Below are 273,743 nucleotides of genomic sequence, written 5' to 3'. Positions count from 1 at the left end.
GGCGCGGGGGATATGAAGGGGAAGGGGGAAGAGAGAAGAACGGGGGGGAGGAGGGAAGGGGAGGCTGGGGAGAAGGGGGGCGGTGAGCAGGGGAGGGAGGAGAGAAGGGGAGGGACTTGGAAGAAAAGAAGGGAGCGAGGGAGGACGAGAGACCGTAAGAGCCAATCAAACGGAGTAACTAAATTACACTAGACGCCGGCCGCCCTCAAAGCCTGACCGCGGCCACAACCAAAAAAAAATTACTTAAAGTAACAGGTTACTGAAGGAAGAAGCGGAGGAGGGAGTCACAATGAGGTGGACGGTGGTGGGGAGGGAGGGTGATTGAGAAGGAATCCCCTCCCCTGTGCAGACTCCTTGGACCCGACAATAAAAAACGGATTAAAACTGCTGGAATGTAGGCAGTGTCAGTAGACTCCTGAAAATCCCAGAAGTCAAGGGAGTGATGAGGAGGAGGTTAAGTTTTCTGGGTAGCTGGAAAGTTTGGGGTTTTGTTTGGTTTTTGCTCTCCTGAATGGAAAAGGAGCTTTACTTCGTAAATGATTGGGTAGCTCTGATCGCCAGACCGTGATACGACTACTTCTTTCGGTGTCAAATTGGGAAAAATAAAAAAACAAACCCGAAAACAAAGTCACAGTAATAACCACCGAGACCGAAACGTACAGAGCACCCCTACAATGGAAAGAAAGCGATCGAAACGATTTCATCTATCAGACTACAACCCCCTACTCCCACCCCCTCCTCTCCCCGTTCCTCCAGACTTCGCCTTCATCGATGGCCCACAACACTTTCCAAATGACCACCTTCGAAATATTCCTAAAGGGCGAAAGACTTGGGAAAATTCCCCAGATGATGATTTCCTCCTCAAATTAAGACTCGGCAAATTCGCGGGGCACCCACCGATGGACTTTCCTAGGTGTCTTTCCTAAAAGGTGGAAGGACATTGAGGGGAAGACAGGTAGAAACGTCACGGGGCTGTGACGCAGGGTTGTTTTCTTTTGTATTGTTTTTTTTTCCTTCTGGCAGCTCGGTGGATTGCATCAGAACCGATCCAGTCGCCTTCGAAGGGCGCATGGGGCAAGGGGTCGGCTTAAAATAGCAGATAAAGTTAATACTGACGGACGGTAATGTGTAGAAATTGGATTAAGAATCTGTGTGCGCTTTGGTGACAGCGACCGTAATCCATCTTCGGGTATTAATCGGGTTAGGCGGCCGGGTGACAAACAGCCGCGGAAGTCGCATTCCAAGCGGCGTTCCCGCAAAACTTCAGGCAGTTTATGATCCCGACTATGGCAGGCAAAGCTGGGAGGAAGGGGGAGGAAAGACGAAAGCGATGCAGCTCGTCGCATCAGCATCATTGCTACAGAGCTACCGGGTGGTCGTTAGCTGATGTCAACGGGCACGATTTGAGAAGGCTCGGCCCCTGGATGCGGGAAGAGGTGGCCACCTAGTTGGGAAGGTTCATACACCTGACGTTTTCTCTTGATATCTGCTTCCTTCCTCTCTTCTTTCCTTTTCTTCCTTCCATCATTCTCGGCGTCTCTCTCTCCCCTTCAGCCTTCCTTCCCTCTTTTCTTTAACAGGAGTATTTAAGTGCAGATGGTGTATTAAGCGCTGGGGAGGCGCTACTGTAGGAAGCGCTGGGTAGAGAAGCAGCGTGGCTTAGTGGCAAGAGCCCGGGTTTGCGAGTCAGAGGTTGTGGGTCCTACTCCCGGCTCCGCCACTTAGCGGGGTGACTTTGGGCAAGTCACTTCACTTCTCTGTGCCTCGGTTACCTCATCTGTAAAATGGGGATGGAGACTGTGATGAGCCCCACGGGGGCCAACCTGATTATCTTGTATCTACTCCAGCCCTTAGAACAGTGCTTGGCACATAGGGAGCGCTTAACAAAATAGCATTATTTTAATTATGAGCGATCGACACGACACGAACGAGAGGGGCTCACTACCAGTAAAGAGGGGAAGGGGGGTTGAGGGGAGAGGGTGGGTGACAGACGGGAAGATGAAAACACAAGACAAAAATTATAGCATGAAGATCCCTCTCTGTTTTTACTCTCTTTCTGTTTCCCTTTCCTTTCTTTCTCGTCTGTGGCTAGACTTTCCGAATCAAGGATCGAAGGAGACTCCAATGAGCAGGTTGATCCCTTTCGACTGACGGCGCTTCTCGGGGTCGAGCCCCGACCCCCCAGTCGACGCCGTTAATAGGAAAGTTTCGGAAGGGATCAGTTTATCTCTTTCCCAGGCCGGCAAGTCACGCATGGAGCCAACACCAAAAGCCAAATCGTCCAATAGTCAGTTAAATAATACCAAACATCAAAACCACCCAAACCCATAGACTTTCATCAAATAAAAAAAGTATTGTTTAGCCCACTACTTGCGTCGTTCTACAGTTGACAAACATATACAAGCAAAAACACCGACACGCCCACACCGGCTAGGGAAACCAGAAGGCGATAAGGGACTTTTAAAGTCCAAAGTGTGCACGCAAGTCATTCGGTCGTATTTATCGAACGCTTACTGTTCGCAGAGCACTGTATTAAGCGCTTGGGAGAGTGCACTATAACAATAAACAGACGCATTCCCTGCCCACAACGAGCTTACAGTCGAGGGGGGGAGACAGGCATTGATAGAAATAAATAAATTGCAGATATGGACGTAAGTGGTGTGGGGCTGGGGGAGGGAGTGAATAAAAGGAGTAAATCAGGGTGACGCAGAAGGGAGTGGGAGAAGAGGAAAGGAGGGTTTAGGGAAGGAATATGATCTAGTCTGAAAATATAGCAATCGATAGCTAATATTCTATATTACACAGCACGTATGGAAATATACATATACAAGTATGCAAGTATATAAGCAATGAATTAGGATTTTAAAAACCTCTAGAAAAATGGAAGAATGGGGAACTTGAAAACAATGAATTGATTGTGCACCTCCCCATACGGATGAGGGGGAAAAAATCGCTGATTATTTACTATGTGCTCGTTGTAATGTATTTTTTTTCAGGGGGGTAGTAGCATTTTAGCCCTAGACATGTGTGAAAAAACAAAATCTAGATTCCCTGATTTACAGTTGCTTTCGGGGTCATTTTATCTTCCCTCTTTTAGGCCTTCTGTAATGTGCACTAACGTGAATGTGCTGATTTTCCAGTTTGGGTTGTGTGGGTTCGTTATGTTAACGCCAAAAAATAAACAAACAAACAAATAAATGAATAAATAAATAAATGAATAAATAAACGTCCCGTAGAGGTAGATGGCTTCCTCAACCTCTGCCCCAGTCTTTCGAGATTGTGAGCAAAAATCTCCTCTTCCTAAGGGAAAATGCTAACGTCTGCCAGTAGATGGCACACTGGGTCCTTTCTCTGACGTCCTCACTTGACCCCTTCCGAAAAGCTCCCACTAGTCTCACTTTTGAAGTCAAGTACTTGGGCTCATCCTGAAAAAACCTTCATTTATTATTCGGCAAAAAGTGAGAATTTAGTTGCAGGGGGGAAAACATTTCCAGTCAGACAAAAAGATCGATTTTAAATCCATTTTATTTGAGATTAGGTCTTCGGTTGGTTTTGATTTTTTTTTCTTATTCAGAAAAATCTTTCTTCAGATTTGAAGAGCAAATCTGAAAACGGATGGTTTTGAGCCTTCATGCCTAAACTGGTTTTAGAACCCGATCGAAGACAGAAATGTTAAAACAAGCCTTGACAGTTAAACCATGACAGTGCTCGCTCACTTCACAGTTTAAAGAGACGGGGACAAAGTGAAATTAAAAAAACAAGTGATTTGCAAATATCAGAGTTAAATGTATAGTGATCGTTTTTTCTTTATAGACCATTGTATCCAAGATAATGATCTCCATTTCACAATACCTTGTCAGGTTGGGATATATTTATTTTATGTACTGTATTTGACTTTTCATATTTTCAAGAACTTGTAGCTTCAACACGGGGGGATTAGGTAAGGTCAGGTTTTGTTAATGCCCATAAGTAACCAGTAAGTTCTACCTTTCCCCACACCACAGTACCTGATTTTACACCGCCAGAAGTAGTCATGGCACTTAATGAACACTTACTGAGTTCGGGGCACTTAAACTCTCGAGACCGTACAACAGATGCACTCACTTCAAATTACGACAGACTGGAACGCATTTCTAAGAAAGGAAACTGGGAAAACAGAAGTTTGCTGGTCAAGTAAGTGGCCTGCTCAAAAACGCATAACAAATGTAGTGCAGAGTAAGGATGGGAAAAGTGAGCAAATAGTCCATCATTATTCATAATTGTTTTTTCTCTAGTCTAGAATATTTTCCAAGTACAGGCTGGTGAAAACCTTATTACGACTCTCTAAGGAAATAGCTGAAAGGAAGAGTAATAGTGTTCTTAATCATGAGAATATGTTCCCTGTTGAATCATCTAACCTCTTTTATCTTGGGGCATCTTCATTGACATTTTTCCCTTTTTAAGAAGGGCTGTTAGTCATCATGTTTAATTCACAATTCTGGTTCATTGTGTTTTGAGATCTCTGGAATGGTAGAGTGCCTCCATATTCTAAATGAAAAACAGTTGTTTTGATATCAATTTTAGTATTTTGTTAATGATGATTACTAGTAAAAAAAATACTCTATTAATGCATCATCATTCAGAACCTCCTATTGTGAGTAAATTAGGCACTCTGGGAGTTACATTATTTATTTTAGAGCAGAAGGGGCCCTACACTGATAATTTAATATGTGGTAGCCCAGTGTCTGAGAACATTTATGCACTTTAAAAGGATCTAATTTGCTCTCAAGGAATATTTTAGGCACCCATCTTGGGCTCACAGTCCAAGAGGGAGGGAGAACAGGTATCTTTATCCCCATTTTACATTGAGGAAACTGAGATGCAGAGAAGTTCAGTGACTTGCCCAAGGTCACACAGCAGGCACGAGGTAGAGCTGGGACTTGAACCAGGTCTCCTGATTCCCAGCCCTCTCTCTTCCTCCTCTTCCATGTTACCTCAGAATGTGACTGAAGAACTTTCTACATGCCTTGTTATACCAAATAAAAATGATACAGAAGACAAAACTGGAGATTTATTCAAATGTATAGCCTGACTGTACCTATCAGCAAACATTTCAGTAAGAAGTAAACCAGAAAATATAGGTAGGGTTGGAAATGGTAAAACTAGATACACCCTACAAAACATTTCGTGAAGACTTTTGTCTAAAATCACTAAGTTGTGCCATAGTCAGGGAGGCTTGGGCTGTCAAAGTGTCATATGTAAATCATAAATAAAGTGACAAATTGAGGACAAAAGTGCTGAAACATTGGTCAATCAATCAATCGATCATATTTATTGAGTGATTACTGTGTGCAGAACACTGTACTAAGCGCTTGGAAGAATAAATATAACAGATATATTGGGTGAGTCACTTCACTTCTCTGTGCCTCAGTTTCCTAATCTGTAAAATGGGGATTGAGACTGTGAGCCTTGTGTGGGACAGGGCCTGTGTCCAACCTAATCACCTTGTGCCTACCCCAGCGCTCAGAACAGTACTTGGCACATAGTACATGCTTAACGAATACCATAATCATTATTATTAAAAACATGCAATTAGTAGTTTGTCCTTATGAATACCGTACTTCTTAATTGACTGTCAGAGTGTCATGTGGAACTCCTAAATAAAGTGACAAATAGAGGACAAAAGCCCTGAAACATTGGTCAATCAATTAATCGTATTTATTGATTACTCTGATTACTGTGTGCAAAGCACTGTACTAAGTGCTTGGAAGAGTAAATATAGCAGTATAACACACACATTCCCTAGCAATGTGGACAGGGAATGTGTCTGTTAGACTGTTGTGTTGTACTCTCCCAAGGGCTTAGTATAGTACCCTGCACACAATAGGTACTCAGTAATGATAGAAGGTCATTTCCAGGTCATTTCCTTTCTACATTTTATTCTTTAAAAAATCTAGGTTAATCCCCATACCTGGGATGGGGTCAATTCATTGCTCCTCACATCAGTCTGGTTAATAATAATAATAATAATAATTATATTTGTTAAGCAATTACTATGTGCCAACAAATGTTCTAAGCACTGGGATGGATACAAGGTAATCAGGTTGTCCCACCTGCGGTTCATAGTCTTAATCCCCATTTTGCAGATGAGCTATCTGAGGCACAGAGAAGTGAAGTGACTTGCCCAAGGTCACACAGCAGACAAATGGCAGAGCCAGGATTAGAACTCACACCCTCTGACTCCCAAGTCCATGCTCTTGCCACTAGACCATGCTGCTTCTCAGACCCCTGCTTGTCTTTAACACCCTCCTCTTGCTCCATTTAGTTTCAAACTATTTAAAAAGCAACATGGACTGAAAATAATACATATTGGTCAGAAAATCTCATCTTGGGTAGAGATCCATATGCTTTTCAGCTGTTAACATTATATTCAATTCGAACTACTGTTCCCTGAAAAACCGGCAGTCTAGAAAGTCAATCATTAGTTGCATCTTTATCTCTGAGCTCCTCCTGAAAGAGCTTTATGCGTTTTTCCTTCTTTAAGTAAGATATGAACACTAGGAAAGTAACTTTCCATTTAGCTTTTACCAACTTTGACAAGCCGACTTGCTTGGGAAGTACACTAGTTAAAAGACGTCTCATGGACCTCTTATGCAAATCTATTGTAAATCCCTTGTTCCATTTGCTTCCCCTCAATTTTGGCCTTCATTTCTTTAGCATCTAGCATTTATTGAGTACCTACTGAATACAGGACACTGAGCTAAGTGCTTGGAAGAGTTCTATAGTTAGAAGATATGATCTCTACCCTCAAGAAGTTTACAGTCTAGTTGGGGGAGACAGAACACGAAAATAATTTTCAGCTAGGAAGAAGGAAAAGGGATCATGTGTATGAGCTAGTATTTAAGGAATAGCGTAAAATAGGTATGGAAGTGTAATGGATGGTTGCAAGCACTCATGTGCATAGTAGACACCAAATTGCTGAAGGGATAGTTGGGAGGCTAGAACCTGGGAACTACATTAATTAATTAGAGAAAGCCTCTGGAGGAGGTGGAATTTCAGAAGGGTTTTCAAGATAGGAGTCTGGCAGATTTGAAGGGGGAAGGAGTTCCAGACAGAATTAAGGGCATAAGCCAAGGGTCAGAGAGCCAAAAATGAAGTACAGTGATAAGGTGAGCATGGGAGAAATGGAGATTTTTGAGCTAGGGTGTAGAAGAGGGTGAATAGGTGGGAAGAAGAGAACTGGTCTTGATGCTGATAGGGATGGGCATCCATTGGAGGTTTTTGAGGAGTGGGGAGAAGTATGCAAAATGATTTTTTAGAAAGATGAGCCGGGCAGCAGAGTGAAGTCTGGACTGGAGAGGGGAGAGACAGGAGGCAGGGAAGTTGGCAAGGAGGCAGATGCAGTAATCAAGGTGGGGTAGGACAAGGACTCAGACCAGAGTGCTGACCATTTGGATGGAGAAGAAAGGGCCAATCTGGGAAAAGTTGTGGAGGAAAAAATGTCAGGATATAGCGACAGACTGTGAGAGTTGAAAGAGAGCTCGAAATCCAGGATAACAGCAAAGCTGCAGGCTTCAGAAACAGAGAGGATGGTGGTGTGGTCAACTGTGAGGGGAAAGTTAAGGGGAGGAGAGGATTTGGGAAGGAAGGTGAGGGGTTTAGTCTGACCATTTTTCTTCTCCCCAGGTCTCATTCTCCCTAGTAACAGTTCAGGACTTTTACACTTATTACCTCTTGATGCATTTTTGTACAAGTTGTTTTACATACTACACTATTTGAGCACTTCCTCCTACTGATAAATTATTTTAGGTTTGTGATCTTACTAGATTGTAAGCTCTCTATAGGCAAGGATCTTCTTCTGTTGTATTCTCCAAAGAATTTGCTCTGCACACAGTATCTGCTCAATAAATATTACCGAATGACTGATTAATAGTATTTCACCCTTTCATTTACTTATGATATGGAGATAGAAAAGAATGGCCTACCTTATTATCCTAAAGAGAAATGGTAAAATGGGCAAATATTGAAAGGCCACAGAAAAACTTCAGAAATAAAAAAGCCCTTAAAATTCCTAATCTATTATGTAAGTGAAAATGATTGAAATTGTTCCCTAGAATATACTAGAAGGTCCCCGACTAAACTTGAGACTGTGTAGGTATTGCAGTATTTGATTTTCTTTGTTCACTCCCTCTAAATACTGCACCACCCACTCCAAAAACTATCCAAAATTAGAAGTTTATGAAGAAACCCTCTGCCAAGTCTATTCAGAGCAAGGAAAAAAAGATATATGTGGTTCATTCACTCAGTAGTATTTACTGAGTACCTACTATACAGGAGCTTGGGATCAGAGAGCAAAAGAAAAAAAGACACCATCCCCCTGTTATTTGCCATCTATGATTCTCTCAGAAAAGGTAACATTGATGTGGTATCTCACAGGCTAACTTATCTATTCACTTGGGTGGTTGTAAAGCAGCACAGTCCTATCCGGTATCAATTTACTGTAACACTGATGTCTCTGAGGTCTGTCACTAGTCACAAAGCCTGTCACTACATAAAATAAAGTGAATCAAACAATAGAAAATCACCAGAGCTTTCCTAGAAGAGTAGTAACAATTTTACTAAGGATCAAAATTGCCGGTGGCATAACAGGGAGGTAAAATCACTTCTGAAGCAGATTTTCTTTACCATTCCCATTTTAAGATCTAACTGCATTAACATTTTTTTTTTGTTTCTTGCTCTTGTTTTATGTCACTTTTGATATTTGGGCTTTATTACCCATTCAACATATTCAATTAACCTTTATTGAGTGCCCTTGGGGTGCCCAAGACTGTACTAGATGTTATGAGACCCACAGAGAATGTTATAGCACTTTTCATTCACAGGATCTTATAAGGCAGTTTTCAATTTAATATGTTAGAACCTGTTCATGTGTAGTGCCTCGTAGGGAAATGGTTGTTTATTACATACTCAACAATAGTTCCCATGAGCCCTTGGATATTTGAATCTATCTTTGAGAATGACAGAAAAGTAAAGATCGGTTCCCAAACTGGAAGTATTCCTGTTTATTTTTAAAAAATGGATAATAATTTTTATCTTCCACATTCAGAGATTAAAGAGCTAAGACTCCCATGTAGAGTTTCAACTGACAAAGATAGTGAGTTAATTTCAGATGGCTACAGTTGTTTTTATTACTTCTTCTTTTGTTGGTGAGCATTATAGTAAGATCACTGCTACTGGGTTGGCATGAGAAAAACCTAACACAGATTGAAAAACAAAATGTGTCTGAAGCTCCCCCGTTTCTCAACATCCTTTATGCATTCTCATTCTTTTCTCAACTAGCAAGAGAGGAATATGATCCTAGTACATTTTTGTCATATTTAAACATAAGAGGGTTAAGAAGTGTTAGAATGAAGTAGTACAGATATATCACTTTCTCCATGAGACTGTATCCTCATGACACCTGAATGGCTAGGGAGTCTGCCCAATCAACAGCTGTTATTCAGGTGTACAAGTCTTTTCTCTCCACTCAAACAGCTGCTACCCTGATCAAAATTAACTGGTCGTATCATGGCTAGAATATTGTATCAAGCCTCCTCATTGGTCTCTCTGCCTCCTGCCTCTATCCACTCTAATCTATACTTCACACTGCTGAATGAATCAAGGCTGTCAACTAGTTCACCCCACCTTACGTATCTGCTTCCTTCATCTGCTACTCCCCTCTTCGCTCTTTTCATTCCTCCCAAGCTAAACTAACTGTACTTTGCTCTTGAATCTATTCCCTTGCTCAGGCTTTTCCCCTGCTTAGAACTCCACTCCCCTAAATCCAACAGACTCATCCAACCAGCCTTCCCCATTTAATTCTTTTAAATGTCCCAAGTCATATAAAATCTACCAGCTACGCCTAGCACACATGTACTTGTTTACAGGCATACAGTTAATCAATGGCATTTATTGAGTCCTAGCTATGGGCAAAGCACTCTACTAAGCATCTGGGATACTATGATAAAGTAAACCCAATCCCTGCCTTCAAGGAGTTTCCAATCTAGTGGGGACAGGGCACTCCATCCGGCCGTTCATCAGAATGGAAAGTGAACTGGATGCCCAATATCGACGGCCAGGGAGCATGGGAGGAGCAAGCAGAAGAGGCAGGTGGAGAACTTCCCTCCCCTTAGGAAAGCAGGATACTCTTTCTTTTATTTACTTATTTTTTAATTGTGATATTTGTTAAGCACTCACTATAATAATCACGATAATCAGGTCAGACGCTGTCCCTGTCCCACACTGAGCTCACAGACTCACAGTCTTAGGGGCTTTACTCAATTGTCTATTCAATTATTTACCTTGAGTACCCTAGCGGTAAATATTTTTAGGTCTGTTGTCCCTGTTAAATAAAAAATAAATAGTCTGAGGAGGACTGACCAGGCCATAGCAGTGGATTTTGGACAGTGGTTCAAGGCGCTTAAACAGGGCCCCCTTTAGGACGAGAGTGGGGAAGGTCTTTCCCACATCACTGGATCTGCCGACTTGGAATTTCCTCCCACTTTCATATCCAACAGATATCACTATCCCAACCTTCAAAGCCTTAATAAAACCACATCTCTTTCAGGAGGCCTTCCCCGATTACACCTTCTTTTCCTCTACTCCCCCTCCACTTCTGCGTCACCCTGGCACTGGGATTTGCACCCCTTTTTCACCCCAACTCAGCCCCACAGCAATTATGTACAGATCCATAATTTATTTTAATTTCTGTCTGCTCCTCTAGTCGATCAAAATTGTACAGCCCTCTAGACGGTAAGTTCCTTGTGGGCAGGAGACGTGTCTACCACCTCTATTGTATCATCCTCTCCCAAGCGCTTAGTCCAGTCCTCTGCACCCAATAGGCGCTCAATAAATACGACTGACTGATTCATCCCGACCGCATCTCCATCAGGCTGAAGGCAGGGCCCAGGGCTGGGGCTACACTGCCACCTGGTGGCCATGCCCTGAGCTTGTAGACCTTTGCCCCCCAACCCACCCCAGGCCAGGGCAGCCCTGGTTTGTAACAGCTCTGGGGGGAGAAGAGGAGGGGGACAGGCACAGCTGGATCCATAAGGCCAGAGCAGTTTCCCCAGGACAGTGGGGCAGAGAGCAAAACCAGGTGGAGGAAGGGCTAGATGGAGCTGTCACCCTGAAAGAGATTGGCTCCTTGTGGTCTGCCATCTCTATTGTACTGTCCTCTCCCAAGTGCTAAGTGCGCGCAATAAGCACTCAGTGAATAACACTGGTTGATTGATTGAAACTTTCCCCTCCCATTCTGGGCTGCTTAACCCAATCCAGCGGTGTTCGTGTACCCTCACTTTGTAGCCAGCAGGACCCAAGAAAGGGATTGTTGGTCTCTGTGGGCTCGACGAGCAGCACGGTGTAGTGATCAGAGCACGGGCCTGGGAGTCAGAAGGTCATGGGTTCTAATTCCAGTCCACTTGTCTGCTTGTGACCTTGGGCAAGTCACTTCACTGGGCCTCAGTTACCTCATCTGTGAAAAATGGGTGTTAAGACTGAAAGTCCAATGTGGGACAAGGACTGTGTCCAACCTGATTAACTTTACCCCAGTACTTAGAAAAGTGCTTGGAACATAGTAAGTGCTTAACAAGTACCATTAATATCAGCGTGGCTTAGTGGAAAGAGCGTGGGCTTGGGAGTCAGGGGTCATGAGTTCGATTCCCAGCTCTGCCACTTGTCAGCTGTGTTACCTTGGGCAAGTCACTTAACTTTTCTGTGCCTCAGTTCCCTCATGTGTAAAATGGGGATTAACTGTGAGCCTCACATGGGACAACCTGATGACGCTGTATCTCCCCCAGCACTTAGAACAGTGCTCTGCACGTAGTAAGCGCTTAACAAATACCAACATTATTATTATTATTAATATTATTATTAGTCTCTCTACCATTATTCTCCAAACAACAGGAGCAGGAGTAGGCTGAGCACCAGATCCAGACACTGCCCCCACCCACCCACAGGATACCCCATGATAAGCTGTGATGTGTCCCTCAAAAACATTAGTCAGTCAATCAATTAGTAAATCAGTCAATTGTATTTATTGAGCACTTACTGTATGCGCAGCACTGTACTAAGTGCTTGGAAGAGTAGAGTATAACAATCAACAGACACATTCCCTGCCCGCAACGAGCTTACAATCTAGAGGACTTTATTATGAAAGGCTATCTCTTGGGGTAAGTTATCCCATTTAATTACATGTTAAAAATAGGGATCCATTCCAAAACCTTCGGGAAAATGATATGAAATTCCTTTATGTGCTATATATGGTTACATTAAGCATCAATAAACGACAGCTTAATCTTTGTTAAATTCAGAACATAATATCATCATCATAATAATAATGGTATTTGTTAAGTACTATGTGCCAGGCACTATACTAAGCACTGGAGTGGATACAAACAAAGCAGGTTGGACACAGTCCCTGACCCTTATGGGGCTCACAGTCTCAATCCCCATTTTACAAATTTGGCAGCAGTTGTAGGATTAAATAAAACTTTGCAGGAGCCTGCTAAAGTAGAAGCTTGTTCTGCTGACTGGGAGAGTGGTTTCTCAACTTTCATGTAAAATTTCTCCAATTTAGATCCCACAATAGCTCCTTCTCCTCTTCAAAGAATACCTGGAAGGGACTAACACCTTTTGAACAACTCTTCTCACCATCAGAGTCATCTTCTTCAAACATTTTTATAACCTTTTCTGCTTTCTTTAAACTTGATGTGAGACTTGTTAATCCCGAAATTTTAGGTGGTGGTAGAGAGATCATTCATTCATTCACTCAATTGTATTTACTGAGCACTTACTGCATGCAAAGCACTGTACTAAGCGCTTGGGAGAGTACAATATAACAACGGACACATTCCTGCCCATAATGAGCTCACAATCTAGAGGGGGAGACAGACATTAATATAAATAAATAAAGAAAGAAATTACAGATATTTACAGATATATACATATGTGCTGTGGGAATGGGAGGGAGGGAGGGTGAATGAAGGAGCAAGTAAGAGTAGCACAGAAGAGGGTGGGAGAAGAGGAGAGGAGGGTTTAGTCAGGGAAGGCTTCTTGGAGGAGTTGAGCCTTCATAATTTCACAAGATAACTTCATAAGATCATAATTTCTTCATCTATTTAAGCATTTTTTCAATGTTGTTTTGGACTGTCGGGGTGTCAAACAAAAACAGCTTCATCCCTGGGTTGGAAGTATTGTGCGGGGTGGTCATAGCTTGGGGCTAAAGTATCAAACCATCATGGCCTGGGGATAGGGTTGGAGGCTGAAATGCTATCTATAACTCAAAGCAAGTCAACATCCCAAATCTATAAAGTGTGATGGGCTAGTGGTCGATACATGTGATGTGGCTCAAAAAATACAGGTCATAATCTTCATAATCATTAACAATATTCATTAACAGTAAACACTTCATAACATTAGCATGATCATCAAAAATATTAAGTGCCTACAAGGCACACAACATTGTATGGGTATACAGGGATATATATAGGGATAGAGAAGTAGCATCGACTAAAGGGATAGAGCATAGGCCTGGGAGTCAGAAGGAGCTGGGTTCGAATCCCACCTCTGCCACTTGTCTGCTGTGTGATCTTGGGCAAGTCACTTCATTTCTCTGTGCTTCAGTTACCTCATCTGTAAAATGGGGATTAAGACTGTGAACCCCATGTGGGACAGGGATTTTGTCCAACCTGATTAGCTTCTACTAGTGCTTAGAAGAGTGCTTGACACATAACTTAATAAATACCATTATTATTATTACATACAAAGAAAACATACATAAAAGACAGTCCCTACCCTTTTCGGAGCTCCCAGTTTAGTGAGGGAAGACAAACACTAATAATGAAATATCACCAATAGCATGATAACCTGTGAACAAGTGCTGCTTGGCCAAATTGCTTGAGTCCCCCTTTCCACTCCAAAATTTAATGAGGGCATCCTAGGATCCAAAATCACACAAACCCATTGGCCATCTCTAAGAATAATAATAATTAATTATAATAATTATGGTACCTATTAAGCACTTACTATATGACAACACCGTTCTAAACGCTGGGGTAGATACGAGTTAATCAGGTTGGACACGGTCAGGTTGGACATGGAGCTTACGGAGTCTACTCATCCTCAGCCCTTATCTAAATGGCATTTATTCAACTGTTCATTCAATTACTTATCTTGATTACTGTGCTTGTAAACATTTCCTTGTGGGCAAGGAACGTGTGACTTGCTCATTTTGTAGTCCGCAGTGGGCTCTCAGTAAACAGTGAAGCAGAAAAGCAGTGTGGCCTGCTGGGTAGAGCATGGACCTGGGAGTCAGAAGGACCTGGGTTCTAATCCCGGTTCCACTCCACGACTTGTCTGCTCTGTGGCCTTGGGCAAGTTACTTCACTTCTCTGTGCCTCAGTTACCTCATCTGTAACATGAGGATTAAGAGCTCACAATACGGTGCTCTGCAGGCTGCCGTTACGGCATCTATTATATCGAACATTAATTTTGCCCCATGCAGATATGGGCAAACCTCCAAATTTTCTGCAAGAAAATCCTAAGCGAGTTCATTTCTGATCTTATAACTGTCTTGTTTAAAGTCTGTTCGCATCTTTACCAGAACACCTGTTCATCAGTTCCATCTTTTGCTTTTGGCAAACACTCTTCCAGTTTGGGGATTGTAACTGACTTAATCATGAGTAATTTTGTTAGCTTCCAAGTCTGTGGGCGGCAGCGGTAGTGATGGCAGCCTGGCTCTGGCAGTGTGTTTTCATTCATAATTGCCGATACGGAGCCCACAAAAGGGAGCACTGATGTAAACTATGGATTTTTGTGAGTCCCACAGAAGCAGACTTTGTTCTGGAAAAGGGATCTTCATCTCAAGGGTATTTATGATAGTAGAGGTCTTTCCTCATCAGTCTCTCAGCAATTCAAAGGTCATTTAATTTTGTAAATGGTGGGCCCCCTCAGACATTTCTAAAAAGGAAGATTTTTTTTAAAAAATCAGCATTCAGGGACTGGCAATATCTGTACTGCCTTATTCAGGAGATGGAGGTTTTATCCTAGTCTCTCACACTGACTTTCCCCATTTTTATGGCTCAGGGGCAGGGGGTGAGCAGCTCTGGCTCATTTTAAACCACCTAATGCTTTTGTTCTCAGTTAATATTTTCTTTAAAGGTCACCTACCTCTGCCACCAGCACTTGACTTGAACACCAAGAAGGAGCACTTCGTCTTGATCACTGAGACGCAGAGAGTGGAGGCAGCAGCTTGGAAGGGGCTGCAGAAAAGTCTGTATGAGTTATGGCTTTGGGAAGCTCAAAGACATTTCTGGGGACATTTTGTCAACAGGCAAGAAGGAGAAGGAAGAGAAAAGAGAGAAGAGGGAAGGGCAAAGAGCAAAATCCTATTCTTCCTTCCCAGAAGGGAAAGAAAGGCTACCACGAGTTGCCCTATTTCTTGAAAATGTCTGTCAGGGGAAGAGAATGCCTTAGCTACACAAGTGAAATAAGTGAAATAATTTCCTCTCCAGAAGAAAGGAGCTACATAAATCCAAATAAATGAACAAGGCACATGCAAACTGCTTCTAAAGAGCCAATTTCAGCCTGGGTTAAAAATTGTTTCTTTGATTGCAGGGGAATTTTTTAAAGCTGTTTTTTGCCTCTGACTCAGTCAGATGGATTTTTTTAATACCATAAAAATGGTGCATAGCATGGCTCATACAATTTCCCAAACAATTAGTCAATGTACTGTGATTCCTAGTTAACTGTGGCTATTCCCACCCCTCTACCTTCCCAAGGAAAAAAAAAAGCATTGCAAGCGTCATTTAGCAATAGAGAAACTCTTAACATTCTTTTCAATTAAGTCCCTTGTTCAGTTGTATATTTAAAAGCTGGAGCAAGATTTGCTCTAAACCAGACTGAAATAAACAAACAAGCTGAAATGAAAGTATTGCTCATACACACAAGGCAGAAAATTAAAGACAGAAATATGCAAAATTACAAAAATTGACAGGACAGTCTACTAAAATATTCCAATTTGATTTTTCCCATTATTCACCCCATTTTTGCACAGTAATCCAAGCTAGAATCAGGCCCTCAGTTCTTATCTGTGCCTAAGGTTTCCTTGCTAAACTTTTACTTTCCACAAATAAAATCGTCCATGGTAAAATTGCTTACGCCACTGGATTCAAAGATCTGCAGAATGAATGCCTGGATACTTTAGGAAAAATATGAAACTGTCAAGAATTCTTCACCTGTGTATCAAAGTAAAAAGAGGAAAAGCAAATACGTTCTGCAAACAAATAAAGTGATAGCATTTCAACTACATTCAGTGTAAACAATCAAACAATTGTAAACAATGTAAATAATGTAAACACATAAGGAAACTGTTGAGTAAAAAATTCTGCTGAAATAGACTACATAGAAATATTTAACTTTTGATTTCCCTGAGATGATCTATTCCTTGGCCTAAGTCTTCTTGTAAGGCAAGAGATCCTATATAAAGAAAGTGCTTTGGAATTTGCTAGAAATTTAAGCAACCTAGTGATGGAGAAAGCAGGCAAAGGATGGTAACTCACCACTAATGTTCAATTAAGTCAGAGTCACTGAACTGCAATCAGAACCTGCACGGCAAAGAAAGACCCGGCTAGCCAGGGTAGGCCGGAAGCTAGCACTCCTGGTTTGATGAGTAGAAATCGCCAACTGCTTTCCTGATTCTTCTAATCTGGATTGTGAGGGTTGGGATTTGTTTTATAAAGTGTCATTTTATGTGGGGGTCCAACTCCGAATACTGGGTTTGAATATATTCTATTCACAGAATAGAATCACAGAACCATAATTCCCTTCTAGACTGTAAGCTCTTTAGGGGCAGGGAACGTATCTGCTAATTCTGTTCTACTTTCCCAAGTGCTTAGTACATTGCTCTGCACAGAAGTGCAGAGAAGTGAAGTGACTTGCCTAAGGTTAGACAGCAGACAAATGGCAGAGCTGGGATTAGAGCCCAGGTCCTTCTGACTTCCAGGCTCGTGCTCTATTTATTAGGCCACACTGCTTCTCAAGAGAGATGGTTTCCATCTCTCTTTTGCCTCCTTCATAGTGATCCAAGCTGAAGTGAGTGTGACAGTGATGCCAGTTTTAGGCAAAACTCACTTTCATCCTGCTGCTACCGCTGCTTCTACTATTCATTCATTCATTAATTCAATAGTATTTATTGAGCACTTACTATGTGCAGAGCACTGTACTAAGCACTTGGAATGTACAAATCGGTAACAGATACAGTCCCTGTCCTTTGACAGGCTTACAGTCTAATCGGGGGAGACAGACAGACAAGAACAATAGCAATAAAATATCTTTATTTTACTATTTTATTTTATATATCTACTAATATCTTTGATTCCAATCCGGGCCTCCCCGACAGTGAAATCCTATTCCCTCTCTTGTCTTGTCTTACGCTGTCGAGTCATCTCCGACCCATAGCGACTCCACAGATACATCTCCCCCAGAACGCCCCACCTCCATCTGAAATCATTCTGGTAGTGTATCCATAGAGTTTTCTGGGTAAAAGTACAGAAGTGGTTTACCACTGCCTTCTTCAACACAGTAAAATTGAGTCTCAGCCCTCGACTTTTTCCCACGCTGCTGCTACCCAGCACAGGTGAGTTTTGACTTGTAACAGATTGCCTTCCACTTGCTAGCCACTGCCCAAGGTAGAAATGGAATGGGTATGCCTCTGCTTGACTCTCCCTCCCGAAGCCAAGACTGGTAGAGTACCGGAAACTCTCCAGGTGTGATCATGAGAAGGGAGCCATTCCCTGAGGAGTCTGGTTTTCTCAGGTCCCTTCAATCTTGCCCATATGGTATATCACAGAGCCCAAATCCCTAGAAAAGCCCTTTAAGTGAACAATCATTACTTTTCCATTTTACTGATTGGAAAGCTAAAGCAAAGAGAGACTGACTAATTTTGTAAACATTTCCCACAGAGTCAGTGGTGGAGCTAGAAAAAGGATCAGTGTAAGATACTTATTGGCAGGGAATTTGTCTCATGCTCCTGTTGTACTTTAGAAGCATCATAATAATAATAATAATATTTAATCACTTACTCTGTGCCAAGGTCTGTACTGAGCACTGGAGTAGATACAAGATAATCAAGTCCTAATAATCAAGGCTCACAGTAGGAGGGAGAACAGATAGTAAATCCCCATTTTGCAGATGAGGGAATTGAGGCACAGAGAAGTTATGACTTCCCCAAGATCACACAGCAGGTAAGCGGTGGCACTGGGATTAGAACCCAGGTCCTCTGACTCCCAGGCCCGTGTTCTTTCAACTAGGCCACACTGCTTCTCTAGGCATGAGACACATTCTCCGCCTAGTGCTTAGTGCAGTGTATGGCACACCGTGAACACTCTCTAAGTACTATTACTACTCCTATGTCCCAATTTCCAGGTCGGTATTTTGTAGGTTGTCAGGCCCGCTCTAAAACGGAGAGGTAACTTTTAAACTCAGTTCCCCCTGGATACTGGGGCGATATGTGGTCCCCAAATGCGAAGAATGAAGATTCATTCTCTCCATCACACTGCTGCTAGGGGAGAGAATCAAGTATCCAATCCTAGGAGCTATATATATATCAGCTTGGTGTAATGGTTAGAATTAGGCCTTCCCTGTATAAGCAGTTTACGTAAGTAGAGGAGCAAGAATAATAACTCTCCCCCAGCCACTCCCACAGGCTGGCACGTTTCCCAGCTCCACTGCCACCCAACTTCATGCCATACTTGCTTTTATAGCTGGGGATACAACCACAGAGCTATAGGCCTGGGGGTCAGAAGGACCTGGGTTCTAATTGCAGCTCCACCACTTGTCTGCTGTATGACCTTGGGCAAATCACTTAACTTCTCTGTGGTTTAGTTACCACATCTGTAAAATGGGGATTAAAACTGTGAGCCCTGTGTGAGACAGGAACTGTGTTCAATCTGATTAGCTTGTATCTACCCCAGCGTTTAGAACAGTGCTTGACACCTAGTAAGCGCTTAACAAATACTATTATTATTATGATTATTATCATTTCACACGGCCAAGAAACTTGGGAATATCCTGACAAGAGATTATACGAGGGCATACTCAATCATTATGAATGGCAATGCACAGGAGGATTGGCAGACTGTCAATACAATTCTCTTCCAAAATAAGGATTTCAAGAGTGATCCTTGGAATTATTGACTAGTTACTCTCATTTCTAGACCTGGCATACTGGAGATTCAGTAATTAAATGTAGGTTTAGTGAGTACTTAGAAAGCCCAAATTAAACAGGGAAAAACAACTTGATTTCCGTAAGGGAAAATCTGTGTCATCCTAGTCTGCTGAAGTCCTATGAAAGCATCAGTAAGCATGCAGATAAAGGGGAATCAGTGGACATACTAAATTTAGATTTTCAAAATCTTTTATAAGCACTGAGGATTGCAAGAAATGATTTGTCATGGGTATAAAGCTGGCTGGGAAATAAAAGGATGGGATAAACGGCCACATCTTGGCACAAAAAAGTATAAATTGTGGAGTCCCCCAGGGATCTGTGCTAGGGCCATTCTGTTTAATATTTGAAAGAAGGAGTGTGCATTGAAATCTCCAAGTTTCCACGTGACGCTAAGGTCTTCCATGATGAAATACCATGTCACAGTCATAGTCATATCATCTGTTGTGGTTTTCCAAGACCTTAGAACAGAACTTTGTGCTTAGTAGGTTCCCAGTAAATACTACTGATTGAATGATTGATAGGGTTTCCACAAAGTATGGGATATCTGCACCTGGAATGCTGGGTACAATTTTGTTCACCATATTTTGGGAAGGACATTATAGAGTGGTAGAAGGAATAGAGATGAACAACTAAGTGAGGAGGCCATCAAACCCCTCTGACTCCCTACTTAACCTCCCCTCTTTGAAGTCCAGGATCTCAACACCATTCTCTCTACCAAATTCAAATCCCTCCCCACCCTGCCTCTCCATCAGTCTCACACTCCTAACTAGGAAAAAGCATGGCGTAGTGGATAGAGCATGAGCCTGGGAGCCAGAAGGTCATGGGTTCTAATCCTAGCTCCGCCACTTCTCTGCTGTGTGATCTTGGGCAGGTTGCTTCACTTCTCTGGGTCTCAGCTACCTCATCTGGAAAATGGGGTTTGAAACTGTGAGCCCCACGTGGGACAGGGACTGTGTCCAACCCGCTTTGCTTGTATCCACCCCAGTGCTTAATACAGTGCCTGGCACATAGTAAGTGCACTTTCCCCCTTCACACTTCTCCTATTTAGAGCCCTACTGAAGGCTCATCTCCTCCAGGAGGCCTTCCCAGACTAAGCCCCCCTTTTTCTCAGCTCTCCCTCCCCTCCCCATTGCCCTGACTCGCTCCCTTTGCTCTACACCCCCTCCCCACCCCACTTGTGTGTATATGTACATATCTATAATTCTATTTATATTGATGCTATTGATGCCTGTTTACTTGTTTTGATGTCTGTCTCCCCCCTTCTAGACTGTAAGCCCTTTGTGGGCAGTGACTGTCTCTTCTTATTGCTGAATTGTACTTTCTAAGCATTTAGTACAGTGCTCTGCACACAGTGAGTGTTCAGTATATACGACTGAATGATTGAATGAACAAATACGACAATTATTATTATCCCCCCAACCCTGAATCACCTCCACATTACACATCTTCCACTCCTGTGCACGGTTTTCTGAAATCACAGCTCCTTCAGGAATTCATCAATCAATTTAGTGAGTACTATTGTGTTGAGAGCACCATACTGAGTGGTTAAAAGGGTACAATAGAAAGAGTGGACATGCTACCTGCTCCCTAGGATGTTACAAGCTAGCAGGGGAGGCAGACAGTAAAGTAAATCATAGAAAAGAGTGAATTTTAGAATATATAAAATATATACATAAGTGTCATGGGAGCTTGTATTTAAGGGGTGTCAAAGTGAGAATTGGAGGATATAAAGTGGGAGATTAAAAGGTAATTCATTCATTCATTCAATAGTATTTATTGAGCGCTTACTATGTGCAGAGCACTGTACTAAGCGCTTGGAATGAACAAGTCGGCAACAGATAGAGACAATCCCTGCCGTCTGACGGGCTTACAGTCTAATCGGGGGAGACAGACAGACGAGAACAATGGCAATAAATAGAGTCAAGGGGAAGAACATCTCGTAAAAACAATGGCAACTAAATAGAATCGAGGCGATGTACATTTCATTAACAAAATGAATAGGGTAATGGAAATATATACAGTTGAGCAGACGAGTACGGTGCTGAGGGGATGGGAAGGGAGAGGGGGAGGAGCAGAGGGAAATGGGGGGAAAAGAGGGTTAAGCTACGGAGAGGTGAAGGGGGGCGGTAGAGGGAGTAGAGGGAGAAGGGGAACTCAGTCTGGGAAGGCCTCTTGGAGGAGGTGAGTTTTAAGTAGGGTTTTGAAAAGGGGAAGAGAATTAGATTGTCTGAGGTGAGGAGGGAGGGCATTCCAGGACCGCGGGAGGACGGGGCCCAGGGGTCGACGGCGGGATAGGCGAGACCGAGGGATGGTGAGGAGGTGGGCGGCGGAGGAGCGGAGCGTGCGGGGTGGGCGGTAGAAAGAGAGAAGGGAGGAGAGGTAGGAAGGGGCAAGGTGATGGAGAGCCTTGAAGCCTAGAGTGAGGAGTTTTTGTTTGGAGTGGAGGTTGATAGGCAACCACTAGAGGTGTTTAAGAAGGGGAGTGACATGCCCAGGTCGTTTCTGCAGGAAGATGAGCCGGGCAGCGGAATGAAGAATAGACTGGAGCGGGGCGAGAGAGGAGGAAGGGAGGTCAGAGAGAAGGCTGACACAGTAGTCTAGCCGGGATATAACAAGAGCCTGTAGCAGTAAGGTAGCCGTTTGGGTGGAGAGGAAAGGGCGGATCTTGGCGATATTGTAAAGGTGAGACCGGCAGGTCTCGCTAACGGATAGCATGTGTGGGGTGAACGAGAGAGACGAGTCAAGGATGACACCGAGATTGCGGGCCCGAGAGATGGGAAGGATGGTCGTGCCATCCACGGTGATAGGGAAGTCTGGAAGAGGACCGGGCTTGGGAGGGAAGATGAGGAGCTCAGTCTTGCTCATGTTGAGTTTTAGGTGGCGGGCCGACATCCAGGTGGAGACGTCCTGGAGGCAGGAGGAGATGCGAGCCTGAAGGGATGGGGAGAGGACAGGGGCAGAGATGTAGATCTGTGTGTCATCTGCATAGAGATGGTAGTCAAAGCCGTGAGAGCGAATGAGTTCACCAAGGGAGTGAGTGTAAATGGAGAACAGAAGAGGGCCAAGAACTGACCCTTAAGGAACTCCAACAGTTAAAGGATGGGAGGGGGAGGAGGCGCCTGTGAAGGAGACCGAGAATGACCGGCCAGAGAGATAAGAGGAGAACCGGGAGAGGACGGAGTCCGTGAAGCCAAGGTGAGATAAGGTGTGGAGGAGGAGGGGATGGTCGACAGTGTCAAAGGCAGCAGAGAGGTCAAGGAGGATTAGAATGGAGTAGGAGCCATTGGATTTGGAAAGAAGGAGGTCACGGGTGACCTTAGAGAGAGCAGTCTCGGTAGAATGGAGGGGACGGAAGCCAGATTGGAGGGGGTCCAGGAGAGAATGGGAGTTAAGGAATTCTAAGCAGCGATTGTAGACGACTCGTTCTAGGATTTTGGAAAGGAAGGGTAGTAGGGAGATAGGGCGATAACTGAAAGGGGAAGTGGGGTCGAGAGAGGGTTTTTTTAGGATGGGGGAGACACGGGCATGTTTGCAGGCAGAGGGGAAGGAGCCATTGGAGATTGAGTGGTTAAAAATAGAAGTTAAGGAAGGGAGGAGGGCAGGGGCGATGTTTTTTAAAAGGTGAGCAGGAATGGGGTCCGAGGCGCAGGTGGAGGGGGTGGCACTTGCGAGGAGGGAGGAGATCTCCTCTGAGGATACTGGAGGGAAGGATGGAAAAGTAGGGGAGAGGGTTGGTGGGGGGGAGGGGAGAAGGGGAGGGGTGACTTTGGGGAGCTCAGACCTGATTGTATTGATTTTTGTGATGAAGTAGGTGGCCAGATCATTGGGGGTGAGAGATGGGGGAGGGGGAGGAACAGGGGGCCTAAGGAGAGAGTTAAAGGTCTGGAACAATCGGCGGGGGTGACGGGCATGGGTGTCAATGAGGGAGGAGAAGAAGTTTTGCCTGGCGGAGGAGAGGGCAGAGTTAAGGCAGGAAAGGATAAATTTGAAGTGTGTGAGGTCGGCTTGGTGCTTGGACTTTCGCCAGCAGCACTCAGCAGCTCGAGCATAGGAGCGTAGGAGGAGGACAGAGGAGGTGATCCAGGGCTGTGGGTTAGTGGAGCGAGAGCAGCGGAGGGAAAGGGCGGCGGGAGAGTTGAGATGAGTAGAGAGGGTGGAGTTGAGAGCGGACACCTGATCATCGAGAGTGAGAAGTGAGGACAGGGCGGCAAGGTGAGGAGAGATGCTTTTGGAAAGACGGATGGAATCAAGAGAGCGGAGGTCTCTGTGGGGCAGTAGCAAAGATTTGCAGGGGGAGGGAGTGTGAGAGATGAGGCAGGTGAGAAGGTTATGGTCAGAGAGAGGGATTTCAGAGTTGGTGAGGGAGGAGATAGTGCAGCGGGCACAGCTCCTTGGAGGAGGTGAGATTTCAGAAGGGCATTGAAGATGGGGATAGCTATGGTCTCAGATATAATGATGGTATTTGTTAAACACTTAATATGTGTCATGTACTGTTCTAAGCACTGGGATAGATACAAGCGAATAGTGCTGGACACACTCTCTGTCCCACATGGGGCTCACAGTCTTAATCCCCATTTTACAGATGAGGTAACTGAGGCAAAGAGACGTGAAATGACTTGCCCAAGGTCACACAGCAGACAAACAGCAGACCCGGGACTAGAACCCAGGTCCTTCTGACTCTCAGGCCCGAGCTTGATCCTCTAGGCCACGCTGAAGGGGGAGTTTCAGGAAGAGGAGAGAATGTGGCCAAGAGGTCATCAGAGGGAAGATGAGAACAAGGCACAGTGATTAGTTTACCTTGAGATTAACAAAGAATTTGAGCTGGGAGTGTAGGGGGAGAGAGAGTGGAGAGATAAGAGGAAAAGAGCTGATTGAGTGCCTTAAAACCAATTGTTAGGAGTTTCTCTTTGATGCAGAGACGAATTGGTGGTTTTAGAATAATGGAGAGAATGTAGACAAACATCCAAGCAGCAGATTGAAGCACAGACTGGAGAGGGGAGAGACTAGAAGCGGGGAGATCAGCAAGGAGGCCGATGCAGTGGTCTGGGCAGTGTGGTGGTAATTTGGATGGACAGGATAGGGCAGATTATGGAAATGCTGTGGAGGATGAACCAATGGGATTTGATAGCAGATTGAATCTGGGGCTTGAATGAGAGGGAAGAGGCAAGGATAATGCCAAGATTTGGGGTTTGGGATGTGGGGAGATGGTGGTATTGTTGACTGTGGTGAGATTAGTTCTTCCCCGATTAATTTCTAATCTTCCTGGGTTATATCCTCTTAACTGCTATTTTAGCACAATCCTGAGCACTCATAACCTCTTGCAGCGCTTAGGTACATATTTTACATACCCTATTACTCAAGCATTTCCTCATGTACAATAGGATAAGAGCCCACCAATTGAAGCCTGAAGGTGGTAAGTTTAAAACAAAATGTCAGTACACTTCTTTATCCCATGGGCAGCAGTATTTGGGATCTGTTATCCTAGGAGTCATGCTGGTCAAAAAATATCAGTAAGTTTGAGGGGTTTGGATACTTTCCTGGAGCATTCCATAATGAGTTATGGGAGAAAATTAGGGATGAAGAAGAGATGTAAAATGGCATATCTCTAAATCATTAGATGGATGTTCCAAAACCTCTTGGGCTGGATCTTTCCAGTGAGGAAATTAGTCTTTGGAAGTAATGCTGGAGTCTCATGGGAAGAGAGGAGGATTAATTCTCTCTTTCTCTGACCGCTCTTCTCTCTCTGCCCATGTGAGAGCGGCCCTGGCCCTGACACTTGCAAGCTGAGGGAAGAAGTTTGCACTTCCTGGAGGAGCCCATTTTGGTTGAGTCTTCTGTCATTACTAGACCACTTCCTCTCATCTTTGTGGGCAGGGACTGGGTCTTCCAGGTCTGTTGTTTTGTATTGTCCAAAGCACTTAGTACAGTGTTCTGCACATAAAAAGCACTCAATAAATACCATTGATTGATTGATCGATGGCTGGAGGTGGGGCACTGTACCAGAGGCCTGTCACTGTCTCAGGCATGAGGAAGCAACCCAGAAACATAAACAAAGGGAGATATCAGAAGAAAGATAAGCATCTTTGAAGAGGGGAGCTGAATATATGCATAGGTATGTATGTGTATATATATGTAAAATATAAAATATATATGTGTGTGTGTGTGTGTGTGTGCGTGTGTGTGTAAGTAGATTTAACTGTGAGAGTGTGTGAGTAGAAAAATCTGAATCTTGAGGGGCAGAAATGTGTTTTGAATTGAAACTCCCATTGAAGCATTTGTTTGACACTGAATCCACATGGGGCAAACTTAATCTTCAATACCAGTGTATAATACCTGGGATTGCTCTGTGCAGACAGATGAAATATTTCACAGCTTCAGAGCTTGCCTCATAAACTCTGATGTCAACACGTCCACCTGAATAACAGGCTGCATTTCAGCTTTTTCCACCCACCAGTCCTTCCCTCCCTCTTTCTTTGCCTCAGGCCATTCACCTTCCCCTATGCTACTCCATGAAATCTTGAGCTATCGCTGAAGTGCAGACAGGCCGACAGAGGTAGAGGTTGAGAGGAGCCTTATTACTGGCCCCTCGTCTCTGGAAGGATTAGGTGAAGTAGATAGTGAAATAATGTGCTGCTATGACTTCTCTTTCCTCTGAGATAAATTGAATGAAACAGCAGCTAAAAAAATAAGGCTTCCCCAAGGGTTTCTCCTGTGCCTGTAGGGAATCTACTACAAAGACCAAAAATCTAAACAGAAAATCCTTAAGAAATGTGAAAAAAGCAGCATTCCCCAGGTAGCAGTTGTCAATCAGGTAATCTTCCAGGTCAACCAGGAGCCACACCCAAGGATGTAGTCTAATAGATCTGCTAGAGAAAGAAACCCAAACTGGTGCCAGAACCCTGATCAAATGAACTTCAGAAAAAAAAACAAGCAAAAACACTAGTTGTATATCCCCCTTCTGTTTAGTTGAAAACAAGGCTGCAAATATTTGCACTCTTAAGAAAGAGAAACAGTGAGGCCTAGTGGATAGAGTACAGGCCTGGGAGCCAGAATGACCTGGGCTCTAATCCCAGCTCTGCCACTTGTCAGTCAATCGTATTTACTGAGCGCTTACTGTGTGCAGAAGACTGTACTAAGCGCTTGGGAGAGTACGCTATAACAATAAACAGATGCTTGTCTGCTGTGTGACCTCGGGCAAGTCACTTAACTTCTCTGAGCCTCATTTTCCTCATCGGTAAAATGGGAATTCAGACTGTGATTCTCATGTAGGACATGGACTGTGACCAACCTGATTAGCTTGTATCAGCCCCAGCACTTAGAAAAGTGCCTGGCACATAGTAAGATCTTAACAAATACCATTTAAAAACAAAACATGTGAATGTACATTTTTTTTTCTCCCAAGCACACATTTGTTTTGCTCATGCAGATCCAATTAATGGGTGTGAAAGTGTGTTCCTAAGAGAATGAATGAAGAGACCAGCCAGATTGTTTGCCTCTCCACTATTCTATTTGGTATGTCTATAAGTGTGTGCAGTGGGAGGGAGGTGGGGAGGAGAAAAGGGAGGTAGTTGGGGCCAGGGTCCATGGAAGTGGAGAGGGCGTGCAAGGCCAGGGGCCAGTGCAATGCAGTGCAGTGAAGCAGCTCCAGAATCTGCTCCAGGACATTTCCCCCAAGCCTGGTGGTCCTGGTTTGGGCCATGGATAGGTGACCCTGCAGTCCTTCCCTCACCTTCTCCCTCTTACCCTACCGCCTCTTAGTTGGCACCAGGGAATAATAATAATAATAATAATAACTGTGGTATTTGTTAAGTGCTTACTACGTGCCAGGCACTGTACTAAGCACTGGGGTGGATCCAAGCAAATTGGGTTGGACTCAATCCCTGTCCCATGTGGGGCTCAGGGAAGGGAACTGGACCCTGGCTTTTACCCGTTGCCCCTCATCCCTGAACACACACACACATACACACACACATACACACACACATTCAATGGAGTTGGAACTGGGGCAGTGGGAGCCAATGATCTTGTCACGGTTGCAAAATCAATCAGGCATACAAATTATCGTACGATTTTTCATTCTGTTTTTCAACTTTGCATTAATTTCTTTTAGCTTCGGCCCTTGAAATACAAATCTACATTTGTGCGTAGTAGTAAGTGGATGTATGCTGAATGAGCCTCACTCTCCCTTTTAATGAGGGCAAGAGCCAGTTGTCAAATTTGTGGAGGGAATCCCTCTTTGGCTTTAAATGCCAACACTTCATTTTAAGAGATGGGGCAACAAAGGGGACAGGGATTCCAGTGGGGGGTGCTAGGTTCCAAAAAGCTAACAGGCCTGAAAGCCACCATTCAAGGTCTTTTCAGCCTTGACTGGAAATTCTCAGGTCTCCTAAGAAACAGAAAGGGGGTCTAGAGAGACCCTTCCTCTGTCTCCACTTGCGCGCCACCCTGAATTCCAGGTTCCCCCCAGCCCATTCTGGGGTGAATGAGGATGGGAGTCCAGCTCAGAAAGCTACTGGGACAATCACCCCTGCTGACCCATGAAATTGGCACTTATGCAGTCTGTGGGTTGATGCAGGACAGGGAAAATGTCTTCACCCCTTCCCCCCCACCCCCTCTTAAGTCCTCGCACAGACACACACCTGGTCTGCGATTACTCTCCCCCCTCTTCAAAGCCTTATCGAAGGCACATCTCCTCCAGGAGGCCTTCCCTGACTAAGCTCTCTTTTCCCTTTCTTCCACTCCCTTTTGCATTGCCCTGACTTGCTCCCTTTATTCATCCCCCGCTCCCAGCCCCACTGCACTAATGTATACATCTGCAATTTATTTATATTAATGTCTGCCTCCACTTCTAGACTGTAAGCTCACTGTGGGCAGAGAATGTGTCCGTTACATTGTTATATTGTACTCTCCCAAGCGCTTAGTACAGTGCTTTGCACACAGTAAGTGCTCAATAAATATGACTGAGTGACTGCAGTGTTGAGCTGAATCAAAGAGTGGGTATGTGCCTGTGGTTAGGGTAGATGCCACCCAAGAGGACATAATAAAGACAGAATAACTCAAACACCCAGTTTGATTTTGCTACTGTGCTCCTCTGCCGCTCTGTAAGAGCACAGAGCCAGCTTTTCAGTACTCAGAAATTTCATCATTCTTTCATTTCTCAATTATTCTTGAGATTGAGATGGAAGCTGAGAGGCTCTCTAGGAACTGCAGGATTTTCTGGGACCGACTGGTTGCAAGCCTGGCTGACCTGGGTGAACAGAGAAGAGGGGTGGAGAGAAACTTTTTTCTGCTCTCTGAGGTTTGGTACACCATCCAAAACTGATGGGGAGAGTCAATCTGATTGTATATGAGGCATGTTGTTTTAGAATTTGAATTCCCATAGGGCACAAATCACATTGTGCATAAGTTTTCTCTGGTGTACAGTACATATTAAATAGTAAATGATGGCAACATCCACAAGTACGTTTACGTGAACAACAAGCAAACAAGAATATTTCACTGACAGCTGTAAATTGAACTCTTTGGGGGGAGCTGTATTTTAGGTTCTTGTTCTGGTCCAAAGTAACTTTCTCACTGAGAGGATAAAATCTGACAAGGCTGATGATGACTAAGTTATAAAGACCCTAACCCTGAAGTTAAAGGGTAAGGACTTAGTCGTCCTAAAGAACGGCTGAGCCTGTGCTGGTGAAGTGCAGCATTAGAGAGGAGAATTTAAATCCCCAAAGAAAAAGTACCCAATAAATAGCTCATCTCTTGTGTTCCCATACCTACCTTAATCCTACCCATTTGGCCATATCCATGACAATAAACTCTTTTATTCCAATGATAGAATGTCACCCATGAGTCTGGGAGCATCCCTGGGAAGACATAAAGGAGTTACCAAGGAAACCACTTGGGAAATTCCAAATATCTTTTAGGTGCTTTATAACTAACAGCTAAAGGCCTTTTAGACATGGTCACTGTTGTGATTGGGAGTATTGTTTCAGATGTCAGACAGTGCAGTGGAGAGACTGTATATGGATAACCTTGAACTTCCAGAAAGAAAGAGAGGAATTTTTTTTTAAAAGCCCTCATATGGAAAGAGATTAGATTCTCTATCCTTCCAGATGGTTCCAAAAGAGGTCATTCTCCTGATGGGAGGACAACGGTGGAGCCTGATTGCTAATTTTTTTCAGGTTGTCCAGAGATACAATTAGAAAAGCTTTAAGCGTGTTCCAGCCATAATGAGCGAATACACTTTCTCTTCCGTTAATCGTTCACTGCGAGTAAAGACTCTGTTAGAGTCTTCACTTATAACGAGATTTAATTCTTTAGTTTCCTGTAGATAAATATGTTTCCATATTTAATGGGATAAAGAATGTCCCTGCTTATATTTTTTCCTTCATCTGTTTTAAGTTGTCCTGAGACCAAAGCAGTAAATTGTAGCTGAACATTTATCTTATTTTTCTCCATCTGTTCTCGTTACTGATTTGCAAAGCTATAAAGGATTATAAGGATTACTATATAAAGTAATTTGCTCTTGATAACCGGCTTCATTTTGACAACTAGGTATCAGGAATTTAAGGAGATCAAGGTGCTTCTCTTAATTTATTGGAGCTAAATAAAGGCTTGGTGACAGCAAAAACCAATACATTTAGATTAGCGAATCATGACCTTGACAAGGGTTGACTCTCCATTTGGGCCAGCTGGCCATTGACAGTTACGAATAGGCACCCGAATAAAATATTCTGGGCAAGACGAATTTTAAAAGCAAAGTTGCCATTTTCTTATGTAACATCATCTGGTATCATTCTACTGCATAAAGGAAAGCCTTGGGCAGAAATTACTTCACTAGTAAATAACCGTTTAGATGGTATTCATATACACCCAGTTCTTCTCTAATGAGGGAGTTGCAGAATCCCTCATTAAGGAAATCGTGCATTGTATTAGTCCCCCCGTGTCGGATGCCACGGACACACGCACAACTGTTTCCTCCTACACCACCTCACGCTGTGCCCAGACAGATGTGTATTGTCAGAGAAACATTTCCTATTTCTGCTGCCACGATCTAGCCGAAATGAGTAGTCAAAATAAGATGTACGTCCTGGAAGAACTGGGCCCATCTCGTAGGTTTTATCCTGTTATGCCGTTGAAATTATGCCCTGGGTGAGAATTATGGAGTCGTTGTGAAACACATAAATGAGGCAATCATTGGATCAGATAGCCCCGCCCCCCCCAAAAGACTTTCCACTCAAAAATACAGGGTGCTGAGCAACTTGGGAGCTCGCTAAGTGGGCTTCCTTTGGTGGAATTACCCTCTAGAATGCCCTGATGTGAGAAGGGAGAAGAAGGAAAATATTAGGAAGAAGATTAAGTCTCTCTGTCTCTGCCATGCCATGATGCAGCATGGCCTAGTGGAAAGAATGGCAGCCAGGGAGTCAGAAGGATGTGGGTTCTAATTCCAGTTCTGCTGCTTGTCTGTTGTGTGACCTTGGACAAGTCACTTCACTTCTCTGGGCCTCAGTTACCTCATCTGGGGATGAGCGTGAGCCCCATGTGGGACAGGGACTGTGTCCGACCTGATTACCTTGTATCTACCCCGGTGCTTAGAACAGTGCTTGGCACATAGTAAGCATTTAACAAGTACCATCATCAAAAAATAAAAGGGAATAGTAGGATGAAGGAAGGGTGTCATTTGGAAATATGAGCAAGGGAGGATTTTGTGGACAAAGAGAAGACAAGTGTTTCCACGCTACCAGCAGTCCAGTCTCATCAGTAATGCCACCTTCGATGCTTTATAACTGGAGAGACAGATAAGCTCACTTCTTTTAATAATGTTGGTATTTGTTAAGCGCTTACTAAGTGCTGAGCACTGTTCTAAGCGCTGGGGTAGATACAGGGTAGTCAGGTTGTCCCACGGGAGGCTCACAGTCTTAATCCCCATTTTACAGATGAGGTAACTGAGGCACCGAGAAGTTAAGTGACTTGCCCAAAGTCACACAGCTGACAGGCGCTTTTATTCATCTACTTTTTTATAGGACAATAGAATTACTTTACTTAGCAAAGTGAGTCTATGCGTGTCCTATCCCAACAGTTGCGGTTCCCAAGAAGGCTATATATCTGGGATCCAACCCAAAATAGACCTTTGAATTTTAGAAACTGACTGCGTTGTTAAAGGGGAGGCCTTGCTCAGGTAGTTTTGCTGCCACACAGTGGCCAAACTGGAGAAAATGAAGTGATCCCGATAAAGGGTCAGCGTTCCCCAATTCCCACCCCATCTGAGTAGGAAGGGTTGGGGGGGGGGGGTGGTGGTGTTGTTTTTGCAGTGTGGGGCGGGGCAAACAAGGCCAAGGTGAGTCACTTGCCAACAGAGAATGAATGTCAGTAAAATGGGGTGAAAGGGGGGACGGCCTGATGACTCTGCATCTCCCCCAGCGCTTAGAACAGTGCTCTGCACAAAGTAAGCGCTTAACAAATACCAACATTATTATTATATTGGTAGCAGCTGGTTAAAAAAAGAGGTTGCCCAAAGCAAATGAAGAGGACAAAGAGAGAATGGTAGAGTTCTGATTACCGCCACACTAGACCCTGACAAAGGAATAATATAAAATCCAGCCACAGGGCAGTCCTTGGCCAGGGACACAACACGATTAATCACAAGGGGCTCAGGTTGGGCTTCAAGCGGTATCTTGAAAGGAAAGCCTTGAGTAGTGGACCCGATCCTTCCTGCCAGGGATGGTGGCTGCTCCAATGAGTAATAATAATAATGATAATAATATAACGTTGGTATTTGTTAAGCGCTATGTGCAGAGCACTGTTCTGAGCGCTGGGGTAGATACAGGGTAATCAGGTTGTCCCACATGAGGCTCACAGTCTTCATTCCCATTTTACAGATGAGGGAACTGAGTCACAGAGAAGTAAAATGACTTGCCCACAGTCACACAGCTGACAGGTGGCAGAGCTGGGATTCGAACCCATGACCTCTGGCTCCCAAGCCCGTGCTCTTTCCACTGGAGCGCTTAATATGTGCCAGGCACTGTTCTAAGCACTGAATGGGACCCTGCTTCTCTATCTGATCCTGAAGCTTGTTCTAAGTGGGAAATCACTGTGGAAGTAGACGTTCTCTCTGGATGATCGCTGCATAATTGGACCTTATGACGATTTTCAAGGAGAATGAACTGCAAAATGAGGGCCATTTCCTAAGTGGGAAATATCTCCTTCTCTGCAATTCCGCATTTCCTCCTGCCTTTAGGGCATTTCTACTTGGAGATCCCACCTCAAACATAACATGTCCAAAACAGAACTCCTTATCTTCCTACCCAAACCCTGTTCCCTTCCACCCCCGTCTTTCCCATCACTGTAGACAGCATCACCATCCTGTCTCACGAGCTCCTAACTTTGGTGTTATCCTTGACTCACCTCTCTCATTCACCCCACATATTCAGTGTCACCAAATCCTGTCAGTTCAATCTTCACACCACCACTAAAATCCACCTTTTCCTCTCCATCCAAAGTGTTGCTACTTTAATCCAAGCATCTATCCTATCCTGCTTTGATTACTGTATCAGCCTCCTTGCTGACATCCCTGCCTCCTGTTTCTCCTCACTCCATTCCATACTCTGCTGCCTGGACCATTTTTCTACAAAGGTGTCCAAGTCCATGTTTTCCCACTCCTCAAGAACCTCCAGGGGTTGCCCATCCACCGCAGCATCAAACAGAAACTCTTTACTACTGGCTATAGAGCACTCCATCAGCTTGCCCCCTCCTACCTTACCTCTCTGCTTTCATACTACAACCCAGCCCGCACGCTTTGCTCCTCTAATGCCAACCTGCTCACTGTACCTCGAGCTGGTCTATCTTGCCGCTGCCCCCTGGGGTAGATACAAGTTAATCAGGTTGGCCACAGTCTCTGTTCCACATGGGACTCACAGCCTAAATTGGAGGGAGGAGGATTTAATCCCCATTTTACAGATGAAGTAATCGAGGCACAGGGAAGTTAAGTGACTTCTCTAAGGTCACACAGCAAGCAGTTGGTAGACCCAGATTAGAATCCAGGTCCTCTGACTCCCAGACCCCTGTTTTTCCCACTAAGCCTCACTGCTTCTTGATTGATTGATTGGTGTTGAGATCAGCATTAAATTAATGCAGATTGGGGCTGCTTCTTGTAAGTAAATGGAAAGGGGCCTATTATTTGAGATTCTGCATGAAATTCTGATCTTTATTCCCTTTTTTCACTGTAAAAACATTGAAAGGAAATTGCCAAAAGAATAAAATTGCCAAACATACTTTTCACAGACTCCAGCACCTCCATCTCCACCCTCACCACTGTCTAAAATCACATTCCTACAACATTATGTGGGGTAAAGATCTAGCCAACTAGTGGTCAGTGCTAGGACTCATGGTTTAATATCTACATTTTGAAAAGAAATATTTCTGGGTTAAAACTTTCTATGTTTTATCTTGGATCAAAGGAGGGCTTTTATGATCGTTAGATATGTCAATATGCCTTTTTCTTCAGACTTCAAAAGCACAATTATGTAAACAGAGTAGATAGATTAAAGGAAACACCAATGTTATTTGTGTTCAGGTGTGTTTGTCACATCCTATCAACACTATTTATTGAATGCTTACTGTGTGCAGAGCACTGCCCTAAGCACTTGGGAGAGAGTACAGTAATGACAGGATTGGTAAACACTTTTGCTGCTCACAATGAGTTCCGCCCTGCCTGTATTTCCTTCTCTATTTTCTTTCTTTTCATCTGCCTGTCTCTCTTTATTCTGTCTCTTTCCTGCCCTTCTCCATCTCATAATCTCAGACCCTTGGTCTAACCTCTGGAAGACCCACTTCCCGACCTGCTTTGAACAGCAAAAACTATAGCCATCTGACTTCAAGTGGGCTTATTTCCCTGCTTTGAGAGCAGAAGGCTGTGAAAACAGCCAAAGGTGCTGCAAATGGCAAACTGATGAGCCCCGCAAAAGACAATTTTTACCTGCTTACCACCCTCTGGTTGAAGAAGTTTTTCCTTTGGTTTGGTTTGAATCTACCCCTTCAGGCTTCAGTGGACCCCCCCCCCCACCCTTGTCCTGTTGGGGTTTCCCATGCTTCCTCTAGACTGTAGGTTCGTTGTGGGCAGGGAATGTGTCTGTTTACTGTTATTTTATGCTCTCCCAAGATTAGTACAGTGCTCTGAACACAGTAACCACTCAAAAAATACAATTGAATGAATGAATGAATGAATTTGGCTGTGTACATCCTTCCTAAAATGTGGAAACCAGAACTGGAGTTTGTGTTTCATTTTGATTCTCCTTCCAGCATTTTACGGGCTTTTTCATCTCTGCCGCCACACACTGGACCGGTGATTGGAATGAAATCAACAGTGACTCTGAGACTTCTTTGAGCGATCTCTCTCTGGTTAGCTCTGAACCCATCATCATGTAGTTATAACTGTGATTATTTTCCCCTAGATGCATTGCCTTGCATTTGCTCACACTGAAGCTCATCTGCTTTATGAGATCTTCCTGCAGTTTATCCCCATCTGCACAGCATTTTCGCCATCTGGAAGGGCTTAGTGTCATCTACAAACTCGGACATTTTATGGCGCATCCTCTCTTCCAGGTGTTAAAAAGCATGAAGATGTTAAGATGTTAAATCCTAGCATAGATTTCTGGCAGCACCCAGTATTCATGTCTCTCCATCCTGAAAAATTGCATATCCTGCAGGAGTTTTTCCCTGATTAAGCCCTCTTTTCCCCTAATCTTTCTCCCTCCTGCATCACCTATCCTTTTGGATCTATACTCTTCAAGCACTTGCTATTCACCCCACCCTCAGCCCTACAGCATTTACGTATCTCTCTGTAATTTATTTAATTTAATGTCTTTCTCCCATCCAGACTGTAAGCTTCTTGTGGGCAGGGAACATGGCCACCAACTCTGTTGCACTGTACTCTCCCACACCCTTAGTAGAGTGCTCTGCACACAGTACCATTGATTTAGATCCCTTCATTTCCTATCTTTTAGCCAGTTCTCTAACCATAAGAGAACATTCTCTTCAATCCCATGATTACTCAGTTTATTAAAAAAATCGTTGGTGTGGAACCTGGTGAAAGGCCTTTGAATCAAAGTATGCTATGTCTTTTGGTTCCCCTTAATTTATATGCTGACTCCTTCACAGAACTCCAGCAGATTAGTGAGGCATGATTTTCCCCTTTCATAAACCATGTCTTCCCCTCAACAGATTGGGTTTTTCTAAGCACTCACTGATGCTAAACTCAATTATACATCCTCCCAACACGTCAGGTATGGAAGTTAAATTCCCTAGTTCCTATTTCCCAGAATCACCTCTGGGACCTTCCTTATGGATGGAAGTTAACTTAGAGATCCTCCAGTTTCCAGTACAGTGGCCATTTGTAATGATAGGTTTTACACTTTTTCCAAGAGCTCCCAAACTTTCGTACTGATTTCCTTCAAACTTCTTGGGTGGGTGTCATCCAGGCCTGGTAATTTGTCTAAACCTTGTTTATCAATTTGGTCTACAATATCTTGTGAGGATAACACAATTTCATCTGTTCTGTCTGCCTCAAGAAATAACAGGATGAGGGAATCAATGGTCATCAATCAATGGTATTCATTAAACACTTACTGTGTGCAGAGCACTGTACAAAGTGCCTGGAAGAGTATAACACAACAACAGTAAAAGTGGGAGGCATAAGTGCTGTGACGCTGAGGGTGGGGTGAATAAACGGGGCATATCCAAGTACAAGGGTGACACAGAAGAGAGAGGGAGTAGGGGAAATGAGGGCTTAGTCAGAGAAGGCCTCTTGGAGGAGATGTGCTTTTAATAAGGCTTTGAAGGTGAGGAGAGTGGTGGTCTGTAGGATATGAAGGGGGAGGACATTCCAGGCCAGTGGAAGGAAGTAAGCAAGGGGTCAGCGGCAAGATAGATATGGTTGAAGTTTAGCGCTTACGGCGGGCAGAGCACCGTTCTACATGCTTGGGAAAGTACAGTAGAGGTGAAAGACGCGCTCACTGCCCACAAGGTGCTTACAATGTACAGGAGGGTGGGGGGAGGCGCAGGGGGGAAGCTAGGAGGCAGTAATATTTCTGTCTCTCCTTTCTGTGTGTGTGGGTGTATGTATAGTCTCTCACTTATGCCTCCCTCTGTCCCCTGCACCCCCTTCCCCAAATGAGCTCAGTACCTTGGGAGGGAGTGGCACAAATGCCAGGTTGTGAGCTCAGCAAAGTTGAGGAGGAATCCGTAGGCCCTTTCCACTCCACTGTCTTATGCTGTCGAGTCACAGTGACACTACTCTCCAAGCACACCCCCACCACAATCATTCTGGTAGTGTATCCATAGAGTTTTCTGGGTAAAAATATGGAAGTAGTTTACCATTGCATCCTTCCGTGCAGTACACTTGAGTGTCCACACTCAACTCTCTCCCATGCTGCTGCTGCCCAGCACGGGTGAGTTTTGACTTGTAGCAGATTGCCTTCCACTCACTAGCCACTGCCCAAGCTAGGAATGGAAAGGGTATGCCTCTGCTTGACTCTCCCTCCTGTAGTCGAGACGGGTAGAGTACTGAAACTCTCCAGGTGTGACCCTGAGAGGGGTTCCACCTCATATCTCAGGGTAAAAAAAAGTCTCCAAGAGGTTTTATTAATTTTTAATGGTATTTGTTAAGTGCTTACTATGTTCCAAGCACTGTAGTAAACACTGGGGTAGATCCAAACTAATCAGGTTGGACACAGTCCCTGTCCCACTGGGACTCACAGTCTTACTTCCCATTTTACAGATGAGGTAACTGAGGCACAGAGAAGTGAAGCAACTTGCCCAGGATCACCCAGCTGATAAGTGGCAGAGCTGGAATTAGAACCCGGGTCCTTCTGACTCCCAGGCCCCTGTTCTGTCCCTTAGGCCACGCTGCTTCTCTAGGAGGTGAGGTGGATTTTCCCACTCTGACATAAAAAATCTACTTCAGCGATAAATAATTCTCATAGTCTCTCTGACCCAAAGTGGTCCTCACACTAAACCACTTTGAGAAACGCTGCTGTAAACACTAAACACTCAATTGAAACCTCGGATAATTAGCCCTTCCTTAAATATGTTCCATTAAATTTGCAAAGATAGCAATTAAAAAAGAAAAGCACATTTTAATTCTGATCTGAAAATTACCAGATGTTAATATTTAAATTTTCATCTACTTTTAAACTTTGATCTGCTTCTTCCATGCCCTTCTTGTAAAGCTCCCATCCACAAAGAATGTAGGAGAGGAAAAAAAAACAACCTGAAGGCAGAAATCAAAGAAAACAAAGTCTTAAGGCCATCTTTTTTGGCCCCAGATTGAGAACATCTTTCATGTATTACGTGCTTTCTGAAACCTCTCCACTCCCAAGACCTCAGACCGGGAACAGAGAGAAGCCAGGCGTGGCAGTCCCCAATTCAAGTAATCTCTTAGTAGTCAGCTAAGGATCGGTATTAGGAAAATAGGAGTTAACTATTAAGATGATCTCCCCAATAGAGTAGCTAGAGCAATATCTAGGAAAACAGGGTCTCCGGAAAGAAGGTGGTAAAGGCAACAGGGGCAGCCCAGAAGCTTCTCAAGAGCAGAGATGCCAGCAAAGGTGATGAGAGAACAAACAAAAAGGATATAGTTGGGGAAGAGAATAATAGCTGTGGTATTTGTTCAGTGCTTACTAGGTGCCGGGCACTGTACAAAGCTCTGGGGTGGATAGAAGTAAATCGGGTTGGACACAGTCCCTGTCCCACGTGGGGCTCACAGTCTTAATCCCCATTTTACAGATGAGGTAACTGTAAGCCCCTTGAAGGTAGGGATCATGTTTTTTAATAGTCTGCTCACTCACGAACTTCTCTGCACCGAAAATATACCTAATGCCATTTATCGCTTGTCTTTTGATTTAAGGACAACCCTGCTGATGATGCAGTGAGAGACAATCTCTTCCACAGATGCCCATGAAAATACAGCTGTGGACCTTTTGCCATTCAGGTGAGCAAGTGGTTAAGAGGGGAACGGTATGTTCTACTGCTAGCAGAACATAGGCTTGAGGTGTATGTACAGTAATGGTGGAGGCGGGTGTTGAGTCAGTCATCCTCTCCCACCAGGTCCCCCTGTGTCCAGTGACCTGGTTGGTAGGTACGACAGAAAGAGCCTGAGAAAAGCAGCGTGGCCGCAGACACGGGTTCTAATCCAAGCTCTGCTACTTGTCTGCCATGTGACCTTGGGCAAGCTGCTTCACTTCTCTGGCCCTCAGTTACCTCATCTGTAAAATGGGGATTGAGACTGTGAGCCCCACAGGGGACAGGGACTGTGTCCAACCCACTTTGCTTTATCCACCCCAGTGCTTAGTACAGTGCCTGGCACATAGTAAGCACTTAACAAATACCATTATTAACAGGCTATATACAGGCATTGAAAAATTTTATATGAACACGTAGCACTTATAAATATTTCACTTTCCCTCCAGAAAAGCCTGGGGGAGATCTCTCCTGTAAGGTCCATTCAATCCTCCATTAGAGGCTTTTCTGCTAAGAGTTGTCAAGAGGGGACTTATCCTTCTCCTAGCCCCCCTTGACTCCTCGTTGACCTCCACGTCTCAAGCCTCTCCCCACTCCAGTCCATACTTCACTCTGCTGCCCTGCCTAGATCATTTTTCTACAAAAGCGTTCAGTCTATATTTCCCTACTCAAGAACCTCCAGTAGTTGCCCACCCATCTACGTATCAAACAGAAACTCCTTACCAATGGCTTTAAAGAACTTAATCACCTAGCTGATTTCCTACTGCAACCCAGATTGCATATGTCGCTCCACTCATTCATTCATTCAATCGTATTTATTAAGTGCTTACTGTGTGCAGAGCACTGTAGTAAGCACTTGGGAAAGTACAATACAACAATAAACAGTGAAATTCCCTGCCTACAATGCTCTCAGTCTCTAATGCCAGCCTACTCACTGTACCCCAACTAAACCCTCATTTCTCCCACTCCCTTTCCATCTCCCTTGCATTTGGATTTATACCCTTTATTGTCAGACAATCAAATTTACTGAGTGCTTTCTGTGTGCAGAGCACTGTGCTAACTGCTTCGGAGAGTACAATTGAATAAGAAACAAGACACAGTCCCTGCCCACACGAGCTTACAGTCATCCCACCCCCATCTCCACAGCACGTATGTACATATTTATAGTTTATTTTAATGTCCGTTTCCGTTTCCCCCTCTCGACTGTTAGCTCCTTATGGGCAGGGAACACAGTTCAGTTCAGTTCAAATGAGGCTAATAATAATAATGTTGGTATTTGTTAAGCGCTTACTATGTGTAGAGCACTGTTCTAAGCGCTGGGGTAGACACGGGGGAATCGGGTTGTCCTATGTGCAGAGCACTGTTCTAAGCACTGGGGTAGACACGGGGGAATCGGGTTGTCCCACGTGGGGCTCACAGTCTTCATCCCCATTTTACAGATGAGGGAACTGAGGCACAGAGAAGTGAAGTGACTCACCCACAGTCACACAGCCGACAAGTGGCAGAGCTGGGATTCGAACTCATGAGCCCTGACTCCAAAGCCCGTGCTCTTTCCACTGCACCACGCTGCTTACTGATAGGGCTCCTGAGCCCAGACTTCCACCTCTCTGGTCAGATTCTCTGGCTAGACGGGGCAAGGGAAGCCTCCATTTCAGGCTATAGATCCCAGTTAAGGGCAAGAGAAACCTTGTAGATTTCCCGATCTGTGACCCGTTGATAGAGAGAAAAGAAATCGGGGTGGAGAGAGAGCTCCGCATCCCCATGTACATGGCACCCCAGGAAAGGCATAAGGCCTTTAGCTCCTAAACCCTACCTTAACCTACCACTACACCATAGGAGACAGCGACGAACGTTCTCACGCCCTTTTTAGGGATGAGGAAATCAAAGCAGAGAGGTTAAGGGACTTGCCTGAGGACGCCGGCAAGCCGGTGGTGGAGCTGAGGCTATTATCACTAAATTGGCTCTGCCACTAAATTGGATGAGTGTGATAGAAGTAAAACTCACATGCCTGTTCTCTCGGTGCTTAGCCTTTCACTGTCATGCAGCGATAAGGATCGTGCCTCCTTTTTTGTGGCTGAAAAACCTGGCCAAACCACTCTCACTCTGGTTTTCCTCCTCAAGGTGAAGAACAACGCTAAGCAGGTCAAGAGTGGCATGGCCCCACGTGCATAAAACTACGGGACCCAAACTGCATTGCTTTCTCCACCCCTCGGAGCCTTGGCAGATTGAGGGGAGAACTACAAAACCCGCCCCCTCCTCCTTTTTCTGCCTTCCCATTGGCTGGGGCCGTACGAAGGACTTCATTTTCCAGAATTCGCGGCGCCGCCGCCGCCATTTTGAGGGCTGGCAAATTCATCCGGAATGAATCCCATTCATTTATGCTAGGAGGGTGGGGAATCCATCCGAACCGAAATTCGGCCGCATTTTCGTCCGCGGGGACGTAAGTGGGGGGAGGGGGGTCCACCTCGGTAGGACGGCTGAACTCGGACTCTCCGCCCCACCCGATCTGGCTAAGACTCGGCAACTTTGCATCTGAAAAAGGTACCAGTCATGAAATCCTGTCTGATTTAGGGCCTAATTTTGCCTAGCTGCAGTCATATAATAATTATGGTATTTGTTAAGTGCTTACTCTGTGCAGAGCACTGTTCTGAAGCGCTGGGGGAGATACAGGGCAATCAGATCGTCCCACGTGGGGCTCACATTCCCCCCCCCCCCACCACGCTGCTATGTCTCTCTGCCCTTAGTGTCCTAAGAGCCGTAGCAGCTTTTTCGGTGATCGGGAAGTCACTGTGGGCTCGTGGAGAAGACACGTAGGCTGCAAAGCTGTTAGTAGCAATGACCGATTACCAGTTTCCATCGTTATCGTTCAGAAATTGTAGTCCGATGCCTGGTTGCAGCCATTGCTTTAGAGCTTTACAGCCATGTACTTAGTTTCAGTAGCTTAAAAAAATAGCACTGCCTTTGAAGTTCTGAAGTTGAAAGACGCAGATGTTGTCCAGGTGAAATTTGTTTTCTTCATTCTAACCTGCTTACTGCATTTGATGTACTTCGGATTCCAAATCAAATTGTGTGACAACTTTACAGAAGGATTGGCCGAAGAAAATACTGATTGGCCTACTCCTTTCTTTTTTTTAACATCTTGCCTGTACTTTGTCACGGATGAATATGAGTTCGAGATGACGTTCTTCCTAGGACCGTGGGAGAGTGATAATTGTTTCCAATATTTGAAAAGTTCACTGACAACCTGTATCATATGTCAGTTCACACCCCTGGTGGATCACTTTCACAGTTCCATATTTTTCATACTTAAAAATAAATGAGAGGATCAAAGGCTAATCTTCATCAATGTTTGGTAATGTTACCCAACCCGTTAAGTTTGTAGCGATCTGAAATATAAACATCATTTGTTTACGTTTAAATATACGAAACACACTGCAGGGGAGGGAAAGCCCCCCCCCCCCCCCCAACGCACACACATTATACTCACATTTTAAAAAATGCTCCGAAGTGAAGTACAGAGCTGTTGTGCTGTGAAAGGCCGAACAAGGAAGATGGCATTAAACTTGTAGTGTAGACCTCCAGCATGAAGAAGGCAACTGTGGTTTTGTAGCCCAAGAGCGAGGACCCGAGGAATGGTGCAAACTGCAACTTGGGGTATTGTTCCTGAGCATCTCCTGGCCGTTTGTAGGGAGAGATAAAGACACCCCCGTAAGTAATCGATTAAAAACAAACAACCAAACCCCTTACCCCCTCAACTGTAATCAGTCATGCAGTAGAACTTGAGTGCCTGTGGGCAGAGCTCTGTAGTAGGGGCTTGGATGAGTGTGATAAAAGTAAAACTTATGTGCCTGTTCTCTCCGCACTTAGTATTTCAGTGTAATGCAGCGATAAGGCTCGTGCCTCCTTTTTTGTGTCTGAAAAACTTTGCCATGACACTTTCATTTTGGAATTCATTTCGAGGAATACTGAGATCACCTTCTGCTCTAAAGGAGTTTAAAGTGCTGCAGCGTATCGGTGGAGTCTGTCGAGAAAGATGGGTGAACCATGGTCCTGAGCCTTCAGGGCCTGGAACCCGTTTGAAAGAATCAGTTATTATGCTAGTGGTTTGTGCGGTCTCCCTCGTACTCTTTTTCCTGCTGTATTAAAGTGTATTTCTGTAATTTAAAGAAGCTCTGCTTATTTCACTGAGGCTGCGTTAATCGAGTGGATTTAGCACACTGCTGGGATTCACCGACCTGAGATCCATTACTGTTTTTTGTTCCACCAAGTCTCTTATCAGATCCAAGCCTCAGTTTCCCTTCTGAGTGTTTATATTACACACAGCTGTCTTTTAATGCTGCTGATGATGGTGAGATTCTGTCCACGTGTCAGGGTGTGACTGGCTAAAATTACAGGTGCATGGCTGACTCTCCCCTCCTTATTGTGTGCATGTGGTCTGGTTTGATGAGTTTATTTCCTGAGAGGCCTATTAGTTTTCTATTTGTTTCTGCACCACAAGATCACAGTTCACCAGGTGGTGTTTTCTGGCGGGCTAGTTTTGAATTTGAGAGTGGGAGTTTTTTGGACACTCTCTTTAGTTTTCCCTTCCTCTCTCCAACTCTTTCCCCTCCCCGTCAACTGTGGTTGAGCCTGTAATAGAGTCTCCTTTCAGACAGATGAGGCCTTGTCCTGATACTTCATCGTCATCATTGGTATGTTTTGAGCACTTACTGTGAGTGGAACACTGTACTAAGTGCTTGGGAGAGTACAGCAGAACAGAGTTGGTAGCACTTTTCCTGCCCACGATGAGCTCACAGACCAAGGACCTGCATGGAGAAATTGATTATAATGCTCACGACTGGCCCGGTCATGTTCCCAGGTGGGCACGGGGAACAGCAAGCAAATAGGCAGTCAGAGCTGTAGCACGTTATAAAGTTCATGTCCAGAGTCTGCCCACATTAGTAAGTTACAGGCAGGATCAAAACTAGAATCCCAGTCAGTCCCCTTTCCACTGCCTCAACAGTGGGGCCTAGTTCAGGGTGAATAGTGTCTTCCCAAAGAAGTATCTCTGAACATCGCTACTGCCTATCAGTTATCACATGACCGATATCCTGGACTGCCTTCTTTTGTTTAGGAATGCCTCATGCCAGGGGGACATTCGTTTGAGTTGTTTCTCCAGTAGCAGTGATAGTTTACTCTGTGCCATCTACCTTTTTTCTTTCTTTCCCCAGTGGAATTTGTTAAGCACTTACTATGTGCCAGGCACTGTCTTAAGCACTGGGGTAGGTACAAGATAATCAGGTCGGACACAGTCCGTGTCCCACATGGGGTTCACAGTCTTCAGCCCCATTTTACAGATGAAGTAACAGGCCCAGAGAAGTGAAGTGACTTGTCCAAGGTCACACAGCAGGCAAGTGGAGCCGGATGAGAACGCAGGTCCTTCTGACTCCCAGGCCCACACTCTATCCACTAGGCCACGCTGCTTCCCAGCATGAGAATCTACCTTCTCTTGCCTAGTCCCGCAGAGTTTAGCAGCACAGGTGGCAAGGCAGCCAACTGGGTTTAAGGGTCTAATCTGTGGTCAGGACCCCTCAGGATGGCACCTGGAGAGTTTCCAGTACTCTACCAGCCTCAGCTACAGAAGGAAGAGTCAAACAGGCATACCCATTCCATTCCTACCATGAGCAGTGGCTAGGGAGTGGAAGGCAATCTGCTACAAGTCAAGACTCATCTGTGCTGGGCAGCAGTGTCATGGAAGAGAGTTGAGGGTGGAGACTCAAGTTTACTGCGCAGTAGGAGGCGGTGGTAGCGCAGTAGGAGGCGGTGGTAAACCACTTTGCTACTTGAACCAAGAAAACTCTATGGATGCACTACCAGAATGGTTGCAGTTGGAGGTGGGGCGTTCTGGGAGAGATAATTATGGAGTCGCTAGGGTCGGAAAAGACTCCACGGCATAAGACAAGACTGTGGTCAGAAGACAGAATAGCTTTGTGTGCCACCTGCAGCAGCGAATCCTGCCCTACCCTCATCAACTTTTAACACCATAATGGTGGCATTTCACAAACAGCCGAGAGATTCTACATAAATGCAAAGTGTTATTGCCATTTGTTTTTTTGACCCCCTTTTGGGGAGAACAATGAATTTAAATGAAACGAAGTCATCATGGGATCTTTCTGAGGATAGCTTTGCCGTATCCCAAATTCTTGGCCTGGGTGAATAGTGCTTAAAACTGAAGCCCAGTTTTGGAGTCTTTTGAAAATTGAGGTCTCTGTGGTTTTGAGGGTTGAAATTTTACTGTAAAACAAAATTGCAATGCCTGTTGGTGGTGGTTGGATGTCCTATTTGGACTTGCTCTTTGCAACATAATTTTGTTCTCTGTAGTTTAAATCCTTTAAGGCATACGTTTCAAGATTAGTGAGAATAGGAATAATAAAGAATTTGAGTGCTTACAGGTACATCAAGGATTTGTAGAGGCCTACCTTCTACCTGTTCCCCTGCCATTCACCTGTTAGGGATCTTTTGAATGCATTTCTTAGGGCTGTGAGATTTTTTTTTTTTTTTGAGGGGGGGGAAGAACAGAAAATGTACCTAACTCCCATTTTTAGTCTTAACCACCATGCCGTTATCGTCTCTTAGAGAACCTGCATTAGTATCTTGTAAGATAAGCAGAAATGTCAGAAGATCTCAAGAAACGATTTGAATTTCCAAACACCCTTGTCCAGTCACAGGTAATTTCCCCCTTTGCATTTTGGCGGTGTAATGTCATTTTCCATTTTTGACCATGCTTTCCACTGTATAACATTAATTATTCTCTTTAAGATGCTTCACATAGCTTAATTTGCACCAGGAGAGAGGCTGAAGAGAGGAACTTTTCCCAGTGAATGAAGTGTCTTTGCTTGGTGCGGCATTCTTGAGGAAGGAGGATGGGAGGGGGTTATATGAAGAGCCCTTGATTAGTGGTGTTTCTGGCTTGCGGGTAACTTGGTCAACACCCCTTAAGGGGCTAAAACGGTGCTGGGGTCTGGGCATGTAAATGAGGCATAAAGGAATTAAAATTGTTATCCTGGAAAAGTAGCTTGGCTGGTAGCCCTCGAGAATCTCAAGCCTCAAGTTTTTCCTAGATCCCAGAGTATTAAACATAAATTAGGAGAGTGTATGTACTATGGTTACACTTTGGCATCTCCTGTGTGTGTTGGTTATTGGCATGATCTAATTCCTTTCTTCATGCCCTATGCACAACTACAAGAGAGGAAGCATTAGGCAATGTAAAGATCCGGTGGGAAGTGATCTAGGGTCAAGTTAATGATGAATCAGTAGTGTGGCCCTTTTGTTCCAATAGTGAGCACAGTTTTGGAGTGCCTAAATGGGAGTGTTTTGTAACTGTGAGATCCTGCTCTCCGACTGTGATGTGAAGCCCAGAACTGAGTCCAGTGACCTAATTAAAGAAGGATAAAAGTTGCAAAGATGCCACAGCCCAATTAGAGAGACAGAAAATATGGTTTACCATCAAATATTAAAGGAATTTGGATTATTCAACTGAATGATACCAAATACTATATATTAAGAACATGAAGACCAGATTCTGTCAAAAAGTAAGGATTTCCTGGCCATGTTGGACACTAGAATGGATCGCTCGGGAAGTTTCTGGTTTTTTCCCTTGTAATTCTTTAAAAACATCATAGATTCTTACTTAGTAGGATTGGGAATAAAGGGCTCGTAGAGGGATCTTAAATGAAGTCTTGCCTGAAGCCAGGAGGATGGAACAGATGGCCAATCTGAAATTTTATGATTCTTTGCATCACACCGGCAACTTTATGTTATGTCTTTATCTGTCTCAAGTTAGTGGTAAGAACCTGATTTGAAGGAACCTTTGCACAAATGCATAAATTTTATTTGTTTTCTAGGCTGTGAGTTATCTAATTGCAACAGTGATAAAGGAAAATGTGTCAAAAAAGATATGTCAGTCCACCCCCCAGGTATGTGATAATCTGCCTGTGTATTTTCTTGTCCTTTTCCTGCCTTTCTGACAAACTACAATTTCCCCTGCTATTTGGATAATGGTAGATGGGACTTTTGAAGAATGAAAAGTCCAAAGCTTGTGGGTGTTACAAAATGTTTTGCTTGGTGACAAAAAAATTCCCCCATCCCCTTATGACATGCTATTTTTGATTAGTTTACAAAAAAATGCCTTTCCTTAGCTAACATCTTTGCTAGGATAATTAAGTGCAGGGAATGGGCCTCCTTTTGAGGCAGGCCAGAAAAACAAATTCTATTCTAGTTGTATCCCTGTGTTCCTTTCATTGAAGTGGATTTATTTCCAGGATTTACATATTTTAAAGATTTTTTTTGTTTTGTTTTTCTCCCCCCTCTTTAGAACTGTTTGACATAGGCGTACACACACTCTGAACAGCTCAAGTTAACTTTACTTGTTGCTTGGGTTTCAGACTCCTGCTTTGACGTTGCTTTGGGAGAAGTGCTGCAGTGACAATGTGGTTGTGCGATCTACCTGCTGTGAAGGTCTGGTGGCGCTTGTTGCACAGGATTGTGCAGAGTTCAGCTATATTTTGAATGGAATACTCAATCTCATTCCTTCAACCAGGTATTCTCTCGGTTAGCTGGTGATGGAGTAAAAGCCATTTTTACCTATGGGTGTGTACAAACTCAACAATATGATGTGACCCAGTGGAAAGAGTTTGAGCCTGGGAGTCAGAGGACCTGGGTTTTAACCCCAGGACTGCCCCTTGCCTACTCTGTGACCCCAGTCAAGATGCTTCACTTCTTTGTGCCTGTTTCCTCACCTATAAAATGGGGATTCAACACCGCATCTCTCTCCTACTTAGAGCCCCCAGAGTGGGACACGGGCTGTGTCTGACATGATTAACTTGGAATGTGATTAATGTGGAACAGCGTGGTGTAACGGCTAGAGCTATGTACTAATAATGATAATGGTATTTAAGTGCTTCCTATGTGCCAAGCACTGTTCTAAGCACTGGAGTGGATACAAGGTTATCAGGTTGTCCCACGTGGGGCTCACAGTCTTAATCCCCAGCGCTTAGAACAGTGTTTGGCACACAGTAAGCACTTAACAAATACCATTATTAGTACGTAGTGCAAAGCACATAGTAAACACTCAACAAATTCCACTATTATCACTATTATAATAATACTTGCCCCTGCCATGGAGAAAAAATTGGATACCTTCTCCCTTGAAGGCCATATACAGTCCAGCATGATGGCCCTTCCTTTCCTCCCCTCTACAGTCTCCATCCACAGACTTCTTTGTGGGTAGGGAATGTGTCTGTTATACTCTCCCAAGTACCTAGTGCAGTGATCTTCACCAGTAAGCGCTCAATAAATTTGATTGATTGAGTAGGCCTCCCCCAACTGCCTTCTCCTCTGTAGACCAGATTCATGTACTTTCTCCTATCTCCTTCCCTTTCTAGAATCCTAATAAGCCTCCTCCAGCCCTTTTTATCCCTTGAGTGCCCAGGACTCTCATGTGTATGTACAGAAAACATTCCTAACTTCATTTAAAAACAAAAAAAACCCAAACCAAACAGTCCCTCAAGTTTGTTTTTATCAATTCCTTTGACGAAGAGGTAGTGACCTTGTTTAGGTTAGATGGTGTTTGGTCACTTTGACAGATTAGAATCCTGTTTTGGTCTGACATGTAGACCATGCCCTTGCTGGTGAAAGGTGGCTTGGATTTGGGCTGTGTTGAGGGTTATTGGAGTAACCCGTGTCTCCTCATTTTGGGTCTATTTAAACTCAGAAGTTGTTGGGAAGACTGTGGCTTTGTGGCACCCATTGGCCACGAATGAAAGATCAAGCATATGCTTCTTCCCGCCTCTTCATCACCCCCTTCCTCCATTGTCTTCCTTCTCCCCCCAGCCCAAATAAGTGAAGATGGGCCCAGGTGGATTTGGGTCCCCTCTGGGCTTGAACTGCCTGGCTCCAGATTTTTGATTTGATGCAGCGTTCTATTATAATAATATGTATTAAGTGTTCTCTCTGTGCCAGGCACTGTACTAAGCGCTGGAGTGGATACAGGCAAATCGGGTTGGACACAGTCCCTTTTCCCACTTGGGACTCACAGTCTCCATCCCCATTTTACGGATGAGGTAACAGGCACAGAGAAGTTAAGTGACTTACCCAAGGTCACACAGCAGACAGTTGGCAGAGCTGGGATTAGAATCCATGACCTTCTGACTCCCAGGCCCGTGCTCTATCCACTACGCCATACTGTGAAACCATCCTCTTGAACCTTCCCTGTTTTTTTTCCCCTTTAAAAATAGTTTTGGAATATAGGTTTATTAGCACAAAATAGCTTATGGCATTTTATATTCAATTTAATTTTTAAAAAATCCCATACTTTGGGGCAATATCTTGTTTTAGCCCACCTCTTAAAAAGATAAAAATTGTCTTAATCTAGATTGTGGTAAAGATTGACTTTGTGCCAAATACTAAAGTAACTGCTGGGGTAAATGCAAGATAAACATTTCAGTCACGGTTCATGCCCCACAAAGGGGTCATACTCTTAGTTGGGCAGGACAGGTCGGAAACCGGAATAAATTCCAAGAAGCTGTGAATTCCATCATCAAAATTTGAAGAGGTTAAATAACTAGGTAAACCTCAATCAATGGTATTTATTGAGTGCTTACTATGTGCAGAGCACTGTACTAAGCGCTTGGGAGAGTACAATATCGCAGAATTAGTAGAAATGTTCCCTGCCCATAACGAGCTTCTGGTCTAGAGACTTGAAGTGGGGCGGTCCTTGGGCTCCAGGCTACAGTTCTTAGGTGCAAATGACACAGCCCCTCCGACTTACCAGTGGTGGCGATGTTTTTTTTGCAAAAGTAAAGCGTGCCCATGTTAAACACCGTGGTGTTGCTTCTGGAAAATTTTCCAGCCACCCTTTACACTTAAATTCTCATGCAAAAGTAAATGCACCTCTTGCTGTTTGCTAAAGCATACCACCCTCTGCCTTTTGCGTTTGTTGTTTACATTTTCTTCGTTTATTCCAGAAAGCATTATTTTTTCCATTTTGGTGTTACCAGTTTATTTTGATGTGTATTTAGGAGTCAAATTATACTTTCCATTCACATTTTCTCACGTCAAGTAATAGCACTTCAAGCGTCCTTTTTTTGCCGTGCTTAATAGCCCTGCAGCCACTCACTTGACCTAGTTTACTGCACTATTGTTTGTTGTTAAAAGCACTTGAATTCTGGGAGTATCTGAGAGAGCTCCTATGCCCCTGAAGTGCTGTTTTTGTTTTGTTGTTTTTATTGTATGTGTTTTTGTTTTTTTTACTGAGGATAGAGAAGCTTGTTTGGCCTATGGGTAAATAAAATCCATCCTGGAAAATGACCCCAGGGCACCTGTAGACACATCAGCTCAGGAGTGGCAAGTATTTCAGCATTGATTCTCATTTTCATATGCCTCAGGCATCAGATTTTCTAGTTGACTCTTTTTCCTATAAAAGTACTGTAAGGCATTTTAAAACCGCTTTTTTTGCTAATGATGTTATTTCAATATCCAGTGCACTTGTTAAATTGCCTGTGGTCCTGTTAAGCAGGTAGCCTCTGAGTTTACATTCAAGATGCGTTGCTCTAAAGGAAATAAAATTTGGCCTTTTGGAAAGGTAGCCTCCTAATTATAGTTTGGAGAGTTGAGTGTCATAGATTCAGAGTCCTCGGAAAAGGGTGTTTCAGGAGCCTCCTTCTGGAAGCAATTCCAGACTTCATTCTGTTCATTCTTTCTGGCGACCAAATTCCACCTGCTTCTGCTTAAGCCCTTTCTTCTCCATCCCTACTAAGAACAGAACAGCTGGCTATCTTCTTAGGTATAATCACCCATCAACTTGATGCCCCTTATTAAATCCTCTCAGCTTCCTCTTCCATCCAGAGAACTTCAAGTAAGATAAGAAATGTCAATATTGGGTCAGCCCCTTGGTCCACTCAGTCCAATATTGGGTGTACCATAGTGTCAATAAGACTTAATGCTTGGGGTAACTTGGTGAGGGTCACTGTCCTTGCCAGTTATCCTGGTTAGGACTTCACCATCTAGATTCTCAACTCTTTCCCCTCTGCAACCCAGTATAGGCCTCGCATGCAGTGATTTATCCAAAGCAGGCATGGACTTGTTGGTATGTTTACACTATGGGATGAAGTGCTTCCTTTTATTTGTTTTGAACCTCACCTCTTTAATCTTCAGTGATTGCTGCATTAAGCTGCCTCCACTGATTTCCCTGCCTCCAGTCTCTTCCCTCTCCTGTCCATATTGCAGTCTGCTGCCCAGACTCTTTTATCTAAAACCTTGTTTTGCACCTATGGCCCCACTCTTTAAAAACTTCTAGTGGATGCCCACTAGTTCTGCATCAAACTCCTCTCGACCGTTGCCTTTAAGGCACTATATCAGCCCTCTCCCACCTACTCATTCATTCTCTTTTCCCACCATACTGTGATCAGCATGGCTCAGTGGAAAGAGCACGGGCGGGGGAGTCAAAGGTCATGGGTTCAAATACAAGCTCTGCTGCTTGTCAGCTGTGTGACTTTGGGCAAGTCACTTAACTTCTCTGTGCCTCAGTTACCTCATCTGTAAAATGGGCATTAAGACTGTGAGCCCCATGTTGGACAACCTGATCACCTTGTATGCTCCCCAGCGCTTAGAACAGTGCTTTGCACATAATAAGTGCTTAACAAATGCCATCATCATTATTATTATTATCATCTGATGCTAGCCTACTCAATGAGTTGCATTTTCACCTCTCCCACCTTGAACCCTTGCTCACACCCTTCCTCCTGCCCGGAACTTTCTTCTCCATCGAATTGCCAGACCACAGCTCTCCCCATCTTTAGAAGTCTTCTGAAATCTCACTTCCTCCAGGAGGCTTTCCCTGTGAGCCAGTTGCCGGGTAGGGATTGTCTCTCTTTGTTGCTGAATTGTACTTTCCAAGCTCTTAGTACAGTGCTCTGCACACAGTAAGCGCTCAATAAATACAGTTGAATGAATGAATGAACTTTCTGTTCTCCTGAGGTTATAATAATAATTATGGTATTTGTTAAGTGCTTACTATGTTCTAAGTGCTGGAGTAGATACAAGGTAATCAGGTTGTCCCACTTGGGGCTCATAGTCTTAATCCCCATTTTACAGATGAGGTAGCTGAGGCACAGAGAAGTGAAGAGACTTGCCCAAGGTCACCCAGCAGACAAGTGGCAGAGGTTATATTTCCTTCCACCTCCCAAACCGCCCCCAGCTACTATCTCAGCACTTTTGCACCCCTCATTCACTCTCAACCAGCAATGGCCCTTCATCATCAGTGGTATTTATTGAGCGCTTGTGTGCAGAGACTGTACTAAGCGTTTGGGGGAGTACAGTACAACAGAGTTGGTAGACCCCTTCCCCGTCCTCAATGAGCTTATTGTGCATATCAGCATGATTGTTCTTCCTCACCACATAGCCATTTCTCCACTCTTTTTTCCTCCTATCTCTGTTTTGTCTTTCTCCCCCACTAGATTGTAAACTCCTTGGGGGCCAGGATTGTGTCTTTTAACTCTATTGTTCTTTTCCTAGTGCTTGGTTTAGTGTTCTGTACACAGTAAGCGCTTAAATAGTGCAGCTACAACAGTAGATGATCAACCAATGCTATTTATCCTGTATACAGGTCCCTGAACTAAGTGCTTGGGAGAGTACAGTTCAATAGAATTGGTAGGCATTATCCACGCCCACAAAGAGCTTGCATTCTGGAGGGAAGAGCAACATTAAAATAAATTAAAGACAGGGGAAATGGGAGCGTATATTATGTACATAATAATGATGGTATTTAAGTGCTTACTAAGTGCCAGGCACTGTTCTAAGTGCTGAAAGTCCTGAGGGGTGATTATCAAGTGCTTAAAAGGTACAGATCCAAGTGCTTAGGTGATGCAGAAGGGAGGGCAAATAGGAGAAATGAGGGGTTAATGAGGGAAAGCCTCTTAGAGGAGATATGATTTTAGTAGGGCTTTGAGATGGGGAGAGTGGTGGTCTGTCAGATGAGAGAAGGAAGGGAGTTCCAGGCAAAGGGTCGTCGGCGAGACAGATGAGATCAAGGGTCAGGTAGTAGATTTGTGTTAGAAGAGCGAAGTGTCTGGGTTGGGTTGTAGTAGGAGATCAGCGAGGTAAGGTAGGAGGGAGAGGACTGATTGCCGTAAAACTGACTACAAGGAGTTTCCGTTTGATGTGGACATGGATGGGTAGAGGTTTCTCAGACGTGGACTGAACGGTGTTTCAGAAAAATGTTTCCGCCACAGAGTGAAGTGGAGTGGGAAGAGTAAGGGAGGTCAGCGAGGAGGCTAAGGCAATAATCAAAGTGGGATATGATAAGTTCTTCGATCAGCATGATAGAAGTTTGGGTGGAGAGGATGGAGTGGATTTTAGAGATGCTGTGAAGGTAGAACTGCCAGGATTTAGTGACAGACTGAACATGCAGGTTGAATGAGAGCTGAGTCGAGGAGAAGCAGCATGGCTCAGTGGAAAGAGCCCGGGCTTGGGAGTCAGAGGTTATGGGTTCGAATCCTTGCTCTGCCATACGTCAGCTGTGTGACTGTGGGCAAGTCACTTAACTTCTTTGTGCCTCAGTTATCTCATCTGTAAAATGGGGATTAACTTTGAGTCTCATGTGGGACAACCTGATTATCCTGTATCTACCCCAGTGCTTAGAACAGTGCTCTGCACATAGTAAGCGCTAAACAAATACCAACATTATAATGCCGAGGTTACGGGCTTGGTGACCCAGGGAAGTTGGTGATGTTGTCTATAATGGTAAAGTTTGGAGGAGGACAGGGTTTAGGTTGGAATATGAGGAGTTCCATTTGGAACGTGTTAAGTTTGTGGTATAGGCAGGACTTCTAAGAAGAGATGTCCCAAAGACAGAAGGAAATGCGAGACTTCAGACAAGGAGAGAGGGAAGGGCTGAAGGGGAAGTTTTGGGAATCATCCCTGAAGAGGTGGTAGTTGAAGCTGTGGCAGCTGGTGAGTTTTCCAGGGGAGTGGATGTAGATGGAGAAAAGAAGGGGACTCAGAACTGAGCTTTGAGGGACCCCCACATAAGGGGAGGTGGGAGGCATAGGAGGAGCTGGTGAAAGACACTGAGGAGTGGCCAGAAAGATTGGATGAGGAAACAGGAGAGGATGGTGTTAGTGAAGTCGAAGTTAGTGTTTCCACAAAGGGGACATATTAATTGACTGAGTGCCTCTTCGTCCTAGTGGTGTGAAATTCCATAAGACTTTTCTTGTCTATCCCATTTCCCAACGCTTTAATCACCTTTGGAATTATCTTTGGGATCCAGCCAAGGTATCCACATTATTTGACAGTTATAGTGACTGTAACTAGACACAGTACTCCAATCAGGGTTCTGACTGGTAGGACTGAGTATAAAGAAAGGATCGCCTCATGGTTCTTGCGTTTTATACTGTACTTCCCTGCTGCAGGTTCCTGATGAGTCTTGGGCATGAATTCTCTGCCTTACCTTGGGGACTGAGCAACTTTGGGCCTCTGTCATAAAATGCCGGTGGTGTTATTTCCTCCCTCATTGTGTTTTTGTCCTGCTCTGACATCATTAAATGTATGTTCTAATTACAATAAGGTATCAGTCCATCAATGATATTTATTGAGCACTTACTCTGTGCAGAATATTTGGCCTGCTGGGCAGGGATCATATCCTCCAGAGGTGCCAGGTTTTCTTTCTGAGTATGGCAGGGGCGGGAGCTGGGATCAGGGGGAATGAGGACCAGAAGGGAACAGGCTTCAAAGAGCTAATAGTCCAGAAAGCTACCATTTTGGATCTTTTCAGCCTGGATTAAAAACCTCAGGTGTTGTCAGAGATTTGGGATTAGGGAGTCTGGGAGTCCAGCTCTGAAAGCTATTGCCCTTTTAGAGTGGGCATCTATGATGTTTACTGTGTGACCTGTGATGTGGGCACCTATGATGTTTACTATGTGTCTGCTATGTGACCTTGGACAAGTCATTTAATTTCTCTGCTTCAGTTACCTCATCTGTAAAATGGGGATTAAGACAGTGAGTCCCATGTGGCACAGGGACTGTGTCCAACCTGATTACCTTGTTTCTACCTCAGTGCTTAGAACAGTGCTTGGCACATAATAAATGCTTAAGAAATACCATAATAATACTAATTCTCTTGTACTCTAAGCATTTAGTATAGTCCTGTACCCCGTGCAGATGCTCACTATATGCTTTCTATCGGATTGACTATTTTCCTACAGATCTATGTCTTTAAAATCTGTTACATTCCCCTACCTGTCATTTTAGTGTTCATCTCCCCTACTTGACTGTAAACTCTTTGAGGGCAGGAATCAGATCTACTACTACTAGTACTTATAATTAATAATTATGCTGTTGTTAGCATTTACTATGTGCCAAGCCCTGTTCTAAGTACTGGGGTAGATAGAAGGTTATTAGATGCAAGGTTATCAACTTAGGTAGGAGGGAGTAGGATTTAATATCCATGCTATGGATGAGGAAACTGAGGCACAAAAGTGAAATGACTTGCCCAAGGTCATACAGCAGATAAGTGGCAGAGCTGGGATTAGACCCCAGGTCCTCTGATTCCCAGGCCCATGTGCTGTTTCCACTACCCTCCCAAGTCCTTAGTACAGTGCTCTTTGCAGCATAAAACCTCAAATAATATTAAGTTATATATTTTAATATTGTGTCTTGTGGCATTTGGTTTTCATTGGCTTTCCTGAACTTTGCCAAAGGGCAGTAGGGAAGGTTTATGTTTTGTAAGCAGAAATTTTAGTAAGACATGGAGCAGTTCTTTATTATTTTTTTTCAAGCTGACTTTGTTAGGATTCTTAAGAGACTACATGTTATACAAATTATCTGCTGGGGGAAATGGAGTTGAATGGACCCTCGGTGCTAATTCTTTAATGTTTGTGAAGGATTTTGAAGATAAGTGCTAAATATTTTTTATTATTAACAGCAACAAACATAATAGGCATATTGTGTGGAAGAACAATGGGCAGTTTCTTAATTGACTCTCTCTAGTAGCAGAACTTTATGGCATCTCCCTATTTCTGGGGAGTGTTTTTTGTGCAATTACTTTGCGTATATGCCTGTGTGTTTGTAGGCAAAACAGAAACAGATCCAATTCATGAGCCTCTTTGTTTAGAAACAGTTGCTTTGATAATATTACAGACCATTATAGGAGGGGCTGAGCTTTGCTCCTGGGTAATGATGTCTCCTCAGGGAGTTCTTCATGATTGCCAGTCCGACTGCCATAGCAACTACCTCCCTGTCTCAGGAATTGGGGGGAAGGGGGAAGCTGGAAGTAGTTTGGGAGCCACAGTGTTATTACCCAGTCCAACTTGGAAAAAGGCTTGAGGGATGCAAAGCTCATTGTCTGAACTCCAGGGAGTGACTGGGCGAGTGTCATTTTGCTCTAGAGAATGTCCTTTTCGAAGGAATATGCTCGTTTGTTGTGTCCTACCGTATTCTTGTTCAATAATAGTACAACATGAGACAATTAAAAATTTGTTCTGAAATAGCTTTTGTAGACAAAGAAGAGTATGAAGCTTTAAAAATGTTTTCTTTGGGTTGGGTTCAATGTGTCTTTTATTTTATTTTGGGGCAGGATTTCTACCTCTAATGTGGAAATCATTAATACTAGCCGGTAGACCAATCTTTTAAAGGAAAGACAAAAAAATTCCAAGTAAGAATACGTATCACTGGTTAACATCCACTTTACAGTTCACTTCTGGAGTTATTTAGTATTTTTTCATTATGTGTTCACAAGTTATGGTATTTACTAAGTATTTACTATATATTAAGCAATGTGGTAAATTCAGGATAATCAGATAAGACAAGTCCCATAAGAGGCACATTGTCTAAGCAGGGAAAGAGTGACACAGAACTATAACATTGACATTACGAACAACCGAAACTAGCTTTTTGATCCCAAATTCTGCATCGGTTTGATCGACCTTTCCATGCCTTGAATTTTCCCTACCAGTAAGCATCCCAAGGCGCCATGACTCCCCATTTTTAGGTTGAGTTTTGCCCTTAACTCTCCTGGGATCCCGAAACAGCGTGCATCTATTATATACAGTTGCTTAGTAACTGGATTGTGAATAAAACCCACACTCTTGTGGAACCAAGTTTTCGGCTTTAGATGTTGGGGTATCTTGATAGCCTGTAATTTTAGTTGAACTTGCTTTTTTATTCCCTGTCTTCAAAAGGGCCTTGTACAATGGTATTTTACAAATAAACTGGGATGACACTTGTGTGTGCCTTTTGAGATTCCCCAAGGAGGGTTTTTGGCAGGAAGGGATATCCACTTTTAGTGCATTTTGCATTTGGGGAAATCAAAGAACCCTTTTTGGAACTCCTAAAGTCTCTTAAGGAGATATACTTTTTATAGAATATTGCTCAGGGTGTTAAGGTTTCTTTTTTGGACCCTCTGAAGATGGTGCTAACACAAAACAATTGGAGTCAGTGTAACTAGCTCTGATGGAAGTTATATGAGTGCACCTTGTGAAAAATGATATAAAATGGAATGACAATTATGGATAATTGAATTCACAGCTGACTTTATTTTCTAGCAGTTTTGTTTCAATAGAAATGTGGCCAACTTTTTTTTTTCCAAAGCACACTTTTAAGTTTCTGCCAACAGTTTAGGGGAGAGTCAACAGTTGTATTTGAAATTTGGGATCGGCAACTTCTATAAATGCAAAGAAAATCAATGATATTTAATGAGAGCTTACTTTGTGCAGAACACTGTACTAAGCACTTGGGAGAGTACAATACAACAGAGTTGGTAAAAACAGATCCTGTCCACAAGGTGCTTGCAGTCTCAATTTGTTCAGATTAGCCCCTTGCTTCCTCCGCACCCATGAGAAATATCAAAGCATATAGAGGAACCGAATTGATTAGGGGAGGGGGCCCTTCAGGTGACCTGGAAATGCACATACTGTCTAGCTCCGAGCTCTTTAAAATGCCTCCAGTCACCGTGTAGTTACTATCTATGTGGCATTTAGGGAGAGCTGGTGTGGCGAGGTTAGTGGGGGAAGGAGAGAGAGGCAATATTCCTCCAGATATTTCCCAAACACTCCAAACTTAGCCACAGAAGAAATTTAGTCTAAATTACAGGGAGAGGGGAAAGCTGAATCAGATTCAAAGAACTGTATGTTCTTAGATATATAGGTTTTTATGAGCAGCTTTGCTGTTTCTGTACACAGACACTGTTCTAACCTTGTATCCACACACATGGTGGGATCTTCCGTAATAATGATAATAATAGTGGTATTGGTTAAGCGTGTACTATGTGCCAAGCACTGTTATAAGCACTGGGTAGATACAAGGTTATCAGGTCATCCCACATGAGGCTCAGAGTCTTAAATCCCCATTTTACAGATGAGGTAACTGAGGCACAGAGAAGTTAAGTGTGTTGCCCAAAGTCACACAACTGACAAGTGGCAGAGCTGGGATTAGAACCCATGACCTCTGACTCCCAAGCCCAGAATCTTTCCACTAAGCCACACTGCTTCCATGTGATTCCTAGCCCGGCTTCCCCATAGACCAGCCAGAGCTCGAGAAAGTAGCATAGGGAAGCAGCGTGGCCTAGTGGATAAAGCGTGGGCCTGGGTATCAGAAGGACCTGGGTTCTAAACCTGGCTCTGCCACTTGTCTGCTGTGTGACTTTGCGCAAGTCACTTCACTTATTTGTGCCTCAGTTATCTCATTTGTAAAACGGTCATTAAGACTGTGAGCCCTCATATGAGACAGGGACTGTGTCCGACCCAATTTACTTGTATCCACCCCAGGGCTTAGTACAGTGCCTGGCATATAGTAAGCACTTAACAAACACCACAATTATTTTAGATTTCCCTTCCTGCATTTAAAAAATGAAAAAAACAGATAAAGTACCCAAAACTCAGCTCAGTTTGATTGGCTCGCATTCCCAGATGACTCTGGAAAGTGTTGGCCTTTGTCTTCTGGGAAATGTAGTTTTTAGGCAAGTTTCCTCCTCTGTAGACTATGAGCCCCATGTGGGCCTGGGACTATGTCTAACCTGATTATCGTGTATCTACCCCACCGGTTAGTACAGTGCTTGGCATATAGTGAGTGCTTAGCAAGTTCCATAATTATTATTTCCTATTTCCCCTTCAGTCCTTCCCCTCTCAGGGTCACACCTGTAGAGTTTCCAGTACTATACCAGCCTCGACTACTGGAGGGAGAGTCAAGCAGAGGCATATCCATTCCATTCCTAGCTTGGGCAGTGGTTAGCGAGTGGCAGGCAATCTGCTACAAGTCAAAACTCCCCTGTGCTGGACAGCAGCGGCATGGGAGAGAGTTGAGGGCAGAGACTCAAGTTTGCTGCGTAGAAGGAGGCAGTGGTAAACCATTTCTGGATTTTTACCTAGAAAACTCTCCGGATCCACTGCAAGAATGATTGCAGATGGAGGTGGGGCGTTCTGGGAGAGTAGTGTCCATGGTGTCGCTATGGGTCGAGGACGACTCGACGGCATGAGACAAGGGTTTCTCTTGTCATACCTCCCTTTTTGTTGGTGTATTCCAAATTGTGTGACTTTTAATTCCTCTTCAAAAATTGTCCCAAGAACCTAACTCCTGAGCAAAAATCACTCTTTGCTACTTCCATATTGGCACACTATTCTCTCTGCAAACCAAATTCCATTTTAATTGGATTATTTTTGTAAAATGGCAATCTAATGGTTATTTTACTAGTAAAATTATTCGATTAATTCCTTGCTTGCAATATGCACACTTTCCATTTGCATGCCTAATCTAACTGTAAGAATTTTGACCCCAAATAGAACGTACCCTTTATGTTGAAGCACGGCGAAGTGAATAGGGCACAGGCCTGGGAGTCAGAAAGATCTGGGTTCTAATTCCGGCTCCCTAACTTGTCTGCTGTGTGACCCTGGGCAAGCCACTTCTTTTCTCCGGGCCTCAGTTACTTCATCCGTCAAATGGGGATGGAGACTGTGAGCCTCAGGAGGGACAAAGATTGTATCCAACCTGATTTGCTCGTATCCATCCCAGTGCTTAGTACAGAGCCTGGTACACATTAAACACTTAACAAATACCATAATAATAATAATGATAATAATTATATTATTATTATTATCATTATTCTCAATTAGCTGCAGCCTCTGCTGATCCAATCCCCTCACCCAAACTGCCCCAGCACAGTCATGCTGTCCATGTAAGATATATTCTAGAAGAATGACCCATGTTTTGATCAGGCTAAAAACACATTCTCCTCTTTCCCGGCCAGTCTTCCCAGAAACACATTCTCCTTTTTCTCAGCCAGTCTTCGCAAATTAAAGAGCAAACAAAAAATCCCTCCTCTTTGGTACAGTCATGCACATTCACAGAGAGATGGCCTGGTACCCATTTAACAGGCTCTTAGCCCTGTGCCACTCACAGTGGATTAGTTGCCAAGGACCAAGAGCCCACTTAAAATAGTATTCATGCCTACAGGACACACATGCTGCTGAATATGTTTTGTTTTTTTACAGCCAAAGTAAAAACATTTGTCACTGTATCATAATTTTCGGCAGGTAGTTTGTTTCTGCATTTTTATGCCTTTTCTGATTATCCTGCTTCTGCTCTTCTCCAGGCTAAGCAATTATTCATAAGTCCCATTTCCCAACATTTAAAATGGTATTTTGGCCTTGAATCCTCTCGATGTGCTTAAATCATGGGGCTCCGAACCTGGACTCGTTATTTTAGTAAGAGATTGAACAGTGCTAGGTATGGTGTAAGAAACACTCCCGTGTGTTGTCTTCCTTCCTTGTTTTATTCCAGCAGTGTATCTCCCTTTTAAGAAATTTAATTGCTCAGTTGGATTCAGCTTGTGGCCCACAGTGACCTCCCATTCATTTGGTATTATACTCATTTATAGTCAATCGTTCTGTATCTTGACTCTGTGAGAAATGTTTTTTCCTCTGGGTCCTACTCTGCTTTCGTCCCTTCAGCGCTCAAGGCCTAAATGTGTGTGTTTCCTCTGTACTGCTGTGGTAATTCAATATAGATTTGTTGAAATAGAATCTTATGTAAACATATATGTGATGTGACTGTACTATTTAATAGATATACATTTGTCATGTCTTTGCAGAAATACACATGATTTGGTAAAAGCTATTGTGAAATTATTGCGAATGCAGGCTCTTAAGGTAGAAACATGTGGAGAAAAGTCTACCCAGGAGCTATATAAAATCAGGTAAGCTTATTTTTTCCCCAGTTTTTTTTTTTTGTTTTAAATAGCTCTCTTTCATAATAAGAATTGAGACATGCAGTCTTTGGGGAATGTGTCCGTCAGCATTTGTACCAAGAACTCTCATCAGTAGGTCTAGATCTTGACTGTAAGAAGTAATCTCATATGCTAGCCGGAGTGGAGCCTACAATAAATTGGACAAGGACAGGGATTCTTGAATGTCACTTCAGGTGTCATGATAGCTGTTGCTCTATGGAGTAGGGATTGGCACCTTTGAATTGGGGCTCACTGCTCCCACCCAGTTAACTACTTCAAGAAACTCCTAAAACTACATTATATTTCAGTGGAGGGATTCAGGTTAGACACTAGGAAAACCTTTCTGTCTGTAAGGATGGTGGGGTAATGGAAGTTGTAGCCAAGCGTGGTTGGACAGTCTCCTCCTTAGTAGTTTTTTTTTTCTTTAATTTTTAATCTTTTACATTTTATTTTAAAACCAATTATGGACAGTTACCTTCATGGAGGAATTTTATTGCCTGATGCAGGGGAATAGAGCAGGTGGTGCTAAAACAAGAGTCTACTATGTCAGCAGTGTTTTTCTTAAAGCACTACAGTCTGTCATTTTAATTTAAGGACTGTGGATGGTCTCAGTCTTGAAATATAGCCTCCCACTCAAGTATTGAACTCACAGTAAGTTCTCTGACATTATTAATCTGAAAATATTGGAGAAACAAAGGAGGCGGAGTACATTTTTTGAAGTCGGCATCTAGTAATACACCTTTTTAATTTTATGAACAATATAATGGTGGCTTTAAGTAATTTGATGATTTCCATTTCTAGTCTCCTCCGCTATCCTACAGGCTTTAACTAGATCGTGATGTAAGGAGGGGATGAACTGCTTTTCATAGTTTCAGCCTTTGTACAGACCTTGTAGGATTTCCTTTCTTGCTTTTTAAAGGAGTTCAACTCATCAATCTGAAGGCCAGTACAGAAAATAACCCTATTTCATGGTATTTTTGATGCTGTTTGGGAAGAACAAAAGACAGTTTTTTGCCTGTTTGTGTCCTAAGCATCAGAGAATCTGTCATTTCAAGATCATCAGCTTGGGTGTATATGTGCGTTCTTGCTTTAGCTCCCAGAAAAGTGGGAATTGCCATCCCGGCTTCCTTGAGTAATTTATTTTCTCCTAATCAGTCAGTGGTACTTGAGTGCTTACTGTGTGCAGAGCACTGTATTTAGTGCTTGCAAAAGTACAAAAGAGGAAGAAGACCCAATCTCTGCCTTGGAGGACCTCATATCAAGCTTGGGAGATGGACATTAAGATAAATTCCAGTTTAGGGAAAGGAATTTAGTACAAAGATGTGTACATAGGTGCTGTGGGGAGAGGGGGTGGCACTGAAGGTGTACAGACTCAGGGGCATGGGTGTTGAAGTAGGGAGGGAGAGCAGCATGGGGACATGACGGATTAGTCAGGGAAAACTACCCGAAAGAACCGTGATTTTTAGCAGGGCTTTCTTTGAAGGTGGAGAGAGTGGTGGCCTGTGGGATATGAAAAGGGGAGGGAGTTTCAGGCAGGAGCAGGAGCTGGGTGGAGTTGGCAACCCCCGGCTCTTCTTGAAACCAGCTGTGGTTTTCAAGCTTAGGCACCCTCCCTTTAATAATAATAGCAATAATAATAATAATGATCATGGTATTTGTTAAGCGCTTACTATGTACCAAGCACTGGTCTAAGCGCTGGGGTATATAATCAGGTTGCCCCATGTGGGGCTCACAGTCTTAATCCCCATTTTACAGATGAGGTAACTGAGGCACAGAGAAGTGAAGTGGCTTGCCTATGGTCACACAGCAGACAACTGGCGGAGCCGGGATTAGAACCCACGTCCTCTGATTCCCAAGCCCATGCTCTTTCCACTAAGCCACACTGCTGACTGTAAGCTTGTCGTGGGCAGGGAACATATCTACCAACTCTGTGATTGTACTTACCCAGTCGCTCAATATAGTGCTCTGTACACAGTAAGCACTCAATAAATTATTGATTGATTGCCCCCATGGACTCATCATCCCAAAGGTGATGCCATTAGTTTTGCTGAGAGAGAGAGAGAGAGCTCTCTCTATACGCCCACTGCACTCCTTGTATCCTCTGGCAAAATGTGGCTCCACTTGCCCTGTGGACTAAGTCTCTTTGTCCTCTGGTCAGCAGGAAGAGCTAGAGCTGCTTACTGCTGTGTGAGAAGTAATGCCAACGAGAACCCGAGTCTCCTGACTCCAGCCCTCTATCACCTCTGACAGTGGCAACAGCATACTTGGCGGAACTCTTTAATATGGTTGCTCTCCTTGCCAGCTGTCCTAATGTTTAGGAATATACCATCTAACCTTCCCCAGCTCTTCTCTCCACAGCTCTAGCTCTCCTTCTGTCCCATTATGGATCATTTGCCCACCTAGTTAATCATCCAAATCCCTCTGGAACTTGCTGGTATAGTGTGTTTTCTTCCCCCCCGCCACTCGTCTTACATCCCATGGTAATGAATTCCATATGACAGTCATGCAGGGTTTATGGTGAATCTGCCCCTCCCTCTAGACAACCCACTTTTCCTGCATTTCCAGTTAATATTTTTAAATACCCTCTGAGCTTCTTATAGACTATTTGCCTTTTGAATTTCTTTTACCTCAATACATAATAATAATGATGGTATTTAAGTGCTTACTATGTGCAAAGCACTGTTCTAAGCACTGAGCGGGGGATACAAGGTGATCAGTTTGTCCCAAGTGGGGCTCACAGTCTTAATTCCCACTTTAGAGATGAGGGAACTGAAACACAGAGAAGTTAAGTGACTTGCCCAAAGTCACACAGCCGACAAGCAGCGAAGCCGGGATTAAAACCCATGATCTCTGACTCCCAAACCCATGCTCTTTACATTTTCTTATTCCTTAGTCTGCAGACTTTCCCTTCTTTCGAGTCACTGCTAAAGTTACGGCATTTAGGCACTTCCAAATACTTGATCAGAATTCCACTGCATCTTCACTTAGTGTTGAAGTCTCGTATTTGACTATTTGCGGCCCCAATAATATTTATTTTAATGACTCTGGTAGCCCTGCTTTATATTTTACTCTCTCGGCTTTAAAGTTTGGTGATCTTTTTGATTAAGTAGTTCACTTGTGAATACATGCATCTCCTATTATTTAATTCAATTTATCTTGTCATTCAGTATAAGAGGAGCAGGCTGAACAGATGTAATATTTTTGTCGATAACCTATCTTGGTTGTTTTCCTGGCAGTTTTTTGATCTTTGGCTGTTGTATTATTATTATGGTATTTAGGCACATACTATGTGTCATGCACTGTTCTAAGCTCTGAGGTGGATGCAAGTTAATCCTTTGCTTTGTATAGCCCCTGTGGGTTGCAGCCTCAGGAGCCTTGGACTGAAAAATCCAACTCATTAATTTATTAGAAACTTTCTCAGATTAAAATCAGATTAAAGTACTTGGGAAATTTGTAAAATTTCCCAAACCAAAATTTAATAATGTGCTGAAAAATCAAGAATCAACTGGTGTTCAGGTACCAAGGGGAAATAACCAAAGCATAATCTATAGGTTAGGAAACACCACCCTTTTCACCCTTTAGTCTTTCTTTGTTTTTCTTTAGATCCTAAACCTTCCATGAGCGGCTCCCTTTTGTTTGCTAAAATGAGGAAATAGCTGTGAATTCTTGAAGGGTAATAGTCTGTTCATGTGTTCATGCATCACTCTGTCCATTACTGTCTCTCATGCACACTACAAAATGGTTGGTTTGATTAGCATCAAGCTGTCTTTTCTGAAATATGAGGATAATTCCTTTGATTCAATATTATTTGGTTCCTTGTAATGGATGTCGGTTAAATAGGTCTATTAATAGTGTGTAAATAAAACATGTGCTGCACGTATGTGTTTAAATGACATGCATGCAAAGCTAATATTGAGTGTTGACAGATTTGGAAAGAGGAAATGGCCAATATAAGTTCCCTTACAGCTTTTGTTTGACTCTGGCCAAATAGAGTGGCTTCCTAAGGATGAATGAGCGCTGTGGATCCAACCTGAAGTGGGCCGAGTTGGAATCAAAATCATCAGTGCTCCCTTGAAGGCAGGGATCCTGTCTGTCAACTCTTGTATTGTACTCTCCCAAGCACTTAGTACAGTTAATCCATTGATTATTTGAGTGGCTGGTGTTTGGAAACATACCCTAAAAGCAAAAGACCTGGTTTCTGACCTGGAAGAGCTTACAGACTAATGATTCATGTTTGTGACACTTGTCCCAATGTCCTTGATCTTGTTGCTGCTTTACTACCTTATCTAAACTGGCTTTGATCCCAATTAGCTTGAATAATTGGCACTAGAATTTTTGAAAAGGCTTTTGCGGTAACAGGTTCTAATTTGCTCCTTAAGGCTGCATTTGCTCAGCAGCCAGACCTCCCCTCCTTATCTAGTGAGATGTTTCCCGATTCAAATTATGCTTACAGCAATGGAGAGACCAAGGCAGGTGGGGTAAAGGGAGAGTCATTTCATGCCAAGAGCATGCATTTAATTGCAGAGTTCATTTGAACTTTACAGGATTGGCAGTTCAGCAGCCTGGCCTACCTGCTGTGACAAAGATACCTTCATCCTCATCCCATTTCCCACCACAGACACAAAGAGAAACGCTGCCATAAAAATGACAGGATGAAAATCATGTTTCCATCGAGTCCTCTATTTCCTAAGGCTTGTGTGGCAAGGGTATTATAGATTTGCTTTGGAATTAAATGCTACAGCTTTATCAGCCATTGAGTTTTTTAATCTCTTTAAGCACCTTAATTTTATTTCCAGCAAACATTTTTATTTTTCTTAGTAATATTGCTGATCCGTTATACTAATTATGTATGTTTTTGTCCACAATTCAGAAGAGCTGGTTTTTTTTTTTAATCCCTTTTTGGCTTTCGACCAGCAATTTCAAATCTAAATTCAGAGCAGGTAGGAAAATGCTTTTAAAATGCATATTTGATGTAGTAAGTGCTGTGCCATGCTTTTGAAAGAGCCAGGGTCACAGCTGCATACATGAAAATGCATGGTGACTGCAGGCATTGTTTCCTCATACTGAAAAAGCAATCTGTGTCTGTCACTAAATTTATGATGTAAATCAAATCATAGCTCTTCTGTATTCAGAGATATAACAAAAAGGTTGAGGTGACCTAAAGGTTACAAATAACTTTTGCTTTCATAGTTTTTTCCTACAATACTAATCTTTCTTTTTTCCCCCTCATTTCTATTAAGATGGATGTATTTACATTTGGAAAGATGAATCTGCTTACATATTTTATCACTGCCTTTGTGCTAGTAGAATCGAGAATTTAACATTCCTTTTTTCCTCCATTTTTCAGTTAAATTGTATTGTATGTTTTATTATTCAGGGTGGACTATATTATGAAGCAGAGGTTGCAGGGATTGTTATCTGCCATCTTGGTTTTTTCAAAGTGTTTTTTTTTCTTAATCAGAACCAACTTTGGATGCATATGGTTTTTGTTTGTTTTTGGTTTTTTTCATTTGTGTTAAAATTGGTCATCCTGACTCAGGAGATTTATTTTCTTATATTTCTGGTCAAAGAATTTAGGGGGACAAGTTGTCCCAGGTTTATTTGCATCATTGAATAAAATCGGTGCCATGTTGCCTCAAGGACAGAGCAAGGTCTAACGAAAGAGGGCTGAATTGGAAATCAGACTGGACTGGTAATTGGTTGTAATGCTCTTCCTTTAGCACTTTTTCACAATAGCACCATTGAATCTTGATGCTGGTATCCTTAGAGTGCTTTCTTGCTTAACAAAAGCATTCTAAGATGCCTCACATGGGCTGTGAGCTACTTATGTGCATCTAATTTTGGCTCCACCATTTGTCTGCTGTGTGACCTTGGGCAAATCACTTCACTTCTCTGTGCCTCAGGTCCCTCACCTGTGAAATGGGGATTGAGACTGAGCGCTCCATGTGGGACAGGGACTGTGTGTAGCCCAATTTGCTTGTACCCACCCCAGCGCTTAGTACAGTGCCTGGCACATAGTAAGCAATTAACAAATACCATTATTATTATTATTGTTATTACTACTAATCCATTCAGTGTTGAGCAGGCACGAACTCTTTTCCCAAAGCACATCACGGTGTATTCAGGCAGGTTCAAATTATCCAGTGAGCCCCAACATGTAGTCTAAACACTTGTTATGACAGAACTGAGTGCATTTGTTCTCGGAGAGTTGTGGAAGAAGTTTGGATAGGGGTAAATTCTGTCTATCATCATTACAGATTAGAGGATAGGCTCCAAACTCCTGATTATAGTTGGCAGTGGTGGATAACCAAAATTCAAGGACAATCCCCAGATATTTTTTAACTATTAGTTTTAAATATCTCACCTCACCAACTAAACTTTAAAAACAACAACAACCATAAAGCTGCTAAAAAGCTGCCAAGGCAAAAATCACCTGAAAGGTCCTAAAATGCAGTGAGTCTATTAGTAACTTGGAGAATGTTCACCACATTGCAGGTTTCTCAGACAGAAACATGGGAGAAAAAATGGATGTTTGCAGGAAGCCAGGGCAGCTACATTATGGTGATAGGAAGCAGCGTTGTGGCACAGAGCTAGCTCTTCATACTCTTCAGTATTTTAGAGTGCCTACCGTGAGCGGAGAACTGTACTATGCAATTGGGAGCATATTATAAAAGTAGATATGGTTCCTGTCCTTGAGGATCTTACAATAGAATGGATTAGAGCTCACTGTCATTCCCATCATTAAATACAAAAGGCCACACCTACAGAACTGAAAGAAATACGCTGTTCCACTGACCAGCAGCGCTATAAAATCAAGACTGAAAAGCGAGATGTCCACTTTATCTATTTTCTTAATCTCACTCTTGCCTCTTCCGGAGTTAACTCATGCCCTTCTCCTTGCCTGGAGCTCCCTCCCCATTCCAATCAATCAGACTATAGCTCTCCTTAGCTGCAAATTCCCCTTTCTCCAGGAAGCAGTTCCCAATTGTAATTGACCACTCTAGTGGTGCCAGACCATATTCACTTAAGCCTATATGTACATAGAGCGATCCTTAGCATTTTGCACTTTTATTGATCTGTGTACCCTATCTATGCACTTGTTCCCCTATCTTTCCTTCCCATTCCTATCCTGATTATGTATCTATCCTTAATCCTCCCACTAACTAGAAATAATTCCTATCTGGGTGTCTTCCCTGTTAGAGTGTAAGATCCTCTAGGGCAGGGGTGATGTCTCTTAGGGTTCCAGCCCAAGTATGTAATTCATTGCCTTCCTCACGTAGAACCTCAACTACTGGTTTTTGTTTTGGTTTTTTTGTATTTTGCCAACTCAGCAGTGAGAGGAGGATCTTTATTGAGTGATGATTTGAGCAAACACAAGCAGATAAGGCAAACACAGCTGGAGAGGGAGGATATCTCACAAGTGGTCATTTTATTTGACTGGTGAACCAAGTTGACACCTTTTGAACCCCAGCTGAAGTAAAATTGACTGGTTTTGAGCTTCAACTTCTCTGCTTCCTTGTCCATTCTCAGAGGAGGAGTTAATCACTAACGAAGTGGCTATTCATCAGGCAGTCAGAGAAAGGAAGAGACGGAAGCAAGAGACCTGGATAATCAGTCAGAATAATCAAGAACTGATTATTTAACCTCATGGAATTTCAAAAGCCATGATTACAAAACTGCCTGGGATAATTAGATAACTATTTCTTACATATCAAATGAGAGAATATATTGTTAGTGCTAAGTAATGTGGAACATGGTCACGTATTAAGTAGAGGTGACAATTTTGCATATGTGGTTCTATTTTTAAGATTTTCAATTCTCTTGGGTGTGTACAGTGTATTTTGGTTCATTTTGATGACTGATGCAGAGATCTGAGTCTCCTCACTGTAAACTGGTTTGCTTCAGCGTTTGAAATTATAATCCAGTTGAAAATTAAATCGTAAAATTATAAGGCTGGAAGAGACACCAGAAGTTCATTTACTCCAGGTTTTGCTTCCACTAAGTTCAGTCTAGACAGAGCCAGACATGGTATCTTTTAAATCATCACTTATTTCTCCTTGTATTACCTTTATGATGCTTATACAAATTTGGTGTCTCAAGAGGCAGAAATAAAATCCTGGCTGAATTTGCCGTTCTCCTGCCCTGGAGTAAATATGTGACCTGACTTTTAGTGTCTGATCTCTAAATTAGGTTATCTCAGTTTGCCCTGAGTTAGACATATCTTTTTTTTTTTCCATGCACCTTCTCAATATCTCACCGCCTCCTGGGCTGTATTTGCTAGTTACTTATTGGATTAAAATGCAATTCCTCCTTAATCTTGATGGTTTCACTGAAAAGTAGCCTGCTTATTTGAAGCATCAATTTAATGTTAGTCTTAGTAACCTCAGCTGGGAAATCCTATCCGTGTATATTCAAAAATGCTTTCTTTTGAAATACACGGTCTTCACCATTATTTGATAAATGGTGTGTATAAAGACTTTTAGTGAAATTTTAGAATTTATAAGGTTTACATTTTCATGTGGAATTTCTTCTTAGAGTGACAAATAGTAGCTCTGATAAAATAATCATGGTACTAAGTGCTTATGAGATGCTAAAGTACTGTGCTAAATCCTGGGGCGGATACAAGATAAGCATATCAGACCCAGCCCTGTGCCACACTGAATAGAAGCAAATAGGGACTGTGTCCAACCCAGGGCTTAGTACAGTGTCTGGCATAATAAGTGCTTAACAAATACCACAATTATTATTATTAGGGCTTCTGATCTGAGATTAAGAAGGACCAGGTATCTTATCCCCAATATACAGATAAGGAAATTGTGGCCCAGAGAGGTTGCTACTTTCCAGGGTGAACAGCAGACCAGTGGTAGTACTGGGACCACATTGTGGGCCTGTTGACTCCAGTCCTGTGTTGTTTTCGCTACTCGATACTGTCTTTAAGTGCAAATCCTGATATATTGGTCAGGTGGATTACAAGATAATACTTTCATATCTATTATTTCAGTTTGGAACTTATTGGCGAAAGGCCTAAAGCCAAGCAAATTGCAAATGCTCTTTAGGTGCTTTTAGTTGGAGATGTAGCTAAAAATGACCCACTGAACTCTTGCAGTCTTAGAGTTCAGCTGACACCGCATAGCCGTGGGGCTTTGAGGATTTGTAACATCCTTCTTTTAATAATCTGTAGCAGCGAGAGTGGAAGCAAGTTCTAATGCAATGTTTTCTTGCCAATGGGTTGGAAACTCGGAAGAGCGAGCCTGATTTGATTTTTGAATATTGTTTGGCAGGAAAGGGGACTTGGAAAGGGAACTCTTCCAATGGCAGTAATTTGGTTACAATCAGAAATAATGTGTTCTGTTTATACTGTTGGCAGCCTGTGAGATAGTTGTTAGTACATGCTTTGGGGTATGTTTGTGGAGTTCGGAATGAGATGGTAGAATATCCTTGAGCTGGGTAGAGGGGCCAGGTACAGGTCGTATAAGAGACCACTTAATGTGGTGAGGCCGGAATTCTGCTGTGAATTTGTAGGCTGAATCACATTGCCTGTTCTCTGGTTCAGACCATTGGTTTGCCCAAGCCAGTGTCTTGGCAGAAGACTCCAGTACCTGAAGCATCTGAAACTCGTTGTGGGCAGGGAATGTGTCTGTTTATTGTTATATTGTACTCTCCAAAGCACCCAGTACAGTGCTGTGCACACAGCAAGCACTCAATAAATACAACTGAATTGACTTGAAAGCCTGGTCACCAGCCAGCCCGGGGCAAGGAGTATATTTCCATTTGCAACTTCTCCTTCTTTACCTGCGGGTACATACAACCAAAGGTAATAGTGTTTCGATGCAGGATCTGCATCGAATGCGGATAAGTTTAGCGGCAGAACTGCCCTCATGCCACAAGATCGAAGAGGTGAGCCGGCTTAGCGAGAATCCCGAAGACAGCTGACTGACTTGTGTGTGTGTGTTTGCGGGGGGGGGGGGGGGGGGGGGGAGGGGGAGAGGGTGGCGATGAAGACTGCATCACCAACCCTGGCAAGTGCCTATTGGTTCGTTGTGCTACAGCACAGTCCCGGTACTTGTATGCAGTCACTTTGGCCCTAAATGATATTTGCCTGTAAAATTCCTGGGAGTCAGAAGGACCTGGGTTCTAATCCCAGCTCCAACGCATGTCTGCTTTGTGTCCTCGGGCACCTAACTTAATGTCTCTGGGCCTCAGTTACCTCATCTGGAAAATGGGGATTGAGAGTGTGAGCCCCATGTGGGACAGGGACTGTGTCCAACCTGATTAGCTTGTATCTGCCCCAGTGCTTAGAAGAGTGCTTGATGCATAGTAAATGCTCAACGAGTACCATTATTATTATTTTTATTAAATTCCATTGTGCACTTTACCACGTGCCCCACCCCTCCCCGCCTCTTTGCTCATTGTTCTGGCTTCCTCATAGGCACTGTACTCCATTCCTTCATGCAGGTTCTGGTGCCCAGAGTCTTGCGACAGAACTGAGGCTTGTCCATCATTTACAATGGAAGACTCTCAGCACTGTTAAAAAAAAAAAAAATTCCCTCTAGACTATAACTCTTTGTGGGCAGGGAATGTGTCTATGAACTCTGTATTCCACTTAGTGCAGTGCTCTGCCCATAATAAGTGCTCAATAAATACCATTGATGACTAAGACTTGTAGCTGCTATTTGTCCTCACACAATTTCGTGTTTCCTTTAAGTGAGTGTAGAGGAGGAAAGGAGAGCTGTTGGGCACGAAGATGAGCTGCTACAAGCCCCTCTAGGCTGTAAGCTTGTTGTAGGCAGGACAACAACAGGACAGAGGGTGGTGATAACAGAGCATCAAGCTCCATACTGAATTGATGATCTACCTGGCTGTTAAGCTGTTCAACCTCCTATATGGTGGTAATAAATCAGTGGTAGGTATGTAAATACCACTGAGATACTGAGCGCTTACTGTGTGCAGAGCTACTGTACTCTAATAGCTGGATCTAATCTAGAATCTCTCAGTGGTCAACCAGAAACTCCTCATTATTGGCTTTAAAGCACTCAATCACCTCGCCCCCTCCCACCTCACTACAATCCAGCCCGCACACTTGGCTCCTCTAATACTAACCTTCTCCCTCTACCTTGATCTCATCTATCTTGCCGCGGACCTCTTACCCACGTCTGGCCTCTAGCCTGCCGGGGCGCCCTCCCTCCTCCTATCTGCCAGATAGTTACTTCAAAGCCTGATTGAAGGTTCATCTCCAAGAGGCCTTTACTGACTAATCCCTCTTTTCCTTTTCTTCCACTCCCTTCTGAGGCAACCTGACTTGCTCCCTTTATTCACCCTGCTTCCAACCCCACAGCACTTTATGTACATATCCGTAATTTATTTATATTGCCGTCCTTCTCCCTCTATAACTGTAAGCTCGTTGTGGGAAGGCAGTGTCTCTGTTATATTGTACTCTCCCAGGTGCTTAATACATTGCTCTGCACACAGTAAGCGTTTAGTAAACATGATTGACTGACAGCACAGTTCAACAGAGTCGGTACACAAGTTCTCTACACACAAGCTTACAATTTGGAGGTGGGAGATGATTATGAATCCATCACTTATGGATAGGAGACACATCTATCCCCTAAAGCAGCTTCATCGGTGTCATCTATGAACCAGACTCGGTGTTGTGGCAGAATGAGATTTCCAGCAACAAGCTTCTAAAATGCAGTCACTCGACCTACTTGGAAACACCGTCCTTAGGTGGAATGTGTGAAGAGAATGGGTAACAGCAGGATACTTACACAGCTGCTTTTTGAGGAACTGAAAAGGGACATAAACAGCCCCAGAGGGTAGAAAAAAATGTTTCAAACAGTAAGACTGGGCTGGCTAAATCCCAGGAGGGGGGTTGCTCTCCTAGACCCTAAGGGGGCCGAGTTGAAAACGGACACGGCCCAATGAGGGACAGACCCACTGGTGGGCTTGTTCACAACCCCAACACACCACCCTGGCCTGGTTTTTCCTCCCTCTCCAAATTTGTCTGACCATCTCTCCCCATTATCAAAGCTTTTCTGAAATCCTGTCTCCTCCAAGAGGCCTTCCCCAACTAATTGTTATTCTCCCTATCTTCTGTCCCCCACCTTACTGCCTAGTCAGTACCCCTGTACCACCTGTATTATTTTAGAACTGTATACCTCTCATCCTATCATTCATTCAATCATATTTATTAAGCACCTACTGTGTGCAAAGCACTGTACTAAGCGCCTGGGAGATTACAACAACAAATGGACAAATCACCACGAGCTCACAATCTAGAAGGAAAGACAGACATTAATATAAATTAAAAAAATTACAGATATGTACATATGTGCTGAAGGGATGGAGGGAGGATGAATGAAGGTGCAAATGAGAGCAGTGTAGGAGAGAGTGGGAGAAAAGGAGAGGAGGGCTTAGTCAGTGAAGGCTTCTTGGAGATGTGCCTTCAATAAGGTTGTGAAGTGGGGAGAGCAATTATCTGCTTGATATGAGGCGAGAGAACATTCCAGGCCAGAGTTAGGTTGCGGGCGAGAGGTCGGCATCAAGATAGATGAGCACTATTACCTAGGCACTAACTCATGTACATATCCTCTCTTCCTTTTTTAGCCTAATTGTGACTTATTTCAGCTATTTGCTCCATCCCATCCTTGCTAGCTTATAAGATCCTTGAGAGCAGGGATCATGTTTCCTAATTTTGCTCTATTCTCCCAAATCCACTGTTCTCCCGCTGCTTTTCCCATCAGTGTGGACAGCACCACTATCCATCCTGCCTCATGGGCATTGTCTTCGGCTCGTTGTAAGCTCGTTGTGGGCAGGGAATGTGTCCGTTTATTATGTTGTACGCCCAAGCACTTAGTACAGTGCTCAATAAATACAGTTGAATGAGTGAATCATTAAACCCACATTGGTCCTGTCCGTTCCGTCTTCACAATGATGCTGAAGCCTGCCCTTTCCTCTCCCTCCAAAACTGTCATGCTGGTCCGAGCACTCGTCTTGCCCCATCTTGACTACTGCCTTGGCCTCCTCTCTGGCCTCCCTGCCTCCTTTCTCCCTCAACCCCAGTCCTGGCTTCACTCTCCTGCCTGGATCATTTGTCTAAAAAGAAAAAAATAAATAAAGCAGTGGGTCCATGTCTCTCCGCTCCTCAGGAATCTCCAGTGGTTGCCCATCCACCTCCACATCAAGCAGAAGCTTCTCACCATTGGTTTCGAAGCACTCGGCCAGCTTGCCCCCCTCCTACCTTACCTCTCTGATTTCCTTGCTCATCTGATGCCAACTTGCTGTGCGTCATCTCATCTGTCTCAAAGCCGGTCGCTTGCCTGTGTCGTCCTTCTGACTTTGACCTCCCTCCTCCTTTATGTGCTCTTTCCCGCCTTCAAGGCCTGATTGAGGTTGTGTCTCTTCTGAGGGACCTTCTCCATTTGGGCTTCCTTTTGCTCTGCTCCCTCTCCCGTCCACATAGCCTGCACCCTTGAATCCATGCCCTTGGATTTGTTTTGGTGTCTGTCTCCCCCTCTGGACTGTGACTCCTCTTGGGCAGGGAATGTTTCTACCAACTGCGTTGTGTGGTACTCTCCCAAGCGCTTAGTCAGTGCTCCGCACACAGTAAGCACTCAGTAAATATCATTGATTGTTGAAGTACAGAACCCTGAACAAGGATAGTCAAGGAATACTACTAATTGATTGACCTGTCTTCAGCCACATTCACACTAAGTACTATAGTTTTCTGTGTGTGTATATATGTATATTCATATATTTAATTTGTTGAAGAAAGCATTTTTAAAAATCTTTCATGAAAGACATAGATAAAAATAGAGGAGTTGAGTTGTTTAATGCTTTGGTTGTTGTATTTAAGATATGTATGTGAAGCAACGTGGCCTAGTAAATAGGGCACATGCCTGGGACTCAGAAAGACCTGGGTTCTAGTCCCAGCTCTGCCACGTGTCTATGTGACATGGGCAAGTCACTTCACTTCTCTGTGCCTCAGTTACCCCATCTGTAAATTAGGGATTAAGACTTTGAGCCCCATGTGGGACAGGGACTGTGTCCAACCTTATTAGCTTGTGTCTACCCCGACAGTGCTTGGCACATAGTAAGCGCTTTAATAAATACCCTGTTTATTATTATTTTGATAATGACGGTTGCAAATCTATCTTTTTTCTGTATGTTTCAGTTATCCTCCTCACCCTCTTATCACCGTGGTTGAATACAGACCTGATTGTTGGCCAGTTCTTCTGCAACAGTTGACTTTGTTTTTTCAACACTGCCCAGAAAGGTAAGTCTAACAATGATGAGTTGCATTTGGTGAGTGCTCACTTTTATGTCAGGGTTTATATTTCCCATTTAGGTAACATTAACTTCTGAAGAATAAACCATGGGTCAAAGCAGGAAGGCTTTTGATGTTTGCTGTTTGTTCTTGTTTGTTTTATACATGAAGAAGAGCATTATAAATGTAATGATTTCATCAGTCTTGAATTTGAGGGGAAAGCTATTTTAAGGACATGAAACTTTGTTCTGTGGTTTTTGGAAGCAGGCTTGAGATAATGGGTAAATTACTGGGGACTGTATATAGGAGATTGGTTCACTCTCTTTCTTGGAAGTGTGGTTGCAGGCTTTGTGGCCCCAGCAGTCTTATCTGATGGAACAGTTGGGTACAGAAGGTTGATTAGCAAGCGTGGTGGCAGTTGGAGTCGGAATTTTCTCAGATTAGAGAAGCCCAGGCTCTGGGCTGTGAAGTTCCCCAAACCACCCTAATGAAAAACTAACAACAGGAACCAGTGACAACAGCTGTGCTATTTTTTTTAATGGGGTCGATTAAGCTCTTACTATGTGCTAAGCACTGTACTAAGAGCTAGGGTAGTTGCCACCTAATCAGATTGGATGCAGTCTAAGTCTCACATGGGGCTCAAAGTCCTAATCACCATTTTATAGATGAGGAAACTGGGGCACAGAGAAGTTAAGTGACTGCCCAAGGTCCCACATATGACCTTGTGACATGTCCCCCAGACATGTAGCAGAACGGGATTAGAACCCAGATCCTTTTTTTCTCCCAGGCCCGGGCTCTATCCACTAGATCACACTGCTTCTCATTTCCTACGTCCCGAGGACGTGGACTGACTACATATTCTCCGTGCTGAAATTCCCTGTGGGTGGGGAGCGTGTCTACTAACCCTATTGTACTCTCCCAAGTGGTTAGCACAGTACTCTGCACATAAGCACCACTGATTTTTTTTTTTTTAAATGAGATTTCCAACTTCAGGGTGAATAAACTACTTTTGAAGATATGCGTGTCTTTAAAGTAGTGGAGTTGTATTGAAACCTACCCGATATCCAGATTAGGAAGAAAGAGAATTTTGAGGAGTGATGAGCGGTTATTTTGACCGGAGGGCCGCTTAATGAATTTTTAGTAAGCTATTGTGGACCACGCACAAAAAATATTTGAAGTTCACAATGCCTATCAATAAAATAGTTCTGTTATTTATTGTATAAAGAGTGCTTCATGTTAGTACGATGTTACCACACAAGTGTGCTTTTATAAATATACCTAAATGATATAGGTATTGTCATTGATGCTATACGTATATATTACCATTATGAATGATATAATTATATCAGTGATATTACATCTATATTAGAGAAGCAGCACAGCCTCGCGGACAGAGCAGGGGGCCTGGGAGTCAGAGGACCTGACTTCTAGTCCTGGCGCCACCACATTTCTGCTGTGTGACCTTGGGCAAGTCACTTAGCTTCTCTGTGCCTCCATTACCTCATCTATAAAATGCGGTTTAGGCTTTGAGCCCCACGTGGGCCAGGGACTGTGTCCAACCTGATTACCTTGTTTCTACCTCAGCTTTTAGAGCAGTGCTTGACACACATGCCAAATGCTACAAATGTCACAGTTATTGCATCTAATATACAGACACAGTTTTGGCTGGACATAGTGGTGAGTAAGATAGAATCAAGCGTTGGACTGGATATGATCTTTTGCCCATGCCTGGTCTAGAGGCCCTATACCTATCTGTACCTATATATATATAAATACCTATACACCCTATATGTCTTATAAATAATAATAAATTTATAACAATCATAAATAATATAGACTGTTATATATATAATAATAATGAATAATGATGGTGATGATGGTATGTGTTAGGCACTTTCTATGTGCCAGGCACCGTACTAAGCGCTGGGACGGATACAAGCAAATCGAGTTGGACACAGTCCCTGTCCCATGTGGGGCTCTCATTTTTCGATCCCCATTTTACAGATGAGGCAACTGAGGCACAGAGATGTGAAGTGACTTGCCCAAGGTCACATGGCAGTGAAGTGGCAGAGTCGGAATTTGAACCCATGACCTTCTGACTCCTGGGCCCATGCTCTATCCGCTAGGCCACGCTGCTTCTCTGTCCTATGTAGAGCAGTCCATGAGATTAATCCATGCCCTGCTTGAATGGTCAAGTGCAAGCTCTCTAGGATATAGGAATTCTAAGAGCCAAGGCAAGGTAACAGTTCCATTTTAAACAAGCTTTGACTCAAAGAGCTAGCTCCTGCTTGCACGTTTAGATTGAGCTGACCTCCCGGCCTTCTGCAAATGAAGAATTCTTTTTCCTAAGAATGTATTATGAGTGTCACTTTAGAACAGTGGTTTGGAATGGTATCCGAGAAATAATATGGGCATTCAGAGATTACTATTGATGTTGTTCTAATGGGGATTCTTGATAGTGGGCCCATCTACTTATCTCTCGGATTGCCTGTTGAGTGACTAACCCTATAATGAAGTCACTGTGTGGAATGTGTGCCAGGCCCTACTGCTGAAATTGTGCTTCATGTTCTGATGAAAAGGAGCGTGATCATAATTTTTCTTTTGGCTCCTTCCAATAAAGGACTTTCCGATCCGGTGGTTTTGCTTGAATAGGTGCCTTGGTCACTTAGCCCTGAACCACATTATTGCCTTCTGTCCTCAACCTTTTCCAAATCCTAAATTGTTCGGTGTTTCTCGTGTATAACAATTTTAAGTGGCCTCTTTTTCCTTTTTTCCCTTTGAGATAGACTACATTTTGTTTATTGTATTTTTCGGCAGACATTATTTCTCTGGAAATTCAATTTAATTTTAAATTGGTTTGGGCGAGTTGAATTTTTAAACTCAGGAACTGATGGTAATAATGTCTAGAACATAGAAAGGGGTGTTTTCTCTGAGTTTTGTTTATAAGCATCTAAAGAAGGAAAATGACATTCTTGTTTTTGGAGTGGGATTTTCGGTTTTGGGTAGGATAATGGGGTAAAAAGGAATGCATAGAAGTCGGTCCATTTTACAGTATGTCGTAATTCATTAGTATTGCTTCTTGAATCAAGTATGGCTGGTTAATTTATTTTTTGCATAAATATTCCTTTATGCAAGAGTGACTAATCTAGGATTTTGAGAGGCGTCAAGGTTAATTTCTTTAATTGTACGGACCTGATCAATTCTCTGTGCTGGAAGTAAGCAGTCACGGTATATATTTTGACGGGATGACATGATTACAGAGATGGTGACAACATTCTTTTTACCTTGTTTTGGGTTTTTTTAAATTTTTCAGTCTATTCACTTGTTGAAATGCAAGCTCTTGGCATTTTATTTTCCAAAATGGGGGTGGTTGGCACTAGGAAAATAAATGTTTGGAGTGATAATGAGCTATAAACATGTTTAGAGTGATTTAGAGTCACAAGTGATTTCTCACCCCACCTCTGGAAGGTGAGGTAGTGAGAAGGCTAATTCCTGTCAGACAGAGGTTGGGGCCTGAGAAACGGAACATAATTCAGGGTTTCATATTAAGTCACTGGCAGATCTAGGATTGGAACCTTCTTTGTCTTGGTCCCATATATTGTCCTTTTGACTGCACTAATACTCTACTTCCTGGAGTTCATTGCAAGTTCAGCTCTATACAAAGATGGATCCATTTTCCATGAGCAGCAGCTTGCTTGGACTGAGGTTATAATGGACAGATTGCAGTGACTTGACTCAATCTGTTATCTTTAGTCCCCCTTGCTTACAGTTATTAGATCAACTTTTATTACTCGATACTGTTCTATTAAGCAATTTGAAAAATAGTATTACATTTGTTAAGAAACTGCTTTAGACAAAGTCTCTGATCCACAGTGGGCTCACAATCTAAAAGGAGGGGAAGATCATGACAGACTCACAAGGAAAGGCATCCAACATATATATTTTAGCATGTTTGTCCTTTTATGCATTCAATCCCTGTAGTAGCCCGGGCAACCAAACTTGGGCCCTTTTTTTTTCCCCCACCCAGGCTGCTTTCAGACCAGAAATATTTCACCCTCTAAAGCTGTAAGCTCGTCATGGGCAGGGAAGGTGTCTACCAACTCTGCTATAGTGTACTCTTCCAAGTGCTTAGTACAGTGCCCTGTACACAGTAAGCACTCAATAAATATGATCGGTCAATTGACCCATAGCTTGAACTAATGTTTTCACGTGCTGCCAACCTACTTCATTTTTTATGCAACCAAACCTTGGCACAGCTTCACTTGCCTCCAGAAGCAGGTTTTAGACTTCTTTGGGGCATTCATCTGGGAACTGCTTGTTTGTCTCTTGGTCGGTTTTCTGCTGCATGTTCAAAAGTTAGGATGGGTAGGATCTTACTTTTTCTCCCAATGGAAAACCAAAAAAAACATTGTATTCACCTTGCCATGAAATAGAAGTAAAATGAGAAGGAAGGTTCGATGTTGAGTTTATTTCCAGCATTTGCCAGGCAATCCCAGGTATGGAAGTTGGTAGTTTGGTAAAGTAAGCTCCTTGTGGGCAGGGCACATGTCTACCACCTCTGTTATAGTCTCCCAAGAGTTTAGGACAGTGCTCTGCACACAGTAAGCGCTCAATAAATATGATTCAATGAAATACCAAATGAATGAATGATCTATCTAAACGATGCCACTATTCCACAAGCAGAAATAGACTTGAAGAAAGAAAGGAAAGGTGGAAGGCTTCCAGCTCGGCACAAAAACTAGTTAATTCAATGGTCAACTCCATTTTGAGGTGAACCGGAAATGAGGTGTAGTAATGGTAAAGTGACTAATATACTGTGGTTGATGAATAATTTCTAATATGGTTTAGATGCTGACTCTTACAGTGTGTGAATAGTTTTGCAGTCTTGAGTATTGTTTTGTATTTAATGCTGGCCTATGGAATGCAGAGTGTGTTATCAGTGAATGAATCCTTTGTATTGCAGGGCAGAGACTTCATGTGTCCGTGTGATGGCTCCATTTCTGCGGTATCTATATTGTGAACCATCCCAGTTGCAGGACTATTCTCAGTTGCGAATGGGTCTGTTTAAGCCTTTATTTCAGTCCCAGGGTCCATGGGACAAGGAAAAACCATCAACTTTGGAACAAAATATCCTTCAGCTGTTTTGTGATTTAGTTCCACACTTTCGGGTAAGGTTTTTCCATCCTAATCACCGTCAGTGCGAATATGACTAATTTCCAACATAATGGGATAGAAAAGCCATACAGACTAATGTGTATAAGTGTGCGACTGCCAGGATCTGCGATTATTTTTTTTTCCACATTAATCACATTCAGCAATTTTTTGGTTTTAGGTTTGATAATGAAAAAAATCAGTGGCAAGGAAATTGTCAGAGCAATTACCTCAGTCCCCATAGTTTTAGAGGCTAAAGCACTCCAACTCCTGAAATTCCCCCATTTGACACTAGATTCTGAAAGCATAGAGCCTCTTCCAAAAATGGCAGTGCAAAAAGACTAAGTGTCTTAGCAGCGCTAGGGTGCACCCCTTTCTAGCGGCCTGTCTGTCTGTTGTGTGACTTCGGGCAAGTCATTTAACTTCTCCATACCTCAGTTTCCTCCTCTGTAAAATGGGGATTAAATTCTACTCCCTTCCACTTAGACGGAGTGAGCCCCATGTGGGATAGGCCCTATGCCCAACCTATCTTATATCTACCCTGGCGCTTCGTACAGTGCTTGGCCCATAGTAAGCACTTAACCAGTACCGCAGTTATTACTATTTACCCTTACTGAAAGCATCCTGGCAAAACAATAATCGGGAGTGCTTGCGTGCAGAGGTTTTGATGCAGTGATACATTCTGTTCAGTCATTTATTCATTCATGCATTCAATCGCATTTATTGAGCGCTTACTGTGTGCAGAGCACTTTACTAGGCACTTGGGAAAGTACAATACAAAAATAAACAGTGACATTGCCTGCCCAAAATGAGCTTACATTCCATAAACTAAATTAGACCACTTGCTTGGAAGCCAGCCTATTTAAGCAACTGAAGAGACTCCATCAATTTTCTTGTCTTTTAATTATCACTGTAAGAACTAGGTATCCTATTTGAAGTGTATATTAGCAAAGGGTAGCTGAAGTGAAAGTTCCATGAGAAGCAGCGTGGGGTAGTGGATAGAGCACGGGCCTGGGAGCTAGAAGGACCTGGGTTCTAATCCTGGCTATGCCACTTATCTGCTGTGTGACTTTGGGCAAGTCACTTCACTTCTCTGGGCCTCAGTTACCTCAGCTGTAAAATGGGGATTAAGACTGTGAGCCCCATGTGGAACAGGGACTGCGTCCAACCTTATTATCTTGGATCTACCCCAGCCCTTAGTACAGTGCCTGGTACATAGTAAGCACTTAACAAATACTGTTAAAAAAAATACCCAGCTACTATGAGCAAATAAATGCTTAACCTCGTAGTTCTGATTAAATGGATTTAATTCTGATTTTATGAATATTCTGATTAAATATGAAATTTCCTAGAGACTACTGTTTCCCCATTTGGGGAATTGGATTTAGTCATTCAAACATAATTCCATGAGTCTCCGTGTACTAGAACCCAAAGTAATAAAGAGCTATAACAGTTGAGGAGCTAACAAAAAAAGATGTACCGAAGAGTGTAACAGTCAGCAGTTCTGCAGACATCATCATCCATCCTGCAGTTTCTTTAGGGTTCCAACTATTTGACCTTATCCAGATTGTGAAATCCTGCCTTTCAAAGGACAATCTTCAGAGAAAGGTAGACTACATAGATTGCATTGAAGCCCTCTTGATGAGACTGTAAACTTATTATGGGCAGGGAACATCATCTGCTAATCCTGTTGCATCGTACCCTCCCAAGTGCTTACAACAGTGCTCTGCATGTAGTAAGTGTGCAATAAATATCATTGATTGATTGACTGATTGAGTGATTATGGCTAGAGCCTAATCCCTATTCCCATCTCAAACCCCCTATTCCTTTGCCTCCCCTTTCTCTTGACCCTAATGACTTGCCATGTACTTCATTGAAAAAAATTGAAACCGTCAGATGTCATCTCCCCCAAATCTCCCCTGCTTCTCTCCAGTCCCTCCCTCCACCTGCCCCTTCATCAACTCTCCCATCTTTCACAGCACTACCTCAAGAGGAGATCTCCTGCCTCCTCTCAGAATCCACCCCCTCCACCTGCTCTTCTGATCCCATCCCTTCGCACTCTATCAAAGCACTTGCTCCCTCCCTGACCTGCATCTTCAACTGTTCACTCTCCAGTGAGCTTTTTCCCCACTGCTTTCAAACATGTTCATGTCCCCCCATCCTAAAGAAACCCTCCCTTGACCCCATGGCTTCCTCCAGTTATCTCCCCAACTCCCTCCTACCATTCCTCTCCAAACTCCTTGAATGAGTTGTCTACACCCGCTGCCTCCACTTGCTTTCCCAATTCTCACCTTGACCCACTCCAATCTGGCTTCCACATCCTACACTCCACTGAAACTGCCCTCTCATTGGTCACTGGTGACCTCCTTCTTGCCAAATCCAGTGGCCTCTAATTCATCTTAATCCTCCTCGACTTCTCAGCTGCCTTTGACACTAGACCAACCCCTTCTTCTGAAAACATTATCTAATCTTGGCTTCCCTGATGCTGTCCTCTCCTGGTTCTCCTATCTCTCCGGCTGCTCATTCTCAGTCTCTTTTGCAGGCTCCTCCTCTGCCTCCCATCCCCTAACTGTGGGGGTCCCTCAAGGCTCAGTTCTGGGTCCCCTTTTTTTCTCCATCTACACTCCCCTGGAAAACTCATTCGCTTCTATGGCTTTAACTACCACCTCTGTGTGGATGATTCCCAAATCTACATCTCCAGCCCTGATCTTTCTCCCTCTCTGCAGTCTCACATCTCCTCAAGCCCTCAAGACATCTCTACGGGCGTTCTTGCCGTCACCTCAAAGATAACGTGTGCAAAATAGAACACCTTATCTTCCCACCCAAACCCTGTCCTCCCTCTGACTTTCCCATGACTGCAGATGGCACCACCATCCTCCCCATTTCAAAAGCCCATAACCTTGGTGTTATCAATTCATCTTTCTCATTCAACCCACGTGTCACCAAATCCAGTCAGTTCAGTCTTCACAACGTCACCAAAATCCGCCCTTTTCTCTCCATCCAAACTCCTACCACTTTAACCCAAGCACTTATCCTATCCCGCCTTGATTATCATATCAGCCTCTTTGCTGATCTCTCTGTCTCCTGTCTCTCCCCTCTCCAGTCCATACTTCACTCTGCTGCCTGAATCATTTTTCTACAAAACCGTTCAGTCCACGTTTCCCCACTCCTCCAGAACCTCCAGTGGTTGCCTATCCACTGTCACATCAAACAGAAACTCATTTAAGCACTTGAAAGCACTTAATCAACTTGCTCCCTCCTACCTCACCTCGCTACTCTCTTACTGCCACCCAGCCTGCACACTTAGCTCCTCTAATGCTAGCCTATTCACTGAACCTCAGTCTCATCCATCTTGCTGCTGACCCCTTGCCCGTGTCCTTCCTCTGGCCAGGAACACCCTCTCTGTTCATATCTGATGGACGATCACTCTTTCCACCCTCAAAGCCTTATTAAAAACATATCTTCACGAGGCCTTCACTGACTAAGTCCCTGTTTCCTCTTCTCTCACTCCCTTCTGCCTCACTCTTGCACTCTTTATTCCCCCCTCCCTCAGCCCTACAGCCCTTATGTACGTATCCGTAATTTATTCATTTATATGAATGTCTGTCTCCCCCTCTAGCCGGTAAGCTCGTTGTTGACAGAGAACTCTTGTATTGTGTTCACCCAAGCACGTAGTACAGTGCTCTGCACACAGTAAGTGCTCAGTAAATATGATCGATTGATAATCCCTGATGGCTCTTAGTTATCAATACCATGAGAGCTAACTGGCTTATTTCCAGCTAGTATTGTGTGTTTGTTTTATGGTATTTGTTAAGAGCTTACCATGTGTCAAACACTGTTCTAAGCGCTGGGGTAGGTACAAGTTAAGTCAGACTAAGTCCTTTGCCTGCATGGGGTTCACAATCTAAGTAGAAGGGAGAACAGGTATTTAATCCCCATTTTACAGTTGAGGAGTCTGAGTCCCAGAAAAGTTAAGTGACTTGCCCAAGGTCACACAGAAAGCAATTGGCAGAGTTGGGATTAGAACCTAGGTCCTCTGACTCTGAGGCCCATCCTCTTCCCACTTGGCCACTCTGTTTGATGGCCTTTGGGGAACAATATGTAATTTATGTTCTGTTTGCTAGCAGTACATTATCATTTAATTAAAAAAATCTGTTAACTATACATGAAGCTTCTAACGCTCTGTTTCTGTCTTGCTCTTTTTATTGTACCTTTTCACTTGCCGTGGTTCGGCAAAGTAACAGAAGAATTTGGTCATGACCATTCGCACTTATGTTTGTAATCTAACATTTTCTCCATTTCCCCCACCTCTGATCTGTAATGTCTTTTTGTTTCTCCTTTCTCTGGGAAAGGAGTGAGTTCTCTGCATATTTCTTGTACTCTGAAACCTTTCAGAATCATTTTGGGTTGTTATGGTGATAACCACTGGTGAAAGGTACAGCTGGTCAACTGGAGACTTGTCTCTCGATGAATTTAGCAGGCACAAGGCTCCTGATTGAAGCAGATGGTTCATTGTTTTTAATCTTGGGGAGTATATGCCAACATGGCTGAGATCAGGATCTTATCCTTCATATGAACTCCAGAATTTTGATTGGAACAGCTGGGCTTGAATTGAATTGGAATTTTCAAGAGCACCAGGTCCTTCCTATCTAACACATTAGCCTGTTGAGAAGATACTCTGCCGTTCGAGTCATTTTCCATTATGTTTGCCAAAATTTTAAGTGATGCTTTCAGTTGAAACTGCCTAAGCTAATGTTTTGTACATGTGTATAATGGTACATTAAAATAGCATTACAAGTTATTGCCAGAGACCAAGGTTGAAATCCTGTTAAAATAGAAAGAAGAGTCATTTTGGAGATATCAGATTTAGGACCTGGTGAAATATTTTCTCACTATGTCACCGCCGTCACATAGTTTACCCTCAGTAGTGCCCAGAGAAGCCATGCTATTCACTGGCCAGAAATGGCAAAAACAATACAAGCAAGACTTGTTCTTGGGAGGAAGTAGAGTCTTGAAAGTTGGCTGGTTGAAAAGCTAATTGTAACCCCTCTCCCCCACCTCCCCCTTTCTCCAAACCCCAGGTGCCCATAAGGCATTAGCTTGTATCTGCCCCAGTGCTTAGTAAAGAGCCTGGTGCATAATAAGCGCTCAACAAATACCATTGAAAGAAAAAAAAACAGTATGGAGTGAAAGTGTTCTTGCTGAGCTGTTTGAAACTACCCAAAAAAGCTGCATGACATTTTATATGTGTGTGTATTGTGTCTTATTCCCCCTTACAGATGAAGGATGAGGTACAAGTCACAGAAATGACATTGTTGCTTGAGGAACTGTGTTTAAGCCTTTTGCGCCATCCCAGTTTTTGGAAGATTGAGCTTACCCAACTGAGTTTTCAGCTTCTCTGCCTCTCTGAGGTCAGCCTGAGGATAACTGGGGAATGTGCATCTTTTATTCATCTTCTAGAGCAAAGTTATGAACAAGTGAAAGAGGTAAGGTTTAGAAGAAATAAACTGGTAATTATTGCAGTAGTTGGGAACATGAGGGCAGTTTTCCTGAATGGGTCTTCAAGTCCTTTTCAGCAGCAAGATAAGTTCTCTGCTCATCAGAAGGGATTTGACTTTTTGTGTGTTCAAAGTGTTGATACCCAGGATAGTTCAAAATAATGTTTCTCCTATTTGTAATTCACTTTAATCTTTGTTTCTCCTTTTAGATTGTAAGCCCCTAGTAGGCAGAGATCATGTTTACCAACCCTATATCATGTACTTTCCCAAGTGCTTAGTACAGTGCTCTGCATATTGGCTGAACTCAAATGACATTGATGGATTGGATTTGGATTCACATTTGTTTGCCCTCATGGCCAGTCTCCCCAACAGACAGAACATTTTTTCATCCTTTAGAGAAGATGTTATGCAAGTCAAATAGCGTTGCTACATAGATGATTGTCCCCCAAATTGTGTCACTTAGTGTTATTAAGCCATTAGCTCTTATATGACCAACTGTAATATACTGTTCAGTGTAGTGCATACCTTGGGTAACTGCCACCCCATACAATGTGAAATGAGGATATATGCCCTACACAATTTGCCGACACCCCAGCATCAGCACGCCCTGCCTTCAGCATTACTTTTAACCACGACAAGTATGTCATCCCCTTCCCCGTCCCCTCTTCTCCTCACTTCCCTCTCCTGTTTCCAGCAGTTTCCTTGCCATTTCTAAACTAATAATAATAACTGTGGTACTTGTTAAGCGCCTACTATGTACCAGCCACTGTACTAAGTGCTGGGGTGGATACAACATCATTGGGTTAGACGCAGTCCCCGCCTCACATAGAGCCCCTTGTGAGGTGTTCAGTCTTAATCTCCATTTTCCAGATGAGGAAACCGAGGACCAGAGAAAGGGAAGTGACTTGCTTAGGGTCACACAGCAGACGAGCGGCGGAGCCGGGATTAGAACCCAGGTCCTTCTGACTGCCAGGCCCATGCTTTATCCACCAGGCCATGCTGCTTCTCCTCAGTGCTCATGGCTGCTACTCCCAGCTGCATACGCACCAGCACTTTAAGCCCTTCATGCAGCTCCATCCCGCCTCCTTTTCCCTTTCTGCTTGAAGCCCTGACTGTGGAACGTGGTCAGCAACACACTGGGGTAGGAGGGGGGCTGCTTCCGGTGTCATCGCACTGCCCTTTCTCTTTCCGTCCTCGATTTAATCACTGACAGCTGGGGCTGGTGTGGAGAGATGGGGCTATGAAGGGGAAAGAGGAGAGAGGAGGCATAGTGGCTCCATCACTTGTCTGCTCTGTGACCTTGGGCAAATCACTTCACTTCTCTGGGCCTCAGTTACCTTATCTGTAAAATGAGGATTGAGACTGTGAGCCCCACATGGGTCAGGGACTGTCTGTCCAACCCGATTTGCTCGGATCCCCCCCAGCGCTTAGTACAGTGCCTGGCATGTAGTAAGCGCTTAACAAATACATAATTATCATTATTATTACAGTGCTTAGTGCTCAGTACAGTGCTCTGCACACAGTAGGTGCTCAGTAAATATGATTGATTGCGAGAATCGAGAAAGAAACAGATCAGTAGCAGCAGGTAAGCAGGGACACAAACTCTGGATAATGCAGCAAGAAGCAGAACAGCAACCGGGGCAGGTGAGAATAGAATCCTGCCCAGGATTTTTTGAGCACCTACTGCAGCAGCAGACAGTTTCTGTTATTCCCTGTTCCAATTGCTGCTATTTGGCTTCCATGGAATTATTACTCGTTGCGTGTATTAAATTTCATTTATTCATTCATTCAGGCATATTTATTGAGCACTTATTGTGTGCAGAGCACTGTACTAAACACTTGGAAAGTACAGTTCGGCAACAGATAGAGACAATCCCTACCCAACAACAGGCTCACAGTCTAGAAGGGGGAGGCAGACAACAAATAGGCATCCATAGCATCAAAATAAATAGAATTATAGATATATACACATCATTAATAAAATAAATAGAATAAATTAAAATAAAAATGCTTTTACAATGTGCCAGGCACTCTCTTGAACCCTGAGAAAGGGCACAAGGTTGATGACTGAGACATAGTTCTTGGCTCACAGGGGGCCCACAGCCTTATAGGTAGACAAAATTGATCATAGTCCCATGAGGAAAGAATAGCATGGTAAAGCAAACACTGTTAACAACAACAGCAAAAATAAGAGCTCCTCTAAAATGTAAGCTTGCTGTGGGCCGGGAATGTGTCTACCAAGTCTGTTGTATTGTCCTCTCCCAAGCACTTAATACATTATTCTGCACTCGGTAAGTTCTCAGTAAATACCATTGATTGATTACTGCTAATGAAACCGTATTCAAGCTCTTCATCACTTTGGCAGGGCTGTCCTTATTTCCGTAATCATAACTTCAATAAGTCATTCGTATTTATTGAGCACATACTGCGTGAAGAGCCCTGTACTAAGTGCTCTCCTCAGAATTCTAATAATTGGGAAGAGATACTGCAGCTCCAACTTCTTCCTGTCCTGTTCAAATGGGACTTGACCACCGGACCTTGGCAGTGGTGGCCAAGGGGGAGGGTGGCATTGCTCCACAAACCCCAAAACCCCACGAGAGCCTCAGCGCTGATCCGATAAGTATTTCTGTTGGCGTCTGTGTGAATGGGAGAATTTCAGTGTCGGGGTGCGTGAGCCTTTTGAGGAAAAAAGTGCTTGGTGCGATACAGTTGATAGGTCACAAATAATCTCCCGTACCAAACTTGAAATGGATTCTGTTGAATATACCGTGCTTCAGTATGGCACTTTGAACGGTTTGGAATTTGGAGTGGAAAACTGAAATTTTTTTCAAAAGCCCACTTTTTTCTCTCTTCCCCACCTCCTCCAGGATTTTCCAGTTGAACAAGCCGTAATGGGACTAGCTGTACTTATTCTACAGGCTCCATTAAGTCAGCAGAAGCCATTGTTAAGTCTAGGTAAGTACGTTTGAAAAAGAAATTTTTGAGGTTGAATTTTTGGTCACCAAGTAATTTGAATTGAAACCTGGTCACATATATGAGCATGGTTCAGAGCTCATGGGATTTTGTGGATGTTTTTTCTAATCGGTCCGTTTCCAGCAAACATATGCAACTTAAGGTCTTTTTAATCACCAAAATGGGTAATTAATAAGCACAGCCTTGTGCCTTTAAGACGACTCGCCAATCCAGCAGGGTCTGATAGGCAGGTAATACATGCAGGCCAAGGTTTCTTTCTCTCTGGATCTGGGGTGCCCTCCAGCTACCCATTCGTGCTTTTCTTTTCCACTGGAAGTTGAGTGTTTTCACAAAAAAGATATTCAGTTCCACAACTGCAAGCGTGGTCTGTCTGTGGTGGCTCCCTTTCCTCCCCATTTCTGCTCTGGGTTCAAATCATGTCTGGATTGTCACCCCAGGTTAAACCAAGTATCCTCATTTCTAAATCTGACATTGGTTTTTCACTCCCGATATTTTGCTCCCGTGACCAGCTTTTCAGCTCCTGTCTTACGCCGGATCCCACCACGTCCCAAGCTCAGCTCAGCTGCTGATGATACCAGTACTGCAGATCTTCTCTTCCTCTGCCCCCGAGGACAGCATATCAGAGCAAGGTGATGGCCCATCTAGGCACCAGCTGGCTTTAAAGCTTTTGGAAATGATAGAGCAAGAGAGTCCCAAAGAACCAAACCAACTGGTAACTATTTAACCTCCCTTTTTTTTTTTAATTACACCTATGGGTTTCTCATTGGATTTACTGGTACTTGGTTTCAGGGGCAGCACCAGTTCAGTGCTGTGAACCAAATTGCTGTTGAATTTGAAGCAATAGGATCTAGGCAATCTGATTTCTGTTCTAAGTTTGCTGTTTTTAAAATGGTATTTGTTAAGTGCTTACTATGTGACAAGCTCTGTTCTAGGCACTGGTGTAGGTATAGGGTTATCGGGTTAGACATAATCCCTGTGCCACATGGGGCTCGTGATCTTAGACATGTTTTCTGAAACTAACTGTCCTCATCAGTAACAGAGAGGGGAGAAACCATGGCATTGTTTCAACTGGAGCAGAAAATTTGTCCAAAGTCTACCTTGGGAGTTGTTCATCTTTAAGCTTCACTTACCTTTACGCACATGAACCTACTCCAACTTGTCCCTTGATAAATTCAAGAATAATAGCTGGTTGCCATTATGATTCAGTTATCTAGTTTACTGTTCTGACCCTTGAATTTACAATTAGCATTTACTAAGAGAAAAACCACCTTGATTACGTATTTGACAATTGGCTGTTCTCACCCCCTGAATAAGGCTCCATTTTTGTTCCCCTTTCTTGTTCTACATTCGCTCCCTTGGAGACCTCGTCCACTCCCACGGCTTCAGCTACCACCTCTGAGGATGGCTCCTAGGTCCACTTCAGGGTTAGAGAGGTGGATTTGGTAGTCATCCACAGAGGAGGTTGCTGACTAGCCCTGACCGCTCTTCTTTTTCAACCAATCAATCAGTGGTATTTATTGAGCACATACTGTAGGCAGAGCACTGTACTAAGCACTGTACTAAGCACTTGGGACAGTACAGTATTTGAATTGTGAATTTATTGCACACAGTGAGCGCTCAATAAATACGATTAAAAGAATACAATGCAACAGAGAGGGTAGAAATATGCATTTTCTTGCATTTCCTTCTTGCTTCCAAGACATCTTTACATGGATGTCCAGCCAGAATCTAAAATACAATGTTCCTAAAACTGAACTCCTCATCTTCCCTCCCAAATCCTCTCCTCCATTTAACTTTCCCATTACAGTTGACAGGGCAATCAGACACGCAGTCAATAGTATTTATTGAGCTCTTACTCTGTGCAGAGCACTTTACTAAGTGCATGGGGGAGTACAACAGGGTTGGTAGACACCATCCTCCCCTTCTCTGAAACCCACAGTCTTGGCATCAGCCCTTTTCCCTTCTATTAACCTTTATACTTACTCTGTCTCTAATCCTGCTGTGTTTTCCTCCACAACATTTCTGAGACCTGCCTCTTCCACCTTCAGTCCTTCCCCTCTCTAGCCATACATACGCTTATTGTGGGCAGGGAACCTGGCTACCAAGTCTATTATATCGTACTCTCCCAAGCGTTACGGTACAGTTCCCTGCACACAGTAAGCACTCAATAAATGCAGTTGATTGATTGATGGATTAGTCACTCTGTGACCTAAATCATCTTTCTAAAATGTTGTTCTGTACTGACTCCCTTATCTTCAGAAACCTAAAATGGTTGCCTGTTCCTCTCTGCATCAAGCAGAAACTCCTGACTATTGATTTTTTCAGGCACTCAATCAGCTATCTCGTTCTTACTTATCCCCTGTCTAAGTCCACTCAAGTCTAGCTCTCCCACTTCATTCCTCTCAAGCTCACATATGTACTTTCTGAGCCTTGTTGAAGGTTCCCTACTGCCTCTGACTTTTGCTCATTCCTTCCCCCGGCCTGGAATGCCCTCCCTTTAAAGCTGTTCTGAAGGCTCTCCCCACCTTCGAGCCCTTTTGAAACCACATCTCCTCCAGGAAGCCTTCTTTGATTAAATTATCTTCCCCACAGTTGGTATTCCTCTAACTACCCGACAGCATTTTTGTACTACCTATGGACTTGTGTAGTCAAAACCATCCATAGTCCTTCTAAACATCTTGACTTGCATGCTTTACTATTTCAACATTAGCTTATATACACATCTCCTCCTGCCTTCAGGACATCTCCACTTGGATGTCTTCCCGCCACCTAAAACTCAACATGTCCAAGACTGAACTCCTTATCTTCCCTCACAAACCCTGACCTCTCCCTGACTTTCCCGGCACTGTGGATGGCACTACCATCCTTCCTATCTCACAAGCCCGCGACCTTGGTGTCATCCTTGACTCAGCTCTCTCATTCACCCCACACATCCAATCCGTCACCAAAATCTGCCGGTCTCACCTTCACAAAATCACCAAGATTCGCCTTTTCCTCTCCATCCAAACCGCTACTACGTTAATGCAATCACTTATCCTATCCCAACTGGATTACTGCATCAGCATCCTTTCTGACCTTCATACCTCCTGCCTTTCCCCACTTCATTCTGTACTTTACTCTGCTGCCCGGATTATCTTACTACAGAAAGGTTCTGGGCATGTCACCCCCCTCCTCAAAAATCTCCAGTGGTTGCCTATCAACCTCTGTATCAAGCAAAAACTCCTCACTATTGGCTTCAAAGCTCTCCATCACCTTTTCCCCCTCTTACCTCAACTTCCTTCTCTCCTGCATCCCAGCCTGCACACTCCGCTCCTCTGGTACTAATTTTCTCACTGTGCCTCATTCTCGCCCGTCCCACCGTCGACCCCTGGCCCCTGTTCTATCTTTGGCCTGAAATGCCCTTCCTCCTGAAGTGGGCCAAACTAGCACACTTCTCCCCTTCAAAGCCCTACTGAAAGCTTCACCTCCTCCAGAAGACCTTCCCAGACTAAGCCCCCTTCTCCTCTGCCCCCCCTCCCCTCCCCATGGCCCCGACTCGCTCCTTTTGCTCTACCCCCCCATCCTACAGCACTTGTGTATATATGTACATGTCTATAATTCTGTTTATTTATATGAATGCCTGTTTACTTGTTTTGATGTGCATATATCTATAATTCTATTTATTTATATTGATGCTATTGATACCTGCTTGTATTGATGTCTATCTCTTCCCTTCTAAACTGTGAGCCTGCTGTGGGCAGGGATTGTCTCTCTTAGTTGCTGAATTGTACTTTCCAAGCACTTAGTACAGTGCTCTGCACACAGTAAGCGCTCAATAAATGCGATTGAAGTGAATGAATAAGTGCTTAGTAAACACCACTGATTGATTGTGTATTGGAATTATAGTATAACACCAAATTTAAGATGACTTGAAACCTAATTGGAGACAGATGGGAAGGGGACAAAATATGAGGCATAAAGCAAATACCAACCTTTGGCCATTTTCTATGGTCCAGCTGCTGAGAAGCAGCAGAGCCTAGTGGCCTGGGAGTCAGAGGACCAGGTCCTAATCCCATGTCGGCTACTTGTGTGATCTTGGGCCAGTCACGTAACTTCTCTGTGCCTAATCATCCGTTCTTCTGTGAGCCCAATGTGGGATAGGGACTGTGTTCAACCTGATTATTTTGTATCTACCCCAGTGCTGGGCACATAGAAGTGCTTAACAAGTACCAAAGTTATTTATAGCTCTTCTCATTGCCTTTTTTGAGCAGGGGCACTTTGCTCAAGCACTTTGCTCCTGTGATGAGCTGCTCCCCTCTCCCTCCCCACCCCTCCCCAACCCATGCCAACCTTTCCTTGTTTGGCATAATGATAAAAAAGATATGGGACCAGAATATGCAGTGCCTCAACTCCCAGAAACCTATTTGCTTATTCGGTTATTTACTTTGTGATTTGAAGGTGAAGCATTGTTTTTTCGGCTTAAAATGCAAAAAAGAAAATGAGAGGTATACTTTCAAACCTTTACTTAGCTACTGTCTCCAACACTGCCTCCTCACTAATGCGGTTTCCCCAGCTTCGAATTCCCTCCCCACATCAGACAGACCACAGCTTTTTCCACATTCAAATCCCTTCTAATATCCTTCCAATAAAGCTTTCCCCAATTAATTTCCTAACATTGTGAGTCATATCATCCTTTCAGCCAGCTCCAGTACATGTGAACGTATTTACAGCCTTCTTAGTACTCATGTATAAATGTCTATTCTATTTATTTTGATCTCTTTGTCTTTCTCCATTAGAGTGTCCTTGTGGACAACAGATGTCATTGGTTATTCCGTATGTCCATGCGCCTAGTATACTGCACTGTACCAAATAGCCACTCAATAAATACCATCACCCCGGAAACGTTTGTTTTTCTTTCTGTAATAGGTGATGAGGAAGGAAGAAGGATCATAGCTCTAAAATTACTCTTTTTGATACTGGGTCGATGAGATTTTATTTTGCGAGGAGCTGCAACTACCCTCTTCAGAAAAGTAAAAATTTACCACATTTGTTGGCTGCCGCTCCAACTAAATCTATCTGGAGTCTAGAAAAAGCTTGCCAAGGAGGTAATAGAGACCTCTGTTTAAAAACAAACAAAAAACCCTTCTCTTTCAATTCCAAGCTCCCTTTAAAACCTGTTGTAGTTTCTGGTCTTTTACTCAAAGTGATAGCTGCTTTGAATGGGCCCAAAATGGTTGATGAGTTAAAATCAGGTGAAGCATTTTGCTTAAAGTGGTAGTATTTATAAATGGAGTGTTTTAGAAACTGTTTTGTTCTCAATTTCTTGGAATTAAAAACAAAACTAATCCTCCTTTAACTTGAAGAGAGAAGCATGGTATCCCCTGAGATTTGGAACTCATATTTAAAGCATCCTCATTACTGTTCAGCACAAAGTACAAAATTTTGAGCAGAGTTGTTAAAATTAAATTCTGAAGTGCTATTACACCTCTTTTTCTGAGAGACTGTTGGGGATGAAAGAATGAGCCAGCAGGAGAGAGACGGAAATGGTTGTTTTTTTGGAATAAAAGCTGCTTCCTGCTGTTAGATGGCAAGTAGAAGAAATGCATTTTCACAAAAGGAGTTCTGATCCTCACAAGATTTAGAAATAGCATGATTGAACTGGGGACTACAGAATGTGGTCATTTTTCCTCCCTGGTGATTAAAGCACTAAGAAGTGCTCATTTCATGGTTTAAATGGAATTTGCCTAGAGTATTTGGAGGGAAGCTTAATACTTAGTCCTAAATACCTTGTAATTGTTAGTATTAGTCTTTACTGGTTGCTTGGTAGGCTTGCAGGAACCGAAAACTTAGTCCTAAATATTTGCTAATAATAGTATATTCGCTACGATACTTGGTGCCGTATGCTGTACTAAGCACTTGGGAAGAATAAAACAAAATGGACATGTGACCTACCCACAAGGAATTTACACTGTGATGGAGGGGAGACAAACATAACTATTTACAATTAGAGTTGTCAAGGTAAATAATTGAATGTACAATTGAGGAAACATGTACAAAAGTGCCGAGGACAGTTTTAAAGAAATACACAAGGATTGGACACAACTGACTGCTTTATATAGCTTGGGGGTCTGGGAAATAATCGGGGAAGGTTCGTTGGAGGAGGTGGGATTTCAAGAGGGTTTTGAATGTGGGGAAAGGTGTGGTCCATAGGATTTGGGCAGGAAAAGACTTCCAAGCCGGGTGAGTAGCCTGAAAGAAGGAGTGGAGGTGGGGGAATCGAGAGAGGTACAGTTAGGTCAGTTTGGGAGGAACAAAGCCAGTGAGCAGGGGAATAGCAGATGAAGGAACAGAAAGGTAAAGTGGGGTGAGTTTCTGGGGAGTCAGAGCCTATTGTGAGGAGTTTTTGCTGGTTGCGAAGCAACTCAGGAAGCAAGTGGAGGGTTTTGAGGAAAGGAGAGATGTGGGCCAAGCAGCGCTTCAAGAGGATGATCCTAGGGGAGCAGCGTGGCCTAGTGGAAAGAGCATGGGCCTGGGGGTCAGAGGACCTGGATTCTAACCCCGGCTCTGCCGCTTGTCTGCTGTATGACCTTAGGCAAGTCAGTTCACTTCTCTGTGCCTCAGTTGCTTCACCTGTAAAGTGGGGATTAAGACTGCGAGCCCCATGTGGGACAAGGACTGTGTCCAACCCGATTTGCTAGTACCCACCCCAGCGCTTAGTATAGTGCCTGGCACATAAATACCACTGTTATTATTACGATCCGTGCAACAGTGGGGAGTGTAAATCGGAAGGGAGAGAGGCTAGAGGCAAGGAGTCTAGCCAGGCAGCTAATGCAATAGTCGAGCCACGATATGACTGGAGTATATTTTGGCAGAGGGGAAAAGGGCAGACTTGGGAGATATTGCGCTTGAGAGTCGGTGGGATTTGGCAGTAGATTGAATATGTGACTTGAAAAACAGTGAAGATTTATTCTGAGGTTGTGGGCATCTGGGACAGGGAGGATAGCGTTGTTGTCGAGGCCATATTTTGAACATGCTATTAAAGGTTCAGACTTAGTCTTCCATTTCGACTCAAGTCACTGCGAACTGTGCATGTGAATAGACTACAGAATCTTAATCCATTAGATTTGAAGTAAACAAACAAAAGTGCTCTAGGTTAATAGGTGTAACCTTGTTTGGTCAAAGGCAGACTCTACTGCTTAGATATTGCGTGGTCGAAATGAAATAGGAAAGCTTTTCTTTTACGTTCGACTAAACAAATTCAAAATAAAATGTGGCAACCACGATTTTAGGGATTCTGATCAGTTGTGGATTCGAGGACTTCTTTCTGAACTGAGGCGTGCTTAAAGCTTATTGGTTCATTGTTTATTTCAATCAACTCTTCCCAGATGTCTCCACTCCTTTTCTCGAGACTCCTCATGTGCCTCTCTGTTTTCCAAAGGGCCTCATTAAAGACTAAAATTCTGAGTAGGAAGGTTGATGCACTACACATGTTGGGTAAAATTCCAGAAAACAAGTCCATTAGTTAGAAGGCCTAAGGTATTTGTTGTCATTTCAAAAGATTTCAAGTTACATAAAGTAATATGACTTAAAAGCATTTTTAAAGAAAGTGAATATGGCATTTTACTGAGAAACATAAAGCCATTGTTGATGAATATGAATTTTTGCCTGTATCAATACTACTTAGAACTTGCATTCCCTTTTTCATTTAAAACTTTTGGCAATTTCAGGGTCAGCTCTTGTATCTTTCAGGTTCGACACACTCTTTAGGGCAGAGACCCACCCGCACTGAAAATGAAGAGTTTTGGGCCAAAGGATTGTTCAGTTGGGCTTATTAGCAGTAAATTTGAGTGTTTTGTAAGTGGCTCCTTCCACGGGTGAATGTGAGTTTTTTGGTGACACTGACTAGTCTCTGAAGTGATTTGCTCATTTGTCTTTGCTTGTTCCCCAGTCCCATTGAGTCTGCTCCGGTGAAGGGCAGAACTATCATTACTGTCTACCAATCTCTGTAATATGCAGATAAAATAGATTATGAGCCCCATCTAATCTTGTTTCTACATCAGTGCTTAGCACATAGTAAGTGCTTAAGAAGTACCATACAATATAGTAATTGATAGCTGCTCAAGATGGGATTCCAGAGCAGTTTGCAAAATTTCCCCTTATATTTTCATTCACAGATAGATGTGTAGAGAGAGATTTGGTCAATGTTATCCATTGTATATTATTAGGAGGGAGAGGTTCAGAAAAATAAACACTGTTTTCTGGCTAACCTCCCTTTTTTTTTTAATTTGGCAGTTGCCTTGGAAGCTTGCTTTCCCCGTGACAAATATGTATGGACCATTGTTTACCACCTGTCGGATCTTTGAACTCATGGAAGATGAGGCCAATGTGTGTGACTGGTTGTCTTCCATTAAATCATTGCTACCTATCACTACTCAAGTTCCTGTACATGTTTATCTTCTTCTGGCTCACCTCCTGATTCAAGGAAACGGACCCAGTCTTCACAACGTTCTAAGCGCCACCACAGAAATCGCTAAAGCCGATTCTTCTCAGGTATGGCCCGAAGCCACCTGTTGATTGTACTCTTCGGAAGAAATGTCGTTAGTCTTTTTAAGAGTTTTTTGTTCTGGGTGAGGGGACCTGGGGATGAAAAGCTGCATGACCGGAATATCTTTAAAGTCCTGGATCATTTTCCCTATTCCAACTTGCCAAGGTCTAGTAGTAGTGGTATTTATTGAGCACCCATTAGGTAGGTGCAAGGCTCAGTATTAAGCACTAGAGAAGTACAAAGCAAGCAAGTGATGCATTCCCTGCCCACAAGGAACTTTAGGTTCTTGCCTCCCCTTACATTCTTAAGCCATTCCTAAAATCCCATGAAGCCTTTCCCAACTCCTTGAAAAGGAAGATAATTTCCCTCCATCTCCTCTTGTCAGAACATGTGAGTCCCGCCACCGGTATCCCTTTGCTTTGTCGTTGCAAATCGCTGTACTGATCATGTTAGTTATTAGAAACTCCTACACATCCATGAGGAGCTTGTGTCCTTGCTCTCATTCTGGGGAGCGAGCTGATCCAGGGATCTTTTGGGGAGGAGCAGCAGGGGTTTCTGGGAGAGATCTGGCTCCCCATAGCTGGGTAGTCTTCAGGCCTCCCCAGTGAGCCTATGTTGGATCTCCTCTGGGCTCCCCATGATCAGTTCACTCAAGAAAGAGCGGAGGGCAGACCATGCCATCTGGGGAGAGCCCAACTTTCAGTGATGAAAAGCAGGAGTAGTAATAATAATAATAACAATCATGGCATTTGTTAAGCGCTTACTATGTGCCAGGAACTGTACTAAGCACTGGGGTGGATAGAAGCAAATGGGGTTGGACCCAGTTCCCCCACGTGGGGCTCACAGTCCTAATCCCCATTTTACAGATGAGGGAACTGAGGCCCAGAGAATGAAGTGACATGCCAGGGTCACACAGCAGACAAGTGGCGGAGCTGGGATTAGAACACATGACCTTCTGACTCCCAGGCCCATGCTCTATCCGCTATGTGAACCGACAGGATTTAGTGATAGATTGAATATGTGAGTTCAGTGAGAGGAGTCAAGGATAATGCCAAAGTTATGGGCTTGTGAGACAGGAAGGGTGGTGGTGCTATCTACAGTGATGGGCAAGTTGGGGGCGGGACAGGGTTTGGGTGGGAAGTTGCACTCTGGTTTAGACATGTTAAGCTTGAGGACATGGCAGGACATCCAAGTAGAGATGTCTTGAAGGCAGGCAGAAATGTGAGTCTGCAGAGAGGGAGAGAGATCAAGGCTGGAGATGTAGATTTGGGTATCATCTGCATAGAGGTGGTAGTTGAAGTCATGGGAGCAAGCGAGTTTTCCAGGGGAGTAGATGTAGATGGACAATAGAAGGGGATCCAGAACCGAAACTTGGGGAGCACCAACAGTTAGGGGGTGAGAGGCAGAGGAGGAGCCCGCGAAAGAGACCCAGAATGAGTGGCTAGAAGGATAGAAGGAAAACCAGGAGAGGTCGGTGTCAGTGAAACCGAAGTTGGATACTGTTTCCAGGAGAAGGGGGTGGTCGACAGTGTCGAAGGCAGCCGAGAGATGGAAGAGGATTTAGGCTGTTGGATTTGGTATGAGGGAGAGCATTTGTGACCTTTGAGAAGGGAATTTCAGTGGAGTGAAGGGGACAGAAACCAGATTGGAGGGAGTCGAGGGGAGAATTGTATTTATTCCAGCACTTAGAACAATACGTGGTACATAAGTAAGTGCTTAACCCGTATTATTATTATTGTTGTTATTATCATTGAACCAGGGTGAGGGAAATAGGAGTGAGAGGAAGGGGTAGATCCGGGTATATCGCAGGGGGAAAAATTGTCAGGATTTAGAGTCAGTGATTCTGCAGTATAGTGCAAGTCATTTAAACTTTATGGTTCAGGTTTCCTCACATGCAGTATGGGCATAATAATACTTTTCAAAAGAATTCAAATCACTTTACAGCCATTAAGGTTAACAGGAATGTTAATGGCTGTAAAGTGCTTTGAATTCCTTTGAAGAGGTTTCCAATAATACAAAAATGCATTGTTGACACTGGATAGTTATAGTACTAAACAGTTAATATAATGTCATCGGCATTTTATTTTTTTAGAAGGATTTCTAGTCTCGGAAATACTATGAGTATTTATGAAAATGTAGCGGGTTTTCAGTCCTGCCCCACTCCTCTTGTGGGATTCTCTTTGTAGATGGCCGAGCCCAAGCAGCTTTTTCTTTCTAAGAGCTTTAAGTGTTTGGTTACTTGTTCGGGCTAAGGGAGATAAAGGAGGGGTCTTCTTGAATCTTCTGGGGAATGATTGAAAAAAATCATCCAAAATGAACTTCTGTGGCACACTTGAAGGTTACATTGTTTTAAAAAACAGTTTTCAACATGACCCAAGTGCCAACTTCCCATCCTACTTTAAATTAGTCCACATTATATTTCAGTGGGGAATATTAAGTGCATTTCTCTTGAGGAGATCAGTCCACACTTTTCAGAAACAAAGTCCCCCCCTCCCCATTCTGTTGATATAATAAATCATTCAACCTACCTTTTCAAGTTCCCTTAAGGGACATTTGATGTCTTTATAGTTATCTCCCTATTATCTATTATCTTGTTAGGGCCATTCAGATCGCATACCCTACTCAAGAACAGTAAATACCTCTAAAATCTGAGTGAAGTTAGGTAACAGTCCAGTGAAATTTGTTTAGCTCTAAATATCCTGAGTTCGATGTTGATTTCTTTCAGGAAAAAGTCACTTTGAATCTGGGTTCAGGGATGACAGCTTAACTCTAGGCAACAAAGACAGGTTGTTAATAGAGGGTCGTTAAAGAGGAGCGCAGTACAAAATGTGTTATAGTAGTTGGTTTAGTGAAGGTCAATCTCTAACCCCCTCTCCTCATCTGCCCTAACCTCTCATCCCTCCGTGTTATTCTTGCTGAGTTACCCGTGAAGTATCCTGCTGCCTGAAGGATTAAGTCAGTGGTCAGGATCACACCTCTTAAGGGACTTTTGGATAATGATGCAAATGCACTCAGATCACCCAGGTTGACCCCTGATATTTCAGGGGTAGTGAGAACCCCCTGGTGTGACCACAGGTCATTCACACTGTTCTCTGGAGAGTGGCATGAGGTTTTGAATCGTTGGACATTTAGGATTCAAAAAGATTACTTTTTGTCGACCTGTGGACTACCCACAAGCAAGTTTTACTGTTCAGGGGGAAAAATGTGACTTCAGACCAGGGAGATTTGTGGACATGCATGCTTAGCATTCAGCGCTTATTTATCGTGAAGTTGATTTTTTTTTTTTTATATTTAGGTAGACTGAATTGCTCCGAATCAACCGATATTAAAGCTTGGTTGATTCCTTAGACTGACAAACGTCTAAATGGGGTATTTTTTTTTCCTTTGGTGAACACTCATGTTATTGACTTGTTTCTCAAACGGACTGGGTTCCTTGCTAGTGGGAGTGCTCTTTAAAACCGAAGGGAGTTCCTAACACCCAACTGTCTAGCTAAGGAAAAATGCAGGGTTTAGTGTAATGCAGGTTTAGTGCAGCGCCTCTCCTTCCACTTTTCTTCCTTGCCTTTAATTCTTATGCCCTTTTGATAATTATTTCCCACTTGCATGTTTTCAGCTCAGCTTAAAACATTCCATATGACTGGTTCAAAGCTAATCATTCACTGGTCCTTTTTTCATGCCCGGAGAGCATAGCAGACGACCATCATCCCAGGCAGAGATTTCAGATTCCTGTTTCAGCTGCTTATTGGAGCCGCGAGCAATATTCCGACATGGAAAATGTGTAAAATATGTGACCTTTCAGGATGTCTGTGACACCCCCTGTGAGAAAAGGGGGGGAAATACATTATGCTAAAAAGGAACAAAAAGGCAAGCCAACTAAAAAAGCCTTTGGACACGGTGCTACTTAGCTCTATTGTAGTTGAGTCGCATGAATAGTCTACCCCCTGAAGTCAGCAGCTTACCGGGCTTACCATACAAGCAAAAGGAGACCAAAAAGAACAGTACTTTAAGGAAGAGCTCTGCAGATACGTGCCGTTGTTTCCCTAACCATAACATTGATTATGTTTGGGAGTAAACTTTGGATGAGTGTATCAGCATGAGACAAGTAAACAAAGAGAAACATAGAAAAATTACAAACCGAAGCTAAAGGTACATCTACCTCATTCTGTGGCGACATATTTATTTGGACATTAAAAACCCCATGTAGCCATATGTTGACCGGAAAGCTGTTATCTAGGACTTGGATCTTACGGCCCTTCTGTGTAGTTGTATTCATTAAACGAGGAGCACCTGCTTTGACTTCAGGCCTGCTTCTTCGAGTTTTCTGCCTCAGCGTGATTCAGCCATTACGGGGCGGAATATCTTGTTCGGGTCTGGCCGTTGAATTGTATAAACCTCATCTGCGCTATGAGATGCAAGGTAATTTAAGAGACTCAGCCTAGATTTCTCCCCGAAAAAGAGGGTTTATTTGAATTTGCAACCACAAGTCCGTGGCACTTGGACACTTTCCAGCATTGTAATACGGTGGGTCGTATAACCCTGTTGCCTGATAGAGAGGGCTAATGGAATAAAGCCCAACAGAGAATCAACAACTGTCGTTGCCCTCTAGATTACTAGGCGGTGTACTGTACTGTGGAAGTGGAGCGGTAATGGCTGAGGTAGTGAGATTAGTGCCAACCAGCCTCACCCACTAAAGTTCATTCAATAACCCTGTATTCTGCTGATAACTGTGCCCTTTTTTTTTCTATTTATTGCATGCTTTTAATTGTGTCTGCTTGTCTTCTCCCCCCTCCGCCCCCAAGAATGTAATTTCTTTGAGGACAGAGACTGTGCCTTTTACTTCTTTGGAATGTTCCCAAACACATTAATGCCTACTTAATAGGTATCTTGTTGAAAAAAGAGTAAAATGTTTGGCTCCCTATTGAGTTTAGACTGTGAGCCCATTGTTGGGAAGGGATTGTCTCTATCTGTTGCTGAATTGTGCCTTCCAAGTGCTTCTCTACACGTAGTAAGTGCTCAATCAATACGATTGAATGAATATAAATATATGGAAGAAGGCAATGGTAAACCACTTCCATATTTTGACCAAGAAAGCTCTATGGATACATTACTGGAATGATTGCAGATGGAAGTGGGGCGCCTGGGAGAGATGTGTCCATGGCATCGCTAGGGGTCGAGGGGTCGGAGACGACTTGACGGCATAAGACATGATATACATGTATATATGTAAATATATGGTTTAAGTATATTAGCATCAGATTGTAAGCTTTGTTGACTTGCACATTATTGCCTGTATTTTTTTTGACTGTGTTCTTTGTATGGATTTTTATTCATTTCTTTATACAATTTAAATTGTTTACTGAAGGCATCTAATTTTGTATATACTTGTCTAACCCATAAATGGACACAAAAGTAAAGGCAAACTCCCTGAGTACAAAGTAGCTCAGCATAATACTCTTAATATCTCATATCTGTGCCTCATACAGATACCTTGATACTGTTTTCAATTTATTTTTTGTTTTCCAATTTTCTTTCTTAAACATCTCTCCCTCTCTCTCTCTCTCTCTCTCTATCTCTCTCTCTCTCATGGAGTTTCCAAGTGGCAATAGTGACTAAATAATTCCTTAAATGGAATTGCAGTTCTTGGGGGTGGGAATCAAAAGTTGGCAGGTGTTTCTGAAGAGGTTTATAGAGTATTAATTGAAAGCAGCTCCATCTAAATCCTTTCGGGCAGGAATTTGGGATTTTGGGAATTTGGAACAATTCTTTTCTCAGATACTTTTTGCATGCCTTGCTTGAGGTCTTCATTGAGGTTAAAAAAACCACATTTGCTGTTTTGGTCATATCGTAGGAAAATATATAGGAACTCAATTGCAGGGAATGCCACTGAATGGTTGGGTTTGTTGTACGTTATTTGTAGAATCATAGAAAAGGGCATGACCACATCCAGTACAGTGCCCAGTGCTGAGTATAGTGCCTGGCACATGACGCTTAACAAATACCATAGTTATTATTAATTATTATTAGTATTTATCCATTGTTACTCTGGTTTTGGGGTATTAATTATTATTAGTATTTATCCATTGTTACTCTTGTTTTGGGGAGTATGTAAATATAATTTGGATAGAAAACAGTTACGTAGTTTTAGTTTGTGAGCTGACAGCGGCAAGCTTCATTAAAATCTAAAATCAACAATTGGTGATCGATTTATGGCTTTTAATAGCAGTAGCATGTATCGAGCGCAGATTGGGTAAAGTGCCCTGTATTAAGGGCCTGGGAAATACGAAATAAAGACAACACAAATTAGAGAAGCAGCGTGGCTCAGTGGAAAGAGCACGGGCTTTGGAGTCAGAGGTCATGGGTTCGAATCCCGGCTCGGCCACTTGTCAGCTGTGTGAATTTGGGCAAGTCACTTAACTTCTTGGTGCCTCAGTTACCCCATCTGTCAAATGGGGATTAACTGCGAGCCCCAAGTGGGACAACCTGATTCCCCTGTGTCTACCCCAGTGCTTAGGACAGTGCTCGGCACATAGTAAGCGCTTAACAAATACCAACATTTATTTATTTTATTTACCCACAAAGAGCTTATACTTGGCACTCAGAGCAAGAAATTATTTCACAACAAACGTATGGATGCAGTCTAATCAAGGAGTGTCATCTTCAAGCACAAAGGATGGCTAATATTTCCTAGACCCTGAGGAAGTTACTAAGGAGGAAACAAGACCTGGCTCTTCCCCAGAAGAGTTTGCACTCCAGTAGGAGAGGCAAGATTAATTCAAATATGCAGTGTAAAAGTAGGCAAAAATAATTGACATGTAATAACAATAATAATAATAATAATAATGTTGGTATTTGTTAGCGCTTACTATGTGCCGAGCACTGTTCTAAGCGCTGGGTTAGACACAGGGGAATCAGGTTGTCCCACGTGGGACTCACAGTCTTAATCCTCATTTTGCAGATGAGGTAACTGAGGCACCGAGAAGTTAAGTGACTTGCCCAAAGTCACACAGCTGACAAGCGGCCGAGCCAGGATTCGAACCCATGACCTCTGACTCCAAAGCCTGTGTTCTTTCCACTGAGCCACGCTTCTTCTCTGAGACATCTGTTACCCCTCATGGCTGTACATTCAACTTGTTAATAACCTAAAGAAACTTTCTCCTTCCTCTGACTTATTCTAGACTGGGGTCAGTTACTCAGTGAATACCTTCATATCTTGTCCAGCTGAAGTTCTACTTTGTCATATACTTAAGACAATTCTCCGGTTGAGAAATATCTTTATACATATGTATCTTATACCTATGTATACATTGCTCATAGCCAATGAAGAGGATACCTCTCCTAGGATAATACTCTCGAGTTGGACATTGCACTTGAAACTTGTGTGCAATCTTGAAGCTCCTCGTGAGCAGGGAAAGTATCTACCAACTCTGTTGTATTGCACTCTCCCAAGTGCTTAGCACAGTACCCCGCACACAGTAAGTGTTCAGTAAATACCATTGATTGATACACCTTTAAACCCTTCTTAACCATATCACCTGGTTTATTAGTTTGGTGACTAATCTAACTTGAGGCAATGGGGTTCATTGGGAGTTTTGAATCCTGCCATTCCAGCTGGTTGCTCAACCGTTTCCATGTCCCAATCACTCTCCTTTTGCCCATTTGTTCTTCCTGGACATGGGTAAATGGTGACAGAGATTTTTCATCCACCAGCTCTTCCATTCTATGCTGGTCAAACATGTTGGGAAGAGACCCTAATTTCAAAAGATAGCAACCTTTAATTCACTTTAAATAGTTTTGCTCATTTAAAAAAAAAAAATGTAGGCCAAAAAACTCTAGGGTGAGACCAGGGTGGATTTGATTTAATGTTTATGATCCTGGCTCAACCTAAGCTGGTTTACTGTAACAGTCTCCTTACCTCAAGCCTCTCCCCTCTTCTGAGTTATAAAAATATGGTGCGTGCAATGGTACGGAAGATAAACCATTACATGTATCGTATTTTTATAACCCAGTTAAGGAACACATTATCCTCCTCTTCTACCCCCACCCAACTCGCTAACTTTTTCTCACATGAAATGAAACCTCCTAACAATTGGTTTCAGTGCTGTCTCTATCATACATGTCTGCTCTCTTCTCTCATTATCTCCCAGGCTGTACTCTTTCCTCTTCCCCAAATAACCTATTTTGGTTCTGACTCCTGTTTCTGATCCATTGCTCACCCTCTTTCCCCTTGCCTGAAAGTCCCTCCCCCGCTCAAATCCACCAAACCACATCCCTCCCTCCCTTCAAGGCCATCTAGAAAGCCCAGCCGCACTTAGTACAATTCACTGAATAGTATTTATTGACTGCTTACTATGTGCAGAGCACTGTACTAAGCGCTTGGAATGTACACTTCGGCAACAAATAGAGACAATCCCTGCCCAATAATGGGCTCACAGTCTAAACAATGATCTGCACACAGAACTCCATAAATTCCATTGATTCATCTTCATCCTCCAGCTCATGCCATCTCACCAGCCATCCCAGCATTTTGTGTAAACAGGTTTCTCCCTCCTGCCAACCACAACTTTTCCAGCTGGGTTTTTAAGTGTCCATGCTCCATTTTCTGTGTGCTAATTTGGCTACCACAGTGTACACTTTGAGTAACCACCATTTTTCATGAACGTGATAACATTACACTCAGTTGTTTGGTTAATCACGTGTTTTCACTCCGTGCTGGCGGCGAGCCTGGGTTTGGCGGGCTCTGAGATAAAGCTCTGTGTGCTTTGGGGAATCCCAGGCAGGGGAAGCTGATACCAGGGTGGTGTGGACAGAGACCTTGAGCTGAATAAAGCACCCTCTTGCAACCCCCGCCTTCTCCCTGCCACTGGGCCCTGGTTTGGAATGCCACCTGTATGCCTCAGAGACTCCCTGTCAGGGGCACTTCACAGCCCGGCCCTGGCTAAAGAGAAACTCTGGACCATCCCACTAAAGATTGTTTCCCCAACACCCACCCACACCCCCCAACCCCAAGGATTGTACTCCCTTTTTTACCAAGGTAGGTAGAAAGCTCCTTGATGTTGAAACAAAAAATCAAACTTTAAAAAGCACTCCTTTATTTCTGAATGGGGAAGCAGAGGAGCCATACAACTCAAAATGGCTGCTATCGGTGCTTAGAGAGAAGAGTGGAATAAAAAATAAATTGTGGTATTTGTTAAGTAGTTACTATGTGCCAACCCCTGTTCCAAGTGCTGGGGCAGATAATCGGGTTGGATACAGTTCCTGTCCCACAGGGGGCTCACAATCTTAATCCCCATTAAGATTAGGAAGCTGAGGCACAGAGAATTTAAGTGATTTGCCCAAGGTCATGTGATAGACATGTGCCGGAGCCTGGATTAGAACCCAAGTTTTCTCTTTCCCAAACCCATGCTCTTTTCACTAGGCTAGATTTACCTCTGCAGATATGTGGTGGCCACTTTGATAAGGAGGTCTGGTATGGGCTCCATCTTAAATGGCTGTCAGTGGGCAGGGTAGAAAGCGTTATATTGCCCCTGCTGCGTGTCACTTTGAATCGACTGCTTAGCTCGCTTGCAACCTGAAGTTGGCCCTGAGTACTGAAACTGATTTTCACTGCAACTTGGACAATATGTAACTAACATGCTTAGAATGCTTCCCCTCCCACAAACATTCCCTAATAATAATTGTGGTATTAAGCTCATTCTATATACCAAGCGCTGTACTCAGCACTAGGGCTGAACCAACCAGGTCAGACACAGACCTTGTCTCACACGGCCCTCACAGTTTAAGCAGGGGAGAGAGCAGATACCGATTCCTTGTTTTACAGATGAGGAAAGTGAAGCACAGAGGAGTTAAGTGACTTGCCCAAGGTCACACAGCAGGCAAGTGGAGCAGCCAGGATTGGAACCCAGGTCCATTCATTCAGTAGTATTTATTGAGCGCTTACTATGTGCAGAGTACTGTAGTAAGCACTTCGAATATACAATTCGGCAACAGATAGAGACAATCCCTGCCCAATGACGGGTTTACAGTCTAATCGGTGGAGACAGACAAAAACAAGACAACATAATCACAATAAATAGAATCAAGGGGATGTACTCCTCATTAACAAAATAAATAGGGTAATAAAAATATATACAAATGAGCACAGTGCTGAGGGGGAGGAGCAGAGGGACAGGGGGCTTAGCTGATGGGAGGTGAAGGGGGGAAGGGGGAGGGAGCAGAGGGGGGAGGGGGAGCAGAGAAGGAGCAGAGGGAAAGGGGGAAGCTCAATCTGGGAAGGCCTCTTGGAGGAGGTGAGCTCTTAGTAGGGCTTTGAAGTGGGGAAGAGAGTTTGGTGGAGGTGAGGAGGGAGGGCATTCCAGGACAGCAGTAGGACGTGGGCCAGAGGTCGACTCCCAGGCCAGTACTCTTTCCAGGGTGCTTCCCGTGGCCCAGTGGAAAGATAATTTTGCCAGGTAGCTCCCAACATTCTTTACCAGCTGCATTTACCTTCAGGAGCCCAGTGCCCATTGTTGGCAAGGGAAACCTGTGTGTCTCTTTAATCTTCTATTTGTTGCATTATTTATGAATCGTTTAAACCATTTGGATCTTTACTGTCACCCTTTTATCTAGTCTACATCTGGCCACTTGGGCCTGCTTATCTCCTCCATTACATGGTAAATTCCTCAAGGACACAGGTTGTCTGGTATTTCTTTTGTATGTTTTCAAGTGTGCTGGCAACATGGAATCAAGCTCCATACCAAACTAAAGGTCTCTAGGGGTCTGTAGTGTTGTCCAACCTTTTCTGTAGCTGCGAGATTGGGTTCCCACACAACTGATTTCCTTCTATCCACCCCAGCGCTTAGTACAGTGCCTGGCACATAGCGCTTAACAAATGCCATTATTGTTATTATTATCCACCCTCAGCTCCTTGAGCAGTTCCAACAGCATCAGGACTACCCTCAATAGCAATAGTAGAAGGTAGGACCACAAACTATTAGTTCTGGAACCAACTATCTTCTCCTCAACACAGCCACACTGGGTGGAAAACATGAGGAGAGTGTGTGAAGCAGGATGGCTAAGCAACTGGGTTTTTTGTTTGTTGTAGGAGTGGGAGTTTGTGGTATTTGTTAAGCACTTACTATTTGCAGGCACTGTACTTAGTGCTGGGGTAGATACAAGATTGGACACAGTCCTTGTCCCACATGGGGCTCACAGTCTTAATTCCCATTTTACAGATGAGGTAACAGGCATAGAGAAGTCAAGTAACATGCCCAAGGTCACCCGGCAGGCAAGTGGTAGAGCCGGGATTAGAATCCAGGTCCTTCTGACTTCTAGGGCTTTGCTGTATCCACTAGACCACACTGCTTTTCTGTGTTGTTATGGAGGGCTGAAATTGGGAAGCCTAAAACCTAAAATTTCAGGAAATATCCAGGAAAGCGTCAGACTAAGCTACATACCAGCTGAAAACTGGGATGTTACTCGCCAAGGATAAACCAGCATGGAATAATGTCATCAAGGAAAGGAATGGCTTTCTTTGAGCAAAAGCTTTATAAGGAGCAAGCGGCAAGGAGGCAAAAGTAAAAATAGCATCAGATGCTCTGAACATGGCAGCACAACAAGGGATGACCTTTTTGTGGGCACAATCAGTCATATTTATTGAGTGCTTTCCTCCCCTTCTCTTTTTTTCTTCTTTTCTTTCTGTCTTTCCTTTATTTTTCTTTTCCTTCTTTCCTTCTTTTTCTGCTTTCCTTCTTTCCCTTCTTTTGTCTTTCTTTTCCTCTTCCTTTTCTTCTTTCTTTCATTTTCCTTCCTATTTTCTTTTCCTTTTTCATCTTTCTTTTCCTCTTTCTTCCTTTTCTCCTTCCTTCCTTCAATGGTATTTATTGTTTACTGTGTGCAGAGCTCTGTCCTAAGTGCTTGGTTACATGCAGTACAATAGAGTGGGAGAAGCAGCATGGCATTGTAGAAAGAGCACAGGCCTGGGAGTCAGAGGACCTGGGTTTGGCTCTGCCGAGTGCTTACCGTGTGACCATGGACAAGCCACGTAACTTCTCCATACCTCAGGTCTTCTGTTCTCCCTCCTACTTAGACTGTGAGCCTCATGTGGGATGGGGAATGTGTCCAGTATAATTCACTTGTACCTACCCCAGTGCTTAGAACAATGTTGGGCACATAGTAAGTGTTTAACCAATACCATTTAAAATATATAAAATGGTAGACACGCTCCCTGCCCACAAGGAACTTATAGTCTAAAGGGGGAGACAGTCCTTAAATTAGAGATAGGGTAAATGGCACAGCATGGGGGGGGGGGCGGGGGATGTGTGTTGGGGGGTGAATATCAAGAACTTAAGGAGTATAGACCCAATACGGTACAGAAAGCGGTGTGAGAAGGGGAGACGAGGGCATAATCCAGGAAGGCCTCTTGGAGTAGATGTATATATGTCTGCTCTGTTGATTTTGACCACTCTAGTTGTAAATTTTTTCACATCTGTCTCCTCAGAGGGAAGGCAAGCAAAGAACCTGTCACTTGGCTGTTTCGTACTTCCCAAGTGCCGAGTTCCGTGCACGGCACCAAATAGCCACTCGACAAATGCTGCTGCTATTGTTTCCTGGTGCGCCGAGCCACTAGGGTCCCCGCCACCGCCTACCCCCAGTCCTGCAGGGCAATGAGGGTCGTATTGAGCATTGTAAACTCTTAGGACACAATACAATGTCCTTCAGCCAATGGCATTCAGAAAATGTTTGTTGATGATGAATAGGAGGGCTAGGGTTAGTTAGTGAGAAAGTAAAGTATTGTGCTGTTCAACAAAGAGGGACTCCCCACATCAGTCCACAGACTTTCTGCTCTTTTATTATCCGATGTCCTTTTCTAGCATCTTCCGAGCTGGTGACAGGGACTATTACTCATCCCCAGTTAGCTGTGCAGACACAATGGGGTCTTCTAGATGCTAGAGGAGGAAGGTGGGCTAGTGGACGAGGGTTGAGCTCTGGGTGGGACAGTACTGCCTAGTGCTGGCTGTTGGATTAATGGTGAGCCAGGGGTTTAAACCCTCAAGTTGTATTTTATGGTCTGGGTTTGCCCAATCAATCAATCAGTGATGTTTATTGAGTGCTTACTGTATGCAAGCACTGTACTCAGCGCTTGGGAGAGTACACTATAACAAAGTTGGTAAATATGTTGCCTGCCCATAACGAATTTATAGTCTAAGCAGATAGCTGGAGGTGGAGTAAAAGAATAGTTTTAGTCTCTTCAAAAGATCATTTAGCGTGATATAAGCTCCCTGTGGGCAGGGAATGTGTCCACCAACTCTGTTATATTGTTCTATATTACTCTCCCAAGCCATTAGCAGAGTGCTCAGCACACATAAGTGCTTAATAAATAGCAATGATTGATTGATACAGCTAGTCATGTAAGAGTGGATGATACTCTCTTTTTGAAGGACTTTTAGAGGGGATGAAATATTCACCATCCAGAACTAAGATAGGGGAACAGGGACTTGTGTTGGTGAAGCCCCTTAGTGATTTAATGCTGCTCTGGAAACTTGAAAGCACACTGTGGTTAGAGTCAATCTACTATGCTGCTGTGGTTTGAGCCAAGAAAAGAATGGGAGGACCCACTCAAGCACAGCCCTGGGCAGGGTGGCCCTGACCAGTTAATGGATACTGTATAGTGAATGAATTTGTTCCCATTGTAATGGGATGGTGGTTGGGCAGAGGGAGAGGAGATGAAAGAGAAGATAAAAATGAGACAGAGTGTGATTAAGTGACACTTGTCATTCATTCAGTCGCATTTATTGGGCGCTTACTGTGTGCAGAGCACTGCACTTACAGAGCAGGGAAGCCTCCTGACTTCCAGCGCCTTGTTCTCTTCCTTAGGCCACAGTGCCTCCATTTTAGAAGCTCCAACAGCAGCAATTCAATCAATCCTGTTTTTTGAGCACTTACTGTGCAAAGAGCACTGTACTAAGCACTTGGGGTAATTAATTAATTAATGTTGGTATTTGTTAAGCGCTTACTATGTGCCGAGCACTGTTCTAAGCACTGGGGTAGACACAGGGGAATCAGGATGTCCCACGTGGGGCTCACAGTCTTAATTCCCATTTTACAGATGAGGTAACTGAGGCACAGAGAAGTTAAGTGAGTTGCCCACAGTCACACAGCTGACAAGTGGCAGAGCTGGGATTCGAACTCATGACCTCTGACTCCAAAGCCCGTGCTCTTTCCACTGAGCCACGCTGCTTCTCTAGGAGGGGTAGGGTCTGAACTAGATGATCTTGCTTCTGTAGAACCACGAGAGATGCAATAATGCTTGTGGCCATGAGTGTCTATGCCTTTGAAAAGCCTGCTGAGGTTTTTTGTTTGATTGGGGTTTTATTTTGGTGCTTAAGTGCTTATTCCATCATATTTTTTGAGTGCTCACTGTGTGCAGAGCACTGTACTAAGCACTTCGCACTGTACTATGTGTCAGGCACTGTTGTAGATCCCAGGCGGTCCCGGTCCCACTGCCATTTGGGGCTCACAGTCTAAGTAGGGAGAACAGTCTAAATAGTAGGGTTCAGAAATGTGGCGTTACCGCCTTCCAGGCGGGCAGTTGAGGGAGAGGAGGAATTCTCACAACCCTTAGGGGTTTCCCTTGGACCCCCTCTTGGTCCTCTGAGCCCCAGGGAGAGAGGTGATAGCTTAGTCTTGTCTTGTGTTGCCATCTGGGGGTGTTAGGAAGGGCAGAGATTAGAAGGGGCAAGCTGTACCTGACTTGGGAGTGAGCCTTGCTGTAGAATGGCACAATGTTGTCTTTAGTAACTACATGCCAAATGTTGCCAGACAAGCTTCCTTCTCCCCCACACCTTTCCTTAGTTCCCTTTCTTTGGCTTCCCCTCTTTGAGTCTTGGTAAGATTTGCACGTGGAGGTCTTCCATTAACACTGTCCAAGGAGTATAATCTATTATGCATTGCTGAAATGTTGTGAGACATAAAATTAATTGAAATAACTAGATGGTCTGATTCTGTCATTTTTTTTTCTTTGGAGACAACATGCAGTTTCCTTGAACCAGTTTTGTGTGTATACATTATCTAGAGGGGAATCCTGAAAGCCTGTTTTATGGCTCACAGGGAGTGATTGTCTGTATTCAGGCTATAGATATCTTTTCGGTGGAGGGGAGTGGGAGGAATGTTTTGAAACATTCCAGAAGAAAGTCCAGAAATCATTTTACAAGGTGGAGAAAAATGAAGAACTGTGAGTTCCTTGATTGGGTTGTCTTAAATCAAGCTATTGCTGAAGCTACAGTGACACACATGCTGTTCATGAAAGACTTAATACAGTCTCTTTAATCGGATGAATTGTCTTGTTGTGCAAAAACTGTTATTACACTGTGTGTGAAACCAACCGTGCTGCAAGGGAAAAAAATTAAATTGTCTGACTGAGAGGTCACTTGTGAATAGTAACACAAGATCTATTACCATTATTAGAGCCTCTGGAGAACATTCAGCCTTTTATGGTCTTTCAACTGCTGGAATGAAATATTTTAGTGGTAAATGACATCCTTCCAGGAAATTCTTCTAAAGATTCATTATCTGCTGTTTCTGAGTGAAAACAGGGAGAGGGGGGAAAAAAAAGAACAAATGGCATTGTTTTATTCAGGTAGAAATCATGTGTGAGAGAGAAAAATCCATCAGAGTTGATTTGTTTGGATGACAGTCACCTTTAAATGTTTCTTATTACACACCGTTCTTAATCTCTTCAGAGCAGTACCACAGATTGCTTTAATAGCGTGGTGTCAGTATTTTGTAGACTACTCCTTTGGGTAGATTTTTGATGGGATGTTTTTTTGTTTGGTTTTTTTTTCTTTACTAGTTTATGTGTTATGGCTTTGCAGTAGTTTACTCCCAAGCCTTCAATTTAGTATCACAGAATCTGAAGTCATAAGTGTTGTTTTGGGGGGTTTATTTGTTTTGCACATAATGGCTTTGCTTTTAATTTGAGGATATTGTTGTTGGTGGTGAGATTTCCTCAAGTAAATATGTTAGCTTTTAACAAAGGACAATCAAACTTCAGTATCTGTATTTTAAGCAACCTCTTCCTGAAGTGTATGAACAGCTATTGTTTAGAATGTGAAGCACTGCACCCTGGTTTTCCTTTCCAGTGGATGACTTTCATTATGAGCTGCCAATTTATTTGGTTATAGTTTATAGTACTCTTTCTATAGCTGCAGTGCATGTTTTGGGTGGTTATTACCCATAGCATAGCAGCTGATTTGGAAATTTCTTTTTTTGTCTGTCAATTGAGTGAGTTTTTTTTCTTCAGTTATTTAGTTACAGCATCCCTGTTTCACTGCCCCCCCCCCAAAAAAATTCACTCTTTCATAGCTGAAAAGACCCATGATTGTTAGAGGAATATGAATTGCCGGATAGATATGTTGGCAGGTTGGGCATTGGAGGAGGCTTTTGTTACAGGTAGACATTTTAATGTGTGCATTGAAAGTTATTTGTTGAAATGGAGGTTGAGGGATGGAATAGAGAAAGGAGAGTAATTGTCATTAAGGCTAATACCCAGATACTTGAGCTTCATTTAGGAATACAAATAATTTTACAATATGAGAGCTGAAAACCCTTTGTCAGATTGCTAATGGGAGGCTTGACCTAGCTGCTGTTGCTGCTGCTGCATCTTTGGGGATGGTGAGAGATGCAAAATGCAGTGTTGCTAGGCAACTTACTTGGCTGCCTTGTGAGCAGGTTCATAGGCACTGAGAGCTAATGAATCCTCATGTCTGCTTTTTGAAGCTGTTCAAAAGCCAATGAAGTCATACCCAATCATTTAGCATTTACAAGTACCTGGGTCAGTGTTGCCATCATTTACCCATTAAATTAGGCTGGATGTTTAGTCTGTATTGAATATTGGCTTACTTTGTACTGCTGGGCGGTATTGGGGAGGAGTTGGAGTGATAAAGTTCTCTTTAAAGAGCAAGAAATACATTTTAGCTCGTGTGTCTAAATTACACCATTTACAAAGAGCTTCCCACCCCTCACCCCTGACCTAATCTCACCCTCACATCCCCACTAATCTTCTTTAAGGTGAATAGGCTGAACTGTTTAACCTCTCATCATATATTTTTTTCTAAACTTTGACTATGCTTGATACCCACAGTCTTTATTGAAGTAAAGTGTCCAAATCCGGAGACACTCTAGTTGGAATTTTAATGGTGGCAAGTGAAGAGAGAATTACTTCGTCTGCCTTTCAGATAACTCTGTCGAGGTCTCTCTAAATTCAGTTTGAGGATAGCATTGATTTATGTTGAGTCTGCTTTTCTCATGCCATTTTCCAGCCTCTTCTTTTCCATTTTACAAGCATGGGATTTTTTAAATTCCTTAGGTGAATTTCCTTATGTTTGTCTTGAATATTTTTTTTTTGCCTCATTTGGTTCGGACCAGTAGTAGCTCTCATCCTTCTACCCTTTCTTCCTACATTTGCAGAACCCACTCTCTACCTTTTCTTATTTTTTCCCCTCTCTCCTCGGAAGTCTCTTTCCCTTTCCCAAAACAGTAACTGCCAATTCCCTTGTCTGCAATTTATTTTAGTGTCTGTCTTCCCCTCTAGACTGAAAGCTCCCTGTGGAAAGGAATCGTGTCTCCCAACTCCGTTGTAGTATACCCTCCCTAGCGCTTACTATAGTGCTCTGCACATAGTTATCGTTCAATAAATACCATTGATTAGTTGATTAATTCACTCCCATGGCTTACAGTCTAATAGGGGAAACAGACATTAGGCACAACAGAGATTTACATAAGTGCCGTGGGTGCAGTGAGTATCAAAGGGCTTAAAGGGGTACAGACCCCAGTGCCTGCGTGATGCAGAAGGGAAGTAAAATACGGTGGGGAGATGAGGGATTAAGCAGGGAGAGCTTCTTGGAGATGTGATTTTTAGTAAGGATTTAAGGAATGGAAGAGTGGTGGACTGTTGGATATGAAGGGGAAAGGAGCTCCAGGCGGAAGGCTGGGATGTGAACAAGGGGTCAAAGGCAAGAGAGATGAGATCAAGGTACAGTCAATAAATTGGTGTTAGAAGAGCAAGGTTGGCACACTGGGTTGGAGTGGGAGGTTAAGTAGGAGGAGGAGAGCCAATGGAGTTCCTTAAAGCCAGCGGCAAGGAGTTTCTGCTTGATGTGGAGGTGGCTTGGTGACCACCCCTGGAGGTTTCTGAGAAGTGGGTAGATGTGCACAGAATGATTTTTTACAAAAGATGATCCTGGCAGCAGTGTGAAGTATGGACTCAAGAGGAGAAAAAGGAAGTAGAAGCAGCGTGGCTCAGTGGCAAGATCCCGGGCTTGGGAGTCAGAGGTCGTGGGTTCTAATCCCGGCTTTGCCACTTGTCTGCTGTGTGACCTTGGGCAAGTCACTTCACTTCTCGGGGCCTCAGTTACCTCATCTGTAAAAATGGGGATAAAAAATGTGAGCCCCACGTGGGACAATCTGATTACCCTGTATCTACCCCAGCGCTTAGAACAGTGCTCCGCACATAGGAAGCGCTTAACAAATACCATAATTATTATGATTATTAAGTAGGGAGGTTAGCCAGGAGGCTGATGCAGTAATCCAAGGGGGATATAGCAAATGCTTCGGCCAACTTGGTAGGAGTTTAAATGGAGAGGAAGATAATAATAATGTTGGTATTTGTTAAGCGTCTACTATGTGCAGAGCACTGTTCTAAGTGCTAGGGTAGATACAGGGTCATCAGATTGTCCCACATGAGGCTCACAGTCTTCTGTGGATTCTAGAGAAGTTGTGAAGATAGAACCAACAGGATTTGGTGACTGGCTGAATATGTGGATTGAAAGGGAGAGAAGAAGAGTCAAGGATAATGCCAAGGTTGCAGGCTTTTGAGTCTGAGAGGATGGTGGTGGTGTCATCAGTCAATCAATTGTGTGAATTGAGCACTTACTGCAAACAGAGCACTGTACTAAGCAATTGGGAGAATGCAATAAAGTAACCATGATCCTTGCCCTCAAGGAGTTGGCAATCTAGTGAATAATTGCAGTATTTGTTAAGCACTTGTGATGTACTAAACTCTGCGATAGTACGGCTTTGACTACCATCTCTACGCAGATGACACGCAGACCTACATCTCCGCCCCCGTCCTCTCCCCCTCCCTTCAGGCTCGCATCTCCTCCTGCCTCCGGGATGTCTCCACCTGGATGTCGGCCCGCCACCTAAAACTCAACATGAGCAAGACTGAGCTCCTCATCTTCCCTCCCAAACCCGGTCCTCTCCCAGACTTCTCTATCACCGTGGATGGCACGACCATCCTTCCCGTCTCTCGGGCCCGCAATCTCGGTGTCATCCTTGACTCGTCTCTCTCGTTCACCCCACACATGCTATCCGTTACCAAGACCTGCCAGTTTCACCTCTACAATATCGCCAAGATCCGCCCTTTCCTCTCCACCCAAATGGCTACCTTACTGCTATAGGCTCTCGTTATATCCCGGCTAGACTACTGTGTCAGCCTTCTCTCTGACCTCCCTTCCTCCTCTCTCGCCCCGCTCCGGTCTATTCTTCACTCCGCTGCCCGGCTCATCTTCCCGCAGAAATGATCTGGGCATGTCACTCCCCTTCTTAAACAACTCCAGTGGTTGCCTATCAACCTCCGCTCCAAACAAAAACTCCTCACTCTAGGCTTCAAGGCTCTCCATCACCTTGCCCCTTCCTACCTCTCCTCCCTTCTCTCTTTCTACCGCCCACCCCGCACGCTCCGCTCCTCCGCCGCCCACCTCCTCACCGACCCTCGGTCTCGCCCATCCCGCCGTCGACCCCTGGGCCACATCCTCCCGCGGTCCTGGAACGCCCTCCCTCCTCACCTCCGCCAAACTGATTCTCTTCCCCTCTTCAAAACCCTACTTAAAACTCACCTCCTCCAAGAGGCCTTTCCAGACTGAGCTCCTCTTCTCCCTCTAGTCCCTCAACCACCCCCCCTTCACCTCTCCGCAGCTAAACCCTCTTTTCCCCCTTTCCCTCTGCTCCTCCCCCTCTCCCTTCCCATCCCCTCAGCACTGTACTCGTCCGCTCAACTGTATATATTTCCATTACCCTATTTATTTTGTTAATGAATTGTACATTGCCTTGATTCTATTTAGTTGCCATTGTTTTTACGAGATGTTCTTCCCCTTGACTCTGTTTATTACCACTGTTCTTGTCTGTCCGTCTCCCCCGATTGGACTGTAAGCCCGTCAAACGGCAGGGACTGTCTCTATCTGTTGCCGACTTGTTCATTCCAAGCGCTTAGTACAGTGCTCTGCACATAGTAAGCGCTCAATAAATACTATTGAATGAATGAATGAATGAATATAAGCAGATTGAACATGGGGCTCACAGTCTAAGAGGAAGGGAGAACAGGTATTGAATCCCCATTTTACAGCTGAGGAAATTGAGGCACAAAGAAGCGAAATGCCCAAGGTCGCACAGCAGAAAAATGACAGAGTTGAAATTAGAACCCAGGTCTCCTGACTTCCAGGTGTGCTCTTTCCACTAGACTTTGCTGCTTCTGGAAAGTCAGCGGGAGTGGGGTGTTTACGTGGGAAGATGAGGAGTTCAATTTTGTCTGACCGGGTATAAAGTAATGGTATCATTTTACCCAACAAAGATGTGTTTGGGAACTCAAATTGACTTCTGCCAGAGCTTCAACTTGGACATTTTCCTCAACAGTAATCATTGCTTTTGCCTGGATCACAGGTTTTTTTCTTATGCTCTTTCCATTTATTCTAGGTACCAAATCTAGTCTCAGTCTTGCTGTTCAAGTTGGGAAAGCCACTGGAACCTGCACTTTATCGTGACATCTTGTATACTTTGCCAGCCCTTGGTGTCCACAAGGTCAGTATGTTAAAATTATTATCTTTTTGTTTTTCAATCAGGCACATGTATTGAGTGCTTACTATGTGCAGGGCACTTACTAAGCTCTTGGGAGAGTACAATACAATAATAAAGCAGACAACATTTCCGGCCCACAATGAGCTTACGATCTAGAGGGGAAGATATACATTAATATACATTAAGATGTATATACATCTTAATAAGATATACATTAATATAAATAAATAAATTATGGATATGTTTATAAGTGCTGTGGAGCTGGGGGCGGGGGTGGTGAATAAAGGGAACAAGTTAGGGTGACAGAAGGGAGTGGGAAAAGAGGAAATAAGGGTTTAAACAGTGAAGGCCTCTTGGAGAGGATGTGCTTTTGAAGCTTTGAAGGTGGGGAGAGTAATTGTTGAATATGTAAAGAAGGGCGTTCCACGCCCGAGGCAGGAGGTAGGTGAGAGGTCTGAGGTGAGATAGACTAGATCGACTAGATCGAGGTGCAGTGAGTAGATTGACATTAGAGGAGCGAAGTGTGGTACAGTTGAGTAGATTGACATTAGAGGAGCGAAGTGCGTCATCTGGGTTGTAGTAGGAGAATAGCAAGGTGACGTAGGAGAGGGCAAGATGATTGAGTGCTTTAAAGCCAATGGTAAGGAGTTTCTGTTTGATGCAGAGGTGAATGGGCAACCACTGGAGATTCTTGAGGAATGGGAAAACACACTGAACGGTTTTGTAGTAAAATGATCCAGACAGCAGAGTGAAGTATGGACTGGAGTGAGGAGAGACAGGAGACTGATACAGTAATCAAGGCCAGATAGGATAAGTGCTTGGATTAATGTTTTCAGGGAAAATGGGATGGGAATAGGGAAATGTGGGAACCTTAGTTGGAAAATTGTGATTTTCCTTACGTAAGTGCCTCCACTGCATAATTTCCCCACCCTATTTTTTAAGGAGAAAAAAAATCATTTTTTGCACCATATACTGTAATTGTAGGAGTGATAAGTAGACAGAGATGGGTTAGAAAATGCTAAAGCGACAGTTTCTACACTGTGGGGAAGTTTCTTCAGTGATATTTGTGAACTCTGGTGCAGGAAGAGGAGTAGGGACTGCCTATTGTATGCAGCATTTAGGAGAGGAAAATAGAGGAGAAGCAGTCTTAAGTGCCCTCTTTTCTTTCTCTCCTCCTACCTCTTCTTTCCTCCTCCTTTTCTTTCCTCTTCCTTTTTTCTTCCCTTTTTTCCCTTGCTCACCTTTTAGCTAGACTTGATTCTTATATGACCCCCTCATAGTAGCCCAATCCCTGTTTTTGTGCTGCAAAAATTATGCAAATGTGGGGAAATTATGTGAGTGGATTCAGTAATATTTCCTCCGATTTATCATACAACTTTTGGCCTCAGAACTCAGAGTATTTTTACACAATTTCATCATAATTCACCCCCACATTTTTGTTAGAAAGTTTCTCTGTGACGGAGAGGCAGCATGGGGTTTTACCTCTAGTTTTGTGTGTCTCTAAATTGATTGTGAACAGAAGGCATTTCATCAGAAAGCAAGGGTTAGAGCTGGTGTTTTTTTAGGTGTTCACAACTACAAGCTAATCTCCTGAGATCTGTTGAATACTATCAAAAATATAGGTGTGTTTACAGAACACAATTATCACCACTTATTTTATTAGGCCATAGTCCCACCAGCTGTTAAATTTAAAAGCAGAAATTGTTGCTCTGGTTTTGTTCTGTCCATTCTTTATATTTACCAGAGCTGAAGCTTTCACCAAATTTACCTCGAGGTAGTTTCCATCATCCCCTTTCAGGATCGCATCTGGTGAGTTTCCAGTACTCTACCAGTCTCAGCTACGGGAGGGAGAGTCAAACAGAGGCATACCCATTCTATTCCTAACTGGGCCAGCAGCTAGCAAGTGAAAGACAATCTGCTACATGTTAAAATTCACCTATGCTGGGCAACAGCGGCATGAGAGAGAGTCGAGGGTGGAGACTCCACTTTGCTGCAGAGAAGAAGGCAGTGATAAACCACTTCCATATTTTTACCAGGAAAACTCTGTGGCTACATTACCAGAACGGTTGCAGATGGAGACTGGGGTGTTCTGGGAGAGATGTGTCCATGGAGTCTCTGTGGGTCGGAGATGACCCGACAGCATAATAATAATAATAATAATAATAATAATGTTGGTATTTGTTAAGCGCTTACTATGTGCCGAGCACTGTTCTAAGCGCTGGGGTAGACATAGGGGAATCAGGTTGTCCCACGTGGGGCTCACAGTCTTAATCCCCATTTTACAGATGAGGGAACTGAGGCACAGAGAAGTTAAGTGACTTGCCCAGAGTCACACAGCCGGCAAGTGGCAGAGCTGGGATTCGAACTCATGAGCCCTGACTCCAAAGCCCGTGCTCTTTCCACTGAGCCACGCTGCTTCTCCAACAAGGCAAGGTCCCATCATATGACTGAAAGGGTAGCGGGCTCTTTTGTTTGTCTGTTTGTGTTCTCAACGTCATGTCTTAGGTTTGTTTGGTTTTAATTATTATAAAGTTGGTTCCTTGATTGTAAACTTGTTGCAGGCAGGGAATGAGTCAGCTAACTCTGTTTTATTGTGCTCTCCCAAGTGCCAAGTACAGTGCTCTCCACACAGTAAGCACTCAGTAAATACCACTGATTCACGTAGATTAATCTATGTCAAAAATGCTTTTGTATTTTTTCCAGATCTGTGTAGTTCAGATTTTGCGAATAATTAAGATCCTGGGAAACACCCCCAAACTTGGAGCTGTCGCCCTACGCCTGATGACGTCTTTGTGGGAACAACAGGTCAGAAAAAAAAGAATCTTTTGGATGGTAACTGCTACTAAAGATTGTGGATAATTCCACCTGTATCCTATTAACGGTAGTAATCAGCCAGGACTATCAGGAAGGCATGTGGTATTTTAGGAGGACTTCACCATTAAACTAGTTGTTCTGTTCGGGACCATTTGTGACTTCCCTCTAGGGTTCAGATAATAAACTTTCTTCCTATTGAAAGCCATCTGTCCATTTTTGAGGGATGCACCAGAGGGTTATGCTGCTTTTATTTGCTGTGACCGAGCTACAATAATCACAGCATCGTATGCTTATCCGCTGAGTAGAGGAAATACGTTCAAATTTACACTCTAAATGTGAAGCATTGAGCGAGCATTTTGACTGCATACAATTCTGCTCTAAGGTTTTACAGTCTAACTCTGTGACCACTTTTCTGCTTCAATCCTTATAGGATCGCATCTACCCTGAATTGCAGCAGTCCATGGCAACATCTGATGGACCAACTCTGCTTGTTGGCAAGGACACTCAGTGGGAGAAATTGATTGCCAAAGCCTCCTCCATCAGAGATATTTGTCGGCATAGGTAAGCTCTATATGGCTTTAGTGGATGCTCCAGAGATCATCTCAAGTACAAGTCTTTTTTTTTCTAGATGTTGCTCGCAGGTAATAATAGGGATTAGCCTTCCGGGGTGGGCGGTAGAGGACTCTTTGGCTCCTCTAGACTGTAAGCTCGCTCTGGGCAGGGAACATGTCTACCCCGCGGTGGCTGGCACGAAATTTACCGACCCTCTATTGTAGGGACCTCTCCCAAGTGCTCAATACAGTGCTCTGCACACTCTAAGCATTCAGTAAGTACCAGTGATTGATCAATGAATTAGGTAAGCCTTTCAGGGTGCCTGTGGAATCAGAGCTGTTGCTGTTATAAATCTTCAGGAGACCTGGTACCTGGCCGATGGGACCCTGGACCACGGTTTCCAGCTGGGACCGTCCTCCCTCTTCAGATTTCCTCTCTCTGAGCAAGGAAAGAAAGCTGGGAGTGGGAGCTCCTTCAGTGTGTTTCTGAGGAAGCTTCTCCTCCAAGGAAACACCATTCCCTTGGACCCTGGGTAAGGTGGGTGAGGCTTAACCACCCTCTCCCCTCCCTGTTTGGACAGATGACATCATCACACTTCATATCTTCAGCTTGCGGGTCATCTGCTAGTTCCCACTTTCCCCCTTCTGTTTCTGGTCAGGTAAGAAGAAGGTTGGGAAAGGGGGATTATTCCACTCCTCCCTCTTTTCCGCTTCCCACCCTACCATTTTGAGTCTCTTCCTCCTCCTCCCTCCCCGTTTTATGGTATTTGTTAAGCACTTACTATGTGCCAGGCACTGTACAAAGTACTAAGGTAGATACAAGATCATCAGGTTGGACACAGTCCCTGTCCCACATGGGACTCACAGTCTTAACCTCCATTTTGCAGATGAGGTAACTGAGGCCCAAAGAAGTGAACTCACTTGCCCAACGTCACACAGTGGACAAGTCACAGTAAGAGCTCAATACATACGATCGAATAAATGAATGAAAATGGCGGAGCTGGGATTAGAACCCATGTCTTTTTGACTTTATCTGTTGGAGTCGGGGACCTTCACCCGGTCTCCACCCAGTGTCCCCCTGCCCTCTAGGCAGACCTTCTATATGCAGCGGGCCGAGAGCGAGGCCCTGGACGCGGAAGCAGCTGTCTTTTTCCTGGGGCCTCTTAGGTTACCTGCTCATATCCTGGCTCCCTCCACCCTGGGGTAGGCTTGTGCCCAGCCCCCTTTCTTCCCCCTCTGCCCTTGCCTGCTACTCCTGGGCTGTGGGCAGACTCCCAGACTCCCTCCTCCTGCCTCCTCCTCCTCCTCTCCCTCCCCCTCCCCCGCCCCCCTTTTGTCTTCCTCCTCTCTCCCTTCCCCTTCCCTGCCTTCTCCTATTCCTCCTCCTTCCCCCTCCTCCTTCTTCTTTTCCTCCTCCTCCTCCTTCTCTTCCTTCTTCTCTTCCTCCCTCCCTCCTTCTCTTTCTCCTCCATCTTCTCCTCCCCCTTCTCCTCTCCCTCTCTTCCCCCTCCTCCTATCCCTCCTCCTGTCAACCCCTGATTTAGCAAGCAAGAACATGCTCCTGGCTTTTAGTTCCTGGCAGAACCTCCCAGCAAGGCTGACAGTGCCCAATTTAGACTGCAAGCACATTGCTGGCAGAAGCCATTCTGTGCTAGTGCTTCCCACATGGTGGTTGGAGGGGAGTGTAAACCTGACCAGCACAAACAACTCCAGTGGTTGCCTATCAACCTCCGCTCCAAACAAAAACTCCTCACTCTAGGCTTCAAGGCTCTATATCACCTTGCCCCTTCCTACCTCTCCTCCCTTCTCTCTTTCTACCACCCACCCCGCACGCTCCGCTCCTCCGCCGCCCACCTCCTCAACGTCCCTCGGTCTCGCCCATCCTGCCGTCGACCCCCGGGCCACGTCCTCCCGCGGTCCTGGAACGCCCTCCCTCCTCACCTCCGCCAAACTGATTCTCTTCCCCTCTTCAAAACCCTACTTAAAACTCACCTCCTCCAAGAGGCCTTTCCAGACTGAGCTCCTCTTCTCCCTCTACTCCCTCTGCCACCCCCCCTTTACCTCTCTGCAGCTAAACCCTCTTTTCCCCCCTTCCCTCTGCTCCTCCACCTCTCCCTTCCCATCCCCACAGCACTGTACTCGTCCGCTCAACTGTATATATTTCCATTACCCTATTTATTTTGTTAATGAATTGTACATTGCCTTGATTCTATTTAGTTGCCATTGTTTTTACGAGATGTTCTTCCCCTTGACTCTATTTATTGCCATTGTTCTTGTCTGTCCGTCTCCCCCGATTAGACTGTAAGCCCGTCAAACGGCAGGGACTGTCTCTATCTGTTGCCGACTTGTTCATTCCAAGCGCTTAGTACAGTGCTCTGCACATAGTAAGCGCTCAATAAATACTATTGAATGAATGAATGCACACCATCCCCTCCCTTCTCCCCTCTCTCCTCTCCCACTGAGAGAACCTAGTCTCAAGTGCTTAAATGAATAGAGGCTTTTCTTTTTCTCTGGAGCAGAGAGAAAAGCAATTATGTTCCTACCCTTCCTACCTTGTAGCGTCAAAGCAGGTCTGGGATTGGAAGCTCTTGTGGGGAAAAATCTCCCTCCCTGAGCAGACTGAGGACAGATCCTGGGGTCCAGGGTCCTTAAGAGGAGAATCTCCAGGGAGGAAGTCTTACTCTTGCTTCTCCTCTGAAATCAGCAGAGCATGATAGAAGCAGCGTGGCTCAGTGGAAAGAGCACGGGCTTTGGAGTCAGGGCTCATTAGTTCGAATCCCAGCTCTGCCACTTGTCGGCTGTGTGACTGTGGGCAAGTCACTTAACTTCTCTGTGCCTCAGTTCCCTCATCTGTAAAATGGGGATTAAGACTGTGAGCCTCACGTGGGACAACCTGATTCCCCTATGTCTACCCCAGCGCTTAGAACAGTGCTCTGCACATAGTAAGCGCTTAACAAATACCAACATTATTATGATAGGGTGATAAGCTTTTAGAGGACACAACCAGTTTTCTATTGGCTTCCCCCCACCCCCGACCCCGACAACTAGCTGCCTACTCACCTGACCTAGGGGCTCCAGGCCAGCCTCTCACTCCTCTGGTGGCTCACCACCTCCTGCTCGGAGATGCCAGGGCTTCAACTGCCATATCTACAGCCCACAAATGTCTGCTCTGTGGATCAAGGCTTTCCTACGATCAGATGGATCAGTGTAAATGCTGCACGGACTTCGCCATTCTGCTGGATCCCATTATGCCTTTGGACTCTGTGGGAACACTCTCTGCCTGTGGGAGCTCTGGATATGCTAAGCTTCTCTGAGAAGCAGCGTGGCTCAGTGGAAAGAGCATGGGCTTTGGAGTCAGAGATCATGGGTTCGAATCCCAGCTCTGCCACTTGTCAGCTGTGTGACTTTGGGCAAGTCAGTTAACTTCTCTGTGCCTCAGTTACCTCATCTGTAAAATGGGGATTAAGACTGTGAGCCCCACGTGGGACAACCTGATTCCCCTGTGTCTCCCCCAGCGCTTAGAACAGTGCTCTGCACATAGTAAGCGCTTAACAAATACCAACATTATTATTATTATCCTCTGGGATGGCCTCAGCTCCACCTGACTCTTCTGCGGGTCTTCTGCCCCTACCTACAGCCTCTACCTACCCTGTTGCAATGGAAGTGCCCCATGAGGGGCACCTCCATACAAAGCCTGGTGCTTCTGTTCTGAAACCACCCCTTCCCTGCTGGAAAATAATTTCCACAGTCATCCTATAGCTGGTTCCTGCTACCCCACTGCTCCAGCTTTATTTTTCCACCGTTCCAGAAGCCATACGTGTTCACCGGAGCCTGCCAAGTTCCTTGAGTCCTTGTATCACAGGAAAAATGGAAGGGAGATCCTATCTTACAGGATTTCATCTTGCTTACCTCTCCAATTCATCACTTGATAGGGAGTAAAAGAGTCTCCTCTGGCAGAGGAACAGACATCTGAAATTGGCTAGCTGTGTGGAGATGAATTGGATGTCAAGGAGGGCAACTATCACATGATTCCCCAGGTGTGGCATTGCCATCATCGGAAACAGAATGCTCGGCTGGTTGGACCACTGGTCTCACTCTTAGGCTAAGAAGAGTTCTCAAGAAGATGCTTATCCCATAGACTATAAGTTCCTTGTGGGCAGGGAACATGTCTAGCAACTGTATTGTATTGTGTTTTCCCAAGTGCTTAGTAAAGTGCTCTGCACACAGTAACCACTCAGTAAATACCATTGACTGATTGATTGACTACTCACTCCTATCTCAGCATTAGATCCCATGTTCAGAGTTCTAAACTGGTCCATCGACTATAAGCCACCTTGTCAGCATAGCTACCAGAATGTCCAGCTACTTGCCTGGTCTAGTTCATCCAGGACCAGGGAAGACTGTAGACCAAAGTTAAAAAAAACAGCTCTCTGCTCAAGCACTGAAGACAGGCTGAACTTGGGCTCCCTATAAATCCGGAGTCTAAGGGTCTTTATCGGCCTCGCCTGGTGAGATAAGCTATGCTGTAGCTGCATCTAACTGACATCTCGACTAGGACTCGGTCCTCCGTCAGAGATACGGTGTTTGATGAGGAACAACCAGGCAAAGAGTCCCTGCCATGAAATGGAGACTGGCCACCGACCTAAGGCAAGTGGGGGCCCGACTGGAGAAAAGAGCTCTCAAGTTGGTCCCCCAGAATAAAGGGGCCAGCCCTTCAACTAACCCTTCCTCCCTGTGCCCCAAAAGTTGGGGGGCATAAGACCCATCCTGGACCTCAGCGAGATTGATCCTTCAGGGAAGAAAAATTCAAGATAGTCTTTGAACAGAAAATCTTCACTGCCATACCACTGTTCACTGCCATACCAACTGTGTAAGCACCCCGGACCTTGACAGCATTTACATCTACATCTCAGTGTGCCCATCCCACTAAAAACACCTCAGAACTTAGGTGAGTTGCCACCATTTCCCATTCAGGACCATACCATTTGGGTCTGCCTTGATCCCGTGGTTATTTTTGAAATGCTTGATGGCTCTGGGAGTCTGCCACAGAAAAAAGGGAATCCTTATGTTTCCATACCTAGGTGACAGCCTCATCAAGAGTCAAATGTGTCTACCAACTGTGTGTATTGTATTCTCCCAAGCGCTTAGTAGAGTGCTCTGCACATAGTAAATGCTTGATAAATGCCATTGATTGATTGTTCGACTAAAATGGTCAGCCCATTGGGGAGCCTAAGCATAACAGTGACACTCTGGAAGTTAACACCTAAATTCCCCCAAAGCCCAACAGCTCAGGCCAAACCATCAATGGTCTCTACTACAGTAAGCACTCAGTAAATACCATTGATAAGGGCCCACCCAATTTAACAGCAGCAAACAAAGCCAAGGGCAACTGGGACCCCATCTCCTCCATCCTGACTTCTACAGTTCCATCTTTTTGAGTTAGAAGACAAGAAGCTTTGTGGGCAGGGAATGTGTCTGTTTATTGTTCTGCTGTACTCTCCCAAGCACTTAGTTCAATGACTGATGAGACACACACACACTGGCCTTCCGGAGTTCAGTAGTGCCACCAGTGAATGGCTCCCAGGCCCCATAAAGAGACCATGTAGCATAGACCTGGGTGAAATGGGCGAAGGGTTGTGAGAGCTCTTCTGGTTCTCCTTGCTGCCCGGCGAGGGTCATAGAAGCCCCACAGGTTCTGGCATTGGATCCTGTTGATGGAAAGAGTTGGGCAGAGGGAGCGTGCTCTCCGTGCCCTTCCTGGACCCTTTATCCAAGCTCAGGTCTTCCGGGGAAGCCTTTCTTCACCACCTTAGGAGACCCAAAGACCACAAGGAATTAATTCCTACTCTCTAGGGCTGCCACAGCCCTAATGTAATTTTTTTTTTTACTCTTTTTCCCCTATCCATAATTTATTTTCATGTCTGTCTCCCCCTGTAGACTTCCAGCTCCTTTTTAATGGCATTTATTGAGTACTTACTGTGTGCAGAGCACTGTATAAGCACTTGGGAGAGGACAATGCAACAGAGTTGAGGGTGGAGATTGCATCTTCCAATTTGAGTGTATTGTACTTTCCCCAGCACTTAGTAAAGTGCTGTGTACACAGTAAGCATTTGGTAAATACCATTGATTGATTTGTGACATACCTATCGTAAAAGGTATGTCAGTGCTAGGCTCGCTGCTCAAGGGAGGGATGAAAAACATCTCGTTTGAAACAGTTCACACCATAGTGACCACACCAACACTTGTTTACTGGTGTGGCATTCCAGATGGTTCTACCTTTCATCTCTGGGCATAGATAACAGGGTGTGGATCGGGCATTTATGGTGCACTTCTTGCCCCCGTGGTGACTTTTCAATAAAAGGAAGCCCCGAAGAGAGTATGAAACGAGGCTAGAAATTATATGCGCAGATTAGTGGGAACTCAGTTGCATGAATTTGTACTGGGAAGCTTTTCTAACTTAGGCAATAAAATTTCCCCATTCTTGTCCAAAAGCATAGAAACATTCCAGTCCTTGGAGGAAGGTCCTTATTTCATAACAGCTGAGGAGTGGAATAATGGACTAGAGATGGGCACTGTGTGAAGAGAAAGTGATTTTATTAAAATGTATATATATTCCAGTGTGGTAAGAACGAGACCTAAGCCATCATTCATAATGGGGAGGCATAATAAAAGTAATAAGGTATTTGCAAAGCACTTACTGTATGCCAAACACTGTTCTAAGCGGTGGAGTAGATACAAGGTAATCAGGTTGCACACAGTCCTTGTCTCACATGAGGCACACAGTCTCAATCCCCATTTTCCAGATGAGATAGCTGAGGTCCAGAGAAGTGAAATGACTTGCCCAAGGTCACACAGCAGACAAATGGGGGAACCGGGATTAGAACCCCGACCTCTGACTCCCAAGGCCATGCTCTTGCCACTAGGCCGTGTTGCTTCCCAGTATGGCATAAAATTATGGGGGGAGTAAGCAATATGGTAAAGTTGGATAGAGGAAAAATCTGGTGCCAGTCTGTAGAGAGAGGCTAGGAACTGGAGGAAAGTAAAAGAACATATTACATTCAATTTGTCATCCTGTTTCCAGGGAAAAGGCTGCATCTATGCTGAGTGGTGTCTTAAATGTTCTCGGTGTGTGCTATTTCCAACAGGCCATATCAGCACGGTGCAGACATGTTGGCAGCAATTTCTAAGGTGCTGAATGAGTGTACCAAGCTTGATCAGTCTACGCCAGCAGCCTTAGTGTTACAAGGTCTTCATGCACTCTGTCAAGCTGAGGTAAGCTTAATGTGGCAGAATTTGGTAAAAATATGGGGAGAGATTGTTACTCGGGTAACTGATAGGGTAAGCAGAGCTCACTCACATTACGTGTTGATTATTTATCCAGAATAGAGTCTGGAAAATTGGCATATATGTATGAATACAGGGCTGAATATAAATCAGGCTGGGCATAAAAAAAAAACCCAACTAAACAGACAAGCAGGTATTGGGTTCAAAAACATCTTTTAGTTTCTCTTGGTTTTTGATTGTCATGTGTTTTTATAGGAGTATTCAGAACATGACTGCCTCATGCAGATCAGACAGTTCTTTCGGGAGCAGTGGGGAAGGATGACAGAGCGAAGCTTATTAATAGAGGCAAAGGAGGAAGGGATGCGATCTGAATTGTTGGAAAAAATGTGTATCAGTCAGTGGTACTTATTGCATGCTTATTATGTGCAGAACACTGTATTAAGTGCTTGGGAAAGTATAATTTGGTAGACACATTCCCTGCCCACACAAGTGTACGATTTTGTATTTATTTATGTATATAAGCGTCTGTCTCCCCTTCTAGACTGTGAACTCATTGTGGACAGGGAATGTGTCTGTTTATTGTTATATTGTATTCTCCCACACGCTTAGTACAGTGCTTGCACACAGTAAGCACTGAAGAAACATGATTGAATGAATGAATGCCGTATAGAGGGATTAAGAAGTTCTTTAAGAAATACAGTGCTCACAGTAGGATTAAGAAGTTCTTTAAGAAATACAGTGCTCACAGTACCTTGCCTTGACTTGTTGAATTTCTGAATTTCCGTGGCTGTATCTTTCCTCATGTGTGGGCCCACCTCCTACCTGTCAGATTGTTAGCGTCCTAGGTGGAAGGGACTTTTTCTGACTTATTATCACTGAACCTTTCCCAGGGCTTAGCACAGTGCTGTGCACTACGTGTGTCACAAATCTCAAAAATGTTAGTAATAAGGTCCAAGTCAAATACTGAATTTAGCAAATCTAAACCTCTGTCTCCTGAAATAATCCCCATGGCTCATTGCTTCAATGGTGCTTATCAATTTTCACTGGCTTTCCTTTTTCCTTTCAGTGGAATTTCAATATTTTATCAAATCTGTTCTCCACCCTGCCTATTTCTGTGCCTCTTCTCAGTCCTACTTTATTCACTCTAGTCAAATATTTTTTTCCCTTTTTCCATGCTTTCTCTAACGTTTGCTTCTTTGCCTTGTTCCGTATGCAGCAGCCTACCTCCATACCCTCCTGTCAAGATGCCTCCCTTTCCCTCCTTCAACTTTGTCAAAGCTCATATCTTCCAGGAAGCCTTTCTTTACCTTCTTAGGAGACCCAAAGACCAATCAATCTATCTATCAATCATATTTATTGAGCACTTACTATGCACAGAGCACTGTACTGACCATTTGGGAGAGTACATTACAACAGAAGTAACAGACTCATTCCCTGCCCATAATGAGCTCACAGTCTAGAAGGGGAGACAGACATTAACATGAATATATAAGTAATGGAAAATATATCATTTAAAGATGTGATGATTATGATATTTGTTAAGCACTTACCATGTGCCAAGCACTGTTCTAAGCACCAGAGCACTGTTCTAAGTGCTCTGCTTTGGGGTTAGGGGTGGGGCAAATATTGAATGTCCAGAGGTCACAGGTCGAAGCACATAGACAGCGCAGAAGGGAGAGCGAGCCGGGGAAAAGAGGACTTAATCTGGGGAGGCCTCTTGGAGGAGATGTGACCGTAGTAATGCTTTGAAGGTGGAGAGAGTGGTGGTCTGGCAGATAGGGAAAGGGAGGGGGTTCCAGGCTAGGGGGAAGACGAGGGAAAGGGATCGGTGGCGAGGTAGACAAGATCGGGACAGTGAATAAGCTGACACTAGAGGAGTGGAGTGTGCAGGCTGGGCTGTAGTAGGAGAAAAGAAATTAATTCACATTGCGTATACTGTTGCCAATAATGCCATATTGATACACTTCTCTTTTAAGTGACGCACTTCTGGGTTTTCTGTCTTTCCAATCCATATCGCATACCCACTTGTAAGGATTAGAAGCTAAATGTTTGCTTGCTTGCTTTGGCTTACAGTGCTCAAGGCTGAGTACTAAGCACTGGAAAAAGTTACAAGTCTTTATTCATTCACCTCTTCGCAAATGAGGAGCAAGGCTTGGAGCCACAGTAGTAGGCGCTGGATTTACTGATCTAGATTGCAGCTCACGAAAGCTTTATTTTTATTTTGATCGTAACTACTGCTGAAGTATTGCTGGTGGAAATGCACCAAACTTTGTAATTAAAAGTAACTTCTTTGAAAATAAGCATGGTAAACTGTCAAGTGTGGACTAGTGGAAAGAACTGGGAATGAGAAAACCTGGGTTCTATTCCGGACTCAGCCACTTGCCTGCTTTGTGACTTTGGGCAAATCCCTTAAGCGCTCTGTGTCTGTTTCCTCATCTGTAAAACTGGGGCAAAAGTACCTGTTCTCCTGCCCACTTAGACTGTGAGCCCCCTGTGGACACTTATACAGCTATAAGATGAATCCCAGCTGCAAAAATGAGTTCTCTGTATATGGTTAAAGTATACATTAAGCACTATAGTTAAGATTCTATCTGAGAAGTTCAGAAATCTGTTCACATTTGTATGAACCCAAGGTGGTTATTTCTTTCGGGGTTGTTTAGTGAGCACAAACTTTATTTGGTGACATTTTAGTCTACATTTTGATATGTCTGGATTGATTTAAATAAAGTGTGGCTAATGGTATGGTGAGCAGCGAGTTTCATTGTTTTTTCCCCGACTCTTTTCTGGAAATCAGCACCTCTTTATCTTTTCCTTGCTCTTCTCTTCTGCACATTCACTGGTCTTTGACCAGTAATAAGCTCAGCAACATAAAATAATATCCTAAAGCAACAAAATGAAAATTGCGATATCCAGTTACATTGAGCAAGTATGCCTTTAAAGTTGGATTTTTGCAGCATTACAATTTTTGGTATCACTCATGTTTGAGAACCCATTGCTAGTTACAGGCAAGGAGCATGTCTCCTAATTCTGTTGTATTGTACTCTCCCAAGCTCTTAGTATAGTGTTTAGCTTAGAACAGTGCTTGGCACATAGTAAGCACTTAACAAATACCATCATTATTACACTGCTCTGCCCATAGTAAGTGCTCAGTAAATACCATTGATGGATGAAATAAAGTTGCTTGGGATTCAGAGATGGGGGAATAGTGTATTTATTTAGGACTGCTGATTCTAAGTATAGATGATTTACACATTAGTTTAGGATTTCATTTTGACTTTATTTTCAGTTCATGGAGTTTTGATGGAGAAAAAAATGAATTGGCTGAAATTCCAAATGCAATTTTCCCAACTTTGAAAGCAGAAGATCCGTAACCCAACCACTGTTATTTTCCCGTCGAATTCTTCTCTCCGTCTGACTTCCTTTCCCGCCCTTATTTTCATGACCCATTTTCTTATCTCCTTTCCCAGTTCAGAGTTTACATGAAATAGTAAAAGAGTTGGTTAGATTTAATTTCTCAAGTGAGGTATGGAGCCCTGAAGTTTAACCTCCATTCTTGATCACAGCACAAGCTGTCCATAAATGAAATACACCAGGAGTCCTTTTTCTAAATTCTTCTCCCAAGACTGTTTACCAAAGTTTTAAACACTGAAGCTCACTTCTGAGCTTCTTCCCATGTAACTTTTCCCTACATACAACATCTGTATTTTTAGATGTAGTCTAATAGCCCTTACTTGTCAGTGATTTCTCATGTATACAAATTTTTTCCTAATCATTGAGAAATATATAAAGCCTTGATCCACAGTAGACGTTTCAATCAGAATTAAAAAATAAGTTAAAATGGCTCACAACAATTTCATTTCACAGAGGTTGGCCGTTCTTCTGTTTTTCAAAGTCATCAAAGCTCAACTAACCATGTAATAATAATAATAATGATAGTATTTGTTAAGCGCTTACCATGTGCCAGGCACTGTACTAAACGCTGGGATGGCTACAAGCAAATCGAGTTGGACACAGTCGCTGTCCACATGGGGCTCACAGTCTCATTCCCCATTTTACAGATGAGGTAATTGAGGCCCAGAGAAGTGAAGTGACTTGCTCGAGGTCACACAGCAGACAAGTGACAGAGCCAGGATTAGAGCCACGACTTTCAGACTCCCAGGCCTGTGCTCTATCCACTACGCCATGCTGCTTTCTTATGCTATTGTTTGTTTCTAAAGAATTGCTTGTGCCAGTTCTGATTTCTGTTTCCAGGTGGCTTGATCTGTTATTCTCATTGAAGATCAGATCCAATTTATCTTGCCCCTGGGTGCCTTTCCCAGGATTTTTCGATTGGCAGCCTTTTTGCCAAACACCGATTAGTGAATTTACTATGTGCCAAACACTGTTCTAAGCACTGGGGGAGACGCAAATTGCCCCACGTGGGGCTCACGGTCTTAATCCCCATTTTACAGATGAGGTAACTGAGGCACAGAAAAGTTAAGTGGCTTGCCCAAGGTCAAACAGACAAGTGGCGGAGCCGGGATCAGAACCCATGTCCTCTGACTCCCAAGCCCATGCTCTTTCCACTAAGCCACACCACATCTCTTAATCTGCCGTGACCCCGTTGGGAACTTTGAAGCCATCTAGTCACCTGTAGCACACATCACTATTAGATTAGTAGCGATGATGATGACAAATGATAATGATACCCACCGCCTTGAGCTGGCTTCCCTTCCTGCCCTGGAGATCAGAAAACTTGGTTTACTTGCTGTTTTATTCCTCCAACAAATGGCTTTAAACCCATTTCTTTGGCCTGCAAGAGCCATTGCATTTATGAAAGGAAACTCTATCGCAGGGGCTCTTAGAGATAAGCAAATTATGCGGCTGCTCATGCTTTAAGGTGGAAAGGGGCTTTCATTCTAAACAAACATCGCAAACCAGAAAAACCCCAGCTCTCCATTTGAAGATGAAAACCAGCAGGCTCACAAAGAGAACCTTCCCTAAAAGCTTGCAAGTAGAAGCTAGAGTCATAGACTATGTCACTGATCAGCTGGGATCCTGAAGTGGCAAAAATTAATAGGCGTCATGGCATGTTGAAGCAAAGCTCTTTCATCTTTCTCAGTTCCAAGAGGGTGCTGTTTTATAAAAGAACAGTATCATACAATTGAGGACTAGGTTTTGAGATGAAGGACATTTCCTGGAAATTCTTGACAGGCCAGAAGAGTTCATCCCAGGCCATTTGTCACAGAGTTGAGTTGTTTCCTCAGAATGCTCTCAGCCAAGGTTGCTTCTGATATTTTAGTCTTTTAAGAGTTGTAATAATAATAATTGTGGTATTTGTTAAGCGTTTACTATGTGCCAGGCATTGTACTAAGCGCTGGGATGAATACAAGCAAATCAGGTTGGACACAGTCCCTGTCCTGCATGGGGCTCCCAGTCTCAATCCCCATTTTGCAGGTGAGGTAACTGAGGCACAGAGAAGTGAAGTAACTTGCCCAAGGTCACACAGCAAACAAGTGGTGGAACCGGGATCAAGTGGCCACAACCTTGTGATTCCCAGCCCCATGCTCTATCCACTCCACTATACTGCTTCTCAGTGCTTTTACTTTGTAAATGGAAGGGGAAAGGTGTCTTTCCCCCTCGCTTCTTATCCTTTATGGTTCTTTCATTACACCACAGGATGTTGGGGATTTCTCAGTGGCACGGCTGCTGCTGCGTTAGGAAGCTTTTTGTAGTTAATGTCAGGGTAATCGACAGTCTAGATTTTGTTGGGGAAAGTTAGAGCATGGGCCTGGGAGACAGAAAGACTCCATCACATGTCTTCCTTGTGACTTTGGGCAAGTCTCAATTTCTCTGGGCCCAATTCTCTGGGCCAATTTCTCTGGGCCTCAGTTCCCTCATCTGTAAAATGGGGGTTAAGATTGCGAGCTCCATGTGAGACAGGGACTGTGTCCCCATTGATTAACTTGTATCTACCCCAGCGCTTAGAACAGTGCTTGGCACATGGCGCTTAGAAGTACCATAGTTATTATTATTATTAGAAATCGATGTATTATTGAAAGGTAGTTTTGTACCAGTTGGGCACGGTAAGTTTTCTTTCACAGATCAGGTCTTCTATATTTATTATATGCAAGAAACGGTTTTTGTGGTTTTTAAGAGCAGAGCCTACTTGTGTTGCCTTGTAGAGCCGCTAGGTGTGTTTTATTTATTATTTTTCAAGCAGTGGAGTTTCTTCCTTTTTCATGATGATTGGGGGATTTGTAGATGAGACCTGTTTTCATTTCTGAGTGCTCCTGGTGCCAGGCACAAACAGCTTTTTTTTGAAAACCGACAAATCTGTTTTCAGGCTAACCATTTTTTGTATGCACTGCAGATTTTTTTTTCCCCTTGAACTTGCACCTCTTTCTTATTTTTAACTTTAAATGAACAGCAGGAACTGATCCTGGATTAAATATGAGAAGTTCTTCCTCCCTGAATTCCATGAGTGTCTCTCATATTAAAGAAAAATTTAATCCGGCACGTAGATCAAAGGAAGACTTTAAGTTCCCAAGATAAAATTGAACCGTAACTGTGAACTAGAACACATGTGAAAGACACTGTTATTGGGAGACTGATGAGCAGGAAAATATTATTTTTTTTCCTTGAAGAAGTGACTTTGGCTTCCTGTATTCTTTAATTTGTGTTTCCATTTTTAAAAAGAAGAATCCTTTGTGAAAATAAGGCTTTTAGTTAAGACCATCAAAACCCCAACACTCCCTCCATCCCTTACTCATTCCCCTTATCATTCCCACACTTAGAAAACGTAACCCCTTTCGGCTGATGGGTTCTCGAAGACACTAGAATCCTAACTTTTGAAGCCGTCCTGCTTATTCAACCGAAGGGCTGCCGTCTCCGCAAATTGTGTTTGCCGGGTTGAAAGAATGGTGGAAAGCCATTTTCGTACTTGAACCGGAATAATGATCTCAGTGGGTTATTCGGATGTAATCTCATTGGACCATCTGTTTATGATGAAAAAAATGTTTATGTGGGTAATCTATGCCAGAACATGAACACTGTTCAGGGTGTCCAGCAGTGCATTTCCGGACCTCCGTCAAGCACCGAGGGCATTCTTTCAAAGATCAAATGCGACGGACACTGGGAGGGTTTTAATTATGCCAGTTAACATCAGAGGAGCTTGGCTCAGTGGCTGCAGATCATGCTCATCTGAATGAATGCCACTGAGCTGGAAATAATGTCATGACTGAGATGATGATAATTGTGTGCCATTATGATATTCCAGTGAATAAAGAATATTGATTTTAGGCTTAAATGTGGGAGTGGGGTTTTTTTTTTTTTGGTACCATTAGGGGGTGGGGACAGAGAGAAAGCGGGAAATTGGCTTTCTTGCATTGATGTTTATAAATATGGTTGAATTCTGGATCTAGGCAGGGTATCGTGTTGGTCCTGAATAAATAAATTGGGTCAATTTGGAGGTGACAGCCTTTTGAGTTATTTTATTTAACGTGCCGGAGAATGGCGCATTTCATGTGTCATTTTCACTCTCAGCGGCTTGACCTCTTTTGACGTCTCCTCCACAAATGTATCAGGCGATTCTCTCTAAAGCAATAACTTTTTGCAATGTTGCAAAGGAGAAAAAAAAAAGCAAGGATTCCATCGATTAGGGCTTGAATTTACTAGACTCATAAATGTACGTCGAATGATATAATGGAGAGCTTGGCACTAAACCTTTTGAAGGGTTGTTTGCCTGTGTAATAGCAGGTCTGTTTGCCATATGGTTGAAGGGAATTTGCAAGCCGAGTGGGGCAAGATAGCACAGCACAGGGATGGAGGGATTCAGCATGAATTGAGCAAATATTCCTATTATTATTAATAATAATAGTGATTATTATGGCATTTGTTAAGCACTTACTATGTGCCAAGAACTGTACTAATCGCTGGGGTGGGTATGAGCAAATCGGGTTGGGCACAGTCCGTGCCCCACATGGGGCTCACAGTCTCAATCCCCATTTTACAGATGAGGCAACTGAAGCACAGAGAAGTGAACTGACTTGCCCAGGTCACACAGCAGACAAGTAGCAGAGCTGGGATTAGAACCCAGGTCCCCTGACTCCCAGGCCCGTGCTCTTTCCAATAGGGCATGCTGCTCCCCTAAAATCATCTTCTTGAAGCGCTGCTTGGCCCACATCTCTCCTTTCTTCAAAACCCTCCACTTGCTTCCTGAGTTGCTTCTCGGCCAACAAAAACTCCTCACAATAGGTTTCCAGGCTCTCCAGAAACTCACCCCACTTTACCTCAAGCCCCATTTTATGGATGAGGTAACTGAGGCACAGAGAAGTGAAGTGATTTGCCCAAAGTCACACAGCAGACAAGTGGCAGAGCTGGGATTAGGACCCATGACCTTCTGACTCCCAGCCACATGTTCTATCCACTATACCATGCTGCTCCTATTAGAAGGCGATGTCTATGTTCATCTGAAGAGAAACTGGCACGTCAGAAGCCTGTTGGCTGGATTTTGGTTTCAGTACAAACATCAACTCACGGAGCGATGGATTGTGAAATAACTTGGAGTGTTAGGCGACTGTCATTGGATATCATTTGGCCTACTGTATTTTACTCAATCATATGTACATTTCAGGCCTGATTTTCTTTAGGAGAGTCAAAACGGCAGGCTGATATTTTTCTGCCTCAGCTAAACACAGTTCCAATAGGTAGGATGCTCTCAAGTTCTGGACAAGTCATGATAGACTATTATTTCTATTTCTCCCTCCTTATTGCTCCTTTGAGCAATTCACTTGCTTATGCAGCTAACCAGGATTTATGATTTTGCTCCGAAAGAGAAGAGTTGTTGCACATTTATGGATTCCAAAAGATGTTTTCATGCCTCATTTCTTTAGTTTGAATACCTTTCCTCAAGACTCAACACATACACTGATGGCCAGTGGGGAGTGGCTAATCCTATGTGTAATTGGCAATCATGTAGCAGATAGAGAGAAATATAGAGAAAAGACTTCTACCACATTAAATCAAGAGATCCACTTGGGATCACACACTAAAAGAAGAGAGTATCTGAACTAGTGGTATTTTTCTCTGACTGGTGAACAAACTCAGCTACCCTATAGAGACAAGAATTATGGGAAAAAATAATAATAATTATGGTATTTGTTAAGTGGGTACTATGTGCTGAGCACTGTTCTAAGCGCTGGGGTAGATGAAACGTAATCGGGTTGTCCCATGTGGGGCTCACAGTCTTAATCCCCATTTTATAGATGAGGTAACTGAGGCACAGAGAGGTTAAGTGACTTGCCCAAGGCCACATAAGACAAGTGGCAGAGTCAGGATTAGAACTCACGTCCTTCTGACTCCCGGGCCCGTGCTCTGTCCACTAGGCCACACTGCTTCTCAGGTTGTGGTGGTTTTGTCCTGGGAGGAGCCAAGGAGACCAAGGACTATCCCTTCCCTGCTGTATCAAACTGTTAGTTTGTCAGTCCACCATGTATATCCAGCACTTACTAAGTGCAGAGCACTGTACTAAGCGCCTGGGAGAGTACACTATAACAAAATAACAGTCACATTCCCTGCCCACAACGAACTGGGTTTTGTGTCTTTGTTTTAGTCTGCTTTCTTTTTTATTTTTTTCCTTTCCCTTCTCCTGGTTTTGTCTCCTTCCTCCCTCTCCAATTCCCCCACTCCCTCATCCCCCATGTAGATTGTGAGCCTCTCGTGGGCCAGTGACCATATCAGAGTCGGTAATAATAACAGTAATAATAATGATTGTGGTATTTGTTAAGCGCTTACTAAGTGCCAGGCACTGTACTAAGCGCTGAGGTGGATCCAAGCTGATTGTGTTGGACACAGTCCCTGTCCCACTTGGGGCTCACAGTTTCAATCCCTCTTTTACAGAGGAAGTAACTGAGGCACAGAGAAGTGAGGTGACTTGCCCAAGGTCACACAGCAGACAAGTGGCAGAGCAGGGATTAGAACCCATGACCTGACTCTGAGGCCCGTGTTCTGTTCCTCACGCATGCTGTGAATTCTTCTGAGTCTCATGTGATCATTTGTACATTCTAAACAATATTTGTTATTGACTGAAAATAATACCTTTCCTGATTGCCACACATCAAGCTGTTGTTTCCAATGTATGGCTATTCCGCACTCTGCTTCCCCAGGTCTCTGAGATGTTTCCTCTGCCCTTTCAGCTTGTGTGTGTCCTTTTTTAGTTCACCATGGAGCAGCCACATGGATATCCTGCTGCTGTCCATTCTTCTCCCTTGCCTGCTGTGGGACCATGGACAAGTCATTGGACTTCTCGGTGCCTCTGTTTCCTCTTCTGTAAAATGGGGATTCAATCCCTGGTCTGCCTTTCTTTTTTTTTTTTTTGGTATTTGTTCAGTTCCTACTATGGGCCAAGCACTGAACTAAGCACTGGGATAGATACAAGATAATCAAGTCACACACAGCCCCTGCTCTCATGGGACTCCCATTCTGAACAATCTCCCTCCTACTTAGATGGACACATAATAAGCACTAAATAATGATAATATTATTATTAGACTGTATATTGTTACTGGGCTGTAAACTTGTTGTAGGCAGGGAATGTGACTGCTGTTGTATTCTCCCAAATCCTTAGTACAGTGTTCTGTACACAGTAAGCACTCAATAAATACTATTGAATGAATGAATGAATCATCATAATATTCTCACATATCCAGCCAGCAAAGATGTGATGTGGCAAACATTACTTTAATACGCATTAATTCATTGTATTCCAGAACCCCACTGTTTCTGAACTGAATTGTACTTTCCAAGTGCTCAGTACAGTGCTCTGCACAGAGTAAGCGCTCACTAACCTCTCTTGCCATTTGAGTGTTAAATTGTGGCATCAGCAAATCACGCTGATGAAAGGGCTCAGAACCCCAGGACTTACTATCCTTCCTGATTCAGTTTCTTGCGACTTTGCCTATTTGTTATATGGTGATAATAATAATGGTGGTAGTTAAGCACTTACTATGTTCCAAGCACAGTACTAAGAGTGGGGATAGACACAAGATAATCAGTTTGGGCGTAGTCCCTGTCCCTCGTGGGGCTCACAGCCTAAGTAGGAGGAAAGTATTTACTATTTTGTCCATTGGACAGGCTCTGCGATTCTTGTCGGGAATTCTGGTGAGGGAGGGCTGGAGGAGTAATTCCTACCAAATGCTTGGCTTGGAGTCGGTTAGAGCAGAAGTGAAAGAACAGTGAACCCCTTGGCCCAACGTGGCCCCTACTGGCTTCTGGAAGCACTGGCCACCTTGGGTCTGCTTCAGAGTCGACCGCTTAGCGCTGCTGAGGGTGTCGATGCTTTCGTAAGGTCTCCGAATGCATTAGAATAGGCGCCAGCAAGTATTAACCTCTCTGATTGTCTAGCCTCAGTGAATAGAATCCAGAGTGTGAGTCTCTCCCTATTCACTCCCTCCTCCTCTCATCCGTAAATTAACTAGAAGACCCTTGTGGGCACAGCTCAGTGCTGATGTGAGTAACTGCCCAGCTGTCAAAGTAAAGTTGAGGAAAAATGATTTTAAGATGCCTTTTTTTTCCCCAAAGTTTTATTAGCTGAGGAAAGCCATAGACTTCTGAAAAGAAATATATTTCAGCAGAAAACATTTGAAGATTCAGCATACGTGTGTCATTTTTTTCTTTCTTCCTCTATTCTGCCAAAAATGAAAGGGAGGGATCCCAGGAAAAGTTGGTCGTTTCTTTTCATTTCCTCATATGGAAATAATTTATCTTCTATGCATTGAGTTTTGAAAAATAATAGTCTCCTCAATCCAGAATAAGCTAGGCCATCTACACTGATGATTAATCACTTTTCAATTTCCAGGCTGATTGTTTTGTACTGCGAACTTATATCCTGCCAACTTTGTATGTTCCTTATTTATTGGCTTGTGGTAGAATGACCCAACAGTTGGTTATGTTTCTTAGCGCAATGTACATGTTCCATCCTAGGTGTTTGTAGACAGTCCTTTTGTTATATCCGTGAGGTATCACACGGTATTGTGTTCCTTGCTTTTCTGCAGGTAGGTTTTAACCTCTTGAGCTGCTTTCACTTCACCCATCTTGATAGCGTCATCTTGCCTTACCCACTGTCTTGTGGCGGACAGTGCCTGATGGCCAGCATCTCTTTAAGGAGCTCACGTTCGCCCATCATTCTGTTGTGGTGTACTCTCCAAAGTGCTGAGCACAGTGCTCTGCACGTAGTAAACTCTCAGTAAATGCCACTGATCAAATGATTGATTGCCAGATGTTGTTAGGTGTTTTTGGGACTCCTACTTCCCACAGAACTGCTGCCAGGGTATACCTTTATGGGTTTCTGTATTCTCCTGGAGTTTGATGTTTAGTCTTCTTGATGGTTTGAATGCTGCATTTTAATGAATTGGTTATGATCCTAGTTTGGGATCGGAACATGAGGGTCAGTGATCATTGTAGCCGTGATCCATGCATCTTTAAATTCCCACTGATGGGTGTTGGTAGAATCGATGAAATTACATGATTTAGACCATGGGTGCATTTGAGAGATCTTTCTATCTGGGGGAAAGCAGAAGATGGTCCTGGTGATTAAGAGCTGATGGTTGGCCCATATACTGAATAATAATAATAATAATGTTGGTATTTGTTAAGCGCTTACTATGTGCCGTGCACTGTTCTAAGCGCTGGGGGAGATACAGGGTAATCAGGTTGTCCCACGTGGGGCTCACACACTTTTAATCCTCATTTTACAGATGAGGGAACTGAGGCCCAGAGAAGTGAAGTGACTTGCCCACAGTCACACAGCTGACAAGTGGCACAGCTGGGATTCGAACTCATGACCTCTGACTCCAAAGCCCGTGCTCTTTCCACTGAGCCATGCTGCTTCTCCTGAACAGAAGTAGGTCATTGCTATGTAGCTTTTTTTTATGGTAGAGAAGCAGCATGGCTCAGTGGAAAGAGCCTGGGTTTGGGAGTCAGAGGTCATGGGTTCGAATCTTGGCTCTGCCACTTGTCAGCTGTGTGACTGTGGGCAAGTCACTTAACTTCTCTGGGCCTCAGTTACCTCATCTGTAAAATGGGGATGAAGACTGTGAGCCTCACATGGGACAACCTGATTACCTTGTATCTACCCCAGTGCTTAGAACAGTGCTCTGCACATAGTAAGTGCTTAACAAATACCAACATTATTATTATGGTATTTGTTAAGTGCTTGCTATAGGTCAAACACTGTTCTAAGCACTAAGGTATCCGAGAGATTGGATAACTTTTTACATGTTACGGCATCTCGTAAGCTCATTGTGGGCAGGGAATGTGTCTCATATGGTTGTTATTGTACTCTCCCAAGTGCTTAGTACAGTGCAGACAGACTGTAAGCGCTCAATAAATATGATTGATTATCAGTATTCATTGGGCACCTACCGTATGAAGCTCCCTCTACTAGGTGCTTGGGGGCATACAATAAAGGAAAAAGACATGCTCTCTGTCCCTATGGAGGTTGTAGTTTAATGGCAGAGAAAAGAAGACACATTATTTTTATATGCATAGAAAATATTGTATGTATGTATATATACATATATACACATTTCAGTCTGTCAGTTTTATTTATTGAGTGCTTACTGTGTGCAGAGCACTGTATTAAGTGCTTGGGAGCATAAAATATAACAATAAACGACATTGCCTGCCCATAATGAGCTTGCAGACCAGAGAGGGAGACAGACATTAATATAATAAATAAATTACAGATATGTACATAAGTGCTACGGGGTTGGGGGGGGTGAATAAAGGAAGCAAGTCAGGGTGGCACAGAAGGGAGTGGGAGAAGAGGAAAGGAGGGTTTAGTCAGGGAAGGCCTATTGGAGGAACTGTTCCTTTAATAAGGCTTTGAAGCAGGGGGAGAGTCATTGTCTGTGCAGTATGAGAAGAGAGGGTGTTCCAGGCCAGAGGCAGGATGTAGGTGTTTGTTATATTGTTCTATTGTACTCTCCCAAACGCTTAGTACAGTGCTCTGCACATAGTAAGCACTCAATAAATATGATTGACCGATTGATTAAAGGGTGAGAAAAGGAATAGGAGCCAGCAGAGGAGCCTGAGAAGGTTCCAAGCCTTATTGAAGACATATCTCCTCCAAGAGGCCTTCCCTGACTAAGTTCCCCCTTTCCTCTTCTCTCACTCCCTCTGTGTCGCCCCGGCTTGCTCCCTTTGTTCTTCCCCTCTCCCAGCCTCACAGCACTTATGTTCATATCTGTGATTTATTTGTTTCTATTAAGATCTGTCTCCCCCACTCTAGACTGTAAGCTTGTTGTGGGCAGGGAATGTGTCTGTTTATTGTTACATTGTACTCTCCCAAGCGCTTAGTACAGTTCTCTGCACGTGCAGTAAGCGCTCGGTAAATACAATCGAATGAGGTAGACGGAGAATCAGGAGAATACTGTGTTGATGAAATCAAGGCTGGGGAGAATGTCCCAGGGAAGGGAATGGCCAATGGGTGTCGAATATAGTCTGGAAGGTAAGGAGTACTCAAAGGAGGTGAGTGCGGTCTCAGTGGAGTGAGAGGGCAAAAAACAGATTGCAGGGAGTCAGGAAGAGAACTGCCAGAGAGGAAGTGATGTCAGTTGATATATAAAGGCCATTCGAGGTGTTTGGACAAGAACAGGAAGAGGAAGATTGGGGTAAAGCTGTGCTGGAGGGGAGATATTTTAAGATCAGACAGGAGACTTACTCTTCAGAGACACTTGGCAGTGTGAAAGCGGGAGCAAAGACCAGTGAGGAAGGGAAGGTGGTTCATGGGAAAGTTCATCTCCAGTGCCCTGTTTCTTGCCAAGTTCACGAGGTTGTCAGGTCTTAGGCAGGAGTCAGGGGTATCGGTCTCATCTGGTTAGACATTGCTATGGATTTGGGGACCTTCGTCCAGCTGGAAAACTAAGCAGTATTAAGTGGCATGTTGATTTGCCTAGGCTTTTTTTCCTCTTTGGATTTAGATTCTTACCTCATTAGAACCAAGACTTGAAATTTTAGGTTTGCAGCCTGGGATGCAAAGGAGTAGGTGGCAAGTTGTGCTGTGCAGTTCTAAAACAAACAGCTCTCCGCCAGTTTACCCGTAATTTGCATTTTCACAAAAAGTGAATGGAACAGGAATAGAGGTACGGAAGTCCTAAAAAGTTACTTCATTTAAGTGGATCATTTTGCCTTTTCTAACCTTTTTAGTGCTTAGCCCTTCTGCAGAAGGAGCCCTACGCTAATTGTGGTATTTGTTAAGCGCTTACTATGTGCCCAGTAGAGTACTAAGTGCTAGGGTAGATACAAGATCATCAGGCCCCACATTGGGCTTACATTCTAAGTAGGAGGGAGAACAGGAATTGAATCCCCATTTTACAGATAAGGGAACTTAGGCCCAGAGAAGTGAAGTGACTTGCCTAAGGTCACAAAGCAGGTAAGTGACCGAGGCAGAATTAGATCCAGGTCCTCTGACTGACTTGCCTAAGGTCACAAAGCAGGTAAGTGACAGAGGCAGAATTAGATCCAGGTCCTCTGACTCCCAGGCCCATTCTCTTTCCATTAGGTCATGCTTCTTCTGTTTTAAGTGCCTATGCAATTGCCTGAGACTTCTCTTTCCAGTAATACTAATAGTTCCCCTTTGGTGTGAAGACAGTTAGTACCCGCTGCTGTTGAGGTGACAGAAAGATTCTGTTCTCTGACCACAGACTCCACCCATTTTCCCTACCAGCTGCCTCTTAATGAGTTTTATCTTAAATGGGATTCCTAAGCTTTGTACAAGATCCACATTAATTACAGTCTAAGTGGGAGGGAGAACAGGAGAACTGAAGCACAGAGAAGTTAAATGACTTGCCCAAGTCACACAGCAAAGGTCACACAGCAAACATTTGGCAGAGCCGGGATTAGAACCTAGGTCCTCTGACTCTCAGGCCCGTGCTCTTTCCACTAGCTCATCCTGCTTCATCTTCTTCTCTGGGGAGGGATAGGTGGGGAGGAGATCTGCTCCCACCAGAGAGATTTTGGGCCTCCAGTGATGTATCCCCACAGCACTGTACTCGTCCGCTCAACTGTATATATTTTCGTTACCCTATTTATTTTGTTAATGAATTGTACATCGCCTTGATTCTATTTAGTTGCCATCGTTTTTACGAGATGTTCTTCCCCTTGACGCAGTTTATTGCCATTGTTCTTGTCTGTCCATCTCCCCCGATTAGACTGTAAGCCCGTCAAACGGCAGGGACTGTCTCTATCTGTTGCCGACTTGTTCATCCCAAGCGCTTAGTACAGTGCTCTGCACATAGTAAGCGCTCAATAAATACTATTGAATGAATGAATGAACACCCTGACCAATTAAAAATGCTGAGGAAATGCATACACCCAGTATGACATTGGTTAATTTACCCGGCAGCCAGGTAAATTAAGCCAGGTAAATTCAGAAACTTATATAGCCTAGTGGATAGAGCACAGGCCTGGGAATCAAAAGGACCTAGGTTCTATTTTCAACCTTGCCACTTGTCTGCTGTGGGACCTTGGGCAAGTCATTTAACTTCTTCATCTGTAAAATGGGGATTTAGGACTGTGAACCCCATGTGGGACAGGGACTGTGTCCAACCCGACAACCTTGTATCTATCCCAGAGGTTAGAACAGTACTTGACCCATAGTAAATGCTTAACAAATACCATTCAAAAAAAAAAATGAACCAGAGGAGGAAGGGATCTGGGACTAAGGTTCAGTGACAGCCAGAAGTGACGGTAAGTATTTAGATGGGGTTTGGCGGCCAAATGTATCTCCTAGTCCCAGCATTGGATTACTACTTTAGTTCAAAGCAGAGGCATGATGAGTAGACATTGCCCTGGGGTGCATATACCTTAAATTTGGAATAGCGTTCTAGGGAAGCAGCGTGGCTCAGTGGAAAGAGCCTGGGATTCGGAGTCAGAGGTCATGAGTTCGACTCCCTCCTCTGCCACTTGTCAGCTGTGTGACTGTGGGCAAGTCACTTCCCTGTGCCTCAGTTACCTCATCTGTAAAATGGGGATTAACTGTGAACCTCACATGGGACAACCTGATTACCCTGTATCTACCCCAGTGCTTAGAACAGTGCTCTGCACATAGTAAGGGCTTAACAAATACCAACATTATTAGTCATCCTCATTATGGTTCCTTCATTTGGGGATAACGAAGCGGTTGTGGTTAGAAGCAGGCCAAAAATAGTTTTCATTTATACCTTGGGGTTTTGCATTTTGCCGTGGATCAGGTGAATAGTCTCTGCTTTCCCTGGTTTAGGTTAGTTTGATTTTTTTGAGTTTTAGTTTTGCTTTGGTTTTTTGCCCTGGGACAATATTCAGATGCATTGCCTGCTTTCAGGGACTTTAAACAGACCTGCTGAAAATAAAGACTCATCTTTTGGTGTGGTCTTTCATAAAGGGTCTGTCATTTTTCTACTCACTTCAAATCTGTGTCTGCGTAATGCAGGGGCAGGGGGGTGAGGGGAGAAGGGTCATTTTCATTCAGCATGTAATCAGGTTAAGTTTCAGGAGCTGTCAACATTGGTTACACTGGAAATGTATTCATGGAACTGTCTATTCGTAAAATGGACTTAATTCAATAGATATTCCTAAAAGCTTCATCTTTACAGTTTAAAATTGCTCTCTAAAGTGTTTTCAGAGCCATTGAAGTGACTACTTAATTCAGCAATTACGTCAGATACACAGCATGCTGATTTTTCAATATAAAATGGCACTAAACTGTATTTCTCAGTACCTTTATGGAATGGGCTCATAACGGTCCCTCTGGCTCTTTTTAAAGCTTTGATGGATAATATTCGATTCTCGTTGCTGCCTGAGATTTTCATATTTTGCTTATAATTTGATATCCTCTGCAAAATTTTTCAGCGGATTGGCTTTGTTGGTTTTAAGCAACTGTTATAATTTCACAGCCTCTTCTTTCACTGCTCCGGGCTTCCGTTAACATTAAGATATAAGAGCTCAACTTTTTCTAAAAATTACTCCTTAAGACTCCGGCCCTGTTTACTTTGATATCGAGAAATATTTTTCAAGATGTCTTTCTCCTTTCTTGCCATTATTGTTCTGATGCTAACCCGAAGGGTGCCAGATAACAAGTTAGAGAATTAATCCAGTCAGAATCCTTCACCCTGCAAAGTGAAATCCCCTTCAGGAAACTTTGTGACGCTGTTAGATTCGATAGGGAAATTAATCAAGTCTGCATTAGAAGACATTGTCCCTCTAGTGAAACGACTTAGGGAACCTTCAGCTTCTTAAAGGGATGAGGTAAAAAGAGGGGGTGGAGCTAAAAGGAAACTTTACATCCCATCCCATTGAGTAATGGGCCCCTTGAGGAATTGGATGAACCAGAATCACTCTCAAGTCTACAGTTCTTTAGAATTCTGCAGTTATACAGCTGTAGTTTTGCAACTCCTGCTCCTTCCGAAAGGATGCCAGAGAAGAAGGGTTTTGCACTTTTGTAAAACCACGTTAATGCTGCCTGTTCAAAAGTGAAGAGTTTTAAGTACCTCTTGTTTTATGCTGTCGAGTCGTTTCCGACCCATTAAGCGACACCACGGACACATCTCTCCCAGAACGCTCTCCGTCTGCAATCGCTCTGGTAGTGTATCCATAGAGTTTTCTTGGTAAAAATTCACAAGTGGTTTACCACTGCTGCCTTCCACGCAGTAAATCAAGTCTCCGCCCTTGACTTTTTCCCATGCCACTGCTGCCCAGCATGGGTGAGTTTTGCCTTGTTGCTAATTGCCTTCCACTCGCTAGCCATTGCCCAAACTAGGAATGGAATGGGTAGGCCTCTGCTTCACTCTCCCTCCCATAGCCGAGACTGGTAGAGTACTGGAAACTCTCCAGGTGCGACCCTGAGAGGGGTTTAAGAGGGCATTGCAAAATGACGCAGAGCATAACTGGAAAAAGATGCATCATGGTAGCGGCTACTTGTAGAACCACCAGTACCAATTTTGTCCTTAGGACTGTATGCTGATATTTAAGCACTCTCATAAAAACAAAACAAAACACTATGAAAGAAATGTAGTCTCAGAACCCCAAAGCATTTAAAAGCTTGAGGAAAATATGACACATTATTTCCCCTGACTACGGATTCCCCCTAAGGAATTTAGATTACCTCTTTGGTTTGGCTCGGGTGATTTTTGGGAGTGTTTTTTTGAGTGTTCCTTAAGCATTCATCCATGTCTGCATTTTGTTTACTGGCATATTCTTAGTTCTGACTTGAATAAACAGGGTTTCATTGCATGGAGATTTAAACTCCTTAAGGGCAGAAACTGTGCCTTTTACTTGTGTGGTTTGTTCTAAAAGCATCTAGTTAAAGTATTCTGCTATCATTGATGATGATTATATGATTTCAGGTGACTGAAATCTGGTCACTTGCTGATGGGAAGCAATGTGTCCTAGTGGAAAGGGCATAGGACTGAGAGTCAGTAGACCTGGGTTCTAATCCTAGTGCTTCCACTTTTTTTTTTAAATGGTATTTGTTAAACTCTATGTGCCAGACACTGTACTAAGCGCTAAGGTAGAATGCAGGTTGAACATAGTCATTATTATTATTAATACTTGTTAAGTGCCTACTATGTGCCAAGCACTGGGGTAGATACGTTAATCAGGTTGGACACAGTCCCTGTCCCACATGGGGCTCAAACTCTTATCCCCATTTTATGGATGAGGTAACTGAGACACGGAGAAGTGAAGCGACTTGTCCAAGGTCACGCAGCAGACACATGGAGGAGCTGGGATTAGAACCCAGGTCTTCTGATTCCCAATGCTCTTTCAACCAGGCTACTTGCCTGCTGTATGATCTTGTGTAACTTAACTTTCAGTCAGTCAACAGTCAATTAATGGTATTTATTGAGCCCTCACTGTATGCAGAACATTTAGTGAGCACTTGGGAGGCTATAATGCGATTGATTTGGGAGACATGCTCCCTGCCCTCAAGGAATTTCTCCATGCCTGTTTCCTCATCTGTAAAACAGGGATTAAGAAGTTGTACCTGCCTCCGTCCTTGTTCATGTTGGAGTTTTGGGGAATATTTTCAATTTCGCCTTTAGCAGTTTCTCTTAAATTTACTGTATGTATTTTCAATTTATATATTATAAATTACTTATATTAATGTCTTTCTCCCCCTTTAGACTATTCATTATGGGCAGGGGACGTGTCTGCTAATTCTGTTGTGTCATACTCCCCCAAGTGCTCTGCACACAGTAAGCACTCAATAAATACAATTGATTGATTGATTCAGAATAGCAAAAGGTTCCAAACCAAAGAACTGACTTGTGAGTTGAGATTTCTCCTGCTAATGTCCCTTTCTCCTTTCTTTCCAGGTGGTTTGTATTCGCTCTGTGTGGGAGGTACTCTCCCCAAAGTTGGGTTGTGAAACACGACCTCTCATTTTAAAGGCAATCAGCGAACTTTTTGCTCTGGTCCCTTCTTTGACAGTGAACACACCAGAATATGAGGTATGTGTGGGAGATTTGCATGTAAGAGTGCAGCTTTTCCCTGGTGGAGTTCGAGGATTGTGTTGTCACAATTGCTGCCATTCATTCATATCTTTCGCTTCAAGCCACATGTTTTTGTTCTTGGAGCCTAGGATGCGCTAGAATGAAAAGTATATAAGGGCTTCTTCTCTCTCCATTCCTGGGGCTTAGGTTTCTTACAGGAAAGAACTGAGCCCCTACCCCCTCACTTAGTATTTAAAATATGCCAAGTAGTTATATTATTTCAACAAAAAGCAGCATGGCCTACTTGATAGAGCACAGGCTTGGGAGTCAAAAGGATCTGGGTTCTAATCCCAGCTCCATCCCGCATCTGCTGTGTGACCTTGGGCAAGTAACTTAACTTCCCTGTGCCTCATCTGTAAAATGGGGGTGTAGATTGTGAGCCCCACGTGGGGTGACACAGTCCATCCTGATTTGCTTATATCCACCACAGAACTTAGAACAATGCCTGGCACACAGTAAATGCTTAAGAAATACCATTATTATTATTACTATTATTATCATTAACAACTTGTATCTACCCCAGCACTTAGTACATTGCCCGGCACATAGTAAGCACTTAACAAATACCATTTAAAAAAAATATAATTCTAGCTGGCTAATACAGTATGATCATTAAAATGGTCAGTAGCTTCAAGATGTAAGAAATGATATTACATCAGTTAAATTTGGAGTTCCCAAAATAACTCATTGAAAGTTGCCTCTTTTTAGACCGATAACTTGGTCCAGTGGAAGGGAATGCAACAGGCTGCTTGGGACCCCGACATTAAGTAACTTATATCTAATGATCTAGAGATGTATGTTCAGTCAGCCATCTTTGATTTTGACTTGTGGATAACTATGAAAGCCATACAGATGTTTGTCATGTCGAGTCATGTAGTTGTCAGTAAGGTTACCCTTCTCCTGGTACCATTTCTTCACCTTTCTAAGTTGTCAGTTCCTCACACTGGCAATGAAAAAGCAAATTCTCTCCTGTGTGAGCTCTATTCAAACAATTATATGCAGTGGTGATTATTTTTTTCCCTTCTTTTATAACTAAATTAGACACTGCTCTATCTCATGAGCATCTTACTCTCAACAGAGCAGTTTTATGTGGATGATGGTGAGGGTTTTTATCCTAAAACTATGTAAAATTAAGTAGGCTTGGTGAAGTAGCAACTGGATTATCTGAACATCCAGGATCTTATCCAAAGGATTTTTAGTTCAAAGGGTAGTTTGAATTCTCCCTTCTCTGTGCCCTCCCCCTCCCACCCCAAAAAAATAATCTGAAAAATTGAACAAAATTGGACGTGTGTTTATCCCTGTCTGTGTTCTCTTGAGTTTTGGCTGTGGCCAACTTTCCATTATAGTCTTCCTTATACTTTACTTGAGTCCAAAAATTTTCCTTTGGCATAAATAAAGCTTTTTTCTAATGTGTGTTAATTTATTAAATAAATAAATTATTGATTGATTGTTTATTGATTGTTAATTGTTAAATGTCATCCCAAAAATTTCCTTTGGCATAAATAAAGCTTTTTTCTAATGTGTGTTAATTTATTGATTGTTAATTTTACAGAAATTTAAAGCCCAAGTTGTCAGCTTCCTTTGGAATCACTCTCAAAGCAAGGTAACTAGGGAATCATATGTAATGGATCAAAAGTATTCATTGAGTACTTACTGTGTGCAGAGCACTGTACTAAAGCCTTGGGAGAGTACAATACAATAGAGTTGGTAATCGCTCAAGGAGCTTACAACTTAGTGGGGGAGACAGACATCAAAGGAAATTGAAGATAGGGGAAGCAGTAAATGCAGAGTGCTTAAGGAGTACAGACCCAAGTGCATCTGTGACACAGAAGGGAGAGTGAATAGGGTGAGGAAATATATAGATGAATGAGAGTTACTGAGAAATTGGTAAAAGTGGAAGTAGATGGTTTGAAAAGTATTTTAACAATTTACACAGTAGTAGTAATTTACACTATCAGCACTAAGTGTATTTAATTTTCCTGAAAAATGTTTTCCCTTTTCTGTTTCCCCTCCTATGCATTCTTACTTCTGTAAGGCTTGCAAATTTGACAAGCAGGCAGACTAATAATGCCACTTTGGAAGTGCAAAGCATTTTCACTCATATCATCTGCCTTTGCAAGTTTCTGTGCACCGAGAAGGTGGCAGTCATTTTAAAGCCCATTATGCAGATGGGGATAAGGCTGATGCAGAAGGCTGAAGCCAGTGGCAGAACCTGGGTTTCCCCACTCACAGGCCTGTTTTCTTTCCATTTAGCAGTCTGCCTCCCCCTAAATCATTTTGTTTGTCTAAAAAGGCATCACAAGAGTAAAATAATTTTCAAAGATGCTTTCAGCTTAGCCTGGATATGATTATTTTCAGAAGGTAAGAAATGGTTCAGTCTCAAGCAACTGAATTTTTCTCACCCATCTACTAAGAGTGGCAGTGAGATTTCACCTATTTTAAAAGATAGTAATTGATCTAATTTTTCCCCCGGGGCAGTACAGAATAAGCAAGAGTCTGTAGCTTGTATTAAGTACTTATGATGTGTAGGGCTTTGTACTAAGTGGTAGGAAGAATACTTGGTCACTGAATTAAGTCACTGGGTGTGGCCCCCAAGGGGTTCACAGTCTGACAGGGGGAAGGTAAGTAGGAGGAGGCCCTATCCACAGGGAAAGGGCAATAATTTAAAGTGAATCAAAACAGGGAAGAACACACAATAGGACAATCGTACACTTAGAACAGCAAAAGTGTTATAATACTGTCCGGTCTGCAGGCACCACACAGCTCTGGGAAAACTGCATTGTGTGGAAAAACTGCCACCAATTTTCCAACCCCTTAATCCAGTAGACCAAGGTTCCATTCCAACAAAAATAATTAGGGACAGAAGAGCTACCCCCCAGTGTCTGCTAAACTCTGGGTAGAGGTAGAGTTTCCATCCTCTGCTTTTCTGGGGATATAGGGTAGCTTTTGCAGCGCAGTAGTAGGAGCAGTGTGGTCTAGCGGAAATAGCATGGCTTGGGAGTCCAGGGACCTGGATCCTAATCTCAGCTCCGCCAGTTGCCCGTTCTGTGACCCTGGGCAAGTCACTTCACTTCTTTGTACCTCGGTGTCCGCATCTGTAAAATGGGGATTCAATACCTGTCCTCCTTCCTAGGTAGACTCTGAGGCCCCTGTGGGACAGGGACTGTACCTGACATGATTACCTTATATCTACCCCAGTGCTTAGTACAGTGTCTGGCACATAGTAGGTACTTAACAAATACCATAAAAGAGAGAGAAAAAGAGAGGAGATTCAAAATGGTTGGGGTGAGAAGCGGGAAAGGGGGAGGAGTGGAATCCCCTTTCTCCACCCTAATTAGCTGGTGTCCAGGGAACTTCAGACAATGTGGTACAATCTTCTGTTCTCCCTCTGCTCCCGAGGTAGGGGAGGGAAAGGGGGCGTGATGATAGGTGGGTAGAGAAAGGGCGATCGCAGTCCTTGAACAGCTCTGTGTGGTCCCCAAGAATAGCACTCTAGGCCAGTGTATTTCCCCTAGGCCAGAATTCCTTCAACATTAAGCAAAACCAGTGAGCCTGCATTGACATGTGTTCGTTTCCTTAGGACCCTGTGGTAGCCTCTGCTGCGTACAAATCTCTTTCAGAATTTGGTTCAGAAGAAAACAACATCTATCATCTGCCTGAAAAGGTAGACTTTTTTTTCTCTTTTCTTTGTACTCCCCTGTTGCCATAGCGGGTGCTTTGCATTTGTCTGCCATTCCTGCGGGAGCATTCCCTAGCTAACCTAGAAGCAGCATGGCTTACTGGAAAGAGCACGGGCTAGGAAGTCAGAGGTCATGGGTTCTAATCCCACCTCCACCACTTGTCAGCCATGTGACTTTGAGCAAGTCATTTAACTTCTCGGTGCCTCAGTTACCTCATTAAACTACCTTTCATCCTTGACCTTTTCCTTTCCCGCTCTCTCCTCCTCCTCGCCCTTACGGAGAGCTGGCTCACTCCTGAAGACACGGTTTCCACCGCTGCTCTCTCCAGCGGAGGGTCTCCTTCTCCCACTCCCCCAGACTCACCGGAAAGGGAGAAGGCGTCGGCTTCCTTCTCTCACCCCGATGCCGCTTCCTCACTATCTCTCCTCCCCCTTCCCTCTCCTTCCCCTCCTTCAAAGCCCATATCGTTCACCTCTACCACCCCCTACAGATACTTGTAGCCGTCATCTACTGCCCTCCTGGTCCCACCACCCACTTCTTCAACCACCTTGACCCCTTTCTCACCTCCCGTCTCTCCTTCTCTCTGCCCACTCTGATCCTTGGAGACTTCGACATCCACATGGATGTACCTGGTGACTCCTCTGCCACCTGCCTGCTATCGCTCCTCGACTCTGCCAACATCCTGCTCCACCACACCTCGCCCACTCACCAACTTGGTCACACCCTCGATCTCATCATCTACCGCTGCATTATCTCCTCCCTCACCGACTCTGAAATCCCTCTCTCAGACCATAACCTTCTCACCTGCCTCCTCTCTCACACTCTCTCCCCGTGCAAATCTGTACTACTCCCCCACAGAGACCTCCGCTCTCTTGATCCCATCCATCTCTCCAAAAGCATCTCTCCCCACCTTGCCCCCCCGTCGTGTCCTCCCACACTCGATGATCAGGTTACCGTTCTCAACTCCACCCTCTCTACTCATCTCAACTCTCTCGCCCCCCTTTCCCTCCGCCGCTCTTGCTCCACTAACCCACAGCCCTGGGTCACTGCCTCTGTCCGCCTCCTATGCTCCTATGCTCGAGCTGCTGACCACTGCTGGCGAAGGTCCAAGCACCAAGCCGACCTTATCCATTTCAAATTTATCCTTTCCCGCCTTAACTCTGCCCTCTCCTCCACCAGGCAAAACTTCTTTTCTTCCCTCAGTGACACCCATGCCCGTCACCCCCGCCAATTGTTCCAGAACTTTAATTCTCTCCTTAGGCCCCCTGTTCCTCCCCCTCCCCCATCCCTCACCCCCAACCATCTGGCCACTTATTTCATCACGAACATTAACACAATCAGGTCTGAGCTCCCCAAAGTCACCCCTTCCCCTTCTGCCTCCCCCACCCCAACCCTCTCCTCTACTTTCCCATCTTTCCCTGCAGTATCCTCAGAGGAGATCTCCTCCCTCCTCGCCACCCCCTCCTCCTGTGCTTTGGACCCCATTCCCGCTCACCTTATAAAAACCATCACCCCTTCCCTCCTCCCCTCCTTAACTTCTATTTTTAACTGCTCACTCTCCAATGGCTTCTTCCCCTCTGCCTTCAAACATGCCCATGTCTCCCCCATCCTGAAAAAACCCCTCTCTTAACCCCACTTCCCCTTCCAGTTATCGCCCTATCTCCCTACTACCCTTCCTTTCCAAGCTCCTAGAACGAGTCGTCTACACTCGCTGCCTAGAACTCCTTAACGCTCATTCTCTCCTGGACCCCCTCCAACCTGGCTTCCGTCCCCTCCACTCTACCGAGACTGCCCTCTCAGAGTTCACCCATGACCTCCTTCTTGCCAAATCCAATGGCTCCTACTCTATCCTAATCCTCCTTGACCTCTCAGCTGCCTTTGACACTGTTGACCATCCCCTTCTCCTCCACACCTTATCTCACCTTGGCTTCTCGGACTCCGTCCTCTCCCGGCTCTCCTCTTATCTCTCTAGCCGGTCATTCTCGGTCTCCTTCGCAGTCTCCTCCTCCCCCTCCCATCCTCTAACTGTAGGGGTTCCTCAAGGGTCAATTCTTGGCCCTCTTCTGTTTTCCATCTACACTCACTCCCTTGGTGAACTCATTCGCTCTCACGGCTTCAACTATCATCTCTATGCAGATGACACCCAAATCTACATCTCCGCCCCGGTCCTCTCCCCCTCCCTTCAGGCTCGTATCTCCTCCTGCCTCCGGGACGTCTCTACCTGGATGTCTGCCCTCCACCTAAAACTCAACATGTCCAAAACTGAGCTCCTTATCTTCCCTCCCAAGCCCTGTCCTCTTCTTGACTTCCCTGTCACTGTGGATGGTACGACCATCCTTCCCGTCTCTCAAGCCCGCAACCTCTATTACGGGCTCTCGTTATATCCCGGCTAGACTACTGTGTCAGCCTTCTCTCTAACCTCCCTTCCTCCTCTCTCGCCCCGCTCCGGTCTATTCTTCATTCCGCTGCCTGGCTCATCTTCCTGCAGAAACGCTCTGGGCATGACACTCCCCTTCTTAAAAACCTCCAGTGGTTGCCTATCAACCTCCGCACGAAACAAAAACTTCTCACTCTGGGCTACAAGGCTCTCCATCACCTTGCCCCCTCCTACCTCTCCTCCCTTCTTTCTTTCTATCGCCCACCCCCAAGGCTCCGCTCCTCTGCCTCCCACCTCTTCACCGTCCCGTTCTCGCCTATCCCGCCGTTGACCCCGGGCCACGTCCTCCCGCTGTCCTGGAATGCCCTCCCTCCTCACCTCCGCCAAACTAATTCTCTTCCCCTCTTCAAAGCCCTACTGAGAGCTCACCTCCTCCAAGAGGCCTTCCCAGACTGAGCTTCCCCTTTTTTCCTCTGCTCCCTCTGCTGCCTCTCTACCCCCCCCACCTCCCCTCAGCTAAGCCCCTTCCCCCCCCCTTCCCTCTGCTCCTCCCCCTTTCCCTTCCCCTCCCCTCAGCACTTTGCTCGTCCGCTCATTTGTATATATTTTTATTACCCTATTTATTTTGTAAATGAGATGTACATCACCTTGATTCTATTTATTGCTATTGTTTTAATGAGATGTCCATCCACTTGATTCTATTTATTGCTATTGTTTTTGTCTGTCTGTCTCCCCCGATTACACTGTAAGCCCGTCAATGGGCAGGGACTGTATCTGTTGCCGATTTGTTCGTTCCAAGTGCTTAGTACAGTGCTCTGCACATAGTAAGTGCTCAATAAATGCTATTGAATAAAATGGGGATGAAAACTGTGAGCCCCACGTGGGACAACCTGATTACATTGTATCTACCCCAGTGCTTAGAATGGTGCTTGGCACATAGTAAGCGCTGAACAAATACCATCATTATTACTATTATTATTAACCCGTCTCTAACTCCAGGTGTGGGGCTCCTAAAGTATGAGGACAAAAGCACCAAATGGGGTCGGGGAGGGAGGATGAGTCCAAGGAGGAAGGAATAAAGGAGTATAAGGAGTAAGTAAAATTAGAAATACTTCACCTACATGTTGTGGTTAGGGCATGCTGTGACAAGTGCCAGATGAAATGCATAGTACAGCGCTCTGCACCCAGAAAGTGCTCAATAAATGATTGATCGATTGAAACGCACACTAGATGGCAGATGATTAATTGGTGTGCAGGTAGCAGTAGGAGGCAGGCCCAGGCAAGTGCCAAGGTGAATGTCCCATTTCAATTAAGTGTATATCTGCATTCGCCTTTGGGAATTGGACAGATGGCAAAAGTCACATCCACAGTTGGCCATCGTTATCGCAATCACTCCCGAGTCATAAGCACCCCAAGTGGCAATAGGTCACCATTAATCAATCCATCAGTCCTATTTATTGAGCATTTACTCTGTGCAGAGCACTGAACTAAATACTTGGGAGAAGACAATAGAAGAAGGCACGATCCCTGCCCACGAGGAGTTTGTAATCTAGGGCGACGCATTGAATAACTACATAAAGAAGAAAGAAGTACTCAAATAAGTGGAGTATGTAAAGTGATATGTCCAGTGAGAAGTAGTGAGTGAAAAAATGTTGAGGTGATAAGTAGGGAGGATGTTGATTCATTCCATTGTAATTATTGAGTGCATACTGTGTGCAGAGCACTGTACTAAGCGCTTGGAAAGTACAATTCGGCACCAAATACAGTCCCTACCCAACGGGGTCCCAGTTTAGAAGGGGGGAGACTAATTAAAGCGGCAGGCACGGTGCCACTTTCACTCTTTCATCCCTGCTAGTTTTGTTCCTTCTGGGGCACAGAGTGCACTCATTCATTCGGTCATATTTATTGAGCGCTTACGGTGTGCCAAGCACTGTACTAAGCGCTTGCAGTCACCGAGTAGACAGGCAGGGACAGAGCACATCACGGAGGGCATGGAAACATCAGGGACCCATTTACTGCCAGGAGCAGCAGCATATAGTGCTCTTACTGTGTGGTAGCAGCTAAGTATTTCGATGCCATAGTGAAGTACAGGCAGAGGGAAACTGATTCTCCAACCATCTAACCTAACAGGGGACTGTTGGGAGACCACTGCTTCAGACAGGCCAACCTTAGGGGTGGCAATGGGGCGAGAGTTTGCTCTCCTTGAGCAAAGGCTTAGTAAAGATTAGGATACCATTGTCTGCTGTGTGAACTTGGGCAAGTCCCTTCACTTCTCTGGGTCTCAGTTACCTCATCTGTAAAATGGTGATTGAGGTTGTGAGCGCCATGTGGGACAGGGACTATGTCCAACCCGATTTGCTTGTATCCACCCCAGCGCTGAGTACAATGCCTGGCATGTAGTAAGCCCTTAACGAATATCACAATTATTATTATCGTTATTTTTACCAAGAGGCAGGCTTGAAAACAGGCAGGCCCCGTTGGGGACAAACCCATTAGCGCCACAGTCTTTATGTGCAAACAGGAAGGGAGGTATCGATCCCACAACAGTCTCCGTGAGTACACTCACGCGTGTTATTAGGATCTTACTGCCTGTAGGGCTGGCTTCCAAAATGAATGTGTTAAAATGATCCTAAAGAGTAGCTAGAAAATAATGCATGTATGGGATCATGAGAACCTATGCGTACTTTTTTCTCAGCTCATAATAATAATTAATAATAATTGTGGTACTTGTTAAGCGCTTACTATGTGCCAAGCACTGTACTAAGTGCTGGGGTAGATAGAAGGTATTTGGGTGTTACAAGGTATTTGAGAACCCAGCAGGCTGTTGCCTTGGTAGCCACTGGAGTCTTTGCTGCCCATAAGTCAGCTATTTTTCAGGATTCCTACTGGGCCTGGCCACCTCGATGCCCCCCCAACCCCCCGATAGTTCTCTGCTCAGAAATCTTTCCCACTGATAGCCTAGCTAGAACAGGTAGTCTCTTAATTGCAGACCTGGGACTAGACACTAGATCTCTAGATTCTCCAAGTCATGGTGTTTTTCACTAGAACACCAGGCAATTGGTAGTGACTACCACGTGCTAACTTTTTTTTGCTGTTCACATACCTGTCAGTTTAACAGGTCAGTCAATCAATAGTATTTATTGAGCGCTTACTGTGTGCTGAGAGCTACACTAGGCAATTGGAACAGAGAAGCAGAGTGGCTCAGTGGAAAGAGCACGGGCTTTGGAGTCAGAGGTCATGGGTTCAAATCCTGGCTCGGCCACTTGTCAGCTGTGTGACTTTGGGCAAGTCACTTAACTTCTCGGTGCCTCAGTTACCTCATCTGTAAAATGGGGATTAAGACTGTGAGCCCCACATGGGACAATCTGATTCCCCTGTGTCAACCCCAGCGCTTAGAACAGTGCTCGGCACATAGTAAGCGCTTAACAAATACCAACATTATTAACATTATTAGAAGCAGCATGGCACAGTCGGCAGAGCACCGGCCTGGGAGTCAGAATGTCATGGGTTCTAACCCCAGCTCCGCCATGGTCAGCTATGTGACCTTGGGCAAGTCACTTCACTTCTCTGTGCTTCAGTTACCTCATTTGTAAAATGGGGATTAAGACTGAACCCAATGTGGAATAGGGACTGTGTCCACTGTACCAAGCGCTGGGGTAGGTAGGGGTTAATCAGATTGGACACAGTCTCTGCCCCACGCCTGCCTCACAGTCTTAATACCCATTTTTCAGGTGAGATAGGCACAAAGAAGTTAAGTGATTTGCCCAAGGTTACACAGTAGATCATCGGAGCCGGGATTAGAACACAGGTCCTCTGACTCCCAGGTCCATGCTCTTTCCACTACACCGCACCGCTTCCCTGTTTTGAGATTTTAAAACCAAATATGCGATGTCTTTCTTGCGTTGAGTGGATAGGTGGGTTATTAGGCAGTACACAGGTCTGTAGTCCTAGAAAAGGAAAAATTGATGGTTTTTGTCAAAAAATGTAATTTTGACAGTTTGTATGTTGGTCCGGTACCCATTGGTTTTAATGCATGTATTGGGAGAGATGAAAAATTCAGTATTTATTGTTTTGTTTTCTTCGTAATTTTTTTTTACCTTTGTTAGAGTGCCATCTCTTGTTTCCATGGTCTTTGACCAGTGTAACATCAATTGAGCTCAGAAGAGAATTAAAGGGAGCAGAATTGGAGCCAAGGCATAGGTGGTTTCCTTGATTTAGCTCTTTAATAGGTGTATAGACATTTTCTTGCAATTCCTCATTTTATCAGAAGTCTTTAGATGGGCTATTTGTGATGATCCTGTCAGTTCATTTTAGAAACAGATACATGGGTGCCAGCTTTGCGAACGTGGAGGAGAAAAGGAGGGCAAAAATTTTGTGGCGGGATCGGGGAAGGGCTGAGCCGATTATATTGTATGTATCCTAGTACATATGATAGTGCTTTTTCTAAGCACTTTACAAATATCACCATTATTATTACTGAGAGGGAACTAATCATGTACCTAGTGTTGGTGTAAATGTGGTTCTACCCATTTGGTTTTGATTTAAGAGAATGCTCCTAGATTCATTAAAAACTGTTTCCTGCCCTAAATGTATTCATGTAGATCCCTGAGGAGGTCCAATAGCAGAACTCTATCGCTCTGCAGTCTGCTAGATTTGCATAGGCCAAACATACAGAAAGCTGGGTTGAAGGTGCTATATGTCGGAGTAAGCATCAACAAGATTTACTGTGTGCAGAGCACTGAACTCATTGGTTTGGATTATACAATAAAACTAAAGGACACTGCCCCGGCCTCAAGATGCTCATAATTTAATAGGGGAGACAAATGGACGTAAATTGCCGAATTTCCAATAAGTAAAAGAGTAAGCTAGTAACTACAGTGAGAAAAATAAAAACCAGCAATTGCATGGTAAACTTGTACACACGTGCTAAGGTGGCTGATTTATTATTCGTGTTTCCGATGTCCTCTCAGCCGGACATTGAAAAGTGTGGCTTTAAAAACACTAAAATAGAATGTGAGTCCTGGTGCAGCATGTGTACTAAACTGTTGTAATGCTCAAACATCCCCACATGTCTGCAGCAAACACCGGAATGATTTGGGGTCCCTTGGGGAGGTGCAAAAATGTCAAACTGATGGTTTGGTAACTTCTGAATTGCTGCTGACTTGGCTATCTGTTAGGCATTCCATTTTGAATCCGAACTAAATCTTTTCTAGGAAAGGGTTGGCACATGTGTGCTGCTTTAATTCCTCGTTTTTGTTTGGGAGAGCATGCTGGTTCTGGTTGAATGGCTTCTTTAGAGTTGAGCTTATTATACTTAAGAGAAGCATTTCCTCTCTGCTTCCCTGGGTAAGAATCCCGACTCAGTGCAGTTCCAATGTGGAACAATGCTTTGGGGACCCATGAAGAAGGCAGACTGCAGGAATTGTTAATTATTTCTAAAAATAACTCCAGGAGGCAGGCTAACAGTAATGACTGAGCTCTGGCATTTTATAGTTATGTTAACCACTTTTGTATGTTTTGATTTCCTGCACTAATGCTTAATTGGCTCCATGTGGGCGTGATGCTTGGATGTCATTGAAAGTATTAAAAATGTAATTAATTGCTTAACAGTTGTATCTCATGGAAGCTGACATATAAGGGCTATCTTTTTATTTGAGTAAAAACCCCAACCGATTGCCGCACAATCACAAATTCATGCAAATTAGGCACAATAAAACAAGCCTATGCAATTACAGAGCTGCATATTTCAGTACATTATTGGTATTCCCAGAAACCACAGAACTAAAACCCTAAGCATCGTGCCTCAGTAGGTAAAGAAACAATCTCCTCCCCTGGCACGTAAGTGGAGTTGAAAGGGCTCCAGTGTGAAGTTGAGCCACAACGGTGCGTGGTGTGAATCCGAAGCATTCAAGTCCTGAATTTGGACCTAGCAGATTTCACAACTCCAAACTCCATGGACTGTCTGTGGAACATATTTGCATTCTGTGATCTTTTTACCCAGAGTTGTAGAGTTGACTGTAGTAATTTTGCCGTATGTTACAGTGTAGTCATTTTAGGGGGCTGTAGTCACTAGTGGTAATTTTTTTCTTTTTAAAAAAAAGCCTGGACATTGAAATCTTAAAGACAAACAAAACAAAACACCTTGGGTTGGTTTCCTCAATTTGTATCATTCCAGGCAAGACCAGAAATGGAACTTGAGGAAGAACTGAATGAAGATGAAGAAGAAAAAGAAGAGGACCTCTCAGTCCCTGGTTCTTCATATATCAAACTGCTGTCCCTCAGTCTTCCGGCTGTCTTTCCAGGTGATTCCCATTAGGCAGTGGGGTTTGGAATTAGAGCCTGTCCTATTGTAGAACTTATTAGGACTCCCTAGCTTATATTTGCTCACCTCTCTTAATGTGATTTAGGCTCTCTCCACTCCAAAAGACAAAATAAATAAAACATTTGTCTGTATCAGAGCAGGTGTCAGACTACAAAAATAAATAAGGATTTGAGATGCAGTAAATTCAAGACTGGAAACATGACATACTTGGCTAGAAATACAGAGGTTCTAATCAAAATGAAGTGAGGTAGTGTGTGCTAGGACTGACTGTTTAAAATCATCCAGATAGAAAAGCAGCAAAGCCAGAAGTAAGCCAAACTGGAAAGCACTTTTCACTCCTCCCCAAACACAGTTTCGCCCCTTGTAGACACCATCATGCCTGATGCCTGAGACCCATCAGGGAGATGAGAAGAAAAGGGGAGAAGCTGGTGGCAGTTCAAATAATGTTTCAGGCTTGTACTTTGCGGTATTGTTTTGTAATGAATTGAAAGAGTATCCAGATCTTTTCCGCCCTGAATTGTCAACTCTGGTATTGTCATCGGGAGACTATTTTCTCTATAGAATCCTCCTGAATATGATGCTGAGGTTTGGAAATTTGTAAACACAGTGCTTTTTAAGTGGGATAAATTTGTGAAGCTGTCAACCTTGAGGTCACCATCTCTTCAAGGGAAAGAATGAATGCGTAGAAAAAGAAAAGGAATTTATATGGTCTAAGACCCACTTACTGTATTTATTCTCATAAGATTGCACTTATTCCAATTTTATGAGCTCAGGATGGTTTTTGAGAAGTAGAGGCATCCTTGGGAGAAAATTCCAATTTTTGATCCTAATGTTTACGTGCAGCAGTTGTACAGTGACTTCCATTTTATTAACAAATGCCTTATTTATTCATTGGTCCCACTGCAGATGATAGAAAAAGAAGGTATGCAGTCTCCATTGAAGAAATCAATTGATGATTGATGTGGGGTTAATGACTGACATGAGGTTTACATGAGGATTGCCTTCCCCTCTCAGTTTTCTTCAAAAGATTATCAGCCCATTAAAAGGTGTGAAAAACACCATTTTGCAATTAGATATTACACTAAAATGTAGGCTTTGAGGAAAACAAACATGTTGGTTTGTATGCCTCTATTTTTTGTTTTTTCTCCCCAGTTTAGGAATGCTTTTACTGTATTTCTATGAAAGAAGGCAAATACATATTGGGTATTACAATAGAACAACCTTGCAAGTAGCCACTTGCCCATGGTGAGTAACAGTTGCCAGACAAGCGTTAATGCTAATTTCGTTGATTCAGCTAACCTGCAAGTGAGAAAACTGAAATGCCCTTTGGATCAGTTTGTGAGACTGGGCCAGAGGGCCTTGAAATTTGCTATCAGGGAACATCCTGAAAGCCATTTTCTTTCAGCAATACTTTTAGGTCACTTATGTATGAAACTGTAGAACTTGCTATCCTCGACTGAAACATCAGTTCCTCTAGGAGATTACAGGGCCGGCTGGGTAAGAGATGGTGTGCGTGGCTCAGTGGAAAGAGCCCGGGCTTGGGAGTCAGAGGTCATGGGTTTGAATCCTGGCTCTGCCACTTGTCAGCTGTGTGACTGTGGGCAAGTCGCTTTACTTCTCTGTGCCTCAGTTCCCTCATCTGTAAAATGGGGATTAAGACTGTGAGCCCTACGTGGGACAACCTGATTCCCCTGTGTCTACCCCAGCGCTTAGAACAGTGCTCTGCACATAGTAAGCGCTTAACAAATACCAACATTATTATTATTATTATTCTCTGTGCCTCAATTACCTCATCTATAAAGTGGGGATTAACTGTGAGCCTCACGTGGGACAACCTGATTACCCTGTATCTACCCCAGCGCTTAGAACAGTGCTCTGCACATAGTAAGCGCTTAACAAATACTAACATCATTATTATCTTTTTAAAATTTTCTACAGTCAATTTTCTACTCAGGCTAATGTTTTTCTTTCAAACTCTGTGTCTGGCAGCCTCTAGTGGTGATTATGAAAATTACACTTATACTCACTTTGGGGGGGGGTTAATGAGAATCGGGGGAGGAGTGGAGCGCGTCCCCCTTTTTCTTTGCTGGTGTTTCTAGAATATAAGCCACATTTGTCACAGTGGAGGTGCAGAGTTCAATTGATAAAAGTGGGCGTATTCTGAACTCTTAGTTTCTAACACTCTCATACAGGGAGCCTTCTGATACTAGGTGGATAGTGGGTATTTTCTTAAGCAAAGCAATCCTCTGTGTCTCGGTTTCTAATTTATACCACTCCTCAGCCTTATGTAAAACAATTGAGTTAGAAGTCTGTTCAAATCATTGTTTTATAATGGGTGTGCTCCCTAACTCTTAAATGCTAAGCATTGCTATAATGCCAATTCTATGTCGGGCTGTGGAAATCTGAGACCTTCCTCCACCACACACAAACACACACACACACACGCGCGCGTGCGCGCACGCATTTGCTGGCCCTGAAGCCTACTAAATAAGAATGAAAAAATATATAATCAAAAAATACTTGATTCTGATTTCAAAGTCAAGTGCAGAAACATGTATTCTTTAAAAGCAGCCCATAGAGAAAGAACACAAAGCCAGGGCTTTTTATAATTGCCCTATAAACAGAATCTACCACTGATCATGTTAGAAAGGAAGGGAAGGTCTTCCACATAATGCTAGACTCATCTAGAAGCATTTTATTCTGCTCTTCTCCCCCCCCCCCCCGCCCCCGCAAAATAGTTAATAATAATAATAATGTTGGTATTTGTTAAGCGCTTACTATGTGCCGAGCACTGTTCTAAGCGCTGGGGTAGACACAGGGGAATCAGGTTGTCCCACGTGGGGCTCACAGTCTTAATCCCCATTTTACAGATGAGGGAACTGAGGCACCGAGAAGTTAAGTGACTTGCCCAAAGTCACACAGCTGGCAAGTGGCAGAGCCGGGGTTTGAACCCATGACCTCTGACTCCAAAGCCCGTGCTCTTTCCAGTGAGCCACGCTGCTTCTCAGTTGATCAGTAGTAGTAGCAGTAGCATAAAAATAATAATCGTGGTATTTGTTAAGCGCTTCCGACGTGCAGAGCACTGTACTAACCAATGGAGTAGATACAGTATAATCATGTTGGACACAGTCTCCGTACTACATGGGGCTCACCATCTTAAGTAGGAGGAAGAACAGGTATTGGACCCCCATTCTTCAGAGAGGGAAACTGAGGCACAGAATAGTTAAGTGACTTGCCCAAGGTCACACAGGAAAGAAGCAGAGCTGGGATCAGAACCCAAGTCTTCTGACTCCCAGGCTTATGCTCTTTCCACTAGACCACAAAGAGCTTACGCTCTTAATGGGGAAGACAAACATAAAATTATTTGCAAAGGTGAATTACATGTCTCTGCTCAGTTTTCTTATTCAAACCCATATTTGTGTCATAAAAATTGTACAAAAGCACACTAACTGAAGAAAGACTGAGGATTCCTTCACCCCAGCCACTTATTCAGAACTTCCTTAGCCAAAGTTTGAGTGAAGTCAAATCCCTGGCCTTAGAGCTTTCCTCTGAACTCAGTTGCTACTTGGATATATGTCAGTGCCCTGAATCACATAAATGGAGTATGTTTTCTGCATTTGCACATCTTCTCAACTGTCGATCCTCCTCTCTTTTATCTTGCAGCACTGGAAGAGTTTTTTGTGTCACTTGTGAAGCAGGAGATGGTGAATATGCCCCGTGGTGTGTATCATTCTGCAATACGAGGATACGTGGCACGTTCAGACCAAGGAAAGATTGTTGCAGGAATCCCCAATTTCATATTGAAAATGTACGAGAGGAACAAGCAACCAGGACTGAAACCAAGCCTTTCAGGTGAACCTCTCTCTGATAGTGATCAAACAGCATTAAAAAATTTTGTTGATAACTTACTTGAAAGCAGTTGTTCTTAACGATGCAGCTTTGAGCACTGGTGGTCCAGGCTGTCCTTTGCACATCAGTAGTTCCAAAGACCTTTAAAATATTGAGATGTTAATCCAATTCTCCAGGGGAGGATCAGAGGCAAAAGGGCGAAATGCCTGTCCCAAGATCACTCTCTGTGAATTAACAACAAATTCTAGAAATATTATCTGGGACTCTGACTCCCAAATCCTTGCCTATACACTTACAGTAAGACCTTTTAATATGGCATCATGTAAGTTCAGAAGTGTATCACACTTCTCAGTCCCCCCAGATTCCCTGGTTGATGGGATCGAGAAAGAGACTTGGCCCGGCCCTAGTCCACATTAAACTGGGATTGGAAGGGGAAACCTATCCTCACTTTGGAAGGGGTGCCTGCATGACCCCTTCCATTTCCCCCAGACCCTGGTCGTGATGTTGGAGGGCGGGTTGCTCAAGCCCTACTCATTCATTCAATTCATTCATTCAGTAGTATTTATTGAGCTCTTACTATGTGCAGAGCACTGTACTAAGCACTTGGAATGTACAATTTGGCAACAGATAGAGACAATCCCTGCCCATTGAGACAGACGGACAAAAACAAGACAACTTAATCATGATAAATAGAATCAAGGGGATGTACACCTCATTAATAAAATAAATAGGGTAATAATATATACAAATGAGCACAGTGCTGAGGGGAGGGGAAGGGAGAGGGGGAGGAGCAGAGGGAAAGGGGGCTTATCTGAGGGGAGGTGAAGGGAGGAAGGGAGAAGGAGCAGAGGGCAGAGGGGGAGTAGAGAGGGAGCAGAGGGAAAAGGGGAAGCTCAGTCTGGGAAGGCCTCTTGGAGGAGGTGAGCTCTCAGTTGGGCTTTGAAGAGGGGAAGAGAGTTCGTTTGGCGGAGGTGAGGAGGGAGGGCATTCCAAGACACTGGTAGGACGTACTCGAACCCAGCCAGGTTTTTTCCAGCCCCACCCCAGACTTGGTCCCTGGGCTTGGGATCCACAGAGTGAGTAGTGCTTGAATAGGTTAATTAGGAGCCATAGATTAGTAGGAATCTGTCTGCTCAGTGGTATTCGGTGTGCTTCTCGCTACAAGTTTTAGCTGCTAGTTTGGGCGATGTAGAGGTGACACTTGTACTTGTTGGGAAATTCATCAGTGAAGCTTTCTGTCACCAGTGGAGTGGCCATGTGTTAGTTATAGATAGGGCTCCTCACCCTTTCGTCTCTGTCCTTGCCTCTGTTCCTCTGGTACAGACCAGCTGCTGGGAGCAGGTGGTTCCTTTTCAGTGACCTCTCAGTCCCTCCATGCAAGGCTGTTTCTTTCTTTAATCAGTCAACAGCATTTATTGAACACTCAATGTATGCAAATAATAATAATGATGGTATTTGTTAAGCTCTTACTATGTGCCGAGCACTACATTCATTCAGTCGTATTTGTTGAGCGCGTACTGTGTGTAAAGCATTGGCAGAATACAGTATAACTCACCGCACTAAAGTGGCATAGTGAGAATGGGTGCTCTGTTGAGTTATTAGCTTCAGTTCCTAGTAGCAGGGCTAACTGGTAGATAGTTGTAGCAGTGGACATACCTAATGACAAAATAGAACAAATCCTTTCCTCTCCCTTCTCATCTCCCCTCCTCCTCCTACACCCCCTTATCTCTCCAAAAGGAGCGTTACCCACTCCCCTTCAGGAGCTGGCTGCCCAAGAAGGAGCAATGGAAATCAACCTGTCTAGTACTTGGGTGGATCTGGTGGTGGTGAAGGAAAGAGGGGGGCAGTGACACGACCACCCCCCGGGCATTGGACACTTTTGGAAACTTCGCCGCCCCCCACCCCCAAGCCTGGCTATGCTTAGGGGCACCTGTGTCCTTTATCTGTTGTTCATGCAAACCTTTTTGTTTTAAGCTGGCATGCTACTCTGTTATGATGTTCCCATCCATGTGGACAAAGATGGCAGACCCATTAATCGTTTTCTAGCCAGTCGAGGGCGGAGTTTCCAGCAGACGTTAGTAGCTCTTTTACATGAGGTAAGCAACAATTTCTTCTGTTTTGTGTTCAGTATAGCTTTGGTTGGTATGTGGTTTTTATTTCCATGTTCGTTAGGAAGAGTTAATGATCAAATATTAAGTTCTTCTACATCGAATAATTAAAGATTTTAGGAAGGGTAATTAAAATGAACAGATGCTCTAAGGGCATCTGATTTCCCTTTACTAAAATATTTTTGTCTTTCATCTGTTGGTAGCTGGCATACATTGAAAATGACTTCTTTTCTTCTATTGTGTAATTACTATATATGTTCAGGTGGAAGTGCTCCAAAAATGTTCTATATTTAAATAACAAGTAGGAGATTTCAGTGTCTGAAATGGTCCCCACCTCTTAGTTAAAGAACCAGGATGGCATATCTTCTCATTTATTTTCAGTTCCTTGGACTCAATGATGTGACATGAAATCTTCCCTGAAAATTCTCATAGAGCACTACCGTCTAAATTTGGGGGCCCTGAAAGTTAACAAGAAGCAAGTATTGAATATGAGTGTGACCTTTAGAAATGTTGGGGGCTTTTAAAATTCTCTTTTCAATATATCTTATGGAAATTTTTATGTGTTATCTTACCTTCATATGACATCTGATTGCAAAAAACAGCTGGTATTGGGGGAGCTGACCTGGTAGATAGTGGGCCGATGTATGCTTCTCTCGGTTTTCATTTTTGCCCCAATATTCTTGTTCCAGAATGGATGAACTCTATATTTTATGGTACTTGTTAAGGACTTATTTTGTGCCAGATACTGCACTAAGCACTAGGGTATATACAAGCTAATCAGTTTGGACACAGTCCCTATCCCATGCGAGACTCACAATCTTGACCCCCATTTTACAGATGAGGTAACTGAGGCACACAGAAGTGTAGTGACTTGCCCAAGGTCACCCAGCAGGCAAGTGACAGAGCTGGAAATGAAACTCAGATTCATTCATTCAACAGTATTTATTGAGTGCTTACTATGTGCAGAGCACTGTACTAAGCACTTGGAATGTACAGTTCGGCATCAGAGACAATCCTTGCCCATTTACGGGCTTACAGTCTAATCTTTCTGACCCCCAGGCCCGTGGTCTATCCAGTAGGCCATGCTGCTGCTTTCCTGTGGGAGTGAGATGCTGGGCTGTTGATTTTGTATTTCCCTTACTTTTTGGCCCTGTTGTCTATGAGGTTTGGCCATCTCTAACAATAACATGACCCACATGAACATTTAATTGATATGGCATTGACTGCCCTAGGGAGATGGTTAGCACTTTTATTCCTTCATTTCCCCCAGCCATTGGAATACAGAAATTGTACCTCATTTGCAGAAACCCCTCAATAACATAACTTCAGTTGCGGTAATGATCCTTCCTTTGCCTTAAAGAGAAACCCAGCTGAGAGTCATTAGTGAAATCACTCTGGTCTTGGCTCTGTGGTTCTCACTAAATCTATTAAAAAGGAATCATCTTATCATTTTTCCAGTTTGTTAATATTAGATGTTAGTCTGTATGACCGTTTTTTTCTGGGTCCTGAAAGGGTGCTTGTGGCTTTAATGAATTATTCATGACATAAAAGTGTATCTCCTTTCTCTTACTGGTTTAAAAAAAATATTTTTAATAAAAAGTGGAAAGAGTGCAGACTAAAACAATTTAGGAAAATATTCTAAATAATAACTGGGAGGAGTGCATCTATACTTATTATACATTTTGCCAAGGAAACACTGTCAAAAGTATGGTTTGGCTATATTCTAGATATTCCATAATTACCATGTAATGAATAAGTTGTTATGGTAACTAGAATTCTTCTCCTATTAAATAGCAGAGTAAATGTTGCTTGAAATATGATTGAATTGTCAGCTTGCCAGCTAATGTTATCCTGGAGAAAGGCGAGAGGACCCTATCTAGGTGATTATGCACGTGACAGAAAGGATACCCAAAATGCATCTATTTGAGCGAAGATGTAAGTCCCTTGTGGTTTCCTGCCTGTCCTCTTCCTAGGGGAAGAAGATATAGGGAGTTGATGCGTAAACAAAAGCAATATTAGCAGAAAATTGAGTCGTCCTCCTTCCTGGATTCTAGGGATGCAATGCAAAATTTGAGTGATTCGTATGGTGTCAATTGTGTGTGTGCGTGTGTGTGTTCATTCTGTAGGCCCAAGAAAAAAAAATGTGGTGCCTGTTTATAGAGTACACTTTTGCCTTTTTGGGAGCAACTGATGAGAAGTCCTGTAAAAAATTAACACATCCTGGGAGCATGACAATTCCTTAATTTGTACGCTTTTGTTTTAACATTGAATAGAGTAGCTTTGTTTGTCTCCAATTTTTACTTGAGCATTTATCTTAAATTTTCTATTTGGATCATTATTCCTTTCCTTGGTCCCTTTAGTCAATCAGTGGTATTTGTTGAGAGCTTATTGTGTGCAGAACACTCTACTAAGTACTTGGGAGAGTACTATCGTGATTTTTCTTCTGTAGTTTCAGCTACATTAAAAACCTAGAAAGGAATTTGCTTTTGATGTTAGTCAAGGGTAAAGTTGATATTTTAATTGTTAACTGATTGAGTGATTTTTATTTAAGATACAGGAAAGGCAAAACACCTTGCTCAATTTCAGGGCAAAATTACACCAATGGGACATTGATCCAATCATGTAATCCCTAAATATATCAACAAGACAAAAAGAATGTAGCTTTCCTTTCTATCCCAAACACCCTTGTGTTTGCAAATTGCTGTTCCTCAGCAAGAAATTTTATGTTGAACTGGCATTTCAAGCATTCTTATTTGGAGCACAGAGGTCTTCCTTTTTTTAACACCAGAAGTGTAGTAGACAGTGTGCAAAAGATGAAGGTTTTCATGCATGCTCTTCATTTTGCTTTAGCTGGCTGTAGCCCTATACTAAAATAAGCATTTTACAGATGATTCCAAGGGTGCTGAGGAAGCAATGGAGGGGTTAGTTAATTAATAGATAATATAAGTCACTGTGAGGCATGGCCTAGTGGATTGAGCGCAGTCCTGGGAGTCAAAAGGAGCTGGGTTCTAATCCTGGCTCTGCCAGGTGTCTGCTGTATGATCATGAGCAAGTCACTTCACTTCTCTGGGTCTCAGTTACCTCACCTGTAAAATGGGGATTAAGTTTGCAAGTCCCACATGGGACAGGGACTGTTTACAACCCGATTTGCTTGTATCTACCCCAGTGCTTAGAACAGTGCCTGGCATATAGTAAGCACTTAACAAATACAATTATTACTAAGACCTTTTTGGATTTGGGTTATGAAATTTCCCATCTGGGCTTAATGCGAGCATAGTCCATTTCTCTTTATTTCAGCCAAATTGATTAAAGAGTACATTTTTAGGGTTATAGAACAGATGCAGGATAGGATTTTATGATACTTTGCATTTCCAAGCACTTAGTACAGTGCTCTGTGCACAGTAAGCGCTTGATAAATACAGTTAAATGAATGAATGAATGAACTGAATATGAGTTTGTTTTGCTCTATTTTGTTGAGAGTAGTTTATTGCTCTTGCTCTATTTCAAAGCTAAGTTCTTAGATTTCTTACAAATTTGGGGTGTGTAGAAAATTTGTGTTTATCTAGAACTGTTGTAGGATTTAATAGGTGATATCCGATTTCTTGTTAGTGAGAAGGGACTTTGCAGAATTCTCCTCTTTTACAAGAAGCTTGTATCGGACCCACCTTATTACATTCTTTCACATGAGCATTTATTTGCTTTTAATTTTAAGTCTGTCAAGTAACATATACTCATACCACCCCCCACCACCCCCCCAAAAAAACACACCAAAAAACTGGATATTTCCCAAGAATTGTTTGAAGCTTTGAACAGGGTCTAATTTTGTTTTGAAAAATGAAGACTTCAGAATTTTAAAACAATTGGGTTCAATAAGATGTTGTGGATTGCTATTTTTAATTGTATGCAGTCTAACCTATCTTGGGGTGCAATTTTTTGCCTAGGTGGGCTTCCAGTCCTCAGAGTGGCATCGGTCCATTATGCTGCCATACTCCTGGCTTGGATTTATAAGTAGAACCTTTCATGCAGCTCTACAGGTAATTGAAATTCTGCAGGCAGTTTGTCTTTTGGCTAATTTCATTCTGACCCAAAGGTTCCCTGAAAATATTTTAACTTACATGCAGTTCTGCGGTCATGCATGTTGTTCACTCTGAGTTTTGCCTAGAAGGCTATTAGGGAATTAGGGAAAAGGTCTTCAGACAACAAGAGCTGGTTTGGATAAAGCATGCCGTGATAGCAGAAGGTTTGCTTATGCGTGCATGTGTGTAACGGACAAAAGGAATCCTACAGCCTGTATTTTCCTTAGCGTCGAGTTTGCAAGAATGCAACCACCATGTTATTGAACTAAGGATATCAATTTTTGTAAGGTTAACTTTTGTGTCTCAACTACAAGTATGTAAGAAGTATGCACTGAACCCATTGTATTTTCTGTCCTCTGTTGCTCTTTGTAGGTTTATAAAGCAAGGAATTTTCATATGTCAAAAACAGAGAGAAGATCACTTCAAAATATTCTTGATTTACCAGTTTGCATTCTTAATATTTTTCCTGAAAGCAACTGCATTAGTAATAATAACAATAATGTTGGTATTTGTTAAGTGCTTACTATGTGCAGAGAACTGTTCTAAGCACTGGGATAGATACAGGGTAATCAGGTTGTCCCACGTAGGGCTCACAGTCTTCATCCCCCATTTTACAGATGAGGTAACTGAGGCACAGAGAAGTGAAGTGACTTTCCCACAGTCACACAGCTGACAAGTGGCAGAGTCGGGATACGAACCCATGACCTCTGACTCCCAAGCCCGGGCTCATTCCACTGAGCCACGCTCCTTCTCTATAGTCCCAACATAAAACCAAAGCCATCTCAAGCCTTATTTCCAGCTTTTTTAGGAGCAATAAATAAAGGGGAGAAGGGTGGGGGGCAGTGGAAGGGTTCTCTAATGCCAACTAGTAACAGTTAAATATCTTTGTAATGTTTCTCCTATCCATAATCTACTGTAATGTCCATCTCCCTCAGTTGACTGTAAACTCCTTGTGAACAGGAATTGTGTCTACCAGCTTCATTGTATTATACTTTCCCAAGTGCTTAGTACAGTGCTCTGCACAGAGTAAACACACAATAAATAAGTAGCAGTATGATAAGTAGCAGTGTGGCCTAATGGATAGAGCACAGGCCTGGAAGTCAGAAGGACCTGGGTTCTAATTCTGGTTCTGCCATTTGTTGTGTGACCCCTGGGCAAGTCACTTAGCTTCTCTGTGCCTCAGTTTTCTCATCTGTAAATTGGGGATTAAAATTGTGAGCCCCATGTGGGACATGGGTGGCATCCAACCTTTATAGCTTGTATCTACCCCAGTGCTTAGTAAAGTGCCTGGCACATAATAAACACTTAACAGATACCATAAAAAAGTATTCAAGTGCTTAGGTGGCATGAAAGCACTGAAGATATAAGGTGGGGAGTTGAAAAATTAATCTGGGAAGACCATCTGGAGGAGATTTGATTTCAAAAGGGCCTTCTTCAAGATGGGGAGAGTACTGGTCGGCCAGATGTTAGGGGCAGGGATTTCCAGGTGGGGTGTGTGAGTAATAGATTGGTGGTGAGACAGAGATGAGAATGAAGCTCAATGAGTAGATTGGCTTGAGGGGAATGAAGCAGGTGAGCTAGGTTGAGTGGGGGAAGAGAGTGGGAGAGTGGATAAGTAGGAGGGAGATGATTGAGTACCTTAAATCTGTTGGCCAGGAGTTTCTGACTTGATGTGGAGAAGAATGGGTAACTATTCAAAATTTTTGAGGAGCAGTGAAATGTGTGCAGAATAACATTTCCAAATAATGATCTGGGCAGCAGAGTGAAGTATGGATTTGAGAAAGGAGACTAGCTATACTAGCTCCTGGATCAGTGTGGTGTCCATTTGAGTGGAGAGGAGGGAGGAGATCATGGCAACTCAGAAAGCTCTTGAACCTAGCCCCTGATGATTGCCTACTTATCCACTAATTTATCCCCTGCTCTTTAGTACCTTTGTTCTTGTTAGTGGAGTGAGCCACCTGGATTTCATCCACTTCCCTCTCATCGGGGGACCTGAGGAAAACAGAGAGAGTTTGAACTACTTAGATTTAAAGAAGAGACAGAAGGTAGTGGCCTCCACATCTAAGGAGACATGTATATGTTCTCACAGTTCTGACAATGGTAATGTAATGCTTATAGAGATTTTATGGGAAAGAAGAGCAGCGTTGCCTTAGAACCTTTCATTATTTATGAGAAATGCCTCTAACAGTCCAAGTTCAAACTCATAGTCAGGACTTTGAGGTCTTGCCTCTACCATGGTCCATTTTCAGCTGTGCCTTCCAGTACAGGATCAGAAAATCAATGGTATTTATTGAGCGCTTACTGTGTGCAGAGCACAGTACTAAGCGCTTGGGAGAGTAGAGTACAACAGAATTGGTAGACAGGTTCCCTGCCCACAAGGAGCTTACAGTCTAGAGTGTACAGTCACAAAAATGTGAATTCTCTCTAGAAAGGACCACAAATGGGTAATAGGCAGTGGTATCGGGGTTATTTTGCTAGCTAGATCATCATTCACTAATCTTTATATCGGATTCATCTGCTAGGAACTCTTGCTTTATCACAAACAATTCAGGTATTCATTTTGCCAAAGAATGGCAGAAAATATAGTGAAAGGTTGGCAAAACATTAGAAATGACCAACAAAACAAGGAAACAAACATAACTTGAGTGTTTGCTGTAATTGTTTCCCTTTTACAAGGAAACAAAGAGGCTGTAAAATTTCAAAGAACAAGGGTCTGTTTCTTTCCAATTCAAGAAGTGTAGAAATCAGCCCTTGTTACCAGCAGAGGCAATCCACACCTTTTGTGCTGACAGTACACGTTATTCAGATGGCTTACCAGCTCTGACAGCTGTGTCACCATTTTGAGTCCAGTTTCAGCAGACCTGCCATCCTTTCCCCATTTGTGAGGTGGATCTTAAACGATCAAAAGAATTTCGCCCTGCTTGAATCATCATGCAGTTCCATTTTTCCCCCCACATTCACGTAAAAATATTTCCAGCTGCACTTGTGATAGAAATGTATTTATTTTAACAGAGCAAGAATGGTCATCAAAACACCCTTCATGTGTCTGAAGAAATGCTCACCGAGCAGCATCCATCCTGTTAAGGACTGAGGTGGAGGAGTAGCTTTCCTTGTCAATTTTCAGTCTGAGATCGTAATTCAGGGAGAAGCAGCGTGGCTTAGTGGAAAGAGGCTAGGCTTGGGAGTCCGAGGATGTGGGTTTTAATCCCGGCTCTGCCGCTTGTCTCCTGTGTGACCTTGGGCAAGCCACTTCATTTCTCTGGGCTTCAGTTCCCTCATTGGTAAAATGGGGATTAAGATTTGAGATTTAAGATTAAGATTAAGAAGGGGATTAAGAAAAGGGAATTATGTTCTGATCCTCATCATTTGTGGCATGGGGGCTTTGGGGTGGGGGAAGAGGGTGAAGGGCTGGGGATGAGAGAGCTACTTCAAGGGCTTTACTGCTGCGTGTTTTAACTTCTGAGTGCTAAGGAAAAAAAGTATGATTTGCTAGGTGAGTTTTTAAAGAAAGATGAGAGGCATGAGCCCCTCGTGAGCCAATCTGTTTACCTTGTATCTACCCCAGCGCTTAGAACAGTGCTTGGCACATAGTAAGCACTTAATAAATACCGTAATAATAATAATTTTGCTCTGCTTCCTGCTGGGTTCTCCTCTTATAGGGCAGAGGGAGTGGGTAGCAGAAAAGGGGTTTGCTCAAATGAGGAGGAAGGGGTCAGAGGGAATTCTGGGGCCTATATTTTGTCACTAGTCTTCCTGAATCTCCTTTTCCCAGGATCCCTGATCTTACTCTTGAACTACCCACCTTTGCCCATGCCTCTTGCCCCCTGTCCTTTAATGGGGGTCTTTAACTAGAAAAGCAAGTTATCCCTTTGAGACCTTGTAGCGTCCTGTGTGACTCAAGCCTCCGTTGTAATATGACATTTATGCTTTCACTTGCAGAGCAAAATAACTTTAAGGAATCTGTCCAAACTGATCTTGGATGCATAATAGCACTAACAAATCTTGGAAGAATTAACTGGTAAACTGCAGACAATGGCTTATTTGTAGTAGAATCGTACAGTGTTCGGAGATGTAGTTCTGTTCCTTCAGCCACTGATTCTCTAATGAAATATCCTTACAAGAAAAAATCAGATACAATTATGAAATGCTTCTCCAGAGAAAGGTTACATCTGTCACCCTGCTGTTTCCCCAGAAATGTCATGGTGATTTCAACCATGAAAGTTACCTTGCTGATTTGTGCTCTGACTTTTTAGGGGAGGCAGGCAGATCTGGACATGCAGTTAAAACATGGAAAAGATAATCCTGAAGAGTTGCAGAACAAAAAAATTACAGCCTGGCTCTGGTAAGGGAATTATGTTCTGTTCCTCATCACTTGTGACATGGGGGCTTTGGGGTGGGGGATGGGGGTGAAGGGTTGGGGATAAGAGAGCTACTTCAAGGGCTTTACTGCTGCATGTTTTAACTTCTGAGTGCTAAGGAAAAAACGTATGATTTGCTAGGTGCGTTTTTAAAGAAAGATGAGAGGTGTTCATAAGTGAAGAGAAATAGTCATAGGTGTGTCTACAAGTATATATGTTCGTTTTATTTTTCATTAAAATTATCGTGAACAAGACCTGCAAAGTTTTATAAACTGCAGGGGACTATCAATCAAGCATTCATATTTATTGAGTGCTTACGGTGTGCAGAGCACTGTACTTAACACTTGGGAGAATACAATACCGTAGAGTTGGTATGCACTGTAACAAAAAAAAAATCTCTCCCCTACTCTCAGCCTACCATTTCATATTTAGTTAAGCAATTTAGTCTTTGAAGGCATCTTTCACTATAATTTTGTATCATGTCCAGACTTTAATTTCACCCCGACCATATCTTTTTCATTTTCATATCTGAACCAATTGCAGGTAAAAAGTGATGCAAACTTTTAGATTGTTGGGAAGACCGTCTCGTCTGATTAATGCTATTCCTCACCGGGTATACTTTCAAACCCGCCCGAAACTCTATATTGCTTTTATCTAATAATGGGTATTTTCTTTCTGAAGTAAAGATGAAAGGATGCTATTTTCTGCTTGGGCCTTTTTTTTTGTTTTGTTTTCAAGAGGTAGAACTCATGTTTTTCCTATCTGCTATGAAGAAACTTCATGAGAGATCCAAAACACCCAAGGAACTGAGGAGAGGACTAAAGACCCAGAGCTTTGTTTGGCTTAGGGCTGTATATTTACGTATGGATGTATAGTTGTCCTTCAAGGTGTTATTCAAAGACAACACCATTGATGATCAAGTTCACCTGTGAATGCATATGTGGTTTAAAAGGCTGCTGGGACACCTACAGTCCCGGCCACATTTTGCATTGAAGAAGGTTGTCCCTTGCTGTGATGGTGTTCTTAATGATTGTAGTGCCTGGTGCTGTTTCTTCTTTTGCCTCCTTATCTCTCATTCCATCCGAAGCTTTTGCTCCAAGAGAACCACCCCTTCCTTGATAGTGTGTCATGCTGGTCTCTCTTCAGGGACTGATTCTCAGCTTTCAGCTGGGATGCTGTAGTGCCTGAGGCTTTGTTTTACCTGATCCTTAAACACTTCCTCTGCCCCCCTTGCTTTTGGCCTTCCCCCTTCAGGTCTCCACAGAGCAGTTGTTGCAGTGTCCTGCCATCAGGCATTTCCGTCTATGTGTAGAGACATTGCCTTCATGCATAGAGAAGCAGTGTGGCTTAGTGGAAAGAGCACGGGCTTGGGAGTCAGAGGACGTGGGTTCTAATCCCAGTTCCACCACTTGTCTGCTGTGTGACCTTGGCCAAGTCACTTAACTTCTCTGTGCCTCAGTTACCTCATCTGTAAAATGGGGATTAAGACTGTGAGCCCTGAGTGGGACAACCTGGTTACCTTCTATCTCCCCCAGTGCTTAGAACAGTCTTTGGAACATAGTAATGCTTAACACATACCATCATTATTATTATTATTCCCTCATTCATTCATTCAATAGTATTTATTGAGCGCTTACTATGTGCAGAGCACTGTACTAAGCGCTTGGGATGAACAAGTTGGCAACAGATAGAGACAGTCCCTGCCGTTTACATGTCCTGCCCCGTATAGCTGTGTTGAGGTGAGCATCGCCTTGACGCGAGGAGCCTGACTCCATTGTAGAATCTCACCATTCCAAGATCTTACTTTGCCTTTCGATAGTGAGTTAGGTCTGGAAATGGTGCTTGATGGGACTGGTCAGGGAGCTGATTGTAATGCCTATGTGGCATCCAAGTCCCACAACTATAGAGAAGGTTAAATAATGCTATGCCACCACACCCTATTCACCAGTTTCCCAAAGGACATGTTGACCTTCTTAATTCACTTCTCTCCCTCCTTGTCTGTCTTTGAGTGGTTGGTCGGTATGCTGGATTCTACACCCAATTTGGTATTTCACCCCAAGAAAATGAATATTTCCAATGAATGTTTTTCGGTCAATCAATCAATGAGTGGTATTTATTAATAATAATACTATTTAAGTGCCTACTCTGTGCCAAGCACTGTTCTAAGCACTGGGGTAGATAGAGGGTAATCAGGTTGTCCCACGTGGGGCTCACAATCTTAATCCCCATTTTACAAATGAGGGAACTGAAGCACAGAGAAGTGAAATTACTTGCCCAAGGTCACACAGCAGACAAGTGGTGGAGTCGGAATTAGAACCCACGACCTCTGACTCCCAAGCCCGTGCTCTCTTTATGTGCAGAACACTGTACTAAGCGCTTGGGAGAGTACAGTACAACAGAATTAGCAGACACGGTGCCTGGCCATAATGAGCTAACAGTTTGCAGGGATATCAGTTAATCAGTGGTCCTTATTGAGTGCTTCTTGTGTTGAAGAGCTGTGCACTGTGGGGTTGAGAAAGTACAACAGAATTAGTAGATAAGACTTCTATGGAACTACTGATATTTTACGTATATTCCATTTATACCTTTTTTTATTTACTATTTATTTAAAAACCTGAAATTTTTTTACTTAGAAATAAATATAGATGTTATACTTTTCACCCTTTAAATAGGATTTGGTGAAGGTGGCATGTAGTTAGGGAAGAGGTAGGCAGTTGTCCTGAAAGAGAGAGCTGATCTGACAAGTAAAATTGAGGCTTGCTTTCCCAGAAAATTTAGATTTCTAAGCAAAAGAAATAGGGTTTGGGGGACTCCCTGACTTTGTGATGGAATAGAAATACAACTCTCTAGGTCACAATTGAAAATAGCTTCACTGCAGGATATGATTTGGAAAGGATACAGTGCAAAGCAAATAAGGAAAATGGTGCAGTCACCTTCAAAAAAGGAAAACTAGAGTCTGACAAGATTGCAGTTTTATGTAAATGCCACCAGATTTATTTAGATTCATGTCATGCTGTTATGTGAAAGGAATATACAGTGATCAGCCCCCACACAAGTGAATGTTTAAGGTAGGCCAGTGCACAGTGATAGGATATAGCTACCATGTATCCACTAGAAGTCTGGAGGCCATAATAATCCAGAAAGGTTAAAGCCAGTGCAGTTTTGATTTCCTTAATGAAATGTAAAACCCATGTAAACTTTTTAAGAGACATTGATGACTAATTTAATATTGTAGATGTTTTCCCTGCCCAAAGAAGTAATGTGTGTCTAAGATGGAAGGGAAATAGTCTCCTATTTCTTCAGCCTTGCAGATAAAAAGTGACCAACTGTACATTAAAGAAAATGCCATCTTATGAAGTTATTATAAGCAGAAGTCATAATCTTACTTAAAAGAAACATTTATTTGATTCTTTTAGAATGGGCCTGTGATATTTGTGTACGCTATCTTTTTTGATTGAAGGATAGAGCTATCGTTTTTAGGAAGTTGACAGCTTAATATAGGACTAGGTAATTGGATTGTTAATTATTTGCAACATAAGAAAATTCTTCTGGTCTTGATTGGAATGCAAAACTATGAGAAGGTAGTTGAGTTGTGAGTATTTAAGTGCTTTAGGAGAGGCAAAAGTGCTGAAACTGCCAGTGGGAAGTTTTTGGCAGGGGAGAAATTGATGTTAGTACATTTTCTCATAAAAGTGTCTGTAAAATATGATGATCATATTATTACGTATTATTTTGGACTTTGATTTTCTTAAATTCAAAATTGGAACAGACCCATTAGGGGAGATATGCTTTTTGTGGAACTCAGTTTAAGCCTGGCAAAATGGAGCGCCATTTTTTTAGGTTGTTGTTATAGCACTTCCCCCTTCTACTGAAACAATCAAATAACTGATTGTCATGACCAGAAAGTTCTTATTAGTTAGCTGGCTAGAGGTGAGTCACTGATAGGTTCCTATTGAATTGTAAACCGGACTAATTTTTTTTTCTTTGTTTCAGGGTCAGAGACATGCTCACCGATGTTATCAAGTTGGCTTCGAAGTAAGATTTTTCAATAAGATAGCACATTTCCTAGTTATATCAATCAATCAGTCTTATTTACTGAGTGGTTACTGTGTGCAGAGCACTGTGCTGAGTGCTTGGGAAAGGACAGTGTGCCAGAGTTAGTTAGGCACGTTCCTTGCCCACAGTGAGCTTACAGGCAACGGGGAAACAGACATTATAAATTACGTACATGTAGGTAAGTGCTGTGGGGCTGAGGGAGGGGGGAGTAAAAGGTGTAAATCCAACTGCAAGGCTGAAGCAGAAGGGAATGGAAGAAGAGGAAATGGGGCCTTAGTTGGGGAAGGTCTCTTGGAGGAGATGTGCTTTTAATAAGGTTTTGAAGGTGGGGAGAGTTGGTGGCCATTGGTTATGAAGAGGGAGGGCATTCCAGGCCAGAGACAGGATGTGGACGAGAGGTTGGTGGCAAGATAGACGAGATCACGGTACAGTGAATGGGTTGACATTAGAGCAGCGAAATATTCATTCATTCATTCAATCGTATTTATTGAAAATATATTGTGTGCAGAGCACTGTACTAAGCACTTGGAAAGTACAATTCAGCAACAAATAGAGACAATCCCTACCCAACAAGAGGCTCACAGTCTAGAAGTATGTGGGCTGTGTCGGAATAGGAACTCAGAGAGGTGAGGTGGGAGGGACAAGGTGATTGAATGCTGGTATTTATTGAGTGCTTAATATGTGCAGCGCACTATACTAAGGAAGTACTTGGGAGAGTACAATACAACAGAGTTGGTAGACATGTTCCCCGCCCACATGGAGTTGATGGTCTACAGGGGAGACAGACATTAATATAAATATATTTGATCACTAGCATGTATATCCTTTACCCCCTCAGGAGACACCGCATACGTTCTAGGAGCTCAAATTGTTTTTATTTAGTATCTAAAATATTTGCACTTGTTTTCTCATTTCTTGAATCGAATTAATTCTCACCCTATTTATATGACGTAGGTCAAAATCATTTTCATGTGGAGCAGTCGAACCCCAAGGAAGCTAAGTGGTTTTCCCAAGTTTACATAACTTGCCCGTTAGGTTCTAGGAATTGACTCTAGATAAGTAACCTGCAGTCTACTCTACTGTGCACCCGAGCTCTATAGAAATATCTGAAAAGCCCATTCTTGTGTGTTCCATTTCAAATTGATCATGTTTTCAATTTCTTTCTTGCTCCCTTTAAGTTAGGAGTTCTCTAGCTTTACTTCCTCACCTGAGTGCTTTCCTTTTAGAAATGGTTAATTCTTTTAAACTCTGCAGAAAAGTTGCATTTTCCTGACCGTCTCCTCACTTGTTCCGCCCACTGCCCCAGCGGGAACGCGTTGGGCTGGGACAAGAGAGTGTGAGAGGTGCTATACAAACCACGAATACTAGACTCCATGCTATCATACAGGTTCTCAGTCGTGAAATCTTCCTGACTGAACCGAAGCTTGTCCATCATTTCCATCTTCCGTGATTAAGTGGATTTCCAAGACTGAGCTTGGAACTACCACCCTCAGGAGTGGGCGACAAGAAGTTTAACTAGACCCGCCTCGGAGCTGTGACCGGTCAATCAATCAGAAGTATTTATTGAATGCTTACAGTGAACAGAGCACCCACCAGCCAAGTAGTTTATGCGACTTTCCTTCTCTCAGATTCTCTGCAGTGTGGCCTAGTGGATGAATCCTGGGCCTGGGAGTCAGAAGGACCTGGATACTAGTCCCGCCTCCACCGCTTGTCTGCTGTGTGACCTTGGATAAGTCACTTCACTTCTCTGGGCTTCAGTTACCTCATCTGAAAAGAAGGGATTAAGACTATGACCCCATGTGGGACAGTGTCCCACCTGATTAGCTTTGCGTCTTTTTATTGTTATATTGTACTCTCCCAGGCACTTAGTAATAAGAATAATAATAATTACGGTATTTGTTAAGCACTTACTATGTGCCATATAAGCACTGGGATAGAGTCAAGGTAGTCGGGTTGTCCCACGTGGCACTCACAGTCTTAATCCCCATTTTACAGATGAGGTAACTGAGGCCCAGAGAAGTGAAGTGACTTGCCCAAGGTTACACAGCCGACCAGCGGCAGAGCCGGGATTAGAACCCATGACCTTTGGACTCCCCGGCCCATGCTCTATCCACTACGCCATGCTTTGCGTACAGTAAGTGTTCGATAAATATGATGGACTGACTGACTTGTATCTACCCCAGCCCTTAGTACAGCCCTTAGCCTGGCACATAGTAAGCGCTTAACGAATATCATTCAAAAAGGTATGGATGCAGTTTATCTAAATTAGTAATTAAAGTAGCTCTCCACCATCCCCACCATTCCTCTGCCTCCATTCCAAATTGACCAGTAATCGTGGTATTATTTACAGAATGTCCCTAGTGCACTCTACTAGATAGATGGGAAGTACCGAATGAAGACAGGATACAGTCTTTGCCCACAAGGACTGTTCACTCTAATGGAGGAAACAAACATAAAAATAGTTACAGGACTAGTGAAAATAAATAATTGAATGTAAAATTGAATAAACTTATTCAAGAGTACTAAGGATGAGTATCAGTAAATTCATAAGTCCAAGAGTTGATGGGTGCTGGAAAATTAATTGGGGAAGGCTTTTTAGAGGAGATAGGTTTTTAGGAAGACTTTGAATGTGGGAAGAAGTGTGATCTGTTGGGTTAAGGAAGGGAGTGAATTCCACAATGGGGCAACAGCAGTGAGAACAGAGCAGAGCAAGGAGCAACTAGAATTTTGTCTTTGGAACAGAGTGAGGTGGGAAAAGTGGGGCAAATTGGTGGAGAGCCTTGAAACGAATTATGAGGAGTTTTTATTAGCTGCAGGATGAGGCAGGAAGCCAGTGGAAGGTTTGGATGGGGGGAAAGATGTATGCTAAGCACAACTTCAAGAAGATGATCAGTGCAACATTGTATAGTATAATTGGGTGGGGGAGAGGCTGGAGGCAGGGAAACTAGTGAGGAGGCTGACCAGTGTTTGTACCAAGGTGGGAGCAATTTGGGTAGAGAGGAAGAGGGGCATTTATGGAGATGTTCTGTAGGAAGAACCAACAGGATTTGTCAGTAGATTGAATGTGAAAGTTGAACAAGAGCAAAGTCTTGAGGATGATACCAGGGGTGTGGGTTTCTGGGCTGGGGAAGGTGGTGGTATAACACAAATAGGTATGAGAAATCCCACTGGGCTGCTTCATTAAATTTAATAAAAAATTTGGATTTAGCTGAAGCCTCTGTATCTGGGAATTTCATATCTGGGAAATGCCACATCTGTCAACTCTTTTATTTTTGTGAAGCAAAAAGCATGTTGTTGATGTGGTTTTGACAAAATTGTCAATGGAATATGGAAAGGGAAGCCTTGAGTAAAGCTGTTTCATTGTCAGAGAAATCCCAGGGATTTAGGTTTAAATTCCAGCTGCTCGAGAAGAACAGAAAAGGAATAAAGTTTCGAATGAAAAGAACTGTCCTTATAAGAAATAATCTTGGAGTTTTAAGGGTTCTATTGGAAAAAATTGCTTTCAAAAATCAAAAGGAAGGAAGTCTGTTTTAAAAGACAAAGCAAAGAACCAATAGCAATAACAGGAGGAAAGAGAACAAAAAAAAAAGGAGAAAACTCAGTCTCCCTTCATTAGTTTCATGGTGTATTACATGCATTTGAAATCTTTTATTATGTTAATAACAGTTCAAACCTAAGACATCAGTGAAACAGTCAGCTAGTGAGGTCATTCAAGGTGTTCGGGAATTATTTGCATTCTAGCAAGGGAGATTAATAGAAAAATAATGTACAGATAGGGAGAAGTAATGGAGTTTAAAGTTAAGTATGTAAAGTGCTATTGGGGTCCGGTGGGGGATGGCTGCCTCGCACACAGTACGTGCTCAGTAAGTACTCTTGCTAGTACTTTATCTTCTCCATACCTTTGTTTGTTGTAGCAGAGTGTTTTTCACTGATAATTTTTGTCATCCATAGGGACAATCCAGCGGTTAAAGGGAACTCACTCCTAGCCTTAAGCAGCCTTATCGTTGTTGTATCTAAGTATGAAAGCAGTCTATCCACAGAAATTGACCGCAGACTAGAGGTAAGGATGTCTTATATCACCTTTTCTCTTAGTGAAAATGCAAGTCTGATATTGGGTGGGGTATTGCACTCCAGAGTTGCCTAGGTGGTTATTGAGGGCCCCTTCCCTTCCCATATGATTGCCTTGCTCATGGTCAAGTCTGAGTTTTTGAATTTCATTATATCCAGGCATATCTTCCTGGCAGTTATATGCCCCTTGGTTCCCATTTCTCTTCTTACATTCAGTCAATTAGTGGTATTTATTGAGCTTACTGTGTGCGAAGGCTGTTCTACAGTCGCATCTCTTCCAAGAGGCCTTCCCCAATTAAGCCCTCTTTTCCCCGGCTCCCTGTCCAGTCTGCGTCATCTTTGCCCTTGGATCTGTGACTTTTGGGCATTTGATATTTGCCCCGCTCTCAACCCCACAGCACTTATGTACATATCTATAAATTATATATTATAAATTATTTATATTAATGTCTGCCTCCCCCACTAGGTTGTCAGGTCACTGTGGGCAGGAAGCGTGTCTGCCAATTCTGTTGTATCGTACTTTCCCAAATGCTTAGTACAGTGCTCTGGACACAATAAACCCTCAAAAATACCATTGAAGATGATGATGATACTAGTCCTTGGGAAAATGCAATACAGTATAATTGGTAGATGTGATCCATGCCCATAAGAAGCTTACGGTCTAAACGGGGAGACAGACATTCACATAAGTAGTTTTGGAATTTAAAAGACAATTATTATTAAGAGCTATTTTTTCTTCCCACTGTGACATTATGTTCTTTCCGATCTGCAGGCTGAACGTGATTTTCTTCCCACCATCCAGTGGATTTCTGTTGTGGTGGAGACCCTCCTGACTATTGTAGATGGTCATTACCACCCCAGAGGACAAGTGTATTCTTGGTTCTATCATGTACGTTTGAAAATATAAAGATGATTTTAAAGAAGTGTCCAGTCTAAGTCTAAGAAAATCCCCTCTTGCTGATCTAGTCACTACAATTTAGTCAACCAGTCATATTGTTAAAGTGAAACACTCCATCGCTCAGTCATCCAGTTTCTGCTGCACTTGACTCAGTGGATTAATCCAAACTAGACCCGGGTGTCTTGTGATTTGGTTTCTGGTTCCTTATTGGCTGTGTTTCATACCAAGCCACCATTTCTCCCATAGCATTATTCTGTCTGCCCTATCACCGTCTATTGCTCGGAGAAATAATGATGATCCTGGGTCAAATGGCTGACGGGGGAGGATTATAACTGGTTTAGATAAAAATATAAAACCATGCAGTGCCATAGCTGAGAACGGGAATTAACGTTGCAATTCAGTTACCTTTGTGTTTTCTCTATACTCACTTCCTGCCTTCAGCAGGGACTGAAGCTGATTTGCATTTAACGTTTAGGGATCAAAATGGACAGTTTGGTAATGCAAAATCTAGTTACTAGGTGGACTTGCTCAGCAGGGATATTCCCATTATAGTGATCTGAGCATTATCTTTGTTGCTATTTGTGACTTAGTAATGGCAAAGTTGTCTAAATGCTCATCCGTGGATCTGGCCTTTAAATTCAAAATCCTTCCAGAACAAGATACTGTATGAGGTTTCTAATGCTTCTTGATTCTTGAAAAACCATAAAAAGTAACTCTCCCAACATGGCTTATATTTTATCCTTTGCTCATTATTTTTACAAGCCCTATTTCCAAATTCATTTCTATTATCCCCAGTATTCTAGCATCCTGGTCACTTTGAGTGGTAGTCTCATCATAATGAGGTAGTATTATCGTCAAACGTTACTTAGCACAGGCTTCAATCTTCTTTCTACATGAGGTATTGCAAGCTTAGGGCCAGAGTGAGCACTGAATGTAAACCTTCTAAGTGCTCTACCTCTGCGTGATAAGGCTGATTTTTCCAGCGGATCTGAAAATTTGAAGCAAAACCCAGTTAGAAGTCATAGGTGAGCTATTTTTGCCACTTGGAATGCATTTTCAAATGAGTCTCCTGTCTAGTAGATCTCAAGATCATGAGCTTTTTGGAAAAGCAGTTCATGTTCTGCTGCTCAGTAGTTTCCTTTCCCACATCCATTTCTCCCCTTTTTCATTCATTCATTCATATTTACTGGGTGCTTACTGTGAGCAGAGCACTGTACGAAGTGCTTGGGAGAGTACAACACAACAATAAACAGACACATTCCCTGCTTACAGCGAGTGCTTCTCTCCCCTCCCTTAACTTCACTAAATTGTTTTTTGTATAGTTTGCTTTTGGATTTCAACTTCCTTTTAAGTTAAAACACGTTAACCCTTTGTAGTAAATAATCCTTCTGGGAAGCATTCCCACCAGAAATTGTCAGAATACTGCCAATCTATCTCTAGACTAAACATAAACCTCCCTTCTTCTACTGTAGCGTTTTTTCCTCTCTACTGCAGAATCATATTTAGGATGCGGATTAGCAATTTGCCCTCGAATGGATTACTAGTGTTTACATTCTGTTTACTTCTTCTGAGAGAAGGCCAAATATTAAAACACTGTATTATATCACCTGACGTGCATATTCAGTGGCTATGAAGTAAAGTTGGACATTTCCAAAGAGGCACTTTTTAAAATCTTTTTTAAAAATCAAGAAACTGGATTATGAGTTACAGTAAAGCTAAACTGCCTAGCTTTTTGGAGGGTGTTTGTTTAATGATATTCACTGAATTAGAAAATGGTTCAAAAGTGAGTTAAAGCATAAACTGTTCACTAGATGTGTGCATTTCTGTTGTAAAAGTTTAGATAACTTGAAATCCTGTTTAGGCGTTTTGTAATGTAAATACTTTTTTCCTCTTCTCTTTCCCCATGCCCCTCACAATTAAAACCACTTGTTTTTCTTTGGGTTTACCCTAGAAATCCTACACTGGTGAAAACACAGCAAGTGCCATTGTCCGATCCTGTGCTGCCATAGGGTTGGCTCTCTTGGTGCCAGTTTTCATTATATCTTTCAAGGAGAAGATTGAGGAAATCCTGAACATGCTGACTGCCAGGTTACCTGGGAAACCAAGTGCTGATGAGTCTCAAACTGTTCAAGTCCACATGGGCCTGGCTTTGGGGATGTTTCTTGCTCGTTTGTGTGAAGAAAAAGTCAGGTAGATTAAATTGCTCTGGGGTTCCCAATGATAATTAACAATTATAATAATAATAATGGCATTTGTTAAGAGCTTACTGTGCATCAAGCACTGTGCTAAGTGCTGGGGTAGATACAAAAGAATCAGGTCTTCTCTGGGCCACATGGGGCTCACTAAATTGTACTGCATTTTATTTTGGAATTTCATTTTATATTTTGCAATCCAATGTTCTCTAATCTTTTGTGGTGAGGGACAAGTTGAGGGAAATGCCAACTTGAAGAAGCAGCTTGGCCTAGTGGAAAGAGCATGGGCTTGGGAGTCAGAGGACCTAAGTTCTAATCCCGGCTCTGCCAACTGCCTGCTGTGTGACCTTGAGCAAGTTATTTAACTTCTCTGAGCCTCAATTTCCTCATCTGTGAAATGGGGATTCAATACCTGTTCTCCCTCCTACTTAGACTGTGAGTCCCATGGAGGACAGGGACTGTGTCCAATCTGATTAACCTATATCTGCCCCAGCACTTAAAACAGTGCTTGACACATAGTAAGCCCTTAATGAATACCATTAAAAAATGCCAACACTTCTGCCTTTTGGGGGCTTAAACAACTTCCTTTCCCTTTCTATTGCAGTTTAATTTCTGCTGGGGCTTGTGGAATTAATAAATAACAATAATAATAATACTAATGGTAAGTGGTATTTGTTCAGTGCCAGGTACTATACTAAGTGCTGGAATCAGCCCCGGCACCTACAACAGAGCCATTTAGGGCACCAGAAGTCATGGCTTTAGAGCCACTCTCCCTCCTGCGAGCAATGAATCTATTATTCATGACTTCCCCAAAGTTATTTAGGGCTCCTCAGAAGCTACTTAGTAGAAGTCCCCCTTTGCCCCTGACCATTTGTTCATTCATTCCATCGTATTTACTGAGCGCGTACTGCATGCAAAACACTGTACTAAGCGCTGGGAGAGTACAATATAACAGACACATTCCCTACCCACAACGAGCTCACAGGCTGGAGGGGAGGATGGACATTAATACACATAAATGAATCAATAAATAAAGGAAGAGTGTATCTCCCTGCTCCTCCTTTCTCTCCATTTCCTAATGCACTAAACCCAAAGTGATGGAAGTAGAAGAGATTCTGCCATTTAGAGCCCTGGTGGTTATACAACTCACTGAACTGCTTCTAATGAGTATGGATTTGCTCCTCAGGGGCATTAGTAGTAGCCGTCGATCAGTTTAGACGTTGGTCATTCGGAACCGATCGGCTTCACGAGTTTCAAGGTTTATGAATGCCACTTGGATGTTTGCGTTGAGTGTGTGAAGATCTTCAGGTTTAGGGCACTATGTGTAATGAAAGAGTTCTGTTAGTGTTTGCACAGCCCAGGAATAGAAATTACACCTGTGGACTAAATGTCATAGTAAAATGGAAAAAAGAATGTAATTGCCTATTGAAGTTTCATGATATTTCAGGAAAGCATATAATTTTCCTTTGTATCCATGCATTGTGCAGCACTAAATCACTCAAGAACTACATGTCCTAGCTTTAAATATTGCTTTTATTTGCTTTTTCTGTATTGAGTTTTGTAGTCCTGAGTTAAGGAGACTTAATCCATGAAGGTTTCACTGGCTGCTTTAGTCAGTCGATTCTGATTACACTTTTTGGGCTGCCAACTTTTCAGTAGAACCCCTGTAATATCAAGGACCAAGATGGAAAATTCCACTGTGTGAAAGCTCTTTCTGTTCATGAAACCATTTTCTATTTGGTTCAGTGTATCCATTTAGTATTAACCGCCTCAAAAGAACATAAGAAATGTCATTATTGAGTCAGATAAGTGCTTTTTCCAGCTCTTTTTATTATCTCACCAATCACGGGACAGGGTGCTCAGAGGAACTGTGTGATGGCTCTCCTCCTTGAAATCCACCCTAATGTTTAGGGATATACCGTCTATCATTCCCTAACCTTCTCTTTAGTAACCCACTATGGACTTCTTAAACATGCATTTATCAAAACCTCTCATGGGCCTATTGTTCTTTTTGACTTGTCAAACTTTCTATGATAGATTCCAGATCTTTAGCAGTTGTTATGTGAAGAAGTATTCCCTTCTGTTTATTTTGAAGCTATCAGTCAATCAATAGTATTCATTGAGCTCTTACCGTATGCAGAGCTCTGTACTAAGCACTTGGAAAAGGACAGTATTTCAGAGTTAGCAGACATCTTCCCTGCCCAAAACAAGCATCTAACTATCATCTTCAAGCTTCAGTGGGTACCCCCTCATTGCAATTTTGTGGGTTTTGGTGGACAACTATTGTGTATCTGCCCTTACTTTGTTGACATCGATCATGTAGAGAAGCAGTGTGGCTCAGTGGAAAGAGCACGGGCTTTGGAGTCAGAGGTCATGGGTTCAAATCCCGGCTCTGCCACTTGTCAGCTGTGTGACTGTGGGCAAGTCACTTCACTTCTCTGGGCCTCAGTTACCTCATCTGGAAAATGGGGATAAAGACTGTGAGCCCCACGAGGGACAACCTGATTCCCCTGTGTCTACCCCAGCGTTTAGAACAGTGCTCTGCACATAGTAAGCGCTTAACAAATACCAACATGTACCCTCTCCACTGTCCTCTTGCCAGACTGAAGAGTTCCAACCTATTTGAGATAACCTCATATGGAAACTTAACAAATGCCATTATCATTATTATTATTGTTTATTATATGCTAAACACTGTACTAAGTGCTGGAGTAGATACAGTACAGTCAGATCGGATGTAGTCCCTGTCCCACATGGGGTTCACAGTCTAAGGAGGAGAGAGAACAGGTATTGGATGACATTTTACAAATGAGGGAACTGAGGCACCAAGAAGTTGTGACTTGCCCAAGGTCACAGCAGACAAGTGGCAGAGTTGAGTTTAGAACCCTGGTCTTCTCACTCCAGGGCTCATGCTGTTTTCACTGGGCCATGATACTTCTCCATCCCTCTAATCACCCTAGTTGCACTCTAAACTCAAAGGCCAGTTTTGACACCGTACCCTTTTTTCAGTGTCAACCTATATAATCCTCGGATTCTGACTTCCCTTTGTGATTTTGCTCTCCCACCAAGTATGAAATCTTGGCATGGGAGGATTTGGAACAACCAATTTGAGATAAACACATAAACACAGTTACCTTTCTTATCTTGTGGAGTGCCTGCCTGATATTTGAAAGGAAAAGGATTAGTTGGTTTTCTGTAATTACCCCAGTGCTTAGTTGGATGCTTTTACACATTTGTAAGTGCTTGGCAAGTGTTAGTAGTTGGCAGGTCATCCAGTCCTTCACGTGTAACTGGGAGTCTAGTGAGCTTCACAGGCTGGTTTGTTTTTCAACGTTTTAAAGTATCGAATTTTAAGACTAAAATAAAGTCCTGGCTGCTCAGCAGAAGAAAGCCTAGCCATTCGGGTCCTGCCCAAAGCTCTGTTGCCTTTTATTGGTCTCAGATGAGCTTTTCCGAGGCTTAGTGTTGAGAGAATTAGGTTTTTGGTGTTTTAGTCATGTTACCTGCCTAAAACTAATAAAGCTTTCTGTGCATAGCACTTATTCCTGATTCAAGTGTCTTGGGTCCCTGTTACCTTATTTTGCACCTATTGATGTGCAAGTACAGTAGCTTCAGACCTTCCCTATACTCACAGATAAGTTTTGGCCCTTGAATTCCCACATCATCAGTCCAATCAGTGGAATTTATTGAGTGCTTATTGTGTGCAGAGCACCTTATTAAGCGCTTGGGAGAGTACAGTACAACAGAGTTGGTAGACACAAGCCCTGCCCTCAAGGAGTTTACAGTCCACAGCGGGGACTCAGACAATAAAAATAAAAACCAGATAAGGGAAGCGGGGCCACATTTGATGGCTATGTTGGTGCTTACAGTATGTTAGTGAAAGCCCTGCTAACCTCCTCCAGGAGGCCTTCCCAGACTGAGTCCCCCTTTACCTCTGCTCCTCCTCCCTGCCCCATCACCCCTACTCCCTCCCTCTGCTCTATCCCCCCTCCCCCCCCACAGCACTTGTGTATATTTCTACCTATGTATTATTCTATTTATTTTATTAATGATGTGCATATATCTATAATTCTGTTTATATTGATGCTGTTGATGCCTGTCTACTTGTTTTGTTTTGTTGTCTGTCTCCCTGCTTCTAGACTATGAGCCCGTTGTTGGGTACGGATTGTCTCTATTTGTTGACGAATTGTACTTTACAAATGCTTAATACAGTGCTCTGTTACCGATTTGTACATTCCAAGCGCTTAGTACAGTGCTCTGCACATAGTAAGTGCTCAATAAATACTATTGAATGAATGAATGCTCTGCACACAGTAAGCACTCAATAAATGCAACTGAATGAATGAATGAAATGAAGATAGTGTTGCAATTGCAGGTGTGACTGGATAATTTCCAGAGCTTTTTAGAGAGTAATCTTAATAATCTGTACCAAATGTAAATTTAAAGGGCCCCACCTTTCTAAAGTCAGAATCAGAGCTTTGAGAATATGCTGTATCTTGATAATTAAGCCGTGATGTCCAAATAATTGTGGTATTTGTTAGACACTTACTATGAGTCAAGCACTGTTCTAAGCGCTGGGGAAGGTGCAAGATAATCAGATCAGACATAGTCCAGTCTAAGTAGGAGGGAGAACAGATATTGAATCTCTATTTTACAGATGAGATTACTGTGGCACAGAGAAGGTAAGTGAATTGCCCAGGGTCTCACAGCAAGCACATGGTGGAGCCAGGATTAGCACCCAGGTCCTCTGACTCCCCACGCCTGGGCTTTTTTCAATAGGCCATGCTGCTCCCATACAGGTTGAAAGATACATCTGAGTCTTTTAATCCCTAAGAAGATCAGAATGAGATAGGACTGGTAAAATCCTTTTAATATCATTTCAGGGTGCTTATGCAGTTCTTAAACTGGATTGCAGCCAGAGGAATTTTGTATTTTTTAGTGAAGGACATTATAAATGGGGAAAGAAAAGTGTATATTTGTGTCTATCTCTACTTTTCTCTCCTTTCCCCCCTTTCTCCCAAGTTGTAAAACAAAATCTTAGACCTCATACAGAACCCCATGTCTTTGATTTAGTAACCCCGAGGGTTACAGAGCTGAAGCCACCACGGCAGTGCCCATGGGATTGTACCTATCCGTCCCTCTGGCCCCTGAGATAAAATTGTTTCCACGTTTTTTCATTCTTTTATTTCTCTATTTCATATGTGGTTTAGCAGTTGGATTGTACTCTATCCCCACCCCAGCCCTGGGTTTCTGCCTATCCCTGAGTCTCCCACCCCAGCAACACCTCCAAGTCTAGGTATGCCATTTGTTTAAATTCAGCGCCGCTATTTTTCTTAATGGTATTTGTTAAGTGCCTGCTCTGTGCCAGACACTGTACTAAGCATTGGGGTAGATACAAGCTAATTGAGTTGGACACAGTAACTGTCCCACATAGGGCTCACAGTATTAATCCCCATTTTACAGATGGGGTAACTGAGGTGCAGAAAAGTGAAGTGACTTGCCCAAGGTCACATAGAGGACAAGTGGCAGAGCTGGATTAGAACCCAGGTCCTCTGACTCCCAGGCCCGTGCTCTTTCTATTAGTTCATGCTACTTCTCAGTATTCTGAAGACAGCCCTGGTTAGCAGCAGAGGGAGGAAGTCTGTACCCGAAGAGAGAGGATACAGATAATCTTAAACCCAGAAGAAGGGATAGAAGAGAATGGAAGCGTCCATATATTTTTTTAACAAATATGAGCACATCATGGGTGTTGGCTAGTTTTTCCATTATTATTGTAACTTTATAAAGGTTGCAATGACCAGACTATTATGGTGGCTGCATATGTGATCACAGTTGCTGAAAATTTTACACTAGTACTGCTGTGAGGAAAACTAAAATAACACATCGTGAGCCTCTCCCTTCTCCCGTTTAGTTTATAAGGATGGAAAATATGTAAATTCATACTCAGGCAAGAGTTTTCTGGCAATTTGATGGGAAAAAAGAGATTGTAGATGCAGATTAAATGAGAATGTCAGGCACAGATTATCAGGGCTCACAAGGAAGTAGCCAGGGTCTGTTGGCTCATTTCTGGCATTTGTTTTATTGCCTGCTTCCTAAGATTGCAAAGAAAACTGAGAAAATAAATTGGGTGTCCAGTGACCTTGGCAGATCTTGTGGGTGGTGACCCTCCTCGACATCTCAGATGCCATTGTGACCGTGAACCATTCCCTTCTCTTGAAAACACTGTCTGATCTTGGTTTGTCTGACACTGTTCTCTCCTGGTTTTTCTCTTAATTGTGGTAATTAAATGCTTACCGTGTACCAAACATTATACTAAGCACTGGTGTAGATACAGGATAATCAGGATGGACACAGTCCCTGTCCCGCCTGAGACTCACAGTCTAAATTGGAGAGAGAACAGGTATTTTATCCCCATTTTACAGATGAGGAAACAGGCACAGAGAAGTGACTTGCCCAAAGTCCCAAAGTTGGCAAGTGGCAGAACTGGGATTAGAGCCCAGGTCCTCTGACTCCCAGGCCCTTGCTCTATTCACTAGGCCATGCTGCCTCCCTGAACTGTAGTTTGGCTTGCAGTTTATGAGGGCAAAAGTGAATGGAAAAGAGGTCAGAAATCAGGTCCCCGGCCATTTTCTACAGAGACCTACAATGGCTGCTCCTCATTCGTCACCCAGGCCTTACTGAGCAGGCAGCGGGTAGCCTCCCTGCCCTGGCACAGAAGAGCCAAGTTCCGAGAATAGCTGGCTATTATCGTTGTGGGCAGGGAGCATGTCCAACAACGCCACTGTATTGTACTCCCCCATGGACTTAGCACAGTGCTCTGCACACAGTAAGCACTCACTAAAGTGCAGTGCTCTGCACACAGTAAGTGGTCAATAAACACGAATGATTAACCCTGGTTCTCTCTGCCTGCGTGGGCAAGAGGCTACATTCACATTGGCTTGAACAAGCTCCTTTTTATTATTATTAGTAGTAGTAATAATAATAGTAATTTATAATAATGGTATTCAACAAGCACTCACTAGGTTCCAAGCACTGTGCCAAATGCTGGGGTAGACAGGAAATAATCAGGCCGCACCCCCTTCCCCAGGCGAGGTCCACAATCCCAGAGACAGACTCCGTGGCCGATCTTTCTCAGTCGCTTTCACTGGCTTTTCTTCTGTCTCTCACCCCCTACCTGTGGACATCCCTCAAGGCTCAGGTCTGGGTCCCTTTACCTTATTTGACACTCATACCTTTGGGGAAATGATCCACACCCATGGCTTCAACCACCCCACCTCTATATGAAGGCTAACTACCTCATAATCTTGCATTTCCTCCTGTCTCCCGGACATCGCCGTATGGATGTCCCGCCGACGCCTGTTGCTTGGTGTGTCCAAAACTGAGCTCCTCATCGTCCTCTTCAAATCGTCACCTCCACATAACTTTCCCATCAGTGCTGACAACAGCACCGTCCTCCTTGTCTCTGAAGCCTGCAACCTGGGTATTATCCTTGACTCCTCCCTCTCTTTCAAACCACGTATTCAGTCCGTCTCCAAATCCTGCCAGATTTTCCTACAAAACATTTTCAGAATCAGCCTCTTCCTCATCATCCACATGGCCACCGTATATTGGTCCAAACACTAGTCATATCCTGGATTGACTACTGCAACAGCTCACTCACCGGTGTCCTCACCTCCAGTCTCTCTTCACCTCAACCCGTCCCTCACCCTGCTGCTTGGATTATTTTTTTAAAATGTCATTCTTACTCCTCCAAAGCCTCAGAATATTGCCCAAGTAGAAACTCATGACTATTGGTTTTAAGCTACTCAATCAGCTCTCTCTTTCTTACTTATTCACTCTTTTCTTCAACTACATCCCAGCTTGCTGTCTTGATTCCGCTCAAGCCAATCTACTCACTATTCCTCATTCTCTGTTCTTCCATGCTGAACACTTGCTCATTGCCCTCTGCCATTCCTGGAACTCTCTCCCTTCACATCTGACAGACCGCAGCTCTCTAAATCTTCAAAACCTTTCTAAAATCACATCTCTCCCTAGAAGTCTCAAATTTCCCCACCTATGCCCCTCAACTGACACTTAAGCACTTCTGCATCACCTAAGCATTTAAAGACTCATAACCTCCCACAGCCCTTAGGTGCATATGTTACATAACCTATTACTTAAACACTAGCTCATGTACGTATCCCCTTTTCTTTCTTCCTCCTATTTGTAATTTATTTGGTGCCTGTATTTCCTGCTAGACCGTAAGCCTCACATGGGCAGAGAACATGTCTAACAACTCTGTGCTGTACTCTCCCAAGTGCTTCGTACATTGGTCGGCACACAGTACCTCTATGCACTGGAATCTGTGATGTTTGGCCATTTAATATTCACCCCACCCCCAATCTCACAATACATATCTTGAAATTGTATATTAAAAGTATTTATATTAATGTGTCTCCCCCTCTAGGCTGTAAGCTTGTTATGGGCAGGGAACATGTCCATTAATTCTGTTGTATCATACTCTCCCAAGCGCTTAGCGCAGTGCTCTGCACATAGTAAGAGCTCCATAAATACCATAGATTAATTGATTGTTACTAATTCTCTGACTCTTCCAAGTACTAAGTTTCATGCTCTGCATGCAACAGGAGCTCAATAAATACTATTGGTTGACTCATCGATTCTATAGGTAACCACAGTATATAATGTTCAGGCATTTATTGATTGGGTGAATCAGTGAGCCTCTGATTCAATTTTTCTACCTGTTAAAGACAAATAGGTTGTTGGTATGCAGATTGCAGATAATGAAATGATGTTTATAAAGAAGTGCTGTCTCTGACTTGTCTTTCCTCCTTGTTTCCTCATCCCATATCTCAGTGATATATCCGGCCACCAGATAAACATTCTTTTGATGAGAGCCCTCGACATGTTGGAAAACTGCTGCTTTGACACTAATCTGGAGTACAAGTATGTTTTTTCTACTGTCCCTAAACCAAATCTTTAATGCCTGTACATGCTCTGCCCCCTGACTTGCTTGTTTTATATTTATGCTTCTATCGAAGAACGATATTCTTGCTCATGACTTGAAACCTTTTTTTGGCTTTAAACGGTTAGTTCTAACTAGCATATAACTTGGGTCATCTTGCAGACTGAATTGCTTGCAAATTTGTGTCTCAGCGTTAGTTTTCGAATGATCAACTGAGACAAGTGCCTAAGTGTGGGTAACCCAATTCAGTCTTTGAGCCATGATAAAAGTTACGTTTTGAAATCTACTGCCTTGTCAAGGGACGGAGACGTGGGATCAAGTTAAATCTGGTCACTCTATCATCAGCAAGCGAAGAAAATTTTAAAAATCACAAAGCGTAACAATTGTCAAATGCATATGGCCTATGAATAAATTGTCAGAAAGAAAATGCCAAATGGTAAATCTCTGACAAACCCATTGTCGGCAGTCCAGTTGTTAATACAATCAATTGTGTAGCCAGAACTCTGACCTCAGCACTAATCTTTGCCTAATTGAGGTTGTTGACAAATTGATTTCATTTTTCAGAAATAAGAATGATCAGAGTTTGTTGAAGATTAGATTTTAGAGGTTTACTTTAAAGTGATTTGTCACACCTCCTATGCTTAACCTATGTTTGACCCTGCTCTAGCCTTGGTACAAAGTGAATTGCCTATCTTCCCTGCTTTTTAGGATCTTAAGTGTGTGACAGCCGACAGTGACACAGACTTCCATTTAAAGGGCATAATGACAAATGAACAAACACATTAAGTTATTCACATTAAGAAAAGGATTTTCTTTCTTTCTTTATAAGATAAGTGCTTTTAGTGGAGCTGCGAATGAAGGGGGCTTTCATGGAAGTTGATTGCTTAGGGAGGGTGGGATTGGGGAAAATCATGAACTATAGACAGGAGGCTTTCTAGACTAGGTGGGATTTCATGAATATGAATAATGAGAGAGAGAATTTGGTAAACTGAGTGGAGAAGGGCTGTGCCACCACAACAAACAGATTCCCACATCTTCAAGAGGCAAGCTGAGAAATTAATGAAGAAGTGAAAGAAGTAGAGACTTCCTTTTGCCTTATGCTGTGTATGTATCGTTCAGTGATGGTGAGACTCACATATGGGTACAACAAAACTATGCAGCTGTATTCTTGGAACATTTAAGTTCAATTCTATTATTGGGTTGTCACTTATTGGGTCTTATTGTGTCTTATTTTCTTCACACCCCCTTTTATAAGTTTAGGTGTCCTTCACTAGAAGTAGGGGTGGAAGGGGGAATGCAGAACAAAAGGAAGGGTAAGTGGGGACTAAGAGGGCCATTGAAAACTTCTGCTGGGACTCCAGCTAGAGAACATTGATGTAAATTGAATGGGAAAGTGGTGCTGGACTGGACATTCATTTTTGCTCCAATCTGCAAAGGTCAAGCCTCATACCAATAACCTATTTAATATTAAACATGAACTAGCATTTTCCAGACCATTTCAGTTGTGTCAAAAAAAAGAGTAGTAGCTCTGAAGGCCCCTCGTTAACTTGCTAATGTATTGGTTCCTCTTGGCCCTTTTTAAATACGATGACTCCAATCCGGTATCGGGTTGACTGTGCAGACACAAGCCATCTGTCGATGTCATCTTGTTGAAATACAGTGTCTAAAATATTTAGAGAAACTGGCCAGGGCAAAGAAAGAAGACGTATGCCTAGGAAAAGAGTTCCCAAAGTTTTTATAGCTTTAGCCAAATCGAATCCAGATCCTGATTGGGGAAGGTCCAGAGAGGTTCTGAAGCAATTGTCAAATGCATATTCACACTTTCTTGTTTTATATTTATTTTTCTATCCAAGAGCAATATTCTTGTTCATGACGCAAAACCTTTTTTGGCTTTAAGTGGTTGGTTCTAACTAGCATATAACATAGGGCATCTTGCAAACTGAATTGGTTGCAATTTTGTGTCTCAGCATTTGCTTTCAAATGATCTACTGAGACAAGTGTATTTATTATTGTATTTGCTGTAGTTGTTGAGTGCTTTCTCTGTGTAGAGCACTGTACTAAGCACTTGGGAGAGTACAATATAACAATAAACAGACATCCACAGTCCAAAGGATGCCCAGTTCTGCAAATCCTTTACTCATCAGTGAGATTTTTGTCAAGTAACTAGTCCTTGATACATCGAAGAGCTACCTCAAGTGCTAGAGCTCATCAGGAATAAATTTACCTGGGAATGTGGTTTTCATCAAGAGGTCTCTGTTAAGAGAGCTGAGCATCTTGTCAAATATTTCATAGGATACTGTCATATAATCGCAATGAAACTTAGTGTTGTCTTCCATATCAGAAATGGCTCAAGAGGCAGAGTTCCCCTCTCAAACCCCATTGTTTTTTTTTTTTCAGTCAGAATTCTTGACTTTGTTCTTGTGTAATGTCTAAATAACTACAATGACAGAACAATAGATTTTTTCATATAGAGACAGAGACTTGACCCATGGGATTTGAAGATTGACACAACCAATAGGCGAAATGTATCAGTGTGTGCAAGTGTGGCCGTAAGACTGTTGTCTAATTAGCAATCCCACATCATAGTCTTGGAAAGGTGGACATCTGCTAAATTTGAACATGTGTTCTCCTAACGCGTAGAATGATTTTCATTTTGATCTCTGGGGGTAATGATCGATCACAATTTTGCTGAACCAATCAAATGGCAAGTGTTTCATATGATTTTCATAGCCTCATGTTTTTCACCAGGGTCATTTTTATGACTATATCTCATTTTTATGCCTATAGGCTATTTCTTCATGAAGTCTGAATGTGGCTAGCTAAATAATTTCACAAATTACTATATTTAACATTAAACCAATTTTTTTGTAAATTTGTGTATGCTAGTTAACATCATTAGGTTGAGTCTCATAAATGTTTTAAGTTTTGTGTGTATATATATACACATAGATATAAATGTACAATGAAAAGGTAAAGGAATATATTTGGAGTCGATATGAACCAAGAACTTTCAGATGTTGCTGCAGCTGTGCTGTGAAAGTGTGATTTTTCTTGAAGGGATGAAATACTCAGATATTACATTTTGATTGAACTGAAATTGAAGACACATTATTTCCTGTCAAATTCACGTTAGTGATATCAACAATCCTGCTTTGGGAATGAGTTATGATGTGTTGTTGCATTGTCAGAGCTGCAAAAAATACCCAGTTAACAAATGTAATAAATAATACTAATTTATAAGGACTTTTGAATACTTCAGGGATTTAGAAATCTGGAATTGAAATGAGGCAATTGTTCTTTATACCCTTTACATTTTCTTTGGGGGTTGGGCAGGGTAATCGCACTGCAGTTTAGAATTTGGGTAGGATACAGATTTGTCTGGCTCTGGTGAAGGATGAGCAAACTGGTTCTTGAACCAGGTGAGCTGCTAAAAAAAAAAAAAAGGGTGGCTCCCAGGCAATTCTGGAGAATACATCCTTGGTCGTGCTTTCTCTCAGTTGATGGCTTCTGATTGCTAAGTGCCACAAATTATTTCATTCTTCAGAGATGGTCAAAATAAAAGTTAATTGAGAGACAGCACTGTATTTTTTTTTTCCAAAGATGAAGTACCAAATTTCATCAGCGTTATTAGGCATGCTAGCTCTGGATACCTAGAGAGTTTGTTTTAGTGTCGACAATCTGGTAGTACTTTGCGAGAAACCGTTATTTTCATCCTCTTCTGCCCTGTGATTTTCTCAGAGGATTGCTGGTGGTACCAACTGTAGGATTAGAAAGAAAGACAAAGCTCGCTGCATATTCTTCAAGGCACACATACTTCTAATTCTTCTCTTTCCTGAGCCTAGAAGACTGTGCAGCTAGGTTTCTCTTCTTCTCAAATCCTCTAGAATCTCAAGGGGAAAATATCAAACATTGAAAAATCTGTAAACATGCATTGCTTTTGTTGGTGGGGAATGAGTCAGTTGCTTGTCTTGTACTTCTCAAGTACTTAGTATAGCACATGCACCCAAATAAACACTTGATAAATATGATTTCTGCTACTATGACTACTGTTTTTCATTTTCCTTGTTATTTTCAGCAGGTTTTCCTAGACTTCCCTTTGAGTAATTATTATTATTATTATGGTATTTGTTAAGCACTTACTGTGTGCCAGACACTGTACTAAGCACTGGGTTGGATGCAAGCAAATCAGGTTGGCCACAGTCCCTGTTCCACATGGGGCTCACAGTCTCAATCCCCCTTTTACAGAGGAGGTAACTGAGGCACAGAGAAGTGAAGTGACTTGCCCAAGGTCACACAGCAGACAAGTGGCAGAGCCAGGATTAGAACCCATGACCTCCTGACTCCCAGGCCTGTGCTCCATCCATTATGTAATGCTGCGTCCCTTTTCTCCCACTACATTAATTGCTGCAGTTCAGAAGTCACTGGGTCTGATATGGAGGGATAGCGTATTTCCAGGAGGAGTATTCCAGGAGGGCAGGCTTCACCTCTTTGAGTCCTTTAATCCTTCATTCCTCACTTAATAATAATAATTGTGCTATTTAAGTGTTTACTATGTGCCGAGCACTGTACTAAATGCCAGGGAAAATGCAAGATACTCAGGTCCTATATGGGGCTTAAAGTCTAAGTAGGAAATTGGATATTGAATCCCCATTTTGCAAATGAGGGAGCTGAGGCACAGAGAAGAGAAGTGACGTGTCCAAAGTCACACAGCAGGTAACTGGCGGAGCCGGGATTAGAACCGAGATCCTCTGACTCCCACGACCCATGCTCTTTCCACTAAGCCATGCTGTTTCATCTCTGTATCTTCTCCAGTGTGTGTGATTAGCAGAGTGGTTCCCTTTCAGAAATGGGCATGTGATAGTAGGTTAAGTTGTGTAAACTGAAGGGTTTCATTTGGAATTTCGAAAGTGGTGTGTGCGACATCATGTCTTGGGTGATGGGATGCGCTTTTAAAGCTAATTAAAGCATAACTAGGGATTCCATATTTTAGGGTTTAGAATATCACGCTCTCCCAAAGTGAGCCAGGATCTCTTTGTGTTCTAACATGTGATTTGTACAAAAAAAGAAAAAAACACTCCTGATGATTGGCTTTTGCAGTTCTTAATCAGCTAGCACTCCCTCTTATATGATCTCTTTTTCCTTTACAGTGCAGTTCTCAAGTGAGAGTTGTAACTGTCCCTCATTTTCACCTCTCCGTATTTGATATATTGTTCTCACCTTTCCCCTTACCTGGAATGCTGTGCCCTCTTAAATAGCCGTCTCCTCTAGGAGCTGTTCCCGACTAATCCCCCTGCCATTGCTGGTCAGATACCTCACCATTAATAAATTTATTGGCTTAAAAGTTATTTATCAATCAATCATATTTATTGAGCATTTACTGTATGCAGAGCACTGTACTAAGTGCTTGGGAGAGTACAGTTTAACAGTATAACAGACACATTCCCTGCCCACAATGCGCTTACAGCCTAGGGGGGAGACAGCCATTAATAAGCTTTAATAAGCCATTGAGAAGCAGCGTGGCTTAGTGGAAAGAGCATGGGCTTGGGAGTCAGAGGTCATGGGTTCTAAGCCCGGCTCCTCCACTTGTCAGCTGTGTGATTTTGGGCCTGTCACTTCACTTCTCTGTGCCTCAGTTACCTCATCTGTAAAATGGGGATTAAGACTGTGAGCCCTACATGGGGCAACCTGATTAGCTTGTATCTACCCCAGCGCTTAGAACAGTGCTTGGCACATGGTAAGTGCTTAACAAATACTATTATTATTATTATCATTAATAATAATATAAATAAATACATTATGGATATGTCCATAGGTGCTCTTGGGCTAAGGGTGCGGGTGAATATAGAGAGCAAATCAGGGTGATGCAGAAAGTAGTCAGAGAAAGGAAATAAGGGTTTAGTCAGGGAAGGCCTCTTGGAGGAGATGTGCCTTCAATAAGGCTTTGAAGGAGGGGTAAATACTTGTCTGTTGGATATGAAGAGGGAGGGTGGGCATTCCAGGCCAGAGGCCTCTTAATTATGAGTTATTTTACAGTTTGTCTGCCATCTTCTCACATTAGATTGTATACTTTTTGAGGGAAGCAACCATGTCTTTTACTTCTATATCTGTTCCTCAAATGCCAAAGTAAGGCGCTCAGTAAGTACTGTTTATATCTGATAATGATGACTTTTGTTTTTTATTGAAGCTCCGGCTGTATCTTGGGAGTAGGACTTGTCCTATCCTATATGAGCCACAGCAGCCAAACAGAATCCCGAGTTCATGTCGCTGCAACTCTCCGGAAGCTCTCTTCATATCTGAGTGATAGTGAGTGCCAAAGCAGAACAATTCAAGAGGTAAAGGGGCTTAAGCTCTAATTGTTATTCCCATTACCATCTTTCTCCTTTTCCCTATTTGCTTCTTATTATCTGCTTCTCTTGGGATGGTTTTTGATGGTGTCTGGATGATAAACCAGTTTTTCACGGTAGCTACCTGTGTTCAAAGGGACTTGGGTTTAAATGTGGCATCGGTCAGTCAGTCAGTGGTATTTATTGATTGCCTACTCTTGCAGAACACTTTACGAAACACTTGGGATAGTTACAATAGAGGTAGACCACGTAATGCCTGTTCACGAGCAGTGTACATTCTAATGGGGGAGGGAGACCCACAGTAATTTACAGATGGGAGAAAATCTTGCTTATATAGTGGCGTATGTAAATTGATATGTACAAAGGTACAATGGGAGGTTGTGGGTGCAAGACTGCATTGGGGGAGTAAAAGTGCTGAGATGGTAGGTGGGAGGATATAACCAGAGAAAGGAAATAATACGATTTATGTTATATATGATAAATATATGATACACTCAACTGAAGAAATATTAGTTGGAGAAAGTTTCTGGGAGGAGATGGGATTTCAGAAGGACTTTGAATATGGGGAGAACTGTAATCTGGTGGATTTGAAAGGGGAAGGAGTTTTGGATGACCATCCGAAACTTTTCAGTGGAAAAAAACCTCAATCATTATCACAAGATACATATTTCAGGACTTTTTGCTCCTGGAGAAAGCCTAAATAGAATATTACAGAGTTTTCCTGAGGCAAAACAAAACAAAAAACAGAAAAATGAATTTCCTGTTGAAAATGAGTTCAACCAATTTCAGGCTAGCAGGCTGCTTGTTTTCTGAATGTATCTAGGACTAGAAACTATAGTGAAAATTCTTTTTGTGCTCTCTGAAAGGTTTCCCCCATTGCAAAATCATGCCTGCTGTCAGATTTCCCCTCTACATAACTGTTGTTCTGTGGATGCAATCATTGTGTCTTCAGCACATGCACGTGAGGCTCTTTCTGAAACAGGAGTTTCTAATGCCTCTTGTAGCCCAAGTGGAGCCAAAACTCTTATGCTGTGTTGTGGGAAGACTTGGGGATGACACTGTGACCTGGCCAAATTCTCCTTCTTATTAAAGCTGGTTTTCTTTATCCACATCTGACCATGAGCTATTGATGAATGCATAATAGTCTCTGTGTTTCTCTGAAGCTCCTCCATTTTCAATAATGGGACTCATTAAATCTCTGAATTACTCTGGGACACAAAGAATTGAAATTTTGTTTGGGCATGTGCACTCCATTTTCATTTTTAAAAGAACGGAATATGATTTGATAATTTTTAAAACAAGAGGGGAAAAGTTCCAGTCATCTTTGTATTTAGGAAATGGACTGAAGTTTTTTTAGGAAAATAATTTGATTACTACATAGAACAAGGTTTTTACAATTAAGACCACTATTACTATTGGCAGGCATTAAATAGGTTGTCGATTTAGGTACTTAGATATAAAATTACTTCTTAGGGAATGTCTACATTGCCCTATTTTCTGACTTTTGGCTTTAGAAATTAGTTGAATCTATCACACTGAACCAATGATGACTGCAACTAATTTCCACTCACCTCAAAATTTCCCTGGCTTTTTTTATGATTTTTCATTCGTCGTCATACTTTATTACATTTATCCTTTTGTGCGTGCTGTCCAGGAATTTGCCTACATTACCTTACGTTATGTAACCCTACATCTATTCTACAGTAACAATCAGAGTGCTTTATAGAACCTTTGGTTTTCAAATTCCTTATATTCATGAGCCTAGTCATGAAAATAATCACTGGCCCAAGATCTAAAAGAAATCTGGGCTTGCCTAAAGAAAGTCAGATAGTGGAGCCAATGAGGAATTTAATATACTTTACCTTTGATTTTTTTTAATTTCCTGTTCATTTGTTCTTGTTCTGCTGGAGGGAAAATTTTTTTATGTGTTCACTTGGAAATGGGGAGTTGTAGAAAGAGGTGGGTTTAACAAGAAGGGATGAGGATAAATGGTGACGAGGAAAAATGGTGAAAAGGAAAAAAAAACTTCTTCCTTCCTTCTAATCCTGATTCTGACACTGATTCAGAATCAGTATTAGGGGTATTAACTATAGAAGATTTGTCTTGGTGGCTTCCTTTTCCTTTATCTTATTCTTTTTGTTTTCTTGATTTAATTTCTTCCTTCTTTAAAGCCGAAGGTTCTATGGAGTGATGACTATTGATACACATGGGGCATTTGATCAAATATTTCTTTTAGCCAAGGAACTTCTCATTGTCTTTCACCTCTGGAAAACATTACTCAATTATTTTTACTGGTTTTTTCAATGTCCTTCCTTCAGGTTCTCACATACTCCCTGAGCTGTGTCTGCATTTCAGCTTTCAGCGTAGGCATCATTGAAGCAGCAGAGGCTGAAGATGTGATGAACAAGATTCGGATGCTAACAGAAAAGAATCAGCAGGTCAACATGATCTTCACGTGATAAGTCTCTTTGGGGATCCCACCTTTGTTTATGCTTTACAATCTTTGGGGTGTAGAAATTATAATGGGAGGGATAAGTACTGTTTTCAGGAATGTTCTAGTACCTCAAAATGCAATCCTATCCTTCAGGATTTTGGGGGTCATAAGCTGAAAGTCCTCATCCCTTGGTTTTCATATACACTTCTTACTGCCATAACATGTGTTTTCACTCTTCGTTTTGGCTAGAACACTGTTAGGGAATTAAGGGAGTGTTCATCCGACAAGCTTGTTCATATAAAGTGTAACAATGATGTCAGAAGAAGCAGTTGTATGTGTGTGCACACCGCATTGCACATGGTCAGTACCACACCGTGTGTTGGTTTTAATGTGAGGTTTTGCAAGAACATAACCTCTTCACCACATCCCTCCGTATTAGTATTTGCTAACCTAAAATAGCTTTGGGTCTCCTTTGATATTTCCACCATTCCCACAGATTTTTAAGTGATCAAAAATGTGTTTATGCTAAGAAGACACGTAGAAAATCCATAGGTTCCATTAAGCCCTATAGGAGCTTTAAATGGAAGGAGAAAAGGGGACATTACCAAAAGCAAGGTCCAGAGCGGGTAAAGGAGCAGAGATTAAGATGCTGGGGTAATTCAAATAATTTATTAAGATTATTGAAACTCCCTTAAAACTGGATTTAAACTTAGAATTGGTGTACCATTTATTTCTAAAGTAATTCACTTTAATTGATTTTAACATGGAATTCAATACCATAGTTCTGGGTCTACTTGAGTGCTCAAGAATCCTAGTCAAAACAAAAGCAATATTGTCTTCCCAAGGTATTGCAGGCAATTGTTTCTCTGGATTAAGTTCGCAATCCTTTGTTGTAGCTTGTTTTAGCTCAGCAGTAAAATGTTGCTTTCTTAAATTGGCATGCCCTAGGTAATTAAAATCCTTGTCTGTGTGGTTTCTGTCACAAACCGAAGTTCACATTACAAAATAACTGCAAGTTGCTGGGTTTTTAATAGTGAAGGAAGATGTCGGTGGTAATCCACCCCTGGGCAACATTTTTTTCTTTCTGTCTTTTGGAAACAGAATGCCTTCACTACTGTATTTAAACACTCTTAATCTGTGTCATTTTTCTTCTCTCTCTTTTTTTTTCCTTTTTTAAACAGACACCAGGATTTGCCTTAGCATTAGGAAATCTAGTCCATGGTTTGTCAGTGTGTGGACACGGAAAAGCAGAAGACTTGAGTAACAAACTTCTTCCTCCCTGGATAAAGATTGTTCTTACAGAGGTATGGAAGGCCCCCATAAGCTATTTTTTAACACCTTTATTGTTCTGGGTGTTCTATACCACCATCTCCAACAACCTCAATTTGCTTCCCATCCCTCTGTTGCTCTCACACCTCCCACCTTCAGTTCTTGTCCATTGCAGCAGTTTGCTTTCCCGGCACCGTGTAGCTGAATACGGGTGGTGGAAATCCAGACCCCAGGCTGACTTCTCTCACTACATATTCCAACTCTCGTGCTCTAACTCCACTCTTGTTTTCTGCTTGACAGCTTAAGTATTCTTCCCTCACTGACTCACATGCTCACAATCCCCACCAGCTCTGCCAGATCTTCAGTTCCCTCTTGAAGTCCCCAATCCCTTCAGCCACTTCCCTCCCCAACCCCAGTGACCTTGCCAACTACTTTGCCAACTTGCGAACTAATTCCCTACCAGCGATGGCCTTGCCTCGAGACTGTAAGTTTGTTGTGGGCTGGGAATGCGTCTGTTATATTGCACTCTCCCAAGAGCTTAGTACAGTACTCCGCACAAAGTAAGTGCTCAATAAATAAGATTGACCGACTGATTACTTTGTTGGTAAAATCAAAGCCATCAGGTAAGAACTTCCCAAAATCTCTCCGTAATTCCCTCAACACCTGCTTCCTCATCTTTCTCCTATTTCCCAGCTGTTTCTCAAGAGATCTACCATCATCTCTGCAAATCCACCCCCAATAGTTGCACCTCTGGCCCTATCCCACCTGAAAAAGTCACTTGTTCCTACTCTCCTCCCTTCCCTCACCACTGCTTTCAAGATCTCTCTCTCTCTCTCGATGGCCCCTTCCCTTCAGCCTTCAAACATGCTCGGCTCCTCCATTCTTCAAAAACCTTTTCTCAACCCCCACAGCCTCCTCCAGCTACTATCTCATCTCCCTGCTCACATTACTATCCAAACTCCTAGAGCAGGTCATAAGCACCTTAATTTCCTCTCTACCGACTCACTTCTCGACTCTCTGCAGTTTGGCTTTTGAACCCTTTCGAACCCTTTATATCTAGTCTTTTCCTCCGTAAAATTTGGATAAGACACCTGCTTTCCCTCCCTCTTATATTGTGATCACCATGTGGGACAGGGACTGTGTCTTAGTTTATTTTATGCCCATCCCAATGCTTGGCACATTGTGAATGCTTAATAAATACCTGAGTAACAATAATGATTGTTGTAATTATTATAGCTGGCATTGGTGCTTGTTTGTGTGATCAACTAATATAGAGACCATGTTATATTGTATGTCTGTGTTTGACTTAATAAGTGAGGTTTTAGCAGAAACACTCCCATTTGGCTGTTTTCATTCCTTACAATATTTCTTTTGTTTGTGTTTCAGGGATCTTCCACAATGCAGTGCCTGGCTGCACTGAATGGTCTGGTTTCCTTGGTGGGTTCTGAAGGGGTTCTGTTTCAGGTAAAAGAAATGATGCTATCTGGGGAAAGAAATTGAAATGGATAAAGTGTCCAAAATGAGCCTCCAAATGATGTCCTGCTGGGTAAAAGCGGAGCCCTTTAGTGATGGCCCTTGACTCTGAAATACATTTACAGAGTCTTTTCATGTTTACAGAGCCTAATTTGATAAACTTCAACACTTAGTATGAGGCTCTTTGCCTGAGAGAACGTGACAAGGGATGAAATTTCAAACACGTTTAGAGATGACTCCATTTTGAGCCAGTATTTGTCAGTTTATGATTTTGTAATTGTTCTCGACTCAGACTCTTTCCTAATAAGGATGTATTTTGTGTGTCAGCCATTAGCTAATTAAGCCTAAGGGATGGGAAAGCATTAAGCTGAGCATGATTTGTCTAAATGATGTCACTATGTTCTGAAACATAAAAACATAGCAATAAAGGGTCTTTTACGTTGTTTAGATGATGGCAAGTTACTGTGGATGACTTTATTTTTCCCCTGTCCTGGCTTTTCTTCCTTTGCAGATGAAATCAGATCCTATCCAATCCTCTCAGTTTCAAGGCAAATTAAAAGAAGTCATCAGAACCATCATTCAGGTAAAAATTTGAGTCCTGTCCTTGGCTTGGAAATCTCATTTGTGGGTGAGCATGCTTTCTCCCTCCAGGCTGCACCATTTTCACAAGTATATTGATATTTGCTGATTGTTTGAAAAGTTAGATCTCCTAAGCATTTAAGGGGCATTTTAAGATGGTTTTGTGACCTATAAGACCCTATCTTGAATTTTTTTTTAATGGTATATGTTGCACGCTTTAATACGTGCCAGGCACTGAACTAAGGTAAGGATATAAGCTAATCAGATGGATGCATTCCATGTCCCACATGGTGCTCCCAGTCTTAATCCCTATTTTACAGGTGAGGTAGCTGAGGCACAGAGAAGTTAAGTATATGTTGGTATTTGTTAAGCGCTTACTATGTGCAGAGCACTGTTCTAAGCGCTGGAGTAGACATAGGGGAATCAGGTTGTCCCACATGGGGCTCACAGTCTTAATTCCCATTTTACAGATGAGGTAACTGAGGCCCAGAGAAGTTAAGTGACTTGCCCACAGTCACACAGCTGACAAGTGGCAGAGCTGGGATTCGAACTCATGACCTCTGACTCCAAATCCCGTGCTCTTTCCACTGAGCCATGCTGCTAAGTGACTTGTCCAAGGTCTCATAGCAGATAAGAGGCAGATCCAGGTCCTCTGACTCACATGCTCATGCTCTTCCCACTAGACCACGCTGCTTGCCATACTGGATCCCACCATAGACTTTGTGGGGCTGATGTCCGTTACATTATTTTGTGGATACTTTGCACCATTCATTCATTCAGTAGTATTTATTGAGCGCTTACTATGTGCAGATCACTGTACTAAGCGCTTGGAATAATAATGTTGGTATTTGTTAAGCTCTTACTATGTGCCGAGCACTGTTCTAAGCGCTGGGGTAGATACAGGGTAATCAGGTTCTCCCACGTGAGGCTCACAGTTAATCCCCATTTTCCAAATGAGGTAACTGAGGCACAGAGAAGTTAAGTGACTTGCCCACAGTCACACAGCTGACAAGTGGCAGAGCTGGGATTTGAACTCATGACCTCTGACTCCCAAGCCCGTGCTCTTTCCACTGAGCCATGCTGCTAAGTGACTTGCCCAAGGTCTCATAGCAGATAAGAGGCAGATCCAGGTCCTCTGACTCACATGCTCATGCTCTTCCCACTAGACCACGCTGCTTGCCATACTGGATCCCACCATAGACTTTGTGGGGCTGATGTCCGTTACATTATTTTGTGGATACTTTGCACCATTCATTCATTCAATAGTATTTATTGAGCGCTTACTATGTGCAGATCACTGTACTAAGCGCTTGGAATAATAATGTTGGTATTTGTTAAGCGCTTACTATGTGCCGAGCACTGTTCTAAGCGCTGGGGTAGATACAGGGTAATCAGGTTCTCCCACGTGAGGCTCACAGTTAATCCCCATTTTCCAAATGAGGTAACTGAGGCACAGAGAAGTTAAGTGACTTGCCCACAGTCACACAGCTGACAAGTGGCAGAGCTGGGATTTGAACTCATGACCTCTGACTCCCCAGCCCGTGCTCTTTCCACTGAGCCACGCTGCTTCTCTAATGTACAATTCGGCAACAGATAGAGACAATCCCTGCCCAATGATGGGCTCATAGTCTAATCAGGGGAGACAGACGGCAGAGCAAAACAGAACGAAACAAAAACAAGACATTATCATGATAAATAGAATCAAGGGGATATACACCTCATTAACAAAATAAATAGGGTAGTAAATAATATATACAAATGAGCACAGTGCTGAGGGGAGGGGTAGGCGGGGAGGAGCAGAGGGAAAGGGGGCTCAGCTGAGGGAAGGTGAAGGAGGAAGGGGGAGGAGCAGAGGGTGGAGGGGGAGCAGAGGGAAAAGGGGGTAGCTCAGGCTGGGAAGGCCCCACTTTGGCTTAAATCAAGTGAGATTTCACAAATCTCTTAGATGGGAATAGGAGGGGGGGATAAGAGGGCACAGGAAAGAGAGAGAAAGGACTGGGACATGATCCTAAACAGTCAGTGAGGTGTTGAATGCAGTATTCCTTAAAAAAAAGTGAAAGTCTTCTCAGCCCAAACATTGTGATTTAAGGATTTAAGGGATCAGTTTGGGTGGGGTCAATCTTCAGCTCAGAGATTGCTATTGATGGTAAAACCCACTAGTTTGTAAGCTACGTTCATTCATTCAATTGTGTTTATTGAGTGCTTACTGTGTGCAGAGCACTGTACTAAGTGCTTGGAAAATACAATTCAGCAACAGAGACAATTCCTGCCCCACAACCAGCTCACAGTCTAGAAGGGAGGAGACAGTCAACAAAACAAGTAAACAGGCATCAGTAGCATCAATATAAATAAATAGAATTATAGATTATACACATCATTAATAAAATGAGTAGAAAAATAAATGAAGAGAATAATAAGTAATACTTGTAGGCAGGGATTATGTCTACCAACTCTATTGTATTATAGTCTTCCAAGCGCTTAATTGATGAATTGATTGTATATACCTGAGTGTCACACTGAGGTTCACATTGTTCAGGCACCAGTGCTTCAGAGGGAAATGGTATCATGCCACCTGCAGAGCACGCACTTGAATTGTTTGGGCAATTGTGGTGATAGTTTGCACTGAACCATCCACACTCTTGCCCAGTTCCTCGTGCTCAATAGCACACATTGCAACGTACCTGGTAGAGAGAACAAGTGCAATCTGTGGCCCTGGAAAAGAATATCTCTGATACCCCGACAAGAGGTATTACCACAATACCACCTTCTCCTCACCCATTTCATAAGCCACTGTTGAATATTCAGAGTTATTAAACCCCCTTAGCACTCCGTGGGTATTGGTTTATTTATGCGTTTATTTGGAGTGGATCCATAAGTGGTGAGCCATTGCGATAAGTGATAAGATAGGATTTATCGAGTCTGTCTGTGTGCAGAGTAGAGTTAGTAGACATGGACCCTCCCTTAAAGAAGTTTATAATCCAGCAGGAGGAGACAGACACTAAAATAATTTACAGATTTGGAGGTAAAAGGAAAGAAGGATTTGTGTACATGAGTTAGTGCTTAAGTAGTAAAGAAGCACTAGAGAAGCAGCGTGGCGCAGTGGAAAGAGCACGGGCTTTGGAGTCAGGGCTCATGAGTTCGAATCCCAGCTCTGCCACTTGTCAGCTGTGTGACTGTGGGCAAGTCACTTAACTTCTCTGTGCCTCAGTTCCCTCATCTGTAAAATGGGGATTAAGACTGTGAGCCCCACGTGGGACAACCTGATTCCCCTGTGTTTACCCCAGCGCTTAGAACAGTGCTTTGCACATAGTAAGCGCTTAACAAATACCAACATTATTATTATTAGTAGTAGTAAGCACTGCAGGTTAAACAGAAAATCTGTGCTGAGACACCAGTATTTGGGTACTTTCTAATTAAACAGGAGAGCAGTCTGTCCCTGGGCAAGATCCAGTAATGTAGGAGGCAGCATGGTCTGGTGGAAAGAGCATAGGACTGAGAGTCAGGAGACCTGGGTTCTAGTCCCACCTCTACCACTGGCCTGTTGCGTGACCTTGGGAAAGTTTCTCAACCTCTCTGGGCCTCAATTTCCTCATCTGTAAAATGGGAAGCCCCTTGTGTGACAGGAACGGTGTTCAATCTGATAGCCTTATATTTTCCTCACCACCTCACACTTCTGCTTAATAAATGTCATTTAAAATATATACATATATATATGCACATATATAAAATCCACTTATAAAATATACATGCATATACTTTATAAGTGGATTTTTCCCAGAAGAGAATTTAGATCTTGTCTGTTTTTTTGAACTGCTTTTTTTTGCCTTTACAGCTTACCAATTTATCTGCAGTGATTGGTGTTCAGTCAAATGCAGTCTGGCTTCTAGGACACCTTCACCTATCCAGCCTGTCTGCAAATCAGAGCAGAGCATCTGGTAAGATTAGTGTTACTGCAGTTCTGATAATACTACTACTAATAGTATTAGTAATAATAGTATGTGTCAAGCACCGTTCTAAGCTCCAGGGTAGGTACAAGTTTATCTGAGCTATTGCTTCTTAAAGTACCAGCATTTGTTACCATGCATTCATTCATTCATTCAGTCATATTTATTGAACACCTACTATGTGCAAAGCACTCTAAGCTCTTGGGAGAGTACAATATAACAACAGACACATTCCTGCCCACAGCGAGCTCATAGTCTAGAGGGGGAGACGGGCATTAATATAAATAAATAAATAGATAAATTACAGATATATATGTTGTGGGAATGGGTGGGGGGGGGGAGGCGGTGAATGAAGGAGCAAGTAAGAGCAGTGTAGAAGGGAGTGGGAGAAGAGGAAAGGCGGGCTTAGGGAAGGCTTCTTGGAGGAGATGTACCTTAAATAAGATTTTGAAGTGGGGGAGAGCAATTATCTGTCTGATATGAGGAGGGAGTGTGTTCCAGGCCAGAGATAGGATGAGAGCGGGAGGTCAACAACGAGATAGACAAGATTGAGGTACAGTGAGAATTTTTGCAATTCAAAAAACAACTTGGATTATTTTTGTTTAATTTTTGCTGCCATTAGCCCTTAGGGCAAGTTTCAAAGGATATATCTAACTGGGTCATAAACTAACTGTTCCTTCAGTGCTGGCTTTTTGTCCTATTAACCCAAGCTCTGTTCTGGACAAGGTGCCAATTTGGGTTAGAACTCTGTGGTATAAGGAAGAAAATATCACCATTCTGTGATAAGAACCATCTCTCCCTTCCAGTCATTCTCAGTGGCTCCATAACTACTGAAAAGCAAGGTATGGCATCCTGTCCCGAATAGCAAACTTCAAACAACTCAGAAAGAGAACATAGGTAGAAAATAACTCCAGTAATTCTCTCCAAAAGAGTTGTTTGTAGTGGATTCACTGCAGCCAAAACCATAGAATAAAATAATTTTGAGTGATCAGGAAGGTGAGGATTAGGGGACTTCAGATCAATAAGGTCAGGTGGCTACTTTCATTATTGTGGTATTTGTATGCAGTAACTATGTGTCAAAACCCTATCCTAAACACTGGGGATTATTTTTAAGCACTGGGGTAGGTACAGCATAATCAGGTTGGATGTAGTCTTTGTCCCACAAGTGGCTCACAGTCTAAGGTGAAGATGAGGTTAAGATGATCATCTGCACCTTGTGAAATGAATTACTCATGTTCTTCCCAGTTGTTGTTTCCATGGTTCTTGTCCTATGAGTTAATATGCCTTCAAATGGCCAGTGGGCAGGCAGACCCAGGAAAGAAGCCAAATTGGGAAAAAAGCACTTTTCTCTCCCCCTAAAATGGCCTAAGGTTGACAGGGTAGAGAAGTTTGCCTAGCCACAAAATTGCACTCCTTTTTGTGGTATGTATTTCTCTCTTTCTGTCAATCAGTCCCACAACTTCTTTCATGTTAGATTCTCTAACAAAGCCTCAGTGATTATTTTAACAGTCACTTAACGTAATCCAATAGATTCTGCCAGAGAGCATTTTGCTGGGATTAATGGAATAAACATCTCAGTTTTATCTCATGGGTGATATGGCAGCCGGATATCATTATCTTCATTAGTCCCTCCAAGTCCACTGACTAATTTGATCATGTTCATTTCTGCAGTTCCTGCTGACTTTAGCTACTTGTCTGAAAACAGTTTTATCAGAGCGGCCATTGACTTTCTCATTGACGGAGGAAAGAAAGGTAAGAATGTGCAAACTCTTTGGATTCTATCTCTGTCTTCAAGCTTTTGTAAATAGGCACATTCAAACCATTCCTTTGCAGCACAAAACAACCCAAAAAAGAGAGGAAAATATCTCCTCTTATTCTAAACTCTAGACTGGTCTGGAACAAAGCCTGGTTCACTCAAAGGTCAAAGGCCATGACAAAAAAAATGGGTCATATCTCTTGCTCAACAATATGTCTTAACTTGGCTTGAACTAGTCTTAATTGAGCAAGCCCCCCTCTCTTTTATTTCTCAGGAACTTTATGCTGGATTCATTCAAATACTCTCTACCAAGTGGACAGTAACTAGAGGAGTGCAGGTTGTTTACGAGGGCCTGTTCTGAGGGTGATTTTTCTCCTTTTTCGGCCACCTATTCTAAAATGCAGCTTCTCCCGCATCAAAACCATTAGTACCTATATGTCCACTTTATAACTATTTGGTGTATTTAATTTAGGTTGCCAGTGTTTGTATGATTGTCCTCTTGCCTGTTTGACCTTCTAGATCTTTTCTGAATTTCTAAAGTCCATTTTAAATTTCAAGCTCCCATGGAGCTTGCCTAATAATTCACTCTTTTCTTAAGCCAGAATCGACTCCTTTCAGTTTGGGCCCTTACTGACTAAATATGCAATAAATGTCTCGGAACCTTCATCAGAATTTTGATTTGGTTCAGGAGTCCCCAATTTGGGGGTGATGTGAAGTTGCCAAGCAGCTGCAACCAGTGAGTCGCTTGCTGTGTTCTGTGTCCACTGAAGCTCTGAGGACCTATCAGAGACTGTTTCAATATCTGTTACCGATTTGTACATTCCAAGCGCTTAGTACAGTGCTCTGCACATAGTAAGTGCTCAATAAATACTATTGAATGAATGGTCTAAAGAGAACCGGGGCCTCTCTCACAGCAGACTGGTCTTAGTCTGTGAGAAAGAAATTCATTTTCTTTTACATGTAATTGGAGCAAACACTTTGTCTACCAAAACTACCCTGACAGCAAGCATTGATCAGTGATACAACTAGCAGGAGTCCTAATTTGTAGATCAGTTGACATTCTGAAAAAAAAAACTTCATCAATGTTGGGAGCGCTACGAAGGGTAGTGGTCTTTTATAATCAGCAGTGCTGACAGTAAACCAGAATGGGTCGGGGCTTGGCTCTGGTCAAAAAAGAAAGTCCCAGAAAGGCCAGTCTGCTATGAAAATTATTTTGCTGCCATGGTCCTTTTGGCTAGCAAGAGGCGATACACCTGCCCATTCCTGCCCCCCCAAACTTTGGGGACAATCCAGGCTCTTCCCCTAGATTGAAGTGATCCCGGGCCAGTTGCCCTCTCCCCAAACTCCCCTAATCCCCCACCTAAAGGCCCTCATGTCTCTCCCCAAAGCAATGGCCTCCCATTAGAATTTTTTTTCAGCCTTGATAATCCATGAGATGCTGGTGTTTATTCAATTTTAAAATGGTATTGCTATCATTAACTTCATTTCTTAATATAGGTTTAAAAACTTCCAACTCTTTTGGCAAAGATGTTGTAATTTTCTGAAATAAGAACCTGAGGTCTTTTGAAATTAATAGCAAGAGTAAAGGTGGAAAAATATGTCTTTGGTGTTTAAAGAAAATAAGTTGTTGTTTTAGTGTTGAACCTGTGCTGTTGGTATGAAAACTTTCATTTCCCCAGTGGTCGGAATCTCGACATTTTTGCTGCCCAAATCCCCATATTGACAGAGAAGACTTTGCCACAAATTCATTTTGAATTTTTTTCTAATATAGACAGCTTTGTTTGTCAGTACTCAAAACCCAAGTAAATAGGGAGTTTTTTGTACTGTAAACCTGCTCATTGTTGCAATTAGAATTGTTTTCATGCCTTTTTAAACTACATATTATATAACAAACGTGATATTTAGTTAATGCTGTGTTTCTCATGTGCAGTTCCTATGAAATCCTCTTTAAAACAGTTGACACAAAATATCAAATTCCATGTTAATCAGGTCTTTGCATTTGTGGAGACTAAGAGCTGCTGCCTTGTAAGGCCTGTTGACTGGATTCAGTCAAAAATCTATTCAGCCTTCCACATTACTAATGATGACCCTAGAGTGGGGGCCGTGGGAGGCTGACCTCTCCATCACAGGATTTGGCCTGCCCATTTAAAAAAACAAAACCGAACTCTGTTCTGCAGAGCTAAATGGTAGGGCCAATGGCGAGGTGTGCATGTAAAGAAGTTTTCCTCCCATGCCCAGCTCATTTGCATTTTTAAAACCCCCTTCTGCAGTGACCTTCTCTCCAAATGCCTAGAGTCAAAGTAAGGGTTTGCTGATAGGGAGGATGGCAGTTTTGGTGATCTGTCTTGAAAACACTTCTCCATTTTAAAAATATATAAATCATTCTTTTTTTATGGTATTTGTTAAGCACTTATTATGTGCCAGACACTACTGTACTAAACTCTGGGGTAGATACAAGGTAATCAGGTTGGACACAGTCCATGTTTCACATGGGGCCCACAGTCTTAATCCCCATTATGCAGATGAGGTAACTGAGGCACAGGGAAATTCAGCGACTTGCCCAAGGTCACACAGCAGACAAGTGGCAGAGCTGGGATTAGAACCCACATCCTTCTGACTCCCAGGCCCGTGTTCTGTCCACTGGGCTCTACTGCTTCTCTTCCATTGATTCTTAGCCAGGTATCAATCTGTAGTATTTACTGTGCACTTACTATGTGAACAGCACTGTGCTAAGTGCTTGGGAGAGTACAATAGAATTAGTAGCCAAGATTCTGAAATCTTGGAATCATATCTTTGGTGTATCAGAATGATCAAAAAAGACCTAAAGGTCTTGTTCCAGCGTGGGATTACTTCTGACAGGACACTCCCAGCCCCTCTTCTTGCTTTCTTTGTATTGCATTTATATTTATTTCTTATATTGTACTCTTCCAAGTGCTTAATACAATGCTCAATAAATACGATTAATTCTTTAACATACAAAAACAGACATGCGCATCAGACCATGGACACCTCCGTTCAGTTCATAGAATCATGGGGCTTTGCGAGGTCATTTAGCCCATTTCTTTCTCCACCCCCTGACCCCTTTAGTCAGGGCAGTATTTAAATCAGTTCAGGCAAATGAGCGTGGGAGTTTTCAGCTCTTCAATTTGACTTTCCGGTTCCTTAATTGTTCTGCCTACCATAATCGTACCTACTTTTTCCAGGTGGATTGGGAGCAAGGATTCAAGGTGGTCAAGATGCCTAATTCAGCAAAGTGATGTTTTAGGTTAGCTTTAAAAGGAATACATGACGAAAACAGATCAGTTAGGCATGATTTGGCGACAAAGATGCAAATTCCCTCCTTTTTCCAGATCACTAACAAGGTGTAAAAATGTCAAGAACTTCTCAATCCTAACATTTGTCAAATGCATATAAGGTGCAAAACCCCACGTGGATACGGGTGCCAACAGGGTTTGGCCTACGAGCATTTTATCATCTAAAGCAGAGGCCAGACCTACAAAGAGTCATAGTAGTAATGGTGTTTATTGAGCACCCATTGGCTGCCCAGGAAAATGTGGGCGAGAGTGAATTAGCGAAACACACAGACACACACACATTCAGCTGGCAACATTATTCCCTTCAAGCAGAAGTCAAGTTTGCCAGACCAGCCCCTGTTCCCACTTGGGGTGGAAGGCGGGAAGTGATCCCAAAGCCATACCTCAAATGCCGACTCCAAGAGTACATCCAAGTTCCTCTCACAGGCCTCCAGTCCCCTACCCCCAGCTGTAATTGAGCTACTCAAAGTGCAGAACCCCTTTTCAGTAGTCAGGCACTGCAGCCAACAGCGGTCGGCTAGATATAGCAGACTACATGACATAGCCTGCCTCATTCCAAGGGCTCAATCTTGGGATGTTGTGGGTTGGGAGAAGCAGGCAAGTGCCCCGAGTGGCAGCAATGTTACTAGGGTCAGAAGGAAGGCGATTGCCTTCTGAAGCGGTGCCGACTAGAGTCGCACGTCTCTGGGTGGTGGCTGAGATTTCCCTTTACCCCGGGGCCTGAGGCTGCAGCCCCCAAAACCTGTACATTAGTCCATTCTGGTTTGTGGACCCTGGCCTACATGCTGCTTGGATCCCAGCTTGTGTCACGGAGGCCTTCACTCCCGTAGTGTTGGGTGGTAGGATGTAGGTTTTCCCCCAGATGCTTTTGAGAACCAAACCCAAACCCAAAGAAATTGCGACTCTGACAGCGAATAATTAAAAGGAAAGGGGGCATGTCTGCACCTAGGCCTGAAATTATAACTGAAATGGTGAGTCCTAACACATTTTCTACATTATCATGACCTGGACATTTGGAACTCTCCTTTCCAATTGTCAATTTCATTCTAAAGCAGTTACAGGGAGTGAATGCATAGATAGGTAGGCAACCACGGGAGGTTCTTGAGGAGTGGAGAAAGATATTCTGAACGCTTTTGAAGGAAAATGATCTGGGAAGCAGAGTGAAGTATGGACTGGAGTGGAGAGAGACAGGCGGCTGGGAGGTCAGTGAGGAGGCTGATACAGTAATTGAGGCTGGCTAAGATAAGGACATCAATATCTGATAAGGATAAGAACATCTTATCCTTGGATGTCCTACCAGCCTACCAAGCTCTATATGTCCAAAACTAAGCTCTCCATCTTCCCTTCCAAATCCTCACCTTCACGGAACTTTCCCCTCACCTTTGGCATCATCATCAGTCTCCTCTTCTCTCTAGTCTCCCAGCTTGTATCCCAAAGTGCCACATCAGCACTTCCCAACATGGATACTCACACCACCACCTTAAGCTCTTTGCATATTTTTGCACTCTGTTACTTTAACCTACCTATAATTTACTTTAGTGTGTCTCCTCCACTAGAATGTAAGATCCTTAAGGCCAGGAATATCTCTACTAATCCCATTTTATTCTCCCTAGCCCTTAGTGCTCTGCACTCAATAGGGGCTCCCTAAATTCTGTTGATTAGCTGGACACAGCTGACAGCATATGCCACAACATCTGTTGATGATATACTTGAGCTGCATTTGATTTTTCTCAAGTTTGGCAAGTTAGTTGCCACATTGGTGCTGAGCCGAAGAGGGTTTCACTGTTGGGACAATAGCATGGGTTAGTTGAGGGTGGGAAGCTGGTGAGAAAAGTTCTACTGGCTCAACTCTATATTACCATGTTTCCATGGTCTAGAGGCTCAGTCCTCAGAATCTGCATAACCTGTCCTAGAGATTTAAATTAGAGCTGGGAAAATCAATAGTTTAAACAGTTTCTTGTGAGAAATGAGTGTTTCTGTATGAAGATTGTCTCATGAATTCTTGGTTGTATTTCTGTATTGGCTCACTGAGCTGAAATGGAAGTTACTTCATTCTGTGCATAGATATGTGCTATACCATATGCCTTTGTTCAGCCATCTCATTCTTCTTTCATGATTCACAGGCCTAAAGGCCCTCTAAAATGGAAATGTGAATAGGGTTTTTTCTTCTTTCAAAATTAAATACACACACCTACAGTTTGCAGCCAAAGTTTGGAAAGGACCATCTGCTTTACATGTTAAAAAAAAAAAAAGTGATTCATTTTGAGAATTTAATTGTTTTGCCCAAGTGCCTTCTTTTTACAGTAGCAATTACTTAGCTCTATTATGTCATTTCCTGCACTCCCCAATGAGTCTGCTTAAAATAGATGGGTAATAAAGTTCAACCAACAGAGTATATATGCCTGGTGGATGTGATCAGGCTTGCATTTTGAAAAGCAAAAACATTTTACCCACCAAGTCCGGAATCTACAATAGTTGTGATATAGGAGTGGAGGGTCATATTAGGAAGGGCAACTTCACTCAATCATGTTTATTCATTTTTCAAAGCTAATGTAAGCATCCCTATGCCAATTTGACTACTTATGTCCTTTTCTTTTTGTTGTTAGTACTCATTATTCTACAGTGATGATTTATTATTTGCTGTGTTGCAGGTCCTGAATCTGTCCCCGCTTCCTGTGTGAAAACAGTGATGAAACCCATAGTAACCGTTGGAAAAAGCTACCAGTATCCTCCAGTGAACTGGGCTTCGCTTCTCTCCCCTCTTTTGAGGCTGAATTTTGGTAAAGTCCACTGTCCTTAGGCTTTAGCTCTGGGTTGCATTTAGTTGAAGCATGTAGGCTGGGTCCCAGCAGGAACAGGGGTAGTGCTGCCTGCTTGAATAGGGGTGGCATTGTTGTCTTTGTGTAAGAATCTGTGTTAAGGGTCCCAAAAGAGGCACCCAGTGGGAACTGACCCATATTCTTTCAGATGAGTCTTTTCATTCCAGCTTTCTCTGCCATGAGCATTTAAAGAAGTAAATGGAATTGATGACCAGAGGCTATGTCTGCTGTGGGCTCCCATGACCCAGATGAAGCGCCTTATCAATTTGGGACACCCTGCACATGGCGTTAGTGGTTCTTCTAGGTCCTTCTGTGGTTCAAAGATATGGGTGCAAGACTGATGTAATATAATTACAGGATTTAGGAGCACTCATTATCAAGTGGCCCTGGTCCCCTCCAGGCCCATGCTGATTTGGATATGTAACTCAAATGCCCATGTTATCTGAGCCCAGTGAGAATAACTGGCAAAAACCCTGGCCCTCAGCCATGTTCAATGAAGCTTTCATGTGGATGGTGAGCCAAAACCATTACCTTCCAGATTGAGAGTAAATTAGAGGATCCCCTGTGTGACATTTATGTTGTCTTCTCCTTTAGGTGAAGAGGTACAGCTCCTGTGCATCCAGCTTATGGTGACCCAGGCCCAGTCATCCCAGAATGCCGCCATGCTGTTGGGGATGTGGGTCATACCACCTCTCGTTTACAGCCTGAGTGTACGTAGTAAATCCAAAGGGTTGGGATTCTAGAGGATTCTAGTGGCTTTGAGGGGAGACAGATGGAACCTACAGTCAAGATTTCCACCATATCTCTGATGCCAAATTGAATGGAATCTATTTTGTTCCAGAAATATCTGGGAACATCTTCTTCATCCTAACTTAGCCCTGGAACCAATGATCAGTGATTGTGTTTGAGGATACTTTTTCCATTTCCACCCTCATGTCCCCTGAGTTGACAGATGATAGCCAAGTCTTTCTGAAAATGTATTTGGATAATCTGACATGCTCTCAAGCAAACTGGGAAATAGAAGTGCTTCATGTCCTCTAACCACAGGCTTTCTTAATTGACAGTGATCAGATCTAGCATGCTTAACTTCTAAGGAGTGGCTCTGTATCACCTGGTGGGCATTCATTTCACAGTTGAGCTGAGAAATTTAATCTGTTTTTGGTTTTTTGTTTGTTTTTTGTTTTTTAATGGTATTTGTTAAGCATTTAGTATGTTTTAGTCACTGTACTGAATGGTGGGGTAGATACAAGATAATCAGGTTGAACACAGTCCACGTCCCACATAGGGCTCACAGTCTTAATCCCAATTTACAGATGAGGTAATTGAGGCAAAGAGAAGTTGAGTGACTTGTTCAACCTCACACAACAGACAAATGGTGGAGCCAGAATTAGAACCCAGGTCCTTCTGATTCCACTAGGCCACACTCCTTCTTGCCAGCTGTGTCTGTAAAGTAGACATTGAAGTGGAAGGTTGACAATTATACACTTGCCAAATTTTTTGGATTCAGTAGCTATTCTAGGTCATTTAGGTCTCCGAATAAGTTTTTTTAACTTGAATTATCTAGTTGGATGGCCAGATGAGCCAGATAATTGTCAAGTTTCCTTTTCACTTTGTCCGAGTAAACCTGGTCTGAGGCTGTGGTCCATATGCAAATTATGCACTTCACTTGGTCCTCAAAATACACTTTGACAGGAATTCTCAAGATATTTCAGGTGGATGGGATTTTTGGAGGTTAATGCTTAGTTTTGGATCATTAGCAAGCATCAACCCAACTTAGATGTACAGGAAGAGAATAGAGCAACTTTCAGTTCTATTTTTAATTTATTTCACCAAAAGTTTTCAAATTGGAAGGGTAATATTCATTAAGCCCCTTCTATGTGCAGAGCACTGTACTAAGCACTTGGCCAAGTCCAGTAGAATTTGTAAGCTAGATTCCTGCCCTCAAGGAGCTTAAGTCTATCCAGGGAGACAGGCCCTAAAATAAATTACAATTAGGAGGAAGAAGGAAAAGGGGAGGCTGTGAGTTCTTAAAGTGATTAGGTGGTGCAGAAGAGCTGAAGTGGCATTCAGGGTGATATAAACCAGGGAGATTAGAGATTAATTGGGAAAGGCCTCCCAGGTACAATAACATTTCAGTTACAATTAACTGTTAAACTAATATCAATTAACTCAAAGAAATTTGTATTCTCTAGCTAATGGCATTGATTTTTAATTATCAAATAATCTGAGCCCAGCTAATTCGACTTTTGATTTTGGGGAGAGGGGTGCCCCTTGTGTTTCAAATAAAGGTTTTACTGAAATTAATCTCCCTCTAGAGCCTTTTTCTTTATAGTAAATGCTGTATGGGAAAGAGCTCTTTGCATTCTGCAAGGCAAACTGTGGATTCTTTAACTAAGAGTTTTTTTGGCTGGGGGCCAGGGGGAGGTTTCCCTCCAAAACATTATTAGAACTGAATGACATTCAGCTGATATGGCACCACATAAGATGCCTGAACTGTCTCTAAAACGTGGTACCAGCTGCCTCCATACTTAGTTATGTCACTGAATGACTGAACCATGAAGGTGGGGAAAATAAACCCAAAGAGGGTTGCTTATCAGAAGTTTAAGCTGAGGTAGAGAAAGCAACAATCCAGAAAAATTGTTAGCTGAACCCAGGGTGGGGTATCAGTGGGGGATAATATATTTTGTGGGTCTTGAATTCTCAGGTCTCCGCTATTCCTGATGAAATTTTGAGTGTCCCTTTTGCTCTCAGGTGAAATCCAGAAAATACCTTTTTGGTTCTTTGTCACTGTGGATGAAATATGTCTCAGTGGAGCAGCTGCAGGTTTTCACCAAAGTGTTTATTGTGCAACATTTTGAAGCCAAGAACCGTGACCAAAATCCTGAGCTGTGCCAGGAGAGCTTAGAAGGACTTAGCCAGGCAATGAAGATTCCCAACCCAGCACAGCACCTCTGGAATCCTCTGTGCCAGGCTGCTGAGAAAATATTTGACATTTTGCCAAATAAGATTCAGGTAAGAAAGAAAAATGCTGCCATTCATTTCTGGTTTGTGCTTCAGAGGTATTCTGTTTTATAATCACAGACCACACCTGGCTTCCCAGCAAAAAGCCCAGTAATTGGTACTGAGGATGTGTGTCTCACTCAACAGTAGTGTACTTACTGGATATGGGTGTGGCACCGGTGCCAACTTTTCATTTTCCAATCCGTCACCAGAACCTGCTGGTCTCACCTTCACAACATCGCCAAGATCCGCCCTTTCCTCTCCATCCAAACCGCTACCTTGTTGGTACAATCGCTCATCATATCCCGTCTAGATGACTGCATTAGCTTCCTTTCTAATCTCCCATCCTCCTGTCTCGCCCTGCTTCAGTCTATATTTAACTCTGCTGCCTGGATTATCTTTCTACAAAAACTCTATGGGCATGTCACTCCCCTCCTCAAAAATCTCCAGTGGTTGCCTATCAACCTTCCCATGAAGCAAAAACTCCTCACTATTGGCTTCAAAGCTCTCCATCCCCTTGCCCCCTCCTACCTCACCTCCCTTCTCTCCTTCTACAGTCCAGCCCGCACGCTCCGCTCCTCTGCCGCTAACGTTCTCACTGTGCCTCGTTCTCTCCTGCCCCGCCGTCGACTCCTGGCCCACGTCATACCTCTGGCCTGGAATGCCCTTCCTCCTCACATCTGCCAAACTAGCTCTCTTCCCCTCTTCAAAGCCCTACTGAACGCTCACCTCCTCCAGGAGGCCTTCCCGCACTGAGCCCCCCTTTTCCTCTGCTCCTCCCTCCCCTCCCCATTGCCTCTACCCCCTCCTTCTGCTCTACCCCCTTCCCTGCCCCACAGCACTTGTGTATATTTGTACATATTTATTACTCTATTTTATTAATGATGTGTATGTATCTATAATTCTATTGATCTATTTTGATGTTCTTGATGCCTGTCTACTTGTTTTGTTTTGTTGTCTGTCTCCCCCTTCTAGACTGTGAGCCCGTTGTTGGGTAGGTATTGTCTCTATCTGTTGCCGAATTGTACTTCCCAAGCACTTAGTACAGTGCTCTGCACACAGTAAGCGCTCAATAAATCCGATTGAATGAATGACAGTAGGTGAGTAGCAGATCTGGAATTAGAGTTCTGATCTCCCGATTTCTACTTCCATACTTTTTCCACCAGGCCTTGCTTCCTCTCACCACATCAGCACATGAACTTTAAACTATATTGTTATGGAGACTTTCAGACTGTAGTTCAAGGAATGTGCTGTGTACTTTGCTGGTAAAATGAAATCACCTAATAAGGTGGAACAACTCCTTTTTCACTGTTTTTCTGAGATGATAAATGTTACACTTAGCATAAATTGTTAAAATTGCCCAAATTAATAGAAATGGATTTTTCCATCTTCAAATTACCTGAATATTTTTAGTTATGGCTGTGCAATAGGAAAGCAATGAACAGTAAATAAGAATTTATATCATACTCATCCCCAACAGTAGTATTTGCTGAGCACCTTTATAGTTCCATCCAGAAGCTAGTGCAGTGGTACAGTGTTGTGATCAAAGTATTTCTAAGTTATGGCCTCTGCCCTTCAGGTGTTTGCAATATAATGTGCCATGGGCATAAAGAAAACAAAAAGGAATGCAGGGTAAGAGTACAAATGATAGACATAGTCATTAAAAAATTTCCATAAATGGGAGATTGGGGAGTATTTATTCTGGAAAGACTGCATATGAGTTTTTGGGGTTTTTTTCTTAGTAGACATTTGATAAAGGGGTAGGATGAGGTAAGGCAAAGTAAGTAGAACATCTCAGTTAAGTGTATATTGAAGCCTGTGGTAGAAAGTTTCCGTTTGATATGAGCGAACAGGCAGCCACAGTGAATTTTGGATAAGTAGAGCGACATGATCAGATCAATTCTTAAGAAAAGTGATTGCTGCAGGTGGGTGGAAGGAGACAGACCACTTCGTAATGCTGAAAAATCTGGTCTCTGTTCACAGGAACTGAGGAATGTCATGGGGTTGTTATTGCTTTAAAGCAGAAATAAGCTAGCCATCTTGGTACCAAACCAAATTTTTATGTGCTTGGTCTTTTTCCTTACTAGAGAAATGAAGTAGACCTGTATGTCATGATAGCAAAATGCCTTGCCGAAATGACCGACGCTGAGATTAATCGGATTTTCCGGATTACCGAGGTAATGATTTCTGAGCCTTGATTTTCATGATTCCATTTTTGCTCCTTTGGTAAATATTCAGTATGATGGAGGCAGGATGGTATTGCCTCTTTGGTTTGGGCCACAAGTCTAAGAGTAGAGCTCTCTTCAGGATTTTCCAGCTATAATTGACAGCTAAATATAACACCCAAACAGATGTATAGATCTAGCAGTGAAATAGAAATCGACCTTCGTTTTAATTTTATCTGGATTTAGCTTGGCCCTGTAAGCACAGGGAGTCACTTAAGCCAATTTAATAGTGTCTGAATAATTTGCCTTTTTTAGAGCAACATAGAGAAGACTGTCTTTGTCCGAGTATATTTAATCTCTCAAGGTCGATTTTCCTTGATGTCTTTGAATAACGTAATTGATGCTGTTCTTGAGTGTGACCAGAGAGAAACAGTTGCCTGGATGATATTGCACAGTTTCTACCATGCACGAATTGTAAGCCATCCAAATACAGGTAAGAGACCATTGGCATGTCCGTCTTCTCCTTCTGGGTTTATTTGATTGCCATTTTCGGGCTTCAAACATCCCATTTCAAACATTGCATTAGAGACTTGATTAGTTCTCCTCATGCATTTGAGGTGTTCTGGCTTGCTTTGTGCAGTGTCTTGGGTAGATTTCTTTGCCCTAAATGAGAAGCACAACCAATTGAAATGAAAGCCACTTCTGTTAATGACAAATTTTTATTTGCTGGAGATGAGGTTTTTTGTGTTTTGGAACATTTGCTGAGTGCTTTCTCTGTCAGACCTACTGCTAATTTTCAGCCTTTCAAGGTTATGATCACATCTAATCTTTGTAAACAGAAAATGATGAGCATTTTAGCAAGCGAAGGGGCATGGAAGGTCCAATTAAATTATATTTTCTGTTTGAAGTTATTGCCTTTAAAACCAGATCACTATGCCAATATGGCAGTATTAATTTCCTGGAGGTGGAAATATTTAAAAGTATGTGGAATATAATACCTGTACTGCTTTGGTTATAAATTGATATTATTTAAAAAAAAAAAAAGTTACCTGATCCAGGAGTCAAAGTTAGGGGCAAATGGCCACAATTTTTTCTTAGACTTGTACCGTCTTGCAGAGAGGCCAGTAGCTTCATTTCTTCTTTAGTGTAAAGGTGATTGAAAAAATTGATTAGAAAACAGAAGTGAGCCCAGTCATCCTTCAATCAGTCATCCATTGACAGCAAAATAGCTTGTTAGTATGGGGGAAGTATCTTTTGGTGCCTTGTGATGGTCACTCAGGCTAGCCTTACATATAAGAGGCGGAGGGGGGAATAATCTCAGAAATTGCTAGAGCAGTTAGAAATTCAGTCCTGAGGACCCACTCCCCAAGAAAAGCTAATCAGCTTCAAATATTAATTAATTAATTAATTAATTCATTCGTATTTATTGAGCACTTACTCTGTGCAAAGCACTGTACTAAGCGCTTGGGAGAGTACAGCATATCAGTAAACGTACACATTCCCAGCCCACAATGAGCTTACAGTCTAGAGGGGAGAGACAGACATTAATATAATTATAAGTAATAATAATATAATTATAGAGAAGCAGCGTGGCTTAGTGGAAAGAGCACAGGCTTGAAAGTCAGAGGTCATGGATTCTAATCCTGGCTCCACCACTTATCAACTGTGTGTATTTGGGCAATCACGTAACATCTTTGTGCCTCAGTTACCTCATCTGTAAAATGAGGATTAAGACTGTGAGCCCCACGTGGGACAAACTGATTACCTTGTATCTACCCCAGCACTTAGAACAGTGCTTGGCACATAGTAAGCCCTTAACAAATACCCTCATTATTATTTTTATTATAAAGAAATTACACTTATGTACGAAAGTGCTGTGGGGCAATAGCAAGGCTTCCCATACCAGGAGCCGAACCAGGGCCACAAGATGCTTAGCTCTCAGTCAGTCATATTAATTGAGCGCTTACCAAATGCAGAGCGCTGTACTAAGCACTTGGGAGAGTGCAATATAACAGAGATGATAGCCATGTTCCCTGCCCACAAGGAGCTTTCCATCTAGACAAGAAGAGGAGGTTAGTTTATTGGCGAGATGAGGCCCCATAACAATTTTAAGTTAATTGGACCTAGCAACCCTTAGGACAGGACACAGGAGAAACAGTTCTCTGGGTTGAGGTCCAGCGGCTAAGCTCTCTGGAGAGCGACGCTCCCGCCTGAGAGTCAGGGAAGATGGTCATATAGATCAGCAGCAGTTTCACCCTGGCATTTGAAAATCGGGGGAGAAGGATCTGTAGTGAGTGAACTTGAAAACCGTGATTCCCTGAGAGGCTGAGGAGTTGGACTAGAGGAACATAAGCACCAGGATAGTGGAAAGCGTTCTGGGGAGGGGAACATGTTGGAGTCAGTCAGTCAGTCATGTTTATTGAGTGCTTACTCTGTGCAGAGCACTGTACTAAACACTTGGAAGAGTACAGTATAGCAATATAACAGACACAATTCCCTGTCCACAATGAGCTTACAGTCTAGAGGACAGGAAAAAGCATTTTTCAGGTTGAGTTCTTATATACCTCTTACCTAATTGACTCATTAAAATATTTTCTATTCTTCTGTTAAAAACCTACTTAGAGGTCTAACTTGCATGTCTGTGTTTGAAAGTATGGCTTGGGTAGCTCCTGGATGGTAGAGGAATGCTTTTGTCTGGGAAGCTGAGGAAAGGTGTGGTTGAAAGGACACCTTCAAGCTCCCAATTGATAGCCTGGCTGTTCAGGGGTGTTTTTCTGAACACCAAGGGGTTGGGGATTGAGATTTGCTAGGTAGAGATTCCCAGTTCTCACCTATTTCTGGAAAGGAAAAAGTGGGGAACTTATGGGCACTGTCAGGCATCCAAACCCTTCTACAGTGGTTCTGGGGGCTATTTTGGCCAGAAGAGGAGCTAAAGGAGATCCCTATCCACCACATGCAGTCACAGGGTACCATCAAGTGTGTGAATTGTTTGACAGAATTCTAATCACATGTTTTCTTAGGTGGCTACAACTGATCTAATTTTTCAAAGGAAAGTAGTTGTTCTGTTATTGGTGTAAGTAAACTTCCTTGTCTTTTCAGGAGTGTTGAAGAGATTGGAGTGGATGCTGGAACTAATGGGGATTATTAGAAGTGTTGCTTACCAGTCAAAACCTGTTCAGAATGTGACTCTTGAAAAGGTACAATCTGGAGAAGTAATTGTAGTTTACCATTTGAGGGCTTGCATTTGTACTCCATCAAAGAACATGTCATACCTCAGGGTTTTATTTTCTGCCTTCCTATTTTGATTTATTGAAATAAAGCCATAATTTTGCTGCCTTAAAGAAAAATAGCTATATGCCCAATAATTCAAATCAGTTTTGAAAATTCTTAAAGCTAGGAAGTTTTGGTTCCTATTTTAGGCAAGCAGGACCCAAATGACAATGGGAACTATATTTTAGTTTATGCAACTTAATGATTATTAATGTCTATGGCCAAAAATTAAGACAATTTTCTCACCCCTCATCCCCTGTTACACTGCCAAATAAAAGTGTCTTTTCATTTTGACAAGTTTCACTGGGTCCTGTTTAATGGGAAAGTGAAAATCAAGTGGCCTGAGAAAGCAGTTGAACCTATGCTCAGGTTTCATGTGTGTGTACTTTGAGAGAGAATTGAAATTACTGAGAGTGGATTCTATCACTGGTCTGACCTTTCTGTCTAAAGATCTACTGGATAAAGAACAAGCCCTAGAATAATAATAATGGAATTAAGTGCTTACTATATGCCCAGCACTCTGCTGGTTGCTGGGGTAGATACAAGCTAATCAGATTGGACACAGGGCTCACAGTCTAAGAAATAGGAGGAGAAAAGAAGTGTTCAATGTGGTTAACTTTGAAGTAGAGAACAGTAAAAGCTCCCTTAGTACAATTTCAGAAGACATAAATTCACCAAGGCACACTATATATACACACACAAACACACATATATGTATTGGTCAGGTAACAATTATGGCATTTATTAAATGCTTACTAGGTGCTACATAATAATAATGTTGGTATTTGTTAAGCGCTTACTATGTGCCGAGCACTGTTCTAAGCGCTGGAGTAGACACAAGGGAATCAGGTTGTCCCACGTGGGGCTCACAGTCTTAATCCCCATTTTACAGATGAGGGTTACTGAGGCACCGAGAAGTTAAGTGACTTGCCCAAAGTCACACAGCTGGCAAGTGGCAGAGCCGGGGTTCGAACCCATGACCTCTCACTCCAAAGCCCGTGCTCTTTCCAGTGAGCCACGCTGCTTCTCTAGTAGGGGTAGATATTAGATCAGACACAGTCCCTGTCCCCACACGGGGTTCACGCTCTATCTTATCCACATTTTATAGATGAGGAAATTGAGGTCTAAAAAGGTTGTGACTTACTCAAGGTCAGTGGGCAGATGCAGCGTGAGTAAGTTCCAGTCAGATCAATATGGCTCTTACCTTAAAGTCTCAAGCAAGAAAATATGAAAAGTGTTGGAAAACCATTTGAAAGGACTGCTAAAGGAAAATAAGCAAGCTAATCATCAGCACGTGGGCCTGCTGTGCTCTTGGTAAATGGTCTAGGCCCCTGCAAAATCCTGCCCTTTCTAGCTCTTATTATCCTTGTTATTATTGTATTTGTTATGTGCTTAATATATGTCCAGTACGATTTTAAGCACCGGGGTAGATACAAGATCATCAGGGTAGAGACAGTCCCTGTCCCGCATGGGACTCGGGGTCTAAGGAGGAGTTGTGGGTGATGGGTTTGATGGCTGAAATTCCATCTCTTTAGCAGGGGTGTTGGAAGATAGGACAGAAGTTCACTGTTCAGACCTACTCAGCAGCAGAAATTCCCAAAGATATTAGGCATGGGACAGAACACATGTAAGGGAGTTGGAAGATGATGTAAGGAGATAAATCAGGGATAAGAAATTATACTACCAACCTCTCATCTCCTCCCTACATTTTAAGTATTGTTCTCAAACACTTCTCCAAAATGTATTTTTTTATGTGAAAAATCAGACTTTAAGGACACAGCCCCCCAAACCCTTGATCTTGTTCTCAAGATTCCTGCAGCTACCTGTTGACTCAATGACCCAGTGCTTCAGAGTAAGGACTTGCATGTCTGCTATTAAGTCTAGTCAAATCAAAATCAGAGAACTTTGTTTTCTTTCTTGGGCTTCCTGTTTATCTCTCTGTCTGTCTCTCTCTTCTCCCAAATAGAAGCAGTGATGCCTAATGGATAGAGCACGGATCTGAATGGTTCTAATCCCAGCTCTACCACTTGTGTGCTGTGTGACCTTGGACAAGTCACTTCACTACTCTTTGCCTCAGTTACCTCATCTGTAAAACAGGGATTATGACTGTGGGACATGGACTGAGGCACAGAGTAGTAATTAATTCTTCTTCAAACTTTTGGATAGTGTAATGAGTCTGTGTTGAAAAGTGTTTTATTTAGCAGTGCTTCACTGAGGCCAGTGACTCCATTTTCCTTCTTCAAAAGGAAATTGCTCCCTCCTTTTAAATCTTAAAAAGACTTTTAGAGTACATCTAAACCTTCTTTGAGTGAGCTGTGAAAACCCAGGTCACTGTTCACTTTGATCACTTCCCTGGAGGTGGGTATTATCTATGTACACAAAAATGTAATGCATACGCACAGTTGCCCGAAATGTGTGACTAAACTCGTTTCTGTTTCCTGTTTAGGCTGTTGACTTCCTGTTCCAGATCTTTGCAGCTTTGGTGGTTGCCTGGGGTGACCATGCTACTCCACTTCTCCTTGGCTTCAGTGCTAGTTGGTTATCTTGGCATAAGGAACATGGGGAAAGCAGCTTCGCAGCATGTTCTCCCAACTATCTTGGCCACAGTCCACTCAACAGGCTCACTTTGAAAGAGACTCTCACCCTCCTTCCCAACAGTATGCACCTTTTACTTACCAAAGAGCCGTGGAAAGAGCACACACCAAAGGTAAAGTTGCACATCACCTGCTCCAGTATGAGAACCATGATCTTCTTTCCCCCTTGGATAATATGGAATCTTGGCTTCTGAATATTTGGATAATCAAAATTTAGATAGAAAAGTTTAAAAATAGACTCCTATTTCTGCCACTCATTTTCAAAAATAGTAAGAATGGAATAGAAACATCATTATCAATATTTATTGAGCATCAATATACAGAGCACTGTACTAGGTCCTTGGGAGTACATAATAAAAAAAGACTTGCTCCCTGTCTTTGAATAGTTTACAATCTAATAATGAAGGAGCAGTAATAGTAGTAGTATTAATAGTAATAATATTTATTAAGCACTTACTACATGCAGCCCACTGTACTAAGCACTGGGAAAGAGTACCTGGGTGGGAATTAGACACAATCTCTGGCCCTCAAGTGGCTCACAATCTCAGAATGTAAATTGGGTGTTGGAGGTGAGGAGGAGATATAGGGGACTGGAGACAGATACATCAGGAACATTGAAACTATAAAACACTAAAACAGCATAAAAGACAAATACACAAAATTAACAAAAAATTAGCAGGCTGTTGTGGCAAGAAGAGCAGAATTTCAGGCTCCTCATAGCTCATGGTCCAAGGCACCTATGCAGCCCCAGTTATCGCTACAGCAACCTCCAGTCTTCCCGAGGTTTTATAATAATCATAATAATTATTGTGGTATTTGTTAAGCACTTACAATGTGTCAAGCACTGAAGTGGATACAAGCAAAATGGGTAGGATGCAGTCCCTGTCCCACGTCGGCCTCACGGTCTCAATCCTCATGTTACAGATGAGGTGACTGTGGCCCAGAGAAGTAAAGTGACTTGCCTAAGGTCACACAGCAGACATGTGGCGGAGCAGGGATTAGACCCCAGGCTCCCAGGTCTATGCTCTATCCACTACGCCATGCTGCGGGTGCTTTTTTCTTTCCTCCCTGGATGGTGGCAAGCAGGATGGGGTGGAGTCAGTGAAGTGGGGCATTGTGAATGTGCAGCAGCAGCAGCTTTTATCCTTCCTTCTCAGCGCACACAGAGCATGTCAAGAGCAGGGGCTCTGGGTGGCCCAGAGGGAAGGCAGCAGGGTTCCTGGTAGATTTTCTCGGCTGCCGTGGAGAGAGGCAGAGGGTGCTCAGCTTCAGCTTTAATACCCACGGCCTGGTGCTCACAGAATATGGTGGGAGCAGGCATCCTGAGTGGTGGGAGGGAAGGAGGAAATTACCAATTGCTTCACTCAGCCACATTGGAGAGCAGGCAGGCACAGGTATTGAGTCATTCATTTGATTCAGTCATATTTATTAAGTGTTTACTGTGTGCATACAGACTGTAGTCTGTATGCAGAGCACTGTACTAAATGCTTGGGAGAGTACAGTGCAACAATGAACAGACACATTCCCTGCCCACCATGAGCTCACAGTCAAGAGGGACGATTTGTGGGGAGCAATAGGCTATAAGGATGTGTCCCTTTTTTTTTTATCTGCTTGCACATGTAAGGTAAGACTTTCCTATGTACAAAGGCTCTAAGTACCCGTGGATATCCTAGGCTTTTATAGGACTCGTCACGTGACCAAGGAATGCCGTTCCCTCACAATCCAGTAAGTAGGGCCACCTAATTTTGGCAGATTGAATTCACCTGATCAATTGGAAAAAGATGGCAAGTACCTATGCTGACCTTATAATTAGCGACCAAATCCAGGATTTGGACTGTGAGAGCTGTTATATGTGAGAAGTCCTTGTACCTCACACTCACAAATTGGCTTGAGACTTTAGTCCTCTGCTCTAATTTTCTTTCTGGCCTTAATTTACAAAAAAAAAAAAAAAAGATTGTGGTGGAGGGGAGACCCCTGGAGGATTTCATTTACCAGTAGTAAAGATGATCACTGGACACTCATGAGCCAAAATCAGCACTTTGATTTGAGGAACATTCTCTCAGATGAGAAGAACATTTCTCATATGGAAAGCAAAATGGCATAGTTGATGGAACACGGGCCTGGGAGTTAGAAGGACCTGGCTTTTAATCCTGGCTCTGCCAATTGTCTGCCATGTGACCTTGGGCAAGTCACTTTACTTCTCTGTGCCTCAGTTACCTCATATATGAAAAATGGGGATTTAGACGGTGAGCTCCTTGTGGGACATGGACTATGTCCAACCTGATTAGCTTGTATCTACCCCAGCTCATAGTACAGTGCCTGGCACATAGTAAGTGCTTAACAAATCCATTTAAAAAAAAATTCTCCCACCTGCAGCACTCTGACAGTGCTCAATTTTCTACCTTAATTTCCAGATTGCTGTAAGACCTGTCTGAAATTTCTTAATGTTGTAAAAATGCAAATTGTCGGGACAGTTCGGCCAAAAATGTTTGGGATATAATGCAGAAAGCATTTTCACTGATATTTTTCATTTTCATTTTAGTTCATTGATTGGCTATTCAATATCTTGGAAAGCCCTAAAGAAGCACTCTCAGCAAGTACCAGAGATATTTTGAAAGGTAATTTTATTTCTGCTTTCTCTACAACCCACTAGGAAAATATGAGATTGTGAAAGATGGAATACGGCTGGAAGAACTCACGTTCACTGTGCAGTAGGGAAGGATTCTTCTTGTGTTTCCATGTTTGGCATTTATACAGTGTACCTTTTTGATCCAGGAATGCAGGTTTAAAAGGGGCTCTCTGCCTATTATACACCTTCGTTATCTGCGGTAATGGAGTCTACACAAAGCTCATTTCTGAAGAGCCTGTAATCATCATGAGTGCCAGCTCAGTGATGTGCGGAGGTGAAGGGTGGGGGGGCCACTGTGTCAACAGAAGAGACACATTGTGAGGATGAAACTGGTGACTTGGGTCCCCTCGGCGTTTCAGGCAGGGAAAGGGATGGGAATTTGGAACAAGGAGCCTTGACGAAATCATCAAGGCTGATACCACTGACTGGAATGGACAAAAGATCCAAATAACAATGCAATTCTAAAATCTGACCACCTCCAGATCTCTGAGCCATATGCTGGAGGCTAGAGTGGCAGGTGATGTTTTGGTCAGAGATAGGTTAAGGAAAAATCCAACTCATAGAGGTTGAGAACCAGAGTTAGGGCTAAAGATAATCTACAGGATTATTTTTCTGCTTAGAAACCGCAGATAATACAGCAGAGTTGATAGATAGGTTCCCTGACCACAGTGAGTTTACAGTCTAGAAGAGCAAAGTTCATTCATTCAATAATATTTATTGAACGGTTACTCTGTGCAGAGCACTGTACTAAGTGCTTGGAATAAACAATTCTTCCCCATCCTCTCCCACTCCACCCCAGTTAGCTCACTTGCTGTTTCTCTTGCCAACCTGCTCACTGTGCCTCATTCTCGTCTCTCGATGGCAACCTGTATTGCTCGCACCCTTCCTTCGGCCTAGAACTCCTTCCCCTTTCACATCCAACCGTCCTCTACTCTCCCTATCTTCCAAGCTCTTCTGAAATTACATTACTTCCATGAAGCCTTCCCTGATCCATCTATCTCCCCACCCTATTTCCCCCTCTACTGCAACTTTCACACCTCTGCATCACCTAAGCACTTGGGTTCCCCCACATACCTTGATCCCATAGCACATATGTATATATCTTTAAACTCTAGCTTTCACCTACCTGTAATTTATTTTAGTGGCTGTCTCTACCACTCAAATGTAAGGTCTTTGAAGGCAGGGACCACAGCCACTAATTCAGTTGCACTCTCCTGAGTGCTTAGTACAGTATTCTATGCAGAGTAAGTGTTCAATAAATACTCTCGAGTGATTGTTTCTGGCTTTTGTGCTAGCACCTGTTTTTCCACGTGATTCCATAGATTTAGTAATATGGTTTTGTTCTTCCTTTCTGTAGCCACACTTCTGGCCCTGAGATTTCTACCCGAATGTAAGAGGAAAGTAGTATGGACCAAGGTATGTGGTTGGTAGCCACTTTTCAGCAGTCAGCATCTCATCGGACAGAGAAAAAGCCACAAATTCAGAAGGAATTCTTCAAACCACAAGTGTTCATATTATCATAAATGTAATGGCAAAGATATATAACTGATTGGCTGCCTGGGCAGCACATACAGAAGCAGATTTTGGACTGAAATAGCAACTTGAATTATCTTTAGTATATAGTTTGCGTAAGCTGCGTGATCTTCTTGTAGTCAAAGGCCTTACCTTATCTCTGGCACATAACCAAAGTAAAATAATCTTGCAAATGAGTTGCGTGTAATTGTGTTTATTTAAGGACAAAAGACAAGTTTATTTTTCCCCTTATTATCATGCAGCCTAGTAGCATTTTTGAATGACAGTAGGTGGTGGTAAATACAAGAGGTTACCCATTTTTCTTTTTTTAACCTCTCTGTTAAACCCTCTTTCAATGATTAATTCTCCATGTCTACAGTTTATTTTTACTCACCATAAGTGTGTAAGAATACACATATGTGTGCTTATATAGATATACGCATAACTATATATACACACAGATATATATGCACTCACCCACGTGTTGGAACTTGCAAAGTGTTATTTTTGAAAATGAGGAACCATGAGCATCCTTTATATTAAAAATGGCACTTTTGAAGATGTTGCCACCCTTCAGTAGAAGTGGCAGAGATGACAAATGGTTGAACTTTAGTCCTTTAATACTCTATTTGTCCCTAAGATAACAACTGAACTTGCTGTGAGCAGGGCTTGTCATTGTTTGCAGCTCAATCTCTCTACCTCATGGAGTGCATCTTATCTTTACTAAAAAAAAAAACAACCACCAAAACCCTCGCTGAATTTTCTTATATCCCTGTGGTCTGAATGTAACTGTTACTTCCCAGTACTCAACTGCTCTCAAAGAGTGTATTGCCTAATGATGTGCTTCAGGCTGTAACTTTGCTCTTTCCTGGTTTATTTCCCGAAAAATACATTACTTAAAATGACTTCAAAACCTGTATTTATATATTAAGTGCACTCCATATATAGCATATCTTCACTTCGGCACAGTGTTTAGCTACTACATAGGCTTAGAACAGTGTTTGGCACATAGTAAGCACTTAACAAATATCATCACTGTTATAGGCTAAACATAGCAATTCTCTGGGTGTTTTTTTTTAGGATTTTGTACTATATATATTTGTAGGGTTAAATTATGGTATTTCAAAGGATGTCTTCAGAGTTTGCACCAATTGATTGGGCCATTTTACCTTATTTGACAAAGATATTAAACTACTCCAGAAGGAAACCCTACAATACACTTTCTATAGCTAGTCAGTCTCAGTTTCATTTCCTGCACTTCCAAAACAGAAGCCAAATAGTGTGTAAGATTACAAATAGTGTGTAAGATTATGGGCATAAGATTAAAGTTGCTCATCTCATTCATTCATTCATTGGGGGAGATATAAGGTAATCAGGTTGTCCCATGTGGGGCTCACAGTCTTAATCTCCATTTTACAGATGAGGTAACTGAGGCACAGAGAAGTTGTGACTTGACCAAAGTCACACATCTGATAAGGGGTGGAGCTGGGATTAGAATACCCGACCTCTGACTCCCAAACCCGTGGTCTTGCCACTAAGCCACGCTGCATCTTCTGCTGCTGAAACCCTCTGCGATCCTTTCTTTTCTTTAGACCCCAGGTCTTGAGGTATTTCTTTTGCACGGAGACATTGATCATGCTTATTCATTCATTCAATCGTATTTACTGAGCTTTTACTGTGTGCAGAGCACTGTACTAAGTGCTTGGAAAGTACAATTCGGCTTACCCATCTGTTGAACAGATAGTCCCAAAACAGTGCAATTTAGGATAAATAGCTGAAGTGTTGCCATGTATATGAAGAGGCTTTCCAACTTCACTTGCAAAATAAAGGTTAGGAGAAGGAGAAAAGTTCAGTTTTATATGCTGTATTATGGTTACCCCTATGTGGGACAGGGGCTGTGTCTATTCTGACTATCTAGTATCTACCCCAGCGCTTAGCATATGATAATGTGGGCAGGGAGCAAGTCTGATAATTCTGTTGTTTGTGCTCTCCCAAGTGCTTAGTACAGTGCTTTGCACGTAGTAAGTGCTCAATAAATACGATGGATTGATTAGTAAGGGCTTAACAAATACCATCATTATTATCACCAAAAGAGAACTTATTGCATTGATGAGGACCCCATAGAACCATTGCTGTTTAGGGACTTCTGAATGAAGGCTCATGGAAGGTGGTAGTTTAAGCCAAAAAATCATCAGTTTCTATATCAACAATTCTGCTACCTATACCACCTGATCACAAAGTTTCCTTCAAAATCAGTTGGAGAGTCAGTATAAATTGCAGGACCAAGAGGAAGAAAAGAATGGACATTAGACCAGCCGATTTTCTAGTAACTTAATCAGTCAATGACTCTCCTGTAATTGGGAACCATTATTTGACTGAGGGAAGATTTTGCATGTATTGGTAAGTCATAAAATCAGAGTAGCAATTAAGTCAGAGAACATCTTGCACAAAAGATTTTTAACTACATCAACACTTTTCTCATGAATTTTGCCCCAAGTGTTCAGAAACCTGCCTTCACTCGGGATTGATTGTATTTTGGATGGGTACTATATTGGCTGCCCCTTATCTTGTAAGATGGCTCATTTGAGGATTCTCATTTTGCATAGTCAGAGGTACTAAGTAACCAAGGTCTCAGACCCAGAGTGCTGTATTTCATTGTCTATGTCATGAATTGCCTTAACAGCTTCTTCCATGTAATTAAGAACAATTCCAGAAATACTCATCCCGTTAGAAAAGGAGGTTTTATGTTGGGGTGGGCCAATGGGAAAACACAACATTCTCAAAGGAAATTTTAGGAATTCATGACTAATAAATGCTCACTTGGGAAAATTTTATTTCAAATCTTTTTTAAAAGTAGCAAACAGTTGTCCTTCAGGGTGAAGATGACGTAGCCAACGGTTGAGATTCGCAACTCAACCGATGTGAATGTCTTGTAAACTCTGTCCATGAAAATCCAGTAGTGCACTTTTTCTGGCCACTTTTCATTCAGGTGAGAATTGTTCAGACTCCAGTGGTTACAAAGGAAAAGGTATGTCCTACTTCTATTTATTTACACTGATGCTATTGATGCCTGTTTACTTGTTTTGGTGTCTGTCTCCCCGCTTCTACACTGTAAGCCTGGTGTAGGCAGGGATTGTCTCTCTTGATTGCTGAATTGCCCTTTCCCAAGCGCTTAATACAGTGCTCTGCACACAGTAAGTGGTCAATGAATATGGTTGAATGAATGAAAGAGGTAATAATGTTGGTATTTGTTAAGCGCTTACTAGGTGCCGAGCACTGTTCTAAGCGCTGGGGTAGACATAGGGGAATCAGGTTGTCCCACGTGGGGCTCACAGTCTTAATCCCCATTTTACAGATGAGGGAACTGAGGCCCAGAGAAGTGAAGTGACTTGCCCACAGTCACACAGCCGACAAGTGGCAGAGCTGGGATTCGAACTCATGAGCCCTGACTCCAAAGCCCGTGCTCTTTCCACTGAGCCACGCTGAGGTGTGATGGTCACTCAAGGAAGTTATCCCCCATGCTAAGGCTCTCCCAATCTGCCCTCCCCTCTGTGTGGAGTATGCACCGCTTAGCACTTTGATACTCACCACAGCCCTACAGCACTTATGTTCATATCATTATGCTCTGCTATTTTCCCCATATTTTTAAGGTATCTGTTAAGCCATTACTATGTGCCAAGGCACTGTACAAAGCACCGGGGTAGCTACAAGGTAATTGGGTTGGACGCAGTCCCTGTTCCACATGGGGCTCACGTTGGTGTCCCTGTAGGGGCAGTCCAGGACCAAGGAGAGACTTGTGGTTTCTAACTGGATTTAATTTTATGCTCTTTTGACCTTGAATTGCTGCTAACTGGTTCAATTCCAATCACTGCTTTTTATTTTCCTCTAATACTAGAACCACCTTTTCTTAGGTTTAGTAAAATATTTATATCTCTTTTCTGAGAGGACCTTGTGGGTCTTGTGTTCTGAGTCCCCACATCCATACTGGGACCATGCTCCTGAGAGAGGGATGAGGATTTGGAAAGGCCTCTTTAAACCCAGCCACTGGTCACAAGATGGGCTGAACCCCAAATTATTCCCATTCCTTTTGGGGGTGGGGAGGACTGTATCTTGAGATCATAGGATGGTGGTGGCGAATTGCCTGAGGAATCTCAGGGTATTCTAGTTAGAAAACATTCCCGCAGGGGAATGAAAGGACTGGAGTCCTTTTTATTCTGTACTTCCCAAGTGGCTAGTACAGTGCACTACACCAAGTGGGTCATCAATAAATTCAACTACTATTTCTATAACAAACTCCAGTGACGGAGAGATTGTCTGGCAAGTAGGAGGAAGCCTTGATGCTGATTTTAGGGAAGGGAGTCCCAGGGAAACAGCCCAGACCACCAAATCCCCTTACCTACAATTGTTGCATTGGTGCCCCCTTCAGGGCATTCGCTAGCTATCAATTCTTGGATGCCATTCTTCATCTTCTTGATTCCTGAGGGCATGGATTCACCTATTTCGTTATTTCATTTTAGCAGTGCTTTTTCCCAAATGAATCTAACGAATAGAGAAGGCAATGTTTTGGACCTAGAGAATCATATTGGTTGGCAGGGATAGGGAGAATGAATCCATATCTGTTTCCAGAAGAATTTTGAGCACACTTTATCTACAACAAAGCAGGATACGTATTTCTCCCCCCGCCATCGATATATCTCCTCTTTGTCCCGCTTCTATATTTTAGTTTAAGTATTTAATAGAGCACAGGAAAAACAAGAAAATAAGTGTGCATGCATGTTAGGAATTCAGGTTAACAGCAGAATGCCTATTTTGGCTTCCAAATTTAGGTGATCTGATGATTCCTTATTTAATTTCTAGGGGGAAAAAAATCTTCATAAAATACCAAATATAACTTTAATCAACAAAGCCTTAATGTTGATGAGGCAGAAAGCAAACAAATGAGAAGAATGATAGGTGGGTAACTGAGAACATGTTTAGATAACTTTTGGGGGGTGTTTGTTTCATTTTACATTAGAAAAAACAATGGGTATTATCAGCGATGCCACAAAATACTTCTGGAGGAATGTTGTCCAAAGCATAATCTTTAGCATTGTCTTCCTTACATCAATTTTTCTTCTCTTTGGCATAAAAGTCTTTCAGGGATGTTTTCCTTTCTGAGTAGAGGTGACTAGAGATAAAGTACATACCTAATTTGGAGAAGAGAAGGGTAATGGCTATGGGGGTTGAATATACATGCGCTCTCGGTGATGCTTTTCTCTAACTACCCTATAAACGGGATGTAATATTCTTTCACAACCCAGGCTGAGGGGATAATAAGGAACTTGATTACTTGATAGGGGAGGGGTGGGGGGTGGGTGGGGGGCAGTTGGTTTAACTAAATTTCCTTGCTATCGCTTACATCAGCCTGCAATGGAAAATTGCTTTGAATTTCTGCAAGAGGAGAAATCTAGGCCATGGCTTGCCCAGTTTGTGTCAGGTGGAAAATTCCACTTGTATGGCACTCAAAGGGAAGTGATGCAGTTGAAAGAACAGGGTCTCCTGCCATGGTCTTTCTGCTTCCCTCTCCCCTCAAATCCCCCCCCCCCCCCACCATCTTCCTGCCCAACAAATTCAAATTTTAAAAACACCCCAAACTTACCAACAAAAAGGACCATCAGGTATATTTTCAAAACGTAGGGAAAATAGATTGATAAGGCAATTGGGAATGGTAATTTGATGGAGTAAGTGCCAAAGGATTCAAAATAAGGCAGCGATTGGTAGATGGCAAATGCTGTTAACATAGAAAAGACATTCTGTTAGGGCTAGTGGGCCAACTCCTCATTATGACTAATTCTCAGTTATAAAAGTGGAATTTGGGCAGTGGTGCAGCAAGTTCATTGTGGGCCCTGAGGCAAAGTGCTGTGGTGGGACCCCTCCCATCAAGACCTTATGCGGTCCATTGTGAGTGAGAGGTGTGCGTGCGGGCTTCCAAGCCCCCTAGGAATTTTTGTTCTAGTCTCATCTCTTGAGAAGCAGCATGGCCTAGTGAATAGAGCACAGGCCTTGGAGTCAGAAGGACCTGGGTTCTAATCCAGATTCCACTTGTATGCTGTGTGACCTTGGGTAAATCATTTACCTCTCTGTGCCTCAGTTACCTCATCTGTAAAATGGACAGTGAGACTGTGAGACCCGTGTGGGACATGGACTGTGTCCAACCTCATTAACTTCAATCTACCCCAGTGCTTAGTACAGTATCTGGCACATAGTAAGTACTTAACAAATACCATAAAAAAAACAAATGAACAAAAAAGTCATCCTTGGCTCCTTCCTCTCTTTCAACCTCCACGGGTTGCCAAAGGTCTGTTGCCAAATCCTGTTGCAATATTTCTAGGACCCACCCCTCCCTCTCCATCCAAATGACCACCTCTCTGATCTGGATCCTTGATTACTGCATCAACCTCTGCGCTGACCTCCCTGCCTCCAGTTTCTCTCCTCTCCAGTTCCTATGTCACTCTGCTGCCTGGATCATATTTCTAAAAAATGTTTGGGGAGGTGAGTGTATCCCCACAAGAGTATTTCGACCACCCTTTCTCTAGGTCTGCATGCATATCAGCGCTTAATAAAGTGCAGTGCCTGGCACATAGTAAGTGCTTTACAAATACCATCATCATCATTATTATTATTGTTATTATTTCTGGTCTTTTTCCTCCTCCCATCTGCATACTTGAACCACTGACCATGCCCCATGGAACTTTGATCTGTCTGTCCCACTTTGATTTCCAGAAATCCTAGCTACTTTAGGCATAGCCCTCAAGCACACCAATGCACACACCTCAAGGCCAAAATGTTGCCGAATTTACTTTCCAAGTGCTTAGTACAGTGCTTTGCACACAATAAGTGCTCAATAAATACGATTGAATGAATGAATGAAAATGCAGGGGACCAGGTTGTTTTTTTTTAAAAAAAACAAACATTCTCAGAGGAAACCTAGGATCAACTAACATTACGAATGGACTCTTAAAAGAGAACCTGGCTGCCTCAGCTTAGTCCTTTTCCTGAATTTGTGGATTTGGAAGTGTACACTTTGCTGTTTGTATTGAAATGATTAGACATGACCAGTGTCTGGTTGTGTTCACACAGTTATTTGAAAAGCCATTGGCGCTCTTATAGGGCAAATGCCTTGTGTGGCATTTCTACGCATCTGGCATTTTGTTCTGCCTGCGGAGTAGTAAGCTGAATTAGTTGGTGCAAAAAGTGGAGATGAGGTCTAAAGATGTCAGTAGAGGAGGAACTACAACTTGACTTGTGGCTTTGGCCTACTTTCTAATTACCAACCCTGATAATTACCTCTGGCTCATTCACGACTCAATTGGGCCACTCCTGGAAAGTGTGATGATTTTCATTAGGCAAGAGGCTTGTAAATTTAGTTATGCCAGTAGAACAGTCCTGTTAGGATTTCTACATAACCCCCTAGCATTTTGTAATAAGTCCATTTGGTTATTTATGGGAATCTGGCTTCTCCTTTCTGTGGTAGCATAAATAGTCAAAGATTTATACAGCTTTTAGGTAAACAAAAATAGACTCCAGCTTGTACAGTAGCAAGTGGGGACTGAACTCAGGTCGGCCTTGACTTTTTATGCGCCTGCCCAAGAAGAATTTGGGCCTAAGGACTGCCAGGCGAATCAGTCACTTGGAACAGAGCTTTGTCTCAGGAAAGGGCATAGCATCATAGAATAACAGGAATGGAAAGAGAGAAGGGCTTGAGTTAAACTGACTGGATGGTAGATTCTTAGTGCATCCCCCCACCCCATTATCAGGCAGAAGGGAATCCCTTTTCAGCAGGCTTCCCCAACCTCACCAGACAGATGCTGCCTGCCTCCCCTGGAGCATGAGATTCCCAGGCTCATGGGTCTCAGGCTGGCTTGATCCAGAGTTCAGAACAGCCCCCTTTCCCCGCAAAAAAGGGGGGTTAAATCCTGGATGGTTTAAATTGCACCCAAAACTCCAAGGAAAAAATACAAAATGTGATTTACCTCAGATCAGTCAGGAGTGTTCATTTATTCAATTATATTTATTGAGTACTCAGAGTGCACAGAGCACTTGGGAGAGTACAATATAACAATAAACAGACACATTCCCTGCCCACTACAAATTTACAGTGTAGAGGTGTGGCTGGGATGTCAGGGTCTTCCTTTCCCAATAAGACACACAGTTTGGAACCCTCTTCTATCTTCAGCCAAGTTAACTGTTACCTTTGTTAGGGGGTTTTCCTTGTGGCCAACTTTATTATTATTATCATTATTATTTGTCAATTAGGTGTTATGTATATGTACTAAGAATAAGATAATCATATCAGTCCCACATGGGGCTCGTAGTCAAAGTCAAAGGGGCTGGGGGGAGGAGAACTGGTATTTCATCCCATTTTACAGATGAGAAAACAAAGGCACTGGGAGATTAAGTGACTTGACCTAGGTCACACAGCAGGCAAGTGGTGGAGCTCGGATTAGAATTCAGGTCACCTGATTTCCAGGTCTGTGTTCTTTCCATTAGGCCATGGGATTTAAGCCTACTTTCTCTTATTCCTTCTCTAGACTAGAAAAGAGTTCACCCTCCATAAAATAAAAATAATATATTTGAGAAGCAGCATGGCGTACTGGATAGAAGAGCATGAGCCTGGGAGTCAGAAGGTCATGGGTTCTAGTCCCAGCTCCAGCACTTGTCTATGTGCCTCAGTTACCTCATCTGTAAAATGGGGATTGAGACTCTGAGCCCCATGTGGGAAATGGACTGTGTCTAACCCCATTTGCTTGTATCCACCCCAGCGCTTAGTAGAGTTCCTGGCACATAGTAAATGCTTAACAAATGCCATAATTATTATTAATAATACTCTTCATACATTCTTCTTTTAACCTTCTATTTTCCCAAAGTTTATGGATCCCTAAGACTCCTGATTATCTACATTTTTCCCATCTTTTGCTTCTTCCCATTCTACTAGGCTCATCATTCTGTCCTGTGAGCAGTTATAGTATCCCTGTCGGTTTTATTTCTTCACAAAGCAGCAGTGGTTATATTAATCCAGATCTTAATATTTTATAGGGCTCTGCAAATAGATGTTGATGATTTATTTGAATTTTGGTGGGGCTTCAAAGTTACATCCCATCCCGAAACCAAGCAATGTAAGTTACAGCATAAAACTTCACATTTTAATGATTTATCACATTGTAGAGCAGACTCAAATCTTTAACTTTCATTTCCTCAAATCTCTGAATATTAATAATAATAATAATGTTGGTATTTGTTAAGCGCTTACTATGTGCCGAGCACTGTTCTAAGCGCTGGGGTAGACATAGGGGAATCAGGTTGTCCCACGTGGGGCTCACAGTCTTAATCCCCATTTTACAGATGAGGGAACTGAGGCCCAGAGAAGTGAAGTGACTTGCCCACAGTCACACAGCCGACAAGTGGCAGAGCTGGGATTCGAACACATGAGCCCTGACTCCAAAGCCCATGCTCTTTCCACTGAGCCACGCTGCTTCTCAATATTGAATATTGAATGCCCTGTATTAGTTCCAGGGTCATTTAACTTTATGAGTATCTGTTAGATAAACAAAAGTGAGAAGCCAAGAAAAATATACCAGAATACCAGTGAGAAAAATGCTGGCCCCAAATCATCTTATGATCTAGGAAAGTTATTCATCTGTGAAAACTAGAAAGCACTTTATAGAAAACAGGTCATAAACAAGCCATAAGCGCCTTACCTTCAGCAAGAACACATAGAGGGTAAATTAGCATCCACAGTGTATGTCTGAGCCATGTCAAAATAGGATAGTGTATTTCAATTACCGATAACATACTATACGTATATCTGAAGAGAGAATAGAAAGAACTATCAGGAAAGTGTTTTTTAGTCTCTGGGGAGTAAAAGGATAAGGAAAAAGTTGTTCGTTAACTCGACCAATATAATTGAAAAGTACCCAAACTATAAAACATCTAGTATTTTTTCTCTGCCTATGGCAAGGGGATTATTGATATCATTTTTATGGTCATTAAGTACTTACTATGTGCCAAGCACTGTACTAAGCAATAGGGTAGATACAAAATAATCAGGTTGGACATGGTTCCTGTCCCTGATGGAGTTCACAGTCTAAGTAGGAGAGAGTAGGACTTAATCCCCATTAGGAATCAGATGAGGAAATTGAGGCACAGAGAAATTAAGTGATTTGCCCAAGGTCATACAGAAGGTAAGTGGCAGAACCAGGATTAGAACCCAGGTCCTCTGACTCCCAAGCCTGTGCTCTGTCCACTAAGCAACACTGCTTCCTGCTGGGAGAAACTGTGTGTGATGGTTGCCCTCTTGGCATCCACACTGATATTTAAGGAGGTGGACTACAACATTTGTATCGTTTTCCCCCTCTATCTCCTACACTTATCATCTAGTGGACCTAACCATGAGTTTATTCAAGTCTCTCTTGAGTCTGTACAGCTTCTTGTGGTAATGAATCCCATATGTTTACCACCCAGTATAAGTAGAAGTATTTCCTTTTGTTTGTTTTGAATTCACCACTTCCTGGCTTGACCTGAGCTCGTTGTGGACAGGGAATGTGTCTGTTTATTGGTGTATTGAACTCTCCCAAGTGCTTAGTACAGTGCTCTGCACATAGTAGGTGCTCAGTAAATGCAATTGAATGACTGAATGAACTAGGTTCTCCCTCCCCCTGGGGGATTTAGCCAACAAAAATTCGGTTACCACCCTGTCTGCACCCTTCAATGATTTGGTCAACTTCAAGCATCTTCCCTCTCAACTTGCATTTTTCTATACAGAAGTTTCTCCATTCCCCAATCAACTTCATTTTCCTTTTCTGTATCTTCTCCAGCTCTATTCTGTCCTTCGTAAGATGCAGGGAACAGAGCTGCACATACCATTCCGGGTGAGAGGGGAACCAAGGTTTTATATAGTGACATAACTCTGCCTCCTAATGATGCTCAGTGTTAGCTTGGTTTTCGATATTTTTAGTTGATGCTTTGCATTGGACTGATGCACTTTTTTATGGTATTTGTTCAGCGCTTAGTATGTGTCAGGCATTGTATTAAACACTGGGGTAGATAAAAGATAATCAGGTTGGTCAACAGTGATTCTGAGTTCTCTCTAAGTCACGACAGATAACTCCAAACCCATCATCCTGGAGGTATGTTGGGATGTATTCTCTGGATGTATTTGCTCACATTGAAATTTATCTGACATTTCTCAGCACACACACTTGCTCAGCTTTATGAACTCTTCTGTAGTTTATGTCTGTCTGCACTGGCAGAGATAAACTACACCTGGAAGAGCTTAGGGCCATTTACAAATTTGGACGTTTTACTGTGTGCTCCCTTGTCAGTCAATCAATCGATTGATGGTATTTATCAAGAACTTACTGTATGCAGAGCACTGTACTAAGCTTTTGGGAGAGTTCAATATAACAGAGTTGGAAGACATGTCCCCTGCCCCCAAGGAGCTTACAGTTTAGATGTTAATCAAAATTTATCCCAGCACCAATGAGACCCCACCATTTCCATTTTTCCATCCCAGAAAGTACCCATGAATCCCTCCCCTTTGCTTTATGTCTTTTAGCAAATTTTCTATTCCTGACAGAACATTCCCTCCAATACTGTGATGACTCAATTTTTTAAGAAGTCTTTGTTGTGAAACCTTGTCAAAAGCCAATGAAAATCTAAATATATTATGTCTACTGGTTCCACTCTATTCATAGCACGCTTATAAACCCACTGACAAATTTCCAAGTTAGTGAGGCAGGATTTCTCCTTATAGAAACCATATTGATGTTCCCCAAGAAGGTTGTATTTTTCCAAGTGTTCACTATTCCCAAACTTGAGAGTCTACTAGTTGTCTAGGTATGAAAATGAAATTCGCTGGCTTAAGCATTCCTGGGATCACCCTCCAAAATCTTTCTTATAGATGGGAGTTACAAGGGGAAGCAGCAGTCTTCTGGTACAGGGTTCAGTGCTTGGTACATAAGTAAGTGTTTAAGCAAATGCCATCATTATTATACAGTCTCAGGCCAAAACTTCTCCAGCTTCCCCTGCAAGATCCTTCAGAAGTGTTGGGTATATCATGGAGCTCCAGTGCTTGGTTTACATCTAGTTTAGCAGTTTGATTTAAAGCATCCTGTTTAGTTACCACAATTGAATCCAATCTGATTACTTAGTGACAACCTAACTTTTCTATTGGATAGAGTTGGATTTGATCCCCTTTTGCCACCCAAACTCTGTTAGTTTCACTTAGCATTTCAAAGGCCATATGATCTCTGTGGAAGAAATCCCTGTGCCAAGTTAATTTTGTAATGTTGCAGGTGAAACTTGTCCCTAGTTAGAAGGGTTTTTAAATTGCCATCCTAATCTTTCTTCATCTCTCTGCATGTTTCTGACACATTTTCCAATTTTACCTTCAGTGCATGGGTTTACAGACATTCAGAGCTTACTAGACCTAATCAGAATAAGAATCAATCAAATTTGGTATTTGGCTTTTACCAGCGATTGGAACCTGAAATTTCAGGAAAAAATGGTGTTGAAAAAAGTCTGGATGCATTTATAAATAATTATATCTGGCTGACTATGAACCTCTTAGTACTCATGCCCCACCTTATGCTTACAAAGTTATCTCAAGAACAGCAGGTTTCGTAACATTGCCTGTTAGAAGGAATTGAGAAATTGATGCTTTTCTAAACTACTTTCTTCAATTTCCTGATTCACCTCTTTCCTAGTTGTGGTTCTATAAGAGAAACACATTAGCTAAATCCATGACTCCTTTTATTTTTATCTTGATCCTAATGATAGAACTGTCCTTCCTTGAGCAGCAGCATGGCATAGTGGATAGAGCATGGGCCTGGGAGTCAGAAGGTCCTGGGTTCTAATTCCCAGCTCCACCACTTGTCTGCTGTATGACCTTGGGCTAGTCATACAGTTACCTGTGCCTCAGTTACCTCATCTGTAAAATGGGGATTTGAGACTATGAGCCCCACATGGGACAGGGACTATGTCCAACCGATTTGCTTGTATCTACCCCAGCGTTTAGTACAGTGCCTGGCACATAGCGCTTAACAAATACCATAATTATTATTATTATTGTTCTCAGATGCCACTACTGACAGTGAGGCTTTATTCTCCCATGTGAGGATGTGGCTGAAGAGACTGATATGTGATTGGCACTTCCTTTCAAATTGTTTGAACGTAAAGCTCGATCCCATCTATATTAATGGGCCTGTCCCATGCGGGGTCGGTCTCTGTTTTCAAGCCAGTATCTTGGTTACCTGATCTAAGCCCCAATTCCAAGTACATTATTTTGGTTCATTTTGCTCCAACTAAGATGGAAGCATTATGATGAACATGCAGGTGATCTATTAAAGGGCATATTAACTTTTAGCTACTTTAATTTTTGTCTTTAAATTGTGACATCTTAAAACCCTAAGCCATATGGCCCTAAGTTTGATTGAGGGGAAGAAGGAAATTGCTCACTTCTTGGAGAAGATTAAAACTCATTCAGGCCACTGAAATAGACTTGACACACAAGAAGAGATTATTTAATGCCCTGGCTCCAAATGAACAATTTAACAATAGAATTTCCCCCCCCCCCCAGTGGAATGAGGTCCTGTATTTTAGTTATTCGTAAATCAGTAGGAACCTAGTTTATAAATTCTGTTTATAATTTAGAAAGAACATGTCTAATTTATTAAGTATGTACTAGAGCATATGTGAGGAATGTCTTTCATTAGGAAACAGCTGTGAGATTTATTCCAAATTGGTTTTACACTGAGCCTCCTGAACCGGAAAACTGAATGCAATAATTTGCTTTTGTAATATAATGGGGAGGTTTTCATTATCTTCGATATGTGCATTATAGAAAGTATTGAAAATAATATTCCATATCAAGATAAACCAATTCAAATATGGATCATGCTTTTCTGTCCCATTCAAAAGAACAAAATAAAAGTATCTAACCATTTATATAACCATTTTCTTTGATTTTTTTAAGAGATCTTTTAGACATCTTACCTAACCACATCCAATAGATTCCAAAAGAAAAATAACACACACACAACATATTTCCCTTGGACCTCATCCTGACTGGTGATCACCACAAACAGGATGATTATTCTCTCTGTTAGCTGTAAAAAAAAAAAGAATGAATTCCACATTACAATAAACCATTATGGATGATAGTTTACAAAAAATGTATTAAAATTGTCTAATTTTCCCTTAAACTGGTGCTCTGAAGTTCTTGTTTGAATTGGAGTCCTTCCGTGTCTGTGTTTTTTACTCCCACTCTCCAATCGCACAGCAAAGACAGTGGAAAAAGAAAAAAATACATTCATTCATTCATTCATTTTTGCCCTTTTTTCATCAATCTTTAAAACTTTTTATGGGTAAATTCAAACTTTCTCTACATTTGCAAATCCATTGCAAAACTTTTCACACTGCCGTTGTGCTTCAATTTTGACTCTCATTAAAACTTTTTTTTCCTTTAAAGTATGCTTTCAGCACTTTCTTTTGTTCTATTAATAGTTGCTTCCATATTAATATGATTCTTTATTTCTTCCGTGGAAAGAGTTTGCTAGATCAGATATTATTTGCACTTTGACACCAAAAGATGCCTGAGGTAGGGATAGGAGGAGGGATTTATTGACAAAAACAATACAGGAAAAGGGAAAATTTTTGCACTCTTCTACCAATAGTTTTAACTTCTAAGGAGGAGGAGGAGGAGGAAAAAGATGGAGTCGATATTCAATTTGCGGGTGAAATTTCAAGGTCAGTGAGCTCTTCTAAAATAGTAAATGTGCACTGGCAGCATCATTTGGAGTCGGAACAAAATTCCCATTTAAGAAATTTGAATTTCCCCTAGTATTTTCAACAGTCTAACAATTTGTGACACACTTCTAATTCCAGAGGCTACCTTAATGTACAAATTAAATGTTTCGTAAATTCTGCCCCATAGAGTCAATCAGTCCTGCAGTCATGCCGGAGCTTATATTAGAAATTCTGCACAAACTAGCTCAAATGTATCTGGCCAGGGGGCACAGGACAGCACCTTACATGGCATCCTTGTGCCCATATGGATGATTGTGATTTTGAGTGAATGCTGAAAGTGTGACTCCCCTGCTCAAATCATTCATTCAATCATATTTATTGAGCGCTTACTGTATGCAGAGCACTGTACTAAGCACTTGGGAGAGTACAATATTACAATAAACAGTCACATTCCCTGCCCACAACGAGTTTAAGAGGCAAATCTGAAAACAGAGTTCTGATGGCAGACTGTTTACCTGGAAAACTGACCCTAAATCATGGGCTAGAATGAAATTGAGTGGCTAGATGTTCCTCTCTATGTCACCTTTCCCAAGGTAAAGAAATAATGCCTCACTCTTTCACAGTTCTCATTAGGACAGGCGTTGCTTAAAAAAATCATCATGAGAAGCAGCATGGTCTAGTGGATAGAGCATGGGCCTGGGGGTCAGAAGGACCTGGAGGGGTCTAATCCCAACTCTTCCACTCGTCTACTGTGTGACCTTTGGCAAGTTGCTTAACTTCTCTGTGCCTTAGTTACCTTATCTGTAAAATGGGGATTAAGACCATAAGCCCCATGTGGGGTATGGACTGTGTCCAACCTGATTAGCTGGTATCTACCCCAGTGCTTGGCACGTAATAAGTGCTTAACAAATACCACAAAAAGAATTTTAATGGTGGTTATGGATGAGAACCAATGCTGGAGGCAATTTCTCTGGGATTGCTGATAATGTAGACCTAAGCCAAAATAAAAATTCACTAGAGGGGCAATGCTAGGACCCAGGGCCTTCTGGGTCCAGGGATTGGAGCCAGCTGTAGAAGGGGAGCTGTGAGAGTGGGACACTCGAAGTCTGGCCAGAATCTATTTCTCTTTGTGGAAGGTTTGATGATCTTTATCCAACCAAAATGAGTTTAGGTGCCCAAGACCTAGAGGAAATCTGGATGGGTCAACAGGAAATCAGGCATCTATAGAAAAACAATTCCTTGTGCCCTCCTCTTTTTTTTTTTTAAGTGCTTCTTTGGCTTTCTGCTTGTGGTCCTCTCAGCCTAGTCATTCGAAAAGGAATAAAAGGATGTAAGAATGGGTTTAAAGTAGGCACCACTGGAACATATGGAGAGTAGAATACAAATTTTGGGATCAGGCATTCTTGTAGGTCTAGTGATTTTTAGTGGTTACTGGCAAAGCAAATAATCTTTACATCAAAATATTTGGATTAATAGCCTGTAACAATGGAAAGAAACTCAAATAATGGAAAAAACTAATTTATATCTTCATAATTAATCTAACAGTTCTGGTTTGAAGAAAAGAACAAATAAGGTCTTTGTGCATAAATGTTGAAAAAAGCAATACAGAATATGGGCTGGCTGGACAGTTTTGTGCTTGAGATTGGAGTAAATTAATCTGATTATTGTGTGTATATATATAATAAAATATACATAATAATAAGATAAACATATTAAGAGTGTGTGTGTGTGTGTGTGTGTGTGTGTTTCTGCCTCTAGCTCTCCCAATCCTGAGGCGAGATTCAATAAAAACTTTATCTGGCTTCCACAAGACTGAAGCCTGAACAAAACCAGCTCGTTGTGGGCAGGGAATGTGACCATTTATTCTTGTATTGTACTTTTCCAAGTGCTTAATATAGTGCTCTGTATACAGGAAGCTCTCAATAAATATGATTGAATGAATGAAACCCCTTCAAAATCAATTTTCAGAGTTTGTGGGACTTCCAGTTTATGAAAGCCAAATAGTTTTGATTAACTCTATCGCTGAGTAATCAACTCATTTCCCCATTTGATGTGTTTGGCTAAACAGTATAAATTCAAACTGATTTTCTTCAAAAACCTCTGCTTTCATTCTGATGGTTAATATTTCTCCTAATGGCTACATCTTGCTCTTGAACTTTTCTTTTTTTCCTGTTTTGAGTGGAATTCCAAACGAGAATAGCTCAAGTTTGACTGTGCTTTCTCATGTTTCTCCTTTAAATTCTTCTTGCACAGTTTCAAGTCACTGAACAAACCAAACAGGGATCGGTTTTCAAAATGGTTTGCTTTTACCTTCATGCGCAAAGAGCACTAGAAATCAGTGCCCACATTCTGTTCAGTCTGACTGGGGCTTTGTTTTCATCTAGCAAGTTCAATGGTCCTTGGCTGAATCCCACTTGAACTTCATCCATCTTAGGGTATATATTTGGATAAACTATCTTACACCAGCTGTTAGATGGAAGACTTTCTAAAAGAAAAGAGGAAACCCCCCCATCTGAATGCTAATTGCTCAGTCAGATGACATAAGGGAACTTGTTTCCTCCAACTAGACCGGCCTTGGCTATGAGGAAACTACATGGTAGCAGGCTTCAAATGGAGTTCCTCATTTTGAACACTTTGAAAGTATCTGCAAAGACCAGTCCCTGAAGAAAGAGTTACAATTCACATAATCCATTCTTAAAAAGAACTGATCCCAATTACTAGCTACTTAGGAGAATGCTAGTTGAAACTTGTTGACCTCCTTGCCCTTTTTAACATCACACACTAATTATGGGTAGCCTCGGGCATTTAACCTAACCTTTCTGTGCACCAGTTTCCTCATTTTAATCAATGGAGAAATAGGCGGACCAAGAAGCATTATGCAACTTTAAATGAAAACAACTCCACTCTCCCCCTCACACCACCTCAGTGCCCCTCTGCAATACCACCTGCCCCAGCTTCTAACTCTCCTCTCCCTAACACAGCTTTTGGGCAGGTTTCAGTCCTCTATTCAGTCAGAATAGAGGAAGTAGGTAGTATTGGGGTGGCTGGGAAGGAACCCTCCCTTTAGGGTGGTGGAACCAGGGCAGCCAGCCTGTCTGCTCAATGGATAATAATGATAATATTGGCATTGGTTAAGCGCTTTGTATTGTACTCTCCTAAGTGCTTAGTACAGTGCTCTGCACATAGTAAGTGCTCAGTAAATACCACTGATGGACTGAATGATTGATTACTCTATGCCATGCACTGTACTAAGCGTTGAGGTAGTTACAAGATAATTTGGTCAGACACAAAAGTCTCCCTGAAAGAAAAGGATGGAAAAGAATAGGGTCTGAAGAAAACAAGGCAAAGGTCTAGGCTCCTAAGTGCTTTTCACCACCATCATCCCTGGAAAACTTTGGGGGAGGATACATGGGGGGGAAAGGTGAAAAGGTGATCTCCTCAGCATTAACACAGACCGAAAGTACTACTGGAGACTGAAAACTTTAAAACACAACTGGGATGATTCAACGTAGAGTTTGAAAAATAGAAATACTAAGTTTCAAAATGAATATTATATTCAAGATGATTATTATTTTAAGTAATAATAATAATGGCATTTATTAAGTGCTTACTATGTGCCAAGCCCTGTACTAAACACTGGGGTAGATGTAAGATAATGAGGGACAGAGTCCATGTACCACATGAGGGTCATAATCCCCTCTAGGCTGTAAACTGGTGGGCAGGGAACATGTCTACCAACTCTTGTTATATTGTACTCTCCCAAGTGCTTAGTACAGTGCTCTGCCCATAGGAAGTGCTCAATAAATGTGATTGATTAAATAGGAGGGAATAGGATTTAATCCCAATTTTACAGATGAGAAAACTGAGGCCCAGGGAATTAAGTGATTTACCCAAGGTCAGACAGCAGACAAGTGGTGCACCTGGGATTAGAACCCAGGTCCTTTGACTCCCAAGTCACTCTTTCCACTAGGTCACGCTACTGTATTAAGTACTTGCTATGTTGTGAGCACTGGGGTAGATACAAGATAAACCAATTGAATGCAGTCCCTGTCCTAAATGGGGCTCACATCCTAAGAAGTGGTGATAATATCTGTTATGCACTTACTGTACGAAGAATGCTGTGCTAAATGCTGGGAAGGTATATAGAGGTGGGAGAAGGGTATCGAATCCCCATTTTATAGATGAGGAAACTGAGGCCTAGAGAAGTTAAGAGAAGCGGCATGACTAAGTGTAAAAAGCTCAAGCCTGGGAGTCAGAGGATCTGGGTTCTAATCCCTGCTCTCTCATGTGTTTTCTGTGTGACCTTTGGGCAGGTCACTTAACTTCTCTGGGCCTCAGTTACCTCATCTGTAAAATGGGGATTAAGACCGTGAGCCCTTTGTGGGAAAGGGACCGTGTCCAGTTTAATAGTAGTAATAATAATTTTGGTATTTGTTAAGCACTTACTATGTGCCAAGCACTGTTCTAAGCACTGGGGTGGTTACAAGGTAATCAGGTTGTCCCACGTGGGGCTCACAATCTTAATCCCCATTTTACAGATGAGGTAACTGAGCTGCAGAGAAAATGAGCGGCTTGCCCAAAGTCACCCACTAGACAAGTGGGGGAGCCAAGATTAGAACCCATGTCCTCTGACTCCCAAGCCCGTGTTCTTTCCAGTAAGCCACGCTGCTTTTCCAACCTGATGATCTTATATCTACCCCAGTACTTTATACAATGCCTGGCACATAGTAAGGCGGTTAACTAATATCATAAGAAAAATGAGTTGCCCAAGGTCACGCAGGAGGCAAGTAATGGAGCTAGGACTACAACCCAGATCTCCTGAACCCAGTCCCATGTTTTTTTCTCTAGGCCACACTACTTTAATAAGCAGTTATTATGTGCATATTGGGAGTGGTTATTTTATCCATGATGATGATGGCTGAAAAGTAATTATTTTCCTCCATTAGAAGGAATAATAAAATGGAAAGATTTCTGAACACCAAAAAGTTGAGCTAAGAAATTCTTAATTTCCATTTCTGCAGCATCTATCTGTCTCTGTAGTACTAAGGAGGGGAAAGAAAGATCTCTGTGCAAGACAACAGGTAGGTACAAAGGAAAAAAAAAAAGGATAACATCTGGTTTAAAACACCCCTCTTCCCTCCCCCGCCCCCCCGCCCAGGCCAGGGGCTTTCGGCCTTCAGAAACATAAACAGTCTTGGCTACTTATGTGCTCATGTGTCTTCACCAGCTGAGGGATTGATTTGGTTTAACTGAGTGTTGAGACTTGGTTTAACAGCATCATGTTGACACAGAAAGAGGCTACAGTTCTCAGTTAATAGTGCAGGTTGACTTCATGCTACAGCAGTTTTCAGAGAAGGGGGTGGAACTGACTTTATATTCTGGAGTGCTTTTAACTCAGCCAGACTTGGGTAGGGGATCCCTGCACTCAGTATAGGCTACCTGCCTTTTCTTTTCATACATCGTGGAAATTGATTCTCCAAATTTAGAGAAAATCAGAAAAAATTTGGTCAACATCTGCATCTAATAATGTTGGTATTTGTTAAGCGCTTACTATGTGCCGAGCACTGTTCTAAGCGCTGGGGTAGACACAGGGGAATCAGGTTGTCCCACGTGGGGCTCACAGTCTTAATCCCCATTTTACAGATGAGGTAACTGAGGCACCGAGAAGTTAAGTGACTTGCCCAAAGTCACACAGCTGACAAGTGGTAGAGCCGGGGTTCGAACCCATGACCTCTGACTCCAAAGCCCGTGCTCTTTCCAGTGAGCCACGTTTTGCCTGGGAAGTAGGACATGAAAATTCCATGCTGGCCTCTATCCCAGGTGATTTTAAAGAGAAGTTCAACCACTTCATTTAAAAATCTAAGCCTGATTCCTTTTCACAAGATCAAATGAATAAAAATTCCTAAGAATTGACAATTCAAAAAACATTCTTTGGATTTTTTATCTTTCATTTCTGCTAAAATGCAACCCTGCATATTTGGGAAGGCTGAACATGATAACTGCATATTTTCTAAACCCCCAGTATAAATTCACCCACATGCCCTGTAAGATCCTCTCACTGCCTAAGCCAATTACTCTCCTTATGCTTATTCCATTACACGTTTCCTGTCTGGTATTGATTAGCAGGACCCCTGAACACTTGGATTTAGGCCGATGATTAAAGTGACCATTTTTTCTGAAGCTCCGAGAGGGAAATACTTTGAAAGAGAAGCAGCGTGGCCTAGTGGATAGACTGCAAGCCTGGGATCTTATCCTGACTCTACCAATTGCCCACTGTGTGAACTTGGACAAGAGACAGCTTCTCAGGGCCTCAGTTTCCTCATCTGTAAAATGGGGATTCAATACCTGTTTTCCCTCCTACTTAGACTGTAAGCAAAGAGACTGCATCCAACCTGATTACCTTGTATTTACCCCAGTATTTAGTACAGTGGTTGGCATGTAGTAACACTTAAATATTATGATGATTATTATTAGATGAGGAAATTGAAGCACTAAACAGTTACTTGCCCAAGGTCACACAGCAGGCATGTGGCAGAGGTGGGATTAGAATCCAGGTCCTCTGACTCCCAGGCCTAGTCTCTCTCCACTAGGGCACACTGCTTGGGTCTTAATCATAGCATTATTTCTGTTTTTCTCTTTAGTAAGTGGAATTAGCATTTCCATCTGAATGGGAAATGCTGAAATACTAATTAGTCTCCATAGGGTTGGCTACCTGCTAAGAAATCTTCAATGATCTCATCATAGTTTAGTTGTAGTTAGGTGTCACAATTAAGCATTGAGTCGGTTTCCAATTCTGATTCTGATTTTTGGAGTAGAGGAGTAAAACAACTTTTTTCTTTCTTGATCTATGATAGTGCCAATAATCACTTCATAAGTGTGGTAAATATTATTTAAGTACTACTGTCAAGGTTGCAGTGTTTTAACATTTTATAGCAGCACAGTGAAAAATTGTCATTATTGCATACTTAGTTTTTAATTTGTGGCCTTTGTGGCCTTTTTCATTCTCATTAGTCGCATTTATCGAGCAGCTACTGGGTGCAAAGCACTGTACTAAGCCCTTGGGAGAACTCAGTAGACAAATAGACATGGTCCCTGCTCTCAAGGAATTTACAATCTAAAGAAGAGACAGGCAAACATAAATCATTTATAAATAGTAAAAGCCAGAGAAAGAAGCAAAGATGCAGAATATGAAAAGAAGAATAAATGAATAAACAAGGAGAGTATAGGTAGTAGATTGAACGGTGAGGGTTAAAAGACAGAGAGGAGTCGAAGATGACTCCAAGGTTGCAGGCTTCTGGAATGGAGAAAATGATAGTGTCATTGATGGATGGGAAAGTTGGGAGGAGGAATTGGCTTAGGATGGAACATGAGGAGTTCAGTTTTCATCACATTGACTTTAAGGAGCAGGCAGGACATCCATGTGGAGATGCCCTGTTGGCAAGAGGAGTACAAGTAGATAAGGAGGTCAGGACTGGTGAGGTAGATGTGAACATCATCCACATCAAGGTGAGGCCATGAGAGTGAATGAACTCCCTCAGAGAATGAGCATAGAGTGAGAAGAATGAGGAGCCAGAACAGAGCTGCCTGGGGGCATCCATGGCTAGGAGACAAGAGCTGGAAGAAAAGTCAGCAGATGAAATGGAAAAGGAACAGTGACAGAGGTAGGAGGAAAACCAGGTGAGTACTAGATCGGTGAAGACGAGGTCAGAGAGTGTTTCCAGGAAGGAGTGGCCGAGAGGTCAAGGAAGATTAAAGCAGAATAGAGACCATTAGACTTGATTCTTCTTTTCTGCACTCATCCACACTTCCTTATGCTACGTCCCCATCTCCTTCCCTTCTGCGATCGTTGCCCCCGATAACATATGGGGCATCTAACAATATCACCCTGTTGGTGCTGCTGCTGCATTCTTCCCAGAACTCTTTGTCTGCCCCACTCCCTCAGAGAAAGTGGACTCTGGAGATTAGAGGAACAGAAGAAACAGTACCTGTGATCTGCTGTTGACTACGGCATGGGCAAAAGGAGGCAGGGCAAGATGGGTAGCTGCAGTTAATTGTAGAGTTGAGCTACTGGCAGCATAGACCAGCAGCCGCTGCTATCCTCTGAGCCTCTACATTTTCACTCAGGGTCCCAACGGTTAATCCAAACCTGAGCTGTCACATTTGGTAAAGGACTCGAAGTAATTCAGCACCGAAAGAAATAAAAGTCAAGAATGATCTTTTTGGCCACTGCCATGCTAGAAGATGAGGGAGTAAATTGGATAGAGAGTGTAAGTTTCGCTGGTACAAAGCGATGAGAACATACCTGTAGAAATCTAGGAAAAAGGCGATTCGGTTCAATGCCAACGTATAGGTGCAACAGCTCCAAAAGGGAAAGGGACTGGCAAAGACGCATCACAAGTCCAATAGCGTAGAAGGTGTCGACTAAAGAATCTGGGGCCGGAGGATGAAAAATACAAACATTGTAAATGAAAGAATATCATAAAACGTGACACTAAAAGAGAAAGCGCTTAAGCATTTTAAACGGTGGGTGTCAAGTGGAACCCGCTTATTTGTTCCTCTGCTTCAACTAAAATACATAAAAGCAAACCACTCAACAGGGCAGAACACTGTTCAACTTGCTTAAGGGGACTTTTATTTTGAGCCCTATTAGCAGCCCACTCTTCTTGTCAGAGGTGGGGAAGATTTCAAAATCAATGTTAGAGCAGGTGTTCCACTAGTGGAATTTGAAAAGCCCAACTGAAACACAGTCCCTGTAGGAAAAGGGCTGCTTAAGTGTTGGAGAAAGATCGGGAGGAAGGATTGGGCTGGGTTGAAACCTGAAACAACAAAGAAAATCACAAAATGAGGCAAGCCAGGGATTTCTGGAGGAGGAAAACAAATTCATGATTATCAACTTATTTCTTATAATTTTCTAGCAGCCCTGCCCGAGGATCTCAAAGTCCTTCACAGACTTGATTTTCTGGGTTTTTTTTTGGGGGGGGGGAGTTGTGGGGGATGAAGGGGAATGGCGGCAGAGATGTGAGATTTGGCTCAAGGTTTCATAAGGGCCTACTCACTCTGCTAGCATAAAAATGAAAGAAACAGCTGGATCTATAGAGAAATCATTGTTTACTCAAGTATAGGACAGTTTGTTCCCTCTTGCCAAGAAAACTTTGCAAGGGTTTGAGAAACTCTGTGAGTCGCATAGGATCTGAGCTTCTGGTACTGGATTGGTCGACATAAAACAGAAACAGCCCTCGTTTGGACTAGGTCCCTCGAGTTTTCACAGCTCTGACATTTCATGTGGGGGCCCCAATGCCAGCAGACTACGAGTGCTTTTTGCCAATCTGGAAATGGGCAGAAACCAGAAGTGGCTGGAGTCTTGTTTCGACAGGGGAGGAGGCCAGAAGGGGAAATGGACTGCTCTGCACACTCCAAAAGTACAATGAGTCATCAGTATTGGACTGAGGGCCAATACCAAGTTGGGCTCCAGATTTATGGATCGATCACAGCATTATCCTCTGCTAGTAGGAAAGAGAGAATCTCAAGCCAAGCTTGGGACACCATTTCATTACCTATCAGAGTCCCCATAAGGTGGAAGATATCATTAGCTCCATTTTATAAGTGGAATAATGCAGTGGTAAATGATCTGGGATCACTAGTAGCGAGCCAATAAACCCCAAATTCCAAAGTTTGGGGGCTATACCTTAATTAGGAGCCAAGTACAAGATGTAGACATATTGAAGGTTTTCGATTTGTGAATAAAGGACATTGGGGAGGAGGCTACCCTGAGCCTGTACACAGATCTGATGGGTGAACTCAGCAAGAGGGGAATGAAGAATCCCAGCTGAAAGTGGGTCGGCATTATTCGCTGTAGAAAAGTGAGACCAAAACCCTACACCAAAAGTGTGGCCAGCATGCCATCAGCGTGAACCATTCTCAATAAGGAATGACAAGATAGAATTGCAAAAAATAGATCCTACAACCCACTGAAGCAATGCTTGCTGCAGCACAAGCATTTTGAAAGATGTAATGAAATGTAGTTTCAAATAGACGAGGCTGGTAAGCAGACAGCAATCCAGAAAGGGATGAGGCATTGTCATGATAGGATGGTGTAGGATATGGGATCTGGTTACAGTTGGGAAAGGTCCAGGGAAAGCATTCCTTTTTCAATTTTATTTGGTGTATGGAGAGGTATATAGTCATTCATGTAAAGCCTGGAGATGGGTTTTCTATGCTGTGCCTTCTTTAGCTGAGTGCACTTTTGCATATTTCTTTGAGATCTCCAGTCACTTTTTTCCTGTGAGAAGGGGATTATGAGGTTCTGATGACTCTTTTCAATGCCTTTAATGATTTTTTCAGAGGAATGATAGTGTGCTGGAATGAGGTAAGTAGCAAATGAATGAAATGTGGGAGGTTGGCAGTTAAGTGGAGAAGGATTAAGAAGAATTGTGAAATTTTCCAAACAAAAATTCAAGTGAACAAGATACAGTTGGTATGAAAGCGTGAGCAATAATGAAAGAATCTCATGGAATTGGACCAATCTGGATTCTTCCCTGCCATGCCCCTGTGATGGCTGTGGGGTGCAGTCATCATGGAACGAGGAATTAGGTGATACCAACGTAGGAATGGAATATTTGGTCCTTTGGAAAATTTCAACATTTGTATGCAAAACTGGTACTTGTGGAGTTGGACTAAGGGTAACTGTGGTGAAGCCATATATTTCAAGTAAAATTCTAAAAAAAGTAGTAAGTCAAGAGAGGTTTACTTCTCAGGTCCCTCAAAGGAAGGAAGACAACCTTCCATCAAGATGCCAGTCACAAACCATTCTGGCTTACAACTCCTTGGCCTGGTAGTGCTTTGGTAGACAGGTGGAGGGTTGGGGGGTTTGGGGCAGGATTCACAATGTGTATGTTATCTGTTGGAGAAGGATGCCTGAGCCTTGTGGGACTGGGAGAGGAATTTGCTGATTTGGGTAAAAAAAGGTGGAAGTCACTAGGGGAGATGAGTGTGTGGAAGAGTTGCACTTGTGGTTACACAGTTTGGTGGGGCGAGGGGCTTCTGAGACAAGATATTTGGTGGGATGGTTTGGGGAGGCCAGTATCCTAATATCTTGAGATTGACAATTAGAGAAAAGTCAACGGGAGCTATCTTCATTTTTGCTCACAATGGAACTTGCATCCTTTATACCACTCAAGAGAGAGAACAAATGTTCCCGTCATTCCTGTCACCCTCAGAAATCAATCAATCATATTTTTTGAGTGCTTACTGTGTGCAGAGCACTGTACTAAGCGCTTGGGAGAGCACAATATAGCAGAGTTGGTAGACCCATTCCCTGCCCACAAGGAGTTTATGGTCTGGAACCTTTGGTTGCTCAAAAAGCCATACAATTTGTGGTCTCCTGTGTGATATGTGACGTCATTACATCATGCTACACATGGTGCAATGAGATGACATTGCACTACGCTGTTGCTTCATAGTAACAGTTTTTGCTACCAGCGGGGATGGTCAAAGCAGTAGAAAGGGAGAGGAAGTGAGAAGGGAAGGAAAAAGGAAGAAGGAAGGGAAAGGGGAAAAAAGAGGTGAGATGAAGGGATGAAGAAGGAAAGTGGGAGGGGAAGAGAAAAGGAAAGAAGAGGAAGGGAGGGAGACAGGAAAAGAAAGGGAAGAAAAGGAGAGAATGGAAATAGGAGAGGGGAAGAAAAAAGAGAATGGAAATGGAAGAGGGGAAGAGAAGGGAGAGAGGAAGAAGACAGGACAGGGAAGGAAGTCAGCAATAGGTAGCTGTGGGGGGACCTCTGCTGGGTGGGATGGTTTGGGGACAACTCCCAGGAGGTCATGGATGTGGACCCCACAGAACTTGGATTCACACTGCTCTGACCTGGTAATCTCCATCCTGATGTGCCCAATCACAGGAGTTTCCAATCCTCATATGAGCCAGAAGGAGAGGAATCCCCCACCCACCCACCCTGGACACTCCTGGGCACATGGCAGCTTTGCAGCCAGCTTACGTCCCTGACTCCCAACTCCAAAATGCTGCCAAACTGGGAGGAGAGAAGGCAGGAGGAAGCCCCCATTCCAATCCTCAACCCTGTTCCCTCTACTGGCTGCACTCCCCTGACACGCAACTTCCTCCTTTCAGCTCTGCAAAGCTGCAGATTCCCATCCCTGTTCCCTCCACTGCTTCTGCCCACCTCGCAGAGCCCACTGGGAGGAAACACTCCTCCCACACTAGACCCGAAGGAGAAACTGGGTGAGGAATGGGCAGGAGGTTTTTGTGAGTTGGGCGTTTGTCCTATTCTGCTAACAAGGAAGGGAACAGGGGAAAAGAGGGAGACAGAGTGAACCGAACTTACATTTTATTTTCTTCCTCCTCCTCCTCCTTCTCCTCCTCTACTACCGCAACCACCTGAGGGCTTGCGAACCTGGCACAGCAGCTGAACTTGTCCTATGCCTTGGTGTCTTCCTGCCCAGCCCTTAGTCCATCCACGGCCACGATCAGTGCATGTGGCACCCGTGGCCTCTGCATGTAAGAGGGGTGAACAGTCTCTTCTGCCCAGCATGGCTGGACTGTTTTGGCAACACTGCTGCTTGCTGCAGGGGACTAGACGGGTAAGAACAGTTCAACCTCATCCTGCAGTTCACTGAGGTGTCAATCAGTGGTATTTACTGAGTACTTCTTGTGTGCAGAGCACCGTGCTAAGAGCTTGGGGGAGAGTACAGTACAATAGAACTGGTAGACAGGTTCCCTGCCCACAAGGAGCTTACAGTCTAGAGGGAGGTGCTTATATGGAACTGCCATCTTGACTCCCGCTCAGCCATTTTCGGCCTCCGAGGGGTGGGGCGGCCTACCTGCTTCTTGCCCAGCTTTCTGCAAAGCTGTGAGCTCGTTATGGGAAAGGGCTGTGTCTATTTGTTGTTGTATTGTACTCTCCCAACCACTTAGTACAGTGCTTTGCACACGGTAAGCACTCAATAAATACGATTGAATGACTGAATGAATGTGGAGGCAAAGCTAATGGCGTCACCCTTGAGGCCCTGAATCCTGGGTGGGTTAAGCGTATGCTTGAGAGAAACATTTGATTCCAAGAATAGCTATATATAGCTCGCAATAATAATAATTACGGTATTTGTTAAGTGCTTACTATGTGCCAAGCACTGTACTAAGCGCTTGCGTGGATACAGGCAAATCGGGTTGGACAAAGTCAAGCCATAGCTTCTTCATCCCTGGTCTATTGAATATCCACTGGGTTGAAAGAAGCTGGCCAACCTCCTCAAGGACTAATTTTCATATAAACTATCTGTGCCACTTGGACTGGGTATAGAGTCTGATCAGCCCCAAAGAAAGAGTTTTCCCTGTTCAGGGAAACATAAACTTCCCTGATTAGGAATAATGAGCCCTGATCGCCTATCTAAAATTTTGGATTTCATCAGTAAATTCAGGAGAGATACAGAGTCCAACTGGGGAATGGCAACATTAACACAAACTCATTATGCCTTTCTGCAAAATTAGGATCTTTAAGGCCATGTCAGGTGACCTAGAGGCCAATCAGGGAGCAACAATCATGGGTTTTTTTTATAATTAAAGGTGGAGTATTTTGTTGGAATGAACAACTCAAAATTGGTTCCCTTTCTTGACAGTAAAGTGTACTAAGAAATTATTGTGGTTCTGTGGCCCATTATGGTCCTCAGAAGAGTAAGGGCGAAGAGCCCATAATTAAAGTCCCCTTGGATTAACATGCCCTGATATTAGGAGAGGGATACTATGGCTGGGGAGGGTACCAAAGTGAAACTGTAACACTACACATGAATAGTGTAGCATAGTTTTGAATAATATGATGGTATGTTATACTAATGATTTGCACCCAGCAAACAATAAATACCTTTGATTGATTAACTGAGTTCTGGGGATATCTGGATGAAACACTGTTAAACAACCTGTCTCTGGAAAGACAGCACCTTTGTAGTCTCTGGACAAATTGGACCTTTGGGGGATTGGCCCAAAGCCTGTGCTGATAGAATCAATCAGTGGTATTTATTGAGCACCTACTGTGTACAGAGCACTATACTAAGTGCTTGGGAAAGTACAATATAACAGAATTGGTAGACATGTGCCCTGCCTACAAGGAGCTTACAGTACAGGGGGAGATTGACATTAAAGACAGAAGACTTGTTTAAGAGTCTGGACCAAGGAGTTGCTTGTGTTGTTCCATCTAAGGATAGTACACAAAAGTGATGGTTGTCATGTCCTACGGCTGGTCAAGGAATGTTGCTGGAGGTGTGGATTCTTGGGAGTATTGATGGAGAGTGGCTTTAAGGAGTGGTTTAGCATGATCGAATCAGAACTCGTGGGGACAGCCACTGGGGGGAATCATGTGGGTTTACTGTAGCAATATGTGAAATTGGACTAAGCCTTGGGTATAAAATGATCGAACCACACTCACCATCCTGTGCAAAGCCAGAAAGGCCAAAGGATAGAGAAAGGATTATTTGGATCTTCTAAAATCAAACAAAACAAACATTGGGGTTGGATGGATATGGAAAGGCGGGAGAACCAGGATGGAACGGAAACAGTGAACAAGCTATTAACAAAGAAACCCTGTCCCTTTTTTATACTCCAAGGTGAGTTGACTGGAAATAGTGAGAAACAGAAGAAACCTGCTACTGCCGATAGTCGGTTACTTATCTTTCAGTGTAGGGAGGGCTGGGGAGGAAGAGAAGCTATGCAACACACACACCCACACACACACACACACATACCCACACACACACAAACACACACAAACACACACACTCATACACACACAGAGCTGCTGCTCAGTAGTAACTGAGAGTCACCTTTGGTAGAGGTTGTGTCTATGCAGTCCACTGCATCACATGTTGTCCAGCAAATGGGGACTAAATGTAATTCGGGGCAGGACATGTGTTATGGAGGAACTGGGGTAGGGAGAAAGAATAAACTAGAAGTATGTAAAAGGGTAAAATCTACATTATGGGGGCTACTCTTTCCTTGGTATATGGTACAAGAAAGCCCTGGGATGCAACTGTAGAGGGATCGTAAGAATCTTTGAGTTGCCTCCCTGTGCCCCTTTACATTACTTGGAATTATGGGCAATGTTACTTAATAAATTAATGCTATGGTCTACTGAAACATCTTAGGAGCTTGAAAGAATATTAATGTACTTCTTAAATTAACTAACGTGCCAAGGAAAGATCTGGAACTTTAGGTCTGGAAAACCTAGGTGAGTTGGGGTTTGCTGAGCTGAGTTTTATAATTACTCATTAAGTTAACTCTAAAAATTACACTTTGACAAACATAATTTATACTTCATGTTCAATTTTAAAGCAAAAGAATTAGTGATTTGAGAGACTAGACAATAGTGATGGCACCTGGTTTTGATGCTCAAAGCTTCTCTGCCCAATTACCTGATCCCAAAGAGATCTTTTAAATGAAGTTAGTTTTGATTGGGATTTTTTAAAGGGGAACAAAATTCACAATGGTTTTTAGTATCCCAGGCTAAGTGAACATTTGAGAGAAAATAGAGCAGAGCCATTTGAAAGGAATGAAGGATGTGGTGATAAATTAAATTGAAAGGAAAAAAGTGAAATATTAAGGTAGGAAAAAAGCAACACTCAACCTTGGAGGAAAAGACAAGATTAATAGCAAAAAATAAAGTAATGTTGGAGTTTTACCTTTCCCAAATGAGAAGAGTCTGACCATCATATTTGTAAATATCCATGAGTGTCCACAGAACTGGATTAAATAATAGATGAAAAGGTAGGTATTCATTCTATACCTGTCAACACAGAAAAGTTCTGTTGGAGAATGAGGAAAAATCTCCGCTATTAATGAAATATAGACGTTGGATGGTTTCAGAAACTTTGGTGAGTGTTTCAGGAATTTCCCATCAACCAACATTGATCCTGGACAAGAGCCAGAGAGAGAAAGGTGGCCTGGAGAAGCCTGGGGGAGGAGCAGCCAGGGGTCAGGGAGAAATTTCGTGGTAGGGAGCTGGAGGGGAAACTGGTGGAGTCTACCATAGCTGAGTCTCTCCCCGGTTTACTGATGGACTGGGGGGAACCAGACAGACTCGGGCTTCCTACTCTGGAGCTTTTATTGCCCCTCTCACTTTCATTCATTCATTCAATAGTATTTATTGAGCGCTTACTATGTGCAGAGCACTGTACTAAGCGCTTGGGATGAACAAGTCGGCAACAGATAGAGACAGTCCCTGCCGTTTGACGGGCTTACAGTCTAATCGGGGGAGACGGACAGACAAGAACAATGGCACTAAACAGCGTCGAGGGGAAGAACATCTCGTAAAAACAATGGCAACTAAATAGAATCAAGGCGATGTACAATTCATTAACAAAATAAATAGGGTAACGAAAATATATACAGTTGAGCGGACGAGTACAGTGCTGTGGGGATGGGAAGGGAGAGGTGGAGGAGCAGAGAAAAGGGGAAAATGAGGCTTTAGCTGCGGAGAGGTAAAGGGGGGATGGCAGAGGGAGTAGAGGGGGAAGAGGAGCTCAGTCTGGGAAGGCCTCTTGGAGGAGGTGATTTTTAAGTAAGGTTTTGAAGAGGGAAAGAGAATCAGTTTGGCGGAGGTGAGGAGGGAGGGCGTTCCAGGACCGCGGGAGGACGTGACCCAGGGGTCGACGGCGGGATAGGCGAGACCGAGGGACGGCGAGGAGGTGGGCGGCAGAGGAGCGGAGCGTGCGGGGTGGGCGGTAGAAAGAGAGAAGGGAGGAGAGGTAGGAAGGGGCAAGGTGATGGAGAGCCTTGAAGCCTAGAGTGAGGAGTTTTTGTTTGGAGCGGAGGTCGATAGGCAACCACTGGAGTTGTTTAAGAAGGGGAGTGACATGCCCAGATCGTTTCTGCAGGAAGATGAGCCGGGCAGCGGAATGAAGAATAGACCGGAGCGGGGCGAGAGAGGAGGAAGGGAGGTCAGAGAGAAGGCTGACACAGTAGTCTAGCCGGGATATAACGAGAGCCCGTAATAGTAAGGTAGCCGTTTGGGTGGAGAGGAAAGGGCGGATCTTGGCGATATTGTAGAGGTGAAACCGGCAGGTCTTGGTAACGGATAGGATGTGTGGGGTGAACGAGAGGGACGAGTCAAGGATGACACCGAGATTGCGGGCCTGCGGGACGGGAAGGATGGTCGTGCCATCCACGGTGATGGAGAAGTCTGGGAGCGGACCGGGCTTGGGAGGGAAGATGAGGAGCTCAGTCTTGCTCATGTTGAGTTTTAGGTGGCGGGCCGACATCCAGGTGGAGACGTCCCGGAGGCAGGAGGAGATGCGAGCCTGAAGGGAGGGGGAGAGGACAGGGGCGGAGATGTAGATCTGCGTGTCATCTGCGTAGAGATGGTAGTCAAAGCCGTGAGAGCAGATGAGTTCACCGAGGGAGTGAGTGTAAATGGAGAACAGAAGAGGGCCAAGAACTGACCCTTGAGGAACTCCAACAGTTAAAGGATGGGAGGGGGAGGAGGCTCCAGCGTAGGAGACCGAGAATGATCGGCCAGAGAGGTAAGAGGAGAACCAGGAGAGGACAGAGTCCGTGAAGCCAAGGTGAGATAAGGTATGGAGGAGGAGGGGATGGTCGACAGTGTCAAAGGCAGCAGAGAGGTCAAGGAGGATCAGAATGGAGTAGGAGCCATTGGATTTGGCAAGAAGGAGGTCATGGGTGACCTTAGAGAGAGCAGTCTCGGTAGAGTGGAGGGGACGGAAGCCAGATTGGAGGGGGTCTAGGAGAGAATGGGAGTTAAGGAATTCTAGGCATCGATTGTAGACGACTCGTTCTAAGATTTTGGAAAGGAAGGGTAGTAGGGAGATAGGACGATAACTGGAGGGGGAAGTGGGGTCAAGAGCGGGTTTTTTTAGGATGGGGGAGACGTGGGCATGTTTGAAGGCAGAGGGGAAGGAGCCCTTGGAGATTGAGTGGTTAAAAATAGAAGTTAAGGAAGGGAGGAGGGCAGGGGCGATGGTTTTAAGAAGGTGAGAGGGAATGGGGTCCGAGGCGCAGGTGGAGGGGGTGGCACTTGCAAGGAGGGAGGAGATCTCCTCTGAGGATACTGCAGGGAAGGATGGGAAAGTAGGGGAGGGGGTTGTTGGGGGGGGAGGGGAGAGGCGGAGGGGTGACTTTGGGGAGCTCAGACCTGATCGTGTTGATTTTCGTGAGGAAATAGGTGGCCAGATCATTAGGGGTGAGAGATGGGGGAGGGGGAGGAACAGGGGGCCTAAGGAGAGAGTTAAAGGTCCGGAACAATCGGCGGGGGTGACGGGCATGGGTGTCGATGAGGGAGGAGAAGAAGCTTTGCCTGGCGGAGGAGAGGGCAGAGGTAAGGCAGGAAAGGATAAATTTGAAGTGTGTGAGGTCGGCTCGGTGCTTGGACTTTCGCCAGCAGCGCTCAGCAACTCGAGCATAGGAGCGTAGGAGGCGGACGGAGGAGGTGATCCAGGGCTGTGGGTTAGTGGAGCGAGAGCGGCGGAGGGAAAGGGGGGCGAGAGAGTCGAGATGAGTAGAGAGGGTGGAGTTGAGAGCGGAGACCTGATCGTCGAGAGTGGGAAGAGAGGACAGGGCGGCAAGGTGAGGAGAGATGCTATTGGAAAGACGGATGGGATCGAGAGAGCGGAGGTCTCTGTGGGGCAGTAGCGAAGATTTGCAGGGGGAGGGAGTGTGAGAGATGAGGCAGGTGAGAAGGTTATGGTCAGAGAGAGGGATTTCAGAGTTGGTGAGTGAGGAGATAGTGCAGCGGTAGGAGATGACGAGATCGAGGGTGTGACCGAGTCGGTGAGTGGGCGCGGTATGGTGGAGGAGGAGGTCGGCAGAGTCGAGGAGGGATAGCAGGCGGGCGGCAGAGGAGTCGTCGGGTACATCCGTATGGATGTTGAAGTCTCCAAGGATCAGAGTGGGCAGAGAGAAGGAGAGGAGGAAGGTGAGAAAGGGGTCAAGGTGGTTGAAGAAGTCAGAGGTGGGACCGGGAGGGCGGTAGATGACGGCGACAAGTAACTGGAGTGGGTGGTAGAGGCGAATGATATGGGCTTCGAAGGAGGGGAAGGAGAGGGAGGGGGGAGGAGGGATAGTGCGGAAGCGGCAACGGGGCGAGAGGAGGAAGCCGACGCCTCCTCCCTTACCGGTGAGTCTGGGGGAGTGGGAGAAGGAGAGGCCTCCGCCGGAGAGAGCGGCGGCGGAGACCGTGTCTTCGGGAGAGAGCCACGTTTCCGAAAGGGCGAGGAGGAGGAGAGAGCGGGAGAGGAAAAGGTCATGGATGAAAGGTAGCTTGCCTGTAATAGAGCGGGGGTTCCAGAGGCCACACTTGAAAGTAGCTGTGGGTGCAAGGGGAGGAGGGGGGGAAGGGCGGGGGGAGGGGAGGGTTTGGATGGGAAGGAGGTGGCGGGGCCCTGGACGAGGAGAGGGGGATGAGGGGTGGCGGTGGGACAAGAGGACTGGGATGGGTCATGGGTGGGGAAGAGAGAAGGGGGAGGGGGTGAAGAGGGGGTTTGGTGGGGGGAAGAGTAGGGGGAGGGGGAAGAGGGGTAGCGCTGGTAAAGTGGGGTTCTAGGGCGGGAGAGAGGAGGGGGGGAGGAGACAGAGGAGAGAGCGGGAAAGAGCCGAGCGAGAGAGGGGAAGGGGAAGGGGAAGGGGAGGATAGGAAGGGGCGGGAGGGGGGAGGGGGGGAGGAGGGACATGGCGAGGCCAGAGAGGTGGGTGGCAGCACTGACAACAATAAACAGTAATAAACGAAATCGGTAATATAGCAACATGATACAATATGATACAATACAGTGGTGCTAATATAGCAACATGATACAGTATGATACAATATAGTCGTGTTAATAAAAGGGGTGAAGACCAGGGTCGGGGGTAGACTCGATTAAGGGGCGACCTGATCAAATTCAAAATCTGACGACAATAAACAATAAAAAGCGAGATCGCAAATATAGCAACATGCTACAGTAATGCACACTACAATAGTGTTAATAAGCAGGCGATGACCAGGGTCGGGGGACGAGCCGACCCTACCCGATCAGACTCAAAGTCAAGCGGCCAGCGGCCGAGAGAGTCCCAGAGCTCATGACCAAATAACCCTGTGGCGGCGGGGGGGCCCTGAGGTTGTCCGGGGTGGGTGGCGGCCGTAGGCGGCGGCTAAGGTAAGGTAACATGGTGAGAACAAGGACGTCGTCGCCCGGGGCGGGGGCGGGAGGGATGAATCACCTCAAGAGGGAAGAGGGAGTGAGGCCTTCCCAAAATGGCCGCCTCAGGCAGAGTGGGGGCTTCCTAAAATGGCCGCCTCAGGCGGAGTGGGGGAGCAGTTGGGGAGCACAATGTCCCCGGGCCCGAGCAGGGGGACACAATGTCCCCCGAGGACACAATGTCCTTGGGGCCGAGAAGGGGAGCGCAATGTTCCCGGGCCCGAGCGGCGGGGGGCGGGTGGACTGGAAGCTGGTGGCTGGGGGTCTGTGGGGGCGAAGTTTCCCTAGGTCAGCTTTTCATTCATTCAGTCATTATCTATTGAGCACTTACTGTGTGTAAAGCACTGTACTAAGTGCTTATAATTATGGTATTTTTAAGCACTTATTATGCGCTAGACACTGCGGTGTGGGTGGATACAAGTAAATCAGGTTGAACAGAGTCCCTATCCCACATAGGGCTCACAGTCTTAGTCCCCATTTTACAAATGAGGTAACTGAGGTCCAGAGAAGTGAAGTGAGTTAGCCCACGGCCACACAGCAGACAAGTGGCGGAGCCAGAATTAGGACCCATGACCTTCTGATTCCCAGGGCCGTGCTCTATCCACTACGCCAAGCAGCTGCCTGTCCCAATTCACCACTGTTATCACAATCATATGACTGGGTTAATATTTAATTCTTTTGTAAACTGATGAGATGCAGGGTACCCAAAATACTTAGTAACCTCTTTGAGTGCATATTTACTTTGATTACCAAATTAATACATATATAGCAACTTCCCAGTTGGTGTATAGCAGAGGCACGGCATACTTGAAATGGGGAGAGCGCAGATCCTCTCTGATGTCAATACCCACATCAGAACCACTCGGGGAGGGGAAAGACATCTCTAACCAGGTGAATATCCAGGCAGTGTAAATCCAGGGGAATGAGGTGGCCAGATGAGGATACAAGTTGCCATTTGTGTCAGGATTCTCCTTCTTCTCCCCATCAGGCACACATTCTGGAAACATTTGATCAGTACCATGCCATAATTAGGGGGTGCCTTGGAGTCAGAACCACCATTAATTGATTTTATTCCTAAAACATCCCCACTCTCCCTATGGTTCTATGGACTAGGAATGCCTCAGCATGGCCTAGTGGAAAGGCCACAGGTCTGGGAGTCAGAAGACCTGGGTTTTAATCCTGACTTCATTTGCCTGCTGTGTGACCTTGGACAAGTCACTTCACATCTCTGTGCCCCAGTCTTTTCATTTGTAAAATGAGACATCAATGCCTCTCTCCCTCCCTCTTAGACTGTGAGCCCCCAGGTGGGACAGGGACTGTGTCCGATCAGCTTATCTTGTATCTACCCCAGCCCTTACGCCTGGTGCTTGGGACATGGTAAATGCTGTGCAAATACCACAATCATCATTATTATTTAGACTTAGAACATAGTTGGAGCAGAACAGAGAGCTCATTTGGAAACTGGAAGACCAGGCATCCTTTAGGTTTGGGGAGGTGGACTGGTGTGAGGTGCAGGGAGCATTCGAAGGGGTGGTGCGATGCTCAAAACTGGAGACTATTATTCCTTTTGGGCAGCTCGACCAAGACATGCTTGGGGATGCAGATGGGAAAGTCAAGGGAAACAGGTTCCGGGAGACTGGATAAAGAAGGGTGTCTTCATAATAATAATAATAATGGTATTTCATAAGTGCTTACTATGTGCCAAGCACTGTACTACGTGCTGGGGAGGATACAAGGAAACTGGGCTGGACACAGTCCCTGTCCCTTGTGGGACTCACCGTCTCAGTCCCCATTTTGCGGAGGAGATAACGGAGGCCCAGAGAAGTGAAGTGACTTGCCCAAGGTCACATAGCAGACAAGTGCTGGATCCGGGATTAGAACCTTCATAATCTTCTGCCTTCCAGGCCCGGGCTCTAACCCATTACGCCATGGTCTCGCCCCACAGCTCGCTGTGGGCAGGGAACGCGTCTACCAACTCCGTTATACTGTACTCTCCCAAGTGCTTAGGTCAGTGCTTTGCACCAGTAAGCTTTCTATAACTACGGCCGACTGATTTAGCTGACCGATTCCCGTCCCCGTCCCCAGTTTGAGGCTGGGCGCCGCGGGAGGCGGGGAGGACAGGGAGAAAGAGAAAGACAGAGAGACAGAGATGTTCCCTTTTCTGAAGAGGGACGGACCGGGGAGCGGAATGGGGTGGGTTCGTCTCCTGCCAACTCAGCCTGGTCGCGGTGCCCAGTCAAAGCTTGAATCTTCGGGTCTCCCTCCCTCCCTCCCCCAGCCCACACGCCTCTCCCCGCGTCTCGTTAACCCACTCTGAATGTCCCTGATCAAATTGACGTCTCCCTCTGTCTCTGTCTCCTTTCTCTCCTCTCTCTTTTCTCTCTCCTCTCTCTTCCTCTCTCCTCTTTTCTTCTTTCCTCTCTTCTTGTCTCTCCTCTCTCTTCTCTCTCTAGTCTCTCTTTTTTCTCTCTCCCCTCTCTCTTTCTCTCTCTTTTCTCTGTCCTCTCTCTCCTCTCTCGTCTCTTTTTTTCTCTCTCTCCCCCTCTTCTCTTCCAATCCCTTTTCTCTGTCCTCTCTGTCCTCTTCTCTCGTCTCTCTTTTTTCTCTCTCTCTCTCTCGCTCCCCCTCTCCCCTCCCCCCCCCCCCATCAGCGCCCCGTCCCCCCGCGAGTCCCCGGCGATACCTCCGCTGAAGACGCTTGCCCCGGGCCCCTGCGCTGGGGCTGCGGTCAGTCCCGCTCCGGCCCCCGCCGCCGCTACTGTCCCGTGCCCGGTCGCACACGCAACTGCGCTTCTTCTTGGGGCGGGGAGGCCGAGGGGGAAGACGAGGAAGAGGAGAACGAGAAGGATAATGAGAAGAAGGAGGAGGAGACGCTGCGACTCCGCCCTTCTCCCCGCCGCCCCTCCTGCGTGCCCCTCATCATGCCCCTTCTTTTCCCCCCAGTCTCCCCCGTTTTCCGACTCCCGGTTTCCCACTTTCTCTCCTTGTCTTCCTCGAGAAGGATTGACCCACTGCCCCCTTACCTGCGTTTGGCCTCTTCCCTTTGGCACCGTCCGGCGGGGACCCCGTCCCTACGTTGGATCCTGCAATTTAAAAGGACCAGTGGCATCCTCGTGGGCAGCACGGTCAAGGCTTGTCAGCTCCAGATGTCTTCTTTTTGCTCCCCTTGGCTTGCTGAGCCGTGAACCGTAGCGTTAGAACAGTACTCGACACCTAGTGAGCGCTTAATGGTAATAATAATAATGTTGGTACTTGTTAAGTGCTTACTATGTTCAGAGCACTGTTCTAAGCGCTGGGGTAGATACAGGGTAATCAGGTTATCCCACGTGAGGCTCACAGTTTTAATCCCCATTTTACAGATGAGGGAACTGAGGCACAGAGAAGTTAAGTGACTTGCCCACAGTCACACAGCTGACAAGTGGCAGAGCCGGGATACGAACCCGTGACCTCTGACTCCCAAGCCCGTGCTCGTTCCACTGAGCCACGCTGCTTAACAAATACCCTAATCATCATTTATAGAGGGCATGCCATGCCTCTTCGGAGGAACTCGGACACTTTTCAAGACCCAACTCTAAGCTCATTGTGGACAGGGAATGTGTCTACCAACTCTGTTATACTGTACTCTCCCAAGCACTTAGTACGGTGCTCTGCACACGGTAAGTGCTCAATTAATACCATCGGTGGATTGATAGGAATCTGGAGGCGTCGGTGCAGATATTTGGATATACTAGCAAAAATACTTGTTCTGTCCTGAGTGGCCCTGTCCTTTTCTTTTCTCTGCCCATGCAATTACCACTGTCTTTCAGGAACTCATACGCCAGTCTTACTACTTCAGATTA

At 43.3% G+C, this 273,743-nt stretch overlaps 2 protein-coding genes and 4 non-coding genes across 11 annotated transcripts; 2 read left to right on the top strand and 4 right to left on the bottom strand.

Annotated features, from left to right (window-relative positions):
* Window positions 1–17,663: 17,663 nt before the first annotated feature.
* Window positions 17,664–17,801, bottom strand: LOC114807539. Its single transcript, XR_003755598.1, has one exon. It is a non-coding gene; the product is annotated as a small nucleolar RNA SNORA7 (small nucleolar RNA).
* Window positions 17,802–36,691: 18,890 nt separating this feature from the next.
* On the bottom strand, window positions 36,692–36,828 carry LOC114807538. The gene has a single exon (XR_003755597.1). It is a non-coding gene; the product is annotated as a small nucleolar RNA SNORA7 (small nucleolar RNA).
* A 3,773-nt stretch (window positions 36,829–40,601) lies between these two features.
* Window positions 40,602–235,139, top strand: FOCAD (focadhesin). Of its 3 annotated transcripts, XM_029052841.2 has the most exons (45): window positions 40,602–40,792; window positions 41,862–41,959; window positions 44,867–44,958; window positions 46,135–46,206; window positions 46,675–46,829; window positions 60,366–60,470; window positions 74,674–74,775; window positions 79,730–79,934; window positions 85,197–85,403; window positions 88,283–88,370; window positions 88,898–89,100; window positions 96,660–96,917; window positions 117,637–117,741; window positions 120,442–120,543; window positions 120,983–121,113; window positions 128,249–128,375; window positions 148,718–148,852; window positions 150,447–150,497; window positions 152,475–152,558; window positions 161,127–161,253; window positions 164,937–165,125; window positions 167,097–167,218; window positions 171,172–171,264; window positions 175,560–175,648; window positions 179,658–179,699; window positions 183,672–183,780; window positions 184,561–184,677; window positions 186,638–186,876; window positions 195,732–195,821; window positions 202,025–202,172; window positions 204,503–204,622; window positions 205,800–205,922; window positions 207,274–207,351; window positions 207,872–207,943; window positions 211,772–211,874; window positions 213,555–213,635; window positions 219,605–219,733; window positions 220,367–220,482; window positions 222,524–222,784; window positions 224,860–224,949; window positions 225,253–225,430; window positions 228,037–228,134; window positions 230,654–230,914; window positions 233,344–233,419; window positions 234,788–235,139. In XM_029052841.2, exons 3-45 carry the CDS (start codon window positions 44,902–44,904, stop codon window positions 234,859–234,861), a joined length of 5,412 nt encoding a protein of 1,803 aa, XP_028908674.1. In that variant the 5' UTR covers window positions 40,602–40,792; window positions 41,862–41,959; window positions 44,867–44,901; the 3' UTR covers window positions 234,862–235,139. The 3 variants fall into 3 exon arrangements, with proteins under 3 accessions (XP_028908674.1, XP_028908673.1, XP_028908675.1); XM_029052840.2 differs by lacking the exon at window positions 41,862–41,959; XM_029052842.2 differs by lacking the exons at window positions 41,862–41,959; window positions 60,366–60,470 and having other exon boundaries at window positions 40,603–40,792.
* LOC114807504 lies at window positions 43,816–43,951 on the top strand. Its single transcript, XR_003755565.1, has one exon. It is a non-coding gene; the product is annotated as a small nucleolar RNA SNORA7 (small nucleolar RNA).
* LOC114807519 lies at window positions 147,117–147,254 on the bottom strand. Its single transcript, XR_003755579.1, has one exon. It is a non-coding gene; the product is annotated as a small nucleolar RNA SNORA7 (small nucleolar RNA).
* Window positions 225,425–272,706, bottom strand: HACD4 (3-hydroxyacyl-CoA dehydratase 4). Of its 4 annotated transcripts, none has more exons than XM_029052854.1 (9): window positions 272,588–272,706; window positions 265,399–265,502; window positions 258,029–258,156; window positions 248,974–249,086; window positions 244,680–244,786; window positions 240,581–240,712; window positions 230,884–230,991; window positions 225,987–226,076; window positions 225,425–225,600 (listed from the first exon to the last, which is right to left on the bottom strand). In XM_029052854.1, the coding sequence occupies exons 2-9, from the start codon at window positions 265,493–265,495 to the stop codon at window positions 225,542–225,544; spliced, it is 834 nt and encodes a 277-aa protein (XP_028908687.1). In that variant the 5' UTR covers window positions 265,496–265,502; window positions 272,588–272,706; the 3' UTR covers window positions 225,425–225,541. The 4 variants fall into 4 exon arrangements, with proteins under 4 accessions (XP_028908687.1, XP_039766378.1, XP_039766379.1 ...); XM_039910444.1 differs by lacking the exon at window positions 272,588–272,706 and adding an exon at window positions 270,712–270,876; XM_039910445.1 differs by lacking the exons at window positions 240,581–240,712; window positions 272,588–272,706 and adding an exon at window positions 270,712–270,879.
* Between the last annotated feature and the right edge of the window lie 1,037 nt (window positions 272,707–273,743).

Source organism: Ornithorhynchus anatinus, chromosome X2 (assembly GCF_004115215.2).
Source record: "Ornithorhynchus anatinus isolate Pmale09 chromosome X2, mOrnAna1.pri.v4, whole genome shotgun sequence".
NCBI classification, from domain to species: domain Eukaryota; kingdom Metazoa; phylum Chordata; class Mammalia; order Monotremata; family Ornithorhynchidae; genus Ornithorhynchus; species Ornithorhynchus anatinus.
The sequence above is the reverse complement of the archived record's forward strand: the minus strand, read 5'-3'. Positions and strand labels throughout refer to the sequence as shown.

What these genes read in the sequence shown, in the direction of transcription:
- FOCAD (XM_029052840.2), top strand. Translation starts at nt 44,902, where the DNA reads ATGTCAGAAGATCTCAAGAAACGATTTGAATTTCCAAACACCCTTGTC. An exon ending in AATCTCATTCCTTCAACCAG is followed by an intron (nt 46,830 to 60,365) that starts GTATTCTCTCGG and finishes ATGTCTTTGCAG; the next exon opens with AAATACACATGATTTGGTAA. An exon ending in TTTCAACACTGCCCAGAAAG is followed by an intron (nt 74,776 to 79,729) that starts GTAAGTCTAACA and finishes TTTGTATTGCAG; the next exon opens with GGCAGAGACTTCATGTGTCC.
- HACD4 (XM_039910444.1), bottom strand. Translation starts at nt 270,785, where the DNA reads ATGTCTTTCCCCTCCCCGAGTGGTTCTGATGTGGGTATTGACATCAGA. An exon ending in CTGCGCTCTCCCCATTTCAA is followed by an intron (nt 265,503 to 270,711) that starts GTATGCCGTGCC and finishes CTGTGTTGACAG; the next exon opens with GTATAGAATGAATACCTACC. An exon ending in ACTCTTCTCATTTGGGAAAG is followed by an intron (nt 258,157 to 265,398) that starts GTAAAACTCCAA and finishes CTCCGGCCCCAG; the next exon opens with ATTCTTTAGTCGACACCTTC.